Source organism: Pongo abelii, chromosome 8, assembly GCF_028885655.2.
Source record: "Pongo abelii isolate AG06213 chromosome 8, NHGRI_mPonAbe1-v2.0_pri, whole genome shotgun sequence".
NCBI classification, from domain to species: Eukaryota; Metazoa; Chordata; class Mammalia; order Primates; family Hominidae; genus Pongo; species Pongo abelii.
The window spans coordinates 123078756-123361163 of NC_071993.2; the positions used below are offsets into that span (position 1 = coordinate 123078756).

The 282408-nt window shown below is 43.2% G+C and overlaps 1 protein-coding gene and 1 pseudogene across 7 annotated transcripts; both read right to left on the reverse strand.

Annotated features, from left to right (window-relative positions):
• Positions 1 to 24120: 24120 nt before the first annotated feature.
• Positions 24121 to 233607, reverse strand: GFRA1 (GDNF family receptor alpha 1). Of its 7 annotated transcripts, none has more exons than XM_054522913.2 (12): positions 233482 to 233607; positions 232708 to 232828; positions 231542 to 231826; positions 230374 to 230667; positions 229047 to 229130; positions 171005 to 171019; positions 85089 to 85425; positions 56540 to 56649; positions 53654 to 53788; positions 49767 to 49948; positions 27338 to 27391; positions 24121 to 26318 (listed from the first exon to the last, which is right to left on the reverse strand). In XM_054522913.2, the coding sequence occupies exons 3-12, from the start codon at positions 231657 to 231659 to the stop codon at positions 26166 to 26168; spliced, it is 1482 nt and encodes a 493-aa protein (XP_054378888.2). In that variant the 5' UTR covers positions 231660 to 231826; positions 232708 to 232828; positions 233482 to 233607; the 3' UTR covers positions 24121 to 26165. The 7 variants fall into 7 exon arrangements, with proteins under 7 accessions (XP_054378888.2, XP_054378887.2, XP_054378889.2 ...); XM_054522912.2 differs by having other exon boundaries at positions 233256 to 233607; XM_054522914.2 differs by lacking the exons at positions 232708 to 232828; positions 233482 to 233607 and adding an exon at positions 232412 to 232513.
• Positions 233608 to 255362: 21755 nt separating this feature from the next.
• Positions 255363 to 264309, reverse strand: LOC134761986 (tigger transposable element-derived protein 1-like; annotated as a pseudogene).
• Between the last annotated feature and the right edge of the window lie 18099 nt (positions 264310 to 282408).

Below are 282408 nucleotides of genomic sequence, written 5' to 3' on the forward strand. Positions count from 1 at the left end.
TGCCTCCCAGTGGGTCAGGGACCCACTTGAGGAGGCAGTCTGTCCGTTCTCACATCTCCAGCTGCGTGCTAGGAGAACCACTGCTCTCTTCAAAGCTGTCAGACAAGGACATTTAAGTCTGGAGAGGATTCTGCTGCCTTTTGTTTGGCTATTCCCTGCCCCCAGAGGTGGAGTCTACAGAGGCAGGCAGGCCTCCTTGAGCTGAGGTGGGCTCCACCCACTTCGACCTTCCTGGCCAGCCACTTTGTTTACCTACTCAAGCCTCAGCAACGGTGGGTGCCCCTCCCCCAGCCTTGCTGCCACCTTGCAGTTTGATCTCAGACTGTTGTGCTTGCAATGAATGAGGCTCCATGGGCATAGGACCCTCTGAGCCAGGCGCAGGATATTATCTCCTGGTGTGCCATTTGCTAAGACCATTGGAAAAGTGCAGTATTAGAGTGGGAGTGACCCGGTTTTCCAGGTGCCATCTGTCAACCCTTTCTTTGACTAGGAAACGGAATTCCCTGGCCCCTTGCGCTTCCCAGGTGAGGCGATGCCTCACCCTGCTTCAGCTCATGCTGGGTGCACTGCACCCACTGTCCTGCACCCACTTTCCGACACTCCCCAGTGAGATGAGCCTGGTACCTCAGTTGGAAATGCAGAAATCACCCATCTTCTGTGTCGCTCACGCTGGGAGCTCTAGACTGGAGCTGTTCCTGTTCAGCCATCTTGGCTCCACCCCGCAATTCTTTATCTGTGAGGTGAAGATGGTTTTCTTCAGAGAGGATTTCATTTAGCTTCTGCTGGATGCCTGGGATCCCTAGTACTGTAGGACCACTTAAATTGTTGGTTTCAGGATTTTCATATTCCCAGGTCATAAGAATTTAGGCTGCAAACCTGAGTGAGGGCCAGCTTCTGGGTATCAATTCTCAGGGACTATTTTCCATTTTTCCTCTGTTTTGAGGTTCAAGAGTGGTAACATTTCTGGTAGTCCCATTGGTGGTAAGGAGGTAGTGGACTTACATCGAATCCATTCTATTCCAAAAATCCTGCTTGTGGGATCCTGATTTTACTGGTTAAGGTCTCTTATTTGACTTTCTTTTCCCAGGTGGACTTGTATTTTGTCTCTGGTGCCTGGTGAGGCTGTGAAACTCTAAGCTTGGTTCTGCAAATGCCTTGGTTCTGCAAATGCCCCCAGGGTGAAAGCTGGTCCATTTTCTGCCTAATTCTTGGGTTCAGACCTTCACTTCACTTTTTTCCTTAGTGTTTCTTATTTCCTTGCCAGCTCATCAATGCACTTCAGAAGGTATTTACCATTTTTGCCAGCATTTTTAGTTATTTTCAGTGAGAAAATTGGTCAAGGTACCTAGTTTGTTATTTTGCTGGCATAGATATTGGGTTACCTTTTTGTTCTCTTCCCAGTTACAAACAAATTAGTTTATTCGGTGTGCCATTTAAGACTCTATCTGTCTTATCCTCAGTACACAGCTAGCCTGAATTTCTTAGGTCAGTGTTTTACAGGAGTTGCAGATGGAGAAATAAACTAGAAGCACTATTAGATTGCTGTTTTCACAGACCTTTCCTTCACCTTTGACTCTGGCTGGAGCCAATTATAGGCCAAAGTGTGTGAACATAATGTAGTCCCCCAGTTACTGAGGCTTGCACTGGGATAACCCCGTATAAATCACTGTCTCAGCACAAATTGTTGCTGGGCTGATCAGTTAATGATTTTGAAAGTTGAGGAAACAATTGTTAACTTGTTTCTTGGTGACTGCATGCTACTTTTGAATGAACTTGGAGTATGCCCACCTGTGATGAAGAATATAAAAATATGCCACAGAGATAGTTTGCTGTTACTAGCTGAGAATGGCCAGTAACAACAATAATAATCATAATCAGGATGATGACAATGGTGTTCATGTACTCCGTACCATTCACCATGCTCAGCGCTTACTTGGATTAATGGATTCAGATGATCTCATCTAATTAATCTCATAAACAACTGCCCCTGCTATTTAATTATTGCCAGAATCAAAACTCATTAATAATTTCTTTATAGCTAATAAACCACTTCAGCAATTCACCTCATTCAGTCTTCTTGGCATCACTTTTGGCAAGTAGCTCATGTAGGTGGGACCATCAGCCTTATATTCCATGGGCCTTTCAATGGCGTGTTCCTATGGATAAGGTGGGTATATAGTTCTCTACTACAAAAATGTTCTAAGATAAAATGATCATAATTATGCTCTATGACATGAAACTCATCAATCTCTATATGTCTCTAAGAGAAGATCTTCTGGGGTGTGCTTTAAGGAATTCTTCATTCTGCAGTATGTCAACTCAGATGGTCATCTCTGAGTAGAGATGGGGTGACCTCCTCTTGTAGGTTTGGGACCTTGACATGTATCTTATCTGTTCTGCTACCTCAGTGATTTTCAAATATTTTTGTGAACCAATTTCAAGCCTACTGAAAAGTTTGGCAAATACGTTGTTTTGGTCCTGAAGAGTTGAGAATAAGTTGCTGACATGAATACCCCATCACTCCTAGATACCATTTTTGTGCACCTCCTACACATCAGGACATTCTTCCACATTATTACAATATAACCAATAAGATCAGAAAGTTGGTGTTGCTAAATTCCTACCATCTAATCTTCAGGCCTCATTCACATTTTGTGAACTGTCCCAATAATGTCTTTTATGTAAAAAGATTCAGTTCGGGAACACATGTTGCATTTCGTTGTCCTGTCTTTTTAGTGTCTTTTTCCTTAGTCTTTCTGAAACTTTTATGACCATGAAGCTTCTGAAAATTACAGGTCAGATATTCTGTGGAATGTGTCTTAATTTGGGTCTGTTTGACATTTCCTTATGATTAGATTTAGGTGATGCATCTTCAGTGGGAATGTTACAGAAGCGACAATGAGTTCTTCCTAAGCCTCCAATCAGGTGACACCCAATGTTGACTCCTCCTATTTCTAATGATATTAAATTTAATCACTAGATTAAGGTATCTGTCAAGCTTCTCTACTATAAAGTTACTCTCTTGACCCTTGCTTGTAATTAAAAAGTATTAATTTATGGAGACATTCTCTGAGACTATGTAAACACCCCACTCCTTATCAAACTTTGAATTTATTCCTGTAGTTATATCAGTATGGGCCCATAGTTTCCTATTTTATTCCTATTTATATATTTCGATATACAGATTTTCCCAGATGTGACCAGTGGTTGCCCTTTCATTTGACACATTCCCATTATTCTTTGACTATTTCCTTACTTTTGACATGACAAAATATTCCAGGCTCCTCACATTTCTAGCCCTAGAATCAGCTGTTTCTCGAGGGATCCCTGGTTTCTTTTAATGGAGGATGATATTTCAAAACCAAGGTCTGGCCAGTAGGTGTATTCACGGCTGTTGGGACATTGCTGTTCCCAGTCTTCTCATGGACAGAGCAAGGGATTATATATATGCATAATACACATGCATATTTACATTTTTATTTATTTCAACATTGTATGTTGAAAAACAAGAGTTTACAGTGATACACTTCCAATTCTGATGTAATACCACAAAATTCCTTCTAATTTTCTCCCTTTGTTTATTTGTAGCTCTATGACAATAAGAGACTTGACTCTTACTATCCTTAGTATATCAGCTTATTTGACCAGTAACCTGTATGCATCCAGTCTCCTGTCACTGGTGCCTACTGCACCCCTATCCCAAATATGGCCTCCTCTCCAACTGGCCTCATCGTCCTCTCCAACTGCCGCCTTGCCATGGTGCCCTGCTATACAAAATTGTTCTACTGGGGTGCCCCTGCTCACCCTGTGTAGGCTCTGACTCCCCATGCTGGCTGCACCATTACACAGAAGCTCTCCTCGCTCTGTTTGGGCTCTGCTTCCCCACACCAGGGTGCACCCCCATCCTGCCTGCTTGCATGGACGCCTTGCTCAACTGTCTTGAGCATTGACTTTTCATGCTGAGCCACCTCTGAACGTGGAAGCTCCCCTTGCTCCTCTCAGTTCTGACATTCTGCATTGGGTAGCCTTTCTTCCCCACTTGGTCCTGAATCCATGCACAAAGCTGCCGCCCTGTGTGGACATCCTCCTTACTCCAGTTGGCATTTGACACCCTGCCCATGTCCTGCACCACCCAGGCTTCCCCCACCACACTGGTGAGCTCACCTTCCTTACTCAATTCCCTCTAATGTCTTTTGGACTAAATTATTGGTAAAGGGGAAGGACAATTTAACAAATTTATACCACAGAATCCTTTCTTCACATGAAATCTTACATGGATCATTAATATATAAAACAGAGTCACATGGCATTGTAATATATTATGTAACCATGTTGTTAACTCAAATGTATAATATGCTTTTACAAAGTTAATAAATGAAAACAATGAGATTGTTTAAATTTTTTAAACTTTTTATTTTGCAATAATTTTAGATTTGCAAAGCTTGTATAGAGAGAAGCATATTCTTTACTCAGTTCTTTCAATGTTGACATCTTATATAACTGGTACACTTTCAAAACTGACATTAATATTATTATAATACAATTAACTAAACTACAGACTTTCTTTAGATTTTACTAGTGTTTCCATTAATATTCGTTTTTGATTCCAGGATCCAAGAACCACATAGCATTTAGTTATTATGTCTTCCTAGTCAAAGAGGTTGTTTTAATGACTCCAAAACTGAAATTGAGAGTTAAGGGGACAGCTGCGTTCTAACATCCACCTTTCCATCTAATTTGTAACTACATTAGGTTTTGTTCATGTGGGTTAAGAATGTCACAATTCACATAGATAAGAGGGTACACTTGGCAATATTTATTTCTTCCACAGCCTACCTGGCCATCTCAGAAAATTTTCAATTAAATCAGTATGGTAAGGGCTTCATAGTCAGGGCTACAAAAGAACACATCAACCCAGATGCATGATTCATCAATTTAGTAGTTTCCAAAATGTTAGAATTTACTATACAGCACATTTGGGTGGAGGTTATTTGATTACATTTATGATTTGAAAGATTTATGATCTTTAAAAGGTATGGAAGGTAAAATTTAAAATAAACAATTGCATAACTCCTGGGGCGCCATTGCTCAAGATACCCTAAAACCTGCATTAATTCAGACTATTAGTGAATAAAGGTCTTGGACCCAATTGCATGGCCCCTTAGAATTTCCTTTCCTGAACAGTGCATTGGAGCGATGCCTTTGGTCTGTTTCTGTAAGAGAATCCCCCTGAGAAGCATGGCTGACTTAGAGTAGGGATGTTGTTGAGCACATTGATCATTCTTATGTCACCAAGTGTCATTTTTACCAGGTACTCTGCAACAAATACTTTCCCATCATAGTCTCGGGAACAGTCATGCCCCTTCTAAGAAGCTTTCTCTTGATCTCAGGAGGGCTCTCCATCAGTGTAATTGTAATTAGTGTTCCTTTCTTTATTGTTGTCAGCTGCAGCCATGTTTACGGCCCAGTTGAAAGTGGCCGGGTCTTGTGTGGCCCATGTGCTGTGTCCACCTGCTGTTTCACTTTGTCTCTTGTTTCTCACTCACTTCAAGTTTTTATCTGACTAAATTGCATGGAAGCTGTCAATATCCTTTTTGGAACTGATATGGTTTGACTCTGTGTCCCACACAAATGTCGTCTCAAATTGTAATCTCCATGTGTCAAGGGAGGGACCTGGTAGAAGGTGATTGGATCATGGGGGTGGTTCCCCCATGCTGCTCTCATGATAGTGAGTGACTTCTCACGAGATCTGATGGTTTAAAAGTGTAGCACTTCCTCCCTCACTCTCTCTCCTGCTCTGACATGCGAAGACTGTGCCTGCTTCCCCTTTGCCTTCTGTCATGATTGTAAGTTTCCTGAGGCCTCCCAGCCATGTGGAACTGTGAGTCAATTAAACTTCTTTTCATCATAAATTACCAAGTCTCAGGAAGTTCTTTATAGCAGTGTGAAAACAGACTAATACAGGAACCAAGCAAGCATTAACTAAATAAATAGGACAATAGACCGATAGATGGAATAGGATAGTAGCTGAAAGAGAACTCAGCAACTCCTGAGTGATTGTTCCAGGCTGTGCTGGAAGACCTAGGGCCCTTTTCTTAGTAGTTGTTCAGTGGTTCATGTTGATAGCAAAGCCTTATTCTCCTTATTATAGCTGACAAATTAATAGAGTGGCACACTTTTAAAAAGTAGAGTTTGATATGCTTTTCATGGTGTAAACTAATTGTTCCATATTGAACATTTAAAATTTATGAAAAAGTAGAGAGAAATTGCCCATGGTCCTGCCATTTGGAAAGAATCACTGTTAATGTTGTGCCCTGGAGCCCTGGAGACTTCCAGGACTGACAAACCCAACAGAGGCTTTGACAATGAGACCTGTGCAGTCTTCTCATTCTGAGAAATGTGGATCTGCCTGGACCCTGCTGGTGCACCTTGCCTCAGGGGAGATGTACCCAGGAACACTGAGCGGAGTTCTTGGTACATAGTTAGTGCTCAACAAAAATTAGATATTCTTTCTTGTTTTCACCATTTAAAATGAAACCAGTGGCTATTCTAGGATAGTCCCTAGGGGGTGAGTTGTTACATACTTGAGCCAAGCTTTCCTGTGGCCAGAGAGGGGCAATTCCCACATCACAGGCAGTCCTACCCTGGAATCTGGGCAATGGGCCATCTCAGCTTCTCTCTCTCTCTTTGGAAACATGTTTCCCTGGAGCTATTTACAGATTACTGCATCTTATTTTTGTTTCCACATTGGCCCTACCTTGTCTTTAAGTCACTTATCAGTTTTTTGCCTCCTGCCTGGGTAAAGATGGATAAAAACTTAATAAAGTAAGGCTAAATGACACTAGTCTTGCTAAGAATAAGGGTGATGACCCTATGTGTGAAGAACACAGACCGTAGCATTTGCCACTGTGGCTTGGCTCTTACACTGATCTTGGCAAACCAGGACAAGCCTTCGGATGGGGCACTAATGGGGCAGAAGCACTGTGGTTCCGGTTGTGAGGTCTGAGACTGGTTAGTGAGGAGTTTGACAGAAAATTCTTGGAAGACTCGTGCTTCACATTGACAATTGCAATGGTTAAGGGAAAGAAACATTTCCCACGTAACCTATTCAGTGTAATAAGGTGTTTGATGGGTAATAGGAAATGCCTTACCCAGTTTCTGACATCTTTTGTATCCCTTCCCTCTTACTTTGACCACCTTGGGTGGGAGTTCTGCTTCTTGGACCCTTTTCGTCTATTTTTGTATTTAGACAAACTGCCTCTCCTTGCAGGAGGGGTGACCCCAAGCTGGGGCTGGCTTTGAAAAGTGTTTGCAAGGCTCAGCTGTGTAGTTGTGAATTAGCATAACTGGCAGGTCCCATCTGTCTGGGTTACATTGTATAACGGAAGCTGCCCTGTCTTTTGTTGTTTAATTCTTAAGATGGATGCTGGTCTTATCAATGTCATCACAGGTGGAGAGAAAAGAACACAAGCTTTGGAATCTCACTTACCCACATGAGATATGTTTATTAGTCTCATCTTTAAAACGGAGGAAATAACCGTGTCTTCCTCCTGGGCTTTCCTGAGGAGTAAATGAGATGATATTTAAAGTGCTTTGGCATGTGTGGGTGCTCAGTGAGGGTAGCTGCTGTGTGGATGGTGCAACCTTCTCTGCTGCAACTCAGTAAGCCTTCTCTGCAAGGTGGGCACAGCATCTGCCCTAGGAGTGCAGACCTCCTAGGGCTAGTGATAGATGTTTACCGTCCCTGGCACGGTACCCAGAACAGAACAGGCACTTGGGTCCTTCTCAGCCTCACTCAAAAACTGGCTGGCTGTGTTCCTTCTAGAATAAATTTCCTGGCCACAGATGACTCCAAAAGAAATATCAAATCTTCCATCCCCAAACTCCGGATTTGTCTCTTGACTTCCAGATGAACTGTCTCACCAAGCCCTGTGCCAGCAGGTTAAACAACCCGGGCCCAACTTCCAACTCAGTCTCATGGCCCCCACCTGTCCCATCCTGGAAGCATTTCTGAGCCTGCACTTCTACCTTCTGCCCCTTTCCTTGCCCCAAGCCAGGGGTTTTCAGACATTTTGTCACATGATAGCATTCTCCAACAGCAGATATAAAATGTGAACGGGGGTGTCAAGGGGACGGCAAAAGGATAAGGAACTCTACTTAAACCTCCACCTCAGCATTGACCCTTGGACATACCCCAAAGCCTCCAAGGCTCTGGGGAGCAGTTTGCAAACCACTGCCCTGGACAAACGAAACTGCTACCCAGGGGACTCACCTGCATCCACCCCAGTCCCTGCTTCACAGCACTGTCCCAGGAGACATTCCTAAGCCCTCTGGCTGTGTTTCTCCCCTATCTAAACACGTTCACTTGCTGCCTACTGCCTGCCTAATAGAGCCCACTTCTTAGTTTGGCATTGACACTTGCTGGCTGTGTGACCTTGGGCAAGTTATGTAATCTCTCTGTGACTCAGTTTTCAGATTTGAAAAATTGGGTTGTGTTGAGGTCAGATCTGATTGTGCATATAAAATACTCAGCTCTGTGTGTGGTACATTATAAGCAAATGCTCAGGAAATCTTAGATGATGATATATTTGTTATTTATATACATATCCCTTTCTTACTTGATTGTAAACAATGTAGAAAATTTGTGATCTTTTGCTTAATATGGGGCTTGGTACATTAGTGTTTGCGGTGAGGATTTTGACTCCTATATAGTTTTTGAAGAATTGTGGTTTAGGCCTTCTAGATTATTATTTCTCAAAGTGTGTGCCAGAGACCACCTGTATCAGAATTGTCCTGAGTGTATGCAGACACCTAGGCTCTACTCCAGACTCACTGAACCAACATTTCTGGCGGCAGTGCCCAGGAATCTTCACTGTGACATAATCCTTTAGGGACCGTGATGTGTTCTGCAACGAACTCTCAATGTAGGTGGTAAATCCTTGAGGACTCTGTTTCTCTCCCAGGCTCACAGGAGCTCTCTCAGTCTTGAGGTGCTGATTCTTTGGTACCATTTCCGTCAATCCATCTGCATCAACATTTAATTTTATTTCAAAATCCTCCTCCTGCCCCATACTGTCATACAATCAGCCCCATGCCAGAAAAATTGACTTCAACCCAAAAGAATTCTTGCAGATATTCCTTCTCCAGCGCTAGTCAAAATGTCATTTTTGAGGGATCAGGCCTTTTTGAGTGCCCAGGTCTCACTGTGTAACAGTTCACTAATAACAACAAAAGGCTCTTCGTTTTTCATTCATTTGCTTTCATAGTGAAGGCTTATTTCGGTGCCACGGCAGCAACTAATTAATTATTTGCGGTTCTTTTGTATTTTACCAACACTGGGCCAAATTTACATCATGGAACAAGCCATCCATACAGTATGTGTCATAATTACTGTTTTGTAATTTCACACCAGCAAAAATTTATTAAAACTTCACGACTCATTAATAGTAAGTGATCATAATCGCTTAATAGAAAAGGAAACTGTGTTAATGACAGCGGCTTTGATTAACATATTTGACCTTAAGTCATGAAGTCAAGTGAAATTAATATCGCTGAGTGTTGAACATAAGGTTATTTACAGTACACATCATTTCCATCATCATAAAAGGCAGATAAACCGGTTTTGAATTTGACTAGATTTGAAAGCCTTTTAACTCTTCATAGCAAATTAAGGGAATGTTAATGAACTCCTATACAATGACAATTAAGTGACAGGATGTGAGTAGATGCAGAAATGGCTCTTCTCTACCAAATGCTGAAACAATGTCATTTAACTGGGTAAACATGCTGAGGCGTTATGAGTTACTAAAGCCTGTCTTGCAAGAATTTAGTAGATGGTAGCAGGCACTTGGCAATCTTTTGAAGACTTCAGTCTCTCCTAACAAAATCAATGAACGAGGGTACATGAGGCACTGTAACTCAGGAGAATCTTAATGTGTATTAGAAGAACCAGCTCTTTTGGGATGTCATAGGTTCTGTCGTACGTCCCAGAGGCAGAACAGATGGAATGACCTCCCTAGAGTGAGAGGCTCCCTCCATTCCCCGAAAAGTCTGAATTCTTCAAGGTCTGAACAGAGGGAAGAGGGAAAAGTACATAAACTTCCATGAGGGCAGGAATCATATTTCTCTGTTTCCCAAAGATAGCGTCCATCACATGATAGGCCTCCAGTGAACTTGCTAATGGAGGAAGGAATGAGCCTGAGGGAAACCCAGTTCATCTATTCTTTCAAGAATAAGTCAGTGGCCAGGCACAGTAGCTCACACCTGTAATCCCAGCACTTTGGGAGGCTGAGGCGGGTGGATCGCTTGAGCCCAGGAGTTCAAGACCAGCCTGGCCAACATGGCAAAACCTTGTCTCTACAAACTATACAAAAATTAACTGTGTATGTGGCATGCACTTGTAGTCTCAGCTCAGGAGGCTGAGGCAGGAGGATCGCTTGAGCCTGGGAGGTGGGGATTGCAGCAAGCAGAGATAGTGCCACTGCACTCCAGCCTCGAAGACAGAGTGAGACCCTGTCTCAAAAAATGAAAAAGTGCACACTCAGACTCCTACTAAATGCCCTAAATGCCCTCCTGGGTCCCAGCATCAACTTCAGTTTTACTGTTAGTGTCACCATCAGTTTTTGTTGTCATCTTCTTTACAACAGCAGCTGTTACCAACACAGTAACTTCACAGCAACTCCCTGAGGCAGGTTCTATTATTTACTCCGTTTGACAAAACAGGGGAAACTGAGGCTCAGAGAAGTCAAGCCACTTCATCTCCAGAATCTGTATCTTCAGAGTCTGTGTACTGGGAACACATAGAGAAGTCTGTCCTCTCTTTCCGGGGGTGTCTCTGAGGCAGGGGAATAGGGTCTGGAGGGCAGGGAACGTAAGGCCTATTCATACTGACTTCCTAGAACTAAATTAAAAGGAAAACTCCAACTTTCCACACCCAGGTAACAAAAGGACCAGAGGCTACTCCCTTTGCAACCCCCCTCTTTTTCTGCATGGCAGATGAAAAATTGAAAGTACCCGTGCAACCAATGAGGTTGGTTGCAGGCCCAGTCTTCATTTGGGTAGGAGTGTAGCTTTGTAACTTCTCTTTAGCCTCTGATAGGTTGCTTTTCCCAACCAACCAGACTGATTGCATGCCACGACTTCACTTACATAGAGTGTACACCAAGAAACCAATAGGAAACCACCATAGAGTATTTAAACCCTGGAAAATTCTGTAACTGGGCGCTTGAGCTGCTTGCTCAGGCCTGTTCTCACCCTGTGGAGTGTGTTTTCATTTTCAATAAATCTCTGCTTTTGTTGCTTCATTCTTTCTTTGCTTTGTTTGTGTGTTTTGTCCAATTCTTTGTTCAAAGCGCCAAGAACCTGGACACCCTCCACTAGTAACATTTCCAGCCTTGCTGGGGAGAGGAGGCTCATGTTCACAGAAGCACCAGGTCACATGGGAGCACAGGAGCGAGCCCATGAGAGTTGGGCTCCCCAAAGATGGAAAACTTGTTGTCAACTGGAGTGACTTGGAGGGCTTCCCAGAGAGGAGCTGAGGGATGGGTCAATGAGCGGGGGAGGTGGATGGATGGGGCAGTGGAGAAAGTGGTGAGGAGATCTGCTTATTTGGGTGCAAGGAGAAAGTAGGAGTGAAAGTAGAGAGGTAGCTTGGAGTCAGAACCTGGGAAGCCTTGAGAGCCTGGTGACAGTGGACTTTGAGAAAATCAGTGTGGAGAGGAAAGCCCAGATGCTGTCGCAGGGTGGAGCCCATAGGTGGAGGTGCAGGGACAGAAGGGAGGGCGGAGGCTTGCTGGCCAATGGGATACAGGCAGGGAGGGAGAGGAACAAGTCAACCTGAATGATGGAACCTGAAGCTGGTGACTGGGGAGGTCATAGGCATCCTGAACTTAACAAGGCCACCACTGTGGGATCCTCTGCACCCTCCTGGGATCTGCTGCTCCCTCGGTGTAGCCCTCCCCTGCAAAGGAACCATGTGCACTTGACTGCTGGAGTCCTGCCTGGGAGTGACTGTTGTTCACTTTTTACCTTCTTGCAGTGGAGCTGGATATGAGACTTACAGGCTGAGTCTGGAGTCAGACTTTTAAAATGCTGTCCATGAAATGACCACTTAAGGAAGTCCTGTTTCACTCTCGGTAAATCCCAAATTAAGAAAAAATCCAAGCACATGCATTGGTTATTCACCATCCTAAAAGATGACCAATGTAACACGTCACGTTTCCTTAAAGATCTTTTCCTTTCATGGCGTTGAAAATGATGCGATTTGCAGGAAACCTCTTCAGGCTGTCGCGGGATGACACAGAGGTTACAAAGCGGACCCCTGAATCAGGCTGCCTGGATTCAGACCCCACGGTCCCCTCTGATTCATGAGACTTTGCCAAGTTACTTAACCTCTATTTCCTATTGGCAAAAGAGAGACTGCAGCTCCTGCCTCGTAGGCTGCCCTCAAGACCCAATGTAATCATCATGCTTAGAAGAGGAACCACCGATAAAAGGAGGGGGTCCTCTGGAAACAAGTCTTTCACTCCAGATGTGAAGAGATAGAGACCAAGCAGAGACCCAAACAGAAAAGGACTGTATGGTGGGGAGGTGTGTTGGGGGAAGGCAGGGGCCTGTGAACAGATCTGGAGGTGCCAGTGTCTGAGAAATCTGGGCTTTGCTGGCTTGGTGCTAGTTCTGGGGATGAAGTGCAACTGGATGTAGGGGTTCCCTGCTCATGCAGCACCTGGAGGTCATAGGCTCCACTGGGGCCGGTACTGGCAGCCCGCCTCATTGCCCTGGCCCCCACACCTGTGTTTGCAACCTTGAGCCATTTAAGTGTCCGGTGAGGAAGACACCACCCCGCCCCTCTGCTCCCTTTGGTGATCCACCAGGGCTGAGGCCCCTGAGCAAGTGAACACCACGCAGTGAGATCTCTGGCAACCCCAGGCTAGGCACATGAAGTTGGCTATTTTCTGAATGATAGTAGGGGTTATTCAAAGAACTCTTAATACCATGTAAAAACTGCCTTGAAACGTGAATCTGGGAGGCGGAGCTTGCAGTGAGCCGAGATCGTGCCACTGCACTCCAGCCTGGGCGACAGCGAGACTCTGTCTCAAAAACAAACAAACAAACAAACAAAAAACTGCCTTGAAAAACTCAGTAGAAGAGAAAAATACAGTAGGCTGTACAAGTGTGCTCTGCAGAAGTGATAGTAATTTAAAATATTTTGCAATTCTGGCATGAGTGGGAAGATGTCAGAAAAGAAGACAGGGAGCTGGAGGGGAGGCCATGCCACAGGGGAAGGGGGCTGGGAGAAGGACTCCTGGACTGCGGGGTCCCCTCTGCCACTGGTCAGACAGACACATCCTGGAATGGGGATGATCAACCAGCTCCCCACCCACCAGCGGGGGTGTCCAGGGAGAACATGCCTGCCTGTGAAGGAACTCTGTGGACTCTAAAATGCTCCCAAGCTTGGTGACATCATCTGAGCACCTGAAGCATCCTCCAGTGACAGAAATGTTTGGAAGAAGGAAAACAAACCAGGTTTGTATCAGAGTGTGGCTGCTCTCCTATTCTGATATTGGACCTTCCCAACTGATGGGGCTGGGGATTCACTTTCCATTATCTGGAAGGGAAGCAAACTCAGACCAGAACAGCACATCCCAGGAGCCACGTTTTGCTTATTGCCTGGTTTACAATTTCCTCTCAGTTTGGGTCCTATTTTTTGAAGCTCCTTTCCAAAAGCTGTATTTCTTGATCTGCTCACTTCAAAGGGAGATGCCCTGGTCCTGAGGTGCTAAGGCAAAGGAAGCTGCTTCTGCCATTCTGTGGTGGGCCTCAAGGAGAGGACCGTCAAGACCAGTGCTTTCTCCCCTGCAGGTTGTCTAGGTGTGGGCAGGAGTGGGAGAGGTCAAGATCTAGAACCAGACAGGGACTACGGACCAAAAGATTTTCCTGAGCCAGCCACCCTGCTAGGGGTCAGAAATTTAAGCCCTGCCCCCACCACCTCCCCTTGTCTGCTGTCCCCAGACTGAAGACAGAAGAGGCACAGAGGGTGACAGCTGGAGGGGGATTCTGAGGAGGGCGGCTGAGCACCCCCAGCAGTCAGAGCTGGGTCATGCACTTCCTAAGTTGTAGGATACCAGGTCAGCTAGGTTTCTCCAGGCACAGCCTGTGGGTAAATGAGATTCCTTTTTTTTTTTTAATTATACTTTAAGTTTTAGGGTACATGTGTACGATGTGCAGGTTTGTTACATATGTATACACGTGCCATGTTTGTGTGCTGCACCCATTAACTTGTCATTTAACATTAGGTGTATCTCCTAATGCTATCCCTCCCCCCTCCCCCCACCCCACAACAGCCCCCAGTGTGTGCTGTTCCCCTTCCTGTGTCCATGTGTTCTCATTGTTCAATTCCCACCTATGAGTGAGAACATGCGGTGTTTGGTTTTTTGTCCTTGCGATAGTTTGCTGAGAACAATGGTTTCCAGCTTCATCCATGTCCCTACAAAGGACATGAACTCATCAGTTTTTATGGCTGCATAGTATTCCATGGTGTATATGTGCCACATTTTCTTAATCCAGTCTATCATTGTTGGACATTTGGGTTGGTTCCACGTCTTTGCTATTGTGAATAGTGCCGCAATAAACATACGTGTGCATGGGTCTTTATAGCAGCATGTTTTATAATCCTTTGGGTATATACCCAGTAATGGGATGGCTGGGTCAAATGGTATTTCTAGTTCTAGATCCCTGAGGAATCACCACACTGTCTTCCACAATGGTTGAACTAGTTTACAGTCCCACCAACAGTGTAAAATTGTTCCTATTTCTCCACATCCTCTCCAGCACCTGTTTCCTGACTTTTTAATGATCGCCATTCTAACTGGTGGGAGATGGTATCTCATTGTGGTTTTGATTTGCATTTCTCTGATGGCCAGTGATGATGAGCATTTTTTCATGTGTCCTTTGGCTGCATAAATGTCTTCTTTTGAGAAGTGTCTGTTCATATCCTTCACCCACTTGTTGATGGGGTTGTTTTTTTCTTGTAAATTTGTTTGAGTTCTTTGTAGATTCTGGATATTAGCCCTGTGTCAGATGAGTAGATTGCAAAAATTTTCTCCCATTCTGTAGGTTGCCTGTTCACTCTGATGGTAGTTTCTTTTGCTGTGCAGAAGCTCTTTAGTTTATGAGATTCTTTAAGACACTTAGGCAGGCTTTTGTCACTTGGTGTTAACTGTATACGTTGCCACTACTTTAATTGGTTTCATGTCTGGAATGAGGGACTGAAATGGAAGTGAGTCTCAGGGGAGCAGTCCTGGCACTCAGATGGCTTGTCATATTTCTTTTTTAATCTGCTGTTCTTTTCCTTAAGGCAAGGGAGGTAATCTAATTATCTTTTGAAGACAAACTCATGCGGCATTATGCTGACTTGGGCAGCTCTCAGAACATAGCACCAAGTGTGGATGGAGGGCAATGTGGTGGGGCCATGGGATGTGGGTGTACCTGCGAGCTTTCCTGCTTAGAATCCAGGAGACTTTCTCCCCACAGGCCTGAGAGCAAAGGAGGATGTCTAAATGGGCCCTGACACCAGAAAACAGAATTCGAGTCCCACCCTGGCTGTGTGACTTTGCATCAGTCATTTGCTCTCTCTGAGCCTGTCTCCTCAGTTGCAAAATGAAATTAATTTTATCTGAGTTGCTGTGAGGACTAATGAGATCATGTGCACAGAGCCCATCCATCCCCAGGCTTGGTGCATGGTGAGCACCCACTAACTGACAGCTGTTACTATCATGAGCCTTCTGAGAGTACCATCTGCAGGGTGGGGTTCATTCTTGGAAAAGCTGACCCAACCTTCCCTTGGGCTGGGAAGGCCCTGCATGGAAATGACTCACCCTTATGTTGTCAACCACAGGGAGAGGAGTTATTTTAAAAGCCTCCTATACAACACAATGCACAGCAGGTGACCCTAAGGTGCCTCTTCCCTAAATTGCGGCAATTAATCTTGCAGGAGGTGCTGGTGGGGGCAGCCACTCACTGCTTCTTGGGCTGTGCAGGGCTTGGCTGGCTGCAGTAGGGAACTCTGCGGAGCCCCGGGAGCACTCTGAGCCAGGGCTGCACCAACCTCTTTCCTTCAAAGAGCAAGGCTCAGAATCTGAGCTGGGTTCCAGAAGTTGCACAGCTTGTCCTTCCTTTACTTTTTATTCTCTAAAAACAATGGGTAAAAGTAATATATGGATAGAGTAAAAACTATGTAAAAACTATATCCAGGGAATATTCATGTCTATCTAACTATTATCTTTCTAGCTATCATCTATCTATGATCAACTACCTATCTATAGAAATTTATCATCTCTCATCTATTAATATCCCTATCTCTATTTATGTCTGCATCAATTATCTATCCATCATCTATTAATCTATAGCTATTTATACCTACCTCTCTATTGTCTACCTAGCATCTATTGTCTACCTGTATCATCTATATATATCTATTGATCTGTCTACATCTAGCTGTCATCTATTTACCATCTATCAGTCATCTATCTATACCTGTCTACCTATAGCTATGCCTGTCTACCTATATGTAGAGTGTATCATCCCTCTCTCTGTTAATCATCTACCTATGATCTTTCTCTATCATCAATATGTGTCTACCATCTATCTTTCTAAACTCTATACAAGTAGGACAATATTTTTCACCATCCTGTACTTTGCCATTTCACTTAATACACTATAGACCCCTTTTGGTTTAGTGGATGTACATCTACTTTTTAAAAATAGTTGCCTAATATTCCCTCATCTAGCTGTGCTATGAATTCTTTAACCAGGTCACTATTGATGGGCATTCAGGTTATTTCAAGTACTTTGTTATTACAAATTATCCTGTGGTAAAAATACTACTGCATGCATCTTGACACCCTGTATAAGAATGAAGGGCAAATTCCTTGCAGTGGAATTGTTGGTTCAAAGGAGATATGGATTTTAAATTCTGATACATATTGTCAAACAGTTTTTGCTTTTTTCTTAAAGATTGTCCTTATTTATATAACCACCCAAAGTATTCTCAGGCCTAACGCTCACTTTATCTTTTAAACATGGTGAATTCTCTGTCTACCAGCCTGGATGGCAGACATCTCCGCGAGGCTAAACCCCATCAGGGCAGCCAGCACTGCCAGTTTATGGGACTTTTATGGACACCCCTGCTCATATCTTCGCATCACTGTGTTCTCGTTTATGTTTTATTTATGTCACCAAACACAAGCAGTCTTGTATCTTGTTTCTGTCACAGATTTTATTCACTTTCTTGGCATTTCTCTCAGGGTTTTATTAGCCATTGCTTGTTCCAGCTCCTAAATTTTCTATCACCTGCATCCCACGGATTTGGTTGCATTCCGAAGATGATTAGAATATGAACGGACGGTGGTAGGAGGACCCTGCAGGTCCCCAGGGCGCTCACTGTGGCTCTGTCTCCCACTTCCGCTTGATGATTCTGGGAGTGTTCTAGTCCTGCCCCTCCCCACGGGCCCTGCACCATCTGTGCTGACAGCTGGGGTTCATTTCTCCGGGAATGAACTTGGGGATTTCTGCAAAGGCTGTCCTGAGAAGCCCAGAGCCAGGTGAGCTGCTGGAATCTAGGCTTTTGTTATACCTTTAAAACACCAGGCCAAGGTCCAAATGTTCACACAAACTTTTCATCCAAACCCACTTGGGGATTCTGTGGAATCATTCTAAACTTGGTCATTTGAAAGCAGAGCCAGGAAGCAAGACAAGAGGAAAGCCCAGCTAAAGGAAAAATCACAAGAGAACCAAAGCGTGTCCTGCAGAATCGCAAGTGAAATACAGGCTTCTGTCTTAGAGCAAGCAAGGTCCTCTTGCTGTTTCAGGGACTGTTAGTTGCATACTGAAGCAAACAACAGTGGCAATATTAATTACTATGTTTTATGTCTTAACATTTTCCCTTAAAAGTTCCTGGCAGTGATAAGGATGCCAGAGACGGTAACTTCCTCAGGGAAATGGGGGAGTCATATTTTGAGCAGCCACCTTCACCATTCCAATTCATGGCCTCATGTGATGTTAAGTGATTCTTCTTGGCCAGGCACTGAGCTAGATGCTGGAAACAAGAACAACCACCTCATTCTAAGTCTTTATCTTTTATCAAAATACTATTTATAAGTCTATAGAAATCATTCAATACAAATATGATGGTAACTAGGAATCCACCAACCCTATCCTCTAATTATAACACTGCATTTTGAGAACATAATATAAATGTCAGGTATGGGGTGAAGCCTAGTGCTGTCTCCTCCGCAGGCTCCTACACTACACCCTGCTGCCTTTTGCTGCTCGTAAATGAGCAAAAGGTTGAGTCTGAAATAGTGACTCTCAAGCAAGGGTGATTTTGCCTAGGCTCAGAGGACCCTTGGCAATGTCTAGAGATAGCTCTGACCACAAAGTGTAGATGGGGGGCTACCAAAGGATGCTGCTAAATATCAACAATATATAAGATCTGACAAGCCCATCCACCCAAAATATAATTATCTGGCCCTGAGTGTCAACAGTACCAAGGTTCGGAAACCATTGTCTGGAAGTATTTGTGGCAGCCACACTTAGTCCTTATGATCTGCTGTCAAGAAAACCCAATGTTTTGACACTGGGGATTTCTACGTGTTTGCAGATTTCAAGAGGGTTTCCCGGTGAATGGGATAAAAGGAAAAGACACCACAATGATTTTTTTTTAAAAAAGAAAACAATGTTTATTAGGATATTCTGGGGTGAGAGGATGGCCAAAGGGACTATGTACATTCTGTAGTGCTTAAGCAATAGGCTAACAGAAAATTCGAACATCACAAAACCACTTCCAAAGTCCATATTACAAAACTTGTACTTCTACAGGAGATGTTCTTCCAAGGGTGCTGGCAATAAGGGCTGTTGCAAAACAGCTGTGTGAGGAAGCTGTGTGGGAGTGACCCCAAGAGAATGCTCCAGGGTCCTCTGGAAAGCAGATACACAGGACGATGAGACAAATGTGTCATCTTCTACCAGTGGGAAGCTCAGTAAACACACAATAGAACATGGAGACCCGCCCGAAGCCTAACTGGAGACTTCTCAACAAAGCTCAGTCGACCCCTCACCCCTGTTCTGAGGAGACTGGGTGTCTGAACCCCTCACTCAGGAAGGAATTCTAAAAATACCCTAAAAATCAGCAGCCGCCTTCTACTCTACCATACTATAAACCTGCATGAAACAGAACGAACATAAGCTGAAACATAACATACCCTCGGGTTAAGAGTGAAAAATGCAACACCATCCAAAAGAGTCCAAGAAAAAAATCCCACAACCTAAATCTCACACAGCTTCTCAGCAGGAGTTGGATTAAACTGAGAAAATAATTTCAATATCAAGGGATAATGCACGCAAGATGGGAAAACTCTTTAAAGCAAACTCTGCAGTGAAAAGTGTTTCCCCCACTCCCTTGGGCGAGGGAAGAGAGAAGAAGATAATGAGGAGAACTATAAGGCCCTGGATTCAGGTTTCTGAAACTGTTTTTTTTCAACCCTCGGAGGACAATCAGCTCTTTCTGAATCCAGAAAAGCACATCAGAAATGCCCAATGACAGACCACAGCCAAATACGGCAGGGCAAACTGATTTGGTTCTGCGATTTCCATTCTCCTTCTCCACATCCGAGAAATGCCTTCAGCTACAGCTAAAAAATAATAATAATTAAAAAAAAATTCCCGCTCAAGCATGCTTGGCACACCAGGAAGCTAATGCTGGATCATATAGACCTCCAATCATTTTTTGTGTGTGTATGTGTGTGTGTGTGTGTGTGAGAGACAGAGAGAGAGAGAACCATGCTTTATTGGCAGAGCCTTATGTGCCAGTGAACTGAGAAGGCCCAGGGTACCTTCACCTGCACTGCCAGAGTCACCCGGTCTGGCCCCAGGTAATCAACCTTTACTGATTTTCAACAGCCCTGGTTTCCTATATTCAGGACATCCACTGGATTTTCTAATTCTTCTTCCTACTTCACTCTGGTCTTAGGATCTGTGTTATGCTTGCAGGCGTCAGGGGGGTCGATGTGCACATTCGAAGTTTTTCTCCTTTGAGCACTGCTGACTGTTTGCTTTCCTCAGCTAAAGCAGCGCTGGCATCTCCTATTCCCACCTGCACCATGGTCGGTACCTGACAGTTGTGACTTCCCCGCCGCTGTGCCTACCTGGCCAAGCTCATGGCCCTCTGAGGCCCAGAGGAGTAGCTGCCCAAGTGCTCAGAGGTGGCCTTTTAGGCTCAGGATGAAGGTGGGTGTGTTTGCCTTCTCTATCATGGAAGAGCTGGATTTGCCATTGTTTGCACGTGGCCCAGGACTTACCCCCGGGAGACTGAGTCTGAGTTTCATGAATGATTTCTAAGGAGAATACAGCATCTCCGAAGGACGTGAAATGGAAGGATTCTGCCAATCTGGAAGGGATGGGTGTTTCCCTAAGCTGCTGTCAGAGGGCCCTGTGTTCTCAAGTTCAGCTCCAACTGCTGGTTCATTCCGTCAGAGTACTCACTCAGTAAACGTGCTGACTTGATAAGCATTTGATGTTGCTTCTCAGGATAGTGATGGAGAAGTTGTCACCCCTGGGATTCGTCTGGGATCGGGGGAGTGGTCTACCTTTCTTGTCAGCATCCTGTGCTTGAGGCAGATTAAAATCTCAGTGGACTAACTGGCGAATTTCCCACAAAGTCTACCCCCGTTTTGGGCTCTGTCCTTTCTGGCAGATGTGCGCTTGTTGGGAGAGATGCTAGTTTCTCGCCTCTCAGCAGGAAATGCCATGGGCAGATTTAAAGTCATTTGGATCCCAGTGCTTTCTCAGACCCTTTCTCCCAGGTCACCTTCAAAAACCTCAGGAGGACACATTCAGGGTCAATACAGCCCAATGCCAGGAATACAATGCCGATAGGCCAGTTCTTGCTACTGTATGACAGAATAAAGCCCTTAAATGTCAAGGTTTTTCATTCAACCAGTTTCTGAGTACCTACTATGGGTCATGCTTTCTGCTGAAGAAGCCTGGGTGTGAGCAGCAAGAGATGTTCAAACTAAGTAAGAGGCCAAAGATCTCTGGCCAGTTGTCTCCTGGCGCCCTACAAAACAAAATTGGGGATTGGTAAGAAAGCCTAGCCTGAGATGAAGAGAAGAAAATCAGAGAAAACCTTCTATTGATGCCAGTGCTGGGCTTGGCAGCTGCCCTGGAGCAAAAATTAACTCCCCATGGCAGTGGGACAAGATGCTGATATTGGCACCTGCCAGAGGCAGACAGCCGAAGTCGCAGCTGTGCTGGTCAAATGAGCTTGGAGACCTTAGGGGGCTGAGACCTCAATGACTATTAGCAGGCTGTGGTTCTCTGCAGGCAGTTTATTGGAATAGGGTTTGTGCGCCTTCTCCACCCCTCTGGGCTGGGTCTCAGAACAATCAGAAGTGCAGGTGGCACATTCTGCTGAAAACCACCCCTGCATTGTCTCTGGGAGGGAGGAGAAGCTCATCAGAGACACTGGGAGCAACAAAGGGATTCCTGGCAAGGATAAGACCATCCCCAATCCCCAAGCTTAGAAGAGGGAGCTCAGAGGAGAGTTAGCTGGAGGAACTTCGTTATTTGGGGATTAGCATCATCTTCAGATCATCTGGCTCCTAAGAGAGGCTTCTCTGTCTTAAAATATATCTGTTGGAACAAAAATTAATTTGGGTCAAACTAAATTTAGAGCGATTATGATGAAGAATTGGGGAGGGCAATACTTAGGCAATAAAGAACAAGGTGGTGGAGGGAGGCCTGAATAATAACAATGAAAGAGAGCTGAATCAGCCAATATCCTGATATAAATGAAATGTCCTACCGAATACATCCTAGGATGGAGGCAGTGGAAAAAACCACAGATTTAAGGCCTCTGCAGTGAGAATCTTTTTCAGAGGTCCAGCCCCCACAAAGAACTCTAGACAACAGACTTAAAACAAATGGTCACTTGAGAAGCAGAGCTGTGTCAAAGTCAAGAGGTGTCAGATATACACTTTTGAGATATCTATCTTAGGGATGAGAGAAAAATGTAGCTTCTAAGGGTATCCAACCAAATCCCCACTTGTTTTATTTTAGAATTTCTAATAAGACATTCCTTCCTCTGTCATTCGGATATTATTAATAGCTCTGGCTTCCTGTCTCTAAAGAACTTCTGCCTGATTCAAGGAACTCTGGCTGTTTTGTTATTTTGTTAGAAGGTTCCTATTCTGATCAGTAAGGAACATCAGCGGACACTCTGATCCATTCACCCTTGGAACATGGCCCACTGTTGCACCTTGATTTTGCCTTATCTCTCCAACTCTCCAAGCTCAGGTGGGCCTTCTGCTGTCACTGTGCCTAGGCCAGTGGTAATTCACTCCTGCCTGTTGTCATCGCTTTTAGGTCGTTCTTGAAAAGATGGGTGTCACATAGTCTGATGTGCTTTATCAAAGAACAGAGGCAAGAGCAACACAGATCATGGGGGTATGAATCCAGGAGATCATCAACAGCCTCGAAAGAGAATTAGAACATGCGAATTCATTTAAGCAGCCCTTTTCTGGTCCACAGTTTATTGATTCAAATACATCGTGCGTGTCTAACTGCATGAATGAAAACTTATTTTCCAAAAGACAGCTCCTCTGAGGCCACAATTTTGTAAATAATAACAACAGAAATACATTTCTGCTGAATTCTGAGAAAAGAATTCGCTAATTATATAAACTCCCACTGCTCTTACATCTCTTTTCCCAGGCACTTTACAGGGACTCCAAAATGCTTTGGCTCTCCCACTCTCCTAGTACAGCAGATGGAGTGCTTGGGAGTGTCTGATTTAGAGACAAGAAGGCAAGAGGGAGACGGGCAGCAGCTAGAAGCAGCCCATCCTCCGAGTGTATGCAAGATAGCAAGTGTCTGAATATGGATCAAATCAAAGGCTGAGGCAGCTCTGGGGCAGCCCTGTCCGGTGTTTGAGGAACTCGAAGACACAACTTCTAAGACATTCTTACTACAGCACAAAAGTGTGTTAAAAAAAAAAAAATGAAATGGAAACCACACTCCTATCACATTCTAGATCGTTTGCTATACTTCATGAAAAATAACCTATGTTAATCTGAACTTATACTTTTTTTATTACAGACTTGAAAAAAATCAGGTATGGAAAAATAAATATGTAATTGGCATTCTCAATTCCTTCTCTATATTGTGCGCTTCTTCCTTCATGTGCTCTATTAAAAAGATACTCAAGCATGTATCGGTCAAAAATATTCAACATCAAAGTGGAATGAATGTGCTTCTAATCAGTGTGGCAATACTGCCTTTATTCCCCCTCTCTTTCTCTCTGAAATAAGTAGGGCATGGCTAGATGTGGCTAGATGTAATCAGGGAGTCATGGTCTGCATGGACCCTAGTTACTGCTTGGTTTCATCAAAATCAACTGCAATGAGATACTTCCTGCAAGACACCCAAACCTCAGCAGATAACCCCTGTCTTCAGTGGCACCCCAAATGCCCGGACTGAAGGACAGGAAGTAGTGAATCATTTTTGCTTTTAAGCACGCCAAGAAGAAGTGAGACAGGTAAATGATTTAAATCATTGTGCTCCAGTTCTGGGGCAAATGATGATGTTTTAGGGTCACCATGTCAAACTAAGATCACACTGAATGGCAGAAACCTTGCTTGGCTTGCTTTGATAAGAATCTCTCCAACATGTTGGCCCTGAACAAGATGCTTCCCCCTATTTATTTAATCAGCAACTGATTTTCAAATTGAGGATCTGGTAACTTGAATATGCTTTTATCACTGAAGAAAAATGAGATATTTGTTGGTGACAGATGAGGCTTTTCAAAATTTAATTTACATATTGCCTACCCATGCATTCTTCAATGAAGGCTGCCCTTGTTAGCACTGAAACTCCCATTTCCTCTTTGGTCATCTGAAGCTCATTAGAGCTGCTGTTACTACAGAAGTAATCAATAGCTTTCTATAGCGGATCACATAGAATCAGATCCCTATGCAATTAGTCCAGTGTAGATACACAGAGATACCTTAATGAAAACAAAATACACTCTGTAAGAGATATGCGCTCATAGATAACTGGCATTCCAAATATTTTGACACATTTAATGTGTTTATTCAAAGTAAGAGTCTTTATAGAACTTTTCACTAATTAAATACAGTTGGGTGTCTGCTGAATTTCCCTTGAAAACATTTTGAAGCGAAAAAAGTCAGTATGGAGTACTGTACATTTGTGTTGATTAACATTTGGACACAAATGTACTTTGAACACCAATAGAGCTGAAAGACTATGCCTTTATCTTGGATTTCATAGATTTCCCCTTTCCCCCAGTGACTTATCTTACAAGGCAAACACCAGCAGGCAAAGGGGATCTGTAGAAATGTGCACCCTGGTTTCCTCCTCCATCTCCTCTACCAATGTGGGAAGAAAGCCAATGCTCCCCAGCACTTTCTCAAGGTGGAATCTCCTCTTTACTTAATGTTGGAGAAAAGTGGCCACCAGTACTCGATCATTGTAGATTTGGAATCTCGCCATCTAAACCAAACTTCGAAAGTGCACTTTCGGGTCTACTTAGTTAAGAAAGAGAATAATGGAAGATGATATGTGGTTAGCAAAGCCAGATGCCTTATCACCAGGGTCCTGTTCTGCTGATCTGTGCCAACCAACTCATCTCACCAAACCTAATGTCAACCCTCTTGATTCACAAACCTTCCTTCTTTCCTAACACGGTCTGCAGTCTGTCACGGAGGACATGAAACAAGATGCAAGCAGATCCTTAATGACCTTCAGACCAAACTGCTCCTAACAGTGGCCAAGACATTGCAATCGGGAGTAAACACAATCCTTAGGAAAAGAACTGTGCATCCCAGCATGGATGTGCTTCCAAAGAAAGGACAACCTGCCCATGCCTCCGTGTCCCAATCAAAGCTGCCTTTGTCAGATAACCTGAAAACCAAGGTACTGGATTGTGTCATGACAAGAATGTCATGAGATGATGCAGAACATTTACAAGCAGCCACCAGTTCCCTCCACAGGTATGCACGCTTGCACTTCGAGCAATGGCAAAAGACAATGCTTGTCTGCTCTGTTTCCTCCTGCCTGTCCGTGGTAACATGATGCAGAACTTTCTGCTACAGCACGAGGCTTCTCAGAGTCTGCTTTTGACAAGCTGTATTTGTGAAGTTCGTATCAGAGCGAACACTACTTATGAGGGGAAACAAGCTCTGTGTATTTTGTATTAAACCATCAGTAAAAAAATGAGACAATATCATTACTTTCAAAATATAGAAAGCCAATAGTTGAAATCATTTAGTAGTAAAATTTTTTTCTACATATAACCTCATATGTGTAAAGAGTATTAGAGTGACATTTCAGCTATATTGGACTCTTGTTAGGTAAAGGGCTTCTCACTCAGGTAAGGCTTAGGATTAGGAGAGTGTCGTTCAGGGATTGAGGTACTGAATCGGCACACTCATTCCCCACTCTCTATTTTGACTAAAAGACAGATACTATATTTGGATGTGACAGGTGTTTTTTCTTTTGTACAAGAGTGCAGAACTGTTTGTTTACAGTACATAAACATCAGCGTGGAAAATGCTAGTACATATATAAATGTGAATATCAGTACCAGCTGTTTCCACAAAGCCCACTCTTGGTAAGAATCTTCTTTGTGGCAAAAAAGCTTGGCATCAATGTAGGCTGAAATTTGTATCATTAGAAATCAATGTCATTAAAGGAGATATGGGAGTTACCTTAGAAATATTAACTCCTTCTCTAGCTAGGAAAGGCCAGAAGTAAAACTGTTAAAATCATCATCATTGTCATCATCATCATCATCGAAAACACAGCCCCAGTTTGCTTTACAGCCCAATTTACAAACTGTCCCTTTAAAATACAGCATATCCCAAAGACTTCTGAGTTTGGAATGGAGCACTGCATCAGGTTTTTCACAGAAGCCCCGAAGGATCACAAGAAGCTTTCTTAAAAGGAAAAAAAAAAAAAAAAATGTTCCAGTTGAATGGAACTGTTTCTCAACTGAGCTCCTAAAACTGGAATTTCAGCTATACAAGAGAACAGGAAACAGATAACTTGGTTTTTGTCTTTTTACATGTCCATATTGTATTTTTTTAATGCAGCTATGATGTTTCTGTTAAAGATAAAGATAATAGGGTGGACAGAGCGGTTACCACCAGAACCAGCAGTGGGCTCAGACCACAGCTTGGAGGAGCAGCCATTGATTTTGTGGTTATGTGGCTGGAAGCACCGAGACCTTCTTTTTCATAATTACCCTGTAAGGAAGAATGGTTTCATTATCATCCACTGCATGTCTTCATTCTACCACAGTATACTTTACACTCTCTCTCTCCCGCCGACTCCCCCACTGGCTGACCCACTCACCAAAGCTGACCAAGATTTTACCACTGAGACTTAAATTCACTGACTATGGGAAGAAACCATGAACCTGGGTTAGAACCAGATACTTTTGATAAAGTGTCTGGCCAATGCTTACTGCTTGCTCTTCCATTAGGGATTATTAAATTCATTTTGGGGGAAGATATCTGAGTTCAGGTACCCCTGTCATTCTTTACCCCTCTCTCCAGGGTTCCATGTTGCACAGGTAACTGACAGCATTGGAGACAGGCAGAGCAGCCTCTCCCTGCATGAGCGAGTTCAATCCCAGATTTTATAGATGAGGAGTTGGAGAGAGCAAGAGCTTGCCCTGCTCATTGCTGGGAGAACCAAACCAGAACTCCGGCTTCTGGATTCCCAGCTAGCACAGCTGTCCTTCCCCAGGATAGAGTCCTCCATCTCTGTCACCAGCACCTGCTTAATCCCATAATGCCACCCTCCTACACAAGGAACCAGGGCCCACACACAGCAGAATTATCGGTCTCCTTGCCTGTAAACTGTAGAGAGGAATGTGTCTGCTCTAATCTACCCATGGGGGCCTGTGGAGGTCAGAGGCACCACAGATAGAGAACATCTGGTGAGCAGTGAGATTTGCTATGTATCTTCTCTGTGCTGGATGATTTTACATGACTGTGATCACAGAGAGGCTCAGGGCCCTGGAACACTTGTATTAATCCTTGGACAAAGATTCCGGGTCCCATGCTTACTTCCAATTTTGTGAACTGGAATTCAAAGTCTTCGCCTTGCTCAAAGGGCAGACGGTCATGGAGGGTGGCTTAGATTTCTTGTGGACTGGATACCTTCTTGTCTTTGAATGCTTTATATGATACCCTGCCCCCAGGGGCCCAAAGGCTATGTTTCTATAAATGCAGGAAGCCTCCAAAAGAAACATACTTACATTGGAAATACAGAGGTGCGTATTGCCCGACACATTGGATTTCAGCTTCTGTGCCTGGAGAGGGACAAGAAAAAAAAAATGCTCAAACATAATACAGAAGAGTAATTACTGATGATCCATTAATCAGCTGTCTAGGGCAATGCTCTCTGATAAATATGTGAGACACAGCTGTGAGCTCCATATATAATTGAACATTTTCTAGTAGCCATGTAATAAAGAGATATCAGGTGAAGTTAATTTTAATAATATATTTTATTTAACCCAATATATTACCATTTCAAAATGTACTCAATATTAATAAGATACTTTACATTCTTTTTATCCACACTAAGTGTTCAAAATCTGGTGTGTTTGGCATGGCACATCTCAATTCAGACTTACCCCATTTCAAAGCCGAGTGGCTCCCGAAGGAGCAGCCCAGGACTAGGTTACTAAAGAAAACGTTTTGAAGTAATCCCTCATTTCTTAAAGTTAATTTTTGGGAATTACCTCCTTCTAGGTAAAAACATTGCAATAAACATCTGCATTTGTTAGTGATACAGACAGAGACCTTCCTGGGCTTGTTTGTTTGCTCATTTGTTTATTCATTGCTCCAGTCAACAAACCCTTACTGAGCACCTACTGTTTACCAATGCTGGGTATATGGTGATGAACAAAAAAGGACATGGTCCCTGGGTTCGTGGGGCTTCTCTCTAGTAAGGAAACCACTCACTAGTCACTGTTTAGGATCACACAGAATCTGGGGCTAAGGCACAGGACAGGGACCCTTCCAGATGGGCATCCTCAAAGAATCACACAGAGCAGTACAGATCCTCAATCCAGCCATTTGAAAATGGCTTCCCGAGCAGTTGCAAGGGGACTGGGCTGTGAAGGCACTGAGCTCCCTGTTTCTCCTCAACTGGAATAACCCTCCACTGGGCTTCTACCTGATAATTTCATTATAGGAAAGGTCCCATTGCTCAAATAATTACAGTGAAAATGCATGTGAAAACTACTGACCCGGTACAACCCTCTCATTTTACAAAGGAAAACAGAGCCCAGAGAAGTTAAGTGACTAATTCAAGGTCACACAACAATTTACTTACAGAGGCAGGAGGCAGACCCAGTCTCTTCAATTCCTAAATGAAAATGTGCTACCTCCTGCATCACAGTGGTTCTCCTGAAAATCCACACAAAGAACTCCCACGGTGCTCCTTCCTCATCCCCAGCAACAGGAGCCGTTTGGCACTGACAGTCAGAGAGCTTATTTGTCAACGGGCTGAGCCCTGGTTAAGCGTTACACTTGAATCAAGGAGGACCTGGGCAACCAGCTCTGTGTGGATGGCACTGGCAGGCTGCCTGTTGTGACTTTTGCAACTCCTGGAAGACATGCTAAGCTAAAATGATAGCATGTTCACCCAAGGAGTAATTTATTGACCATAATGCTACTTGGGAGGCATCATAATCTTTACCTATATTTGCATATGCCAGCTGTGAATATGAAATAGAAACCTTTAAACAAGCATCAAGAATAAGACACCGTGAAGCATCCCTGGGCTGTTCAAAGGTCACTAAATGTTATGTATAAGAAGATCAGAGGGGAAATTGGAAGAGGAATTGAACCTGATTCAAAAGCCTACTTTTAATCTATATTAATAGCAAATCTGGTCCATTGCATTGTCACCTACAGAGAGTAATGTGTAGTGCTTTACATGTTTTATTTCTGTTCAAGTTTGGAATTGTGCCCAGACACCAAAATGGCCCTAAAACATCACATTCTGCCTTTTCTAGGCCATAATCTATAAAAGACATAAGCCCTTGCTAAGGGCCTTTGCATAACTAACAAATTTACTGAATTGCACAGGGAAGGCGGCGTGATTTCTAGACTGGGATGCATTATGTCCTCAAGTTCTTTCTATGCTTGTGGTCACAGCTAAGTTGCACCTCAGTGTCGTAGACCACAGTGGCTTCTAAGAGTTCCAAGGGCTGGGAAGGCCTCCTTTCTACTTTGTTCAGTATGATTAGCACTAGAAGACAGTGTTTCATTCATTGTATCCTCAATCTGTGACACTCATTAGCTATACTGCGGGTATATAATCCTACTATTATTAAATGATTAGAAAGGGGCTTTCATCAATGGACTAGAAAAGCCTCTATCTTAACAGGTTTTCTTAAGTGGACTCTGCCTGCATAGGTAGATTTCTGACCCTCATTAGTCACGGAGGGTTTCACACTACATTCAGAATTTATAAGCTTTCAACCAGGGAGACACGCACAGGTGTAAACTCCAAGGATCTTGTCTTCTATCTGGAAATGGCAGGCATAACTTCAATTACACAGGAAAATGCATTTAGATCAGCTCCAAGTCTGTGCAGTCGCTAAGTTCTTGTTCCCCCAAAGAGGGTATCCCATTGGCCTCTGTATAAAGGAAAATGTCAGTTTCTGGCCTTGTCTCCGTGTAGTCCCATTGGCTAAAGCTGGAAGCAGCACCTCTCAAGCTCATCTTGCCTGGAGGACCATTCCGATTGGCATAACTGGAAGAACTGCTGAGTCCAAGTAAGAACATGCAGCCAGATCCCTACAGGGAATGCTCTGACAAAACGCCTTCTCTCCCATTAAACATCTTCCCAACCCACAGAGGTACTCAGCACTCCAGAGGCTTAGCAGTCCACACACAGGACTCTAAAGACTCTGCTTACATTGTGTGTTAACAAGCTTCCTACAGAGCAGTCTGGGTGCTCGGGAAAGCCCTACAGCAGCACACGCTGAGCAGAGAGGCTCTGGAGTTGCACCTAAACCTGGCATGGGCCACTGTCAGCTCTGTGAGTCTGATTAGCAGAATCAAAGCATTGCATATAGGTTTGAGATCTCTTTAAATCTCACTCCAAATGAGATGAGGGCCACAGTGTGTTGGCTGTCTAGACTGGATGGGGTCAACAACAGACATCATCAGGCTGGAAGTCCAGGAACTCTCACAGCGGGCATGCCGCAGAGAGAGGGTCAGAGCCTGGGATGTAGACCTATGAACTTCTGGCTAGTTGCATGCTTATGAGTCCTGTATGCAGTGTGAACTTCCTGTGACCACTGAGGGTCAGAAATCTACCTCCGCAGATCCGGAGTCTACTTAAGAAAATCTGCATTTTAAAACCCACTTTGGAAGTCTGAGAAACCTGTTATTTCCACATTTTAAAGGCTTTTATCCTGAGCATTTCTGAAAACATCATCAAGCTATCACTGTCTTCCTAGTCAGGTACGATAAATGCAAACAGATAAAACTGCAGGGCGTCTCCCGCTCTCAGCTATCACAAAAAAGTACTTACACACTTTAAATGCTGTCTCAGTTGCTGCAAATTGGGACGTCCCAGGAAAATTAGAAGGAAAAAATAAACCCCAGACTCCTGAGACTTTGTAAGGTATGAGGTAAATTAGAAACGGGAAGAGCACCTTTTATTCCTGAGTTACAAACTGGTAAAACCAAGGGTGTAATAATAGAAGGGCTGGCACAGTGTTCAGGGGCCCTTCAGTGAGCCTCACAGCCCTGATGATTATGAGAAATGCAGAGAGCTGACAAAGAGCTCAGCCAGCCGGCACCTATGCAGACACCATGCCTTACAGTTTGTGATTTTAACACGATATGTCTTTTAACAAGAGATGAAGAAGAGAAGATGCATTTCATTTTTCGAAAAATCAATTCGAACTATTCTTACAGTATGTTGAAAAATGAATTATTTAATCCTTTTTAAGAAAGGGTGTTTCTTAACTCCAATTTATAGCTATAAAGTTTAGGAGAAGCTGCCTGACTCTGAGTTGGGGGAAACACCACCACCAAAGTATAGTACCTTGAGGTTTTCATCTTGAGAACGGGAAGATGAAAATCATACTAGAGAAGCCTGTCTCCAGACCAAACGCCTTCCCTACATTCTGGAAAACCAGGGAAACCTGTTTTTTAGGCATGTGAAGCCTTGTCTCTCCAGCAGCTGTTGCTCTCATATTATAAAAGTGTCACTGGTGGTAATCCCCAAGTCCAGGCACGTCGCATAAATGAATTTTCAGGGCACTGTAATTGTGGGGGGACAGACCTCGCCAGTCCCTGGCACCAGAGGGTTAATAAATACATTAGAGGCTGTTAACCTCTGTTACTTGGAGTCAGAGCAGTGCCTCTCCTGCTTTTTACCCCAGTGATTAGCATTTGGAAAGCCTGCCGTGGTGCCAGCAGCTTCCCTGTGCAGAACGCAGAGATGCACACATCATTTATAGCTCTCAGCCCAGTCCCTATGCGGGTTCTGCCCACAGCAGGCTCTCCCCAAGCTCTGGGGACAGGTCAGGCTTGCGAGCAGCATGCTCACTCTGATTACGGAATTGGAGACTTAAAAGTGCACTCACCCGGAGCCTGGCCTTTGCTGCCCCAGGACTCCATTTCTGTAGAGAAGCCAGTATTTAAGCTCCAGATTTTAGGCAGCTGTCAGCCAGCAGGGCATGGAACATTTCTCTGTTCTCCTCCACGCATAAGAAAAGCCAGTTTCTGCTCTACCTCCAGAAAATAAAACCAGGGGAAGTTGCCCAATCCAATAGCAACAGACTGTCCAGTCTGCAGCCAAATAGTCATAATTAATGATGCTCTGGTTCTTTTCTTCCTTGCTTTACTGATTAGAGAGATTTGCTATATTAGGAACCTGTTTGCTTAATGACAGAATACAAGCAATAAACAGAGAAATACACAGACTGTAAAATGCAATCAACTTTGCTCTCCAGCACTCACTAAGTACCTAGCTGCATCTATCACACTTGTCAATACCCGTTTATTAGCATACGAGTCTCTTCTGCAGCACAAACTGGACCTTTGCTAGGGAAAACCACTGTATGAGTTCGTCCCAAAACAGTCCAGAAGCAGAAGTCCAGAACTCAAAGCCATTTCTCAGTTTAAATCTACATATTTTATGTTCCCTTGTAAGACAAGCCATGGGAAGAAGAGTATGTACCTAATTGAGGTTAACTGAGCAGAGGAACCTGCTTCCAAGTAAGCATCATTCACACTGTGTTTTAATAGATAGACTCACCTGCTTACAGACTTCAATAGGAAATACTTACTATATAACAATTCTATTGTGTACGAGATACCAATTTGCCCAAATTAATTTCTGTATATAAAAAGGAGACAGAAAAAAGAAGCTCCTTGTTAGTGAATCCAAGCTAAGTAATGGTGGCCCACCTAGAAGTCTGGAGCCTTTTTTTTTTTTTTTTTTTTTTTTGGCTTTGGATTTTGCCTATTGACATCTGGGATTGCTGGGAGAAGTTTTATTGCTGGTCTGGTCCCAAGCAGTTGGCCAGCCTTTCGAAAACATCTGCCACTCTCTATTTTGAAACTTACCTTCCTGGAGGTTTGCTTTTCCTACAAACTTGGTAACAGTCACTTGCAACCACTGGTCTGAATAATGTCCAGTAAAGTCAGCTGTGTAAAACAAGTGGACACATAAATAAAGCCTGCTCTGAGCCTGTGGGCTTGGGTGTTTTTCTTCCAGAGCCTGAGCTCAGCAACGAAGGGATCCATTTCCTCCAAGCTTAATTCTGCCAAGCCCCACGGACCCTGGCCCAGGCCAGAAAGAAAACCAGCGGCTGTGAGGGCGGCCAGGGTGAGGCTGGGCGAGCGTGCTTCTGAGAAGGGGCTGGAGTAGCCCTGGGTGACTCTTCTACCACTGAGCCTGGGACTGTCTGGTCTCCTCTACCTGCTCCCCCCAAAGATGCTTTGTCTCTGTGTTGCCTGAACCTCAGCCAGAGGCTTTCATGACATTAAGCTCTTAGAAGGCCTTGTAAAGGTATTTCACTCAGCACAGGTTTCAGGAAGGCCCAGGGGTGCCAAGTTTCTTTCATTAGTCTGGGCAGGTCGAGTCACAGGATGAGGGACCTGCAGTCATACTTTCTTACTCGGAGGAGGCATAGCTCAGACAGGTTGGGCTACATTTAGGTAAAGCCTCCCATAATGGGTGCATAGTGAGTTGAAATAAAGCCAGATTCCAGATGTGTGTGTTTGGGTGTGGGGATCCTAGCCTTGAAGCTGACAGACAGGCTCCAGCAGCGAAGATCTTAGATTCCTGGCACCAATGGGACAGTCAGTGTTGAACTGTGAAATTTAGTTTCAGCTTAGTGCCAAGCCTAGATCAGAAACCCTCTTCTTTGACCTGATTGGGGACTGGGCCCATAGGTGGTCAATTGGGAAATTAAAAAGTAAAATCACTTAGAAATGGTATGTCTGTATGAAACTTTAATGTCTAAATATTATTCCTTTACTGATTTTTGGATTATGTGACCAGGACCATCTTTATTCTTTTTTTTTTTTTTTTTTTTTCTAAAGAATCTATTGATTGGAGTTCCCTGGCTTATGTTTTGCATAAGCCACGTCTATAATTCCTGGTCTACAGTTCCTGGTTTCAGTTTCCTTAAAACAGGAGTGACGTTTGACACCCACAGAAGAATCTCAGTACACAATATTCCTATGTTTTTATAATTGCACTCGGTCGTTTGTAGTCATCTCACCCACACCTAATCCAAAGGCTTTTTTTTTTTTTTTTTTAAGGAATTTGCCTTTTCAGATATATTCAACTTAGTTTGCATTGAAGCAATTGTCCTTTTTTTGTGCTCCTATTTCAGTGATTTATGTAATATTTAGCAAATGATGTAAGCAAAAATACCAACTACAACCAGCACAAAATATATTTGATGCTTGTTAAGCCTGCATCCCAACTGGAGAGAGTGAGGAGCACTTGTGGGTAGAAGAAGCAAAGCCCACTAGTGTGGCCCATGCAGTGGGTCTTGTGCAGTAGCCAGTATGTTTGCAGGGGAAGGGACAGGCTGGCTTCTATAGCGAGCTGGCTAAATGAGTGTCAGTTAAGAGAACTTCTGCTACAATTTAGAACTTGCTGCTGGTACTGGCTTGACTGATATGGTATGGTAAAAAGAGCACAGGTTGGCTAGGTGCGGTGGCTCACAACTGTAATCCCAGGACTTTGGAAGGCTGAGGTGGGTGGATCATGAGGTCAGGAGTTCGAGACCAGCCTGGCCAGCATGGTGAAAACCCATCTCTCCTAAAAATACAAAATATTAGCAGGGCATGTTGGCGCGCACCTGTAATCCCAGCTACTCAGGAGGCTGAGGCAGGAGAATTGCTTGAACCCGGGAAGTGGAGGTTGCAGTGATTTGAGATCACACCACTGCACTCCAGCCTGGGTGACAGAGACAGACTCCATCTCAAAACAAAACAACAAAAAAAAAGAGCACAGGTTACAAGTTTCCTAGTCCTAGCTGTCCAACCATCATCCATGATTCCAGTCATTCCTGCCCTACTGTCTAAATCACAGGGTTGTGAAAATCTAATGTGATACGCTAGATGGAAGTCCTTTCAAAATTCAAGTTGCTGTGGACAATCTCTTAGCCTCTCTGTGGTTGATGGTCATTCTTTGATAGAGGCAAAAGTGGGAAATGCAAAACCTCACGCTAATTGGGCTTGCGAACATTGTATTGAAGAGAATCAGTTTGTGATCATCTGTGATTCCTCAGATTTAAAAATGAATGCAATGAAAGAGACACAGTCCAGTAAGATATATCAACAGTCCTCCATTAGCTAAGCATTCCCTCGGGCTTCCCTGTCAGTCTCCAGTGCACCATAAAAGGATGCCTGCAGCTTTGCACTTGTAATTTAATGCTAATGGCAAGATGGCAAGGAGTGCTGCGTGCAGACTCTGTCTACAGCATGGAGCTTCACAGGGTGCCCTGGCTGGGCTTACTTCTTCTTTTCATACCTTCACAGGATCACCTTACATCTTTTTTGCTTTTCCCCAGGCTGGGGCAGACACAGGTTGCAGAAATACATTAGAGAACTGTTTGTTTTCATTCATGGTTAACTTGCTTGATTAGTAAAATATTCAGACAAGAAGCAATTATGAGCTGTATTTTAGAAAATTATGCGCAATTAACAATAAGATAATGACAAAAATGTGTGAAAGACATTTTGAAGACGTTTTGGTTTGGGGTGAGGGCGGCTGTTTTGTATCACGAACATTCAGCATTAATGGTATAAAGGCAAGTAGGAGGGACGGCCCTAAAATGAAACATTTGTTTTCTCAGAATGTGCAGTTGGGAATGCAAATGTGCAAGAGCAACAGAAAAGATTCATTGTTGTCCCTGATGAGAAGTGCATGAAGCCTATCTCATCAGACACGCATCCTCATCGCCATCAGATAATATTTATTAAGCCTCTCATTCTCCTGTGCGTTTATATGCAGCTGAGTGCGGCCCCGTAATGGCTCTGTGACTTATGGTGGTAACTAAGGTTTGATAGAAAACACCACAGTTTGGAGACACAACGGACCAGGGGCTTTTGTTCATCCTCTGGTTCAGAAGATGGAACGTGGTTGGTGTTGCAAAAAACAAGGTAAAAGCAAAAAACCTTTACAATTTTTTTAGAATATGTGCTTTCAGAGAAAAAGATTCTAGAAAGTATAGGAAAACCAAGTAGATGAATAGTGATGATGACTGTGATCATTACTATCACAAATAGCCTTCACCGATGATGATCCCATCTGCCTTTTACCAAATACACCCATCGCCGAAACAACTTTCTTTCTGAGGGGCGCGCTCCCCTTTCCTATGGGTCAGGAACAGGGGTTCTGAGAGGTGATGACTTGCTCAGGTTTCCACAGCTTGAAGAGGCTGTGCTAAGATTTGAACCCAGTCACTCTGACTCTAAAAATCAATGCATATTGACTCCATGCTAGACAGCTGTCCATTGTCTCCCATATCTTACATCAACCCTCAGAAACAGCTCATTATCCTGGTGACAGCTAAGGAAGGTTCTGAGAGGTGCAGTCATAAGCCCAGGCTCACACAGCCAGCATGGACAGAGACAGCTCAGGCAGCACAGAATCAACAGAGTCTGAAAAGGAAGACAGAGCCCAAGTGTGTCCTCCCAAGCTTCACCCCAGAAACCAGGAGCAACTTCTGCAAATGCAGCTTCTGTAGGAAGTCAGAGGTCAAGCCAGGCCAGGAGGTTTCTGCTCCTCCAAGATGCCAGTGGTAAGTGCCTCTCTGAGGTCCCTGCAGCAGAGGGGCAGGCAGGGGACAGCCGCCCTGGGGAATACTCCCAAAATGTTGACTCAGTGCCCACTGTCTTGAGTTTCCTCTCTAGACAGTCTCATTTTCTTGGGTTTGAAATATAAGGGGCAGAGAGGAGGGATGCTCTTGGTTGAATTTTACCCAATAAGAGAACCAGGGCTGTTTGCTTCCACATAAGGGAGTTCCATGGTTCAAGAACATGCAGAACCTATTATTCAGGGGAGCACGGTTGGCTAGAAGTCCTAAGGATAAAAGGTCAGTAGGGGATATAAGAAATTGGATTTATTTATAGTATGTGATCTAAGTGTGCTCAGAGGTATTCTCACAGGTTACCCAGAACAAGAGAGCATATTTATAGCCAAGATGGTGCAGACGTCCTATTCCTTTTTATTAAGCATGTTTATTACCCGGCAGTTGGGTTAAGCAATTGTCCAAGGGCTGAATTACTGTCCTTCTGATGGGCTGGCCTCAGTGCCCTCTGGACCACAGGTGCAGGTGGCCTAATGGCTTTTCCCATAATGCACTGAAGAGGACCTTATCTTCCCATCCTCTCTCTAAGTCTTTCTCTTTTTTTGAGAATAGTGGTTCAAAAAAAAAAGTGCTTAGGAGAAGACATCATAAATGGGTGATCAAACAATTGGTCTATTTTTGCAAGGTAGCACACCTATATGATGCTCAGGTTCATTTCTCAGATGAATTTTGGGGTAAAGGTCACCGGATGCCACCTCAGCACAGACTCCTCCTATGTCATCATCAGCAAAGACCACCCAGGAGAATAAAATAATGGTATAAATGTTACTGTCCTGGAGGCTGAGTTACTGAGATGAAGGATTTTAATTTGTTTAATAATTATAACACTCCTAGGCAGTAGCATTTATCATTCTCATATTTTAGATGATAAATCCAAGGACCAAAGAGATTAAGCTACTCTCCATCTTAGCCTGCAGAGGGTTTGGATTTTATTGTAGCAAGAGGCCTGGCCCTTCAGCATCTTCTCCTAAGTACCATAGCCTCCTTTTCTTAAAAAATCAACACTGGAAACTAACCACCCTGTACTTGTTTGCATGATCACTTGTCAGGCATCAGTACAATTGATGCTGTGTTTTGCTTCAGCTCTATTATCTTTTTTTTTTTTTTTTTTTTTTTTTTGAGACGGAGTCTTGCTCTTTCACCCAGGCCGTACTGCAGTGGCGCTATCTCGGCTCACTGCAAGCTCCGCCTCCCGGGTTCACGCCATTCTCCTGCCTCAGCCTCCCGAGCAGCTGGGACTACTACAGGCGCCCGCCACCACGCCTGGCTAATTTTTTGTATTTTTAGTAGAGATGGGGTTTCACCGTGTGAGCCAAGATGGTCTCGATCTCCTGAACTCGTGATTCACCCACCTCGGCCTCCCAAAGTGCTGGGATTACAGGCGTGAGCCACCGTGCCTGGCCGAGCTCTGTTATCTTAAAGTGAGTGTCGGACTGGAGCAAAACAAAGGATGGTATTGCCTCCATTCTCCATGGGACCACAGAATCACTAAGTGCTGTCCACTACATAGTACTAACATAGTACTGGGGTACTATAACATAGTACTGGGGTGTTTTGGGGTGAGGAATAAGAGGAGACAACAGCTGAAGCCCAGAGCTAATGCCTGTCTGAAGGCAGCAAGAATGTCTTCCAGCTGTGGCATCTTTGCTGAGATGACTGAAACCTGCCAAAACATATCCAAATGGCAGGCACGGATAGCCTTACATTGTTCCCAAGGAACACCAAAATTCCACGGAAACACCCTGGAGCCAAGCTGACAAAGATGGGTCAGACGACTAGAGAACTGAATGAGAAACCAAAAAAAAGGAAGCCTGTGTCGTTTCAGGGTGATAGAAGAAAGGGGTTCTAAGCGCTGCAGGTGACCTCTTCCCAAAGTATTTACCAGGTGGAGAGTTCAAAATAAGCCTGCTCTTTGTTCACATAAAGGTACCACTGCTTATAGCACAGAGTGGTAATGGGCTGTGAACCCCAGGTCAACCAGACTGCACCTCAGAGGAAACAGCCCAGCCACACGTGACTTCCTTTGACCTTTTCCATTTCTGTGTAGCAGAAACAGGGCTCTGAGCCAGAGCTGGTTCGCTCAATAATCACACTGTATTCAAGGGTCCTGGGATCTAATTCCCCATGGTGTGCTCCCTAAGCTATGTGATAACTGTGTTTGTATCCCTGGGCCACCTCTTTTACTGGCTTTTGTTGCCTCAAAACATACCCATGGCAAATTCCAGAAATATAAATAACATGAACTATAATTCCAATGACAACGAGATCATGCCTTCTCCCAGATGCTATAATATATGATAACACTTGTATTACTCGTAATGATAATATATAATTAAATTATCAGGTAGGGCTCCCTTTCTGCCATTCACTTTATAGAATAGTAAACTATGAGTTATTTGGAGGCGTTCATAAGAGACTTTATAAGAGTTAGGAGCTGGGGTTCAGGCAGTGTGATCAAGAGGCCATCTGTAAAATGAAAATCTTCTCTGGAGAGAACCAATTTATCGCCTGTTTAAGTTGGAGTTCTCCTGGCCTCACTGGTGTTCACCTAGTGCTTGGAAAATACGCTTATTCTTGCTATAGGAGATTAGGGATAAAAGAGAAAAATTATAATTTAGAGATACCACACTCTGTGTGCTTAATTGAGAGGGCATCTGCCTACATTGTTGCTGAGAAAAATAGATCCCATGACCTGCCTTTGTTGAAAAGGTGACATCTGGGTTCATTAAAGGTGTGCAATAGATTTTGATAAAAGCTATTTTTCTAAGTCATTAAATTGGTTTTTAGGAACTTTACACTCTCCTTCATTTGAACAATTATTAAACTATAAAATAGAATTGCGCCATTGCGAAAACCGTAATCTGAAATTTTACAGCCAGCTATAAAATGCTGTATTATTAAACTATACTGAAGATGCTCAAGCCCATTACAACTTTTAAAATGAATTATAAAACCCTTTACTGCTAATAAAATAATCCTAAATTACAGTATTATGTATTCTAACAATATGTTGAACCAAAGTTTGCTACAATGCAAACATGCCAATCACAAAGAAATCATTTTTTGAATTAAGTTTGCAGAAGCTGGCAATATGATAACAGCTGCTTCAGCAAGGCAGCCCAGCACCTGATGTCGGCAGGCTGGGGGGGGACAGCATGTCCTCCATGGGAGCTGCCTTTTGCCAAGTTCCTGCAACCACAGAACTAAGAGTCAGCTTCCTGTGTTAAAGTCTGCACAAGGGACACTTAGTAGGGCCCCGGGGATTAAGAAAAGGCTTGCATGAACAGCGCTGTTTTCCCTTAACATCTCCCCATGAGTGAGATTTTGTAAATGCAAAATGTTTAGTTACGGAATAGCTGCCACTTACATGTACGATACCTAGGATATAGGGTGCCACACACACGTACCTATCATGAGGGCTGGCCCCCAAGATTAAATTCCTATTTTTTTGTACCAGTTATACCCTGCATGCGTCCATTTCCAATCGAGTTGAATACACAATTGAAAATGTAGTTGAGCATGCTGGCTTGTATGGCAGCCTTAACAGGGTAATACCCAATTTTGAGCTCTGAATTTCCTGCTGGAAAAAAGGCCCCATAAAGCAATGCCTCCTGAGTCCCATAACCCAACCTGATCCTTCAGGGCACTTCTCTGACACTGAAGGTGGGACAAAGGGGGACAGTGATATCCAATTGCTGGGACGAAAGCCCCTTGAAACTTACAACTAATAAAAACTTACATAGTACCATTTTTGAGCTGGGCACCATTCTGAGCGTGCTTTCCACTCACAAACACATTTAATCCGCAAACACCCCAGGAAGCTCTTCTCCTGTCATCTGCACATTAAAGATGAGGAAATTGAGGCAGAAAAGATAAGTAATTTGCCCAAAGTTTAATGGCTACTAAGTGGTGGAGTGCAAAGTTTCAACTCCAGCTTCCTTATGAGAAGTTTCACAGTGCTACAAATTGGGTTCAGTGTATACTGCCTGGGTGATGGGTGCTCCGAAAATCTCACAAATCACCATTAAAGAACTTACTCATGTAACCAAACACCACCTGTTCCCCAAAAACCTATGGAAGTAAAAAACTTAAAAAATAATAAAAGAAGTTTCACGGTGCATCTCTAGAATTAAAATTATATTTTAAAACAACCAACTCTGATGAGGCGTTGTTATGTAATTAAAAATTTGACTGGCTTTTGTCCTTGGTTCCTGATAGTTAACCTCTAAATCCTTGGAATTTCTTGAGTGCCTGTTATTCATGAGTTCTTTGGATCACACCTGAGTGTCCGAGTAATGGGATGACCCAGGATCAGGTCAGGTTACCACAAAGACCAACCATGGGTCACAGGGTTGGGACTTTGAGCCACAGTAGGTCAGCCTGACTTCCTGATCCCCATGGTGTGGGGAGGAGGGCTGAAGACTGCCAGTCATGTGGTCAATTATTCAATCAATAGTGCCTACTTAATAAAACCCTAACAAAAACTTTGGAGACTGAGCTCCTGGAGCTTCCTGGGCAGCAAATACATTAATGCGGCAAGTGGGTGACATGCCCTAATTCCACGGGGACAAGGCAGAGAAGCTCTCCATTGGAGAACCCCCCCAGACCTTGCCCTAGGCATCTCTTTGTCTAGCTGGTTCTGATCTATACCTTGATAATAAAGTGGTAATCTTAGGTCTTGTAGCACTTTCCTGATTTCTGTAAATCATTCTAGTGAAATGAACTTGAGGGGTTCATGGGAACCCCTGGATTTTAACTAGTTGGGCAGAAGTGCAGGTGGCCTGGGAATGCCAAAGTGTGGCTGGCATCTGAAGCAAGGGCCGTGTTGTTGGGGACCACGCCCATAACCTGTGGAGTCTGACACTAACCCTGAGTGGTTAGCTCGGAATTGAGTTGTAGTGCGGTCTACCAGTTGGTGTCAGAATAGGCATCATTACTTTTCTTTATGCTCATTTATGAACCAATCTGACACTTCAGTCTGCCAGATGTTCAACAAGAATTTAGGGACTGATTTAATCTATAGCGATGAAAAATGTTACCCAGAAACACAATGTTTAAAGTGCTCTGGTTTCGGTAATACAGTGTAGCCATTTATAATGGGGGCAGGGAGGAACGTTGCTTTGGCCTTGCTCCTCTCCTGATCAAGTATCTCTGTGCCTCAGGTCTCTTGTCTGAAAAATGGGAATGGTAACAGTACTGACCTTCTGAGGTTACTGTGAGGATTACTCAGGGGAGGCACTGCGTATGCATTTGTGTTATTAATACCTGGCCATAAAAAGCTGGGGTGACCTAAGTTATCAAAGCAAATTGTTCTGGGATCTGTCATAGAATTAGATGGTTTATAATGTTTTCCAAAGTGGGGCTTGGGGACTACTGGTGGTACATGACATCATTTTAGGTAGCATGCAAACTTTTTTATGGTTTTAATTTTAATATTTATATATTGATTTTAATATAGAGAAAGCACATTGAACTCATGCTTTCACATATGTTAGTAACAGCTTCAGATAAGTCTCAAAGGCAGTAGTGTGCATATAAATAAGTATAGCTCATAATTGAATTTAAAGACAAAGATGAAGCAAATAATAGGATCAGTGGAGTGCAGATATGGCAAAGACTGCAAAGTCCTGGGATATGAGGCTAAGAGGCAGGACTAGTTCTCAAATACCGTCTTTTCTGCAACCAAGAATGTTTCCTGTTAACAACTGCATCACCTCTTCCTAATGTCAGCATTGGTTAAAGAGATGTGGCAGGGACCGTGGCAGCCAGTTCCACTCTGGTCACCAGGCTGGACCAAGATCTGACCAGAGTGGCAGCTCCAAGTCACAGCTCCAAGAAGCAGATAAGTCAGATGAAGCTCCCAGGAGATGTGCGGAGAGATGGAATTTGGATCAGTTCTAATCCCTCAAGACCTAGTCCTTTTATTGCCTTTGGTTTCCCTTCCTTCTTGGCCTGGTGTCCAAAGAACATTCTCCCCCTTCCCCTCCTCCCTGGGACTTTCTACCAAGACCACATCTTAGAACTGGCAGGATATCATTCAGCTCAAACCCCACCCCCCCACCTTTTTTTTTTTAGACGGACTTTTGCTCTTCCTGCCCAGGCTAGAGTGCAGGAGTGTAATGGTGCGATCTTGGCTCACCACAACCTCCGCCTCCTGGGTTCAAGCGATTCTCCTGCCTCAGCCTCCTGAGTAGTTGGGATTACAGGCGTGTGCCACCATGCTGGCTAATTTTGTATTTTTAGTAGAGATGGGGTTTCTCCATGTTGGTCAGGCAGGTCTCAAACTCCTGACCTCAGGTGATCCGCCACCTCGGCTTCCCAAAGTGCTGGGATTACAGGTGTGAGCTACCACACCCAGCCTCAAACCCTTCTTATTAATTAAGAAGACACAATGCAATCTAAAGAGCTCCATCTTTCTTCCTCTGTGGCCCCCCTGCTCCTGAGAGCAGCTCTTCCTTTCTGGCCCCTGGTCCTGTGTCAAAATCTCTAACGCATCTCACTAACCATGCCAATAGTGGAAGCCGCTTCCCCCAGTGCCAAGGGTCAGCCCGTTGTTGTGCCTGGCTCTTTGCATACTGGCACTGTTCTTTATCCCTCACAAAAAAACAAGAGCTCAGTGGTGTTTTACAGCACAGATTCAGGGTAAAAACCAAGCAATAGTCATGGAGCCACAGGAGGCGAGCCAGGATTCTCACTCAGGTCCAACTAACTCCAAAGCTCAAGCTTTTCCCGGAAAACCAACTCTTAGACCGTCAACCATGGGTGAAAAGAAAAGTGCGGAAGAACTGCTCTCAGGGTTACTTCACCCTACTTGGAGGGGTGGGGTAAGGAGAGGGGGTGAACCCCCTTCCGGAGCCAGGAGTCTGGTGTGGAAACAAGCACCTCTCTTTCTTCGCTTCCATCCTCCTAGGCCTCCTCTCCTCCCAGTCTATCATCCCGTGCAAAATCCCAGCACCCTGGACTGGCTCTCAAGCGCCTCTTCTCTGGTGGAAGATTAACGGGCCGCCAAAGCACCCCATTGCTCTGCTAGCATAAATTGCAAGAAAAACATTTAGAATATTGATTAAGTGCTCCGTGCTAGAAGATTGAAATTTACCTCCTGTATTTCCAGGATTAGCTGACATAATGGGGTCAGTCTGCTGGCACAAATGATTTACAGAACACCCATTGGCAGCTTTCCTTTTAAAACTCGACACTTAAAATTTTCACTTGGTCACAGCCAGTGGAGTCCCGGGTATTTGGTAGGCTTGGATAATCGCCTTCCCACCACATCTAGACATTGGGGGTTTGCCCCCACAAAGAAGAGTTTTGAAATCATTTCTGGTCTGGTCTGGCCCCAGCTGGAACAAATGGACTTTGGATCTGAGGAGGTACTGGGGCCATGGGGAGAGGGTGGAAGGGACTATCTAAATATAGATTATTTTCAATATTCGAATGCAGAAGATGTAGGAGTTAAACAGATTAGGTCTGCCCTCCATCCCTCCTGCCACTCTGCAAACATTAGGCTGCATCCTACAAGTACCTGTTTTCTAAGCTTGACACGACTCTGGGGAGAGAAGGAAATGTACTGAGGCTTTGCTGGGAGGCTGGGACGGTGTGGACCTAGGCTGAAATCCAGTGAATGTGGCAGGTTCTCTGCTCCAGGCAGATACCCACCCCAAGGCCTCTGCCCCCACGCTGCACAAAGAGGGGCCCACAGTGTCTCTACTGTGAACCCCTTAGGGCTAGCATGGTCTGATGGTGAGAGAAGACCAGGCAGCTACTGGTGGAGTGGTTGGGGGCAGGACGGCTGCCCTCTGCATGTTTGATTTTAACAGGAAGCATGCTTTCAAAGATTATCCACATGGACCCTTCATCTCTTTCATGACTAGGCAAGCTGCTTTGTGGTTTCTTTCTAGAATGCTGTTTTAAAAGACCCACCAGGATGAGATCTGTCACGCTGGTCCTCCACGTCTCACCCACAGATGTGTTTTATGTGACTCACAAAAGAAATCTCTAACTTTGAATGTGGCTTGTGCTGTTTACTGGAGCCCATGCCAACTGCCCACAGCTATCCTCACCTACCCTGCTTGCCCTGGGGCTGAGCGTGTGCCCCACGGTCTGTCACGCATTTCCAGGGGAAAGGGACTGAAGGGGGGCTGAGGCAGTGAAACCCTCTCAGGGGGCCTGAGTCCGAAGACTATAGCTCCCAATCCTTGTTACTCTATTTGACCACAGAAATCAGAGGTCAACAAACACCATGTTAAGATGTCTTCACTGTAAGCCACCAGAGTTAAGCAGTGTACAGTGATGCAAAATAGAGAATTTTTCTAACGTTCCAAAGATATTTACTTTAAATAAGTAACACACACACACAGTCCATTTGGTTTAAATATCCTGAGCTTTCTCCAGCTACCAGACCACTCCAGTGCACGGAAGATGAAGTAATTGATAGGATTATTAACGTTTCTTTGTTTTCCATATGACCATTTCATACAAGTCGAAGGAATAGGCCAACAATAGCACAGCCTGTGCCATGCTTGTCACTAATATGACTGCCAATTAATCCTGACATGGGAGCTTGGCGGGTAACCCAAAACCCGGTATTTTATCACCTCAGGGGGTTAGCACTTGGACATTTCTGTAACATTTTACACTAATCAATCAACTTTCCTTTTTTAAAGCAAAGCCTTTCATAGGAACCATGGATGCGTCCTATATTCACCACATCCATAGCCCCCTAGTTCCCCAAACAGAACTGCATTTGGTTTGTTGATAATTACACTTCGGAGCAGACTTTGGAAAATGTTTATTCGTGTTTCTTCCCTTCCAAGGGGGAAATTTATCTCAAATGTTAAGACTGAAACTCAAGTCCCTAAGAGTTTTCTCATATTATTGTATACTTTAAAATATTACAAGAGGGCGCTTCTCAAGGGAAGTGAACTTTAGAGCTGCCAAAGATAGTTGACTTTCTCTGAATCTGTTACCAATGGATCCCAAGCTGGTTAAAGTCAGTTCTATTCTGAGTCATGACACATGTGGCTGGGACAAACGCCATTCTAAGATATTTCTAGGACCCCCTCCCTCCTCCCCGACAAATGATAATTTGTCTGGAGACAGCCATGCAGGCAGAGGAGGGTCAGATGGGGAGAATGAGTCTCCTGGGAGCCCTCCGCCCAGGCAAGAATCCTAAATCAGCTGGAGGGACTATGTTCTCGGGATGAAGGCCCTTCACTCATCACTTTCTCATCCCCCCGATCCTCTAGCCTCAGATGATCCTTTCAACCATTCTTCATAGAGGTCACCCTAGAAAATCAGCAAGCTGCAAAAATGTTACTGGCAAACTGTCACTCCTTCCCCTATGTTGTCTCCTGGAATTGAGGCATGAAGAAAGAAACCCAGTCTGAAGTCGGAGCTTTGCCTCTGTCCCCCATATTTGCATCAGTGAACCTCAGGAGGAACTAGGACATGCGGCTCTCTCAAAACCAGCTTCTCCTTTCTTATTCTTTCCTTCTTCCTCACTGTCTATTCTTCATCCAGAGAAAGAATCCCAGTTGTCCAAGGGTCATGGAACAAGGCAAAAGTGCCCTGGCCTCAAAGTTAGAAATCTTAGTCTGCTAGAGAATTACTGTGTGATTCTGGATATGTCACAAGCCTCTCCCTGGCTCAGTTGCTCCATTTGTAAAAGGCAAGGATGTCTGCCACACCTGACTCATGGGGCACCTGACTCATGGGGCTGCTGTGAGGAGTGCAGAGGGCAAAGCACACAGAAGGTTTTGAAAAATAAAATAAACTACACACCTGTTAATATAACCTCCCACCAATGTTCCCTAGCACACACCCAACACCCCGCCCCCAAGGAAGCATAGCACCACCTTCCATCTGTTGTAAAGGAACCAAGTGGCCACTGACTTGGGATCAGACACTAAATTGCATGTGACCTTCATAAAGCACCATTCTGGAACGTTTACTCTGCTCCATTTAATCCTCTCAACTCCAGCAGCTAAGCCATATATGTGCTTTGTAGATGAGGAAGCTGAGGCTTAGAGAAGTTAGCATGCTTGCAGAGGCCACCATACTGGTGAGGACAAGAGCAGGGTCTGAAATGGGCTTGGCTGCCTCCCCTGCCCTTATCCCTTATTCCCTGCCTCATTTGTGCAAAAAGGGGCTCATGCAGGTCGTCATCTTAGGAGTCAAAGTGAGGTTCCATGGAACCCTAAGGGCTCCCTGGAAGTGAAATGCTGTTTAGCTCCAGGATATGTGGAGACTGTGCATATCACAGGGAATAGAGGTGTGGCTAGAGCTACCTTTTGTTCCTCCACAGCCGCACGCCTTCATGTCCCCCTCTGCCAAGGAGTTAAACAGCAGCCCAGAGATAAATGTCATGCTTTACTTTTTGCTTTCTGTTTTTGTTTTGAGACAGAGTCTTGCTCTGTCACCTAGGCCAGAGTGCAGTGGCGCAATCACGGCTCACTGCAACCTCCGCCTCCAGGGTTCAAGGGATTCTCTTGCCTCAGCCTCCCAAGTAGCTGGGATTACAGGCGTGCACCACCACGCCCAGCTAATTTTTGTATTTTTAGTAAAGACAGGATTTTACCATGTTGGCCAGGCGGTCACAAACTCCTAATTTTACTTTTGTCCTTCTGTTTAGAAAGCAGAGTTCCTATCACTAACAGGAAAGGAAAGGCATGGTTTCTGGGGAATAGAACTCCTGTGTTCCCTGATGTTGCCGGGACAACCCTGAGGCAGTACAGATCCTCCTTGCAGGGAAAGGTGTTTGGACAGATCTGTGTTGGGGGCAAAGCCTTGGCTGTCTATGTGGCCAAGCCACATACTGCACTGTACCACGGGGAACCCAAGTCAGAAGCTAGGATTTGGGCGGGGGGCGGAGGACAAGGGGCGGTGTGGAAGAGAACACCTCCTGTGACTGACAGACCCCTCTCCTCTCATGGAGGAAACTCCAATTTCATGGAGTTTCCAATGATGACTATTCTGAGATGTCGCCTATTAACTTTCAAAAATGTTGACAAGTTGCATCTTGCCCAGTATTCTAAGTTTACTGACAAGGCAACTTTTGTTTTTGAATGCTCATCTCCACAAAGTTTCTAAAACAGAGAAGGGACTTAATAAACAGGCTGAACACTGAACGTTGCCTCTGCAGTCACCCTCTGTGCACTGAGACATGTGCAGAAAAGAAGCTGGTTTTGCTGTAGCCAGAACTTGCCTTTTCTTTCCAGAAACCACCACTGGCTTCCCGTGATCACCTTATGATAATAGGATCCTGCCCCTCACCTGACCACTTGTCTTTACTGACACCAGAATCTGAATGGGCCCAAGAAGCTTGGAAGACTGACCTAGGAGGAAGCAGGGTGCAGAGCACCCGCTGGAGATGGAAAAGAGACCCTGTTCCCTGCCTGGCTCTAGGACTGCTTTCAACTCGCTGGAGGACTCTGAACATATCATTTCCCTGCTCTGAAACTCAGGGCCTCGCTGCAGGATGGAGCAGTTCCATGCCATAGTATTTCCCAGAGCTCCTCCTGGCTTTCTCTGCACAGTGCTTTGGAGAGAGTAAATGCCCGGGAAATGCTTTAGAAGTATGAAGCACATCTGGTTGACCTTGGGCTGTGCCATTTCCTTATCAGCCTCTCCTTAGTGTTTTGTGTGTGTGTCTCTGAAGACTGTGTGGCTGGGGTGGAGAACCAGAAGGACAAAGGACAGAGACACAAGCTCAGATGAATGGCGTGGAGGACATCCAAGACGAAGAGGGGTCTTGAGATACCAAGCAAATCAAAACAAGTTTCTGGAACTTTCTAGGGAATGAAGTGGGTTGTGGGTCAAGCTGGTATCTGGCGAAAGAAGGCATCTTGTGAGAATTCTAGTGAGGCTGACCCTTGATGGGGGCTGGCGGCCTAGATGTGCTCCAGCGATGAGCATGAGGCGACAGCACAGTGCTTGGCACACAGGCCACCAAACATCCCCTTCTCCAGCATAGCGGGAGGCAGAAGTCACCATGTGGTCACCATTGCCCTCAAAATACAGGAAAAATCATGGAAAGAACGAGGCTCCTGGGTTCCCAGTGCTGACTCTGTGACCCATTAGCTCTGCAGACTTGAGCAAGAGTGATCCTTCTCTGAGCCCCCGTGTCCTCAAACAAAAGAAGCTACAATACTATAGTGATAGCATCTCTCCTGCAGGCATCAGGAGGGTAACACCCAAAGGGGTAAAGAATGTGAGGATACTGCTGGGCACGGTGGCGCAAGCCTGTAATCCCAGCACTTTGGGAGGCTGAGGCGGGTGGATCACAAGGTCAGGAGGTCGAGACCATCCTGGCTAACATGGTGAAACCCCGTCTCTACTAAAAAATACAAAAAATTAGTCAGGTGTGGTGGCGGGCACCTGTAGTCCCAGCTACGCGGGAGGCTGAGGCAGGAGAATGGTGTGAACCCGGGAGGCGGAGCTTGCAGTGAGCTGAGATTGCACCACTGCACTCAGGCCTGGGTGACACAGTGAGACTCTGTCTCAAAAAAAAAAAAAAAAAAAAAAAAAAGAATGTGAACGTACCCTGTGAACATACAAATAGGAGCTGTCTTGCCAAATAGCTGAGTACTCATTACTATGAAAAATCAATAAAAAAGCAGGATAAAGACTCTGCTTTTGACTGAAGACAGGAAATCACCACTTATATCCTGCTGTGGTTCTGCCCTCGTAGACCTGGATTAACCCCAAAGAATGTTCTTGACCGTTCTCACTGGACCGTATCCACACGCGGGGGTTTGCAGGGCAGCTTGTGCCTCCTCACGGCTCCTCCTACTGCCAAAGAGCACTTGCTTTTGCTTCTGAAGAACCAACCCATCAAGCAGTCTGCATGGGAATTAACCAGCAACACTGTCTCTGGTTTTTAGAGACAGTTAAATACTCCATGCCATGTGATGATGACAAACTCAAGAGCTCCTTTCCTTTTATTATGCTGCTGCTTTGCAGAGAACACAGAATCAGCATAATAAATATGTAACCAAGCCAACTTGACAACCCCACGCACAAAAAACTTCAGAGATGCATCTCCCCAGAACCCTCATTGTATAGGTAAAGAAAGTAGGGCCAGAAACAAGCCACACTCCCGGTAAATGACAGAGTCAGTTCCATAGTCTGACTTTCTCTGCACTATATGACACATCACAATCTTCACTGGTTGTGTTTAAAATGCAGTTTTGAGACTCAAACCCGAGCAGCATTCGTCATCTATCTCTGCATACATTTTGGAAAACGAGTCTGCCCGTGTTCCCTGCCCCCGCCCCAGGAAGGGAGCCCCAACAAGGAATCTGGACGCAGTTCTCACCTGTAAATTTGCACACGGTGGCAAAACATGAGTGGGAATTTCATTCTCAGATGCTGCTGGCCCCAGGGGCTTGTTCTTAACCCGGAGGGCAGTGGTGGTAGTGGCAGTGGTGGTCTGTACTGGGACGGCTGGCTGCCACACAGTCACATCGGAGCCATTGCCAAAGGCTTGAATTGCATTTTCTGCAGTAAAACAGGAGGAAATCCAATTTCAAAGTCAAGCAGCAAATGTAACAGACAGGATATACACAGCCAGAGAGGCACACTAGAAATTCTGATTACAGCACTGGACTTCTCTGAACAAAACACATCCATCCATTTGCCCTATACATGCTGAGAGCCAGTCTTTGGGGTCAGGTGCTGAAAAATCAATTCAGTCATTAAACCCTGAACTGGACACTTAGCTATGCTCAGAATGCAACAAATATTTATTGTGTTCCTGTTTATGTGCCAGGTGCTGAGCAAGATCCTTGCCCTGAAATATCCATCAGTCAAGCCCTTTGAAACCCGGCCTCAGTACTGTTACTTGGGATCATAACTGTCCCATTTTCCAAGAAAATTCTTGTGCTCTGTCAATATTCTATATTAAAAGGAAACTAATTAGTGCTTTAAAAAAAAATCCTAATCATGAGACTGAGGCAATTCAATGGCATTCACATTAATATGGCAGGCAAAATGGAACCAGTTTCTTTAAAAAAAATCTACCCCAAATCTCATCAGTATCTAGTGAAAATTTAAGTAAGATTATTTTTTCTCTTTCTGCTCCAGTCTTCCAAACAAAATCTGCATAATTAGGTAGGAGCAGCCCTGCTTAAATGAAAAGTTTAAAATGTAAAACTTCAAAAGCTTATTATAATTTCATAGGATTAGATTGTTTTTATGGCAAGAGTAAATTGGTTGTGTGTTGTTCCCCTCCCCAAAATGAATAAAAAACAGTTTCTAATCAGGTCTTCGGGGATTTGGCCTGGATTTAGGATTTTTTTTAAATTTCATATTCATTGTATAAAAAAACAAACTCCTCCATTTGGGACCTGAATGTGCAAATTGACAATATATGACTCTTAGTTGGCATTTTTCTATATACAAGACAGAATAATTTAAGCCTAATCTTCCTCTTAGAAGTGACATTTTGTTCTAAAATTGTTATCCTTTAAGTTCAGTAAATTGGAAGCTTGTTTTCTGCACCTTTACATTTTTGGGGGCTGTAAGAAACAGCTTCAAATTAATATAAATGCTTTTTATGCTCCCAGCTATGTTCCATGGCTTAACTGGTGAGTGTGAGGCAGAGAAAGAGGCACACAGGGACCAGTTCCCTTAAATGCCCAGAAGAACCACCACTGCTACCCTTGCTTTTGCTTAAAACACGTAGATTCAAGAGACTCACAGTTTCTTGCAACTACCTGTGCTTTTCCCAGTGTGTTTGCCTTGCCACATCAGCGGTTCAGTTGTTCACTTGCTCGTTCATTCATTCATTCAAATGTTAATAGAATATCTACTAAAAGTGCCAGGCACTGAACTATGCATGGGGCACACAGTAGTGAACAACAACAGCAACAAAAGATAAAAGTCCATGCCCTCATGGAGGTCACATTCTGGTTTTGCAGGCACATAAGTGAAATATATAATACATTAGGCAGTGAGAAATGTTTGGAGAAAATGAAGCAAGGGAGCGCCAGAGGCATTAAGTGGGGAGAGGGAGTTGGTACTTAGATAAACGGATCCAGGAAGGCTTCCTGGTGAAGGTGCCATCTGAATAAAGACCTGAGTGAAAGCCACTGATATCTAACCTCACCTCCATCCCATTTGTCTCTTCCCCATGCATCTGTCATGCACATGGCTTAAAAACAACTGTTTCCTCCCCCAAACTAGAAATGAACAATTGGCTAGAGTTGTGTTCATGAAAGGAGAATCTGGGAGAGGTTTGGCTTAATCTGAAAGGAGCGGAATTAAGTTTCTACATTTGGGCTGGAATCTACAAATTGCAATTCCTTCTAGTTGCAAGAGATTGAACTGATGGCTCTGTGTCTTTGGGGCTCTGTGCCCCATCTAGTCACAGTGGAAATGGAATGACTGTGAAAAATTCTGGCTGGCTTTGGCCCCTGATGCAGACAAAATGCATTTATTTTTATTGAAAAGTCATTAACAATGAGACACCAGACTATTCTCTCCTTCACCAAAAAGGTTATAAAGCAGGAACAACTTTAATTTCCCTGTGAGGGAGAAGTTTTCCAGCCAGCATGAGCAAAATCTTTTCTTGCACTGACCTCCATCGTCATTGCTTTATCTTCGTTAAAACTTGCATTCTGCCAGAAGGATGTGAAAAAGAGGAAATATACATACATACATACACATACACACACACATTTTCAGTCAAGACCAAATAAGAGATCCAAGTTGTGATTCCTTGGTATGCCCCAATGTCGTAGTGAAGGTCTCCTTACTTGACACTACTTTTGTGGGTGTGAATTTCACTTAAGAATCCAAAAGCTTGTTTTATTTTTAAGAGGCCCAAAGCAATTGACTACAGCCACATTATTTGACGTGTCTAGTAAGCAAATGACTTCGATTTTTCCTATCAACAAAGTAAATGATGAGGAAGTTTTAGAGTAACACTCAAAAGCTTTTGTGTGTGTGTGCGTGTGTGTGTGTGCATAGTAAACTATTAGCTACCAACCAAGCATCATGGAGAAATTGTCACTTGAAGACAGGGCTCTCAGAGGGGTGGGTGGCTGAGCCTTGATTCCTAGAAACTTAGTCCACCCCTCCCAACAGGAAGTCGGACTGACCTGGTTCCTGAAGTTCAGGCCTATGTTCTCATCCAACAGGCTCTTCAACATCGGGGTGAACAAAGCTCTTAGGACACAGGGGGCCGCAAAAGGATTCGCACTTTGGATTCTAACTGGCATGTGAGGCTTATGTGAATTACCAGGCTTTACTCAGCTGTATGGCAGGATAAAACCACCTATGTCTATGAGGACTCTTGTGTAGATTACAGTAAATGAGAATGTCTATTTTACACTCACTATAGCATGAGTTTGAACACACAGAAGATACCCAATAAATGGCGGCTGCCACAGAGTGGGGTGAAATTTTCAAGTATCTCAGCTGGATCGTCATCTAGGGTGTGTGCACATCTGGGTGGATATATGTGAGTCCTGGCACTGTGCTTTTGGAGTTTGATGAATGCCCATTGTTCACATCCGTCCATTTCTCTCTATCCCTGTCCCTTTGGGAAACATGTTCCCAAACTGCCTAAAGGACACTACAATAAGAACTGATTCTGCTTTCAAGCAGGAGCCCCCTCCCTCCTCCCCAGTGCTTATCTTGCCTCCAGAGATAACGGGCATCCCGAGCCTCCTGCCTGCATCGCCAGTTTATCCCACTCAAGAATTGTTGCTTCTCCTCTGAGCCAGCCCTGAGCATCCAAGGGGCTATTGATGTTAACATTCTAATTTTTCTCAGAGAGTCCTTGGAGGCCTATCCCCATCTAATTTGTCTGAGCTTCTCACATTGTATATTCTGCCCAGGTTTCAAGAACCTTTGGAACAGACTCTCCGCAGGCTGCCAAGATCAAAATTTGATCTGCGGGTAGAAGCGTTCTTTCCCACATAATGTACCCTCAGTTATTTGAATCTCTTGCTCTCTCAGGCCTTTGGATTCACAGTCTTAGCAGCACCCAGTTCATCACTTGCTGGGTTCCCTGCTGCATTACACGGGGTGGCCCACAAAAGGAGCTGGATTTACCATCAGTGACTAAGCAGAAAGGGAGAGAGACAGACAGAGAGAGGAAGCAGGCACAGGAAACAAGAGGTACAGGCACGAGGTACAGCTGGAGCTCAGAGAAGAAAATGCGTTTGCTCGTTTGTTTCTTATTTTTTACAAACTCACTAAGACACGTATTGTCCTTGAAGAAATTCAAAAATTTCAAGCACTCTTCTAGGTCGTTCCCACTGTTGCTGCAGTCACACCATGGGGCCACACTGAGGCTACTGGAGTCTATGTAGTTGGGGGTCATGACTGTGCCTAAAAGAATAAAAACAAGGCATTTTATTGTTGTACAATGATACTTTTCCATAGCCTAAAAAGAAACCAATATTCCTCTGATGGCGGATGCACCGTGGATAATTACAAACATTGTGTTTGCTGAGTGGGAAATTATGTTAAGCAGTACATTTTCTCAGCAATTTATCTTGAGCACATAAAATAATTTATACATTTACTTTAAAAATTATAACAGAACTCCTTGAGCTGCACTTAGGGTATTCCTTCCTGCACAAATGGTATGGATGTCGTGGAGTAGGAAAGAATTAACTTAGAGAACGCATGAGTTGCCAAATCCCTTGCATTTTCTTGAAAACGTCATTAATCTTCATAAATAGATAGAGCTGAGTTTATGTATCTTGAACAATTTTGTTTAGGACTTTGAATCCACTTCCCCCAGAAGCAAATGGTTTCTTTAGAGTGACATAGGGAAGCTAGAAGCTTCGTAGTGGTTAGCCTGCACCCTGAATGTATATACATATATATGGGGTCTTCTCAACTGATCTAAATAAAGTCTTCCACGTTGTGAAAGAACTGGAAACAAACAATGGAAATTCTCTAGGCCAACGGCTCCTAGAATATTGCCTGTGGACCCTCAATGGTGCTCAAAGAAATGCTGGGTGGTCCTTCCTGCCTACATCTTGTCGTGATATTTCTGATGAGTTCTAAACTGGCACAAACACACAAAGCATTTATACTTAATCCAAACCAAATGTCTTCTCCTGGGTGGCTGACACCGGGCAATGCCCGCTGATGACAAGAAGGCTTTTCTTTTTATATATTTTCTAGATGTAAGAAGTAATAGGTGGTCAGTAGTCCGTAGGGTGTATTTGGATCACAAACAGAAAAATAATTTTGTTCTAAACTTCTCTGAGTCAAGGGCATACTGTCTTTGCCCTATATTCTTTACTGACTTGAACTAAATAATATTGCATTATTCCTTGGGATGAACATTTTAACCTACTGCATAGAGGGAACTCCTAACTTTGGTTGAGAAAGGAACAGGCACCCTAAACACTAGGGGAGGAGGTTAAGGCCATTGGATATGCCTGGTGCCACGGTGGGCCCCTGGCATATATGGAAGAAGTAGGAATAAGCCTTGTCCAGAAAGAAGTTGGAGAGGAGATCCAGACCCAACAGGGAGAGACATTTTGGTCTACGCAATGCACTGCCTCTGCCATTGGGCCCTCCATTCATCATCCTTAGGTGCGTAAGGGTTTAAGGGTTTGCCAAGCCTAGGAATCACTTCACGGAAATGCTGGCAATACCTGGCCTTGGCCCCTCCTAAAGAGGTTGAGCAGGTACACCTGGGAAGGGCACTGACTGAAGTGTTAACAGGGACTACATCCATTGACTTAGAGGAGCTTGGGAAAAAACTGCTTTTCTGTTTATGAACCAAATACATTCTGTGGATTACTGACCACCTATTACATCTCACATCCATAAGATGTAGACACTGTTAGCAGATGCAGCTAGAGTTGAGTTGGAGACACTCAACATTTTCTTCTGTGGGCTTCTCTGTATTTTTAAAACACTTTTTACAATGAGAATGCCTTGACTACTTTTGTTATTTCTGCAATTCCATAGTTGATACGTAATCCCTAGTAGAGATTAACTTACTCGGGAAAAGGAGAGAGTGAATGCAAGTTTGGAGTATTGGCTTAAGGAAGGTACACTCATTGGCCCAGTCAATAAAAATAGAAAATACTTGGGGATCCAGGGAAAGCTATTACCCACAGCAGGGCAGGTATCCTTCCAAAAAGTTGGGAGTAAAGAATGTACCAGGAACCTGTCCATCCCTGCGTTAAGTACCGTTATTGATTTTCCCAAAGCCGCCTGCTGAAGATGCTCTGGTAACAAAGAGTGTAGTCTGTGCTGTCATTCTGGGGGAGGTTCTTCCTCGTGGTGACGTGTGTGACCGTGACACAGACAGCCGGCAGGAACACACACCCTGGCTGAGCCATTGTGCTTCTGACAACTGTAATTTTCCTCACCCTTCCACAGCATTCACTGCGTGTTTCTTCTCAAATGCCAGTTGAGATGAGCCCTGCCACCAAGGCTGCTGCTGTCCCTGGTACCTGGGACACCTGCCTTTCCCCCTGACAGCCCCTGGTATCCAGGGGTCCAAGTTTGCTTCCCTTCTGACTCTCACAGAAGTCATGTGTAATCACACTGCTCAGAATGCTGAGAACATGGTTCTTCTAAAGCCTTGGGTCTTGAAAGACAGAAAATACGGTTTCTGCTATGTCTGTTTTCAGGAAAAAAAATTTAGCCTAAATCACCCACTGCACACTGGGAGTTGAATTACCAAGAACATTAACAGCAAGCAGGGCCCCTGTATTTAGGGTTTTTATTTCCAAAGGGCCATTTCTGGGAAGCAGCCTTTTTGATTTCCCCAGCCTGAATGACTTCCCTTTCTCCAAAGTTCCCTAATTCAATTAACTTTGCTTGACTTGCTTTCTTCTTCCATAACCAAACATTTTTTCTCTCTGCTTTTGTCCTGCGTGGTCAGCTTCCCAACTGAGACGCCTTGCCTGTCTGCACACTTGCAGCCTCCCCACTCCTTAATAATCCCCGCTTCCTGCCTCTGCCCTCAAGGATTTAACATCCAAACCCCAGCCCAGAGGTTACTGTGAGATTTTCACTTCTGCAGACATCAGCAAGGTGCAATGGAAAGAACGCAGGTATTTGCAAACCACACTCTTCTCCCATCCTGCTTCTCCCGGATCTTACCAATAAGCCCCGAGTAGGCGAGGAGGCAGTCAGCGTAGTTTTCCTTTAGACAGCTGCTGACAGACCTTGACTCTGGCTGGCAGTTGGTAAAAAAATCCGCAAGGCGAGATCTACAATAGGAAAAAAGGGGTGGGGGGTGGAAAAAGTGCTTTAAAACATCCTAAGCCTCCGGACAGACATGTTTTCTTTATTCCTTTGTTGATATGCCTTTTTCTGCACATGCACATACACACATACACACAAAATACGTAGAAAACGTGAGCTAAGAAACTGTTGGCATCCTTTCTCATTCAACCCCCTCATGTCCCTTTCCCCAGCCCTCGCCCACCTGTGTGTCTCTGTTTATTCAGAGAGAGGACTTTAGGGCCTATAACTGGAAGAATTTAGAGGCTTTGAAGTTTCCATTCAATATTTATTTCTGACTAGACTTATTTGCATCTTTAGGAAATATGCTTCTCCACACACTCACCGGAGATCCACACTGGGAAAATATTTACTTTATACAGAAACGTGTCCCTGGCATCAAAATAGGATCCTACAGCCCATCTGCTCCTGTAATTCCTACTGGCTTTAAGAATGTGTGTTTCTGTCTTGTAAGTCACCTCTCATCCGCCAGCCCAGGGGTAGTGATTTATTCCAGCCAAGTGGCACTGAGGAGGAGCCTGCCTTTGGGGAACAGAAGGGGAAGGCAAGAGGGACAGAGAGGCTTGCTCTAGGCGGGTGGGCCTGTGGTCAAGGCTGTGCCTGGAGAGGCTGCTGCAAGATGCGACAGCTGCCTGCATGTTGGAATCTCTCCAGGGGCCGGCGCAGTCCACCCAGAAGCCCTGGGTGGCAGTGAAGATGCAGCAGCCCAGAAGGGGTCAGAAGCCACAGACACGCTGGTCTGCGGAGAAGAGGGCTCTTTGTGGCCGACTGGCTGTTTTTCCATCTGAAGAGGATATTGTTGGAGAAATCCTGAATGAGAGCTGGGCCACCTCTGAGGTCATCTCGGCAGACAACTGCTGTTTCTATGGAAGAACACAATGGACCTCACAAGAATTTAAATTATCTGGCAATTATGGGAGACAATGGGAGGCTGTCTCAGTTTTCTTCTGTCTAAATTAGCTCACCCCAGAATTGGCTGTCGACATACCCAGAGCTGTTTTACTTCTTTCCACCTAAGAGACTGTATTTTCTTGGCACACTTTATGATATAAACGAGCTTGGTTTGGTGGAACCAAGACGGGTAGGATGTGTGGAAATCACAAAGGTTTCTAAGGAAGCGCGTTATGCATCCCTTTCCTGCAATTTTAACTAGAAAGGGCATTCAAAGACCTGATGGAATTATCCAAGTCTGCGGTACACTGCAAAGGCATGTTCGTGTGGGGTTCTCTCCTTGAACCCTTGTAAACAAGGCTTGCCCAGGCTTCTCTATCTGATCCCATCTTGTGTGCTATGTTCTGGGGGCCTGACTCCATTGCAGTGAATGCCTGGTGCAGATGCTGGAGATCTGCTTTATTTCCTTTGCACAGCACCTGACACTCCTCAGAGAGCTCCTGTATAAGTCTCCCCAAACAGGGCCATGTGCCGAAGCTAAGTGCTTTGGCAAAATCCTCCGAATGTGGCGGGGGTGTGCGCATGTGTACGCACCTGAGTGGCAACCACGGTCCGTGCGTCGCTGGTGTTTCCTGACTTTTAATTGAACACACTGAAAGACATAAAACCTGCCTATTTTCTGTAGCCTGGCTAAAGGATTTATTTTTCAGAGGAAATCCCTAAAGATGGCTCGGGCTTACTCAACTGGCTCCAATGGCATCCAGCTTGGATTGAGTGTTAATTTCAAAAGAATTTTCCTGGTCATGAAAGTTAATGATCTGGTGACACTGGGTTTCTAACTTTGCAAAGGCCAATTGCAAGTTCAGGCAGCTGGGGCTCCGGTCTTGCACACAACCTGGCTGCTGAACAGCTCTCTGACCTGGCAGCCCCACGCTCCCAGCCTGTCCCCCAGAGACAGACAAAAGGTCGCTCCCTCTCCACATCTCCTGTTTCTCACAGTCTCTCCAGCAGACTATTAACTGAACAACACTGTGAGGGGGATTACTGTCCTTCAGTGAGAGACTAATGCCACCAGACTCATTTTGCTTAACAACCTCGGAATTGACTCACAATTGGACTCTGGAATGAAAGGCTAATTGAGTCAGTCTGCTGTAGAAAGCATAGCCCCAATTGGGAGGATAAAACAAAATATACTGCTCTGAGCAGAACGCTGGACAGGCTGCTTTTTGAGAGATCATCGGCACATATCCTGGCCCTATGACACACAGCCAGTGGATGGGAAGAGAGTTTCGACGTAAGGGTGAGCGCACGCGGCACTGTTAAAACACTAACATTTCCACGTTTTATCACATTTGACCACCTCCCCCTGGCAGCTGTACTTGGAGACAGGATGCTCACATTATAGGATTCACATGTTACGGATGGAAACACTGAAGTAAGAAGTTTATACAGCGCTATGCTGGGGCCAGCTCATCACTGGTAAATTGGTACAATTTCGGGAATTTTGCAGGTTGGTTAATAACATTGCAGTGGTAGTTTGAAAGTGGCCATGGTGGGGGGATTTACACCACGGTAACCAGCAAACACTATAAATCAGGGCTTTGTGTTGTTCTTGGAGCACTGGTTGTTAAATATTTACTGGCATGACTCTATTTAAGAACCAGTATGATCTTAGTAAATCCCACTGATAAAGCATGCATCATGTCTCCAGTTGAGTCCCAGCCCTTCTGGGACAGGCTTCCTCTCCCATCCCCAGTCACCCTTGTGCCAAATGAAATGGGGCAATAGCAATTAACCTCCAGTCTTCAGTACTTTCCAAAGAAAGAAAACAGCTCCACTCCCCCATCCCACTAAAACATCCTTCCTTCCCTACATCTCCTTCTCCTACCATCACCATCCTCTAACATCTCCTAAATTATGCATGCAAATGGTCACATGTATTGACACAACAGCTGGATTCCTGTCCATCCCACTGACTGATGTGTCAAGTGCCATGATATAATGATGAAAAAGACCCTGTCCTTGAACTTATATAACCCGCAATCTAGGTGCCAAGAAAAACAAGTAAAAAGGTTATTATAATACAGTGATTTGTTCTTGATAAAAGGTAAGAATGAATGGCTGCTAACAAAAACAATACCTAGCATGAATGAAGTATTCAGTACATGTTAGGTATATCTTTACAAACTTTTACTTTGTATGACAGCAAAATAATTGTTATTGTTATTTTATTATCCTAATTCTGTAGACAAGGAAACCAAGGCTTAGTGAGGTTAGACTAGGATAAAAGAGTCAGTAGCAGAATGAGGATTTAAAGTCAGACATTCTGACTCTACCACTTAAGGTTTTACTATTACACAGCTGCAGAAGCTGGTTTCCAAGAGGCTGTGATATTGGGACTGAGACTTAAAGGATGGGTAGAATTGGTTAGGTAAAGGTAGAGCAGGGTATTCCAGACAGAAGGAAGCAGCAAAGTATAAAGTAATCACACTCACAGTAAGACCTGCATAACAACTACGAAGTATTTGTACATGCCAGGTACTCATTTAATGACTTAACATGTATTCATACATTGGATCCTCACAACAACCTTATTAGGTGATACTTCCAATCAATCCCATTTTTACAGATGAGGAAACTGAGGCACGGAGCCTTTAAGCAACTCCCTATAGGTTGCAGAGCTCTGTGATGGAGCTAGAACATGGCCACGTTCAATCTGATGCCAGAGCCGGAGATCATTCTCAACCGCTGCACTTAACAGGTGCATCGTCCAGAACATCACTGGTCACGCACTCAGGATGCCCAGGCCACAAGATCCAAATGGGTAGTGATGGGAAAATATGCTGATGAGGTCTTGAAAGCCTTTGAATGATCCAAGGGTTTAGGTTTTTATCTTGAAAGCAGTGGAAGCCACTGAAGGATTTTAAACCGAGAAGTAACATGATCAGATTTGCATATTAGGAAGACTCTTCGATCTCACCATTGTTCGGCAAAGATATGCTTCAGACCTACTCTGTGCCCTCACTGTTCCAGCAGCAATGGGAAGAGCAAGAAACTTGCCAGGAGGGGAAGGGATGGTTCCCTAGGAGACCGCGGCCATGAACCAGAGCAAAGAACCGAGGGCCGGAAGAGGAGAAAGAAAGGAGGGTGCCCGGAAATGTGGATATCAATAGAATGAAAGTCAAAACTTTGGACTGGAGGGGTGAGAACAGAATTGAGACGAGGACAGCTCAGCAGACAGTGGGGCCCTTGTGGGAAAGATGGGGGAGGACAGCTTTACCAGGAAGATAATGAGGCTGGCGGTGGCTGTGTTGAGTTCATGATGCTGTGGACAGCCAAGATGCTGACATGTTAGAGCTCTGGCTGCTGCTTCTGTTCAGTCACCAACTGCTGCCTGAGCACCTACTGTATGCACAGCTCCAGTGCCCCAGGACAGCTCCTTTTGCACACACTTCCCCTTGCCCACCCTGGGTTATGAATCACACTGTAATCAATGTCAATGGCTTCCCTGCCCTGGGCTGCTGGGATACAAACAAGAAAGCTTGAATGTCCAGTATGGCATTAACAAAGAAACTCCTCAACTGGATTTCTTCTGGAGACATGAAATCTCCATGACGACAGCAATGATGAGCTCTGATTGTTTTTCTCCGAGAAAAGGAAAAGGAAATGAATAGGTACTAATGTAGAAATGTATCGCTCTCAGTAAGAGAAAATCTCCCACCCTTAAAGAAGAGGAAAAGGCAGACAAAATACCAAGATGGCCTTAGGAAATCTGCAGAAACCATGGTTTATGCAGAAAGCATCATATTAAAGGAAGTATGCTGCTAATTGGAAATAGAAAAATTATAATAATAATAATATCTAGGAGAATTGTCTCAAACACCAGATGGTCTTCTGACAGTGGGGAGAAAATTATTTACCTACTTTCTCTGCAACAGTTTTAGGAAAGTAGTATGATGGAAAACAGGTAAAAACAAACCAGTAATGCCCAATTTAACTCATCCTGGATGACCATAATCCTTTAAATATTCTTCCAGAACAAATCCCATACTTGGACATAAGCTATGTGGTTGGTGGAATTGAGCCTTGGGCTGAGAATTGTAAGATGTTGAATGGGATCCAGGCTCCGACTCATGAACCAAAGTTCCTGAGTGTGTTGCTTCATGTTTAAGCTCCTAGATTTCCCTTCCACCTCAGAAATACAGTGTATGGGATGCTCAAAGCAACGTAGAGGGGTGGAAAACCCACTCGTTTTCATAGCATTATTATTCTTACCCATATTCCATCCTACAGTTATGATTTCAGTGTCAAGGGACTTGGTTTTCTTCAAGTCTTGAGAACAAGATTTTTCTAGTGGATCCCTTGTCTCACATACAAGACAGCTGAGGGCCCAAGAGATTAAGCCTTGCTCAGAGTCACAGGGCAGGTGGCCACAGACGGCATTCGCAGGAACAGGAACTGCCAACCGCCCATAATGGCTCTGGAGGGTAGAAGTGTGGGGGCTGACTTTAATTTCTCTGGGATTTTATTCGAGTCATCAAGTGTATACCTGCTTTCCCCTGCCACCATTGACTACATTGTTCTTCCTAACGTTCCACTGGCCTTAGAGACGTGACAGGTACTTTGAATGTATTGCAAGAGCACAGCAGGCGCCAGAGGATGCAGATGGGACAAGAGGGTAGTGAGTCTATCAGTGAATTAGGCCCCACTTTATAAAGGAGTCTGTTGTACCCCACCAGGGACTGCACAGCACTGCAGGGCTTGACCACTGTATTAGTCCGTTTTTATGCTGCTGAAAAAGACATACCTGAGACTGGATAATTTATGAAGAAAAAGAGGTTTAATGCATTCACAGTTCCACATGGCTGCGGAGGTCTCACAATCATGGCAGAAGGTGAAAGCCACATCTTACATGGTGGCAGGAAAGAGAAGAACGAGAACCAAGCAAAGGGGGTTTCCCCTTATAAAACCATCAGATCTCGTGAGACTTATTCACTATCATGAGAAGAGTATGGGGGAAACTGCCCCCATGATTCAATTATTTCCCACTGGGTCCTTCCCACAACACATGGGAATTATGGAAGCTACAATTCAAGATCAGATTTGGGTGGGGACACAGCCAGACCATATCGACCACTCAGGAGAAACCCAGAACTTTGGGACAGGATCCCCTTATCAATCTACTTGTATAAGTCACTGGCATTTTTCTCTAAACCCAGCGTGGACATTAGGGCTTCAAAGTCTTGGCTTTCACTTCAAACCATTTAGTTTCTGAAAGCTTTCTCAGTGGGTCAGTTTGAGGAAAGAAAGTATGATAGATAAGAAGATGCACAGGCTTGGGAATGACACAATCTTGTGTCTAATCCCAGCTCCACTTTTCACGCAGCTTCTCACATCTTAGCAAATTATTCAACTTCTCCAAGTCTCAGTTTCCTTACCTGGAAAATGGCACCAGTGCTATGGTGCCATATCAGCTACTATGTACAGTCACTTTAAATGTCTGCTGTGAGACTTAAATGACAATTATATAAAGCTCCTCACCCAGAACCCAGAATACACCAGTTGCCCCCAAAATTTTTACTTCTATCCCTTCATATGTTCTCCCCAATTCCTGGTTCATTCTAACGTTCAGCCTTTGCTGCAAAAACACACAAAAAGCTCAATAAAGAGAAACATACACTGTGTCTTAGTCTATCTTTTGCTGGCCCTTATATTACATACTTTCAACAGGCTACATTTATGTAACTAAAGGCATCAACTTTGACCAAAACAAATTTGAGAAGTCTGAAGCGAGGAATCTGTGGTGTTACTTAAAGCCTCTCCATTACATGAACTCATAAAATAAAGGCACTTTAAGAAAAGCTACTTTTTCCCAGGGACTTAGAGCAAAAGGATATATTTTTAAAAGGACTAAATATCAGTAAGTTTGTTAAAACTGCTAATACCATTTGCAGAATAAAAACAATTAGAAAAACATGCTGCTAATATTAGACCAGGAATGAAAAGGCTAAAACATTGGAAAGGTAATTGTCTGGTATAGTGACACAAAACAGATTTTTCCTCTTTCTGTTTTTAGAAAATTACCTTAGCCCCTATTCTCCCGCAGTCTGCTGTAACACACATCTGGAAAGCATCCTTCAGGAAACCAGGGCCTGCATTAAATACATTTTGCAGGGGGTGTTATTTTGTGTTGCTATTGCTGTCTGTGCTGTGCATCTGGCTTCCCGGAGCAAAGGCCTAGTATTTGCCTAGGAGTAGGCTGCGGAGCTGGGGAGCTGAGGAGCTGAGCTGCGATTCTCTCCCCGCCTAGGACTGAGTGTGGAGACGCAAAGGGTCTGGGGAGGTCCACATGCCCCAGGTGCAGATGCGCAAAGCTCTGTGCATCTTGCGTTCATCAGCACCTTAACACAGGTTCCCACTAGTAGTGGGATTATTAAAGCCTCGCCAACTGACGTGCATATGGCAGTTTAGCAAGATAGCAGCCACATGTTGGTGAGAAACAATACCATAAGGTCCAAGCAGCCTTCAAGCCTTTCCTAATGCCTTTGTTTCCTGGGACAGAAAGGCCCCTGTGGCCAAGTACAGATCATTTCCTGCTCCCCTCAAATCTCTGCTCAGCCTCATCCTGATACATGGGGCTTCCCCGATCACTGTTGCTCCTCTGGCTCCTTGGCAGCTCTTGGCTGCGAGGGTTCTCCTTGTGGTTTGCCCAGCACATAGGCTATGGAGGCTGCTGTCACTGCACTCTGAGCCTGACTCACAGGGGCTCTGGCAAAGCTTCATGGGCTGAGAATGGCGTTCCGGCGATGCAGATGGAATCCCCCATTATTTCAGTCCCTGCATCCTGCCTTGGGTATCTCTGCAGGTTGAGGGTTCAGCAAAAGCAGGCTGCAGGGCACAGAGGTAATGCTTCCTTAGCCTTTCTGATTGCATCAAACTACAGTAGCCCCCTGAGGGAAGTCTAGGTTGGCATCTGATCAATTTTGGCATCCCTCCCAAAGCCACCTTGCATGAACATTGACAGCCATCAGTCAACATCGACAGAGCACAGTTGACAGGGCTTGACAGGTACTCTCTACTTGGCAAATTTGAAAAGCAAGTCATGGTAGTTGGCAAGAAAATCCATTCCGACTTGGAAGGGGCTTTCAGCAGCCTCAGATTAGATGTCCCTGAACTGCCCTTTGGCCAGGAACCCAATGCCCTCCACCTATTTCTCCCAATGTGCAAACTGATGGTCATGGTACAAGAAAACTCTAAGTAGTAATGGGAGCACAGAAAGATCTCAAACAACCCTGTGCTGCACCACGAAGTCAAATAAAATTGTTTTATATTACCCATACTATGTTACGTCCATTCATGCAGAAAACCTAGATTTAGCTTTGGTAGTACTTATTTTTAAGGGAAGAAATTGAAGAAGAAAAGAAATGGAAAGTTTTCTGGATGATGAAAGGATCATAAAGCTCTCAGATATTCAGTGGGATAACTGCAGGTGACAAATACGTTAAAACTCTTTGAGAGTAAACCTTATCCAATACGTCTTTTATATTTCTGCAGGCAAACTTTAGAAATCAGTTTTGTGGCTTTTGGCCACAAGAAAAAATGGAAATCTAGATGTTCAATGAATCTTTCACTAGCAGAATCACACCTTAAAACTCTAGACCAACACAGTGTGAGCTTGCTTCATGCAGAATTCGGCAGCACCTCCACCTTCGGAAGTAAATGCCTGAAGTTGCCTGGTATTTATTCTGGAACTCTAAGAGGCTCCATGTCAACTGCTCAGGAACCCTGGGCAGCAAAGGTCACCAACCATGGCTTCATTTAATTATTTACACACACCCTATCTTCAGAAGGAATTTTGAAGTGCATTCAGACGTAACTGTGATGTGGCAGAATAAATATAAAAATGAGTGAGAGAATTGGGGGCCACAGAAAGAAAAGATAGAGGCAGTGGTTCAGCTAGTACAAAATGTACACATGTCCCTGGCTGGATGAAAACTACATATTTGGTTCGGAGATTTCCAGCAACCACTGGGAAGGGGGTTAAGATATTCATAACTAGTTCCACAACTAGCTCATGATATCCCCCAAATTAAAAACAAGATAGATGCTCAGAAGAAAAACTGCTTGTGGCAGGCAGAATGCCTACCTTTGGGTAGGCTCTCAAAGGCATCTGGACCTGAATTCCTGAAACCTGAGACCACTACTGTTCATGGCAAAATGGACTTTGCAGATATAATTATGGTCATGGATCTTGAGGTAGGGAGAGTATCCTGGATTTTCCCAGGAGGACCAGTAGAATCACAAGAGTCTTTAAAAGTAGAAGAGGGAGGCAGGTGAGGGTGTCATCGTGATGTCATGTGAGACTCCACTGGCCCTTGCTGGTGCTGAAAATGGAGGAAGGGGCCACGAGCCTGCGTGGGGAAAGGCAAAGAAATGGATTCTCCCCTGCAGCCTCCAGAAAGAACTCAGCCCTGCTGACACCTTGATTTCAGCCCAGTGAGACCCGAGTCAGACTTCTGACCCTAGAGATCAGTAAGAGAATAAATGTGTGTTGTTTGAAGTTTGTGGTAATTTGTTAACAGCACCAATAGAAAACTAAAAGACTACTAAAAAGCAGTAAACAGTAGGGGGTTTTCATTCAGAACTTGAAGATGTACTAGGACTTAAATTTCAGCTCAATAGCTTACTAGCCATGACATTCTGGGCAAGTATCTTAGCTTCTCTGAAGCCTAGTGATATAGTTTGGATGTGTGTCCCCACCCAAATCTCATGCTGAAACGTGATCCCCAGTGTTGGAGGTGGGGCCTGGTGGGAGGTGATTGGATCCTGGGGGCAGACTTCTCATGAATGGTTTAGCACCATCCTCTTGGGTAGCGAGTAGGTTCTTGTGTGAGATCTGATCCTTTACAAGTGTGTGGCACCTCGCTCCACTTTCTCTTGCTTCTGCTCTGATCATGTGACATGTCCGCATGAGGAATACTTTCGGACTCTCAAAGGAATTAATCTCTTTCCTGTCTTCCATCTTTCACCACTTGATATAGTTTGGACATCCCCTCCAAATCTCATGTTGAGATGGAACTCCCAGTGTTGGAGGTGGGGCCTCGTGGGAGGTGTCTGGGACACAGGGACAGATCCCTCATGGCTTGGTGCTGTCCTTGTGATAGTGTTCTTGGGAGGTCAGTTATTTAAAAGTGTGTGGCACCTCTTCCTCCACTCTCCCTCTCTTGCTCTGGCTCTTGCCATGTGAGACGCTGGCACTCGCTTTGCCTACTGCCATGATTATAAGGTTCCTGAGGCCTCTGCAGAAGCTGAGCAAATGCCAGCACCATGCTTCCTGCACAGCCTGTAGAACCATGAGCCAATTAAACCCCTTTTCTTTATAAATTACCCAGCCTCAGGTTATCTCTTTATAGCAATGCAAGAATGGCCTAACACACCTAATATACTCAGGCTGAATGATAATAAGTCCCTCAAAATGTTCCTGGTAGGGTTAAATGTACCTGGCACCTTAGCACCTGTTGACATCTATTCCTGATTCCTAGATGAACAGTACCTCATCACAGCTGGTGTCTTCTCTTCTTCTCTGGACCAGCCCAGGGGGTCCACACTGACCCTGGGACCTTATGAAATCCTAGGGAGAGATGACAATGCTGGATGAATTCCCTTAGAATTCATCAAATAACATGGCATATGAAATGCTTTGTCCTAAGGACATTGATCCACTTTTTTAAGGTCTGCATGTGTTCAGGAAAGTCATGATGAATATCAGCTTTATTCCCACGATTAAGACCAAAGAGAGATGTCTCCTGTGAGTCTTCAAATATCCTCAAGTAGCGCAAAGTGTTACCGTTTTTTATAGACCAGTGAAATCATACTCCCTAAACAGGTCTACAGGCCACTACCTGTGGACCCTCTACTGGTCTGGCAATTGAAGCATCAAGCCTGTGTTCATTTAAGAAGGTGCTGTCTGTACCCTCAGAAAGAAGTGTTGAGGTAGGTATCACAGCATCTTGATGTTTATAGTCAGAGGAACTGAACTCTAATGAGCTTAGGAAAAAACACAGGTAAATTATAGAAATTATCCCTAATGCTACCTGGTTTTCTTCAGTCAAACTTTGCTTCTTTGGAGGTTCCCAGAATATGCAAAATTAAAATGGCATAGGTTCTCTTGACTTTAATAATTTGTGAAACCCCCCCACTTTCTCCAGTCCCCAAAAGACAAGAGCTAAATATCTCTGTGTACATAAGCCCCAAGTTCCACTCCTTGGAATATTAATTTACCTTCCACTCATTAAAGGAGCCTAGTTTCTGAGAGCCCTGGGAGGGGGTGGGGAAGCCGGGGCAAATGGATTTCTGAATGGCTAACAACCTACACTTGCACAAGTTCACTTTAAACAGAAACACATGAAAATGAGATTCCCTATTAATCTTTAATAGGCTTGCAGACTTCCTAAGGAAAATTATATTCAATAGTAAATATACACTAGGTCATTTTTCTTTCAGGCAAGTTGTTTTAAGGTCAACAGAGACTTTGAGCTTAGCAAACAACTAGTTCCTAATATCTTCCTTCCTAGATAGGGCATTGAGAATATCACTATTGCTCAGGAGACAGGGAATTGTGGCATTAGACGTCAAATGAGTAAATCACTCCATTGTCACCAGATGACAATTTCCGCTTTTGAGGAAATTCCGTAACACCTATTAGTAACCCATTCTCACACTTAGCATCCTCTTGTCAACAGCACCTCAGCCCCAACCCCATTTTCTACATTTTACCTAAAGCTCTTGGTGCTGCATTTAACATTTCTCCTTTTTTTATTTCTTTAGGGCAAAGAAGCTGATTTCCAGGGTCCACATAAGCTATTTTCTAATAAACTGACCCCTCCACATCTCCTTCCAGCCGAGTGAACCCAAGGCTTATTTTGACCCATTCACAGTGATCTCAAAGGTCTCCCAGAGCCCTCCCACCAAGTCCCCTCACTGGCTCTGTGCCCCGAGCAGGATGCCAGCTTCAGCCTTGCTGCCCACACCTCATCTCCATCACTTTCTATTCTATATCTTCACATTGCTAATGGTCTTGCCTACACCAGGCAGAGAAGGAGAGCACCTAGAATTATGCCTCGCACAGAGCAGATATTCTTTAAATAACTGTTGAATGAATGAGTTAGTGAATGAACGAATCCGACTGCCATAGAGTAAGGCTTCAATCACCTACAGATCAACACTCATCATGGACACTTGGTGCTGAAGGTTCAGCAACATTAACAGGTGCAGATGAGGAGCAACAGCAGCCCAACTCTAAATGCTCCAACTACATTGACATAGAACCTGTCACTGTGCCCAGTGCTTTAAAACCTGTGTCATTTTTGTGCAGTAACCGTACTAGCCAGGTTTGCCTTATCTTACAGTTGAGGACACAAGGTCCCAGAGAGGTCCATGACCAGCCCAAAGTCAAGGAGCAGGCAAGAGTCAGAGCCAGGTTTTGGAAAGAAGCCGCAGCTTCTTGAGCTCATACGCACCCGCACAGCACTGAAAAAGAATTAATGTTCCCTCTTTTCATTTTAGTTCTTGGACTTTGGCTGCCATTTTAATGTGAATTGTGTGCTGCAGAAACCCAAATCTGATTTAGGTGGATATGTGATCTTTACTAGGCCCAATAAAAGAATGACAGAATTAGTGGGCATTCTTTTTCGTTAATAGCACTTGCAGTTTAAAAACATTAAAAAAAAATCTGTTGCTACTGTTCAGTAGGGCTCAAATGCAGTCCTGCGACACAGCTAGGAGGGGAAATCATCTGGGCCTAGGCCTTGCCTCTCTGGGTACCCCTTCTCCGGGCTGTGTTCCCCCAGAGGGCACCCAGAAGTCAAGAAGTGAGAACACAAAAGTCTTCCCCATACACTGAGAAGTAGGGTTCCCCGGGCCCACGGGGAGAAACCCGCATCCCCAAGCAGCCTTCCTTCACCACAGGGACCACTCCTGAGGCTGGAGACAGAGTGACCCAGTAGGGGCTGGCCTGGCCGGGACGACCGTCGTGGGGACCTGCCCTGGAAGAGTAGACATATGTGCAGAACCTTCCCAGAGCTGGTGGGCACGAGCGCCAATGTCAGGCCAAATCTCAACTGCCCTGCAGGGGTGTCTGGTCTCTCTGCATCTCAGTCTCCCCCCATATAAAACACAGACACTACCAGTATCTCCTCCAAAGGCAGGGGTGAGGATGAGAGCGCGTATCCCAGTGTCTGGCACAGAGTTCAGTGCTCAGTGAAGTGCTAGCTGTGAATATTGCTGTTACCACACTCAAGGTGCTCCCTGTGCCCGCTGCCTCTCTCCAACCACAGCCCTGAGAGGCAGGGATGCAGCAGGTGTCACCTCCTTCCCAAGAGGGGTCAAGTGCAGAGGAATCAGGCAGACTTTGGAATCCTCAGCTTGGGAAGCTGACCTGGCAGGGGGATGAGACTTCAGCTAAGTTCTGGGTGCACCTGAGATCAGTACCCTCTGCTGCCCATGATGACAAGGGATTTCACTGAGCATTAAACTCTGTGCCAGGCACTGGGCTACGGGTTTTAATCCTCACCACTGCCTGTGGAGGAGGTGCTGGTAGTGTCTGTGTTTTATATTCAGGGAGACTGAGATGCAGAGAGAAGAAACATGCCTGCAGGGCAGCTGGGGTTTAGTCTGACATCAGGGTTCCTGTCCACCAGTAGGAGAGGACACTCTCCTTCATGGGTTGGTAATAAAATCCCATGCACAGGCAGTATTTGTTGGCATCTCTTATACACCAGAACACACCCCTCTGGCTTTCTCTAAGCCTGGGAATACTGGGGAGCCACCTAGAGAGAGTCCTCAGCCCAAGGCTTCCAGGATAGACTCATAAAATGCCTCAGCATGCAGGAACCCAGGACAGAGGTTGTTCATCTTCAGCTTTGTAGCCTGGCACCTAGCACATGCCTGGCCCAGGGTTCAAAAGGCAACCAAACGTTCAATTACCATGATCACTAAGCACCCACAATGTAAGATGCTGTGTAAAAGGTGGTGGCCGTGGTGGGACAGGAACAAAGAAGGAGGAGGTGCAGTCCCTTTAGGATACGGAATCTAACCTCCTACCACCTGCATCCACCACCTGCCCTTGTCTAAGACCCATCTGTGGACTGAGGGGTGGGAGGTACCCTGTACTTGTACAGGCAAGGGTTCATAGCAACCTTGGTTCATAGAACCACAGCACTTTTGCATCTTGAACACACATGTGTGTTTGCTTGAGTCATCTGCATCCTAGCTCTACTGCAGGTACTGAGGATAGACCCTGTCCATCCCACGTTCCCTCCTGACAACCAAGGGTGCTTCTACATGCAAAAGGTGATAAGAAGAGTGGAGCAAACATGGCAGCTTCTTTATTCGAATAGCCCAGGCCAAAGACTGCTCCAAAGGCCATTTTAGGAGGAGGATTTAATTACCTTAAAACCCTCTGTTTTGCTTTGCATTTTCAGGTATAACCCAGCCAAACAGATTCCAATCTGAGGCCAAGGTAAACTTAGAGACAAAAGACTGTCTACTTCTTCATGTGCAGTGAGGGCAAGGTCCCAACTGCAGCGGGGCCAGCCCAGGCAGTGACTAAATAGAGATACCATCAGCTTGTCTCAGTATCCTTTGTGTCTGAAGAACTATCAGCAGGCAATAGAGCCCTTCCAGTGGTCCCCACAGCCTTCCAAATAAAGCCCAACCTTAATGCAGCATGGATGCTTTCCATGTGTTGTCCCTGCCCACAGCTATGACTTCCTGGGCTGCGATGCACCCTCTGTGCCCCATATCCGACCTGGGTTGCCAGCCCACACCCAGCCACAGCAGGGGCTCCCTCTCCTGTGTCCTCTCCTAAGCCTACTCCCATCTGGTGCCTACTCCTCATTTTCAGCTTTGCAGACCCAGTTGAGAGCAGTGTGAAGCCATCAGCCTAGATCACCTGGCCAACATTCTCTAGGGCAGCAGGGAATGGTGAGCCCAGACCAGCAGCAGCAGCACTGGGAATGCTTTAGAAATGCAAATTCTCAGGCCTCACCCTAGACCTCATGAATAGAAAATAAATCCCAACATAGGCAAAAGCTGGAGATCCATGGCCCCAAAGCAAAGGCGCCTCTGAGAAGTCCCTGAGCCCACCCTTCCCCACGAGGCTGGGCTGGCACAGCACCGGTGACTGTCTCTGCATGTGCACTCTTGTGGACACAGGTGCCTCCCTCATCTCTGGCCCTCGGGGCCCTACAGAGCACCTGGAAGTCTGGTCCTACTGAATCAGTGAACAAACCAGTCTCCAGCAATGACAAAACACCAGCCGGTCCAATAGGAAAAAAGCAAATGTTCTCAAGCCATAATACTGTGTTTGTAGCTAAACATGTTTCAGCTTGAATTTTTGAGTGTGAAAGAGCTGTTTCTCCATTCGATTGTGCCTTATTTCCACTGAAAGGTTTCCTGGGACAGTGTCAAGCTCCTTTGTTGGAGTGAACATTCTTGGAGAGGTGGCATTCCCTCTCTAAGCTGTTAGATGAAGCCAGCTAACTCTCCAATAGGAATTCCGACTGCTGGGTGCTTCCCAGCACCTGAAACTTCCAGCTTGCCGGCTTTTCCGATTCTAAGGGTTAGCCCAGGGACACTGTCATTGTCATCATTTAGTTCTCCCTTTGGCAAATGATTACGTATCAGAAAGAGCAGAGGGGGGCTGCCCCTGAGATGGCTCACATCAAGGCACCAGCCAGCATTCTAAGCACCAGAGGTTGACCTGTGGTACTCTCCCCAAGCCCCTACTTGGTAAGAGACAGGCTCCACTGAACCCTTCTGGATACAAAGGGTTTTTACACAGCAGCCCAGAGTTCTGCCTGACCGAGCTGAATATGACAGTGAAATCCTTTGGCATGCTAGAAAAGAGAGGAACCATCTACAAAGGAGCTGTCAGGAGGGCATCTCTCAGAGCAAGAAACCAAGCTGGGCTCAGTGCTCCAGCCTGCCAGGCAGCCCCGGAGCAACTGCACAGCTGACGGTAGATGCTCCAAGGTTCTCTACTCAACCCATTTCCACCTGGAGGGGCTCCAGTGCTTGGATGGGGCAGACATCCCACAGCCTCAGCATCCTGACCCACTGTGGCTAAACGAGCGGGGCGCAAGGCAGGCGCACACCCCAGACTGTCTTGGTTCAAGGAGACCTCAGGAGCGCTGGTGCACACACAAGTTTTCCAGCCCAAGATTACTCTGGTCCATCTAGCACAGTAGTTCTCAAAGCGAGGTCTAGGGATCCTGGCAGTCTCAGGGAAACTCGTAGCGGGTCAGTGAGACCACAACTATTTTTCTAGTCATACTAAGACCTTAATGACCTTTCTCTCTCTCTCTCTCTCTCTCTCTCTCCCAGCCACCTTCCAGCCAGATGCTAAATTTGTAAAAATGTAAAAACAATGCCACACTTCTCCCTAATTTTTTTTTTGTTTTGGAAAATACAGTGATTGTTAATAAAAGTATGTTCTGTTATTTATGGTAACATGTAATGAGCTGCTTCATGTTATTTTTAAATGAAGTAATAAATATGTAAACCTCTTTTCACCTTCAATCCAGTGTGGTAAGTATCTATAGATTTAGCCCACATAAACAAAAGCCCGTTGAGATCCTCAGCAATTTTCTAAGAGTGTAAAGGAGTCCAGAAACCAAAAAGTTTGAAACCCGCGGTTTTAATGATAAATGAACTATGTTTGCCAAGGAGCACTTAAGCCCTATCTTGACAAGATCCAAAGGTCCCTTACTTTAAAATTTTTGTTTTAAAATAAATAAGAAGTAAAAAGTAAAGTCACTGCCGGTATCCAATTCCACTCTCCCTGGTTGTCTCTGGAAGTTCTGTGGGTGGTTTACAAGACAGGCACATTGTGTACAGAAATGGGCAGTGCGGCATTCGGCAACATGAGCTCCGCAGCCCCACAGACCCTCTGGGTTCCTTGACTGTGGAGTGGGACAGCAGAGGGGCTGCACGTGCTGCATAATTAATTGCCTTTGGTTCCAGCGGCACCACTTGGGTGATGTGGAAGTTGTTCAAGATCTCACCTCCTCATCCAGTGACAGGGAGTATAACGACAGCTCCCACTTCCAAGGTTGCTGCAAAGAACTCAGCCCAGGGCCTGGCACAAAGTAAATGTCAAGTACGTGTTGCTCGCCTCGTCATCACCCGCACCACCGTTACCACCATCCACTCGTTCCTACAACCATGTCCCCAGCTCTGCGCATTCTGAGCTCCTGAATCCTATATGACCAGCCACTCTGCCCCCGGTTGTGGCTTTGCTTCCTAAAGGGAAGATGGGGTGATTCACAACATGGAAACATCCAGAGGGAGGGGGCTACGGATTCAGTCTCACTGAGTCAGTGGCTGCCCTTTGCTGGATCCCTCACATCACTGACTCAGACACAAGCACCTCTGAGAGCCCCTGATTCAGTTACTCCAGGTCACAGAAGAAGCACGTGGCCACGAGGCTGCCAGAGGGCTCCCACTGCCTATTCAGCCCAGACAATAGTGAATCTCCCCACTCTGTGCCCAGCAGTCTCAGGGCCAGCTCCGCTCACATCTTACTGTGTATCTTTGTGTGCCAATAATTGTATATTCTGGACAGAAATGTTCTTGAGATGACACACGCTCCAAACACCTCTAGACTCTGTCTGCCTCCGCCTCCGCCCCTCCGTTTTCCCTAATGGTACAAAGGCTGAAAGAGGATGATTATCAAGCTTAGCCATGTGGCATTTCCACATGACGTTTAGTGCTGTGGGTGCAGAGAAGTGTAGAGTAATGGGAATCTGCCCCCTCATAAAACCTACTTTAATTTTTATTTTTTTATTTTTTTAGAGACAGGGTCTTGCTGTGTAGTCCAGGCTGGACTTGAACTCCTGGACACAAGTGATCCTCGCACCTCTCAGCCTCCTGAGCAGCTGAGACTACAAGCACATACCTCCACACCAGCTCACAAGTTCTACTTCAAAGATCTCTGTCTGTTCTCGGGGGTATCACATTTAGAATCTTAAGCTTTGTCCTCCCTGAAAAAAAACTGGTTGGAAAAGTGAAAGAGAAAGAAGGACATATTTATTGAGAATTTTCTGGGTTAGATGGCAGGCACATGCTGATGTACTTGCACAAAAATATCTCATGTGGTCCTCACTGCAGCCCTGTGAAGATGGAATCATTATCTCCATTTATGGATGGGGAAACTGAGGCCTCCAGCGGCTGGTGTCATAGAACTAACAAAACCATAATGCAAGCCCAGGTCTGCCTAACTCGCAAACGCTTATACTGACAACTACTGGGGAAGGGAAAATAATCCCAAGACTCCAGCATGATATGGTACTTTTTCACATTGATGGTTCTTTTAAATTCTTGTTTTTCTTGGATGCAAAATTTTCTGCATAATTAATTGCCTTTGGAAATGACGAGCAATTTCCCATTCACTGAGTTGGAAATGCCCTGTAGAAATGTAAATGCCAATGTGACTGCAGGATCCTCACTTGGGGTAATGCCTGGGATGGGTGTGGGGGAGTGTGGAGTCTCCCTGGGTGGAACAGGATTCTAAGCCTGGCTGTGAGACCCAGGCCCACAATGGCCTGGGAGGTGGGGAGGCCGAGGGAAGAGGTGACTGCCAGAGGACCCTCCTAGCAGCATGGAAGAGGGTCCTGGCAGGTTCCCAGAGACAGGTTCCTGGGGTGAGATAAGCCCATGCACGGGAGGAGGTGCTCTGATGTCACACTTCCCAGCCCAGCCCAGCCCAGCCCAGCCCAGCCCAGCCCTGCCCTGCCCTCCAGGGAGCCCTCCTTAAGTCACTGAATGCTAATTAAACACAGGACATGCTCCTCTCCTTAAATACAGCCAGCCTGTAACTAAGGGGACAGATTTCCCCACGCAAAGATGAGACCGCTCTGGGTCACAGGCTATTGACGTCTTCCTTCTCCCCATTCTTTTGCACCCGATTTGTTGCTCCGTGGATGAAACACCTTTGAAAACAGAGCTGTAGGAAACGGAAACACCCCCTTCCCTGGGAATTAGAAAAGAAAAAAAAGATCATGAAATTTATCCAGTTGGGTTAGTTCGGGCCTGGGCTTGAGGGGCCTGCAGCTGGTGTAGTATGCCTGTGAACTTCACGAGTGCTAGCAGGAGGTGGCAGGTGGACAGAGCAGAAGGGTCCTCTTTGAAGAGAGACAAGCTGCACAGAACAGTAGAGGCGATCAGCTGAGGTCTCCCTGAGCCACCTGCAGTTGAACAAGGTGGTCTGAAGTCCAGGGACCCATAGACCCCCTTTGAGTACCCCCGCCCACCTCCTCTTCTTCACGTCTGGTAAAGATCCAGAGGTCTTGCATCCATCACACCTTTCACCAGCACTGTATGCCCTCTTTCTCTTTTTTTTTCTTTTTTGAGATTGAGTTTCACGCTTGTTGCCCAGGCTGGAGGGCAATGGTGCGATCTCGGCTCACTGCAGCCTCTGCCTCCCAGGTTCAAGCGATTCTCCTACCTCAGCCTCTGGAGTAGTTGGGATTACAGGCATAGCAATGTACTCTCAAGATGCAATCCACAAAATGGAGTGCTTCCTGATGATTAACATAATGGCCACAAGGCAGGGAGAAGGCAGGAAGGTGAAACACCTGGATGACCCCAAACTGGTGACACTGTGGATTATTTAGAGCTGGTTGTTGCTCTGTGACAACAAAGAATTCACCTGCTCTGTGAGACACAGCCAGATCCCTGATGTCCATTGCCTTCAGGTAGGTGAGGGTTGAGGACACTGACTGCCAGTGATGGTTCAGCAGGGAGTTAAGGAATCCAAATCAGGTGAGTGTGCATGCCTGGGAGGGGGTGTACCACCCACACATGCAGGACCCTCACTGTCCAGCAGATTGTGCCCAATAAATATGCCTGGACTAAATAATTGAGCTAATAATATTAATAGTAAAGCCAGCGTGGCCTGGAAGGGTATTTTTTTCCTATTTGTAGAAATGACTCTTTTGAAATCAGTAAGCTGTCACAGAGAAACCACTCTGTAATAAGCAATGAGTGTTCAAAAGGAAATTAGATAAAGAACTTAATGAGCTCGTATTACCTGAGTAGCTTTTATTTTTTAAACGATGCTAAGAGGCTCTTATTGACATGATGTTCTACGTCTCTTTAAAAACTGTCTTTAACACTGATGCTGTCTTAGTTACTGAGCCATAAAGAGTGTCTGGATTCAGAGGCTGGCCAGAATTATCATTCTGGCTGTCTGGAACTATAGGTAGTAACAGCTGAACAGTGTAAGAACATTGTGTTCCTATCATGAAAGACAGTCATCTGGAAATAGTGACAGAAACCAGGTTTCGGAGTTAGGAAGACTGAGCTGATTCCTACGTCCTCTGTGTGGGAGCAGGGTGACCCTTGGGCTGGCCACTCCACTGATCATCCCCTTGCAGGGTGGCTGGTCTGATGAAAGATCACGTTTGTGTGGGTGTACCTCAGTGCTGATCATCATCAGCACCCCGTGAATGCATTGTTGTTGTTTTGTTTTGTTTTTTTACTTCCTATGCCTTCCTCAAACCCACAGCCCTGGGCCTTTGTCTTGTGACTCTCTTCCATGCCAGTCATTGGCCAGTCCAGCTCAGATGGCAGCTTCTCCAGGAAGCCTTGCTAACAGCCATGCTAAGCTGGCTGTTCTGACCTCCCATAGCACTTTGTCCCTTCCTGCCAGAGACTGCCACACCATGCTGTCATGACTGTGTGTGTGCTTGCCTTCCTCTCTGCACTGTAGGTGAAATATCAGGTTGTTATTCCTGGCACAGTAAGTGCAGGCCAGATGGATGGATGGATGGATGGGTGGGTGGGTGGGTGGATGGATGGATGGATGGATGGATGGGTGGGTGGATTGATAGATAAATGGATGAGTGGATGGATAAATGGATGAGTGGATGGATGAATGGATGGACAGATGGTGGGATGGGGGGATGGAAGTAGGGATAGATTGATGGAGAGAGGAACAAAGGTATGAATAGATGGATGATGGATGGACAGATGGATGAATGGAAAACTGAATGGATAAATGGAAGGAGAGAAAAGTGGGCAGAGAAACATATGGAAGGATATACTTCCTATGTACTAAATTGTGTCCCTCTGAGTTGTCCTCTAGTCTCTCAGTGATGATTGACATCAATGACCATCTCCCTTTTCTTCTTAAGACTCTGTTCCCCTTTGGCTTTTCAAGGCCCTTTGCTGGGTTCTCCAACTCTCCAACTTCTAAGTCCTCTTCAGACACCTCCACCACACACCTGGTGCTCCCAAGATTCAGCCTTTGGCTCGTTTCTCTTCTCACCCACTTTCTCTAAAGAACAAATCTTACCAAGCATCTTTAACAACAACCTCTATGTGGATGATTGTAACCCCACCCCTATGTCCCAGCCCCTTCTCTGAGACCTAGTCATGTTTTAAATGTATTCATTCAGTAAATATTTAGTCAGTACCCTCCATGGTGTCCAGCGGGTCTCCCAAATTCCTGTCCTGTTCTTGTGGACCTCTGCGCTCATCACTTCTCATGGGTTAACTGCAAGAGCTTCCTAACTTGATTCCAGCCACTATCTCTACCACTCCAACTCTCCCTCCATGTTGCTCCCACCTGGGAGCTCTCTGATGTCTCCTAAACCTTTGATGGATAAAATCCAGCACCCCTCTGACACAGGAGGCCCCAATATCTTGCCTTTCTATGGCACCGAGTTTTCTTCCTCTGACGCCATGACAGTCCCCGAGGCCCCTTCTTCCCACCTCGACCACTGTGTCCCCTCCAAACTAAGCTCCCCTTCTTCTGCTTCACTTTCCTGCTCCTTGTCCACCAAGGCCTGATCTGAACATGGCTCCTGAGACCCTCTGCTGTGACACTCCTTCCCCAGAGAAATACGGGCTCTCTGTTTGGGCCTCCTGGGTGGATTCCATTCCATTCCTTTTCCATCCGCATTCACACTCGAAGATGATAAAAGATGGTCTGGTGCCAAGAGTCCATCTGTCCACACAGATCCAATGATCAACACAATACGCAAATGCAAAGACAAGGAGTCCCTGCTTCTTTCTCTCTCTGAGCCAAGAGTGGAAAAAGTGATTGGTAGGACTTGGGCAAGTGAAGAAAGACGTGGTGAGGAAAACGAGGCAGAGACCCTGAGCTTGGGCAGATGCAGGGAGGGGACCGGCTGGAGAGAGGGACAACAGGGAGTAAAACTAGACAGGGACAGGCTCCAGCAGGGGCAGACAAATGGCTTCATACCCATTTCTGCCAACAGAGAGATAAGGAATGAGACAGAAGGCAGGTCACAGCTGGGCAGGTCATAGCTGGCTCCTGCCTGGTCCAGGGCTCAGGTTACCTCTGAGAGCCCGAGATGATAGAGCTCTGCCGCTGCTGAGTGGAGCTGAAGGGCCACACATCAGGTGGTGGCGCAGGCAGAAGGGGCACTCTGGAAGAGCCAGCAGGAAGGTGCCCCTCCCCACGGGATGGAGTCAAAGAACACCAGGGTGGGCAGCAGCAGATGTCAGAGAACCTGCTTGCTCTTCTCTCAGGGTCTTGACGAATCTGCTGTAGGCACGTAGGAGTCCAGCGGCCCCCGGAGCAGACAGGGTAGCAGGCAGCTTGTGCAGGCGGGGCATATTAAAAACGAGCCATTCAGCACTCCGAATGCATTGCTAAAGACACCCATGTAATCATTTGAAATCAAAACTGCTCAAATGAACTGGAAAATGTTTTACTTGTATTTTCTCATATTCCCAAAACTTTCTTTCCATGGTTCAAAAGTTTGCATTGTCTAATTGCTGATTTCCATTTGTGAATGAATCAGTGTAAAATAAAATTAAGTGCCAAATTAATCTACCCATCTAGTTTTAGGCATTAATTATCCTCTGAGCCATTTTCTCCTGCGCTTGCTGCATGTCAAGGCAAGCCCGGATATAGTGATGTGGGATCCAGTTTTTGACTCAGGAATTTAAGCCCAAACAGTAGAGGATGTCCTTGATCTCTAAGATCCACAGTTTATTGTGTGAAGGGGGTCTCATTCCAGGCAAATGAAACACATTTCTCACCTTTTAAAGGTTCACTAACACTGTCAGACCAAATAAATTATGGGAGCAGAAATTTGCTGCATGGTTTTATGACATGTTTCCCCAGTTGCCCTGATCGACCAACTAACAACATTACATTTCCTCTAAGTGTCATGGGGTCACCCCCAGTGTGGCAAATGCGGGGCTGACAAGGGCAGAATTTTGGTAATTGCATGTGCTGTTCTCCTGGAGCTGTGCCAAGGGAGGCCTTCTTAGTTCTGCTAAAAATCCCCCAGGCATCCAAGATACAATTATAGGGTCCTTGATCCCTAGGGAATGGTAGAACCATATATGGTGATTTCATCAAAGCCACCACTCTGGGAGACTATGGGGACAGAGAGTTGGACACCAGGAAGAACAAGTGTATCATATCTCCAGCAGGGTAAAGAGAACCTTGGGGACCGAGGACATACAGCCCCTGGCCCATTTCCTTTTGAGGTTCAGCATTATCAGAATCTTTCTAAAAGGAGTGAGACACCCTTGACCCAGCACTGTTGGCAAATAGGAATGCAAATGTAACATTCAATTTCCAGCTCTTGGGAGGCTGAGGCAGGAGGATCACTCCAGGCCAGGAGCCCAAGAGCAGCCTGGGCAACATAGCAAGACCCCGTCTCTAAAAATAAATAAATAATTAATTAATTAAAAGAAATTAGCCAGGCATTGTAGCATGCACCTGTAGTCCCAGCTACACGGGAGGCTGAGATGAGGGGATCGCTAGAGCCCAGGAGTTAGAGGCTACAGAGAGCCTCAACTGCAACACTGCACTCCAGCCTGGGCAACAGAATGAGACTCTATCTCTAAAATATAATAATTAAATAAAAGAAAAAAGAGAAGCATTCAATTCTACCTAGTAACATACTGCCAGAAAACGTAGAGCCTAGACTACTGGTGTTCAAGGTGGAGGGCTGGCTCTGATTGGAACCCCTTAGGATGTAGCTCCCCAGAGCAAAATGTCATGCTTTGGAAACAATGGCTGCATAGGTGAGTATAAACTAGGTGTTGTCACTCAGGCACCCAAGGATGCAGCAGCTCTGCTGCACGTGCTGAATGCCCCAGAAGGGCAAGGCCACTAAACCACCAAGCGCACGCTGAGTTTTTTCTCAACAGCGACCCCATGTGGCAGCAGCTAAAGCTACCGGCAAGCGGGCTGCTTCGCAGGCTTGGGGGTCCCTCTTTGCTTGGCACTGGAAGCAGAAGGGGTTTTGGAGTCTACCTCTGTGGTTCTTCGATGAAAACATGAGGGAGCATGCCCAAGGGGAAGGTGCTGGACCGCCCGGTAATGAAGAATAGCTGAGGTACCTGAGCGGTTAATTACAACAGTAAAGAGAGAGGAACATACTTGTGGCACCCGAGCCAGTGCTCAGACAGGAGGGAAAGTGTAAGTTTATATTACACAGATTTGCATCAGGAATAAAAGGTTATGCTTCCATTCAGCCCAAACCAGTCCTGACATCCTTCCAGGCACTAAGAAAAGCAACCAGAGGAAACCTGGCAGGGGAGGCACTGCTTCGGGGGAAGACTATGAGGCTTTGAAATTCCATCACACCCTTCTAATAATACCTCTGCATTTGCTTTTCTGTAGACAAGCTTGGAGGCCCAAACAGTCAGGCTCTGACTCTCCCCAACTACCTCAAGGGGAAAGGAATCTGTCAGCTTCCCTAAAAGGGAAAAGGAAAAAGGAAAACAAAGTCAAACGGAAAAGCTAATGTTGCTTCTCATGTTTGAAGGCATAAGGCGGTAGAGAGACAGGTTCTGTGCAGAGGCACTGTCGGACCCTGGGGAAGGAAACCTGTAGGCCCTGAGTTGGAAAATATTAAATTCAGGGAGCTTTTAATGAGCTTGAACAGCTCTTTGATGGTTGCTGATGTTAAGATGGAAATGGAGCATTTGAAAGTGTGAGCTTTCCAAGAATATGGTTTTTAGGAAGCAAGTTTCCCTCTTGCCATCCCTTCCCTTTGGGGCTATTCAAATGAGACCTCAAGTCATCACATCAGTGGTGAGGTTAGGGTTATAGCAACTGTAATGTGAGACCCAAAGAACCTCCAGCTCCAGCTAGTACCAGCTGCTACTCTGGGTAGAACAACAACGGCCTCACAGAGATGGATTGAGAAGGGATGGGATAAAAGGCATAAAATTAAAGACAAGAGTAATAAAATCTGATGGAAGCAAACACTGCTAGCCAACCTAGCAGCTCAAATTACATTTAGCACCTCTGAGAGGGAGGGGATAATCATGAGTAATAAATCCAGGCTCTGGACAGAAATTATGGGCTAAATCACTTGACAATGGGTAACACCAGGGAAGTCACGGATTCACCTTCCCAAGGAAGGCTCAAGACAGTATATAAAACCCATCAATCACACTGAGACAAATTTCACTGGGTAGGGCCCCAGGAAAGTCTAGATCTGGATTCCTAAACAGCCTCTGAGTTTCTCACAGAGCCAGAAATGTGGCAGCGGCACAGACACTAGTTCCACCATCCAGCCCAGGGATCCTTCACCCCACTGCACAGTGGCTGCTGTCCACTCCAGGAAGATCAGGCAAAGTCAATACATAGACAAGGGCTGTCTGCTTCCTGTTGTACATTTCTGTGCCATCAGCTGAGTCCATTCCCTGCTATCAGGGATGTCACAAACAGTTCCTGAAACTTGTTCCTTCCTCAGTCTGAGGCCCTAGACATCACCTAAACCATCCTGTTATCTGCAGGTTCCTCCCATCGCCTCCCCAAAAGCCCTCTAAGTTCTCAACTCCCAGCTATTCTCACTACAGCTTAGCAGGAAAGCAATTTGATCTAATGACTTCTCACCAACCCTCAAAGGATTCTCTCTTTCTAGAAGAACAAGCCAGAGAATGCAAATTATCTGCTCAATATGGGCTTTCTCAATATGTGTAGGGGAGGTCTCAGACCTTCTCTGGCCATCTTGTGTAAGATAAACCTGGGAGAAGAGGAAGGAAAGGCTCCATCACCACCACCTCTCCCACCTCCCAGCCATCATTCAATAGATGGAAGACTCATCCACAGCTCCATTTCCACCCCATACAGCTTCCCATCTTGAGGCAGGACCAAAAGGCCAGGTCTCCCGGCTTGGACCCATCAGTGGACAAGATCACATCTTATTATAGAGACAGGGAGGAGCTGTCTAGCATTAAGCCAAGTAAGACCCTAGAAATCCAGTCCTACTCCCAAAAGGGGGATCCCTTCGGCTTAGAGACTAAAGGGGGCCAGGAATTGGAGTTTCACATCCAGAGATCTTCAGAATCTCTGCTCCATCCCATCCCTGGACCCCGAGCAAAGCTCCCTGCAGCTTCTTGGCTGCATTCATTTTATTCATCTTCAGCAGAGGGTGCTTCGACACCCTAACTGATGGGCTTCCCCAGGTTCCTGGCTTGCTGAGGCTCTGCCTCTTTCTCAGGACCCTTCTGGCACACCCATCCCTGCTCCTAGCCCACAGCTAAGAGGTCCTCAATGAAACAGGGGCTTGGAAGTGAGGAAGGGTCCTTGTATTGCATTGCTGGAACACCTGTTTCTTCCCAAGATGCGAACTCAGTTCATAAGACGCTTGGTCATCTGAGTCCTTCCTCATACAGCAGGTCACTTGCTTCCAACTTTTTTTAGAAAGGAGGAGAAACATTACTCCCAGAAAGTCTTCAGCATGAGAGGGTTATACAGATGATAAGGACTTACAAATTTCTTTGGTCATTATTGCAGCTGGTTTAAGGAAAGAGTGGGTTCCCATTCTGCCAGAATAAAACTTAAGTTGAACAGATACTCAGAATCTTCAACATCGCAGACATTTTTTTTTCTGCTCTTGGCTTTTTAGAAATGGAGAACTAATAGGAAACAAGTACATGGTCATGCACCCATCTGCTTGTCCACTGGCTTAGCATATATTGAGGGCTTCTACCTGGGGACAAAGTACAGCTGTTTTTCAATATGATACCCCAAACCTACCTGCTTCAATCGGCAATTGAATTCAACACTAAGTTCTGGAAGGACACACATGAAATGGTTAACAGTGACTGCCTGAAGCTTGGGGGTGAATGGGAGCAGAGTGAAGGGTAACTTTCTCTTTTCACTCTACCTACATCTATATTGCTGTTTGTGGTTTATGTTTGTTGGTTTGTTTGTTTTGAGACAGGGTCTCACTCTTTCACCCAGGCTGTAGGTCAGTGGCATGATCTCTGCTCACTGCAACCTTCACTTCCCAGGTTCAAGCAATTCTCCTGCCTCAGCCTCCTGAGTAACTGGGACCAAAGGCATGCACTACCAGGCCTGGCTATTGTTTGTGTTTTTAGTAGAGGCAGGGTTTCACCATGTTGGCCAGGCTGGTCTCGAATTCCCGACCTCAAGCGATCTGCCTGCCTCAGCCTCCCAAAACATTGGGATTACAGGCGTGAGCCATCAGGCCAGGCCTGTGGTTCTTCTTCTCTTTTTTTTTTTTTTTTTTAAGACAGATTTTTACTCTTGTCACCCAGGCTGGAGTGCAGTGGTGCCATCTCGCCTCACTGCAACCTCCACCTCCCAGGTTCAAGCGATTCTCCTGTCTTAGCCTCCCAAGTAGCTGGGATTACAGGCGCCTGCCACCACGCCCAGCTAATTTTTTGTATTTTTACTAGAGATGGGGTTTTGCCATGTTGGCTAGGCTGGTCTCAAACTCCTGGCCTCAGGTGATCCACCCGCCTCAGCCTCCCAAAGTGCTGAGATTTCAGGCGTGAGCCACCACACCTGGCCTGTTTTTTGTTTTTTAAACACAGAAAATGTATTCACGGACTCCTTCAGATATCAAAGTAAATTCAGAAATGGCCAAAAAGCAAAAAGAAGTGAATGCTTTCAACAACATCGTCCAGGCTCAGTAGGTTTCTGGTGGAGGCTGAGATCTAGGAGATGAGCTAAGTGGGAGGGTGACCTCTTCATAGCCACAGAACAGTCCAGAACAGACCCAGGCATTCAAACCTCTCCCCAAGGCTGGACACTGCTCAGTCCCTCTCACTGGTCTCTTCCAGCTTTCTGCCCCTGAAGGTCAAAAGCCTCCAAAGTTCCAGCCAGCTCCTCTCGACTTAATCACTGGCAGCCCTCAGGACTTGAGCAGCAGGTGTGTGCCTTAAGGTCACCTCACCCCAGGTGACCCTCTCACCTGAGAGGTATCCAGGAAAGGCAGTGGTATTTTACCTCATTCCAGCATCCCTCAAAGCATTCTCAGGTTAAAGATGGGAACTCTCCCCAGCACGGAGGCCTGAATAGCTTCTGAAGAACTCCATGGCAGACACAGAGGTCAGATTTTTGCCAATCCATTCAAATGCACTGGGCTCCCCTCCCTCCTTTACCTTGGTAGAAGCACAGAAAAGGGAGCTTGGCAGCCGAAGCAGCTGCCAAGACTTTCCCTGTCACCTCATTAATCACCAGCTGCTAGTGCCCGCTTACCTGCAGATGTAATTCGTCTTGCAGGAGTCCTGCAAATTCAAACAGTTGGGCTTCTCCCTCTCTTCATAGGAGCACACAGGCACGATGGTCTGTCGCCTCCGCTCTGTGCAGGCGATGTCCCGGCAGGAGCAGAAGAGCATTCCGTAGCTGTGCTTGGCCGGGACCTTGTCAAAGAACTGCCGGAGGGCCTTGTGGCACTTGCGGCGGTTGCAGACATCGTTGGACACGCTGGTGGTGCACGGGGTGATGTACGCCGATCTGTACTTCTTGCAAATGTCATCCAGGTTGCAGGCCTTGGCTGCATCCAGGCAGTTGTTCCCTTTGGGAATGTGCTCCACTGCAAATGCAGAGAAAGACAAGCATGGTCACAGTGCTCGGCTCTGTGTTCTCACCTACTCTGTTTTAATTGAGATCCTGCCATTTATCTGGCATTGCCAGCGGCTCTAGAACTTAATGAGTTTTGAAGCTAATAACTTAATGACTTCATGACAAGAGAAAGTGCTAGGAGTACAAATACCAGGAGTCTACAGCAGCACAAAAGCCCCTAATATTCCCACAGATGTAGAATTAGGATGTGCTAGGTAAGGCCAAAACTCAGGCACCTGCCCCGCTACATGCAAACGAGGCAACAGGAGAATAAGCTTCCAGCCCCTGGTTAGTCAACTGAAATTAGGATAAAAGAAAAAAACAACAAATTATATACTTGTTCATGATATGCTGAATGCAAGTATAATTGCCATACAATCCTCCAAGAATGTAATTATGTAATAAATGCATATAGTACATGCTAATTACTATACGATTACACAGTAATTACATGGTTATTTGAGCCCAGAAGACAAAATATTATGCTAGATTCTCTAAACAGGAAGAAGCAACCACAACGAAGCTGTATTTAAATTTCAGCTCGCAGGGCGTTGGAAGAAAACCAGGATAAATCACATAAAAATCTGCAAACTTCTCAATTACCACTTAACTCACCACAGACAACACGTGGGCTCTATGAGTACTGAGGTTCTAGATTAGAAAAATTCAGCTTGTATTTTGAATAGAATTTCAATGGGCTCCAGGAAGCTCACAGAGCATATGCTGCTTTCTGCCCAAGCCCTGTGCACTCACACCACCAGGGAAGCCAGTGCTGTCCACACTGCCTGCTCTGTGCTGTCCACACTGCCTGCCCTCTGCTGTCTGCAGCGAGAGCATGGTGGAGGTGGAGCCCACTCGGTGCTGGGCAGGCAGGCCAAGGCCGAGCCCAACAGCAAGGTCAAAGGATGAATGGACAACAAGAATTCAGCCCCGTCCCCATTAGAGGGATGTTTCTGCAGGGAGAGGGAAGTGATGGAAAAAACCTTCCAGAAACAACATATAAGGTGGTCCATGGAGTTGTGATGATGAGGTGGAGCGGGCAGGGAGGTGTTGGACAAGCACTGCGCAGCTGTGGGATGAGATACCCCGGCAAGTTCCTCCTCAGGCCTCAGCCCCTCCATGGATTCTACGACCACCTTTCATTCTGCTTATGTGCCCCCAGTTGATAGGGGCCAGGAGGGCATTTAGGAAATGACAAAAGGCTAAAGAATTGACAAGAGAGAAGGCACAGTTGGGTTAGGTAGGACTGAAAGATAGGGCAGTACATTTGCTGCACGTCTAAAGGGCACACGGCATATTATTCAGCCTGAGAAAAAGAAGGAAATCCTGCAATGCGTGACAACATGGATAAACCTCGAGGACATTATGCTGCGTGAAATAAACCAGTCACAGGAGGACAAATACTGCCTGATTCCACGTATAGGAGGAATCTAAAATAGTCAAACTCAAAGAAGCAGAGAGTGGAATGATGGTTGCCAGCGGCTGGAGAAGAAAATGAAAAAAAAAAAAAAAATGGGGAGTTGCTCTTCAAAGGGAAAAAAGTTTCAGTCATGCAAGATGAATAAGTTCTAGAGATCTGCTCTATAACACTGTGCCGATTGTTATGAATATTGTATTGTACACTTAAAACTTTGTTAAGAGGGTAGATTGCATGCAAAATGTTCTTGCTACAATTAAAAATATTGTACATAAATAAACAAAAGGCACACAAAGCAAGTCCAACATTTTAAGAAAAGAACAACTCTGCCTGTTCTACTGAAGATGCATCTTGCTTTCAGAAAACCCATATGTAAATATCTGAAATCACACCATTATTCCCTGGGACCATGAGTCATATTTTGTTGTGCTTTAGGTTCATGTGTCTTCCTGTGACATCAGAGTCCAAGAAATTCGCTGTAGAAGGCAATGAGCAAGACAGGAGCCCTTCTTGGGTGTGGAGTACAGGAAGTTGGCAGCTGCACATCCATCCCGGCTTTAACAAGCCCACCTAGTACTGTTTCTCCATCTCGCTTTTTCTATGCCTGCTCCTCTCTGGCTCCTCTATTTCCACACTCAGGCTTCTCAGGACTCAGGGGTGAAATAGTCGCCATGTGCCCTGACAAGGCCACCAGGGCCTCTGGGCCTTGGTGACACTTCTAACCTTCGCCTCTTTTGAGACTTCTAATATTTTGCTATTGAGCCCAAGGGCAGTGATTTATATTCTTGAAAGTCAGCAGTTCTCTAGATTTCTAAATTATGCATTTTTGATGATAATCTAAAACAAATTAATATGACCATATTCTGGATCAGACTTTTAAGGCTGGGTACTGGTACACAATTTCACTACCTGCACTTACATTTGTATTGATGTTGAATGGCACTTTATAATCTCTGGCTAAAAGGGAAAGAACAGAGGCACAGAGCTAGATTAATACTTAAAAGAAGTGGCCAGTGAAATAAGAACAAACAGTTCAAATGGAGAAAAATGCCTGAAGAATCAAGTCAACACATGGCACCCAGTAATACAGGCCTGCCAAACTCAAAAGGACCCATGGAGAAGCTGAGCACTACATTCAGACTGTAAGCACCAATTTAGTTTCAACAAAATAATATTATCTCTTACACTCAATTAATGTTATTAGCCTGCATTTCATTGTTTTCAAAGTTCTGTTCGTATTTATGTGTGTTGTTTTCATAGTTAAAGCCAAGAATAAGAGCTTACACTTTTATGTTTATAAATTTCAAATAACATCATAATAAAAATAATGAAAGTCAACACATAACATCTAGGAAATTAATTTTTCTCTGTAAGGAGTCCACAAGCTTATACACAGGCTTTAAAAAAACTGGCCTAGTGTGCCAGGTGTTGTGGCTCATGCCTGTAATCCCAGCACTTTGGGAGGCCAAGGTGGAGCATCACAAGGTCAGGAAATCGAGACCATCCTGGCTAACATGGTGAAACCCTGTCTAAAATTGCTCAAAGTTTACTTCATGTAGCAGTGAGTGTGGCTTAGCCTCACTTTCTACTGATTCTATTTTCATCTATGTGTAACTCTTGCCAGAGCACCATCTCCTTACATTATTTCAGAGCCCATGACAAATTCTAGAATGCACAACCTGGCACATTCAAAGGGGAAAAAACTATTAATTCATAGCTCACAGGTGAACATGTGACTTCCTTTTTGTTTCAGATTCTCATTCACACAAAATATTTTTATAACCTTTCCGAGCTTGACATCTGAGATCAGCATTACCCAAATACCAGAACTGAACAAAGACAAAAGAAGAAAATAATAGACTGATATTGCTTACAAATACAGATGCAACAATATTCCCCAAACTTTAGTAAACTGTATTTAGCAATATGTTAAAAGGCTAATACATCATGACAAACTTGGGTTTATCTCAAGAATGCAAGGTTAGTTTAATATTTAAAAATATATGTAATTCACCACACTAACAGAATACAGTAGGAAAACCATATATTTCATTAGATAAAGAAAAAGCATTCAATAAATTTCAATACTCATCCATGATAGAAAAAAGTTCAGCAAATTAAGAATAGAAAAGAATCTCCTCAATCTGATACAGAGCAGCTATGAAAAACCTATAACTAAAGTCATATTTCATGGTCAAATACTAAGATCAAGAACAAAGGATTTCCCTTCTTACTGCTTATAGTCAATGTCATATTGGATGTCCTGTACATCTCTAAAGAATCTACAAAACAACTACTAGAAATAATAAGTAAGTTTAGCAAAGTCACAGGATACAAAGTTAATATACAAAAAGTAATTGTACTTTGAAAAATACACACTATTTTTATTGATACATAGTGTTTGTACACATTTATAAGGCATATGTGATTTTTCATTAATGCATAAAATGTGTAATGATCAAGTCAGAGTATTTAGGATTTTTTTGAGTCTACAAGCTTCATTTTTTAAAATTTTATTTGTAATTAACAAATAATAATTATGTATATTATGAAGTAAAATGTGATGCTTTGATATATGTTTAATGTTATAGAATGACTAAATCAAGCTAATTAACATATCCATCACTTTTATATGTTAGCCGCAAAAAAATTAGAAAATAGAACTTTAAAAAATAATTTTATTTACAGCAGGATCAATGAATAAAAAAATAAAAAGCACTTAAAAGGAATATAACAAAAGACATACAAGACCTCTACACTAAAAACTAAAAACACTGCTAATAAAAATTGAAGACCCGATAAATGGAAATATATACCATGTTCATGGATCAAAATACTCAATACTGTTATGATTATTAAGGCTCAATATTCTTAAAACTTAATAGCTTATATAGTTTTAACAACTTGAAAAAGGCAACTAATATTACAACAAAGAAGGTATATACTAGGCCAATTTTTTAAACTCGTATATAAGCTTATAGACAATTATCTCCAAATCATAACATGTTTTGAAATTGTCAAGCAGATTCTAAAACTTATATGGAAATGCAAAGGACACAGAATAACTAAAGCAATTGGAACAAGGAAAACAAAGTTGAAGGATTCACACTAACCTTTCTCAAGGTTTACTATAAAGCTTAAGTTATCAAGATGGTGTGGTACAGTATAGGCATAGACAAATTGAACAATGGAAAAGAAGGGAGAACTCATAAATATCCCACACATCTACAGTCATTTGATTTTTTTGAAAGCAACACTGAAGAAATCCAATGGGGGAAGAGAGTCTTTTCAACATATGGTACTAGAATAATTGGATAATAATTTTTTAAAAAGAAAAACCCAAATACAAACAAACAAAAAACCTCAATCCCTACTTCACACCATACACAAAAACTAATGTAATATGGATCACAGACTTAAACATAAAAGCTAAAATCATAAAGCTTTTGGAAGAAACGTAAGATAATCTTGGAGCTAGACAAACATTTCTGAGACAGGACCACAGGAGGCAATAACCATAAAAGATAAAAAGTTGGTAAGGTAGAGTTCATCAAAATTAAAAACTTCTGGTCACAAAAGACACTGCTAAGAAAATGAATAGACAAACCACAGACTGGAGATAATATTCACAAAACATACGTCTGACAAAGGATTGGTATCTAAAATATATTAAAAATGCCCAAATCTCAATATAAGAAAACAACCCAATTAAAAATGGGCCAAATCTTTGAACAGACCCTTCACAGAATAAGATAAATGAATGGCCAAGTAGCATCTGAAATGTGTTCAACATCATTAGTTATCAGAGAAATGCAAAATAAAACCACAATGAGATACACTCTACACTCACCACAATGGTTAAAATTTGACATCAAATGTTATTTAAAAAAATGTGATGTTCCTATAATTCTCATACATTGTTGGTGGGAATGGAAAATGGTTCAACCACTTTGGAAAAACGTTGGGTAGCTTTTTATAAAACTAAACATGTAATTACCCTATGGCCCAGAAATTCTACTTTTAGGTTTTTATCCAAGAGAACTTGAACATATGTCCACAAAAGACTTGGACAAGAATATTATACCAGCATATTGATAATAATCAAAACTGGAAACAGCCCATGTATCCATCAATAGGAAAATGGCTCAACAAACTGTGGGCTATCCACAGTTATCCACATGGACTGCTACTCAGAAATAAGAAGAGATGAACTGTTGATACACAAAATAGCATGGATGAATCTCAAAAAAATAAAATAAAAGACTACACACAGAAGTACACACAGTATGATTATATATGTAGTTCTGGAATAGGCAAAACTAATTTACGATTTTTAAAATATTAAAAGACTGGCTGCTTCCAGGGAATGGGGGTGAGGACTGGCTAGGAAGGAATAAGAGATAACTTTCTGGGGGTGATGGTAATGTTCTCTACCTTGATAATGGCTTGTGTTGCACAGTTTGGGCCAAAACTCAGAGATAGTATGCTTAAGGTTTGTGCCTATGTAAACATTATCTCAAAAGGAAAAAAAAAAAAGGCCAGGCACGGTGGCTCATGCTTGTAATCCCAGCACTTTGGGAGGCTGAGGTGGGAGGACTGCTTGACACCAGAAGATCGAGACCAGCTTGAGCAATATAAGGAGGCACTGTAGCTACAAAAATATTTAAAAATCACCCAGGCATGGTGGCATGTGTCTGCAGTCCTAGCTACTCGGGAGGCTGAGGTGGGAGGATTACTTGAGCCCAGAAGGTCAAGGCTGCAGTGAGCCATGATCCACACCACTGCACTCCAGCCTGGGTGACAAGAGAGAAACTGTGTCTCAAAAAACAAACAAACAACAACAACAAAACACAAAAATAAATAGCCTAAACAAATATTGAACACTGGTTAGTCATATGTGTGCTGAAGCATTTAGGGGCAGTATATAGATAAATGAATTTTTAAAACTTAGAGGATGGACATATGGGCGCTCATACAGCACATTCAGATGTGAATATGGAATCCAGGTGCTGAGTATATGCACTCACCATATTTTTTTTCCCACTTTTCTGTATGTTCGAAAATGTTCATAATAAAATATTGGAAAAAATAAATTCATGCCTACCTCATTATTACCCTTTTCAAAAAATTTCACACGGGCAATTGCGCACGGCACATGGGAAATCACTCTTGGCCCCTCCCCTCCTTTCGCCCGCTAACTTAGTCCCTCACAAATCCACCTTCAGCTCTCTCCGGGGCCCTGATGCTGCGTATCCTACTGCAATGAAGTTCAAAATAAACACTGCTGAAATCACAGGATATATAAATTAGGGTTGAGTTTTCACCTGGTAAGAAGATTGATCCTCTATATCTATTGAATGGATCCCCCAGTGCACGAAAATACTACCTCAATGACTTGAGGGCACAGGGAGGAGAGGGGAGAATGATTCAATTTACAGCCTTGGAGTCAAAGCCAGCCCCCCTCCCTTAGCTGACACACCGCACGGAGGATCAGGAGCCCGCCTGTGTTGTACGGTCTGGGCACAAGCGCCTTCTCGCCTGCGTGGGAAGGCTTCTGAACAGCTTTACCATAACTCTAACTGCCATCCTCTCCACAGCTCATTTTAGAGCTCAGCATTAAAATGTTGCTTTCCCCCTTCCCCTCCCCATCTAATCTCTCCCTCCATCTGCTGTTATTCATTCTTTAACTTGGTAGAATGTCTGGGATGCTGTCTGAATGGGAAGTATTCTCAGAATGAACGCTGTTTACTAGAAATCCTTTTTCCTTGGGGGAGTGCATATGCGAGTGGGTTGTGCTCAGCTAATGTGCTCCTCTCCAGCCTCGGCTCTGTATTACGGAGAATGCCATTTAACCAGATTTTCATTTCAAATTCCAAACAGCCGTGTTGTTACTTTGCAGGTTACGTATTGCTTTCTTTACCATCATTCTAAGCCTCTCTGGCTGTGATCACATCTGGTGGTGACTTGTTTCTTGTTTTCTTGGCCATGGGAGGTATAACATTCATGGCAACCTGAGGGGGAGATCCCAAAACCTAGGATAAAAAGGGTCAGGTGCTGCTGAAGGAGCCGTGGATTAGGAGTGAGGAGCATCTGGGTTTTAAATGTGGTCCAATCATCTGAGCGCTTTCATACAAGTCAGCTTTCCCCCCGTGGGCGTCAGTTTCCCTATTTGTGAGATGATATATCTAAGGTCCCTTCAAGCCTTAAGGCTCTTTGATCTGATGGTTCTAATGTAATTTGCCTTTTCTGACTATACCATCAAATATTTAGAATAAAATGTGGTGATGAGGGACAGAATGTAAAACCCCAGCCAGAGGGTCTATGCACTTGAAGGCACTGGCCTCTCAGCAGTCTGGTGCTCCAGAGGAGTGCATGGACCAATGATTTTAGCCCTGACCTGCAGGCAGAGCAAATGTAAAAGGTCCCTCCAACACAGCGAGATGTGGAAGTGTAGGGATGAATTATGTAATGGGAGAAGCTTTCATATTCTAAATTCCTCTGGAGCAAGGAACTGCCTTTATCTCAAATACAATCCTCACACTGTCCCAAGTAAGAGGCTATCACTGTGGCCGGCGGCCCTGATTATTTACACTTAGAAAATGCCACCGTTATTGGCAAACACCAGGGCCAGCTAACCAGTTGAAACGATTCAGGATGAAACACAGATGCAAGCAACTAGAAATCCATTTCTATAGATTATGAGGTGGAATAAAACAGTAAATATATTAAAATCTGCATGGCCTGCATGAGATATGATTTACGAAGCAAAAATTCACAAGACAATAAAAGAACGTTTGTTTACACATGCTTGCCAATTTCTGGGTATCTTTCTGCTTTTCTTTTTAAGGCTGCAGAATTGAATTCACAACTTGTTTCCTCTTTTTCTTTCTGAATTGATTAATTACTATGTTAATATAACTACTGTTCTTCTAATAGGCTCCCTCTAATGTGTTGTCCCAGAAAATTAAAAAATGGGTAAAAGATGCCAAATCTTCACAGGTGTAGGCAAATTTTTCTGGAAGCTCACAATGACAGTCTGGGCTTCCGATATCCACACGGATCGTATCGCATATTTGATCATACAGGTTGTGACCCTTGTAACTGATCCTTCAAGAGCTTGGCCTTTTCCAGTTAGGGTGCTAAAAATTACATTTAAAAAGCACATGTTGGCTGTTTGGAACCCATTTTGTCATTTGTACACTGTTTCAGACACATTGTATTACATGATGATGAAATTCCTCCTAGTTCTGTTTTTTCATACCTTACACAACTACATTAAGCTGCAAGCCATACTCAAGTTTTCTCTGGGGCTCACAGTGACTGAATTATTTTGAATACCTGTAAGTTTGGAAATAATTCTTTGGTCTGGTTAACCACAAGTCATGGGCTAGCCTTATCCATTAGAGCTTACATTTCCTTAATGCACATTCTGTCACTTGCCTGCACCCTCTGCTGTACAAACCTTAAAAAATTGGATGTCTCCTGTAAGTGGTGTGCAAGTCACATGCTTGCTGCTGTGCAATGATTAATAGTGCTGTCCCAGAAAATGGGATCATTACATTTTTAATTAACCTTTCCAACCTCCTCCACCTTTTCCTTTTGTTATACATTGGCTCTCTGAAGTTTTCTACTTGTTTATGTTCAACTAGGTTTGAAACAAAGGCATGAAAAATGGTTGCAGGTGACACAGGAGTTGATGCTTCAGGTGAGATGCCTGGTAAGGTGCAGTGCCTCATTGTACATCGGATGGAGGGACAGGCGTTTGGAACTTGGTGGCTGGGTTCCCACCTAATTTTTGTTTTGGCAGCTTAGCGTTATTTAATGGCCTTGGCTACCAGGAAACTGGCTTTTTAAAATCTCTTTCAACCTAATTATAATTACGGTGTATAAATCATAGAATGATCAATTATAAAAATCTCGGGTTCATAAATATTTAACTCAGCATTTAAATCCACACTGCAGGAGTGTGTGAAATTTTTGAGCCCGTCTCTTCGCAAACAACTGCTTTATTACAGTTCCATTGCCAATTACTGAAAACTGAATCAAGTTTGTCTTGCCACACACTCAGGCACATATTTGAGCATAATGCCTTTCTGTGTATTAAGATGGCACAATTTAGTTATTTCTAAAATATGCATGTCTCCCATTAAAAAGATATTTTGCAAAGACTTTTATCACCATCTTTTAATTCCTCAAGTATGGAGAGGTACAATTATAATTTTAGACATAAAAACACTCATTAAAATATATTTTATCTAATGTAAGATTGATTCCAAGATAATTGAGGTCAGATTTGTTTGGAAAATGTATTGTGACATGTACAAATGGTGATGCAAAGAGGAAATGATCTTCTAGGAGGACTCAAGCAAAACAGCTAAATATTTTTCAGCAAAATCATAAAACCATAATTGGATTTCAATTTAGTAATAGTCAGCCTAAGACAGGCCATTTTTAATAATCTAATTATGTGTTCAGGGCCTACCCAGAACTCTACAATGGCTACAGAACTATTAATTGTACTCAATCCTGTTGCATCTTCAACCATGAAATTTGCTGTTACATGTAGGACTGGCTCTCAGTTATGGATACTTTTTTTTCCCCAATCTCAGATAATCTTTATAACATCCCAAAATGCCTATTCATTTAATTTTCTAAAAGTGAAATCTTTTAATGACTTTCTCTGGACCAGAAAAAATAGCTCAGATTTGTGGTCCTTCTACAGACAAAATTCACAATGAGATCTACAAACATTTCCCCCGTTTTTATGAAGGCACAGAGAGCAGCCCTTGCTTTTGTCTGATTTTCATTAATTAAAGGTATTTAATTGCTAACATCTCATTAGCAGTAAAATTAATGAGTACTTCAACTACAGGAAAAGATCTGCATGATAATATAAACCTAATTCATTTTATGGGGTACAAACTGTAGCTCCACTAATATTTAGCCTGTGCAAGCTCCACTGATGTTTAGCTATTTCAACAGTAAAAGGCTAAACATGTCTTTAGAACCGAGGCTGATTCTCCCCAGAGAAAACAACAAATGTGAGGAATCCAACTCCCCCCTTCCCCCTCCACTTTCCACCAATGTATTGCCATGGAGAAGACTAATTGGAAGAGAAACATGGAGTGATTTGTTTTTAACAATTTTCTAAGTTGCTATTACATAAAAAGGTATCCTTAAAATAATGTGTATGCACTTGTAAACTAGCATACCCAGCTTTCAGATTATCTGTGTGTGTGCTGTGCTGAGTAAGTAGTCAACACTTGTGCCAAAGAGGCTGCCAGTGCTTGGGACATTTCACGGAACCCTTTCCTGGAAGCCTGAGGCATGTTCTTTGGAATCCCTGAGCAACATCCAGTCCCCTGCATTGAGGATGGGACTTTAAAAGCCAAATATCATTCAGCACTAAGTGTGATGAATAAAGGAAGCCATGATGTTGGACAATGCTCAGGAGTAGAAAATAAGGAATGAATATATGTAAAGATTTTCTCCTGTGGGTGACCGAGATGTCAGCTCTGAAAATAATCACTGGCTTTCCCAAAAAGCCATTGCGCCAAAGATGGTCCAGGAATAAGTGTTTCGCTTCTCAAGGTGACTACTTTGAAGGAGAATATTCATTTGAATGTATGTGTTCTTGGTAGGCTCATCATCCATAGTCACACTGTACATTTGCCCTGTTCCTCCAAACAGCTAGAGCAAAAAGATGCCACCAGAAGGCAGCTACAGGTCCGAATGTCACTTCTACTACACAATCTACAAACATTGTTCTGGCCTTGGTATGAATAGAGAGAAGGAAAAGCATGCATTCTAAAGCCAAAGAATCAGCTGAAACAATGAAAAAATAAGAGGCTGAAGATCCTATTAAGTAGCCTAGATGATGCTGAGATAATAATGGATCATTGATGATGTCGGCGGTTGTCAGGGCCCTCATAGTGCGGATTTCAGCAAAGATAAGCTAAATATCAGGTCTTTATTTTTAGTTAAAGAGCATAAAATTCAATGCCTTTCCTCCCACGAGCCTATTTACATACCTGCTGTGCTACCTATTTGTCTTCACCTGCTTCCCAATTAATACCCCATTAAGCCACTCCACCTGCGGTGGCTTTTACCTTCACCACAGCCCTGCAACCATCACTCATCTGCTACAGCTCAATTGTTTCTTCTGGAAAGATAAACAAAAGCTGCATGAATAATAATTGCAGCGCTTCACATTTACAGGGTTCTTAAAAGACAGTAGCCAAACGCTTGGCCAGTTTGTGAGAAGAGAGCCAGGGGCTGGGCAGAAAGTCTAGAGTAAATGGAGCTGCACTCAAGAGGACCAGGGAAGAAGAAATGTCCATCTTAATAGTCAGATATGTGAATTCTGGGCTCTGTGTGTGTATTTATTATTATTATTATTTTTGAGATGGAGTCTCGCTCTGTCGCCCAGACTAGAGTGCAATGGTACGATCTTGGCTCACTGAAACCTCCACTTCCAGGGTTCAAGCAATTCTCCTGCCTCAGCCTCCCCAGTAGCTGGGATTACGGATGCCCAACACTACACCTGGCTAATTTTTTGTATTTTTAGTAGAGACGGGGTTTCTCCACGTTGGTCAGGCTGGTCTCAAACTCCTGACCTCGTGATCTACCTGCCTCAGCCTCCCAAAGTGCTGACATTACAGGCCTAAGTCACCGCGCCCGGCCTGTATGTATTTTTTAATGGTGTTTTGCTTCATTCATGAAGGTGCTTCCTGTCTCATTGGGTTAATAAAACTTTGTTTGGTTAAGGGCTTTTTGGTTGTCTATTAGTACATTATTTCTCATTCATGGAAACAGGTTTTAATTGTCCCAAAACCAAAATTTGGTTCCTTCAGTGACCAAGCCTGGCCACTATCTGAAAATGTGTATTTTTACACAACTTCCAGGCATTTCCGATGATCAGACTCGGAATTCACTGACTTCCTGTAGGTTAAACCTTTCTTTTTATACCCACCTGCACTCTTCCTTATTTTCCTACTAAATCCTGGCTTTCTATTTGATTTTCAGGAATGTGGTCCTTAAGAGCTACCTGCTAGTGAACAGTATATTCCATCCTCATTCCATGAAGATCTTGTTGACAGGAAGGTTTTCTTTGCCCATGTTTCATGTGTAACTTCATAATTAAGGCTAGACTAGATTTACCAGGGGGCCCTAGAACATATACTTCCAAGGGTAGATTAAAACAAAGCAAGATGGTAGGAACCCCCCCCACCCAACACACACCTTCACAACTGCCCCACCAACCCCCCATGGTCTCTCATGAGCTTCAGACAAAGGAAGAACAAAAGAACTGGCGGCCCAGCTGCATGCCTCAGTGAGCCTTCGTGTTTTATTTTAATGGAGTGTTGGCGAGTCTTCCTGTTCATTTTGTTTTGAGCTTTAAATTGGTTCCAAATGCATTCACACACTTGCTCTTCAAGCCCTGGTATAACTCTTGTTAGATCCCCATTGGAAGGACGACACCAGTTAGCTGAAGAATGAAGTTTAAGCCCCAGAATTTTTACATTAAAATTCATTAGTCAGGACCTCCATTGCATCTCTGCAGCTTAATCTGCCACTCTGTCTCCCACAGGAATTGCAGAGTAAATTCAGCAATACTCTCGTGGTGTTGGGCACCAAGCCACCTCTCCACAGGAGGTGCTCTTCCACCTGGCTCCTGTCCATCGAATGTGGCTGACAGTTTGCTGAGGCAGATAGAAGCAGGTGAGTAATCCAGCACTCTCAGGTTGCTTCTATAGGAGGGTGCAAAAGCACTTGTGGTTTTTGCCATTACTTTTGCACCAACCTAATAGAACGTGGCATTCCCGAGCTTTTCACACAAGCATTTTGGTTTTGGGGTTGTTGTGTCCCTGATTACAAGAGCACCACATCAAATGAACATGGCATTCCTGAGCTTTTCACACAAGCATGTTGGTTTTGGGGTTGTTGTGTCCCTGATTACAAGAGCACCACATCAAATAAGATCCCAGGGCTAAATGAGAACAAGCCTAGCATCCAGAACTGACATTTCCACCTAGCTATTTGCTCAATAAAAAGTAGGTTTAGGTAAAATGCATGCGTTCTACCAAGGACTCCTTCAGGCTTCAAAGTGTGCCTTTTCTAATAGAGATTCGGACTTGTACACTAGCCAGTTTTTGTGAGAAACGCTTGCTTGAATGGTTCCATTTAAGCGTGTGTGGGGCTGAAGCTGAATGTGAGTGTTGGGGTCAAGATGATTCCCTCCGCTTTATGCCTGGAGAGATCAGAATCACATTCAGCACAAGTGCCTGGGCTCAGTTCAGCTGCTAAGGCTTCCTGCAGCACCCTGGGACGTGCCAGAGGGAAAGGGTGCCCCTTTGCTAGGGCATTCAGGGATGAGAGGAATGAGGACTACAGGCCTCAGAATGGCCAGCCATGCTGCCCTTCAGTGGGGAAGGGATAGAGGGCTGAGAGCAGCAGTGGATTCCTGCTCCATCGGAGCACAGCCTGGGTCCCTGCTCTTGCACTAAATGGATGAGGCTCTGTATTGCAGAAGGTCCCATTTTAAGACACAGGAAGACTCATACGAAGCCAGATTTCTGTGATTTAGCATTCTCACCGTGATATTGCCAACACAGATACTAATTAGCCTTTTACCCTTTGGCCTTCAAAAAATGAATGATAAATGGCTCCTGAGAATTTCTCCTGGTGGGTCTAGAGCTGCCTCCAGTGCCAGGAAAGATTGGGCAATCTTCTTCCCATGGCATTAGCTAATGAACTGACCCAAGAGAACCTAGAGTCCTAAGGTAGGAAATATGGTAGAATAGTTCCTAAGGTAGGAGTGTGAAGGTGGAAGTGGGGACTGGCTTGACTCAGGAAGGAAACCGGCATTTTCCAAGGACTATAGTGAGCCTTCCAGGAAGTTCTTGAATAAAAACAAAATGGAAGTCCAGTGGCTTTTTGGTGGAGGGCAAGGCTTTCTCAGAGTTCCTGTTTGATCTATTATGTGAAACAGATGATCTCCAATGGCAGATTTACGAGCTACTAGTTTAACTGAAAGGAAATCCATCCCTTAGAATCTTCTGCAAGCCTTCAAGTACTGCACATGAGAAGTTCTATTTGATAGTGTAAGTGGGACCATATTTAGTGATGTTTAGGGATTGAAATGGTAGTGGTTGAAGTGTATGCAGTTCAAAGATTTGGCTTAGAAATACACTTGTAAAAAAATTGAAAATTAAATGTGGCATTAGGAAAGACAGGTGAAATAGCACAATTTCACAGAAAGCCAAAGTTCTGGAAATCTAACATATACTCTGAAATTGGTAATTCATTTCTGGTATGGAGTCTGCATGTTAGAAAGAAAAAAAAAAGGAAATGTCTAAATCTATTTCTTGACACCAGCAAGTGGTCCTCTTTGTGTGCTAAAGACTTCTTTAAACTGTCAATAACTCAGGAGTGCTTCCACATTTGAGAGAGAATAGAAAGGAAATTATAAATGTGATTACAAGCCCTACATGGTCTTCTAAGGAAAGGAATCACAATCACCTGCTGAAGCTGAACACTTCAGAGGGGGAAAAGGTATCTACAGGAGATTAGTGTGTCAGTAAATACATAAAGTACAGAAGTCCCACATATTTGACATTTGAAGAACAAAGCTTTCCATCAATGTCCTGGCACAGATCGATCAAACAGAATGCTACTGCTGAAAACCTAATAGTATGATGGCAATAATGTAGCCATAAAACCTCTAGTCTGTAATTGACTGCTTCCACTTGAAACTAAGATGTCTAAAACAGTGACTAATGTTCACGTAAAGATTTCACTTGCATTGAATGACAGTTACACCTTACACGATTCAGTAAATGGCTTGCGCTGGATAATGGCCCAGGAACAGACACCAAGGTGGAGAGGGAGAGTATATCCCAAAATGAACAATGCAGGTACATGATGTTTAAATGTAGGTCTCGGGTATGTTTCTTCTTGGCGTCCTCCTTTAGATGTGATGAGGCTGCCACTTTCTGACAAAGTAACTCAATTACAAATGTAAGTGGCTGCAGAGTCCAGTACCATTATAGCAAACTCCTCAGGGCATCCAGGTCTTAGTTGCGAGCTTTGTTTAGTGAGCCTAGTACTATTAATCACATTCCTGTACCTTGAGAGTATATGCTCTGTCTCCTGGCAATGAGTAACTAGAGGCAGGGAAACCAACGGGGTTGGGGGAGAGATGGGGAAACAGCATTCACAGATTTTGGACCTCTGTCCTCTTCTTCTTCTTTTTTTTTTGCCGGGGGGGGGGGGGGGCGGGGTGCAGAGTCTTGCTCTGTTACCCAGGCTGGAGTGCAGTGGTGCAATCTCGGCTCACTGCAACCTCCGCCTCCCGGGTTCAAGCGAGTCTCCTGCCTCAGCCTCCTGAGTAGCTGGGATTACAGGCACCCGCCACCATGCCTGGCTAGTTTTTGTATTTTTGGTAGAGATGGGGTTTTGCCAAGTTGTCCAGGCTGGTCTCAAACTCCTGACCTCAGGGGATCCACCCGTCTCAGCCTCCCAAATTGCTGGGATTACAGGCATGAGCCACTGTGCCCGACCTCTTCTTTTTTTTTTTTTTTTTTTTAAGCTCTAAGAACATCTGTGAATGCTGGCTGCCAGGCTGGTAAATAAGTTGGTTAGGCAGATCTTCTTAGACAAGAGATGTGTAGCTGGGCTGTTAGCAATGAGAATTGAAGTTTGAAAGGAAAGCTTATTGCTGTTGCTAGATGACCAGACAAAAGATTACTTACCTCTTGGCACAAATTCAGAGCTTTCCATTAGTATGAATGGTTGCTGAATGGACGCGGACCAAGCAGTGCGGGATTATTCATTGTGGGCATTTGTCACAACTACATTGATCAACAACGCCCCGCCATGCAGCAGGAGGGAAAAATGTTTGTGTTTGTTACACACATCGCGGTATTTTGGTGTGTTGTGTTTTAATCTCAAAGGAGGTTTTGCCTGCACTGCTTGAAAGCCACTTCCACTCTGGTCATGTTTAATTTCAAAATATGAGAATTCCCGTTTCCCCTTCAACAAATAGAGAAAAGCCCTATGCATCTTTCAGTTCACAGTCCTGAGTTAGGGCCCTTTTATAAGTTGGATTCAAGTAAAATAAAGTCATCTGTGGATTTCATTTTCACAAAAATCCCCAAGACCTTTCCATGCTCCAAAATGTTATTTGCAAATTTCAGCGTTTCAGTTAGCCAGTAATTGTTTACTACCAAAAGTAGAAATGTGTCCCCACACTGTAAGGTTCATTGTAACTAAAATTTTTAATTAATATGTCTGGTAGCTTCTAATGGACTTTGCGTGTACGTCAGATTGCTTTGTGCCCTTTGATATATACTTAAAGGTAATTGGGTAGTCTAACTGATGTATTTTTAAAGAGCAAACTATTGATTAATAATGTTTCAGTATTAATATAACCACTTTGTGTGGATCAAGAAACATCAACAGTAGAAAACCCATATTTATCTACAAATTAACAACTCTATATAGATCTGTTACTTTAAGCTAAATGGGGTGCATCCACTCATTACATTCCAACAGGGACTAGACTCCTCATAATAAAGATTAAAGCTGAAATTGGCCTTATTTTTCCACCGCATGAAATGAATGCTATTCACCACTTCATGCCCTATTGCAGCTGAAGAATAGTTGCAGTAAAGCACAGGTCCACTTCCCGCTCTGACAGGCTGGTATTTTTAATGCTTTACTTGATGAAAACACTCCATATTTTGGGAGCTTTAATTGCTGCCAGTGCTGAACGGAATGGAATAAAAAATGATTGTGCCATACAGGATGGAGGTAGGGACGATCCCAGCTTTGTCCCTATTTAAAACCAGCTGTATGGTTCATATACTCCAAGTGTATGTTCATTCAAATTGAATTACTACAAAGAGGGAAAGCTGGAGTATTTCAGAGACTTGTGATGAACCAGTTCCTGAGGCTGGGTTTTAGGATACTGGGCAGAGCACTTCTCAAACAAACTGGAACTGTCAGTTCAATTTTTTTTAATTAAAAAAAAAAAAGTACCTAGGAGGCTTGAAGACTCTACTACAGAGGTTGGTTTAAATAAAATTCCTTAGTTGTCTTTAGCATAGGATGACGGATACCCTAACCTCCAGGCAGTCTGTGTAAACAACTGTCTGAGTGCCCAAGACAACCTACAAACAGCAGCAATGGCAGTTGCCCAAGCCAAATTTCTGAAAGGGTCACTTTGCTCTAAGCCGATGACAAAATATCCATACATTGCAACTGCTACCTGAATGTTATTTAGATTTATGGAGAGAGAAAATATACCAGCTGGCAGGGTTCCTTGTCCTAGTTTAATTCAGTCTCTCTCTCTCTCTCTCTCCCCCCCATGCAATGAACATGGCAAATTTAACTCTAACTCTCTAACAAGCTGGAAGAGCTACAGATGGGAAATTAACATACAGAGAACTAAGAAATTTGCAGGAGGTCACACCATGAAGTTATCAGTGACCTTAGAAGGGGGCTGTAATATAAGGCTCAAGGATCCTGGTCCTAGGCCAATGTTCTCTCCACTCTAATGTGTTATGACATGCAAGTGTTGACGGCTTTGCTAAAAGAGGTGTGCTGGCCTAAATGTTCTTTGTCACTGCTCGGTTTGGTAGAACATCTGAATAGAGGTTCTGAATGACATCCCATTAAACTAGTGATGCTTACATTTTTTTGAGCATAACAGTCCCCTGGGGAGCTTGCATCTGACTCCCACATAGACTGATTTAGTGAGTTGGTCTGAGGTGAGGCCTTGAAATCTGCATTTTAACACACTTTGCACGTGATTCTGCTTTTAAGACCGCGTTTTAAGAAATATTGTACTGCTAAAAGAAAATGACTTCCTAGAAAGCTAAGTTCATTAATGAGATAGAGATATATTTTCTGTATATAAAAGCACATGATAAGCCAATAATAATCTAAGTTATAACAAGTATGTTTCAATAATTCTATCACATTAACTCATTCATTCATTCATAATGTTTATGACCATGCCAGGCCATATAAATTTTGACCCTAGTATTCCAAACTACACATTCAAATTCAATTCAAGCTAGTGAATATTAGCTAAACAAATGATACGGTATATAAATGCTATGCTAGTTACCTACAAGGAATACAAGATAACGTCAGCTAAGCAAAACGTAGTCCTTTCTTGTTTAAAACTAAAGAAGCAAATACACCCAAGGAATGATATAGATATCATAATATTCATAATCTATATATATGAATTGACAAATACCATCAGCTGGCAAAGAATGAACTACTTAAAAACAGCCTTGTGACAACTGAGTATTCCCTTGAAAAAAGATAAAATTAGATTCATAAGGTATCCGTACATGAAAATAAATTCTAAATAAATTAACTAATTAAAATGTGAAAAACAAAATGTTAAAACCTTCAGAAGAAAACATAGGAGATTATGATTTTGAGATAGTAAAGCAGTTTTTAAACAAGACATATAATACCTCCACATCATAAAGAGAAGACTGATAAATTAACCACATTAAGGTTAAAATTTTGGCCAGGGGTGGTGGCACACACTTGTAACCCCAGCACTTTGGGAGGCTGAGGAGGGCGGATCACCTGAGGTCAGGAGTTCGAGACCAGCCTGGTCAACATGGCAAAACCCCATCTCTACTAAAAATACAAAACTTAGCCGGGCGTGGTGGTGCACACCTGTAGTCCCGGCTACTCGGGAGGCTGAGACAGGAGAATCGCTTGAACCCGGGAGGTGGAGGTTGCAGTGAGTTGAGATCGCGCCACTGCACTCCAGCCTGGGCGACAGAGCAAGACTCTGTCTCAAGAAAAAAAAAAAAAAAAAAAAAAAAAAAGATTAAAAACATACAACAAAAAAAATATTCTAAAGACAAAGTAAAAAGATAAGCCACAGACTAGGAAAAGACAGATGGATTCACAAAGTGACAAAATAATGATTTCCAGAAATCACATAGAACTCTTATGAATTAATATGAGGAGGTAATCAATAAAAAAGACTGTCAAGCATAAAAATATGTTGCACTAAGAGAAAATTCTGAGGACAGGAAAGAATAGAATTTCAATTTCAAAAAACAAAGGGAACTTAATTATTAAGGAAAAGCTTAATAGTGTGTTATTTAAATGGATGCTAGTGAGAGTCGAATCATTACACTATTTTCACTGGTTGCATTGAGAAGGATGATCTTTAGTTTTATCTTTAAATATCTGTATTAGAATATCATGCAAATTACATCCTTTCCAACTACATAAACTTATGTTAAAATATTTTATAAGTTAATGTAAAAATGTATGAGGAGGCAGCTTTCCAAAATTCTCTTACAGAATACCTGAGCGAAAGAATTTAAAGACAATAGCTATAGAGAACTTCTCACACATATTAGTATGTACAAGATTTTTATTGTACATTGTTTACTTCAAATTAGTCACTATTATAACCCAAATGCCCAGTGACGCAAGACAGGATAAATAAATTATGGTATATTCACATAATGAAGTACTACAAATGGCAATGAAAATGAATGAACAAGAGCTATAGTATATCAAGATGGATAAATCTCAAAACAATGTTTGGAAAGGAGGCAAGTTGTAGAAGTATTTGTACTGAATGGTAACATTTACATAAAGAATAAAAACCTAGAAACAAAGTGTACACACACACACACACACCACTCACATTTGTGTATAAATAATAAATATATAGTTACTATATATTTATATATTTATTCACATATTTATATATTTATATACATGTGAGTATATACGATAATTTTATCTTTTTCATACATACGAAGGTATTAAAACATGCAAGAGAATGATAACCACCAACAAATCAGGAGGGAAACAGAATTCACTATCTGAGTGGATCCCAGGTTTTGTGGGGATAGAAGCATTTACAATTTAGGGGACTCTCTTTAAGAAAAAGAATAGAGAAATTTAAACAGAAAAAATATGATGTGTTTATAATTGTATATGCTACATCATCAAGTACATTCCTGATAGAAGAACCATATTAGTTTGAGTAATTGTCAATGAGACTAGAATCATTTGCTTATAATTTGACATGTTTAATGATTTGATTTATTTTCTGTAGACAAGCTAATGGCTCTATACATTTCAAACTCTGCTTCTCAAGCATCAAGTGTGGGCACCACAGGACACATTCACATCCCTGTATGACCTCTAATCCTGTTCCTCCATGTCATGTTGCTGATGAGTCAGAACCGTAGACAGTGGGAGTATCCCTGGAAGCCATCCACCGCTCCAAAGGGACATCCAGCAATAACTTAACAATACATGGAAGTAACTGGGAACCCTATAACTCTATCCTGCTAAACCAAAACCAAATGTATCCCCAACATCAACTGCCCCTTAGCTAGATGCTCACATATCTGAGACCTGTCCAATCCTGCTGGACAGGAGGGAACGTAGAGGTAAGAAAGCTCAGAGTGAAACGTGACAGTGATCTTCACCAACTGCAGTTAAATCTCTTACTTTTGCAAATTTTACAAATTTTTACAAAAACATATATTCATGTAAATGCACTACAAGAGCCTCTCCTAGGGCTTGTGGAAGGGAGGTGCCACAATCTTAAACTTCATTACCTTCACAGTAAATACACCCCTGGGGATCATGGGATGAAAAAGGATCTGTAGTGATTTATTTATTTATTTATTTGTGTGTGTGTGTGTGTGTGTGTGAGAGAGAGAGAGAAAGAGAGGTCAGATGCAAATATGTCAAAATGCTAACATTTGATAAAGGTGGGCTTGTATATACATTTCTATTATTGTTGTTTACATTTGCTTGCATATTTGACATGTTCCATTAAGAGGTAGAGATAGAAAAAGAGAAACAGAGACAGAAACAGAGAACACGCTGAGTGCACTTGTGTCCCGAAATCTCCTGGGGAACAGCTAATGGGAGTTCTGCAGAAATAGCTTTGAGAGAGCCCTTGGCCCTAGGGGGAGGGGAGTAGTAGGAGGGGCAGCCTGACAGATCCTGTGGCAGCTGTCAGTCACCAAAGGTCAAGCACATCTGCACAATTGGTTGGAGCTGGTGGTTCACACTGCACCATCGCATCTAAAAACACGCATGGTGATGAGTCCTTTTTTTGTTCTGGAAGACACCAGCTTATACCCCAGCTCTTGACTCCCCACAGAAAGGGCTACCTGTTTTATCAAGAAAAAAGAAAGCGCTAGCTCCTAGTGTGACTCTGTCACCACAAGTCACTTCACGTTAGCTGGCACATGTCAAAGAATGACACAGAAAACTGCCACCTGCCATCCTCACACAGAGCACATCAAACTTCTTTTTGTAAAACACTTCAACAGCAACCAAGAGAAAATTTCCTTTATGAACCACAGAGCCATCTCTGAATGAGAACGGAGGTGAAAGCTCCTTTCCTAGAACTGGAGACAACAGAAGAGGCAGCGACTCTGCAAAAGGTCTCAGGTTAAAAATAGACCCTCCACTATTCTCACTCAAACCTCACGCATGCTCCTCCCCCAGATATCCGCTTCCTGGGGACCCCAGTGGAGGTGTCAGAAAGCCGCAGGTGGCTTTTTCTTGGAATACAAGTTGTAATATTTTCTGCCTAAAATGAAGTACAGTAGGATGTGATAGTTGAGATTCTGTTTACTGTGGTTTTATCTAGTGTGAAAGCAAAGAATGCGTGTGTGTGCATGCGTGTGTGTGCATGTGTGTGCATGTGTGTGCACGTGTGTGCGCACATGTGCGCGTGTGCGCATTTGTGCGTGTGTGTGCATTTGTGCGTGTGTGTGCATGTGTGTGCACGTGTGTGCGCACATGTGCGCGTGTGTGCATTTGTGTGTGTGTGTGCATGTGTATGTGTGCGCGTGTGTGCGCCCGTGTGCATGTGCACATGTGTGTGCGTGTGTGCACGTGTGTGCATGTGTGTGTGCACGTGTGTGCATGTGTGTGCCCGTGTGTGTGCATGCATGTGTGCATGTGTGTGCGCATGTGTGTGTGCATGTGTGTGGGGTGGGAGGTAGGGACTGTTTAGAGAATTTTGCCTTTTGTCTTCCGGTTTCAACTTACAACACTTTAAAACAGTTATTAAGAATTAAAAACTTTAGGGCCAAATGTGACGTCAGAGAGAATCTAGTCCAGTATTCTAATTTAAAGGTGAGGGACAGCAGTTAAGCTAGCTAATAGCAGAGTCAGGAGAAGAACCCAGAACTTCTTCCCATAGCTGGAAGCATGTGTGGTGTGCAGTGATTAAAGGTGAAGACTCTCAACAGGACTCCCAGGGCTGTACCCCACTTCTGACCCCTGTGATCATGCAAATGTGGGCAAGTCATTCACCTCTGTGCCTCCATTTCCTCATCTGTGAAGTGGGGATATGATAATAACAGTACAAACCTCAGGGGGTTGTTTTAAGGATTAAATGAGATAATATATGCCTAGCACATAGCAGACGCCAATAGTCTTAGCTGTCATTAGTTTTATCATTCACCAGTCCCTTGCTTCTTCCACCTTGCCAGGACTCCCACGCTCAAAAGATTGTTCCAGAACGAGCTTTACTAGGGGGTACATATGGACAGCCTCATAAATATAAATGATCATTTCCATGTGACGGCTTTTTTGAAGTAATTGGCTTTGATCTTAAGAAGAATAATCATTAAATACAAGAAGCTTATTCCAGGGCATGAAGAAAAGAGAAGAAGGATGAGAGAATAAAGAGCTGGCTGAACTAGAAATGGGACAAGTGAGAAAAATGCAGCTGTATTCTAATGGGATCAATTTTTAACTTGATTCAAATTAAATTTCAAGCACCTTATTTTTTAAAGGAAAGAAATTGTTTTAATAACAAGAGCACACTGGGTCTAAGGACTGTTGCACACATTCAGAAAAGGGACTGGCTGGACACTGCCACCTCCCATATGCCCCACAAGCCTGTGGCAATGAGCAGCAAGTTCTCTGGATCAACTACCTCCAACATTAGACACATCTTTAAAATATGCTTCCAGGACGCTCCTGGAAAACAGGAGACGTTATAGCCAATTATTAAGGATCTCAACATGCTCGAGAATACTTAGGGTATAACAATGAAGTCATTACTCTTTATCTCCTTGAATTCCAAGAAAGCAAGAAATAGCAGCACAATAAAAAATCCTTCATAACAGTTGATTAGAAAATATGGCCTGCGGAAAATCAAGCTCTTTGCACATTAAAAATCCAAACATGTTAGAGAAGCAGGGATTTTTAGCCCCCCACAGCTTTAACATAAAAGCTCACATTAATAAGATACAATTTGGATTTGCATTTTTTAATAAGCTAGGGATCAAAGGGAACACATAGCTGAAGGGGTGTTAAGCTGTGTTCACGCAAACTGCTCACTACACACTGGAGGAAGAAGACACATTCCCCACTGCAGGAAGACACCTATAATTTTAGAAATATAAAATGTATTCTTTCGTTGATACATCATTACTGATGAACAATTTCCAAGCATTTTGAGTAAGTTCAGGTAGATTTCACCTGCCCGTCTACCTAATGGACTCCGTCTATCTTAATGATACAGATTCCAACGATTTAATTGAGGACATCCATGAAGAAATTGATGTAGGACTTTCCCTCCTATGTACATTTTAGTTATGTAAAAACAAGTACCAGTCCCTTAATTCCTCAGGCTGGGTAGGATATGAGTGTGGCTTCCTGTTATCAAACCATTATGATTAAAAACAAGACCACTATTATTTTAAAGCTTGAAATCAGGGTCCCAGGGGCTGGGAGAGACTCATGCAGAAACGCTCCTTCTTAGTATGTTCCAAGCACTCCACAAAGGATCCCTGGAAGGCAGATGCAGTTATATCCTTCTAGAGCTTAATTATTAATATTTGCTGATGGCTTACTATATGTCCAACATAGTACCAACTCACCACTTTTCATGGATTCTTCTTTCAACACTGTTCCTCTATTTCCAAAGCAAGGAAGTGGAGGCCCAGAAAGGCTAAGTGGTAGGGCTGGGATTTGAATTCAGGCAGATGAACACCAGAACTAACCTCTGGGTCTGCTGCATTCCTGAAGGCCTAGTTACTCCTCATCTCCCACTACCCCCATCCTCCAAGCCATCCCAATAGTGGTCCTTGGAGTCCAGATGGCACCTCCTTCTTCCACCCTGATAACTGAGCTTCCTCTAACTAATGTCCTTGCTGTCACATTGCTCTTCCTTAAAGAAAAACTCTGGCCCTACTTCATTTCCATCAGGAAACTTCCCAGCTCAGGCTGGTCAGCCTTTCCTGCTGTAGTTCCTGGCCAACATGTGATCTCTTAGGTGGGAGTCATGGAAATGCTTGAGGGGTCTCATAGGACATGCCTCTCTGGGTGTCTGAACAGCCCATGCCTTTCTAAGAACGGTTTCCCATGTAACTGTTTTCCTGTCTGCCCCAAGAATATTCACCAGCGGCACTTGTGGCTGCAGCAGTTACCCTGAGATAACTTTGCCGTGAAATATCTTGCTTTTATTATTATTTTTGCATCACTCTAGTACATTGACTTTGGAAACAAAACACATCGTTTTATTTATAGCATTCTGTTTTTAGTAGTGGCATTTCCACTTACAAAATATAGTAATTCTCGATTGCTGAAAAATGTCAAATCCTAGAAAATGTAGCATCCCTACATGTGATGTGAATTAACATTGTTCCCAAACAGTTGTTGGCCAAAAATTCATTTGATGAATCTGATTTTTTTTCTGAAATAGACGATTCAGATGATTCAGATGTTAGTTCTGTTTAGAAATAACTCTAAGAACAGTTTTTATATTTTATTTTCACATCGAAAATCAGTCAGATTTGCTTCAGCCTCAAAGAGCATGTTTATGTAGAATTAAATGAGCGCTGGCATTGAGCTGCACTTTTTCTTTTCCTAAATGGGAAAAAGGGTTAAAGAGCATCCCCTGGGAGTCCTTCCCATGAGCCACATCTGACTAAACTGGGCTCACCACCTGCATCAATGGAATACAGTTCTCCCAGAAACCTGGTACTGCTACTCTCTGCGGACTGCTTACTGTTGGAACAGATATCAAGGCAAGCATCTGTACAAGCTCCAGGTATGCTTTCTGCTCCTAGGTTTCCAGAGACATGCCTAGGTTGTTACTCCTCCCTGTGAATGAAGCAAGTTGGGCTGGTCTCTGTTAGCCACAATCAAGAAACCAGTGACTGAGAAACATTCCAAGGGGACACTCTGGCAGTTTATGTTACTGAATTGGTGACATGAGGAAACCCCTGGCAGAGATGTCAGGAACCTCCACACCTGTTAGAGGGCCAAATGAGGAAGAGGCACCCCACTACATCACAACCACTGACTCTTCTCTTGGGGGGATGTAGCCAATGATCATTAACTAGAGACTACAGCAGTAACTTTCGTCATTGGATAAAATGGAATTTAAGGAGACTTGAATGAAAACAGATCTGCTGGGGAGTGGAGGGGCTGTAAGCTCCCATCCGAAAATAGAAGGAAGAGGGAGAGCTCATGTGAAGTTTGCAAATGACATAGAACGGGGCACCAAGAACTGGTGGTTACCAAGGGGAAGAAGCAGGAGGATACGCACCACAGAGTGAAGACCTGGCAGACCGTTGGCCTTAAGGATAGCCAATGGCCATTCGTTTGTTTATTGAGGATCTACTGTGTTCCTGAAATGAGGCATACAGTTTAGATACTAGTGGAAGAGAGAAGCCAGGCAAACAAGCAAATAAATGAACAAGATTCATTTTATGGAGGGAATAATATAATAAATGAGGAGTTGACTCTTCCACTCCACTTTAGGGAGAGTAATCAGGGAAGAGCTCCCTGAGAGGTGAGTTGAGAGGTGGAGTGAGTTGAGGCAAGCCCTAGAGCAGGGAAAAGCTCTAGGAGAAATGAGGAAGGAGACTGCTGTGTCTGGAGCACAGCGTGTGAGTGGACAGTGGTAGGAAACCAGGTGGGAAAGGCTGATGGAGCAAGATTAGACACTGATTCATCTGTGTGGAAAGGAGTTTGGATATGATTCTAAGTGCAATGGGAAATCAAGATTCGATTCATGTTTTAAACAGATAATTTTAATGGATGGGCATGATGATGTAAGATGGACCAGAGAGGAAGCAGGAGCACCAGTTTGGAGGGTATTGCAATAAGCCAGTACCCCACACTGTGGAATCACACATCACCGTCTTCACGACCTTTTAGAAACATTCACCAGAAAGCACATGCGCACTGTATCCGTCTGTTCTTGTGTTACTATAAAGAAGTACCTGAGGCTGGGCTCAGGAAGCTTACAGTCATAGTGGAAGGCAAAGGGGAGCAGGTGGTGTCACATGGTGGGTGTAGGGGCAAGAGGCCTGGCAGGGAGCAGAATCTTAAGCAACCAGATTTCATGTGTACTGAGTGACAACTCACTCATCACCAAGGGGATGGTGCTAAAACCATTCATGAGGGATCTGCCCGCCTGACCCAATCACCTCCCACCAAGCCCCACCTCCAATATTGGAAATCACATTTCAACATGCGATTCAGACGGAACAAACATCCAAACCATATCACATGCCCTCAGCAGCAGTTGGGTATGCTCCGATTTAAATATCCAAGGAAGTGTCTTTTGTTTTGATGATGTTTCAAACTCACACACATTTGTGACCATGATCACGAGGCAAAGATGTGCCGTGGACTTCTTAAAAGAATTTGGGTTTATTTTAGTATCTGCTACATTAGATTTGCTAAGCTGATGACATTTTAGTATTCAGCAAGTAATTACTGTTTATTAGGAAGACAGTAGATGACAAGTGCTTTTATTGAGCACTGAACTGTGTGTCAGAGCTGGACTAAGTGTGTTATAAACCTGATCTTATTTAATGGTTAGTGCAACCAACCATCCATCCATCTATGCATCCATCTATCCATCCATCCATTCATCCATCCAACAAATAAAAACTCCGAGGGGGCCTCCTCATTGTCCCAATTTTACAGATCAAGAAATAGGCTGAGGTAGTTAAGGGATTTGTTTAACACTACAAAGCCAGTCATCTATGAAGTTCTAGAGCCAGGAGACTGGGTTTAGAGGTTGGACACGAAGGCTCTCAAATGTTGCAGAGACAGAATGAGCTACACTCTGACTGCTAAACAAAGAATGAAGCATTTCCCAGAGCACCCAGGGTTACCATTTCACCATCCTTCCTCCCTTTATACATCTTTCTGGAATTTCTAGAGCAGGAGTAGGTTTGTGCACATGAGGACTAGGATACATGTGAAAAGTGATCAATCTCCCATGGTTACCTGGTCAGGGTCAAGCCTTTGCAGAGCAACAGGCTTTGTCAACTACATCCCACTTAAATGACCCCAGAGTTCCTGACAGGTTGAGTGCTGTTTGCTGGTTTAGAAATTAAACCACCACTGCCTTAAGACATTATTTTTTGAGAACCATTTATTTGAGAACCCTTTAAAAAGTAGTGGCTTGACCAAGTGTGGAAATAAACAATATAGCTTCTAAGAAATGAGAAACTATAAGAAATGAGAAACTATATTAATGACTTGGAGTAGGCAAAGATTTCTTCAATAAAACGCAAAGAATGCCTAGCATAAGGGAAAACTGATAAATTGGACTGCATTAAGTAAACAAACTTCTGTTCATCAAATGATACCATTTGAAAAGTGAAAGGCAAGCTACCACATAGGAGGAGATATTTGTAATACATTTATCTGACAATGGACTTATATCCAGATTTTATAAGCACTCCATAAATCAATCAGAAAAAGACAAGCAACCCAGTAAAAAAAATAATAATAAGGAAAGCACTCAAACATGCATTTCAAAAAGAGAACACTTAAATGGACAAAGAAACACGCAGAAATGTGCTTAACATCATTAGTCATCAGGGAAATGTAAAATAAAACCATAGTGAGATACCACTACACACCCACCCAGATGGCTAAAATGAAGAGACAAAAACAAACATGAGTGTGTCCGTCCATCACTCTTACAATCTGCTGGTGGGAGTGCCAATTGGTAGGACCACTTCGGAAGTCTAAACTGTCTGGCAGTACTAAAGCTGAATATAAGCATTCTCTTATGACCTAGCAATTTTACTCAACAGGAATGTGTCTATATGTTCACCAAAAGACACAAATGAGAATTTTCATTGCTGCTCGATTTATAGCTCCAAACTGGATACGACCAAATATCCAACTGTAGAAAGGATAAACTGCAATGTAGTCATACGATAGAAAAACATACAGCAATTAAAATGAACAAACTATCACTATATGCAACAACATGGCTGAGTCCTATGAACTCATGTTGGGCAAAAGAAGCCAGTCTCAAAAAGTATGTATTTTATTATTCCATTTATATAAAGTTCAAACAGGCAAACTTAGTCCATGCTGACAGAAGGCAGAATGGTGGCTACCTTTGCGAGGGAAGTGACTAGAAGGAGTTAGGAGGGTGCTTCTGGATCCTGGTCACGCTTTATTTCTCCATTGGCTGGGCTTCAACAGCTGTGTTCACTTTGTAAAACTGCATCTAGCTGTATAGTTACAATTTGTTCACTATTCTGTGAATGGCAATTAAAGTTAACTTTAAAAATAGTGACTCCTAATGCCTTCATCACAAGCCCTTATTGAGCACCTACAGTATACCAGGTCCTAGGCTGGCACAAAGAAGAATGGGGATCTGCTTGTATATTAGACCATGTCCTGGCCAGAGTGGGCCTTCCAGCTTTGAGGTCTCCTCTGTGCCTCTGTGCTCTTGGCCACTGCTGACTCATCAGTGGAGATGATTCCATGCACAGGGAGCCCCTACTCAAAGGAACCCTGCTAGGACTTTTTCAGAAAATACAATTGACTGCTTGAGACCTTACCTACTTTCTTGGAGGAGGGTATTTATATGCCACATATATTAATAGTAAAGCAAAAATTCTTGCCATTTTTAGCCCCATTTAAAAATAATGACACTGTGAATAGCTTCCCAGAACTCTAATGTGTTAAGAACTTTATCTCATTTAATACTCACGGCAATGCTATGGTTATGTATTATAATTCCCATATTAAAAATAGGGAAATAGATTTAAAACAGGCAAAATAACTTGCCAAGCTCACAAAGCTGATGACTGGCAGAACAAAATTACTTCGTCCAGTCTCTTGGGCTCTCATAACCTGTTAGCAATTAACAGAGCCATTCCAAACACAGCCACATACCCTCCTTCTAAATCTTTCCCCCTCTAGCAGAGGGAAGGAAGAGGCAAGCAGTTGACGCCACCTGTCACCTGTTTTTCCTCATGGGGTGCTGACAGAAGGTCCCAAGATAAAAATGATTTGCTGCAAGTCACCTGCAAGCAGCTAGAGAAGGCCTCAAGGAAAACAAAGGCTTGTCTACCACAACCCAGAACTGATACATATTAATGGAATTTTTTTAAATTATAAAAGATGACTGTACATATCACCACAAAATTCACCAATTTTTCCGAGCACATTTTATCCTTAAAGCATGGTCAGGTTCAGCAAAACATGGTAACAAAGGCAAAGCTTGGAGACCAATGCTGAGGAAAATGGGAAGGAGCACAATTATTTTCCTAGTGCCTCATGAAAAATGGAAGGTTTGGCTGTTGGGGTGTAAACAGCCCCTCTCTGTGCCACCAAATCATCACGCTGGACACATGCCGGAGCCACAGGCAATGCCAGAGACATAGATGTTTATGGGCTTGGTGACAAATAGATGGTTGTAAAATCAACTCTGCTTTATGAATCTGGCTAGTAAGGGAGGGAGAAGCCCTCTTCCGGAACAGGCTCTCCAGCACACCCACCAAAAGCAAATGCTAGAAAACAAAGAAGCCCACGATCCTTCTGGTGCAGGCCTGAGCGGCCCATGTGAATCAGCCTCACTTGGAGCAGGTACTGAAGGAGACGATATTTCCATTCACAAATGGGCCTCTTTGGCCACTGAAAGGAGGCAACGCAAAGCTCCAATCAAATCAAGCAAAACTGTGTGTTCCTAAAGGCAGGGAACACAGCCATCACTTTCTGAACTCTTCTTGGTTAGAGATTCTAGATGGTAGATTGCGAAGGACAACACAAGAATATTCCTTTGAATGAGAATAATCTATCACCACTACATCAATCTGATTAATGTCATAGGATCATTTCAAAAGGAGGAAATGACAGGTTATTAGGAGGAATTTCAAACGAAGTTACGGGTTTAAACAATTTTCTTCAGTTTTGTGAAGAATTTAAACAGAATTTTATTTTGCATGTTTCATTCAGGGAACAAATGATATTTACATGCTTTTACAAACCTTTCACATACCCCAAACAGTGTGGAGGCCTGAATTCTGGAGTACAGCTAGAACTGCTTCAAAAATCTGTTTTGCCCCAACATGGCCCATGCAATGTGTTTCTGGGTTCAGCCAAACATGTTATCCATCCCCACTCATTCTTTGTTTATCATATTCAGTGATAAAACAAACACCTCAATTCCAGGTTGTTTACAAAATAGTCTGATAATCTGATTCCAATTAAATGGTGAAGATCTACAATAAGAACAAAAATATAAATCATGTTAACCATCTGTTTTTGGCTGACAAAAGCAGCAAATGGAAAGGTTAAGTTGATACTCTGCATTTAATCTGTGCTATTGTGGAAGGAAAACCCAATTAGAGATGATATTTCATTGCAGGCTTTACACTGTTTCTCTTTTGTTCTTTAATTTGAGCTGTACCCATTGTGTTTCCAAACTAGGAGGAGGGTTCATTATCTCCTCCCCCAACGCATTGCAAGGGGGTGCCCTCATTTATAAATTTAACACTGCCAATGCCAGCTAATTATAACTAGCTACTCTCAACTGCCGAAATAACTCCTTTGCAGAGTCTAGCAACAGAGCTGTCTTCAAATGATCAGACAACAATGGACTCAGCTGCAACCCACATTGCTCTCCCAGATACAAGGAATAAGGTGAGAACTCAGTGAAAAGGTGCTTTTAAGCATTAAGAATTTAAAGGAAAGGTTAATCCAAACATTTCCTCTGGCATTAGCTCTCTGGGCGCCATTTGTGAGTGGACAGTGAAGTCTGGAAGTAGAACATTTGGAAGTCATTTATTGAGGAAATGCTGCTGGCTGACTTGAAATCAAATTGTCTTCAATGTCTATGCCAAAGTAGAATTTTAATGACTTCTTTTAAGGGCCTAAGACTCAAAAGCTGCTAGATCTGGGTATCAAATGTCCAGAAGGGGCAGAAACACTGCTGATCGCACCTTGTGGAACCAGCTGCTTGGCAATGTTTGGGCATACCCAGCACACCAGCAGTCCGGTGACTGGCAGCTAAAAGCACCATCCTACCCACCACAATGCCCATGAATCTGTGCCTTCCAGCCCCTCAGAAGGTATAGAGCTCTCTCTGTTCATTCAAGCCTTCATGTTTCCGCATATGCTGTCCCCATGCCTTGAACATCTCCAGGTAATTTCCTATTCATCCTTGAAGAAAGCATCTCCCGCCTATCCTCACCAATCCACCCTCTCCTCCCATGAGATTCCTCCTCCTCCCCATCCTCCTGTGCACAACACCATCACATGGTCAGTGGTACTTGTCACAGTATCTGTTCACATGAATTGAATGTGAAACTGGGAGTTCCTTGCTATAGAACTACCTAAGTAAGCTTTCTATTTCCAGCACTGTATACAATGAATGACAGCCTGACAGAGGAATAAAGGAATGAATGAATGGACTGCCACTGTCCAATTTTTTGTACTGAACCTCAGAGCTGGTGATGGGGTGAGAAGAGCATCTCTTAGATGCTCTGATGGTCCCCTGGCTTTGCACAAACACTGCAACGTGAACACACAAAAGTCCTCCATTCCTTACTCTGTAAGCCTGATGGGTCAGAAGCCTTCCTTGCAGGAAGGTTCCTCGTCTCTGGGTTAATCTCACTATCTAGTCCTAGTGGTACATGGCTTGTCATTCCTACTTCCTCAGGAATAGTCCCTGAACTGTATTGATGCAGAACTCCCATCAGATCACCTCCCCTCACCAGCAAAGGAAGTAAGATGTTCTCTGCAAAGACTAAATGGCCATGCGGCTGGAAAGCAGAATCATTATTCCTGGTTGGTAAGCTGCCCAGAAGGCAATTTAGTGAGAGAGTCGCCCCAGGATTAAAGGTTTCCCTGCTGCCAGGATCACCAAGTACATAGAGAAAATATACAACTATAAATAGATTGTAAGCTCCATGAGGGCTGGCAGTGTGGATGGGCATAGTGCCTATCTCAAAGGATACTTATTGAGTGAATGAATGAATGATTCAGGAAAAAATCTTAGGAAAGGGTAGAAAAGGTGGCTTCCCCATTTTATTCATGAGAAAACTCTGCAGGCCCAAAGAGATTGCTCTATGCAACCTAGAATTACACTTCAAGCCTCCGGTGTAGTGTAATTCCCTACGGGGGAAGGCCATGGAGTGTGGAGTAAGGCCAGTCCACAGGAAGGGGCACCATTATTCCAGAGAAAAAGCCAGCAGTGCTGGGAGGACAGGATCAGCCTGGGGACAGTGATGTCTAGCCACTGCTCAGCAAGATGCTGGAGGCCACAACAAACAAGGAAGTCCGGGAGATTCTCCCCGCTGCAAGAGGTACTCACAGTGAGCAAAACAATGAGGTGCTCTGCAGAAAGCTGGAGCCCAGTGCCAGAGGGGGTCACCCTGGCTGCAAAGGCAGTGGGTGCCAAGGCAAGCTTACAGGGGCACAGGGACAGCTCTGCCAGCAGAACTGAGGCCTCAACACAGTCTCAGCCCCTGTGACCCATGCACATGGTCCTTCCAATCACAGCACACAGACTCGACCCCTGGTTCTCACCAAATGCAGGGGCATCCCATCCTCCGCAGCAAAGGCTTTGCATTTGAAAGAAATGACGCATTGCCATCCTCTAAGTCATCAGGCGTGATACAGCCACATTTTTTTTTAAAAAGTGCCAACATGCATCCTGGCTATATTCACCTATGGACAATCCAACCAAGAACCAAAATCAATGAGTAGGGACCAAAACACAAACCAGTTTCTCACCTGACTTCAGAGTTACTAAAGTCAGGATCCCTAGTAGACCACTTTAGTTACCTTCTGACCCTACCTCTCTGAGGAGGGCAGTGTCACCAGGACCCCACACTGGCCCAGCTCATTCTAGTCTAATCTGTCCCCTAACTCAGCAATTCCCAAGTGTGTCCCCTGGAACTGAATAAAGAGGTCACTGGGTCATTCTGGTTTAAAGAAAGCTGAGCACTTTTCATCACTGCAGAATTTGTCAGAGCCTTTATATGCTACCATGTAGTGGATGCTCATGCAGGCCACACTATGCAGTCTGCTGTGTTCCCCACTCTTATGTCACAGAACCTGTCACAGAACAGGGGAAGTACTGATCTGATGCCACACACAGAGCTTGGTGTCAGGGTGTCCCCACAGCAAGGCCCTCATTTCAAAGTGTAAAATTCAGTGTTTCCTGGGCCCTGGGTCTGGCTGTGAATGTGGAGGGCTGGCTGGAAACGAGCACTCTAACCTTGCACTACACCCTGCACTGCTTTTGTTAGGTTCACAGCCTTCCATGGACAAGTGAAGTGGGAGACTGTGGCTGCACGGAAGGCTGAGGTCAGAAGCCCTGTGGCGTGCGGGCCACAGGTGACCACGCACAGAGGTCTGAAGGGATAGCATATCCCCCCTGTCTTTCCACCCACCAGAGCTGCTCTTAGGTCAATTCAGAAAACAAAACATGAAGACCACCTATCATTCCACAGCTTATCAATCATATAAAATGGTCATTAATCCCACCTCCCACTGATAACCAAACCATAAGGATTCCAATATACAGAGGTTCTTTTCTTTACCAAAACAAAATCACGTGAAATTTACTTTTTCTTCACTAACCAGTATATCAGGGACATTTTTCCTGGCCAACATATAAAACTGCCTAATCCATGCTATCAGCTTCATTCAAATCCATTGTGAGAACTGTCATTTATTCCCCAGTCTCCTATTGCAGGATATAAAAGCCTTTTGGGTTTTGTCTTTTGGTTTTTATTATTAGTTGTTACAAATAATGTGGCAGGAAACATTCTGGAATTTATGTCTTTATGTACCACATTTCTGTACACTAAATTTCTAGAAACAGCACTACAGAGTCAAAGGAAAGATATTTTGAATTTCAAAAGATATTGTCAAATTATACTCCAAAACTCTTATAACTATTTTACATGCCCACCAATATGACAAAAGAAGGGTGTTTAGCACTTTCCCATAATAGTTATTTCGGTATATGTCTTGTTTCTGCAATCAGTCAGAAAATGCCCTGAAGGCAGCAAACATCACTTATCCATCTCTGTGTATTCATGTCCTTGGTATTTCATCTCACTCACAGTAGATGCTCAAGGAATATTTGCTGAATGAATGTCAGTAAGAAATCATTAGACATCATTCAAGTGCCTGGGATGAAACCATAACCCACAAGCAATAAACTAAGATCCAGTGTTATACAACATGAGAAAGGCGTACAATTATCTGCAAGAATAACTGTCCTAAATGGGTTGGAGATCAATGACCAATTAATGGGCAATATAAGTTTCACAAAAGGATGTATTGCCTTTAACAAATCATGCATTTAGACAACCCCCAAGTGGCGGGGACCACCAGGCACACAGCCATGAATACATCTGAATATCCACTCACATGACATATCCAATTCTACACAAGCCAGTGTGGGTTCCTCAACTACTTAGAAAGGAGGGCACCTGTCAATAACAACAATAAATTCTTAATTCTTGGGTTACCTGATCTTAATTTACTGCTCAACTTCTTAAAGGAAATCCATGCAAAAGTAGAAACCAGGACACACTCCTTTCTCAGGAGAATTCTGGGCAAGATGGTCTCCTGCAGCCAGAGAGACCAGATGGCTTCCAACCTGGAGGAGCAGCCTGGGAGGCAGAACTCAGGAGTAGAAAACAGAGTTGGGATGCCAACCGGGAGGTGAGAGGTGAGCCCTGGTGCTGGGCTTCATCTTTGAGGGTGACTGGATAGACAGGAGGGGTAGGACAGGCGTCTTGAAGCACAGTCTGGGAAACAGATGCTCCACAATTTTCTGAAACTCTAGACTTTCTCCGTGTGGTCACTGGAAGGTCAGTTCTCCAGCCCAGTGCTTCTGCCCCAACATGCAGTATTTGATGTGCTATGTTTTTCCAAGATCCTCACTTTCTAACTCCCAAATACAGAGATTCTCATTTATGATGAGGTCCGCCATGTTCTGCAAGAACCAATTTGGAAGCAGCAGTGTTTCCATAATAAAAAGAGCATGGGAAGCTTCTCACATCAGAAAGGAAGTTGACGACAACTTTGGCATGAAAATATATACCCTACTGATATGGCTTGGCTGCGTTCCCACCCAAATTTCACCTTGAATTGTAATAATACCCACATGTCATGGGTGGGGCCAGGTGGAGATAATTGAATCATGGGAGCGGTTTCCCCCATACTGTTCTCTTGGTAGTGAGTAAGTCTCATGAGATATGATGGTTTTATATATGGGAGTTCCCCCACACAAGTTCTCTTGCTTGCCACCATGTAAGACGTCCCTTTGTTCTTCCTTCATCTGCCATGATTGTGAGGCTCCCCCGGCCATGTGGAACTGTGAGTTCATTAAACTTCTTTCCTTTATAAATTACTCAGTCTTGGCTATGTTTTATTAGCAGTGTGAAAACAGACGAATACACCTATATACAATTTTACTGCCATTTGTGCAAAAGAAAAAATTATAGGCCAATGTTCAAATGGGCCACTTGGCCCTGTACAAACAAGAAGCACCATTTACAGCCATTTATAACATTGAGAATTATTTCAGGCTTCAATCTCAGATAATAACCCCCTTGCTGAGAAGAGGATAGTCTTCCACAGTGTTTTCTATCTGCCAGCTCTTTTTCAGGCTCAAGCTTTCTGAACAACATTCTCTTTCCTGACTTTGTTTACTGGAATTTTCCCAAGTGCAGCCCATATCATGTTTCATCAGCTCTCCCAGAATCTAAAAGGCACCAAGACTGGGTTCACCAGCAGTAGTTGGACCTGGAGACAGCCGAGCCGGGCCTGATTTGACCCATATCATGGATCTAAGCATGCAGTGTCAAGCTGGAGAAGAGTCAGGGACTAGAGTCTAGGGAGAAAAAGACGAGAGATCCGAAAGGACCCACGAGAGCATTAACTAGTCTCAGAGTCCAGGGGATGTATCTCTCCACAGGCCAAAGCCATGTTAATGGTGGTCACGGGGTGGCTGGAAGACTGGGGCCTCCCCGACCAACTCTCCAAGTGGTACTCGCATCCTTGGCAGGACTTCCCACCCTCAACTAGCTCTAGGGTCCCTTCTTGCCAGGCTCTTGTGATCAGGCCTCACAGTCCATTCCAAAGAGGTTCGTCTGCAGAGGCTCTGGAGCATGTGAGTGCACAGGGACGCGTGTGCACATACACAAGCACTCGGACACTGTACTTAATGGAGGAGCTCACAGCCAAAAATCCATGTTGAAAACTTTCCACTAATAGGATAGATTTTTTAAAAGACAATTATACATTGTTCCAAAGAACTTTGTGTTGTGATAGTTGGACAACCTTATGAATATACTTAAAAACCACTTTAAAGGGTGGATTCTATGGTATGTAGATGATATCGCAGTATAAAAGAAAGAAAAAAAAAGGACTATGACTTAGAAAAAAGTCCTTGCAAGAGTTGTACCTGCCTTTGGTAGATGAGCAATATGACTTGAGTCACAAGGACAGATTTGGGCTTCCAGTCGCCTGTCTGAACATATACCTGCAAGCAGAACAGGATGTAACATGTAACAGTCACATGTGCTCCTGACCATTTTAATGTCACGTGCTGCTGCTGGCAGGCGACCCCTGGTCCATAGTGTGGGAAAGGCCACCTGCCTCGCTCTTAATCACCCCAGGCCTGGATGAGGAAAATCGATGTAATGACCCATAAGAGGAACCTGTTCATAAAGAAGGTCACTAAACACCTCTAGTTATTCTCTGGCTCTAAGGAAAGAAAATATCATAAAAATCTATGGGTAGGGCATAACCCCATGCTCCATTAACACATATGATTTTGGGAGGAAAAAGACTCATGGGAGCTCATGCCAACATTTTGTTCCTCATTCCTGTACACATCAAGTGCCCACATGCCAGGCACTTACTCGAGAAACACAAGAAGCCAAAGCATAGCTCGACATTGCAGACGAGCCTTTTTGTTCTCAACCCATTGAAGATGTTAATTGAACAATGAGAACACATGGACACAGGAAGGGGAACATCACACTCTGGGGACTGTTGTGGGGTGGGGGGAGGGGGAGGGATAGCATTAGGAGATATACCTAATGCTAAATGATGAGTTAATGGGTGCAGCACACCAGCATGGCACACGTATACATATGTAACTAACCTGCACATTGTGCACATGTACCCTAAAACTTAAAGTATAATAATAATTAAAAAAAAGAAAAAAAAAAAAAAGATGTTGTTGGGAAACAGTTTATCCATAGACTCAGATTTCCAGCATCACCTTGGTGCCTTCAAGGCCCATTTCTTCTTGGGCTGTCAGTTGCTAAGTGCAAACTCCAAGCAGCATCTTGAAATTCATGCAAATTCATGAATAAATACAATTTGCTCACTGGAAGCATGCCTTCGCCTTTCCCACAAGGCCGCCATCCCCGCGGGCTGTGCTGCGGTCACTCCTCCAGCATGGGGTGGCCTGCAGCAGGGCCGCAGACCCAGAGAACACAGTCCCCACTCGCACGGCCTGGTCTTCAGCTTCCCTCTTCAGAGTGGAACGCACACGGTAAGTTTGTAAGCCACGGAGGGAGGGGATCTGGATGAGCCATAAGGTCACACTCTCTGCCACTGCTGGCCACGTATTTCCTCCCCATTGCTCCACTCATTGAGAGGTTCTAACTTGAGTGAACCTCCAAGGGTCTGTGTCCCCAAGTTTGATCTGTCTGTCCCAGCACCATGGAGATGTTAGACATGGAATGCCACCAGACCTTGTGCAATGTCAGGAAGCCCTTGCTGGACATGCTTCATAAATGCTCCCATCGAACCCCTTGGTGCTTCCTTTGCACTGACACCATTCCCACTCCTGAAGAGGCCTGTGGCAGCAGGAGGTCAGGAGCTCCCTAAGGGAACCAGCAAAGGACGGCCACTCTTCTCAGCCCTTCTCCAATGTCGCACAGGCCCTGCTTGCCACAGATGGAATGCTGGCTAACTCGAGCTGACAAGCCCACAGACTAGACTTTACTGGATGGCCTTCATACCCCAACTCCTCATTGCTGGATGTTTGAATGTTCTGTACGAATTAACAGCAAGACATAACCTGCGGTATCCTACCGTTCACCGCGCTTAAAAATTAGCAGTACTTGCCAAGTTCTGCATTTTCCTCAAAAAAAAAAAAAAAAAAAAACCCCAATCCAACACTAACTCCCAAAATCTCATATTGTTTTGTTTTTCAGTAGTTTCTGTGTAACCAATTAGTCTCTTTTGTGCTCTTGGTCTTGCTTTGGTTTGGGTAAGAGTGAACAGCATTTGAAATGAAGGCATTGTTTATTCACAAATCAAATAAGCTCCGGGCAGCTGCCCCAGTGGCTTCCTCATTCAGTTAAATTAATGCCCAAGGCCTCAGGGTGAACGGTCTTCTGGAGAGAACGTGGGCATTTATTTTCGGATTCTCATTCAGTGTTGGGTCTTTTAATGCCAGATCCTATTTAATATACTTGTGTTATGTTAAACTGTGTGCAAATTTATTCTATGGACTACTTGACAGAATTCATACTATTAAAGTCACACATGATTTGCACTTGAAAAATAAGGTCTTTACTTCACTTTAGCAGCAACCCAGTGTTGCCTTTAGCGGAGTTTGAGCCCTACCAGACCCTGCCATCCCCCTGAAGCCGGCCCTCGTTTTCTTATTTTCTTTCCAGTTGCAGAGGTCACTGCAAAGTATCACAGGCATTTTGTCCTCCACCTGTGAAACCATTTATACGATTTTTAAAACAAGTTTTTCATAATAACTGTTGTTCTTTTTAAGTATGTAACCAGCACTCGTTTCCAATATTGTGCCTTCTCATTCCACCTTGCAAGGGACAGACAGTTCTTAATAACGTGTTATTGAATTTTAGAACTATCCTTCAGACTTTGTATTCTCTGGAAACACGGAGCTTCTAAGGGCTTTGGGTCCTGAAATCTCTGAGTCTGAGGTGAATTTTGAATGAAGCAGAGGCTCAGTGTCCTCAGCAATTCTATCTTAAGTCTCATTCTGCCTTTAACACATCCTAGTCCCCAAACACAGCTCAGGAATGCTCAAAATAACAGACACATGGAGACTGTGTGGTGACATTTTATCTCCATCTCTCAACTATCCTCCCGCTATTGTGGATAATAATAAGTCACTTCCATATGTTTGAAATGTTGGGTCCATTTCTGTCCTTGTAAAACTGAGGCTGTCCCAAGGGAAAAACTCTTATTCAAGCACAGGGCCAGGATATAACTCACATGAAACTTGCTTCCTGCTCTCTCACATAATAATGTAGATCAGCTACCCAATCATGGCCATAAACAGCATTTTCCTTGGTCCCTGAAATCACTTCCAATCAGGAATCAACCTGGTGAATTGCTGTTACTCTCCAAGTTCAAGAAATCTTGGCCCTCACTGTGTATTTATGAGGTTTCTAGTTGTTCTGCCTTTTCTCTCTCTCTCTCACACACACACACACACACACACTCACAAGAGAGAAACTCACATGCTCTATCATGAGGGAAAGACAGAGACAGAGAGAGGGGGTTGAGGGGAGAGGAAAATAGGACCTTGTGGCGATTTATTTTTATTTTATTCTATTTTTTACTTTTAAGTTCAAGGGTACAAGTGCATGTTTGTTACACAGATAAACTTGTGTCATGGGAGTTTGTTGTACAGATTATTTCATCACCCAGGTATTAAGTCTAGTATCCATTGGTTATTTTTTCTGATCTTCTCCCTCTTCTCACCTTCCACCCTCTAAAAGGTCCCACTGTGTGTTGTTCCCCTCTATGTGTCTATGTGTTCTTTTCATTTAGCTCCCACTTACAAGTGAGAACATGCGGTATTTGGTTTTCTGTTCCTGCGTTAGTTTGCTAAGGATAATGGCCTCCAGCTCCATCCATGCCTCTTCAAAGGACGTGATCTCGGTCTTGTTTAAGGGTGCATAATATTCCATGGTGTATGTGTACAACATTTTCTTTATCCAGACTATCATTGATGGGCATTTGGGTTGATTACATGGTCTTTGCCTCTTCAAAGGACGTGATCTCGGTCTTGTTTAAGGGTGCATAATATTCCATGGTGTATGTGTACAACATTTTCTTTATCCAGACTATCATTGATGGGCATTTGGGTTGATTACATGGTCTTTGCCTCTTCAAAGGACGTGATCTCGGTCTTGTTTAAGGGTGCATAATATTCCATGGTGTATGTGTACAACATTTTCTTTATCCAGTCTATCATTGATGGGCATTTGGGTTGATTCCATGTCTTTGCTATTGTGAATAGTGTTGCAAGGAACATACACATGCATGTGTCTTTATGGGAGAATGATTTATATTCCTTTGGGTACACACCCAGCAGTGGGAATGTTGAGTCAAATGGTGTTTTTGTCTTTAGTTCTTTGCAAAGTCACTGCACTGTCTTCCACAATGGCTGAACTAATTTACCTTGTGGCTATTTAAATCCACCACACCACTGCTCCTGGGTCTACAACCGTTCCGTAGGACCACTTCACTTCTCTCTTGCATCTTCAACACATCTCTCTCCACAATGTTTTCTTCTGGGCATAAACACATTCAGATTCCCTTTTCCCAAAAATACCTTCCCCCAGCCCTGCAGCCTCTACTATGTGACCCTGAGCCTCAGTCTTACTGTGAATGCCATCCCACTGCCAAGTGTCTTCTACCACACCCTAGAGACTCTGATTCCAGCCAAAACATGGAATTTCCTCCCTTGAAGGATCGCAACAATCTTTTTTTTCTTTTGAGACGTTGTCTCACTCTTCCGTCCAGGCTGGAGTACAGTGGCGCAATCTCGGCTTACTGCAAGCTCCACCTCCTGGGTTCACGCAATTCTCCTGCCTCAGCCTCCCGAGTAGCTGGGACAACAGGCGCCCGCCACCATGCCTGGCTAATTTTTTGTATTTTTAGTAGAGATGGGGTTTCATCGTGTTAGCCACGATGGTCTCAATCTCCTGACCTCGTGATCTGCCCGTCTCGGCCTCCCAAAGTGCTGGGATTACAGGTGTGAGCCACCGTGTCCAGCCTGCAACAATCTTCTTAATCTCAAATCCAACTGTGTCTTCTCAAGCCATATTTTCTTTAACCTTTTAATAGCAGAAGAACTTCCTCCCCAACATCAGACTTTCAAGGTTTTCCTAATTTGCCAAAGGCTCCAAAAGCCTTTCCCAAATGAATACTTCCCAGGACTCAAACTTATCCTCCCATCACCAATGATTTAAATCCTACCCAGCATTGCAGGCGGGGCTCCATTAGGCCTTCCTTTTGCCCCTCCATATTTTCTCCTTGGAACAACTCTAACACATGGTCTGGCAAAAGCCTCTTACTTTCTCCTTGATGGCGATCCCTAGTTTCATCTCTCTCTGGCCAGATCCTAAGCTTATGGAGGGTGAAGACTGTCTCAATCCTATTAGAATCCTTGTGGATTGGACCCAATGCCTGTCATGTAATGTCTGCAGAATGCTGAATGAGTTCATTTTCAAAATTAATTGTAACCAAAGTCCTTTTTTTTTTCCTTCCCAGTTTCTGCATTAGGCTCATTTGGCACAAGCCTAAGACCAAAGCTCTCAGTTTTAACGTGCAGAACAGTCCAGAGAGCCTGACTTTTAAAATACAGGTCCCCGGGCTCCAACCTTAGATACTCTCAAGTTGCAGGTCTAGGGAGGATCCCAGGAGAGAGCATTTTAATCAAGCATTCTAAGTGACCAGGACACAACCTGAGGAATGCTGCTTTACATCCATGATCCTCAAAGAAGCACTGCTATGAAATACTCATGAGAGTCAGCCTTCATGTCAAGTGCAAAATCCAGTCCTGATTCACGAAATTCTTAAAATGTTAAGAGTCCATATAATGGACTTTGGGGACTTGGTGGGGAAGACTGGGAGGAGGGTGAGGAATATAGACAACATATTGGGTACAGTGTACACTGCTTCAGTGATGAGTGCACTAAAATCTCAGAATTCACTGCCATAAAATTCATCAATGCAACCAAAAACCACTTGCATCCTATTAAAATAATAAATAATACATAAATAAGAGTCAGTGGTTCAAACCTTCAAAAACTAGTGAATTTTTTTTTTTAGGTCAGACAGGCAAGTGTGATTGTCATTCAACAATTATTTACTGAGGACCTACTAAGTACAAGGCACTGTTCTACGTTCTTGGAATAGGGCAGTGAATTACACAGACAAAGCTGAAATGTCTGCCTTCCTGGGGTTTGCCTTCTGAAAGAGCTGCCCCCTCCCGCTACCATGTTACCATTAAGATAGGGTTCAAAAGAGGATTGAGCAAGGCAGGGAAAAATCAGCTCCTGAAGTTTCCCATGTGATCAAAACAGAGTTTCCATAGCATGTGTAAACCAGTTCCCACGCTGGGTGGCCCTGGCCCAGAGTCCTTCTGGGTCAGCTATTTCCTTCTGCAACTGTCTACCTGCTGTTGTGTCACTCTGCAGGCCTGGGCTCACTCCACTTGCTCATCAGGCCACAGGAGAAAGGTATTGTGCTGGTCTGTTGAATTAAATGCTCAAGTTCCCTTCAAGTGGATCATGGCCAGTGGGGAGGAAGGGCCAACCTCAGGGGGTTAACAAGAAATTCTTTTAGGGCCCCCACAGAGCTTCCCCTTCCCACCGTCTGTCCAGCAGAGGCCATGGGCTCTGCTGAATATTTCATGTGTATTGTCTGCTGCTATGGTTGTTTTATTCATCATTAGTTTTATTTGATCCACCTGTTTCTTGAAGCCATCCGCATCTAACATGCAGATTATACTCGTACCAGATTTTCTTTCAAATATAAAACCCACAATGAACTCTGCTATGTAAACAATTTCTCAGTACTTCAGATAAGTTTAATAGCGTCTCTTTGAAAACAAAACCCTTAGTGATATTTAGACATGGGTTCCAGACAGGACAGTTAAGTATACCTTGCCCCTAGGAAGTTTCTCTGCAGCAAGGGCAGTGGGCTGGGCCCCATCCCTTCTGTCACCTCCCACTGATTTCCCTCATCACCCTTGAATGCTGCCTCCAACTCCAGGACACAGGACTAACTCCAGGGCCACTTACCAAGAGGGACCACTGTCTTTATGGGACAAGAATCTGACAAACTCATCCAGTGCCCTTGAGAACATCAAGATCCCCTGACTTGATGAATAGAGTTCACTTTTTGCTTTCCAAAGGCTATGCTAGATCTTAAATGTTAAAACATAAACTAAAAAGTACCTTCTCCCAAAGCCGATCCTAATCATTTTAATATGGACAGGAGGCAGGGAAATACTAGGTAGAGGATGGTGGGGTCCCTGGTGAGGACTCCACCCTCAAGCTGGACCCACGGCCCTAAACGAGAACTTCACATCCCTGTTTTCCCACCCGAATGTTGCCTTTTGGCCCATGGCCCATATCCTGTGCCCATAAAAACCCAAAGCTCCACTGGCAGAGGAGCAGAGTGCTGTAGCAGAAAAGGAGAGAAGAGAAAAAGTGTCCAAACCTCAAGAGGAGAAGAGGCAGCTGGATGTCAGAGACTACGGTCACAGAGTTTGGCCACGGTCAGTTTGAGAAGAGTTTGGTCCCCAGTCGAAATCCAGGGAAAATTATCTTCCCACTCCATCCCCTTTCTAGCTCCCCTCCCCACTGAAAGCCACTTCCACCACTCAATAAAACCTCCACATTCACCATCCTTCAAGTCCATGTGACCTCATTCCTCTTGGGCACTGGACAAGGACCCAGGTGTGGGTGCAAGAAGCTGTCACAGTGACCCTCAACTGAGCTGTGTAACACTTAGCCATCCACAGACAGCACATACTAAAAGAGCACTGATTGTAACACACACCCTCTGGGGCTTCAGAGGTTGCTGGCAACCCCTAGACATTGCCATGGGCTGGTATGGGGGTTTGTTCCTGCCAGTGCCCAAAGGCACTCGTCCCAGCTCCTGCACCCACTCACATGCATGCACCACCCACTATAAGGGGTTTGAGCACACGGAAGCAGCTGAGCAAAGGAGCCACCCCTGCTGCAAGTCCCACCAGAGGGTCAAGGGAACTCTCCTGTCTCAATTGCTAATCAAAGGCATCCATGAGCAACACAGAAGTTTAGGACAGGAAAAGACTCACCACCACGGTTATCTGCTATGTGATGCTGAGCATGTCTTGATAGGAATTCCACTAAAAGGACAAATCCAAGGAGAATTCTTAACGCGTTTTAAGCATCTACTAGGTGTGTATCATCGAAAAGGAAGTGGGGCAGTCAACTCCATTCTCTCTCTGGGTTACACTGCTCACAAATGTCTTCTCTTTACTTTCAAGTTCTCTATTGAGATAATTCATGTAAAATGCCTGTAATATGACCGGGTATCATACCTACTCAACAGATGGTGTTTCAATTTGCTCTTCTAAATTTCTGTGTTTTGGACCAAACCAAAGGAAACCTATACCCTATTTGTTACTGAGTAATGGAGCAGAAGTCTCTTTGGACTCCATTTTCCCCTTTAAGCATTTAAAATACAGGCTCCCTACCCCATGACTTTTCATGGAAATTTATTCACATTCATTAAGGCTTTGGGAATTTTGAATTAAAAACTCAGGGAAGCTCAGATTCAATTCTCCAATAAGCCTCTGCTTTTTTCAACCTGATCTTAATAAATCAAATAAAATAACCCACACTGTTTATGTAAATGTAAACCTATTGGGTCATAAAAGTGAGCTCAGATAAGCAAGAAAACCCCAAGAGTTTAGACCAGACAAAGAACTTCCCCTAAAAGCTTATCTGTTCTCCAGGGGCCTTGATTTCAACAGCTGCTGTAACCTCATGTCTAAAAATCCTGGTAGAATGCATTTGGAATTTTCAATATTCACATCCGTTTGCTAACACATCCCAGCCAGGTCTCCAAAGTCACCCTCACAGTATTTGCAGGCTAATCTTTCTACGTTTACTTATAAAAGCTGTCAATTAGGAAAACCTCTCTCCCTGACAGTCAGGAACTGCATCCTATTTTCATGTACATAGACACACAATGAATCACAGGCTTTACTAATCCTTTAAGAGTGTTAGAGTTCCCAGGGGACTGTTAGAATGAAAGCAAACCCTGCCCTGGATTATGCTATTTCCGACTAATCCTAGGAAAATGAATGTTAATTTATCATGAAAAAGGGTTAATTATGCATTTATTTCCGACGTAGGTACATGAGATCAGGCTCAGAAATAATACAGAGTATAATTCTCTTTTAAATGAGGATTCCATTTTAAGCATTTTTATCAAACAGACGCTAAACTCGGAGCAACTGTACCAAAGAAAAAGAGTAGCTTGGTAATGACAAGACCCAACTATAATTTTAATTAACCTTCTGATCCTGCTTAAATATATTTTGCCTTGTAAAAATCTGTAATAACATCTATTTCAATCTCCTCTGCTATTAGTTATTAAATTGAAAATGGGTGCCTAGACTGATTTGGCAAAGATATTCAAGAAATTTTTCTTTATTCTCTCTGGTTTATTAAAGTAATAATTTGTAGCATAAAATTTCTCTGATTAAGTAATTTAGTGTAATTAAATCACCAGATTTATTAGGCTTCCTGAAACAGCACATACACAGCTGGAATGATGGTGACTGTTAGCAGCTGCTGAGACACAAGCACATCTTGGCAGTGGCTTTCCTTGAATTTTCCTTCTGCTCAGATCAAGGAGTCATCGGTTTCACCTGCCATCTCCCATGGTCTCTGAGGTTCTGAAGGCTACTACCTACTGAGTCACTCCTGCTCACAATTAAAGAGGAGTCCTCATGAGAGGTCACTCTGCTGGTATCAGTGTGGTATCAGCAGAAGGAGGCACAGCAAAGGAACTCTGTTTAGCCCCGATACAATCATTGCATGCCCAGCTTGGTGGTTTTTCTTCTTCCCTGTCCTGTAATCACTTGGATCCCCAAAGCTCCATTCTGAATGCTTCCCTTGTCCCTAGGATACACGTCAAGTCCTTCCACTGTGTTTACCCTCAGCCCTGAGAACTCTTCAGAAGATGAGACCCGGTTAAATGTTCCCAATTCTATCATCTTTACAAAGCCTTTGGAGCTTTGCTGGTAGACGAGCAGGAGCCAGGATTACTTATGAATATTAATAAAATATACAATTCCTAATCCCTCTGCTGTGCCGTTCACTCACGACAACTGACACACTAGACATTAGAGGTAAGACAAAGGAGCTTACGTATACCCACCCATTCATCTGCCCACCTACTCGGGAAATATTTACCAAGAGCCTATGATCTGTTCCCCATTGAAGTGGTATGGGGGAGCAATGAAGGCCCAGGAACCCTACTCTCAATAGGTTCAGAGTCCATTAAGGAAGCCAGATATAGAGACTAAAAATTACTCTACAAATAGCAAGGTTGTCAATGAGAGATGAGGAGGAACTCCAGATTCAGTCGGAAGAGGGGATGCAAAGGCTTCCAAGAGGAAACGGCACTTGAGTCCCTTCTTGAACGAAGAATGGGTTGGGGGGCAGAGGGTTCAGAGAAGGAGGGCTAGGCTGAAGGGGATGAATGCAGGAGGCGGCCAGGCAGGGCACGTGTGGGGAATTCTAGTAGCTCCGGCTGGCTGGGGGATGGGCATGTGTAAGGGGAAAGTGGAGGGTCAGCAAGACTCAGCAGATATAGGGCTGTGTGTCCAGGCCGAGGTGTGGGGGCCTTATCCTCACCGAGTGAGGCAATCACCACCTGAGGGTGCCCACGCCCTAGCACCTCACAGTGGGAACAGATCCGCTGGCTCAGTTTGCACTTTGGAACATCTCTGGCAGTCAGAAGGAGGTAGGTCTAAGAAAATGCATAGTCAGAAGCCAAGAGCCCCTTGCAAGACTGCTGCAGACACCCAGAGGTATAAGAATATAAAACTGACATGAAATCATCCTGAATGGGCTTCCAGCAGAGGTCTGCTTTAAAGGAGACAACAGTAATCTGGATACAGACATTCTTCTCTCATAACACACACATTTGTGGAATGTATTCTATGTGCCTGGTATTGAATGCAAGTATTTCTTCTTTAAATTGGAAATTGCTTTATGTTATGTTTCCTACATCAATACACATTGAAAAGCATTTCCACATAGATGATTCCATCTCGTCCTCACCTGAGCAGCTGTGGATAGCTGGGCACACCTCAGAACCTGGGGACCAGTGCTGTGGGACCACTGCTTTTCCTGGTGGCTGAGCTCATGCTGTCTGCCGCCCCAGTATGGGAGAGGCTGAATGACAATCCTAAGGCTGTGTTGATTGGAGGCTTGATGGGGGTAAGATGTGGCCTCCATTTGACAGATAAGGACAATGAGGCACAAAGTGTCCAGTGTCACACCTGCTAAGGGGGCTGAGGCAACATGCCCCTTTCTAATTTTCCTAGTTCCACCATTTCTCCTACACAACATTGCCTCTGGCATATGGTACACTTTATATTTTAACCTATATATGATGAAGAGTATACCTACTGCTTTCACCATATGCCTTTCCAATAACTATTTATTGTTTTTAAGGGCACAAGATAGGACTATAACTTCCAAGGGATTCAGAAAGGCTCCTCTATTCTAAATGGAGGCCTAGAAACTGATTCAAAACAAAACAGAACGGAAAACCACTGCCTTAAATACCAATTCAAACTAGAGAAAGTTTTCTGATATATATGTGTTTAGTTGGGCCGAACAGTTTTTTTCTCCCCAGGTAAAAAAAAAGTCAGTTGGCCCGGTGCGGTGGCTCACGCCTGTAATCCCAGCACTTTGAGAGGCCAAGGCGGGCAGATCACCTAAGGTCGGGAGTTCGAGACCAGCCTGACCAACATGGAGAAACCCTGTCTCTACTAAAAATACAAAACTAGCTGGGCATGGTGGTGCATGCCTGTAATCCCAGCTACTTGGCAGGCTGAGGCAGGAGAATCTCTTGAACCTGGGAGGCGGAGGTTGTGATGAGCCAAGATCGCACAATTGCACTCCAGCCTGGGCAACAAGAGAGAAACTCCATTTCAAAAAAAAGTCAGTCAGTGGCTAGGTCTGCCAACCCTGATCTTTTCAACAAATTAGGCCTTCTCAAAAAAAAAAAAAAAAAATTGCTTTGCCCTTTCTCTGCAAACCTACAAAAAGTGATTGTGTCCTTGTGAGCTAAAATATGATTCCGGTATATTTTTGGTCTATATAAATTTGCCATGTAACCAAGTAACACTTTTCACCTTCAGATATGTCTATATTTCAGAAAAGAGTGCTAAGTGGAATCTAACGGACAAAATGAGCTAATTTTGTGACTCTTCCAACTAGTCTTTTCCCTGCATTCTTCTCCTTAATAACCTATAAATTTTAGTCACAAGAATCATTCTTCAGCCTCTGGGGCAGTAAAACTCTTGCTAAAAATCAATAGTCTGCCTACTTTTAAGACTTCAGTGTGTTGTTAGGCAGCAGAGGCCTTTCTTTATAAAACTCCATAATGACCTAAAACAGATTTGATTCTAGAAATCAGAATTCTCACACTAATAGGCTTTCATTTAAGAAGGCTCTCATAGCTGAGAACAGACTACCAAATGGGTTAGATTTTTCAATTTTATACCTTAGTCCATAAGTGCTAATTTCTCAGTGGAACAGTCAGATAATATACTACTAGAGATTACTGAAACCTCTAGTCACAGCTCTGAATTATTAATTTAAAAGGTTATGCACCAGTGCTAATATAAATTATCTTTTAAAACTATCTATATAGGTAACATTTTAATAAGCTTTAAAACATGATTTTTCTCTCTCGACGCTGAAAGCAAAATATAATATAGAATTGGCTCTGAGTGAGCTATGGATTTATTGTATTTTTTCCAAAAGATTTACACTACCATTCCTTATAACTGATGAGAAAGGCCCCACCACGGATCCTGCCTGCAAATGCGCTGTCCTAATCAGTTTAAAGGGGCAGGTGCACAGTCCTTGCTCCCTCTATCGTAGGACTAAAAATGAAATCTCACTCAGGCATACCCCGTGTGTTGGGGCTTCTTTCTTCTGCAACCTGTTAGAAACCCTGTACATGGCATTTAAGCTTCACCTGGGCACATCACCAGGAAGAGGAAGGATGCAGTCAGGCCCCAAGGGAAACAAATAAAATGCCAACACTGTGGCAGCCGGCAGAAATGTCACCTTTCCTCCAGGTTAATAGTGTTTGTTCTGTGCCTAGTGTAGAATGCTTTACACCCTCAACATGGTACCATATCCTTGGGAAAGAGGATAACTTGGAGGAAATATGTGACTTCTTAGCTGTCTAACTACGTCCCAGCTCCAAGAGATGGCTTGACATTTATCAGGAAGCCTGAGCAAGCAGGAGCTCAGCAGGCTGCCTTCCGCCAAGGACAGAAGGAGGAGGAAAAAATGCAACGTTAGATTACCATGCATAGATCATTAAAGGACGAGATTAATGTTAGTTGATTTTACGCTCGTTACAATCCTCGCCTGGGAACAGCATCCAGAATTTCCTTGCTAGCTTTGCTTCGTAAGCTACATTCAAAGCTTCAGAAAAATCGGTAAGGTAGCCAGCCCAGACCTCTACCATCGTCAGGGGGTCCCTTTGTCTGGCATTGTCCTATCATGGGGAAAGGGTGACCTCCCACTCCTCACCAAGGGACTGCTCCGTGACCATAGTTACAAAATGTAAACGTCAATATGGTAATAAAAGGAAACAAAGCATTCAGCTGCACTGCTTTTCAAATTCAGGAGGAAATGAAAGTCTTGGTTATTTTCCTTTTATGTGTATTGCCTTATTTTCCAAAGGAACCTACCCATTTCAACTTTGCAGGGCATAAGCATGAAGCTGAAAAGCAGGCCCGCATGTGAGATGGAGTTCCCAGCTGGTTACCAAATGATCTGTCTTCAGCTTTTTCCTAAGTGGATTAAAAAAAAATGGGGGCTACTAATGTCTGATGCAGGCTGATTGTTTCTGCCACAAACAATGCAGCAAATGCAGTATTATTTGGAAAAGATGACAAACAGAATTGTTAATTTATCAGCAGAAAGAGTATCAACCTATGCTTTTATAGCCCAAGGATTTTAAAGTTATGAATGTCACATGTTTGTGAAAAATGTCGATCTGCCAATATTTACTAAGAGCCTACTATGTGTCGGTGCTCTGAAAAAAAGTATGTGACATGTTTAGACCTTGGGAAGATGGAACAGAAGTGCCTGCATGAACACTTAAGGATTCTCAAAGGCATCCCCTCGTTCCTCTCTTCCATCTTTCACTTCTTGACATAGTTTGGACGTCCCCTCCAAATCCCATTTTGAGATGTAAACCCCATGCTGGAGGTGCAGCCTGGTGAGAGGTGTTTGGGTCAAGGGGACAGATCCTTCATGGCTCAGTGCTGTCCTTGCAATGGTGTTCTCAGGAGATCTGGTTGTTTAAGAGTGTGTGGCACCTCCCCCCACCAGTCTATCTCTTGCTCTGGCTCTTGCCACATCAAATGCTGCTCCCCCTTTACCTTCTGCCATGATTGAAAGCTTCCTGAGGCCTCACAGAAGCCGAGCCGATGCCCAGCACCATGCTTCCTGTACAGCCCCCAGAACCATGTAAATATCTTTTCTTTATAAATTACCCAGCCTCACATATTTCTTTATAGCAACACAAGAATGGCCTAACACACTTCTTCCTCCCTCCCTCCCTCCCTTCCCCCTCCCTCTCTCCCTCCTTCCCTCCCTCCCTCCCTTCCCCCTCCCTCCCTCCCTCCCTTCCTTCCTTCCTCACAACCAGCAATGTTGGGCCTACCATGGACAAGGCATTGGAGTTAAAAAGATAAGACTCTGTGACAAACCTCAGGAAGTTAACTTCCGTGAACAAACAGACAAGCAAGATATCACCATGCAGTGTGGCGGTGGCAGACACTGCAGTGGAGCGGTGGTCCAGGCACATGACTTCGCAAAGAAGGAACTTTTAAGCTGGTCTTGAAGAATGAACTGGCCTTCATTAGGCAAACAAGGGAGACAGAGACCAATGGACAATGGGAACAAAAACAGAGAGGCTGTAATTTACCTGGCTTGTTTAGGGCCGGGTAAAAAGTCAAGTGTGTCTAGAACACAGAGGATGGGGCAGAAAGTGAGGCTGAAAAGAAAGGTGGAGGCCTGACTATGATGAATATTACAGGCTCTAATAAGAAATGCAGGCTACATATTCAGACAATGAGGAGTCATCCAGGGTCCTCTGACTAGACAATGACAGGAGCACATCTACGAATTAGAAAGGCGACCTGAGTGACGGCGTAGAAGACAGGATGCAGAAGACAGAGAGAAAATGGCCCATTAGGAGGCTTATGCAATGGTCTAGGCAAAATAATGAGGCCCTGGGCTAAGAGAACAGACACAGGAATGGCAGAACAGGCTCAGGCCAAGGTGGCATCACCATCTGCAATAGGAAACACAGCAACAGGGCAGACCTTGGGGTTAGGGGTGCTCATGAGCCTGGGAGGCTCAGAGACAAGCATTAGAAATAAGGACCTGGAGCTTGGGAGGAGGGTCTTGGCTAGTGTTGGCTGTTGTCATAACACAGGTGGGTAACTGAAACCCTAGGAGCAGATGAGAGTATGAAGAATGGGGAAAGGAGGCACAAAGGAGGCCACTCCCATCCTCCAAAGGACCGGGAGGTGCCATCAAGGAGATGGCAATTAGCTGGGAAAATGAAACACATGCAGAAGAAACATAAAAGTACTTCCTGAATATCCGCGAAATATCCCTATAACTTAATAATGAACAACTGGCCCACTCCCTGCTATTTCTCCCTACTGACAAAGAAGTGTATACACTTGCGCACTTTGGCCCACTGAGGACAAAGCCAAGTGTCCCAGCACCTGCGCTGGAAAGGGAATGTGCCATGAAAGTGCCCACCAGAGAGCCAAGGTCATGGTACAAACTCAAAGCCAGAAGCAAACCCTCTAGAGACCCCAGGCCCCTGAGCTAATTCTGCCATATCCACTAACGGCAGAGTCCAACAGTTACTGCTACAGTTGCATTTTCAAAACCTAGACTTTGGTATCTTTCTCTGAGTATGCGCAGTTGACATATAAAATTAGATGTATAAAAAACACACTTTGAAAAGCAGGTGACAGTTCTGCCTGTCGTGTTCCTAAGGTTGAACTACATGCAGATCTTGTTTGGGCTTGGCTTTTTCCCAACTGGGAAACTGGAAGGTTTTCCAATAAAGCTGAATTAGGAACTATTTGTTTTGCATCCCCTAAACACAAGGATCCTGGCTGTGCCTTCCTGGAGCATGTCAGCCCACAAGGGGCCAGGGGGGACTTTTAGTCCCCTCAAACTCCTATGGTACGTCCTGTCTGTACTGTCTTGTACTGTTCATTAACTATGTCTTGACTTTATTGTTATTTGATTGTCTCTTGGCCAGATGCCAAGCTCCTTGAGAACAGGCTGAGTTACACTTTTCTGTATGGTACAAAGTAGGTACTCGGCGAGTGTACCACTTCAAAAATCGAATGCAGCAGTTTAGGGATGCAATCTATGCTTTCAAAATTGGGTGCAGAAAACACATTCATATCCAATGAACAACTTCACTAAGAGTTCTAGAAGAGGTGAACACCGTGCAGTGGATGCCCAGAAGAGGGCAGAGATGAATCCCCAATCTGATCTGACTGAGGTCACCCACGGTGTGTGTCTTCGCCAGCATTGGCAAATACACTCAAACCAAGGAAGCCCTGAGCGAGGCTGGAGAAACATACTCCAGAAGGAAGAGCAGTACTCTAACAGAAAAATACCATCTGGTCTCTTCTGCAGACCGAGGGCCTTCTCTCTCATTCTCTTCTAGGGTCCTTCTCTGATGGGATCATCTTCTCCAGGGTACTAAGAGAAGAATCTCAGTCAGTCCTCTGAAGGCATGGTGTGCATCGAAGCACTCTGTCCTGTGGTGGACAGCACCTGCTTCAGGAGCCTGGAGCTCTCCCCAAGCCAGGTACCCGCTACCTGGTTGGATCCCATCTGCTGCCCCAGTTACCGACTGCTGGTGCACACGGTGTAGTGTTCATGCAGAGGAAGTCACACAGCAGAAGCAGACGCTGGCCAGCCCCTCAGCAATGTACAGTCCAGACGAGAAGACTAAATACAACCCAAAACCCAGCCAATCACAGCCTCAGCACCAAATGGCTACATTCTCTGGATTTTATTTCATACATTAAACCTGCTGTCTGGAAGGCACTGATCTAAGCACCTTCAAAATTGTAACTAATTAACTCTTCATACAAACCCTACAAGGTAAGTACTTTCATCACTATTTTCATCACCATTGTCAGGGAGCATAGATTCACAAAAGAAAATTTTACATTTGTAAGGACAGTATAAGTATTTGGCTTTTATTTATGTCCTCACCCACTACACAGATAAGTTTTCTGACCAGTGTGCCAGAATTTATGCTGCAGTTTTACTACAATAAGAAAACTGAAGTATGGAGATGAAGTGACTAGCCCAAGGTCTCATAGCTGGTAAGTGGTAGTGCCAGGATTTAAACCTGGGTGTTCTCGTTCCAGAATCCGTGCTCTTCACCATCTCAATATACTGCCTTTTGTTTACACAGACACCTGAGCTGGACACTGGGGACAGAAGATATGGTGGGCCTTTTGGGTTGAGTGGTTTGGGACACAGAGATGTGCTTTGGACATAGAATGATAAATGAGTTTTTGATAGGAAGAGAGGGCTTGGAAAGGACACTCTACACAAAGACAGCACTAGGAAAACCTCTAAATAGTGGCTAGAGGTGAACTGTCCCATTCCTGAAGGTTCTGAAGAATCAGCAGGACTTTGGAAGCGAGCAGATGCTATATATAGAAATGCACGTTTTGTGCCCACAGAAAGGTAAGGTGCAAATTCTAGAGTTTCCAGGGTCATTAGCCCAGAGAGGTTGGCCCTGCACACCATCCTCTGGAAATGAAACAGGGATGCTTGGTGTCACCCACCGAGCAAGACCTAGCAAAGGAGATATTTTGTTTCCCACACTGAGAATTTTGTATCTCCGGCAATCCGCAATTTGTCAAATGAATTAGATTCCTTAATAATCATTATTCCAAACCATGCCAGTCAGCAAATATTTCTTTCTGAACAAATATATAATTAATTCAGACACCACCTTTTTGACTCAAAGGTTTTAAAGTGCCTGGCTGAGGTGAACATTCAGAAAAAATAATGGTATTTCCAAAGGAAAATTCATACATAGCTCAATTTACAATATTGTAATAAGACTCTGCAGCATAAATTCTGGCACACTGGACAGAAAACCTATTTGTGTAGTGTGTGAGGACATAAATAAAAGCCAAATACTTATACTGTCCTCACAAATATAAAATTTTCTTTTGTGAATCTATGCTCCCTGACACATATTCCAAGAAAGTTGGGTCCCATGATAAATATTGTGCCTTGAAGGTCTTCATTAATATCAACTCTCTTGCTCATGATTCAGTTACTAAATAAAAAGGATGGTAACAGAGTAACAAATAACAGAATGATATGATTAAAGTTACGTATCAACCTTCACTCAATATTCAGTCACTAACCCATTCTGTCACCAACTTCGTAGCTTTTCTCTCTACAACTAATTATCCTATCCTCACTTCCTAGATTCTATACCCACCCACGGCCAATCATTGGCCTCTCTGCCTGTTTCTAGGTTCCTTCTATCCCTTTCTTTTATGGATTCTTTTTAAGTGCTCTGTTTGGGTTTTGAATCTGGGGTTGGAGCTCTTCATTCCATTTGGACGTTCCAACCCCTCTGGGTTTCCACCACCCCTCCACCACCCCTCCAAATAACGTTCTTTCTAGACCCTTCTATAAGCTGTGTCTGCAGTCTCTTTTTCTAGAAAGCATCCTTTTCCTGAGATCTTTGTTCTATTTCTGAATACTTTCTATAAGCCTTTTATGGATCCATAATTTTAGCAAGAAAAGGGACTGGGTTCAGAAGCCCAATCTTCTCCATCCTTCTAAATCACCCCACGAAGTTACAGTCCATAAATAATGTTGTTCCTGGTAGAGAGTCTATTTTGATGAAGCTCTTGAGGTGGATGACAATAATGAGCTGAAATAAGCCTACTGGACTCCATTTCTGGGAACCCAGGTACAAAGATGTTATTATTCTTATGCCTATAGGTATAATAAGGTGCTTGTGATATTACTTTCTGCTCTGGTATGTGGGAGGTACTGCTATCTCTTGTTGAAAAGCAGACATCAGGAAATGGGGGTAGAAATGCTTGTAGGCAGTCATATATGCAGAATGAGAGAATGGGGCAAGGAGAGGCCAAAGGCCCAGGCGCTCAGCCTCTGGCCCAAGGAGTTGAAAAAGATGCACCCACAGGACCACGAAGGCCAGACTCTTACAGACACAAGTCACCACTGCTGGCCTCACAATGGAAAGGGCCCTGGGCCAGGAGTCAGGAGGAAGGCCCAGCTCTGCCATCCATCTCAACACGTGTCCTCATGCTGGAGGACTGAGGTTCTTAGTTATCTATAAAATGGCCACAATAGTATCTCAATGAGCTCTTCATTTTTTCTTTTAAGAATTTATCAAAAACCTCCTGAAGCAGAGGCAGTGAGCTAGCTATGTAAACAAAAATATGAGTTTGTTTGTTTGTTTGTTTGTTTTTTGAGACGGAGTCTCACTCTGTCACCCAGGCTGGAGTACAGTGGCATGATCTCGGCTCACTGCAAGCTTCGCCTCCCAGGTTCATGCCATTCTCTTGCCTCTGCCTCCTGAGTAACTGGGACTACAGGCGCCTGCTACTATGCCTAGCTTGTATTTTTAGTAGAGACAGGGTTTCACCGTGTTAGCCAGGATGGTCTCGATCTCCTGACCTCGTGGATCCACCCGCCTCCGCCTCCCAAAGTGCTGGGATTACAGGCATAAGCCACTGGACCCGGCCAAGTTGATCTTTTTGTTTTGAGTAAAAATGGAAAGAAACTAAGCAAGCTCTGTAGTGAAATATCATTTGCATTTTTTCAAAGATGGGCACATGAGTGTCTTGCTCGAGGATGCATATATATTAAAGAACACAGATTTAACACATGTAACTGGGGGCTGGGGGTGGTGGGGAGGGCAGAGATGGGGAGGGCAAAGGTGGGGAGGGCAGAAATGGGGAGTGCAGGGAGAAAAATCCAGATAAACCAATGAAAAGGACTGTCCCTTGTACAGTGCAATGACAATAGTATTCCATAAACCAAGGGGAATGACTGACCTAGTGATAACAATAATAGTAATTAACACAACAACTAACTTGCTGGAACTATATTTTGTCCAGAAACCATACAAAGAAAACACGTATTGCATATTTAGTTAAGAGCAAATGTTTTAAGTGGCAGAGCTTGTGAACATCACTCTTTTTGTAATCACTCTCTTCCATACCCCCAGCCTCCAGAAGTCAGAAGCCTAAACAAACACTTGTGAAAGTTACAGAATGAGCAGATCTGGAGAGACCTTGATACTGTGGCCAGTAACATTCACCAAACTACATTCAGGAACTCCCTAGATGCTAAGACTGGTTCCAACCAGATCAAGCTGTTCCCATCTTCTAAATCAGAAATGACCCAAAAGCAGCTCAGTGACACAGGTGTCAACAAACTGCCATCTGCTTCATGTCAGATTTCTAGGAGCGCTAGAAATTCAGCTCATCCCATTCCCAAATATCAGCAAAGGAGATAAACGCAATGAACCTGACTCTCTTTGCCAGTTCCGAGAGATGCCCAGGTCCATTCTTAGATGGGCAGCAGGAAGTGAGCAAAGCCCAGGTCTGAAAGTTGCTGTCACGAAGGTATCAAACAATGACATCCCCTTCGAGTATCAGCCAGAGCTAAGCACTCCAGGAAGACATCTCCAGATGCTGGTTTCCCCATGCATCCATCCAGCCAAAGGCAGTCCAGGTGTCTGTGATGACCAGGCACAGTGTAACTGACCTTTTGGAATCAAGGCTACCCAAGGGCCTTCCCAAATGTCTGGATGGACAGACACATTTTGCCCTCTTCATTTCTCTTTGCCTTCTTGATGTTTCCCAAGTCTTGAGTATTGAAAGGAAACATGCATTCGAATTTTCCTCAGAGGGAACAAGTACAGCATGTGCTGACCAATTTCCTTTCCTTTCATCATTCCTCAGTGCACTCCAGAAACATGAGGAAAGTTGTTTTATCCACTGGGCCTGGGGTTCAAGGTTGATTCTCCTCAATCAGACAAGACTTTGTGAGTAAAGACAGTACCCCACACTGGAAATCAACTCCCATTCAGGGAGCTTACCACAATGGGTCCAACCCAATTCTAACAGCCTATCCTCACTGAGACTTTAAATGTGTTTGTCAGGGAATCATCTCCACAGCCCCATGAGCTTCCCTCTGTTATATCCATTCCATGGGGAATCTCAGGCTCACAGATGTTCACTTCCTCAAAATCAAGAGCAAGTTATGTGAATATGAAACCTGGTTGGTCTGAAATCATGGCCCGACTCCCACCCCTGAGTATTTTTAGGCACCAAGAGGGCAGAGCCTGATGGATGAAGACCAAGGCATGGCACAGGGAGGGTAGAGAACAGCACTGCTGGTTCTCCCTTTCCCCAGCCCTCTCTTCTCCAGAAAGGCCCTGGGCTCTGGCAGGTTGGGACACTTGGTCTTCTCTCTTCTTTTGCTTCCTCCTCCTTCTCTGCCTCTTGCTCACTCACCTACTCTTAACACTCAGCATCTTGCTCCCAGGCTCCTCTGTAACAGGGCAGGACAGCATCTCTGCCCACTTACCGATCCCAACTTCCATCTAAGCTCCCGAAGCCTGAAAGAGTGTTTGGTCCCTCTCATTATCCCCAGGGACATGCTTCAGTCTCACTATCAGGACCTGGGACAGGTCTCCAGTTCCCTAGATGAATCACTCCACTGCCTCCCTTGGAATTTACTAGGTGAAGGTCACTGACTCGGCCAGCTACCCTGCACAGCACTGCTTGGGAGCACTCCAGGGCACTGGCTGCTGGAAATGCTTCCCGAGGCTGCATGGAACATTTTCACAAAACGTGGTACCCACTCCCTCTGGAAGTCTTCTAAGAAAGTCATTTGTTTTTGCGTCAGCCCAATTGTTCATGAAATGCATAGTAACAGACCCTGTGATTCTCTCTACACTGTAAAGACTGACTCAGACAGGCAGCTTTCCTGACCCTCTAGCAACTGGCTTATGAAATCTCCAGGCATCAAAAGAAGCTGCCCACCAAAGCCTCCAGATGGCATAGGGGAGGCCTCAAATGTCATGGGCTGCCCAGGCCAGTTACCTCCTGGCCAGCTGCCAATGGAGAGGTCCACGCAGCTTGGAGGAGGGCAGATGACAGCCTTATCCCTGGGCCCACATGCCAGCATCCATCAGTGTCCCGTTCCCAGAGATTCCCTCACTCTCCATGCTAATGACAAATGACTGTGCTTCTCCAGTGACGCAACGCATCTTCCTTCATGAGGCCTGGCAGGGACCTGCGGCCCTGGATACAGCCCCAAACCAACTCCCAACAGGCCAGGGGTGACATCTGGCCACCAGAAAAAGCTGCTTTGCTCACCAGGCTCTGACCTCAAGAGGAGGTGGCACTACAGGTGGGCCTCCGGCCAGCTGCTCAGGCTCTATTTAACATGTCTCATCAGAGGGTCACAGCAGAGATCTGGGGCCTGTCTCAGGGCAATTTCTCTGCCTGGACATGAGGCTAGTTCCAGTTCTCAAAGCAGGAGGTCCCGGGAAAATAGGTCACATTGGTCACCGGTGTTCCTGGCTGTTTAACCAGAGCCCTGGGTAGAGTCTCCCTGGTGGGACAGCTCTCACCAAGGGCCCACATGTCCCCAGCAGACACGGTCCATCTGTAGGGCGGTGCAGGACACAGGCCTTTTCTAGGCCCTCATGTAGCTCCAGAGGTGGGATCATCAATCCAGCACCTCCGTGCCTCAAAATACAAGCTTTTTTGTGTGTGTTTTTCCATCGAAAAATATATTTGTTTCCTCGAGGCTTTTGAAGTCTGCAGAGCTTAGCTGTTCTGAATGTAAGGAAAGAACCTTGTTCTAGTGAAGGGCTGTAATTACTGCAATGTAACATACAACATGGTTGTATGAGAATGCATCGGCAAGGGAGGCAGACAGAGAGAGACGGAGAGGAGACAGGACCTGGGCTTAAATCCCAGCTCTGCTACTTCCTAACTTTGTGATCTTGGATGCCTTACCTAACCTCTCATAGCCTCAGTTTCCTCACCTGGTTTATGAAATCTCCAGGCTTTGGAGGAGCTGTGTATTTGATGCACAGAGGGGCTAGGCTGATGATCTGTAAGACAGGCTATTAACAGTGCCACTCACATTAATTGTGATGATACATAAGACAGCACCCCATCCTGGGCAGGCCTCCTTTGAACCCACTCACCAGCTTCCATGCGTGTTGCTGCTCAGAGCCTGCACCTGTGGCCCTCAAAGGAGCACCCCTGAAACCAAGCTGCCTAGCCTGTTTACACCTCCACTCCCCACTGAGGTCAGGTGCCCCATAACCAATGACTGACTAGTGTTGGATTCTGAAGCCCAGCTCTTTGCCTCTGGGCAGGACAAATCTCAGGGATTATTTATGCTCTGGAGCCCCTCCTGGGATCAGACAGGGCCTCATTTGAATCTGCTCCCATGCATGGCTTCTCCCACTCCCTGTCCTGCTCCCCACCCCAACTCCGTTATTAGTTTCTTCAGAGAGCGCTTCCTTAATAAATCATTTGCACAGGAATTCTAATCTCAGAGTCTGCGGAACACTAGCAGGGCAATAAAGCCTAGGTGCCATTATTATTGTCGCTGTTTTAATTATAATTGTTCTGCTCACAATGTCCCACAGGACTGGATTGATATCTAGGCATGGACTCTGCTGCACCCCAAGTTGATATCCAGACATGGAGTCTGGTATACCTCCAGGAAAGCTGCCCTTTTTATCTTTTAAATTTTATTTTACTTTATTATTTTTGGGAGGTTGGGGGGTAGTAGGTGGGAGAGCAAGAACCAAGGGGAATTTCTTCCCAGAGCTGTGGAACACAGGACCAGCCTGCAGCAGCTATTCTATAGCTTGCCCAGACCCTCAGTGCAGGGCCCAGAGTAGCAGCACAGGGAGGAGAGCCCCCAGCGCTCACCGGAGATGGCACCAGGCTTCACTGTACCAGTGACAGTCCTCGGGAAGGAGAGGTGCTTCTGAGGGTTAATGTGGTTAACACAGTCCCAGACAACCTTGCCTTTTCCAAACAGGTTTGTGTTTCACCAATGATGAAATGTAACTCCCCGATGCAACCTCCTCAAGGAACTAAGTGGCAAGAGAGAAAAGCCACGTTACTTCACACAGAGGTGGTGGCAGCTCCTAACGACTGATGTGCCACCAAGCAAAGTTTTGCCAACAGTCAATTGAGCAGGCACACTTACAAAATGAGGGCATGCAGCATGCACAACTGATTGGTTTCCACATATGTCTGGGACATTACACAATCCTGAAAGGCCAGTCTCTCTTTATCTGTGTAAGGCAGAGGAAAGGCTCTTAAAAAAAAAAAAAAAAAGGCAATGTTTAAATGCCATACTGTTTCCCATCCAATTACCTCTGGTTTCTGTCTACACATTGGGGGCGGGGGGGTGGGGGGGCGGGGGGGCGGGGGGGCAGGGGCGGGGCGGCGGGAGGTGCTGAATGTTCATTTTAAGTGCCATTTATCATCTGCTTAATTAATCACAAGCAAACTCCTACTGTATTTCAGGTGAACATAACATAAAAGAAATAAGATTCTCTTGACAAATGAGAGTACTATATTTATAAGGACTAGGACTTTCTCCCCAAAGAAATGGAACAATTTTCACTGCAATTCATACCCCGGCCCTTGTGAGCTTTAAAGCAAACTTCAAGTGCTTCTTGCACCTCAGCTCAAGCTAGTGCCCCTCCACCACGCTGTTATGGTGAAAACTGGAAGGCGACCTGCTCACACAGGGTCACGTCTCAGTCCCTTTTCAAGAACCACTAATGTTCCTGGGAATTTTAATGTTAAAACTCAATGAAGGAGTAACTTGAGGTTTTTCACAGTTGTGTTCAGATAACTGTGCTATTTAAATGATCAAAGCATTACATTTGAATGGAAGACAGGGTTTTAAAGGCAACAAAGTAGAAAAAAATGATGACTGCAATACTTGCATTAGTTAATAAAAGCACCAAGTAGTCTAGAAAAAGGCTTAACTCCTCCTGAATGCAAATATTCTGTGAATACTTCGTATCTGTCTATTATTTTTTCATTCAAAAATGTCCATTTGAGGTCATAAGGCTGGAGCCCTAAGCTCCAGTATCTGCTCGGCCAGCATCTCTGCAGGACCCTGTGTGGCCCCTGATGTCACCTGCCTGCAATTTTCTCCTTCATACAGTAAGTTGGACGAAGTGCTCAGTGACATCCCTTCTAAAACTAACAGTCTAAGACATCAGCCTTATTCAAGGAGTTATGTTCTAATTCTCTAGGCTTGAGAACTATCTTATTTTTAATATTAATAAAGCCAAATTAACATAATAATCTAGGAGTTAGTGGCACCGATAATCCAATGAAGGAACTCACCCAAAAGCCATTTTATCTGGCCCAAGAACGCAAGGGTTGACTTTTCTATGCAAGTTTTAGCTTTTAACTCTGTTTTCTTTAGGTTAGTATTAAAATTCATTTACCCTCCCTGAGCACCCATCCACAGAAAGGCACAAAGAAAGCATCCAGACCCTTGTCAGGCTATGAAAGGGGAGCAGTTGAAATGTAACTGTTGAAACCTCAACATTGGCCATGGAAAATCTAGATGAAGGTAGTGAGGATTCTAGTAAAAAAGGCAGCAGTAAGTTTGCATTGACTTCTGAGGCCCCCAGAGCAGAGCCCTGACCAGAGACAGGCTGGAGACAGAGATGCATTCTTCACCCCTCCCCACGCCCTGCAAGTACTTACTGAGCACTGACTGGGTGGTAAGCACTGAGTGTAACTGGCAGATATGAATCTAGACAGTAGACATCCCAGGCCTCTCAGATCTTATAATCTGGTTGCCCAGTCAGCCAATCAGGAGGAAACCATAACCCTATATATAATACGTACCGGGACAGAGGAAATGAAAGGGAGCAAGCAGGATGTAGGGGCCAGTAGAAGAGGGAAGCGGACTTGTTCAGGTGGAATGGTTGGGGGAGGGACCTCTCTGCAGCAGGAGTATTTAAGCTGAGACCTGTGGGATGGGGGGTCAACCCCATGCAGAGGTGCCCATGGGATCTGAGGGTTCGGAGGAATGAGGACCTGTGTCCCTGCTCTCTGGCATGCAGTCTCTTTATCTGTGATAAATCTGTCTTCAAAAAGGTGGGCAATAGTGGAACAGGCTGGACACAAAAGGACAAAGAGTTTATTATTACACTTAGAAGAGGTATTTAGAATAGTCCAATTTACAGAGCTAGAAAGTAGAACAGTGGTTGCCAGCATTTGGGTGGAGGGGAGAATGAGGGCTCTCTGTTCAATGGGTATAGAGTTTCAGTTTGGGATGATGAAGAAGTCCTGGAGATGGATGGTGGTGATGGCTGCACAACAATGTGAATATACTTAATGCCACTGAATTGTCCACTCATGAATGTGTTAAAATGGTCAATGCTGAGCCGGGCACGGTGGCTCACACCTGTAATCTCAACACTTTGGGAGGCCAAGGCGGGCAGATCATTTGAGGTAAGGAGTTTGAGACCAGCTTGGCCAACATGGTGAAGCCCTGCTAAAAATACAAAAAAGTTAGCCGGGCGTGGTGGTGCATGCCTGTAATCCCAGCTACATGGAGGCTGAGGCACGAGAATCACTTGAACCTGGGAGGCAGAGGTTGCAGTGAGCTGAGATAGCACCACTGCACTCCAGTCTGAGTGATAGAGTGAGACTCTGTCTTTAAAAAAAAAAAAAAAGTAAATGTTGTGTTATCTACAGTATTTATTATCACAATTTAAAAAAAATAAGGGTGGGGGGTGGGGGGCAGGCATGGTGGCTCACACAATCCCAGCACTTTGGGAGGCTGAGGCAGGAGGATTGCTTGAGGCCAGGAATTCCAGGCCATCCTGGCCAACACAGGGAGACCTTGCCTCTTAAAAAAAAAAAAAAAAAAAAAGTAGGCAAGTGATCACAGCATGTTCCCTGGGCCAGATAATGAATTACCTGCAAGCAGAAAAATGGTTATGCCTCTTCATAGACTTAAAGGTGGGATACATCTTCTTCCCCCACGAAGGGCAACTGTTTTGGGGGGCAGATCTTATCAGGTGGCACCTAATGCCACAGTGCCTTTGTTCATCCAAATCATAACTCAAGAAACACTATTTCCAAGGAAATTCCTTGACCAACACATCCTGTTTACCCAAGGAATAATGTCCCCTGAGCCCCAGCATGCTCTTTGGTGTATTCATGTATGTTTCTCTTCCCAAATGTCTTAGAGAAGTGACATTCATCCCTTCTTCCCTCCTTTTCTGATTCCCCCACCTCCTTCACTCCAGCTACGCTCCAAACATGTTTCACACTTTGGTGCAACATTTACATTTGTCACTAGATAAATGAACTATTTTAAGTTTAATTCTCTTTAAGTGTCCATCATAGCAGAATTATTACATAAACAGGTTCTGAAATTCATTCATTCATTATTATTGAATGAAATATCTTTTAAGCAATGGAAATAAGAGGAGGTTGAGAACCACTGACTTCCACTATTTTATTCAATGCTTTGAGTTTGATTTTCTATTACAGTTTATATTTCCAGTGTTATCCAGTAAAATGCTTTTTTTCTTAGCCAAAGACAGAATTTCCTTTGAACCATCGATATATACTAGTTATCTATTTCTCCATTTATAACACTTATCATTATAGAAGGTCAAGGCAAATGCATTAGGCCAGGGTTTTTTTTTTTAAGGTCTCTTTTCCTGATGAAGGTGAAGATGGTCAAAGCTCTCTATGAGAAGACAAATGCTCCCTAGGGAGGTATTTCCGGCCTGATGAGAGCCCCAGGCGAGGCAGAGAGTGGGACCAGAACTCAGGAGAAAACCAAAGCATAGCAACTGGGATGCAGCTGGGGAATGCTTCATGAGCCAAGCCTGCAGCCAACATGGCACTGGACACAACAGCATTCTCCCACCGAATGAGAAGCCATCATTCATTCAACACATTGACAGTACTTCTCTTCGATAAGCCCTGTGCCAACTGCTGGCAATTCCCCTGCACTCATAAAGCCAAACCTTTCAAGTGCTTGGTGCTCAACATGGCACAGAGCAGGTGTACTCAACACTTAGAGGGTGTTTGAAATCAAACTTCTAGAGGTCGGTAGTCACCAGATGCCCCCTCTCACTACCTGGACATGAGAGTGGATCAACGCACTCCACTTGCTGAAATTCACAAAGAGCAATATGCTCTCAAGAAGTCGGCCTCCATCCCAAGCCAGTGCTCTACAGACAGGAGAAGGAAGGGGAGCCTGGGTACATGGCCTTCCCCAGAGCTCCCCTAAAGGTACAGGCCCAGAAACTAAAGGTCCTGCAGAAGCCTGAAGAATGCTGCCAGGATCCCACCCTCCACTCCATCTCCTCTTTGGGACAACCCCAGCATATTTGCTTCCTTCAAGTTCTTTCCCAGAAGTCTCAACAAATCCTTCCCAAAACCCCAGACTCATGATCTACCAATCCCCCAAAGCCATTTCAAGAGGTTCTGAAAGTGAAAGAAAGGAAAAGAAGAGAAGGAGAAAGAGAGAAGAAAGCTAGATCCGTCTCTGTCTAAGAGGGGTGGGAAACAAAGCCCTTCCTTTTCTCTTTGTGCACCAATGTGCACCGCTTATTTGGTGACAAAGCTCCAAATGTTAACTGAATGCATTAAACGCATAATAACACAATCCAGAGAATTATTTTGCTGTATTTTTAAACTTCCAATATGCTTGGCTACCTACAGCTGAACAAGAACAGGTAAAAGATCTCCCTGAAATAAAAAACAAGAGAGCCCGAGGGGAGGGGAGCAGGCACCTACTTGAGAGTTCACCGGGTTCCCATGGAGAAAAGGGCAATTGCCTGGTGCAAGGCAGTTTGGTATCAATGCAATAATTTCTGGATAGCTGCCAATGCTAAGGTTAAAAAGCAATATTACAAGCCTTCTATGATGACAGCCTACTGGGAGACATTTGTTGAAAATTGCTTTGCCTATCAGTCAGCAAAAAAACCCCACAGTACTAGTTATGCTAGAACTCTGTTGAGTGTGCATCTATAAATGATTCAAATTGTAAGTACATAAAGCCCCCATACAGGTAGATGTAATCACCATAAAAGGCTAGAGTCTCAGCTCTGTTCTTTCACACTGATAGGCCGTATACATTTTCACCATATGTTGCCAAATAAGAAGCATAATTATAAAGAAACTAGATTCTGAGTTTTAAATTCAACTTTTGAAAATGAAATCAGAGTGACTTTTTTGTCACCAGGCAATAAACTTTTCAGCACGTTGTGAAAAACTGACGCTCTACACAGTACAGCATCACACAGACTGACTTAATTGTAACTCTACCTTTTCTGTCTATAAGAAAGGGCAACTTACAAATTGCCAGGGGAAAAAGAAGCACAAGCTTTTAACTAGACTGTCTCCTCAAGTCTCCAAATATCCTCAAAACATTTTAAAGGGAGCTAACGCATGTAAAAGAAAAATAAAGGCCTGATTATTCAGGGATCAGGGCAGTGTAAGCAAGTCTGAGTTAGTTTTCAGTCAAAGGTAGATTAGGTGGCTGGGCGCAGTGGCTCACACCTGTAATCCCAGCACTTTGGGAGGCCGAGGCGGGCAGGTCACCTGAGGTCAGGAGTTTGAGACCAGCCTGGCCAACATGGTGAAACCTCGTCTCTACTAAAAATACAAAAATTAGCCGGGCATGGTGGCAGCCACCTGTAATCCCAGCTACTGTGGAGGCTGAGGCACAAGAATCACTTGAACCCGGGAGGCAGAGGTTGCAGTGAGCCGAGATGGTGCCATTGCACTCCAGCCTCGGGGACAAGAGCGAGACGCGAGACTTCATCTAAAAAATAAAATAAAATAAAAAGGTTAGGAGTTTCCTGGCTAACACTACATAGTCCAAACGAATCATTTCTTTTGTCCTTGTCTGTGACTTAAGAAGTAATTTAATTTCTTAGTGATTTGGGGCTTTTTGCCTGCTCTGATATCAATGCCCCAGCTTTGAATGGGCACCCCCATCCCCATTCCTTGTCCCTGTGGGCCAGGAGTATCTACCTGAATGCACACAAATAAATCTTCATTCCTATCAAAGACTAAGAGTTTAGGTTTGCCCGTTGGGTGTGCACAGGTGTGCATAGAGGCCTTTCGCCTGCCGAAAGGGGGTAGTGTAGGCTGCTGGGGAACCCCAGGTGTTAGGGGCATTCCACAGACCTGCCCTCAGCATCACCACCTGCTCCAGAAAACCCATCGGAATGGTTCTCCCCAAGAGGCCCCACTTTCAGGGTCATTCCAAATCACATCAACACGATTCGTGGCCTGGTAAAGGGTGAATGAATCGTCCAAGACAAACACAGAGCTCGCTTTGTTTGGAGGCTGAATCCACAGAGTCAAACTGTAGACTCTGAGAATTGAGAGAGGCTGCCTAGAGCACCTTCGCCCCTGTAGCAATGCCCTATCTCAAAGCTGACCAGCTCCTGCCCATCTGGTGTGACCCTGAGCACATCCTCTTAAAAGCATGGTTTCAGAAAAGCAAAGACAATTCCATGGGAGTGTGGGGCCGGACCCTCCACAGTACTGGAAACCCTACCCGGCCAGCCCTGCAAGCAGTTATGGGCACCAAGGACAGAACAGGAATCAGAGATGATTCCCTTTCATTTTCAGCCAAGGCTGGGGAAACAGAGGCAGTCCTGGAGGAGTGTTGGAAAGTGCATTTTCTATACTTTATGCTTCCTTTGAAGTGGTCAAGAGAAGGCAGAAACAGCTGCCATTTAGGAATCAAATCCCCACCGGCTTTGTACAACTCCTACTCCCTCCATCTCTCCCAGGCCCCTCCACACACACAGCCAACCCCTCCAACAAACAACTGTTCCTTGGTCAAGCTGGGAAACTGTATTTGTCAGGCTAATTTTCAGAAGTTACTAAAGTGGCCTGGAAAAATGGAAGCCAAGGAGCCTCAAGATTACAAAATAAAAATAGATTTTTTTTATTATTGAGGCATTTTAAGAGCAATTATGTTGCTGCAGTCATAACAGCCATTTCTGCAAACAGCAGGTTTGGAAAATACAAAAGACCCCCGCCACCTCCACACCCACTCCAGGGGCTATTAAAGTTTGGGGAGGGAAAAGAAACAGAAAGCGTTTTTAAGACTTTGGGGTTTTTTGAGTTGATTCTTAAAAATCTATTAATATATCCTTTATCATTCAAAGGGAAATAAAACCAAACACACTTTGGGGAGATGAGGTGAACAAAACCACACTTTGGGAATAAAAAATAAAGGGTTTCATCAAGTCCCAAGTTCACAGAAATGTCACTAATCCCTCACCATCAATCACATCTGTGTTGTATTTTCTGATGTAGCCAGCAGAGAAGAACCGGTCTCCTAAGAGACACAAATCCTGCTTTTGTTGGGAAAATTCTGTGTCCTGTTACCTGAGAAGACAGAGAGAGGGATGCAGACCCTCTCTAATCCAACCTTGAAGGGGGTACTCTTGCATTTAGACCTGCTTCCAGACCAACCTGCCTCCCCAAATTACCTGTGCCAGCCCTGGACCTGAGCCAAGGATAGTCAGTCAACCTTCTATAAAAAAGGTGGCTCATGGGCCGGGCGCGGTGGCTCACGCCTGTAATACCAGCACTGTGGGAGGCCTAGGTGGGTGGATCACGAGGTCAGGAGATGGAGACCATCCTGGATCTCTAAAAATACAAAAAGAAATTAGCCAGGCGTGGTGGCGGGCGCCTGTAGTCCCAGCTACTCCTGAGGCTGAGGCAAGAGAATGGCATGAACCCGGGAGGCAGAGCTTGTAGTGAGCCGAGATCGCGCCACTGCACTCCAGCCTGGGCCACAGACGGAGACTCCGTCTCAAAAAAAAAAAAAAAAAAAAAAGGTAGCTCATGATAAAACCTTAAATGAGGAGCCTCAGGATAGCTGGTGAGTTACTAATACTTTGCAGTCTCTTGACCTGCTGAATATGCAGAAAGTAGTTTCTAAATATCCCATGAGTTTGTTTTACTATTTACAAATTGAGTCATCTGTCTGCAGATGAACCCAGTGGACACTCTGTATTTTCTAATTTATCCTGAAGAAATCGAAAGGGAGTTTGAAAGGTTAATTAAAATTTCTGGTATAGATTTTGTCGATATGTAACTAAGTACACAATAGTTAGCTAGATCAAGAGTTGGGTTTCTGAATGATTAAGTATTCTGGTTGATACAGAATTACCCTGCATCTATGGATTACCAATGTTCAATAATTAGAAAAGAAACAAACCCACTGAGCAACTTTAATTTTTTTTTGATGATTCAACCCTTGGCCTACTGATTCACACATAGCAGGACATCAATAATTGTTTGCTACATGCCTGAATTAAGAAGATAGATCAGCATTTAGGAGCATCTTTGCGCCATTGGTCAGCTCATTTCATCAATATCTTCATCTTAATCCCCCACACAGACTGAGAACCATTTCTGAAATTTCCACTCATTATGACTTCTGATTAAAAACTGCTATCAAGACACAGGAAAGAAGACAGACAAGGAACAAGAGATATTTCCCTGGCATTTTCTGTAAAGAGCCAGGTAATAAATGCTTTCAGCATTTATCGTGCAGGCCATACAGTCTTTGTGGAAACCATTCAACTCTGCCACACTAGTGCAAAAGTAGCCAGAAACAATATGTAAATGAATGGGTGTGGCTGTGTTTCAATAAAACTTTATTTACAAAAATAGGTGGTCAGCATTTGGGCGATAGTTTGCCAACCCCTGCACTAAAGTAATGTTTTCTTTTCCTTCATGGCCAAGTATAGAAAAACCTCCCCCATTGAGCTTTCTTTAATACCTTCACAAAGAACTCCCTTTGTTTTAAATTGCCCTGTTAACGTAGTACTATCTTTTTTGTTATGCTTTCACAGCCAGACTGAGACACACAGCATGCCAGACTAATTCTGTGTCCTTCAAACTCACAGCCCTTTAATATCTGCTTAACGTTCTTGTAGAGCAGTGGTCACCAACCTTTTTGGCACCAGAGACAGGTTTCATGGAAGACAACTTTTCCATGCAAGGGGCGGGGGTACTGCTTAAGGATGAAACTATTCCACCTCAGATAATCAGACAATTCTCATAAGGAGCGTGCAACCTAGATCCCTCACATGTGCAGTTCACAATAGGGTTCATGCTCCTATAAGAATCTGATACCACTGCTGATCTGACAGGAGGTGAAGCTCTGGTGGTAATGCTCTTTTGCCGGTCACTCACATCCTGCTGTGCAGCCTGGTTTCTAACAGGCCATGGACCAGTACCAGTCCATGGCCCAGGGATCTCCAACTTCTGTTGTAGAGGGCAAACTGATTGCTATATCAGGGAAAGGTAAGAGAAATCAGCATTTGGGCACTCAGATTTTCCTGCCTGGTTCCCAGCAATTCAGCTCAGGCCCAAACTTGCAAACCCTATTCAGTGAAACCTAAGAACAGAAAGTCTGAGTTTGAATCTTGACTCTGTCCCCGTTTGATTTGGGGTGGGTTACTAAACTTCTCTGAATGTATATTTCATCAGCCAGAGATGAAGACAACAAATCCTATCTCACAAGGTTAATTATTTTGACAAATATTTATTGAACACTCATAAGGTTCAGTACACCTGATTCAATAACACCTGGCCCTGTTCTAGACACTGGGATGTGGGGATGAATATCACAGCCAGGGCCCTGCACTTCTGTAGCTTGTATTCTAGCAAGGAACAAGTAAACCAAAAAATGAAAAGTAATTTCAGACAGTGTTGAGTACTGTATTTGCTTAACAGGACTATTGCAACAAATTACTACAAATTTGATGTCTTAAAAAAAAAAAAAACAGCCGGGCGTGGTGGCTCACACCTGTAATCCCAGCACTTTGGGAGGCTGAGGTGAGTGGATCACAAGGTCAGGAGCTCGAGACCAATCTGGCCAACATAGTGAAACCTCATCTCTACTAAAAATACAAAAAATTAGCCAGACGTGGTGGCAGGTGCCTGTAATCCCAGCTACTAGGGAGGCTGAGGCAGGAGAATAGCTTGAACCTGGGAGGTGGAGGTTGCAGTGAGCTGAGACTGTGCCACTGTACTCCAGCCAGGGTGATGGTGCGAGACTCTGTCTCAAAAAATATATATATATATTTATAAATTTATATATAAATTTATATTTATATATAATATATATTATATGTATAATATATAATACATATAAATATAAATATATTTATAAATATAAAATATATATATATATATATTTTTTTTTCCCACAGTTCTGGAGTCCAGAAGATCAAAATTAAGGTGTCAGGAGGGCCATGCTGAAGGTTTCTCTGAAGGTTCTAGGAAGTCACTCTTCTTTGCTTCTTCCTGCTTCTGGTGGCAGCACATCTCTAGTCTCTGCCTATGTCTTCATGTGGCCTTCTCTCCATGTCCTCTCCTCTTAGAAGAACAACCAGTCATTGGATTTGTGGCCTATCCTAAATCCTGGATGATTTCCTCTCAAGATCCTTCATTGCTAGGGTCTGAATGTTGGTGTCTCCCCGAAGTTCACAGGTTGAAACCTAATCACAAAGGCAATAGTATTAGGAGGTGGGGTCTTTGGGAGGTGATTAAGTCATGGAAGCAGAGCCTTCAGGAATGAGATTAGGGCCCTTAGGGCTACAAAAAGGCACCAGAGACCTGCTGTACCCCTTCCACAACATAAGGACACAGCTAGAAGGTGCCACCTATGAACCACATATTAAACCCTTACCAAACACGGAATCTGCCAGCACCTTGATCTTGGACCTCCCAGCCTCTAGAACTGTCAGAAATAAAGCTCAGTTGTTTATAAGCTACCCAATTTATGGTATTTTATCGTAGTTTGGAATGTATGTGTGTATATTGTTTATGTATATATATATGTGTATATCATTTATACATGTGTGTGCACATGTGTATCTGCATATGTATGTGTGTATATCTGTGTGTACTATATATATAACACACGTGCACACACACAGACACACACACAGTTCCAGATGAACTAAGACATTGACTAACCCTATTTCCAAATGAGGTCACATTCTGAGGTTCCAGGTGGACATGAATTTTGTGGGGGACACAACTAAACCCACTAGAAGTGCTACAAAGAAATTAAACAGTGACATGGGGTAGAGTTTTGGGGCGGTGTGTTAAGGTTATACTTTAGTCACGATGGCCACAGCAAGCATCTCTGAGGAGGTGACTGCCTAATGAAGAGTGGCCAGCTACAGGAGGATTATTCCAGAGTGCTGAGGCATGCGTGGGCTTGGACAACAGGTCCCAGGGACCAGATGGAGGCCTGTGGAAGTGAGTGAGCAGGTGAGGGAGTCACACTGCAGGAAGGCCAGTGTGGTGACAGCAGCAGCAGGTCACAGGGCCAGATCCTATAAGCTGATGTGAGAACTAAATGTGGTAAAAGATCCCAAGAACTAGGATGCATTAACTCCTCCTCTGCAAGGGCTAAAAGGGCTGAACTTGTAATCCATCCACCAAAGAGAGTGGGTGGTCCAAGCCTAGGAAGCCCCAAACCACAGCAGGCTTCTGATCGGAGTCTGCATTAATTTATAGACCTCTCTCCCCAACGCCCCCACATGATACAGGTGGTTTCCTGATGCAGGATATTAACTTTCAGCTGCTGGAGGTCCCAAACCTCCACACTGGCCTAAAAGGTTTCATCAGGTTTGGATAAGCCTCAGATAAGGAGCTGAACTTTTGCGGGCTTATGAGAACTGCACCTGCAATCCTTCAGAGATTCACTCATCACGAACCTTAATCCATCTCAAATAAAACCTGTGCATACAGACGTGCTTTCCCACCCATGGCTGTTTAATAAGGAAAAAGAACAGCTTTGTCTGTTCTGTAAAAGCCTCCTCTATTTACACTGTACCCATGGATTTAATTTCCGAGATTTACATTTTAATTCTTTAAGATATGCAGGAGATAAATGGATAGAGAGGCCCAGGTTGAGACACAGCCCTTTCCTGCAAAGCTACTCGCCTTGTTTTCCTCTCTCCCAAGCCCTGGTTTCTTTCTGTTGCCAAACGTAACCTGGTTTCCTTTTCTATCTTCCTCAGGGTGTCCTCCCTGTCCACCAGCCCTGGACTCTCTTTCTTGCCCCAGTCCTCCCTTGATGCTTCTCTTTTATTCTGGGCCACCCAGGTTGGCTGGTCATCCATCTGTAGTGGTTGAATAATTCTTTCCAAAAATTCTTCTCCCCTCAAACCTCAGAATGTGACCTTATTTGGAAATAGGGTCTTTGCAGAGGTAATCAAGTTAAAATGTGGTCATGATGGATTAGGGTAAACCCTAAATCCCAAATGACTGGTGTCCTCATAAGAAAAGAAGACATCCAGAGACATCCAGAGACAAAGACCATGTGATGTTGGAGGCAGAGATGGAAGTGATGCAGCTACAGGCCAGGGAATACTATGGACTGCTGAGAATCCCCAGGAGCTGGAAGTGGCTGGGACAGATCCTCTTCTAGAGCCTTCAGAGAGAGCATGGCCTGCTGACACCTTGATTTCAGACTTTCAATCTCCAGGGCAGTGAGGGAGTAGATTTCTGTTTCTTTACACTGCCTCGTTTGTAATCCTTTATTATAGCATCCTAAGTAACTGCAGCATCCAAGTTCAGAGCCTACTCTGCAGCCATCCCTCAGGCATTTTGGCCCTATGCCTTCTTCTCACCTGACGCTCTGCAGCCGGACCCCAAACCTGCCTCCTCCTCTGGGATGGTCCACCTCTGACAGATCTCTGCATTTATGCCTATGGAGGCCACATAATCTCTCTTTATCTAAAGGACTCCAACTGGGTGGGATCTCTTTTTCCTCAACATTTTATTATAAAGTTTTCAAATATGTAGCAAAGTTGAATGAATTTTACAATGAACACTCATACTCCTACCCCCAGACTCTACCACTAATGTTGTTCTATACTTGCTTTACCACAAATGTATCCATCTATCCACCTCTCTATCCATCCAGCAGTAAATATAAATACATCCTATTTCATATGCATTTCAAAATAAATGGCAGATACCAGTACACTTGTCCCTAAATATTTCAGTGAACTCATCATTGACCAGGGTTGGTATTTGTTTCTTTTTTTTTCCTTTTAAAGTGAAATTTACATAAAGTGAAATGCACAGATCTTAAGTGTATATTCACTGAGTTTTGACAAATGTATACACCTGTATAGCCAAAACCCTACTAAGACAGAGAATACTACCATCAACCCAGAAGATTCCCTCTTGCCTTTCAAGTCAATCTCTACTTTCATTTCCCCAGAAGGAAACAATGTTGAATTTTTTTCATCATAGTTTAGTTTTAAGAATTTCCCATAAATGGAACCATACAGAATGTTGCCCTCTTTTGCAAAGGACTGCCTTCACTCAGTGTAATGTTTCTGAAATTCATCATGTTGTTGTGTGCAACCTTTGTTGCTTTTTATAGTTCAGTAGTGTTCCATTTGATGAGTATCACAGTTTGTCCTTTCTCCTACTGATGGACACCTGGACTATTTCCAGTTTGAGGCTATTATGAATAAAGCTGCTATGAAGATTTGTGTACAAGTCTCCTTCTTAGACACATGCTTTCATTTATCTGGGGTCTGGGTGAGATCTCTGGCCCGATTATGACACTGTCTATCTTGATCCAGTGGCAAGCCCTACTCAGTTTACTGGTCCCTTCAAGATGACTGTGTAAGGTAGTCATAAAGAATTCAGACCAATTTCCTGGGTCTGAACTCAGATTCAGTCCTTCACTAGCTGTAAGACCTTCTGCAAAGTTTGACTTCTTAACTTCTACTCAAGTTTTAGGAATCTATTTCAGCATCTGAGACCTGGGGATAGAAATGGAGATTAGTGAGTATGTAACTCTTATGGGGTTTCTCTTAGTCAGCCTGATCTGCCATAGCAAAATACCTGAAACCACAAAGATTTATTTAGCAACAAATATTTATTTCTCACAGTACTGGAGATTGGAAGCCCAAGATCCTGGTGCCAACAGGGTGGAAATCTTGGTGAGGACTCTCTTCCTGGCTTGCAAATGGCGGCTTTCTTCCTGTGTCCTCACATGGCAAAGAACAGAAAGCTGAAGCTCTCTAGTCTTTTTTTATAACGGTGCTAATCCCATTCATGAGAGCTCTACCCTATGACCTAATTATCCCCAAAGGCCCCACTTTCTAATGCACACACTGGGGTTAGGATTTTAACATATGACTTTGGGGGAAACAAAAACATTTAGTTTATATCAGGATCATTCTGGGGAGAAAGCAAGTTAATGTATGTGGAGCACTCATTGACATGCCTGGCACACACTAAGTCAGTTAGTTAGCAGAAACAACCATTATCTTCTGCCACCCCACATACAATGTGGACAGTTTTATGGTGTGCTCACAGTGCATGCTATTTCTCTGCTTAAAGAGCTGCAATGACTTCCTTGGGCTTTCTAGAACAAGTCTAAACTCTGCTGCCTAGGTTTTTAAATAACCAAGAAAATCATTGTTCAAGCTATCTAAAATAACATTTTTTTTTCCTCTTAAGGAGGTGGAATTTCATCCACTCAGGGGTATAATATTCATGCTGATTGGGAGTGTTGAATCACTGACTGGTAGTCCTTGAGTAATCAAAGGAATAATAAAAATGAGTAATATAAATGGGAAAACTCAATAGCCAATACTATTCACTTGGTAGACAAAAATCTCTTCAATCATACGAGAGTGTTAGGGGGCAGAAGAAAACAGAGGGTTTTTTTGCAGTAAGCACATTGCAAAGGCTCCCTAATTGGCTCCATCCAATCCCAACCCAGAGTCTGCCAGGTTTGCTGCCCTCTCAACATCCCATAAACACAACACCGTACTTGTTTTGGTCTCCACCTCCATTCAGACTGTCCTCCTCCCACCCCTCACTCCCCGGGGTTGCCCTTATTCTGCCCAACTAGACATTCAGTTTCCTTCAAAACCACCTCCCAAACCATTCTTGTAGTAGCCTCTCCTTCAGGGGCACCTATCTGTAAAGCTTCCTCCTGCACTGGAAGAGGACAGCACCCACAGACCAAACAGCCTTGGGTCTCCAGTGAAACTGTTGGTGCTTAGAAAACAGAGGCAGTATCTGCTAAATCCCCTGGGGTCCCTGCACATGCCTTGTACAAACCTGGGCAAGTAAATACTTGCTGATTCATTCTAAGTCCAAACACTGTCCCCGCCCTCCTCACCTCTGCCACCTACTCCAAAGAATGGTAGTGAGGGAACAAAACGGAGAAAGATTTTTGAATTCAAGAATAAGATAAGATTTGGATTCACTGTCAACATGATCATCGACTACACTACCAGAGTTCTGCCTCACCCTCATAAAAGGACCTAGGCTATCAAATACGAACATACAAGAAGCATGTGCATACACTCAGCCCACACAAAACACCGATTCCTCCAAGCTTTGTCCTCTTTTCCACTTTCATTAATCAAACATCTATTGAGCCTCTACTATGTGCTCAACACTGCGCTGGGTGCCAAGGATTCAAAATAAAAGACAAGCTCCATCCTCTCTAGGAGCTCAATCTGGTGTGGGAAGCCAGATGTGTAGACAGATCATTCTGAGAATGGGAGAAAAGTGCTAAGAGAGGGGTGGGCAGAACTCCCACTTGGGGGGTGGGGTGAGTCAGAGGCAACCTGACTTCCAGCAGAAATGATTTGGGCTGAGTTTTGAAGAATAAGCAAAAGCAGCAGTATATCTATAAGGGGCATTGGGTGGCTCCTACTTAAAGATTTCAAAGGAAAATGTCACAGTGGCTGTGAATATGGTCATAATAAGACAGTAGAAGACCGTGTGGAAATGAGAGTCTGCCTCTCCCCACACACACCAGAGACAAGCACCTTGTATTGGTCCATTCTCACACTGCTATGAAGAACTAACCAAGACTGAGTAATTCATGAAGAAAAGACTTTCATTGACTCACAGGCTTAACAGGAAGCATGGCTGGGAGGCTTTAGGAAACTTACAATCATGGTGGAAGGGGAAGCAAGCATGTCTTACCATGGCGGAGCAGGAGAGAGAGAGAGCTAAGGGGGATACGCCACACTCTTTTAAACCATTAGATCTCGTGAGAACTTAGTCACTAACATGAGAACAGCAATGGGGAAATCCACCCTCATGATCTAATCACCTCCCACCAAGCCCCTCCTCCAATTTGATATGAGATTTGGGATTAAGGGGAGGACACAAATCCAAATCATGTTACATCCCCAGCTGGGCCAGCCCCCTTGATGGCAGACCCTGGCTACTTTTCTGAGGATGGGGAGCTGAAAAAAGGTAAAAGACCTCCAGGTAGAGGAATCAATCCATCCAAAGGCATAGGGGCAGGCGTGGATGAGCATTTTGAAGAACAGGGATCAATCTGGCCAAGCCTTATGGAGATGAATGGGGTGAGATGGGGGAGGGGTGCTAGAAATGAAGGCAGGTATCAGGGCTCAAGGAGGTCTGGCCCAGTATCCCCTAGAAGAAAGCCACTTGTCAATGAGTGGCCACACCCAGCCATCAGCAGAACATATTACCAAACCTACTGTCAAGTGTAAAGAACACAATTCTATGAACTCACAAATTGCATTCCAAAAGATAACTTCAGCTGCTAACAAAAAATTCGTATGAATCAACTACAATTGTTTGTAATTCTCTGTGACTTCCAGCAAGCCAGGCTCCAAAAACAATGCGAGTTGGGCTCCCAGACATCAGGGGTTCAAGCAGCCCCAACTCTCTGACTGCTGGGCTGAAGGGAACCAGGTGCACCAGAGGCAGCAGAAAGAATCAGAAAATAGGCTCTGCATATCTCCACAGGCACCCGTCAGCTGGCTGATAGATGCAGCCTTCACAGCAGGTCTCCAAATAATAATAGCTCTGGCTGGAGGGGACTGTGCATCATCACAGGCATCCAGGAAGGGGCATCAGAGAGAGGCAGCTGGGGGAAGTTGGCACATGGGCACCAGCCCAAACAGACAAACATGCTCAACCATTCATGAACATGACCACCCTCCTGCCCAAGCAGGAGATTCCCAGAAGCCTCATAATCTAGCCCCAGGACAAACTCAGAGACTTAAAAGATGGCTCTATCCTGGTCCCTAGTGAGCAACAATCTCAATTGGGAAAAAGGTACAGAGGGTTTAAGCACTCAATCAATTAGGGAAGGTACAGAGGGTTTAAGCATTCAACAGCTGGAGTATTATAAACAGTTCTGTTGTTTTGTCCCTGGCTTGCCTAGGCTATGGGAAAAGCACAAATGCCTTTGCACAGAAACAAGACACTATGTAATTGGCCTCTGCTCTAGATAAGGCAAACCCACTGAGAAACTAGCAAAGCTAGAACTGGCTGAGAAGTCCTGAGAACAAGCCTGGGTCTGGCGTAGAAGCAGAAGGGCATGCAATAAACTTGTACTTCTACATCTGAGCAGTCATGTCTGGCCTTGGAAAGGGTCAAGGATCTGTGACTCTGTCCCACTATGGGTAGATGAAAGCCCTTCTCTAGGTGTCAAGAAAGCAGACTGAACCCAGGTAGACTGATCTGAAGTCAAAATCCTGGTCCAGGTGTCTTACCATGGGAGTGGGAATTTACAAATAACCAATGACAGGAGGCTAGAATGATCCACGTGGTGATGGGTTAGAGTTGAACACATCAAGAGGAACTCATGCTTAATTTAATATTTATACACCTGGTTATATATATAAATATTTACAGATGTGTATATGCACAGGTCAGTGTACATGCATATACTTATTTGCTCTGTCAGCTAGGAGGGCCTAAAAGAAAGGACACCCTGGTAGCAATAAGCACACCTAATACCCAAATCTTGGTTTCTTGTATCATTCTTCAATGATCAGAACCAGGACTCCTTGGAGAAATGATTGTACAATTCTACTGATTGTGGGATTGCGGTGGGAAATATAAATGATGAGCCTGGAGCATCTTCTAGCGCCATAAGTATTACAGAAGTGCTCAAAAAGTTACTTTTGTTAAGGAATATGTCAAAGGGGCATAGAAGCCAGCTGAAAGAGCTCCAAGTGGCCAAAACAGGAACAATTTGAGCAACAAAATAAATAAAATAGTAATAGATTGGAACTCAAAGCATAACATAGATACCTATGAGTTCATATTGATGTAAGTTACTGAATAAATAATACATGAGGGATAAGTGGCAAGTCTCCAGTGCAGAAGAATAATTTATGTAGACAGGCAACCCTCAATGAGGTGGAGCATAACTCCCCACTCCTTAAAGGTAGGCTGTGCATAGATTTCCTTCCAAAGAGTATAGTATGGAAAGGAGAAGGAAAGTAACCACACCAGTGGAGAAACTTGACACACACTATTTCAGCCAAGTGATCAAGATCAACATCAGCTGTCATAAATTACACTGATAGAATGTGCCCTTGATATGATGTGACACAATGGTAAGAATCTAAGTATATATAAACATCGAAAAGGCATAGAAAAAATCCAATATTATAATCTTATGGGACCACCATCATTTAATGCTGTCATTGACTGAACCATTGTTATGCAGCACATGACCGTACCTTATAAAGTTTGGGGGCAGATTCAGTGAGGAAATGTGTGCAAAATACTTAGCTCAATGTCTGGAATACAGGGGCACAGAAATACTGGCATTATTATTATCCCAATAAAAATTTTAAAAGGGGCCGGGCACGGTGACTCACACCTGTAATCCCAACACTTTAGGAGGCCGAGGTGGGCGGATCATGAGGTCAGGAGATCAAGACCATCTCGCCAACAAGGTGAAACCCCATCTCCAGTAAAAACAAAAAAATTAGCTGGGCATAGCAGCACGTGCCTGTAATCCCAGATACTCAGGAGGCTGAGGCAGGAGAATCGCTTGAACCTGGGAGGCAGAGGTTGCAGTGAGCTGAGAATGCACCACTGCACTCCAGCCTGGCGACAGAGGTAGACTTCATCTCAAAAAATATATATATATATATATATTTTTTTTGTCCTTTTAAATAATATATATATATATATTATTTAAAAGGACAAACTGCTCTTCTTTTATAGCCACGACCTCAACAAAAAACCTAAAAGTTTCCTTCTTTCCTGATCAGGAATTTTGGAAGACAAGTTGTGGTAGGAGACCCTCTAAAACCTCACCCCAAACTCATGCCCTCAGATGGGAGTGGGCACACAATGAATGTGTGACAAGGAAAGCTCCACCCCAAGGTCACTTGGCAGGGAAGGGGCAGCCTCGCACAGCCCCCGTAGAATGTGATACAACATCTCAGAGAAAGTGATTATTTAAATCTGGTTATCATTTTCCTCATACATCACACACACACACACACAAAATGAATCTATGCAAAATTAAATGGTAATGTTGTTCCGTTTGTGCCGGAAAGATGGATGCATTTCCTACATGACTTCGAATATTCTACTGATTCTACTGAAACATTTGCACAGAGGAGTGTGACTGGGGAGCCAACCACTTTCCACCATAAAAGTGTTCATGCATTTTTCTCATTTCCTAGTTTGCCATCACATAACAACTTGGAATGTTTACCTGGAAGTGGTAACAATAGATTTCATGTATTCACTCAAATCCCACACTCATAAAGAAAACAATCTTTCATAATGTAAGACATTATCAGGGGGAGCATAATTCATGGCTAAGGGGTCGCAGCTTTATAATAGATGGGTTTTCAGAAGTGGCTGAGTAAACCTAAGACGAAGGCCCAGCAGTTTGACCCATAAGTTTGAAATACGCAAAAGAGCTCAAGTTAAGCTCCTGATAAATGGCAGCGGGCCCGTCACCACAAACCCACCCCAACAATTAACAGGCTTGGCTTGGCTGCCAGAAACCAAACTATGATTTATTGTTCTCTTCAAATTAATAAAAGCAATGCCATCCATTGTGGATTCCAGTATTTATCCATATGGGACAGAGCTGATGTTTCAAAATGGCCATGTGAACAGGTTACACTTCTGAAACCACATTTTTTTAACCTTAATTCACCACCATGAGGGAAGCCTCTGCTTTCACCCAGGTTATCTAATGCATAGCCAAAACCTGCCCAAGGGATATTTCTGTACTCTATTAACTCAAGTCCACTTAAAACTTCTCAAGATAGAGCATCTACAGAAAGACAAACAGGGTCAGGGATCTCTCCAATTCTCTCATTTTACAGATGAGAAAACTGAGGCCAGAGGCCAAAACACCTGGCCCAAACTCCCCCTGCAAAGGTAGCAACGCTGTTGGAGAAAACTGAGGTTTCCTAATCACCTGTCACCAATCTGAGATCAGAGGCCATTCTGGCCATAGATGAGTTCAGTTTGTTTGTTTAACCTTTAATTAAAAGCTTAAACATTATAAGGTTTGGCACACCATTCCAGATTCCTGGCTTCTCTTGAAAATCCTGGCTATGTGGCAATTGTGGGTCCAAATTCCTGCCTGGCCTCACTCTGCAGAGTTGGGGAGTAGCCGCCCATGGCAAATGGGCATGTGGTGTCGAGGGGGCCACAGTCCCACAAAAACCCCCTTTCTTTGTTGCCAGTGGTCCTGGAGACCTTGGAATTTGGTGTCTTTCCTCTGCATCGTACTCAGCTGAGGCTAAAAAGTATATGAGATATATATATATTTATATCATATGCATGTAATACATATGATACACACATGTATGTATGTATTACAGAAAAGTGGCTTTTTAAAATCTGAAGACACATATAGGAATATTTTAATGATGTCTTGATGAGCATAATTTGCCAGCCTTAAGGACAGCAGATGTAAGTCATGGGCACAAGAGCCTCTTCAGGCAAAGCAAGCAGAAAGTGGGCACTCAGCAGAGGTGAGCTGGCTGGGAATGGGGCTACTCGTTCCCACTGCCCGAGACAGCAGACACTCACGAAGTGCGGCAGTTAGAGCCTCCCACTCAGCCCTCAGCGCTGGTCCTGATTTGCACTTCTCATGTACTGTTCTGTGTGTTTTCGCAGCACCCAGAGTGGTCACTTTTAAATGTGAATAAGACCATGCCATTCTCCTGCTTAAAATTCACCTCCGACTCCCTTTCTCTCAGCTCCCTAGATGCCCTTTTCTCCTTGTTCATTTCACACAACTTTCTCCTTCACTCACGAGCTCCAGACACACCTCAGGCTTTCTTCTGAGCCTGGAACATCGGGGTGTTCCTACCTTGTAAATCCTTCTGTCCTCCCCTGGATACTTCAATAACTGGCCCTACTTGTCATTCTCTGGCCACTCCTGCAGTGGTCCTAGTAGCCACTAGCACCTCACCCTAAGATATTTTCTTCAATCATCCCTGTTTGAATTCACCTTATTTGTAAACTTGACTACAGAATGCCCCTCAAGCTAGACTATAAGTTCCACGAAAACAGGACCCTTTGCTGTCTTTTTCACTTATTCTCAAGGTCTAGAAAGTGCCCTGTGCATATGTACTGGCTGCAGAATAAACATGTCATGCCCTGTGTTTGAGGGGTATGGCAAATTACTGGAGCCGGAAGAAAAATCTCTCTGTTAACAAGATCCTGGCTCCAGATGAGAACAAGGGAGGAGGAAAGGCTATACCTCTCTGGGCTCAGAGTCTTCAAGGCACTTCAGTTGACAGCGCAGGGAGAATTAACTAAATGTTGAAATCTTTATACTGTGCCCACTTACGCTTTAAAATGCTCTGCTGAGTGGTATTGTGATTTCCAAGCGGCTTGCTCAGTTTCTGTTCGATTTCAGAATCAAGGTTGAGGCAACGGATGAGCATTCAAAACGTGCTTCAGTAACTTCAAATGAGGCGTGCATGTGTGTTTGTGTAGTCCTGACTTCATCATTAGTAAGCGATTGGTATTAAAGTGCCCTAAAACTCAAGACCCTAGACACGCATGCACATACAGAATTTTCAATTGCATCTGAAATTGTGAAGAGCAATTCTATGGCACTTTGGAATTCCTGAGAGCCACCCAATGTCTCTGTGGACAACAGGGAATGTAGGTCAATTAAGGCTCCTTGAAAACATGGCCCCGTGGCCCTGGAACTCGTATGTAGAAAGGCCCAGCTGCAAGCCCGCTGGTCCTTGACCGTCCTCAGACTGTTGTCTAAGCGTCACAGCAAGTGGCATTTACAGATGAAAGAACAGAAAGAAGCTACAAAATGACATGAGAGCAGGGTAGACGCACTCTCTCACGTGCACATGCCACAGACACAGCAGAGAAAAACCCAGCAATAACTGCTGTGCTGTCACCTACTATAACAAGATTGATCTGTAGTGAAATATAAGATAATGCAATCCAGAGGAAATAACTTCTGTTTCCTCTGAGAACGTCTGATGTTGTCAACTGCAAGCCTGCTTCCCTCTTCTGCCTGCCACAGTGCACAGCAGCCCAAATAGGCAGGGACTCCACTGGGCAGAGTCCTCCCTCCCTCACTGCCAGAAGCACACATTTATCAAGCGGTGTTTCCCCCAACTGCCCATGACTTCTTGGCCAAGTCAAAGCAAGCAGGGCCTGGATGCCCATGGCGTGTCCAGGAAGGCAGGGCCACTCAATGTTGCCATTGTGTGCATGGGCCTCAGACAACGCAGTAGCGTCTGTTCACTTGAAGCTAAGTCGTTTTCTGCTTGTTGATTTCTAGCACAATTCATCATCCCCATATTTCAACTTAATGGTACAATTCTGGCCCTGAGTTTCGACCACAGAAGACCTTGTGGAGATTATGGTTTTAGATTCAGTCTGTAAGACACAGAGCTGATGTAACTGTCACCGGCTGAACATTTTACAGAGCAATATTTTCATAAGCAGGATGGCCAGAAACAAAGGTAAGGAGGGGGTACCAGTGAGCAAGTTCTTTGCTATTATTTTAGAGAATGTGTCTCCATACGAAATGGTCCAATATGGCCAGAGCCATGTAAATAATTCACAAAAGCAAGTTCAGTTCCTTCCATTTGAAATCCGAGTAATACCTTTTAAGGGAGCTGCCGCCCACTGACACACAGAGCAATGGGTAGCTAGCGGCTTCCATCTCTGGCAGATGTTATTAAGTCTCGATAGCCAGTGATTTATAGATGATTATAACTTTTGCTCTGCATATCATTGTTACTGACAGGCAAATCCCATCAATCGAATGGCATGACTGATTAAAAAAGAAGGCAAACTTGACAGAGGCAGTCTGGTAAGCCATTTTTTTCTGCCAATTACAACCACCATGAACGCTCACCATTGTGTGTAGAAAAGCCAGATCTGACACCAGCCTCCCCTCTCCCCATTCTCCAGGAGCCTCAACACACATGTTCCAGAAAGACATTCCAAACTCAAATGTTTTGTGTTTCAAGAGGAAAAATGCAATTCAGTGTGGGGTTGCTTATATTCTAGTTCACAGAAAAAAAAATGATCTGCCTAGAGTGCCCCACTGACCCCCCAATTTGTCAAGGAAGAAAACTCACTGCAGCAACAGGCCCTGACAGCAGCACTTTCATTACACGAACAGTCACGACACCTTTTCAATTTTGCTCATCTCTTAGTCTCTAGCCAAATGGAACTTATTACTTATAGCTTGTTGGGATTTATGAATTATTTATAAAAGTCAGTCTATGACTCCAGACTCTTAAAAGACAATACAACAGTACCCTCATTGTTATCCACAACTGCACTTCTATCAGAGAAAGCAGATATTCTCCATAACACACGCTGCATGTTTGGGGTGAAATAACAGTTGTGAAAATACCAAGCCTGTAAGATTATTTGGAAGCTATTTATGGAATGCCTGGGTGTATTTTTAAACCAGTCTCTTTCATTCTAAATCCAGCCTTAGATTCCAGAAAGACACAGCAGATGTGTGCTACCAACATATTTCCCAGCTTGACTACAAACAGTGATGCCCTGCTACTTTTACCCAGTAGTGTCAAGCTGTGATAAAAAGGCAATTTCCCCTTGACGTATATCCAGAAGGTTCAAGGAGGCCATGACCCATGAGTCTCCTGCTGCACCCCAGAGCACAATTGCTCTGCATCCTAAGTGGGGACTAAAACATGGGCCAATGTGGGGTTAGGATTTCACCTCCAGCTCCTCAGAGCACATGACCTTGCCTGGTAAAACAGATGACACTGCACACCCTCACCTGGGTGACACTATCTCAGTCACAGACCCAGCTGGCAAGGTTGAAAGGCATGAAGTGACCAGCCAGCCATGGCCTTGCACACCTCTACAACAGTGGCATGTTTGCTTGGCAAAGAAATCTCCACTGGCACTGGTATAAGGAGCAGCAGCTGAGCCAGATGCAGGAGCCCCAATGGACAGGGGCCTTCCCCCAGACTCCCCTCCAGAGTCTCAGTCCTCACCAGGCCCATAGCATCCCTCTCTCCTTCCAGGGCCCAGCCACAGACGCCTCTCCAACTGTCCCTGCCCAGTTGTCCAGTCTACATCCTACCCCCAAGCATGGTTCAGAGGAAGAAGCAGAGGTTGGACAGCAGAGGCCCAGGGAGGCTGATGGCACTTTAAGCCACTGTCCTCATGGTGTCCCTGATATGACATGTCCATAGAGAATGGGAAACCCCATAACCCTCTGCACAGAGACCATACCCATATTCCCCAAAGAGCACAGCCAGTGAAAAAGCAGGCAGGAAACAGTGAACTTACCTTGCTGAAAAACATCTGCCAAGAAAGAAGAAAAATAGGGGAGGGGAGAGGGGAGAAAGAGAGGAGAAAAAATATTAATAATAATGTTGAAAAGGACAGTATGATGATGACATATGCTGACTTTGCTAAGCACTCTATGCATATTTCCTTTAACTCAGGAGGCAGTGCTTAAGAGCTCAAGCTCTGGAATGAGGCTGCTTGCATTTCAATCCTGGCCTCATACTTACTAACTCTGTGACTTACAGTTCCCTAAACCACAAAATAGATCTAAGTACGGGAAAAATTAAACAAATGATGTCATACATTTTAAGAGCTTAGACCAGTGCCCAGTACATAGTAAACATAGAAAAATCAGCAGCTATTATTTATATTAATATTACTTTCACAACAATCTTATAAAGTAAGTATTATTATAGTTCTCATTTTATAGATGGGGAAACTGAGGCTCCAGAAAGTTAAGTAACTCATTCAAGGCCACAGAGGAACAAGCATGGTCAAAGTGTGTTAGAAAGGTTAAAAAAATTAATGTATTTTTTTCAACAGATATTGAGAAGCTACTAAATACCCTAAATGCCAATTACACTGACACCAGTAAACACACATCTAGGGCCAGGCATGGTGGCTCATGCCTGTAATCCTAGCACTTTGAGAGGCTGAGGCAGGAGGATCACCTGAGGTCAGGAGTTCAAGACCAGCCTGGCTAACATGGTGAAACCCCATCTCTACTAAAAATACAAAAATTAGCCAGACGCAGTGGTGGGTGCCTGTAATCCCACCTACTCGGAAGGCTGAGGCAGGAGAATCACTTGAACCCAGGAGGCGGAGGTTGCAGTGAGCAGAGATCGCTCCATTGCACTCCAGCCTGGGCAACAAGAGTGAAATTCCTTCTAAAAACACACACACACATGCATACACATACACACACACACACATCTAGTTAAAAAAATTAACAAACAAGCAGTCACTACCACCCCCACCAGAAATTCAATGGCCTGGTTTTGAATTTTATGTAAATGGACTGATACAACATGAATTCTTTTCTTGGCTTCCTTTGGAGTCATCCATACTGTAGCACATGGTAGTTCATTCATTCTCACTGCCATGTAGTATTTCACTGTGGGGTTATACTACAGTTTATTTCTCCACTCGAATGTTGCTAGATATTGGGTTGTTCTCCATGTTTGGCAATTAGGAATTGTGATGAACATTTTCATACATATCTTTTCATAAACTTATGTACAAATGCCAAGTTCTTTTTGACATCTCCCACATGGATTCAGGTTCACCCTGCTTATACCACCTCCCACTCACTCCAAAAGTACGCTCATTTGCTCATGCTTTCTCACTCAGTAACTTAAAGACAAAAGAACACCAGCAGAGATACAGACAGTACCACTCAGATGTGAGCCAGTTCCTGCTCTGATGGTAGGATTGTAAAAAGGAATGAAACTTCTAGAAGATAGTTTGACGGTATATAAAAAAAGATTAAATATGCATTCATTGGCCCAACAATACCACTTCTAGGACTCTAATCTAATGAAATAATGAAATGTATAAAAGAAATCTACACGAATGTTCATCATGGCATTGTTTATACTGGCAAAACACTGGATGTTGCCTGATTGTTTGGCAATAAGGAATCAAGCCAAATATAATATATCTCACACAATGGATTATTGTGCAGCTGTTTTAAATGGCTACATAAAGATCTTGATTATTTTGAATGAAAATATCAGATAGCAAAATGGCACATATAATCCTGAGCCTATTTGTGCACCTGTATGAAGACAGCACTGTGACAGTGGTCACAGAAATATCGTTTATTTTCAGGAGATGGAATTCAGGGTCACCTTTTTACATTTTATGCAAGCATTTCTGTATTAATTTTTAGCAATGAACACGCCTTACATTTACAACCCAAATTTTAAAACTAAAGTTATTTTCATCTTAAAAACTAAGTAGGAACTATATCATCAACATCTAATTTTGCTCTCTGTCATCACCAGAAACATCAGCTCCTACAAAACCACAAAGAACCAAGGGTCCATCAGTGGTGCGGCTGAGACACGCACCTCATAGGTTAACAGACTGCAAGAAAAGAAGATCTATGGTGGCAGTTTTCACTCCACTTGGTCACACATGACCCCACAGGGAGTCGTTCATACTCCCAAGGGCACACTGAGGCCAGTGGTTGTGGTGCAGGTAAAACAGATTGCAGGCTCATAATTCCCAGGGAATTGGCAAAAAACATCACTATTTCTTTTACACTCAACAAAGCTAACTGGGATGTAAATGGGTCCTATCAGTGCCACTACAGGAAATCTTGACTCTGCTCTAATTGATACACACTATACAGTAGTCTCTAACTTCAGTAATTCATCATTAGTACAAATTCTGATCCAGCAGTGTATGGGATGCCACTGCCCAGAGACTGTGAGAACCGTGTGCAGTTCCCTAAATATACCACTTTCACATGCACTTGCTTCCTGGAACCCATAGTCTGCACCACCCACCCTCTGACCAGCCGGCACATCTGGAGGAGCCCTCCTACTCAGCCTTCAAATGTCACAGCCACTGTGAAGTTTATTCCCATAGAGAGGGAATTCACTGTTTCCGCTTCTGTGCTCCTGGAGTAATTTGTGCATGTTGCAATTATAGCTCATATTATAATGAGTTATTTATATAGATCATGAGCTCCTGAGGACAAGAGCAATGTCTCTTAATCACCTTTGTGGGTCCTACCTGCCTGGCCATGGCAAGCTCCTACCTACGAGGGAGGGAGTGAGGGCTGGTCTGTCCTAGCACTCATCTGATCCAATCCCCTCATTTTACAGATGAGGAAACTGAGTCCCAGACAGTTCAGAGATTTTTCTCAAGATCACACATGGAGTTAAAGGCTGAGCCAGGACTACATGAGATTCGTTTAACCTTAATGAAGCACAAAAGCTCATCACTATTATTAGCAAAGTACAAATTAGAGATTTATCATTCCCCTCTAATGAATACAGACAAAAATTTCCAACCCTGAAAACATTAGCGAAATAAGATTAGTCTTTGAAATACGGATTCAGTCTCGACATCCGTCCAGAATCCTCAACCTCCTCTGCATGGTTTTGACAAGGAGCACTTCCTTCAAAATTCAGTACTGATTTGAATCACTGAAAAGTATCAGTGGACAGGGAGGATGGAAATTCGGGCAGGGATTTAGTGACCTTATTCTGTCCAATTCCATTGTATATTTCACGCTTTAGCAGACAAATACACATGGAGTAACTATTTATATCTTCGATTCCAAAAACTCATAGTAGCTATTTTAGATTTTTCCAAAAACTCTTTTTCAGCTTCGTTTACATTTTGCACCGTTTTATTCAAATGTAAATTTTAATAAATACTAGTATAAATATTGCGACAATTTCGCACATGAATTACCTTGGAACACTCGAAGTTTATGTCTTTTGTGGTCTGAGGTATAAATCATTCCATTCTTATTATTATTTATCTTTTTGGTCTAATAATGGTTTGGGTACCTTCTTTAAAATTTCACTTTTCTAGAATGAAATGGCGATCCTGGCTCAGGCACAAATGATTCATGGACAGACAAACGGGAAATAAAGGAGAAGAAGGTGGTTTCTGTGCTGTTGGCTACATTTTAACTTCCTCTCCCAAACTGTGGATGTCAAAGGATATTAGCCATCGAAATATTCTTACCATTCGCTACCCTGGTGTTCCTGTCCACCACCTCCATCTCCTAAACTATAGAGAGTAGTCACAAAAATCAAAAGGCCTTGAATTTGAGTGTGATATTCTCCCTTCAATCTAACCAACCACTAAGTCAGGAGTCAATCTATTACACCTGCTGAGCTTGAGTTTCCTTGTTGAAAACCCAGGCATATTCTAATACCCCTGTCACGGTGCTGAGAAGGTAAAGTTAAATGATTTATACAAATGTTTTCCCATTCCATTGGTTGCTGTGGGGAATTACTCTGAGAATAAGACTCGGGGTCATCTTTTCTGCTCTTGCAGGAATTGGAAATCATGCCGGTATGGAGTGGGGAATTGCCACAGTGGTCGCTCTAGCCACAATCAGGTTGAGCCCAAAGGGCACCAGAGACACTTGTAAAGAGGAAATGAACTCCTTCAGACAAAGCTCTGCTCATACTCACTTCGCAAGGGAGAAAAACCCAACTCCAATCATTCACGTGGACAAAGGAAAGCCTGTTCTCCTGCCCACCCCCCCTCCCTCTCCCCACCAGCCGGTGGAGCCATTCTGGTCCTATAGATAGATGAAAGGGCGTGTATAAGTTGGTGATTCAGATGTGGGAGGAAGAAAATAAGAAAGAAGGAACTCAGATTGTCTTTCTTAGCCCTGCTGTCCAATTTCTTCAGTTAGGAAGGAGCATCGAGGATACTTGCCCCTTCCCCCACAGCTACTAAGAGATTCACACCCTAGAGATCTTTAATGCACTGAGTCCTCCAGAGACAGGGGCCATAAAAAGACTCGATTATTTATTATTATTAATAAGTTATGGCAATTAGGCTGGGTGATTCCTAAATGTTGCTGATTAAACTTTCTTGAGTGCTACTCATCCACATGACTAGTGTTTACCTCGATTAAAAATGACTTAACTACACTCTGGGTGAACCCCTCTCTTGCGCCTGGGTTAGTAATTAGCAGTGCACAGAGCCACGCAGGTTAAGTGAGTTGGCTCTGCTTTATTTATCTATTGCTTTGTTTTATGAGGAGAACTGGATGGCAGTCTTATTGCCCATTCAGTCTGCTAGGAATAATTTACTATTTCAATCCATAGTCCATAACTATGGTTAGAGAATCCCTCACTATTATTACAATATCACACTTAGCCCACACCCCACAGTATTAAAGGTATGGCAAACAGTGAAACTGTGCATAACTTCCATAAAACTGGGGGAGGTAAAGTTACTAGTTCTCAAACAATGTAATCATACTACTCTCTCAATTTTGCTTTCTTTTCTAGGTTAAATTATATATGAGGGGAGTTTAGTTTCTTGAAATGCATGCACTTAACTCCCATTTAAGAAGTCTCACCTGAGGAGACAGCTGTCTTGCGAGTCCTCCTGTGGTTTGAGCTACAGAAAGAAAATTCTCTTTCAAGTACAAGTGCTTTTTACAGTAAAGCACTGCGAATTTTACTGGGACCCAACTAACCAGGGCCGAGGAAGGGAACAGCTGGAATGAATGCGGTTTTCTTGAATGGAGTCAGTTCAGCATTAACCAAAGTCAATTTCACAATCAGCTGAGCTGCCCCCTTCACCAAGTTTAAAAAACCAGCAAGCTCTGTACATAGACGCGAAGAGTAACGAGAATTCAGTCGGTACATTTCTTCTGCAAATCTCTGTGAATGGACTGAATTTTTTCTTTTATGTTGAAAAGTGGGGCCCATCAATGCCTCCCTACTTGTTGACTACCTGTGGCACTAGAGGGCAGTTCTGTTTTCAGTTGACAAAGCCCAGGTCCAAACCTGCAGGTGGGCTCTCCAAAGGTGACAGGATGTGTCCTTATATGATCCAGTGCTGTGTCACCACAGGATTATGGCCACTGGCTCTCAATGACCTGGGATCAAGTCCCAACCCCTTACGAAGTGGACACCCGGAGTAATCACTCAACATATTGTAGCTTACATTCCTATCTATAAAATGGCAACAGTAGGGATAAGTTTTTTCCCTACCATAGGAATATCATGAGGATCAAGTGGGATAATTTAATCAGCACAGAGCACAAGTACTTTGTAGTCAAATAATATTTGTTCAATCCTGGCAAAGGCCAGCATCCTAGCCATACTGGACTAGCTATTTAAACTCTATGAGTCTTCATTTCCTCACTTGTAAAATGAGGATAATAAAATTTATCTTGCAGAATGCCTAGGAGGACAGTCAAAAGCATATATGTAAAGCACTTAGCACATGGTGGCTGGTTTATGCTGCATGTTCAATAGGTGAAAGTCAATGGTATAATAATAAGCAATAGAAACAGGGTCATAAAAACTCAGGTTCTGAAGTCAGAGCTGGTCCTGACAAACTGAGCCTGTTTGATCTTGGGCAAATTATTTTATTCCCCCAAGCCTTGATTTTCTCATCAGCAACATGCCAGTAACAATAGGTAATTTTTGCAGAGACAAAATTTGCTATGGAGACTGAATGAGAGATTGCCTATAAGAGAACACAATAACTGATACCCAGAAAGTCTTCTATAAATTATAGTATTATTATTCAAAAAACATTTATTGATGGTCTACTATTTGAAAAACCTCTGCGACTTGCATAGGACTGTAAAGGAATCATGAGAGGAAAATTCATGAAAATAAAATGATCCTTCTAATTCCTTCTTTTCATCCTGTAGCTATATGCCATTCAGAAGCCCCAAATCAATTTTCAGATATTACCTATGAATGAATTATTTTTAAGCCTTGACATCAGTGATCCAATGACATCCTACCTTCAAACACCAGTGATCTAAGGCTGTGGTTAGAACCCAGAGGTGCCAGAAACCCAAGGCCTGACCTTTGTTTCGGGTACCACTCATTCCTTTAACACTGCCCGTCTCCTCTAGACCTGCCTTTGTTTCTCAAGACCACCATTTAGGGGGCTCAGCTAGCCCTGTCCTGGGCTTTGATCAGCATCTCAAGCCACACTCCCTGGTGGATAAGGGTCAAAAGAGGTAGGAACTGTATGGGGGCAGCTGAATTGGCGCACTGCAAAGAGAGCTGTTCTGTTCCCTAAAGCGGGGTTCTATGGAGAATTTGCCTGAGAAAAGGGTTCCATTGCTTTATTAAATAAAGTTTGAGCACAACAAACCACTGAAGCAGAGCCCCTTCCTGCCCAGGTGCAGGTCTGTCTCTCCCAGAGCATGGCCAGAGTCCAGAGCTCCTCCAGAGTCCCCGCTCAGCCTCAGTGGCACCACATAGGGACTGTGATTAGTTTTCTGTGTCTCCAAAGCCAGACAGCTCAGGCAACCGTGTAGCCACACGGCCAATATTCATGACCCTCCTGCTTCCTCCAGGCACAATAAGGTTGCTCAAACTGAACAGAGCCCCGGTGAGCCTTGGTAATAGATTTAAGGACTAACCGGAAGGCCTCACTCCGCATCTCCAGCCTTCTAAGCCAAAAATGACAACCACTCTTTAATGCTGCAAGATCTTTTATCTCACTCTGCCTTTTCTTCTCTACCTGGTTTTGGATGTAGGCCAGAGAAAGTTCTCTCATTTTCCTTGCTGCTGGCCTCCCTTCACCTTTTATCATATCAGAAATGAAGACCAATACTCTGCCTGTCACTGTTGTACCTCTGAAGGCACACAGTACTCGGTAAATGTCTTTTATTTGTGGATTAGAGGGATAAGAAAAAAATTTTTAAAAAGCCTCGAAGAATCTTCCTGCTACATTTACTAGGGAATGTGCTACCAACATCAATCTTGGGCTGTGTGCTTATAACCCATCGGCCTGCACTGACTTGGAAAGGCAGTGCAAGAGACATGAGCTGCTGAGCCCCTACCATTTTTACGACATCCTATCCCTAGTATATCTCATTCCTAGCACAGAGGGATAAAGCTCTTAACTACTGAAAGAACATAAAAAAATAGATTTAGGAATAATACTTTTTATGATTGCATTCTGTATACTACGAAAGTTATGTTCGAGTCTGCTAGTACTTTATAGAGCTGATAAAGTAGAACAGTATGGCTTCCCAGCTCACAGTGTATTTTATATCCATTTAAAATGTTTTCTCTTAAATTGAATTACTTTTTGAGTAATTATAATAAGACTAATCTGGGCTTAATGAATTCATGTACAAATATTTTAGACTGCATTATTAAAATCTCTATGATATGAAACTATATTAAAATCGATCCCTCTAGCAACCAGTGTTTTCCTTTGAAAAGAGCCGCATACCTGACCTTCTCTGAATTCTTTTGAATCAGCTGAGAAATCAGAAGAAGCCACATTAAGAGCCTAAACAAAAGAAGTTGACAAGTAACATTGCTTTAATTTTCCTAAACTTCTATCATTGGATATTAATTGGAGTATTAATTAGGAGTCACAAAAAGTATTTGTATTAAGCATCCATATATGCAAAGGGCTGGAGAGATGGTCCATCTTCCAGAAGAAATTACGTTATAGCTGTGATTAGCAATGACATAACACTACTACTGGTAAAATACTAAAAGTGAGCCCCTGGATATCAAGCTTTACATTGTAAAAAGCCTCCAAACACAGTCGTCTAAACATCTGGATTCTAGTTTGCAGTGCAGGCAAAGCCATTCACCTTCCCTGGGATTCCGTTCTTCCATTTGCAAAATGATTCCTACTAGATGATCTCTAAGGTCCCTTCCAGTTCTAAAGCACGATGGTTTTAAGTTTAAAATTACTCACATTGTATCAAATGGACTCTTACTGCATATAGCTTATTTGTCATCTTACGCATGCTAAATTACATTCACAAAAAAATTTCATTCTTTGCAATTCACATACATCCACAAACACATCCATAATACAGCCTGTGATTTCAAATTTATTCCAAGATATCATCTTAGTGGTAAAGTATTTTTCCCATTACAGATAAATTATAAGCCATCTGAAACCTTTAAGGTTCTATTACCTTCTTGAATCAAGTTTTAATCCCCTGACCCACCCACCCAACATACACTTCCTGAAAGATGCTTTTTCATCTCCATTTCCAAGTCAAATGATACATTTTATCGCACATGTATTCCTCAGCCAGCTCTGTGTGATCCAGGTTTTAATCAGGCTGGATACCCAATTTCCAAAATTCAAACTGGATGTTTACAAATGTCCAGCAGAATAAATCTCTCTCTTTACCAGGTGATCATTATCAGGATGGACGACTTTAAAGTAAACAGAAGACAATGATTATCATCGTTACTTGATGCTTGGCACAAATAACCATCAGGACAGCTCCCAGGAGCCAGAGACAATTCAAGTTTGAATTCTGAGAAGCTGCTCTAAAATCAAGCATTGTTTATCATCATGAAATGGGCCCAAGGCTTCTAGGAGGAGCTTCGATGATGTAATACACTCTAGCTTGACCTCAGTTTCAGGAGGTACAGGTTCTGGCCTGGCTCTGCTATAAATCACCTGAATGAACTTAAACAAATCATTTAAGCACTCTGGGTTTCAAAGGAGCGGTTGACAAGAAAACAGCTGCAATCTTTTCCAGTTCTAAAGTTCTATAATGCAACACTACCAGGACCTTTCATTAGAACTCCCTGCTATATGTTCCCAAATCAACTGTACATCTCCTTGGTGCCCTAACATACACCTGTTATTTTATTTCTCTCTCTTTCTCTCTAACTAAGCTGAAAGGACCATGATGTCAGGGACATTCTGTCTACTGTAGTCCCAAAGCCCAGGGCAGAATATTAGAACATAAAAGGCACATATTAATAATAACTAATATGTTTTCAGAGTTTTCTGTACATCAGGCACTATTTTAAATACTTTACACAGACTGCCTGAATCCTCTCAATCACCCTAAAAGGTAGCTATTCTCATTATCCTCATTTTACAGATAAAGAAACACAGGCCCGCAAAGGTTAACTGGAGTTGCCGAAGGTCAAAGGGAAGCAAGTGAGCTGGAATTCGACCCAAGCAGTCTGGCTTCAGAATCCAAACTCTTAACCACTTTGCTACATTGTCTCTCAATGAATACACCATTGATAGATGTGTGGAAGGAAGAAGGAACAAATAAATATGCCTCGTCCCTTCTAAGACACCCCAGAGAGAGAAGAGAATTCATGTTCATAATACCTTTTTTTTAAAGACAGAGTCTCACTCTGTTGCCTAGGCTGGAGTGCAGGGGTGCGATCTCTGCTCACTGCAACCTCTGTCTCCCAAGTTCAAGTAATTCTCATGCCTCAGCCTCCCAAGTAGCTGGCATTACAGGCATGTGCCACCACGCTCAGCTAATTTTTGTGATTTTAGCAGAGATGTGGTTTCACTATGTTGGCCAGGCTGTTCTCAAACTCCTGACCTCAGGTGATCTGCCCACCCTGGCCTCTCAAAGTGGTGGGATTACAGGCATGAATCACCGCACCTGGCCTGTGTTCATAATACTTTTAATATAATAATCCCTATGTTTCTAGATCCCCAGCCACATTTTTTTCTATAAATTTACTATCTGTGGATTTTGGGTCCAATTGCAGAAACTGCCTAGATACACATTCACTTTTTTAAAACTTTACAAATTCTCTTCCTAAAATATTTCAACTGTTTCAGTAGGTTTATGGCAATTGCTAAGGTAAGGTAAGGTAAGGACATGGAGAAAGGATGTCCCGCTGGATTAAAAAATGAGAATTCCAAGAAGAGAGTAAGGAAGGGGAGAACAATACAATACAATACAAGGAAATATGACCGAGCTACAAAGATCTATGCAGCTGCCCTGATCCAGGGCCATCCTACTTGGGTTTATGAAAAGGAGGTTATGAGAGGCGGTAGAAGGGGAAAGAGCCAGGTGGCAGGTAATGCAGTGCAGGCAATGCGCATATGGATGCAGCAGCCAGAGGGCTTTCTTTTCTTCTTCTTTTATTTATTTATTTATTTATTTATTTTATTTTTTGGAGATAAAGTTTTGCCCTGTCGCCCAGGCTGGAGTGCAGTGGCGTGATCTTGGCTCACTGCAACCTCTGTCTTCCAAGTTCAAGCTATTCTCCTGCCTCAGCCTCTAAAGTAGCTGACAGTACAGGTGCCCGCCACCATATCTGGCTAATTTTTGTATTTTTAGTAGAGAGGAGGTTTTGCCATGTTGTCCAGGCTGGTCACGAACTCCTGACCTCAGGTGATCCGCTCCCCTCAGGCTCCCAAAGTGCTGGGATTACAGGCGTGAACCACTGTTCCCAGCCATGGATTGCATTTTGATCCTGGCTCTGCCACTGGGAAAGCAATCTTTCTTCTCTAAGCCTCAACATCTCCATTTGATTAAGTGGGGCAACAGTGATATGGGGCTGTCATGAAGATTACAGGAAATCAAGCTAATAAAGACTTCACACAGCACCTGACACATAGAAAGCACTTCACAGAAGCAGGCAATTGGACAGAGATTTATAAGAAATCAAGTTGCAGGATATCATCAAGATCAACCAAATTCTTTGGCATGCTGGCAACTGTGCTTGTCGTGATGAATAAAATATACAGTCAGACCTCCATATCCACAGGTTTTGCATCCACAGATCCAACCAACCACGGATTGAAAATATTTGAAAAAATAAAAAGTAAAATTAATAATACTATAATAAAAAATAATACAAACTAAAAACAAAGTATAACAACATTTACATAGCATTTACACTGTATCATGTATTATAGGTAACCTATAGATTATTTAAATTAACTGTATACAGAAGGATGTGCATATGCAAGTAATTAAATGCAAATCCCACACCATTTTACATAAGGGGTCCTGGAATCAATATCCCGTGGATACCGAGGAATGACTATACTTGCCTGGATTCTAAAACTCAAAAATAAAAAATCAGAGGTGTACAGCAAAATATCACAGCCTACTCCCTCTACCCACCAGCGCCCCCAGCATGGAATGATATCATCCAGGAAAAAAATGCGAGAGAACATCTCTAGCAATAGAACATTCATATTGTCCTAGTTGTATTTGTTTCTCTGGAAGCAGGATCAATGTTTACCATGTGAACAAATACTAAAACTAGACATATTACCCTACACTCTATATCACATAAATGCTAGTATTTTTCAGAGGTAGTTGGAGCAAGTAATTAAATGTGAACTACAGGTATTTCATCAATCTTTCAGAGCACAGGCCTTTCTGCCAGAAGGTAGTACATTTTCTAGAGTCACCCACTTACAGGCTTAGATAGCCTATGTGGCTCCTCTCTCTCCATCGTCCTGTGTCATGGCTGTGCATGGCAGGACCCCATACTGGGCTGGGCTCCTCTACATTGAAGCCAAGCATTTCAGAAACGGAGAGTAACCAGAGAGCTGAGAACACCTTGCAAAAACCTCGGCAGCTGTACACAGGGAGGACCACCAGCAAAAATGTTTCCCTCCTTGTGAAGAACAGTCAGCAAGCAGTAAATGTGATTACCACAGTTCATACCCCACTGAGTGCCTTTGCAAAATAGAAGGGAAAGTTCATTTGGCAGTTTAAGATTCTTTTAAATCTATATGATATCATTCACTGACTCAACACAATCATGAAATGTAAATGTCATTTTCATGAAGAATTTAGGTGGCAGGCTTGCCAGAAGTTCCCTGAAAAAAAAAGGGATTCCAGCATCTTACAGAGCTTAAAAAATGTTAATTGTCCCTTATACATATATTTCTTCAAGCTTCACAGTTGACACAGCGTTCCTTCCCTCAGGAGAATATGGCAATAAGGGGTGCCATCTTGGAAACAGAGCATCCCTCACTAGGCAATCGAACCTGCTGGCGCCTCAATCTTGAACTTCTCAGCCTCCAGAACTGTGAGAAAATAAATCTCAGTTCTTTGTAAATTACCCAGCCTTGGGTACTTTGTTATAGCAGCACAAACGAAGAGAGATGGCTACACTCAAAAAGATAATGACAAGTGCTGGTGATTATGTAGAGAAACTGGAAGCACATACACTGCTGATGGGAATGTCAAATGGTATAGCCACTTTGAAAAACAGTCTGGCAGGTCCTCAAACAGTTACGTATAGAGTTTATCATATGATCCAGCAATTCCACTCCTGAGTATATACCCGAGAGAAATGAAAACATGTCCATGCAAAAATCTGTACACAAGAGTTCACAGAAGCATTAGTCATAATAACCAAAAAGTGGAAATAATACAAATGTCCATCAACTGACGAATGGATAAACACAGCACATCCACACAATGAAATAATATTTGGCAATAAGAAGACATGAAGTATTGATACATGCTACAACATGGATGAACCTTGAAAGCATGATCCTAAGTGAAAGAAGCCAGACACAAAGACCATGTATTGTGTGGTTCTATTTATATGAAATATCCAGAATTGGTAAATCAAGAGACAGAAAATAGAGTAATGGTTGAATAGAGGTGAAGGGGATGAGGGGGTGACAGCTAAGGATGTGCCAGATTTTTAAGGAGGTAATGAAAACACTCCAAAATTGACTGTATGATGAATAGAAAACTCCGAATATACTAAAATCCATTTAACTGTACACTTTAAATGGGTGAATTGTACAGTGTGTGCAGTCCTGGGTTGTGAATACATTTCAAATGACTAGGAATGACAACCCCTGCCTCTCTGAGCCACAGCTAGGCAAGCCAATCTCACAAATGCATCCAGCTGTTTATCCTATGAACACATCTGAAGAACCACACTCAGATGCTAGACACTATAGCTAGAGAAAACTATGCTCAGATGAAAGACAGCATCTCCTCTCCTCAGGGGGTCACAGCCTGGTGCCTCTATGGACATCTGTGCTGTTCAATACAGTAGCCCCCAGCCACATGTACCCACTCAGCCCTTGAAAAGTGGTGACTGGGAATTGTAATATGATCTAAGTAAAACTCAGACACCAGATTACAAAAACTTGGGTCACCAAAAAAGGTAAAATTGCTTGTTCATAATTTTTTATATTAAATTACATGCTAAAATGATATTTTTGGGGCCAGGCGTGGTAGCTCACGCCTGTAATCCCAGCACTTTGGGAGGCTGAGGCAGGCGGATCACGAAGTCATTAGATCGAGACCATCCTGGCCAACATGGTGAAACACTGTCTCTACTAAAAACACAAAAAATTAGCTGGGTGTGGTGGCACGCACTTATAGTCCCTGCTACTCGGGAGGCTGAGGCAGGAGAACTGCTTGAACCTGGGAGGGGGAGGTTGCAGTGAGCCAAGATCATGCCACTGCACTCCAGCCTGGCGACAGAGCAAGAGTCTGTCTCAAAAAAAAAAAAAAAGTAAAATGATATTTTGAATGAGCTGGGTGAATTTTTTTTTTTTTTGAGATGGAGTCTTGCTCTGTTGTCCAGGCTGGAAATGTAGTGGTGTGATCTCGGCTCACTGCAGCCTCTGCCTCCCAAGTTCAAACGATTCTCCTGCCTCAGCCTCCTGAGTAGCTGGGATTACAGGCTCCCACCACCACACCCGGCTAATTTTATATTTTTGGTAGATATGGGGTTTCACCATGTTGGCCAGCCTGGTCTCAAACTCCTGGCTTCAAGTGATCCACCTGCCTCAGCCTCCCAAAGTGCTGGGATTACAGATGTGAGTCACTGCACCCGACCGAAATTAAATATTATCATTAAAATTAATTTCACCTGTGCTGTTGCTATTTTTTGACTGTGGTACTGGAAAATGTTCAATTACAGATGTGGCTCACATGTTTCTATTGGACAGTGCTGGTCTACTACTGATCTTTAAAGTACTTTCAGATCTAGTACTGATCATTAAAAATAAATAAATAAATGAAATGTTCTTGATCCCCAAGGTTTTGGAGGGGTACTTTATTCAGACTTCTCAATGGTAATTAACTTTGAAGTCCACTCAGCAGCTATAAAATGCCCTCTGCTCTGTGATTACGGAGACACAAACGGTCCCTTGTTTCCTGCCCTCTGCCAACTGGATCCTTGAACTAGGGTGGAAGATGGTCGGCATGGCCTTTTAAATACTGGCATGCCCCAAGTCTTCACAAAGCACAAATGTTTCCCAAATGAGCCAGACCCAGAAAACGATGACTGTACCCTCGAAGAGTCGTGATCAAAGGGTTGCCTTTTGAAAATGATGAAAGATGAGGCTGAGATGAGACCACTATTCACAGAAAGGAAAGTTCTTCTAAAAGGGATTTCATCGAGAAGGGGCTTTGTGTGTCATCTGTGAGGGCTTCCCCCTTTAGCTCCACATTTGTGAGCTCTGTATGGTTCAGAGGGGCTTTTGCTTCTCCTTCTCTAGATCAGCAGTCCCCAACCTTTTTGGCACCAGGGACTGGTTTCATGGAAGATAATTTTTCCACAGGCAGGGGGTGTATGTGAGTGGGGGGATGGTTCTGGGTGATAAAGTACATTACATTTATTGTGCACTTTATTTCTATTATTACTACATTGTAATACATAATGAAATAATTATACAACTCACCATAATGTATTATAGAACCAGTGGGAGCCCTGACCTTGTTTTCCTGCAACTAGAGGGTCCTACCTGGGAGTGATGGGAGACAGTGACAGATCATTAGGTATTAGATTCTCATAAGGAGCACGCAACATAGATCCCTCTCATGTGCAGTTCACAAAAGGCTTTGCGCTCCTATGAGAATCTAATGCTGCCCCTAATCTGACAGGTGGCGGAGCTCAGGCGGTAATGTGAGCAATGGGGAGCGGCTGTAAATACAGATGAAGCTTCACTCACTTGCCTGCTACTCACCTCCCGCTGTGCAGCCCAGTTCCTACTGTCCAGGGTTGGGAACCCCTGCTCTAAATTACTCTTTGAGCCACATGTGCAGGGCTAGGCAAACAGGGCCTATAGGACAGCAGCAAGCTCTAAACCTCTGGCCCAGCTGGAACTTTATAAAGAATCCACAGGTATGTCTGTACCCAAAGAGAGGAAACAGAAATGGACCTTAGATGTGGCAGGCTCTAGGGATCAAACTGTTATCATTAAGTAGCTAGGTCAAGAACCCCTACCAAACTGTCTGGTTGCTTCTGTAGCCAGCCAATGCCCAGGGAATTATGTTTACTGCCTTTTTCAAACTTACTCTTTGGAGTTAAGAAAGAAGTGGAGGTGAAGTAATGTGGCCAGAGTCATAGTGCTGGCAAGTGGCACAGCCATGATTCAAATTTGGATTTGCCTGATCCCAAAGCTAGTGCCTTTAATAAGCACAGAGCTATATTGTCATTATTTCCTTCCACAAACATTATTCCCTGCTGGGTGCTGTGGGAATAGATTAGAGCGATTTAAATAAACTAGCATCCTGCCTTCTCAAACAAGACAATCTTAAATTCCTGTATCTACTTTTGTTCAGCATCTCCAGTAAACTGAAGTAGAAGGCAGTCTCATTGTCTCATCTCTGTTCCGTGCATTATGGAAACAGAGACAAGATATCTAAGAGTTCTTAATCTCTTCTGGACACACAGTGGGTCCAGGTGGGAAATAGAGCTTAATTCCATCTCCTGTCATATCAGATCCATTTCCTCCACGTGCTCATAAATGAGAGAGTGTACCCAAGTATCACGCTTGTTCTGGCACTTAGAATGGGCCATGCAACCTGCTTAGTACTGGGCATATCCAAAGATGAATATACCACAATCTCTGCCCTCTGGAATGTTCCTCAGTTAGAGGCTATCAAGTTATTTTAAAGTGCCTATGTTTTGGGCAAAGTGTGCTGTAAAGAACAAAGCTCATTTCTGGAGCCAGTTTGTGGCTTGAGGCATCTTCAAATTATAGCAGTTGTTACAAAATGTACCTGACTTCGCGTTTCAAAAGAACTGGCTGGAACATGGCTATTTCTAGATGGACTTGTTCAGGGCCTGGGTAATCAAAGCCCTCATTTTCCACTCTCCTCCCACCACCCCATTATCTCCTGGGCCTGGTAGTCAGTAAGCAATTGGCTGGCTTTGCAAGCCCGCATGGTGTGACTTGGAAAGTTAAGGGAATTATGATGAAAATGTCACTGCAAACCACCAAAAGTCTGGAGGCTTCTGATAAAGAAGTTTAAAGGTGTCTTCATCATCTTCCAGCTGGAGATGCCTAGGAAGACAGCCAGGATTGCTCCAAAAGACGGCCAGGAAGTCCAACCCACTCTCTATTTCTGGCTATGGTGGGCAGACCAATGCCCCCTGCCCAAGATGCCCATGTTCTAATCCCTGGAATCTGTGAAGAGGTTACTTTACGTGGCAAATGAGACTTTGCAGATACGATTAAATTAAGGATCTGGAGATAAGGATGTTTTCCTGTATTACTTAGGTGTGACCAGCCTAATCACATGAATCCCTAAAGTTGGAGAATCTTCCCCCAGAGAGTTATAATGGTGAAAAAAGGGTCAGAGAGATGCTGTGTTGCTGACTTTGAAGATGGGGAGGGAAGCCACAAGTCAAGAAAGGCAGGTGCCGGGCGCAGTGGCTCACGCCTGTAATCCTAGCACTTTGGGAGGCCAAGGCGGGCAGATCATGAGGTCAGGAGTTCAAGACCAGCCTGGCCAAGATGGTGAAACCCCATCTCTACTAAAAATACAAAAAATTAGCCAGGCATGGTGGTGGGCACCTGTAATCCCAGCTACTCAAGAGGCTGAGGCAGAGAATTGCTTGAACCCGGGAGACGCAGGTTGCAGTGAGCCAAGATCGCGCCACTGCACTCCAGCCTTGACAACAGAACAAGACTCCATCTCAAAAAAAAAAAAAAAAAAAGAAAAGAAACGCAGATGGCCTCTAGAAAACAGAAAAGGCATGGAGACAGATTACCCACCAGGGCCTCCAGAAGGAACACAGTCCTGCCGACTCCTCGAGTTTAGTCTAGTGAGACTCTGTTGGACCTCTGGCCTGCAGAACTATACACTAATAAATTTGTATTGGTTAAGCCACTACATTTAGGGTAATTTGTTGCAGAAACAGTAGGAAATTCATACACTGGTTATACACAACCAAACAGTGTGGTGGTCAGGCAATGAGGGCAAGTAACAAGGTAAGTGATTACACAGAAGAACAGCCTGCTTAACTAACTAGTCAATTTTGTCCAAAAGACAACTCAAGTATTTCTATAGAATGACCCAGTCTAAGATGAGATTGCAAGTACAAATTGCATCAAAGCACTGGGCCATTGAAATTCTGTTTGTTCTTGTAGGCCCTACAGAATCCTCAGTCCTCCTTCATCTGGGGCTCACCCAATACCAACAATAGCATCAGCGAGAACTCTTCTCAGGTGGAAGGAGATAAGGAAAAGGAAGGGTGATGTTCCCAGAATCTTATTCCTAAGAGTGCAACCCTTCCCGCCCCTCCTTAGGAGCTGCATGATGTTCTGTGAAGAATAGGTATTTGGAGCACATGAAGATGAGGAGGTGATCCCCTGCTAGGTTAAAACAGACCTATGATGCTTCCATGTGGACAGTCAGCTATAGGGCTGCCCTTCCCCTGATACATCCACATTTTAAGCAAATATGTTACACTGTTGGGACTCAATGATGGAAGGCTGGGTGGTGGGAGGGAAGGCTGGGTGGTGGGAGGGAGGGCTGGGCCTCCTCCTTCCTTTTACTGGCAGATGAGAAAATGGTTTATTTTAACCAGCTCTCACTTGGTACAGGCAGTCGTGTTGGAAAGGAGACTGCCCTGCAGTATCATGTATTCCTACCAAGCACCCCTTGGGAAGCTGCCTTCTCCATGGGTTTCCCTGGGTTGTTACCTGAGCAAATCCCTGCTGTGTCTTTGATTCAAGCTTCCCAAGGAGCTTCTTGTTACCCTTTTCTATTTTACCATAGCATCCATCCAAGAGCGTAGTCACCCACCCATTTGACCACTTTCTGAAGGTCTCAGCAGTGTTTAATCTCATCAACCCAAAGGGCATCATCAAAAAGGAAACAGGGTATCTGAGGACTTGGAAATCTGTCTAAAGTATGGTTCCTAACCAAAAGGATACCTGATACATCGTGATGGTCTTAGTGGCTCCTCTATTCCAAGCACCTCCTGTGTATTTTTCTGATGTAATTCTTATGCTATCCCTGAAAGATGAGTACCATTATCTCATTTTAGAGCTGAGGAAACTGATGCTGACAACTTGTTCAAGATCACAGTGATAGCAAATGAAGGAGCTGGATTCCAAATTAGTCTCTCTCATGCCAAAGGCCAAGCTCTTCTCACTACGTTGAGTGGCTTTCCAAGATGGAAATTATCTGCTCCTTGTAAGTTCCTGGAAACGTGCTACAGTGAAGACACACACACATATATATATAAAGGCTGTTACAAGTTGATTCTCAGTAGAAATCTAGCTTTTCCAGCTAGTGCAGGGAAGAGTTCTCGATGATATAAACAAGACTGGTTTCAACTCAAAGTATTTATTGAGCAACTATTAGAGGCCATACATACATACAGGCCAGTGCCCCCTTCTATTAAAGAAACTAGGCACATGTGGACAGACAGACAGACACACACACACACACACACAATTTAACACAAGAAAAAGAATAAGTGCTTTATCAAAGCTATCAGTGAGTAAACTGTTATGGAAATAAGTAGCAACCATGGCAATTATTTCAATAAGTTCCAGAGAAGAGGAACACTCAAAGTAGAAGCAGAAGGAAAATATGGGGCTGTGGAAAGACAGAACATCTCTGGATGGGTGGAGCATCCCAGTGTTCTTAGGAGAGAAGAGAATGAGGAGGAATCTGGAAAGGTGGGTAGGACAGGGCTAGCTTACTGATGGGGAAAAGGGCTTTGAATATCATGTTAAGGAAAGCTGAGACTTTGTGTTCTATTTAAAAAACATTACTACATATTTTGAATTCATGTCATGAGGGGTCATGAACACTTCTTAGCAGAGAAGTGAAATGTTCACAGCTGGGCTTTAAGCCAATGCCTGAAAAAGATTCAGGGATTGGCAGGGGCAGATGGGTCCATGAGAAGACGACCAACCAGGCACAAGACCTGTCCTAATGGCTTTGTCCCAGGAGTCAGCCAGGTCTGACAGACGACCTAGGTTTCTAAGCTGGCTCCGTGTCATGAATTCAGTTATATGAATTTCCTGAGCCTCAGTTTCTTCATGTCTTACATGATAAGGTTAAACTAAATAGTGGCTCAAATCATATCTTCCTCCAAAATGTTATAATTAAAAGTCATAAGTTTATACACAAGACAGAAAAATGACCTCATATCATATAAGGCATGGGGATAAGTATTCCTAAAATTACTTGAATCTCATTTTGAATTCAAATTATATAATCGACACAAAGCATTTTTAAAGTGTGCCTATGTTAGGTAAATCCAAGATGAAGCTTTTTTTCTGAATTCTACATTAGATTTAGATTAAACAATGCTTTCCATTCTTAAAAAGCATTCTCCTTTTCCTTTTCCCAAATTCTAGACCTTTGTCTTTTAACTAAAAAGAGCTGCCAGCCTTTTCTGGATTCACCTGCTTAGTGAAGAAAAATAATCTGTTGTAATACACCATAAATTTAAATTCTAACTACAATATAAAAGCTAATGCTCTGTGACAGGCATTACTTCACATTTCCACAACACCTAAATCAAGACCTGGGCACACAAGCTTATTTAAAACGAATTCAACCAAGTTGTGAATCAACTGCACTTCCTTCGGCAAGTAGGACTATTGCAGAAGAATCTCCTTAAAATATGGCCCTGTCTAGAGTTGAACAAGTAGATGTTATTCCTGGGATCAAATTAAGAGCCCAGTATGGAGAGGGCAAAGAGGAGAGAAAGAAAGGAGAAGGCAAACTGATCATCTTCTTCTTCCTCAATGGTTTACATTCTCTTCTCTCCAACAAATAATCTGATAATTCAGACGGTGAGAGTTTCAGGTAAGAGTGCCGCCCTTTTATGTCAAACCATCCATACTTGGATAGTTGGACTCTGCAACCTACTAAAACAAACACGTTAAAATTAAACATATTCCATACTATTCAGAATTAATGTGAGCAAAAACACCAGTGATTTCATCCTCCCAAGGAATATGCCTTACAGGGTGTAATTTGGCATCCCTCCAGAATCTTGTCTCAGAGATAGCTGTTGGGTGATCTTAAAAGATGAGTATTTTAGTGCCCCAACTTTTCTTTAAATATATACCATTTGAATGAATCCATTTATTGTAAATATCAAGGCATTCTGTTTACATTTTTATACCTAAAAAAAAGTTCTCGGCCATTTTTCTTTGAACCTTTTAAGATACTTGAATGTTTCCTCATACAAAAAAAAAACACTAATCCTGGTGTTTAATGATGATAAAGGACTTGTCTAATTTTGTAACAAATCACCAGAACAAAAAGCTATTATGGAGTAATTAAACACCACATTCGGCACAGATAGAGAGAAAAGGAGAATTGCAAATTACTTTTTACAGCTTGTTCTGAAGTTTTCTGAAGTAGAATATATTTTAATCATTAAACTCCTCAGAGGTGTTAAAAAGCAATCAGAATGGTTATGTGATAACCTCCAATTCCAGGGCTCCAAAACCTCAGATCTTGCCAGGGTCTCCAGCTAAGCACTGTCACCAGGCTGAGGCCCTGTCTTTGATAAGCCCATTCAGAGATAACTGCAGGGAAGCCCACTTCTCATGTGTTTTTCTGCTTTGGGAACACTTAATGGGGGGCACAGAGGTCTCTGACCTTTAATTAAATATAGATTGCTAGTTCAGGCCAAAGAACAAGTTATTTTAAGTTCAGGCCTAAATCAGGATTCTAACAAGCCACCTTTACTTCTTTCTTGTTATCTAAAAGGTATGTTTGGGCCAGGAGCAATGGCTCACCTCTGTAATCCCAGCACTTTAGGAGGCCGAGGCAGGCAGATCACTTGCGGTCAGGAGTTCGAGACCAGCCTGGTCCACATGGCAAAACCCTGTCTCTACTTAAAATACAAAAAATTAGCTGGGCATGGTGGCGCACACCTGTAATCCCAGATACTCAGGAGGCTGAGGCAGGAGCATCCCTTGAACCTGGGAGGCAGATGTTGCAGTGAGCCAAGATCACTCCATGGCACCCCAGCCTGGGCGACAGAGTGAGAATCCATCTCAAAAAACAAAAAAAAAAAAACATTTTTAATTGAGTTAATCAGCTTTCTGAGTACACTTGGAAATGTGTAAGCATATTAAAATATAAGGATTCCCTGCCTTAGGGAGTTCTCAGGATTAATTCCCAGCATCTCAGAGCAATTGAGTTTATGATTTCCTGCACAGACACCCTAAGCAGATACTACTGCAGCCTGGCCTGGTCCAGCCTGGATGCAAGGCCCCTTCTTTTGAGCACCCACAGCCCATGGCCCTCTCCCCAACACTCTCCCTGTGGCCTGGTAGACTAGAAGCTCCCCGGAGGCAGAGCCTGCCTACTTCCCTCAGTTAGCTGTCCCAGTTCCCCGCAGTGCTATGACTCATCAGGTGCTCCCCATCTATCAGGATCTTCCTCTTTCAAGGTCATCTGTTCTGCTCAACTGGCTTACTCTTTCAAAACTGGGCCATCTAAATACTTTGCCTGATTCCTTTTAACAAACACACTTGATGTTTCCCCCCAATACAAATTACATCTAAAGGCCCATCTTACATTAAAGGGACAAAAACAAATGATTTTCCTTAGACTCCACTGAACATGGCTTTGGGAAAGACTCTGTCATTTACTATAATTGATGCTTCTTGCCAGGGATATCGGGAACAGGCAGCTGCAAATCGATTCACTTTTGGATATGGTTCCTTTTTTCTCTTTCCTCAGCCCCTGGGTCGAATGAGCATTTCAAATTCTCTCTACTCTTTGGGAGAAGGCTGAACTTTACTTATGTTTACAGCCCTGATAAATGCAGGCTTTTTGTGCTAAACCAGAACAAAGCTCAGCTATTCAACTGTCTTTGTTGTTGTTGTTACCTTTTTAAGGAAAATACCTATAATAGTTTGCCTTTTTTCCCCTTCAGTGAAACTTTTAAAGTCCCTGGAAAAACTAGATATGGAAACCTATTCAATTCTCATCTGGCTTGGGTCAAACCTACTCTTAACTGGACAGCATCCTGGGGATCCAGTGAAATGAAGGAACAAGTGTAAAGAAGAAACCAGCTCTAGCTGGTGAGGGGAAACAGGGCCTAGAATCCTAAAATGCAGCCAGTGTTTTTCACCTGGAACAGGTGTTTCTGAATCCATAGAATACAGCTTCAACTTAGGATACACAGCAAAAGAGACCTCACTCAAAGAAGGTCCATTCATTTGGATCCAGTTTAGCCAACTCATCATAGACGTGGGGCTATAAACCTAGTCATGGCCCTCTGGTGGACCACTATGTGGCCTTGGGCAGCACATTTGGCCTCTTAATGTTCCTCTAGTATATACGAACATTCTATAATGTAAATTACATTACATATATACAAAAAATGTACTACTCAGGGCTATGGGACAGAGCTCTGGGGTGGAACATAGACCTGTGCCACTAATCTGGAGTAGAACTGGGACACTCTCAATATGTGAGTACCTGATATGGTTTGGCTGTGTCCCTACCCAAATCTCATCTTGAATTGTAGTTCCCATAATCCCCATGTTTCATGGGAGAGAACCGATGGGAGGTAATTTAATCATGGGTGTGGGGGGTTCCCTCATGCTATTCTCATGATAGTGAGTGAGTTCTCATGAGATTTGATGGTTTTATAAGAGGCTTTTTCCCGTTTTGTTCGGCACTTCTCCTTGCTGTCGCCATGTGAAGAAGAACATATTTGCTTCCCCTTCTGTCATGATTGTAAGTTTCCTGAGGCCTCCCCAGCCATGCCGAACTGTGAGTCAATTACATCTCTCCTTTAGAAATTACCCAGTTGCAGGTATGATTTTATTAGCACTGTGAGAACGGACTAATGCGGCTCCAGATCGACTGAGTCAGGAACATCTGTGCCTCTCTCAGCGAGCAACCAAACCCAGTGATATCCCTGAAACTGGTTTGCCAAGGCCAGGCAGAGGGAAGACACATGTGGCTGAAATGACCACCGTGGCTTGCCCGAAACTTATGGTTAGCTAGAGTATTTTTAGGCTGTTAAAGTTTGGTTTTCTGACCTATGAGTTTCCTTTCACAGGAAACGAATCTTGAGGTGCCTATTCCCTCTTTGCCTAACAATGAATAAAACAGTGTTGACAATATTTGATTGGATATCCAAATGCCTTGCTAAAGTCCTGCACCAAAGCTGCTGCCTCTCTAAGCACCAAGAAATCACCCACCATCACCACCCACCACCATCACCCACCCCCAACCCCTGGAAGATTCTGCCTGTGACTGCCCCACATTGGGTTGAGACTGTGGGGGGTGGTCCACTATAATTCAGCTCCAGCAAATGCCCCTCCCTAAAGCTGACAAATCCCCATCCCTCCTGTTACAGACTGGAGGTCTGTGTTCCCCCTTTTAAGTCATATGTTGAAGCCCTAACCCCAATGTGATGGTATTTGGAAGTGGAGCCTTTCGGCAGTAATTAGAGTTAGATGGGGTCATAAGGGTGTGGCCGTCAAGATTGGATACCAGAGAGCTTGACTTATCTCTCAATTTCTGAGTCCACATGAAGAAGAGGTCATGTGAGCACACAGCAAGATGGTGGCCGCCATCTTGTAGGAAAGGCCTCAGAATGAAATTCACCTTGCTGGCACACTGATCTTGGACTTCCAGCCTCCAAAACTATGAGAAATAATTTTCCATTGTTTTAGCCATCCAGTTTACGGTACTTTGTTATGGCAGCCTGCACAGACTAAGACACAGCCTATCTCTGTGAGCCTTGTCACTACCCTCAGCACAATGACAGAAGAATTCAAGGATGAGAACAACAAAGGTGCCACCTCTGTTCTGACTAAAATTCACCCTTGCTTTGGCGATTGCTACAAGCACATAACCACTGGCCCTGAACATGGAAAACCCCTAGTGCCCTCTGAGGATAACAACTCCAGCCCGTGGTGCCCAAGGGGGACCTGCACTCCCTTCCATGCCTCACCAACTTTGCTCTGCCCAATTCACTTCCTATAGGCCCTGAAGACACTGCCTCTGCCAGGAACCACAGAACTGGAAACAACAACCCCCTTTCAGCAGAGAAAGGTGCCTGAGGTGGGAAATTTCCCCTCCATGCTCAAAAAGGTTACCAGGACTTTCTCAGATGCAAAAGGAGAAAAGTTCCATATTTATAAAAATCACCCAGGAGGAACAAAACACTGTGAATAAGAACTAAATTAATACGGTCCCTGCCTCCCAGGAAGCAGGCGATCTGAGAAAAAACAGACCCAGAAAAAAGAGAAAAAGATTAGAAGCAGGCAACTGATACAAAAATATTGAATAAACCCCTAATGTATATATATACAATTTAAACATACACCATGTGTCTCTCATATGAGGGAAGGGGTAACTGTTAGGATTGAAGAACATATTTATGTAACCAAGAATGGAGTTGAAGAAGGAGAATGGAAGTTCACCACCTCACCAAAAGATTTCCTGTCTTCCCCCCAAAAGCTGGGGTACAACCTCATCTGGGCTCCCCCAGCATTTTGTACCTTCCTCTGCAACCGCCTTGGTGAGATCCTGTGATTATCTGTCTTCTCCACTAAACAGGAAAAGATTACTTCTTATATGCAACTTTGTTTCAATACTACCAGGACAACAATAATAGCAAAAATGTAACCCGCATGCTTATTTTGAGCCAGGCCTTCAAATAAGAACTTAAAGTGCATTATCTCATTGAATAGTCACAACAAACTTGCAAAACTATACTATTATTATTTTATAACAAGTAATATATGTATATGCACTACATGTAATATATGTACTATACATATGCCAGGTTCCCACACTGCCTTCACATACAATTACTATTATTATTAGTGTCTTATGAATCCATCCATAGTTTCTTTGTGTATACATAAGCATCTTTTTTATTTACAAAAGGTAGCAAGCTATACGAACTGCTCTGCACTTTGAAATGTTCACTTATCTTGAAGGTCTTTACATAGACAGCTATCTCATACCTTTATACAGGTGTGTAGTATTCCGCTCTGTGGTTGAACCATAACACATTTAACCACACCTCTTGATGATGAACACATGAGTTCTGCTGTTATTGTAGTTTACAGATGAGAAAAATGAGGCTCAGAGAGGTTAAGTGTCTTATGCAAAGTCACACAGCTGCTATGTGGCAGAGGAAGGATTGAGGCTGAAGTTGGTTAGATTCCAGCCAAAGCTCTTAAGCAATTTGCTATATTTACTGCCTGGCATGATGCCTGTTACGCAGCAGACACTGAGTACATACTTGAATAGATTAATGAACCAATAAACTAAAGGCAAAAAAAAAAAAAAAGAAAAGAAAAGAAAAGCAAGAAGAACGACTCTGCTCTCTTTCTTCTACACTTCCTGTTCTTCCTCTCTAGATAGCTACATCCACAGGCACCCACCACCTGTGTATTATCAAAGCAGTAGAACAAAGAAGTTTTCAGCCATTTGGCATCCTGCAAAGACCTGGGTCCTACTGATTCTCCATACTTATTTAATCCCAACTAAGCCCTGGATAAAGGACATCCTAGAATGTACGCAAGCTTTGCCTTTGCTGGCCAAAAGCACCAAAGCTCTGCGCAAAAAGGTCACAAGGAAGTGGGGGAAAGGGTTCCTGGGGCAAACAACACCTGTGCTTCCACCTCCAGGCATCACAGGGACACATCCAAGCTGAGCATCAGCACTGATAAGACAGCCAACTTTCACTCCTTTCTTGGGGGCTTGCAGCACAGCTCTTCCTCGACCAAGCAGGCATTCTGAAAACCCTCAACTGCTTCCAAATGCGCCGTAAAGCTGACACACGAAGCCTCGTTTTTACTCTGTGTTTTACATTAGGTTCAGTCTTCCAATAAATTTAACACCGGAATTATATACAACTTTAAGTGCACGCAACCCCAGGTGATTTCTCCACAGGCTCTTTTGTGCGCAGCTGCCGGGAAGGTGCAGCGTTTGACAACAGGAAAGCCGTGTCTTTCAATGTGGCAGGCCCTGGGGAGCGCCGCCTGCCAGGTAACCTCCCAGTGACCTCGCAAGGTATCAGAAAGGTTTACTTCATCTGACTTCTAAGTGTTAGAAGAACATTGCAAACTTTACCATCTGCATTCAGCCTGCAAGACCCTCAAAAGACATGGAAGGCCTGCCTTCCGAAGGGCCAGACTTAAAACAACTCAGAATGTGCACATCACATATATTTACACATGCAATATACACCATTCCCTGTCCACATTGTCTGTGACTGTTCCATATATATGGAATTTCTGGAGAACAAGGGACTGATCGGAAAATGCACACCCATCTTTCCTCTGATGTTTTGCTGTATGATGGATAATAAGCAATATTTATTTAACAAGGGCTCAGAATTACGACTTAATTGGTTGTAATCCGCTCAATGAAGGAATAATGTCCTCTGCAATTATTCCAATCTAATCCATTTAATCTAAAATCTATGGGATATTACAGATTTCCCCAAGAGAGAATATTTAAATCTCTTCCTCCATGTTTAACTTTCAACTATTGACATGCAAAACAAATGGTCATTTTTTTAAAATGCTACAATGCCAAAAAAAAATCTGTAATTTTTGCCCATGTTGAAGGCTGGCTTATTAGCTATAGGATTAGCATAGCATTTGCGATTCCCCTAAAGTGAGAAAATTTTAAAGCTTGTATGTTTGTTTTTCAGTTCCCTCTACTGGGTTCACACTAAAATATGTGAAATCGAAATCTCAAAGCAAGAGTATCATCAGCCATGTCCAGCTATATTGGAAGCAAATAGGAACATGCATTTTTACCAAGGTGACCAGAGACAAAGACATCAGCTAGCCAATTAACGCACAAAAATCTCATCTTCATTTGTGAGTTTTCATTTAAAATGTTTATATTTTTGGTTCTTCCTAACACATTGATAAATTCTGTTCAAAGCCGGTGTCTAAACACTGTTAGGCATTGCATGACTTGTATTTCTCATATATAGTCAAAATGCAGATCATGATGGAACAATTCCGTGACATTTTTGTCTTATAATTATTATTATAACAGTGAAATTCCAGCGGGGCTTTGCAGGATATATATCAGAAGTAAAAATCTTTTAAAAGTAAATCATTATAAAATCCCTTTCCTTTATACCATGCTGGAAGTGCAGTGTCTAAAGGTCTTTTGGGAAAATAAATAATGGAAATTTTGTTATTGATCTCACGCAGAGGCAGTGAATCTAATGAGTTATTGTTATTCTACCCACAGCAAATATTATGAGGTCCAAAATAATAACATTCAATTAAATAAAGAAAGCCAGATAAAATGGAAGATAAGAACCTAACTTAACAATGAATTCCTTTCAGTACTTCCTAAACACTAATTTTGTCTGTCATACATTTCGAATGAAATTCTTTTTAAAAAGTAGTTTCCCATGCCACAGTAATAATTAAAATTATTATTTATCTTGTGATAGACACGTATCATCTTCAACAAAAGGAGGTTGCTGATCTTCATTAAAAGATAATTTATACTTGGGTTTTTAAAAAATTTAACAACAAAAGCCTTAAGCTGATAGCTGAGTCTCCTAGGATTTACCAAAATTTTTGAGAGTTAAATTTGAGCAAAACTATCAAAGCAATTTTGAACATGTTCACAATAGTGCCTGGTTAACACAGCTCCTTGTTACACCAGTGGAGGTTCATCAGACTGAAAGGTTACAACGTGTCCCTCAGAACTTAACTGGATCCAGGAAATCACAGCAATTCACAGAGGGAGAAAGGATATCTACAAGCAGGTATTCGTCAATTTCTCCATGATGTATTATTAAAAAAACGGAAATCATTGCATTCTCAAATTCCATATCTGGTTCATCAAGCCACCAAGAAAATTCAAGTGACTGTTGAGCTTTAGGAAGCAGCTGGTATAATCTTAAATCCTCATGACAAAGCCCCCACTGTTGTTCCACAGGCTGACCCAAGGCACCAGCCTCCTAATCCCATTATGGTGACCAACTACTTCACGGCTTGAGTTCTTGCTGGAAGAGAAGACCTCTCAACGCCGTGCTCCACGGCGGAACTTCATCCTAGCATCACCCTTCCTGTAGCTCAGCTGGCGCTCCACCCATCTCCCTATGTAGTGAAAATTAAGACCGAATCCTTGGCACCCACTGACTAGTTTCTTTCTTATAAGCTGTAACAAAATCACATTCGCAAAGAAGCATTTTCTAGAGATAGATTTCTTTTGGAGGGTGTGAGTCCTACCATTTCTCAAAAACCAAAGCATCTAAAGAGAAAATGAATCATTTTGAACTTTTTACTTGGGCGGAGTGAAACGAAGGCCCTTAAATATGTGGGAAATAACTAGAAAGGGTTATGTCTTAAGAACTCCGGCATGATCTGCCCTCCAACATGGCATCACAGTTAACTCTCTAACCCATTCACCCGCCCCTCAACTGCTTGATGAAGGAGGGAAACTAAACCGTACGCATCTTAGCCACCTGGCATTCCACACAGTGCTTGGCATAGAGTGGGCTGTCTCGACAAACATCTGCAGACTGAAAGGAATAAACGAATGAATAGCAGCTAACACACAGGGTGCGCACTCTTTGTGAGGGATGATACTAAGAATTTTAATTTTCACAACAATCCTAACAGGTAGCTGTAGTTATGATCATCCCATTTTACAGAGAATGAAACTGAGGCTTGTGCGGTTACCCAGCTAAGACTTGCAGAGTTGACATCTGAAACCAAATCATCTGCTGCAGACCTTAAGCTCTCAACCACTGTACTAAAGTGCATAATAGACGAATATCAGTCCTCAAAAACAAGCCCTTAGTTAAGATTCATGTATTTTCACATAGTGGATAATTTAGAATTTCGTAATACATTAGATTTCTAAAACATGTGTGTTTTTGCAAGCCAGTAATAGTGATAGTGTGTTTTGCCAGAACTTAAAGAACTTTTAAAACCAACAACATGGGGAGAAAGCCAATTCACACATGTCCAAGAACCTGTCACCAAGAGGTTCATGGTCCCCATACTTTCGTCCAACTATCTTGCAAGCATTTCAAATTTCCTGGAAGCAGCCGAGAAAACAGAGAGGCTTTGGAGAACCGAATCTGTCAAAACAAATCTCAACCATACAACTTCACAGTTCGTGTGCTGCTTCGTTCATCCTGACATAAAAATGCGTGGTCTCAGAAGCCTCTCAGCTGACTGTCTCTGCAATGTCTTCCTTCCCGACGTGAGCATCCTCACCTGATCCAAGTGGTAGCTTGATGGGCATTAATATGTATTGCCACATGATGCAGATGAGTTTGGGAATGGAAATAAAATGTATTGGCTGAAGTTCCACTTTGGCAGGAAACAGAGGTTCATCTGGAACTGATAGGATGGTCAAATTGGATATTTTTCTAAACATGGAAGCATTTGCCATGCTACTTGTGATTTTCAGACACAGGTGGAGACTGACGCTTTTGTTGTTATGTACAGGATTGGGCTGCACTGGCTGGACTACTGATGTTCTGCAGGCTAGCTAGAAATATCACTAGATCCAGAAGGAAATTTCAACACTAAGAATAGGAGAATCAACTTGCTACCCAGCCATTCTCACTGGAAGGCAGCACATAGTAGCCAAGGATCCTGAAAGTAAGCTGACAAACCCTAAGCAAGAGTTGTGGTCTTGAAAAAATGGTCATTTCCAAAAGGCAGCTATTAAAAAAAAAAGTTGTCAATCATAAAACAGCTGTGTTTACACATACAAAGTGAAGTAGAAAACTCAGGCAGTTACTCATATGATTTTAATCAAAACATCCCCTCAACTGAAATACCCAGAAAATTGAAGATATAATATGGGGGCATTCTTATTTTTCAGCTTGAATTATTCAGATAACTGCTTCATCTCTCCACTATTCTTGTTTAGACACAGGCTGAAACCCTGTGCGTTGGCAATTGAAAGCACAATTATTTGCAGATGCGCATACTTAGGGAGACAAGTGTCTATGGTTACAATTATGTGCAGATGTAACTCAGCAGACTGGCTTCAAGTTTAAAGTTTTGGAAGCCTTTTTTGAAAATGTGACCATAAGCAGAGATACTTCTTTTTAAATGCAACATTCTATAAAAAGTCACATAAGCAGGTAACCATAATTTGTTCCCAAAAAGCTAAACAATATACACTAAATCATTTCCTTAAAACTGTCCTATTTTGATTTTGAGAAGAGAAGGTATCCATAAAAACATTTTTTTTTTTTTGAGACAGAGTCTTGGTGTGTCGCCCAGGCTGGAGTGCAGTGGTGCGGTCTTGGCTCACTGCAACCTCTGACTCCTGGGTTCAAGCAACTCTCCTGCCTCAGCCTCCCAAGTAGCTGAGACTACAGGTGCCCGCCTCCACATCTGTCTAATTTTTGTACTTTTAGTAGAGATGGGGTTTCACTATGCTGGCCAGGCTGGTCTTGAACTCCTGACCTCAGGTGATCCGCCTGCCTCAGCCTCCCAAAGTGCTGGGGTTACAGGCATAAGCCACTGCACCTGGCCAAAAACAGAATTTTTAATAACAGAGTCCTTACCCAAATTGGCCCCTTTTGGCTTCAGAAACCACATTTCCATCAAACATGTTTTCTTTCTTTTTTATATTTAAGGTGTACGACATGATGTTTTGATATGCATAAACATAGTGAAATTCCTACTACAGTCAAGCAAATTAATATATCCATCTGTTTTCTTAAATCAGCTAGAAAAACTACCTCCCTTCCAAATATCACTTCTTTTCAGCTTCACTTTTGAATGATCTACTTTATCCCCACCAAGGAGAATATTTACATCATTTCTTATATTGCATTTAAAATCTTACTACATTTATGCGTCTCAAATTTACCTTATTTTTGAATATATTCTCCAGCTATAGAATATATTCAAATATTTGTATCACAAAGGAGAAGCAGAGAATGCCACTAACTCAAATGCAGCCCCAAACTATAAATTCATTTTAATTAAAGATATTTGATAAGCACCCATGCTGAAAGAAATGAAGTGGGGAGGGAGGATGCCAAAAAACAGAGTTATCTTTTACAGAGAAATTAAAAATCACAGGAAGAATTCAATAACCCAAGAAGGCATCTAGAAACCTTCTGTATGAATCCTTTTATCTAAGCACGCTGGTTAGAATTTGGTACTTCTCATTTCTTCTGGTCAGTATGGTAAGCTGAAATGATACAGGTATATAGACAATCTTCCCCCAGCCCTGCCCCCCAAAAAAGAGAAAAAGAAAAGAAAAAATAGAGAATAGTAAATGTGATATAACAAAAAGGGTTTTGTGTTTTTTTTTTTTTAAGAAAAAAAAAACTGGGAAACTGGGCACGTGTCTATAAGGCAATAATTTTCAACCTAGGCTGCACATTAAGAATCATCTAGGAGCTTTTAAAAATATATATATCTGGGAGTGGGGTCCAGGTATCAGGGCACTGGAGCTTCCCGTTGATTCCAATGTACAGCCTGTCCTGAGAACCACTGTGACAAGGCCTTGAGAGAGGAGCTACTATGCCACAGGCCCCGGTCAAAGAAACTCTCACAGAGCTCCCTGCATAAGACCAGCAGCCCAGAAGACACATATCTTGAAAACAGGCTCAGAGTATCTCTGCTCACTGGCCTGGGGACAAGAAACAAAAAGAAACATGAATCTTGTAAGAGTGGAGTCCCAAAGATATTCCTCCATGGAGTGAGGAATTAACTTAAAAATGGCCCAGAATCCATGAAACCTGTAAGGCCCAGCAAAGAAAATATAGACGACTGCATAAGGTTGCCTTAAAGACCCTATGTAGGAATACTAGAGAAAATCACTGTTACTAAAGATGAACCTGTAGTTGAAATAATAAAACACACAAGAAAAAAACAGTCATACGTATGTAACTAACCTGCACATTGTGCACATGTACCCTAAAACTTAAAGTATAATAATAAAAAAAAAAAGAGCGAGCCTACATGAACAAGATATGGGAGAATCTTTCAGATTGATCTGTCACGGATCTATTGATCTATTACAGACTTATTACAGATCAATCTGAAAAACTGCCTTATAGTAAATAATTTCAGTGAGATAGAGAAGGAATAGAAACTATAGAAACTTACCTCATCAAAAAGAAGAAAAATTGTAATATATATAATTTTAATAATTAAAATTTAATTTTATTTCATTTAATTTTAATAATTAAAATTTAATTTTATTTCATTTAATTTTAATAATTAAAATTTAATTTTATTTCATTTAATTTTAATAATTAAAATTTAATTTTATTTCATTTAATTTTAATAATTTTAGTTTAATTTATTTTAAAATATAATAAATTTTAATAACAATTTAATATATAATCCTATATATAAGAATATATAAAATTCCTATAAAAATATATAGGAATTCTAAAACTAAAATATATAGGCGTTAAAATTTTAAAAACTCAATATATGGGTTCAACAAAACATAGAAGGAGAGAGGATTAGTGACTAGGAGGACAGACTTGAACACCTGACCCCAACTGTATGTCAGAGAAATAAGGAAATTGAAAATAGGATTCCAAAGTTGAGGGAAATAGAGGAAAGAGGAAGAAGCTTTGTCTGATAGAAGTTCAAAAGGAAGAGAAGTGAAAGAATAGAGAATTATTAGAAGAGGGTAATTGCAAAATTTTCCAGAAGTAAACAAAAATACACGTATTCACATAGGAAAAATAAAATCATACCTAATGCCAAAACTGAGGAATGTTTTTAAAAATCACACCTAAATACCAGTGAAATCAGTAAACAAAAGCCAACAGGGAAACCTTAAAGTATGAGAAAGAAAGCTAAAAAGAGAGCTTAAAGAAACAATAGTTAGACATTCTAGACTCTATCAGCAACTACAGATGCCAGCTGGCAGTGGAATAATATTGTAAAAATGCTAAAAGAAAATAATTGCCAAACTAGAATATTATACCCAAGTAAATAATTATTCAAGAATGAAGACCAAATGAACATATTTTCAAGCTGAAAAGACCCACTGAAATACATATCTGAAAATGAGTTTGTCTCCAAAATATACAAAGAACTCTTAAAATGTGACAATAAGAAAATGACTCAATTTTTAAAATCAGTAAGAGATCTGAACAGACATCTCACCAAAGAAGATACACAGATGGCAAATAAGCATATGAAAAGATGTTCTACACCATATGCCATGAGGGACTTACAAAGTAAAATAAAAACAACCATGAGATACCCCTACACACCTATTAGAATGGCTAAAATCCAAAAGCCTGACAATACCAAATGCTGATGAGGGCACAGAGCACCAGGGACTTTCCCTCAAGGCTAGTGGGAATGCAAAATGGTACAGCCGCTTTGCAAGACAGTTTGGACAGTTTTTACAAAGCTAAACATAGACTTTAAATATGATCCAGCAATCACACTCCTAGGTACTTACCCAACTGAGTTGAAAAGTTAGGTCCACACAAAAAACAGAATGCAAATGTTTATAGCTTTATTCATAATAAAACGGACAACAGCCAAAACTGGAAAGAAGACATCCTTCAGTAAGTGAATGGATAAACAAAGTGTGGTCCATCCATACAATGGAACACAATTATTCAGCAGTTGAAAAAAGTGAACTATCAAGCCACAAAAAGACAGAGAAACCTTAAGTGCATATTATTAGATGAAAGGAACCAGTCCGTAGGGTTCTGTGATTCCAACCATAGCACATTCCGGAAAAACAAAACTATGAAGACAGTAAAAAGATCAGTGGCTGCCAGAGGCTTAGGAGAAGAGGAGGGATAAACAGGGGAAGCCCAGGAGGTTTTAGGGCAGTGACACTCTCCTGTGTGATACTGTAATGGTGGATACATGGCACTGTACATTTGTCAAAACTCATAGAACTGTTTAACATAAAGAGGGAACACTACTGTAAACTATGAACTTTGGTTAATGATAATGTATCAATGACTCATTAATTGTAACTAATGTACCACACTAAAGAGACATGTTAATAATAGGAGGAACTGGGCATGTTGGTTCACGTCTGTAATCCCAGCACTTTGGGAGGCCGATCACCTGAGGTCAGGAGTTCGAGACCAGCCTGGCCAACACAGTGAAATCCTGTCTCTACTAAAAATACAAAAAACTAGCCAGGCATGGTGGTGGGCACCTGTAATCCCAGCTACTCAGGAGGCTGAGGCAGGAGAATCGCTTGAACCCGGGAGGCAGAGGTTGCAGTGAGATGAGGTTGCACCATTGCACTCCAGCCTGGGCAACAAGAGCAAGACTCCATCTCTAAATAAAAATAAATAAATGGAGAAACTGTTGGGTCAGAGGGTATATGAGAACACTGAGTACTATCTGCTCAATTTTTCTGTAGATTTAAAACTGTTCTAAAGAACACAGGCTAGTAATTAGAAAAAAATGAGAAAGAAAAGAAAAAAGACAGTGATTACTCTCCCTGTACACTGAATGGACTATTAAAAGATACGCATCAGCAAAAAGGACACTCAACACAGAGGCATAAGCAAAGAAACAGGTTAATAAAATAGTAAATTAAAAGCAAAATAGCAATTAGTAAATTAAAAGATGACTGCTTAAAAGCAAAAGTGAATTTTGAAGGATTTCAAAAAAAGATGAAAATGCATATCCCCTTATATGGTATGTGAATTATATCTCAATAAAGCTGTTAGCAAAAAAAAAAAATAAAAAGTGCATGCCTCATAACCCAGTAGCCCTATTTCTAATTATCAATTTCCTCGATATGCACAGAGAAACCAGAATAAAAACAGCAGTATTATTTGTAATTTCAAAAACAAGGAATCCCCATCAAGAGTGGAATATTGTTCGTGGAAGTGTATATGGTAAAAGATAAAATGAGGATAGCACGAACAACAGCTCTGCAGAGGCAAAGATGTTCAGATTTACAAAAAGTATTTCAATGTGTCCAAAATGGAACTCTAAGTCTACACCCCTGTATGCAAAAATAGTTCTTGTCCCCGACCCCTGCCCCATCTCAGAAAATGGCACTGTCATTCACCCAGGTAAATGACAACATCAAAATTCCTAGAAGCCATCCCTGGTTTCTCTCCTTCTCTCTCTCCCTGTCCTCAATTCATCAGTATGACCTGTGGGTCCCTTGAATCTAACTGCTTCTCATCACCAACCCAAGTGTAAGCCCCTATCAGTTCTGGAGCTGATGCTGCAACAGATTTCTTTTGCTGTTTCTCCTCTTGCCTATTTTACAGTTAAGAGATTCTTCTAAAACACAAGTGAGATCATGACATCGTCTTCTTCAAAACCCCCAGTCCTTCAAAGAGCTTCTCATTAGTTTTAGAACAAACCCCAGAGTCCTTATCCCGTGGTCTCTAAGGCCCTGCGGCCATGTTCTGGGGCCCCTGGCTGGCTCTCCCAGCCCTCACTCACTGGGGTGCATTTCCACTGCTCAGCTTGCTCCTTGGACTCACCAGCCTCTTCCCACCTCTGAGGCTGGGCACTGACTGGTCCCTCCATGTCAAAGCCTCTTTCTGAGACTTCACAAGCTTGGGACCTTCATTTCACTGTATCAAATGTCTCAGCAGAGAAGACCTCCTCTATCTAAAATAGTACCCACTCCTATCACTCTCTACCCCCTACCCTCCTCCTATTTACCTTCATTATATATTCATGTATCGTCTGCCCTGCTCTAGACAGAATGCAGCCTCCCTGAGGGTGAAGGCTTTTAATGGCTGGTTCCCCATCGTATCTCCAATATACTCAGCCCACAGAAGGCACTCTGAAAATACTTGTGGAATGAATCACTTATGCCATGATACTTTAAGTAGACTTCAACTTTCTGTGTAATAGTTTCTTTTTTAAAATGATATGGTTTTAAAAGGCAAATGGTTACATTGGTTCATTCTGGGTGGTGGGTACACAGGAGTTTGCTGTCCTCTTCACTTTTTGGGTATTTGACATGAGACCACAATTCCCTGCCAACTGGGGAGCCGACTGTGTGTTCCACAGGCTGAATCCAACCAGATCTGTGGCCCTGAACTTCTTCCAGAATGTGGCCTGGGTGTGGCAAGGGCAAAAGGTGAGAGCAAGGGAGCAGCCTCAGAGCTGGAGATCACAGGCTCATGGGGCTTTGCCTGCCACTTGCTATGAGGTTGAGCCAAGTCTCATAGAGGCCTGCACCCACTAGACCTGGGCTGCACCTCCACCATGCCAGGCTCAGTGCAATCAGGTGGGAAATGGAGCGCTGTTCCTTTCCCTGAAGCCCTACAGGGCATGAAGGGGATGCTCAGGGAGGAGAAGCAGCTGATCTCCAGACAACTTCAAATCTCCAACAGGCCCCACAACGAGTCACAACTCACCTTCTGCACTTTCACTAGAAGGTCCCTCAAGCTTCTTCCAGTTCCAAAGTGCTAGGGCTCATTGTTTCTAATTATCTTGAATTCATTCTCTTCCCACAGTTGAAGGAAAATCAAAACAACCGAAAGTGACTTGCTTTAGAACTGTGGGGTTTGCAAAGCACTTTGTTATGTGTCAACTCCTGTAGGCCTGCAACAAGTCCATAACCCCAGTTCACAGTTGAGAAAACTGAGGCTGTTGGGGCGGTTAAAGGGCTGGCCTAAGAGCATGGGGTCTGTTTGAAAAGCAGTGAATTAAATCTCTAGCATACCAGCACTAACGCTCCAGGGGCCTCTTTTCCCCAGATGGGTGTAGTTGGTCCTTCTCAAATGTGACAATGACGACAGTGGGCTGAGAAAACCATGCACACCCTGCAATTCCTGCCACGGTGAATTCCAAGATTTAGGCATCCAGGCTGAGTCTGCAGGCCAGCTCCAGGGCTGCCACATGGCCTCATCCTTCCCCCAGTTCCTAACCAGCTAAAGATGACATGTCCAGTCTCATCTCACACTGGCCACTCCGGCCCGCCCCTTCACCCCACACAACCTTGGCCTTTCCTTTGCTGGAACATTCTTCCCACCCTAAGCCTCATCACCGGTGCTCAGAGCATCACCTGTTTCTCTTTGGGATCACTTTTTACACTTGGATTTTCTATGTATTTGTGTCTCTCGCCTCTGCTAGACCATAAGCTCCATGGGGGAGGGGCCAATCTGACTTTGGTCACCATTCTACAGCCAACTACTGAGTCCAGGATGGTGTATATGAGGCTGTGAGGCCTGCAATTGCTTGGGTCCATTACTGAACACAAGAGACGAGTGTGGCGCTGTTGGGAGGTCCCACCCTGTTGGCACTGCAGATGTCGCCCCCAACACAAACAGTGCATCCAAGAACTGGAGGTCCAGGAGGCATGGTCCTGGTAACAGCAATTTGCCAGGATCCTGTCCTACTTCTGGCCTTCTGATACGTCCTAAGTGCTGACAAATTTTATCATCCAAGTCTGCTTGAGATGAGTTTTCTGTCCTTCATGAAAGAAAGGCTCCTGACAGATGCACCTCCCTGGCAAGACTGTAGGCTCCCTCATGTCATGACCCGTACACCTCTGCCCTGCTTCAGCTAAGTGCTGGGCACCAAACAGCTATTTAGTAAGCATCTTCTACCTACCTAGCTCTCACTTACTATGCATTTCTTCATTCATTCATTTACTCAACAAATGTCTACTCAGCACCTACTACATAGTTTTCTTGGGAAAACTACCCAAGTGCAGAGAATTGAACAAGCCAGATGGGGTCCTTGCTTGTACACAACCTAACATTAGAGAAACAGACACACAACACAAGTAAATCTACAAAATAGCTGAGGACAGTGGTAGGGTCTGTGCAGATAATGAAACAGGAAATGTAATAAAGAATGAACGAGGAGGGAGTGATATTTAGCGAAGTGGTCTTCTTTTTATGGAAGACCTCTGGTTGAAAATGACAAAGAGGAGCCAGCTAAGTGAAGATCATAGAGAACATTCCAGATGATGGGGGAAGGCGAGAGCAAAGGCTTCGAGGCAGAACAAGAGAGATGTGTGTGCTAGGGAGGAGAAAGGCAGAGTGTCTTCAGATCTATGACCCATCATGGGAAATGGGGCTCGATGAGGCCAGAAAAGTGGACAAGGACCTGATTCTTTAAGAATTTCTCTTGACGACAGTACAGATGTGTGCAGGGGTTGAACCTTCGTCTCCTGGGGTGTCGCCATTCTTCAGGCCTGTCCTACGTGGACACTACATATGTCAACTAAGGAGAGAGGACCCAGGGTGCTAAGTCCCCACTCTAGCCCCATTTTGTCTCCTAGCACAGCCCTCAACCATTCTGGTCTTTAATTCTGTTACCATCCATCAAGTAAGGACTTGACGACGAACTTGGTGATCACAAAAGACTCTTTCAACAACAGGATTCTATAATTATCTTCCTTGTGTTATCTTTTTAAAAGAATGAGATAAATTGATACAAAGCGTGAGCCCAGCACTAGAGGAGTGCTATCATTTAAGGATTACATTTTCAAAGCGTACATCTTAAGTGCAACAGGGCAAAGCTGGCCCCTCCAACTCACACTTGAGCACAAAGTCTCTGGTTCAGACGGCTGTTTTGCTCATGTCTCAGAATTCTAGGATAGTGAAACGCAGCCACAGATACTTTTCTGGGTACAGTTCATGAGTCTCACCACCCAAAAAGCAGGTGCCATGGATTTGAAGCTTCCTGGTGTCCTCAGGACCCCTGGCCATAGCTCCCTCCTGAGCCCTGGTGGTGGCCAGGTCCCATTGCTGGCCCCCTGCACAGAGCAGCAGAAGGAGATAATCACTGGTAAAAAGCGACCAGGCTCCCACCTTACTAGCTCCACTGTTTCTGGGGAATGCACCAGGCTTGGCCCACCTGGGGTCCTTGGAGCTCTGCCACAATGCTCTTCAGCAGGTGCTCAGAATGGCCAGTTCCCCCTTGTCATTTAGGTCCCAGCTCAAAGTCACCTCCTCAGAGAGGCGCATTCTGACTTCCACGTGTAAAAGGGTCCCCCTCTCCCCTCTGTTCCCTTCTCTATCATATTGGTCAGTTTTCTTCTTCAGAGTACTGACTGCTATCAAAACACGTGCATTTTAATTCATATGACTCCTCTACTAGACTATAAGTTTCATGAGTTCATCCTGTCCGTGCCAATGTCTCTAGGACCCTAAGCACAATGTCCAGCCCACAAAAGTTGGCTCAGTAGACATTTGTCGATGGACTAAAGAAGTCATCCAAAGAATCTTGACAAAGCTCCGAAGAGCACATGGCAGGTCAGAGCCAGAAAGTTCCTGGGGAAATCATCCACCATAGCACAGCAGTTTTCACCCAAGACAGCACATCTGGGTTTAAGGGTGGGGGTGGATGTCTCAGAATATCATACACCTCCCCCACGAGACACTGATGCACAAAATGTGTGAGGTTGCCAGGTTAGAACCACTGGTATGGTCCAAACACTCTGCTTTGCCAGAGAGGAACAGAAGGGTCTAGCAAAAAACGTATAATGGGCCATTCAGAGACTCTAACTCAGGTGTCTCACGCATACAAAGAATATCTCAAGTCCAATGCCAGCCTTCCAGGAGTTTAAACACTTCAGCCAGTAGAGTTCCTTTACTCCTGGGAGCTGGTGGGGAGGCAAATCTGTCAATTCCACCATCCCAGGCTCAGTTTCAAGAGGAGAAGCAGGTGAAATGGTGCCAGGCCCACAATCAGGGCTTACCAAGCAAAACACGCCACAGTCACCTGGATGGGCGGAGGACGTACACGTCTGAAAAGGGGCTGGGAATGCAGTCATGAGGCTGAGCAAGGGCAGAGGAGCAGAAATGGGCAGGAGGGCGGGCAAAGGAGGCTTTGTCGTCATTCCATGTTGTAAAACCCAGTTTAGAGGACACAGACGACAATAGGCCTTTTTTTTTTTTTACAATTACCAAATATAAAACCTTGAGTATAAATTTTCTATTTTAGGGTTTTCTAAACAACATTTGACTTTGTGAGTGTTTTACATCTAGGGTAAATATTTGCCGGGCGTTTCCGGCCCACGTCAGAGTTCTTATCTAAAAACCTGTTTTGCTCTGCTCTTAATAGGAAAATTCTACATTCAACGCAGGGTACTCACTCTGCCTAGGAACTCACAAGTATTCACCTTGTTGCAGTCTCCAAGGCTCGCCCACAATACGAGCAGCAAGCCGGATCTTCATGAGAGCCATTTCTGAGAGGCTGTTTCTATCTACCTCGACTGCACTTTCTCTTAATGAAGTTACCCTTCACGTGGTAGGAACAGGTAGGAACTTAACGAAGTTACCCTTCACGTGGTAGGAACAGGGCACGTGGAGGAACAGGTCAATTGCTGCCCTCACGCTCAGGTGCATCTGCCTCAGCTCCGCCAGGCTGCGAGACAGTGTGGGAAAATGTAGTAACCCTAAGGCAAGGCTGCAGGTGATACCAAGTGAGGTATACAGCTGGCACCTACTGCATGGTGGGGCTGCTTTGTCTTACAGGCAAGCCAGGCTATCAGTGGTCATGCATCTCAGGGTGGCAATTGCAAATGTACTGAGCAGTCTCCAGAGAGCAGCCACGAAGTCAGAAACGCACCCTCACCACTTCCGCCCTGGAAAGCTGGAAGGACCAGCACACGGACTACCTGCCCTTCCCAGGTGCAGTGCAATGTCTCGAGGCCAGTAAACAGATTCTTGTCTTCAACTAAGAACTTCTATCACTGTGACTGGGTGATAGGCTTCAACACGCTGTCTCATAACACAGATCCAGTCCTTACAATGACACGGCACAGCAGATACTGTCTACATTTTACAAATCAGGAAACTGAGGCTTAAAGGTATTAAACAACCTGCCTAAGTTATGAAAGGATGAAGTCAGGATGCAAACTTAGTCTGACTCCAAATCTACATCCTTTCTACTAGAGCACTGCTCCCCCACCGCCAATATAAAAATATCTCCCTAAGGTTCTAATGCGCCTCTTCCTCAGTCCAAAAGATTAAAAGAGAAGGCAAGTTCAATACAGACCATGTTTGAGTTATGGCCAGGATAGCTAGATGGGACTACCCAGCACGCAGCTGGATGGACCTACTCTAAAGGAGGGCTTCACAAAAATCAGAGTTCATCCACCAATTCCCCGGGGGCCTTTGCCACATAGGAAATACCAGAGCAAGAGATGCCACAGGAACTTCAGAACTGGAGGTCATGGGTACCTAAGTGGAAGCACAGAGCGCCAGGATCCCTGGAGGGCTCTGCAGTGAGTCCAGCCAGCCACGGCAGGCACCAGACAGAAACCAGGGTCAAGACCAGTTACGATGGCTCATGCCTGTAAACCCAGCACTTTAGGAAGCCAAGATGGGTGGATCATTTGCAGTCAGGAGTTCAAAACTAGCCTGACCAACATGGTGAAACCCTATCTCTACTAAAAATACAAAAATTAGCCAGGTGTCGGGGTGCATGCCTGTAGTCCCAGCTACTCGGGAGGCTGAGACAGAAGAATCGCGTGAATCTGGGAGGCTGAAGTTGCAGTGAGCCAAGATTGCACCACTGCACTGCAGCCTGGGTGAGAGAGTGAGACTCTCTCTCACAAGGGGGAAAAAAAAGAAAGAAAGAAACTAGGGTCAAGGACAGGGAGGCATCCAGGAAAACTTCTGGCCAAGTCCAGGGCCTTCTTCCTAAGCCTCTCTAAAATAAAAAACATGTAATTTTTTTTTCTGTTCAAATACGAACAGTGCTTAAAACAGAGGTAGCTGAGGATCCATCTTGCATCTAGCTACTTTTGTTCTTGACAATCAAAAAGGCAACAAGGCGGGTAGCATGCAAAGGACTAGGCCTTTGCCGCTGGACAAACTTGGCTCGAATTCAGGATTTGCCACCAACTAGCTATGTGGCCTTAGGCAGGTCACTGGACTTCTCTGAGTTTTGGTTTCCTCTTATGCAAAATGTGAATAATGCCCCTCATGCACACTCAAGGCTACACTCAGGCTTTTATGAAGAGTAAATGAAATACCCTGTGAGAGTGGGTGCAATGGCTCATGCCTGTAATCCCAGTACTTTGTGAGGCCGAGGCAGGCAGATCACCTGAGGTCAAGAGTTTGAGACCAGCCTGGCCAAAATGGTGAAACCCCGTCTCTACTAAAAATAAAAAAAAATTAGCTAGGTGTGGTGGCAGGTGCCTGTAATTCCAGCTACTCAGGAGGCTGAGGTAGGATAATTTCGTGAACCTGGGAGGCAGAGGCTGCAGTGAGCCAAGATCGTGCCACTGCATTCCAGCCTGAGCAACAAAGAGAGCCTCTGTCAAAAAAAAAAAAAAAGAAAGAAAGAAAGAAAGAAAAGAAAAGAAAGAAATAGCCTATGAAAGCATCTCCTGGTTAGGCATGGTGGCTTATGCCTATAATCCCAACACTTTGAGAGCCAAGGCAGGAGGACTGCTTGAAACAGAAGTTCGAGACCATCCTAAGCAACATAGTGAGACCCTGACTTTATTTAAAAAAAAAAAAGAAAAAGAAAAAAAGAAAGAAAGAAAGCATCTCCTACCCTACTGATGGGAGGCCAGCAGACATTTCACAATTAATGTTCTTTGACAACTGCCTTTTGGCAACCAGAGCCAGCTTTCACTCTGACCTCAGGGCTGGGACTTGAGTCAGAGGCATCCCAAAAAATGCTCCTGGGAACCAGTACAGCTAAATATCTTCAAGCCTAAAGTGGACGTCCACGGACATCTTGATCCTTGCTGGCAATGCCTATTTTCCTAAAGAGGAACCTTGTCACAGGAAGAATATCTGAGGGCCAGATCCTCAGAAAACCGCCACATGACCAACCAGCCAGTATTCAAAAAAACAGCTGCCACCAAACCCCAAAGGAAGTCATTTCCAGGCAATGCCCTTCCACAAGCGGATTCTAGACAGATCTCAAAGCCAGACAAAGAAGACTGAGATAAATGTGTGGTGCTCAAGAATTCTGACCCTCACCTGACCCCATGCACAAGATAGTTGCAGTAAGTTCACTTTCTCTACATACTGACAAAGCCACCAACAGCTGTGGAATGTCAAAAACAAGGCTGCCTGGGTCTAAAGTTACCCCCCCTCCACCATGAGAGGAAAGAAAACACATTTCTGGGCTTCGACTTCTTTATATTTTGCTTATGAGGAACAAATGTCGACAAGATACAGGATACGCTGCTCTGTTTGCCACCAAAATGCATGGAACATAATTTTATGTGAAGCTGCACCCGCTTAATTGTGATGCATTAAGTATTATGTTCATTGTTTCTGAAACTGAGTAGAAATGAATAATTTATTTCAGACAAAGGAAACTCTTGAATATGAAATGCCTCATCTTTTAAAATTATAATTTGGAAAGCAAGAAGGAAAAAATACCCATAGCCAGTGAACCTTATACTGCTAATAGAAAACAATGCTTCAACTGTTTCTACTTTGTTTGCAAACATTGCATTTTTTTAAACATTCTTGAGAATCATCAGAAAGAAAAAAAACACTAGGTTTCCACCATGTTCACATCCACTCAACACAGGACTGGCATATTCAGTATTAATTTTCTGTGCTGGCTGAGTACACGCCCTTTCCTTTTCCACTGATGTGTTAGCTCACCTGGAATCCACTCCCCACATCCCCGCATTCCAGTCTCTGCCATCCCCTTCCAGAACTTTCCTTTCTGCATCCTAGTTCTCTTCCTCTCTCCTTCTCCCCTTCTTTACATGGCATTGCACTCTGCACTTTCTGGCTCACCACCATCTCCCCAGCAGCTAGCACATTCCCTGGCACACAGTAAGTTTGCAAAAAACCTGAGTTACTGCTTAAGTGTAGAGTAGAAAATCAATGTTTTGGACGGACTGGTAATTGTAATTTCGGGTATGGCTATTGGTGTTTCTTTTCTTTTCAGAGCAGAAGAGATCTGCATGCACTCAAATCATCTACTATTCCTGTTTCATGCTAATGTATTGAGGGAGGAGGAGAAAGGGAGTGAGAATGCATAGGAAAAGAAGGCGCTGGCAGTCATCCACCCACCCACCCCTGTTTCCTGCACAGCTCAGGAGGGCCAAAAACAAATGAAACATTCCCTAAGTGTTACTTCTAGCAACCCTATGAACTGGATACTATTATTAGCCCCATTTACACATCCAGGACCTAGAACATTGTAACTAACTATTTACCTGTGGTCCCACAGCTACTAAGTGCTGGAACATGGAATTCAAACCCGAGTGTGCTTAACTCCAAGGCTTTTGCTCCTTGCCACCGTGCTATTCTGCAGCACACATATTTTTGGGGATCACCATGACCTCATCCCCTGCCCCTCCCCGTTGCCAGCCCTATCTCTGGGATGAATGCAGAGGGTTCACCCGGTAGGTCCTGCCCTAGGAACATGTTGCCCTTCCTCCCAGGGATCACCAGCAGCTAAAAAGGGCAGCACCACCTCTTCCCACCCCAGCCCCATTGATGTCATAAAAACAATGTCATAACACAGCATGGGCGCAGGGTAGGACACACAGAGAGGGTTCAGTAGCTTCTTAGGAGCCAGCTCTGTGAGCTGCATAGGCACTCCCAGCCCTCCTTCCCTTCCTCCCCATCCTCTCCCCTCAAGCAGGTGCTCCCTGGGGTGAGTGGGCACTGCTTTCAATGAACACAACTCCCTTCATTCAGAACACTTGAGTTTTCGTTGAGACATTCTCTTGAGAAATGTTCTGAATCGAGTTGAGAATTTGGCACAGAAAACAGCTAGGCGAGGCAGAAGACTGGGGAGTCAGAGGAAGAAAACAGTAAATACAAAATAAATGAATAAACAGGCCCATACCTCAAGTCCTCCAAACGGGTGCTACCCAGCACGGTTCCAGAGGTCCAAGAAAGGCTGGACAGCACTATCCCTCCCAGGCAGAAGGACAACACTGCCTAGGGAGCCAGGCACCCACACCTGAGCCACTGCTCCCAAGTGAGAGAGCAGAAGTCCACCCTGAGCCCAGGACAAAGCGCAGTGCTGGGGTTGGGGCTGGGACCCTGCAGAAAGGCAGATGGGAGCCATCCTATCAGGGACCCATACTGTGCACATCCCCACTGTCCACCAGGGGAGGCCTCCTAACACCAGCCATGCCACTCAGCATCCACAGGGTCCCAATGAACCGTTGTCAGAGACCACCTTTCTCCTACCACAAGCCAAAATGCCTCCTAGCAGCCAAGCCCTTTCAGGATGACCCAGCTTCCTGGGTTGATTCCTGCTGGTCCCTGTCTGCTCTGCTGTCTTTCTGCTTACCTGTACCCCCCTACCCTGCCCCCACCACACCTTCCCAGGACCACCCAGGGAGACACAGCCAGCCTGCCTCAGAGACTCCTGCTCCTCTGTCCTCCCTGCCCTCGGCACCTAAATGGTGGGCTCCGTGCACTGGCCTTTGCCTTCCGAGCTTGTGCATGCTTTCTCCTCAAGAAGGTGCAACTGGAAGGGAGGAGTTTGAACTTGACCCGCACTTGCTCTTGCTCCATTTCCACCTGGAGCTGAGGCTAATAGCACAGGGCTCCTGGCCTCATTTTTTGTTTTCCCAGAAGGTACCTTCTACGATGAGGGGTTACTCACCCACAGCAGGTCTTATGTCCTTCTCTGGTCGAGAAGCATCCAGAGCCCCTGTGTGTGCTTTTATGACACAAAACTATATTAAGTTGAACTGTCTGAAATTGTTGCTATTCTACCATGTTGACCTACTAAAATGGCAATTTCATGCGATTCAATCTAAAAATTTCAGCAATGCTGAGACAAATTAGCCATCTTCCTTTCCCATTTTTGATGACAAAGGCCAAGCCCCTGAGTGTGACAAACCTGCCTCTCTGCTCAGTTCTTCTCACACCACTCCTCATACCTGCTGCTCTAGCCGTGGCAAACCCTGGACACACTGTGCCTTTGCCCAGGCTGTTGCCTCTGCCTGGAATGCTCTCCCCAGTCAGCTCTACTCACCAAACTCCTATCTATTCCACAAAAGCCAGCTTAAAAGTCCCCTTCTGCAAGCCTTCTCTGACCCGCAACACCATCCAGTCCGTTATTCCCACCATAGGGCCGTATGTGAGCTTTCTACAGGGTTCTACTCATTCATCATAATTTATCTTGTTTATGTCTATCTCTAAAGCAAAAAGGGAAATGCTTAGAGGACAATTCCTATTTACCTCTGAATCATCTGAGCCTCCTACTGTGCTCATAGTAAGTTCTTAATAAATATCTGATGAATGAATTTGGCAGAAATGACATTCTATCATACTAAAAAACTGAAAACTGATAGAGACTATAAAAACTTACCTCTTCTTCTCTTCATTCTAAAATAAGTATAAATATATGTAACATATATAATATTAATAAAATAATATATTATATATTGTATTAATAAAATAAATATAAAATTAATAAAATAATATATAATGTATATATGTAATATATGTAACATATATAATGTAATGTTATATATATATTATATGCATCATATACCCACATATATATCACTCAGTAAAAAATATCTAATAATCCTTTATGCAGTTCGTGCACTTCACTTTCGTGGGATATTTTCTTGGGCTATTTCTCCTATGCATGTTATATACGTGCAAATGGGTGCTACTGCGTGAGTTCTGAAGCCAGGCTTCCTGGATGAGAATGCTGGCTATACCACTTCTTAAGTGTGTGCCCTCAAGACAAGTTTCTCACTTGAGCCCCAGTTCCCTTATCCACCAACCAAGTGGGGCTAAGAGTACCTCTACTGAACAAGGCTTAAGCAAGTTATGACACATAAAACACCTAGCTTGCTGCAATTCACAGCTGCTGTAATTATCATTTTTACTTCTCTTTAAGTATCATGTGGAATGCAACCATTTCGAATTGGGAGTATGTTCAGCCTGATCACTTCTTTTCCCATTCAAATGCCACTTGCCATTCCCAAGCTTAGAAGAATATATATAAGTGGTTCCATTGAGAACTCTCTGGAATTCAGGGATCTCCTGGTATCTTATTCATCAAGTGTTTTATTCAAAACGCGTAGTAACAGGAATCAATGAAACATTTCATAAACATGGGCTTTAAGAAACCTGCTGGCCTTTTCCTACAAAGAATGCAATCAATACTTATTTTCATACATTATTAACTGTACACAAACGATCATGTGCAAAGGACAACAGAAATCACAACTGGCATGGTGTTTCTTACACAGTTCACAGGGACCTAGAGGAAAGTGGTACCAGCATGGTGGAAGACAAATGAATAGCACATTAGGTCATCTTAAAGTGGGACTAAACTATGTATTCCTTTTTTTTTTTTTTTTTTTACCACTGTGTAATGCTATTTATACGACAACATGACAAAAAATGGCCCTAGGCATTCTGCTCCACTTTAGAAGCCTTCCACCTCACACTGAAGTGAAAAAATATACAATCCAGAAATTGCTTCTTTGGTTAATATTTCTGCAGTTCCGCAGGAATGGTTTTAATAGCACGCGTGTTCTGGATTTTGGTTGACAATTAAGAACCCATCAGACTGCAGGCCCAAATATTAAAATAATAGGTACTGGTGTATATTGCAACTTTAAAGGCCTTTTGTCAAACAGTGTTTTAGGGTGGAAGAACAAAGAGAAAGCTGGGAATTAAAGAGGGAGAAAAGGGAGTAGATAGCTCCTTCTAAATAAAGGATCCTCGTCTGTGCTTAAAATTTCATCACCTAACAGTAGAAACAGCACAGGTTTTGGAGTCACAGGAACAAGAAGTGAATCTGAACTCTTCCAGGTATCAGCTGTGTGGCCTTAAGAAAGTTACTCAACCTCTCCGATCCCAGCTTTTCTCCTCAGAAATGAGAGGGCACAATACGTACCTTTTAGCATGGTGGGGGACCAGAAGAACGTAAGTCTGTGAAAAGGCAGCTTAGTGCAGGACACACGGCAGGGGAAGGGGACACAGGGTAGGGGCTTCCCCAGCAGGACTCCTCTTTGCTCACTCACCTCCCCTTTAAAGAGACTGAGGATTCAATGAGGAGAATACACAGTTCTGGGATAGGCAGAGTTCCAAAGGGAACTGCAGTTTGACCAAAAATAGGCCACTTGACCAAATGATTAAAAGTCTGTCATATGCTAATGCGTGGATGGGGCGGACCCTTGGCTAATTTAGTACGAGTAAATTGCAATTGATTTTCGAAGAAATTGCTTGTTCTCTTGCCTTTCCTCAGCTGTGTCACACTCGCACACACAGCTGCCTTTGTCACAGCCAGGACCAACTGAAACACGTGTCAAGGAAGATCTTTTTGGGGCAAAATATTTTATCATATCCACACTTAACATACTCTATAAAAATATGCACATGTGAGCAGGCAGATATACAAATGTATGTATGCCTATGTGTCTGTATACGTGTTTATAAAGATGTTTTTGAGAGCTTGTATTTAGAAACAATTCTGCCACCATAGCTGCATACTTCTATACGTTTTGCAAATCCTCCTGTGGCTGGAGAGCCATCCTGAGTCATTTTTATTTTTACAACAGCCTACTATTTGAAGAAAGATCGTAAAAGAGTACACCCCTAAAATCTCTCCATATACCCCACAGCCCTGTCTACGTAAATCCTGGATATGAAAAGAAAATGGTTAAAAGATTACAGAAGATAAAAAATCATAATAATAAAGGTTAACAATAGCTGCTTTCACCCCTAGTTTCTGATATGGCGATAGACCCTCTTAGAACATTAATTAGAATGGAAAGAGAGATGAAAGAAATGCCCAGGAGACATAATAAATTAGCCTCTTATGCAAATTACCCATTCATTTTCATCACTGACCCAGCTAGTTGAGTCTTTAAATTACAGGAAGTGGTTAGCTCCTTTAACAAAAAACTCTGAATGAAAGATTATCTTTAAAAAAAATCTGAGGGCTGAGAGGGCTTAACGCAACAAATAATTTCTCACTTTTCCTTACAGACAACCCTGAAGGGTGCCAAGAAATATGAAAATTAACATTCCAGCCACTAGTTCTTGTTGCCAGAGACCTATTAATTAACCCTTGTTCCAAAACAATGAACAACTACCTCCTTAACTAAAGTCAATGGCTGTGGCTCTCATGCTAAAAGAAACAAAGAAAATAAAGTGTAGTATCCTAAGGGGGGAGCACAGATTTGAACAGGTGAAAGACAACTGAACTGAGGTGGGGAAATGCCAAGATATGGAGAGTTTCAAATACCCACTTACAGGCAAACACATACCTAATTTTACTTGTCATCACTGTCCTAGACAATTTATGTTGCATTGTCCTATCAATTTATGGAATTCTGCTTTCTTATCAGTCAAATAAGGGGACGGGACTAGAATGACCTCCAAAGATCCTACTGCATCTACAGATCCAGTGGTTTTATTTATCCGTTTGTGAAACAACGCCGCACTTCCGATCATTTAATTTCTTGAAATATAATCTTGTAGCATGTATTTGTCTACTGAGCTCACTCCTGGCTTCATTTTCTCTTTCCTACTCTCATTTTCTCTTTTCCCCTGTTTTCTGCATTTACTTATTTTCTTTTGTACTTTATCTTCTTCCATGTATTCAAATAAGATGCCTTAAATACATTCTAGTTCAAAGTAAGGTATACATTGAATAAATCATACTTTATAAAAGTTATGAACATGAAAGACATATGCCAAGATCACAAGTTTCGCTGGCATGAATAAAATGCTAGAAAGAAAAATAGTTCCAGAATAACTAACTGAATAACTACACAAGATTCAATATACGGGCCCTTCAAAAAGGAAGGAAAATATTAAAAGTCACGGTAAAAACAGCAATTACTTTTGCACCAACCTAGTATGTTAAAGATCACTCTAGGCCACTGACCTCAAATTACAAAAGGAGCAGATGACTCTCAGGATCTGCAGACACTGGCCCAAGGTCGCCCAGCTAGTTAGGGGTAAATGATGCTAGAAGCAGAACACAGATCTCCTGACTCCTGGATCCATACTCTTTTACCAAACAAGCCCCAATTTGATACCTCCTCTTGAGAATTTGCTACTGCGTCCCAGAGAACAAAAAACAAAAAGGACATCCCTTGGAAAGAACAAGCTTCGACAGCAGAAAAATCAAGAGATGGCAAAAAGAAATACTTCAGAGGACTAAGAAGGAATGAGGACAGACATATTGGCTATAAATAATTTGCACCTTGTAACAATCTTCAGTTCGTGCAATTACCTGTCACTCACTGATGTTTTATCTCCCTTCTTCTGGTAACCTACAGTAACTCTATGCAAAATATTTAACTGTCTGTACCTTCACAGCCTTCACTGGAACATTTGGGTCTTTGCCACAAGTGTACAGATACTAGCATGTCCTGTGTTCATGGACCTTCTTGAGGTTGACATTTAATCTAAATAATAAAATCTTACCTTTAGGAAGTCGTTAGTGAGACAGAAAGACATAGGTTTTTCAGATCATCAAGCAGGTAATCAGAGAGTAGATGTAGATTATGACACCATTTTTGTAAAAAACATGTATGTATACATGTATGTACATACACATCTATGCATATTTACATATATAGGAAAAATTGGAAAAGGCTCCTATTAGCATGTTTACAGCAGTTATTTTGGGGTGGTAGGACGCTGGGTGATTGAAATTTCTTTTCCTTTTTTACCTGTTTGCAATTTCCTATTGTTCTACAATAAAAATGGATTGCTGAGGGGCAGGAGAGGGAGAGAATAAAAACCAAAAGTAGTGGTCTGTGAAAGTGAAATGTAAGTGTACTTAGCAGAGCCTTTGCAGATGGAAGCATCTCCTAGGTTTAAGGCATGCCCTTCTCAGGGAGCAGTAATTCTTGCCGCTATGAGGGGTACTGGAAAGATTTATGGGGAGAGGTTAGAGGAATAGGAATCAGCCAAGCTTGGAAGGGAAGGCTGATCACAAGAATCCTTAAGCACAGGAAAAGCTCCCACCCCAGGTGATCACCAGCTGCAACCAACTCACTTCTGACCACAGACCATAAGGACAGGGATCCAAGGGAAAAGGACAGACTCAGTGCAGGAATAAGGAAGACCTTCCCCACAGGGTAGCTAAGCCTCAGGCCGGGTGATTAAGAGACAGGACTTTGCTCTAGGGCCTTTTGGATAGAGGATAGATTTTTCATTGCTTGTCCAAGGTAGTTTATAAGCAGTCTTCCTGAAGGCTCAGGTTTGCTACCCTTTGCAAGACATAGAATCATCATTCTCTGATGGGGCAATGTGGTCTGCTGAAAAGAGTCCCAGTCTTGAGTCAGGACCAAGCCAACATCGCCTTAGTGTAGCTTTAAAAAGGACTGAGATTTATTGAGGACCAAGTATGTTTCAGGCACTATACTGGATATTTTACATATAACATCTTTAATCCAAAAGAACCTATACAGTAGGCATTAACATCATCCCATTTTACACCCATGGAACCTGAGGCACAGTGAGCTCAAGATAAGGTGAGTGGCAGAGCTGGGATTCATTCACCCAGGTTGGTGGAACTCCAGAGCATGTGTTCTTTCTCCCAGCACCAGCAGGTGCAAAGGTATGGAGGGATGAAGCTGCCTAGAGTGCTGGTAGAACGGCAGCTGCTCAACCTGTCTTGTCTATGATACATGGTGGCTGGGGCGAGATCAAAAGCCAGTTAGTAAGAGAGTGAAGGAAGACTGAAGCCAGAGTGTTCCTGGAAGTCACCAGGGTGCACAAGACCTGGGAATGAGGAGGTCAGGTTGGACTGGGAGAAGCTAGGGAAGTCAGTTGGAAAGCCCATGCAGAGTTCAAGTGAGAGATAAGACAGTTATATCCATGATGTGGAAAGAGGGGAGCAATTCAAAAGACAGCAGGTAATTTCAGCAGGACTTGGTGATGGGTCAGCCTGAAGGGGTGAAGACAGTGGAAGGGACGGAGATGACTCCACAGCTTATAGTGCAGATCACTAGGAAGACAATAATGCTATTAAATAAAACTGGAGATACAGGAAGAGAGCGTGTAAGAAGCAAAGGAGAGATGATGAGATCCATTCTGGACATGCTAAGTTTGAGTTAACTGAGACACCGCCAGATGGAGTCGTCCAGGACTCAGCTGGAAATGCTGGTTTAGCGCTCAAGAGAGGCTGCAGTAGGAAGGAAGGCTCTGAGTCATCAATGTAAGTGGTGGCTGAGGTCTCCAGAATGAATGAGGCTGGTCCAGAGAGTATGCAGACAGAAAGGAGCCAACCCTGGCTCCCCCTACACCAGTGCCATGACCTGGCAATGGTCCCCAAGCCCACCCTCAAGCACTGTGACTCTGTCCAATCCCCTCCCCTCTCTGAGCTTCAAGTCTATAAAAACAGAGTGCTGGACTAGATCTCTAGGGACCCTTCTTCTCTAACATTCAACCACTCGTGATTGACAGAATGCCGGCTCAGGATCAAGAAGGATGCTTGGTGCTGAGTTGACACCCGGCATAAGAAGCAAGTCTCCGACTTTCCAGTGGGAAAAACAGACACATAAATAAGTCCTCTCGATATGCTATGATTAATGGCTACCATAACGGCAAGAGCACGATGGAGCATGAGGGAGCCCTAAGTAGAATTGCCTGTTTGGGGGGATTCCAGCAAAGGCCTTCAGAGGCGAAATTTGATCTTGGTCTTAAAGAACTGATAGAAGTTTTCTAAGTAAAGGCAAGGCCATGTGCAAAGGCACAAGAAAGTGAATGCACTTGAAATACTTGGGGAATTGTTTGGCTCAGTGAGCTTGAGTGGAGAGGGGGTGTGGGGCTTCAAGATGGAGAGCAGGGCCTTCACTGGCCCACTAAGGAGTTTACCATATGCCAGAGTAAATAACAGGAAACGAATGGGGGTTCTCAAATATAGGAACACCAGGATTAGAGAGCTGAGTGCAAGAAAAGGACCACCACGATCCCTAATAGCTGGTATTTACAACGCTTTCTCTCACCATGACCTGACAAGAAAGCAGGTGATGTTACACGGCTCTTCTCCAACATGTAGACTTTGTGATAACTTTTTAAAAAATAATGACTTAAATATGATGGTGCATTTGAACAGAAATGCTAAACATGGCTAATTATTCACAGAATCACTCAGAAAAAAAGAGGCAAGACTCAAAAGAGAGTTTAGGTGCATCTCATCCTGGAGCAAACCACTTCTAATTACTTGGGAACGAATCTGAAGATCCTAAGGCTTCCTGGAAAGGTCAAAGCCACTTCTAGCACTTGGTAGGAGGATGATGGGCGCCAGAAGCTGAGACTTTTTCTTCCAGCAAATCAGGATGTTCAAAACCTAACATTACTCTTTCCCTACCATCTATCCACTTGATTCTTGCATGCAATATCATCAACTGTGATTGTATTTTAAGGAAGGCGTGGCATCTCCTGACTTCTCTACAAAAATCTAGTCTCCCAATCAATAGTTTTAAACCTTGCTGCCAAAAAGGTGCTTCTGTCCTCCCTCTGTTCCCCATCCTCGGGCTTTTCTTAGCACTCACTGTATTTTCAAAATTTCTCACTGCTTTGCTCTCCCACTCCAGAGAGCCCAAAAAAAAATTGCCAACAGGTTCATCATCCTTTCAAATCGCTATTTACTTCTGTGTCTCGAACTTTTCTGAGGAGGAAAAGCAGGGGCAGAACAGAGGTATAAGAGCAGAGAGCTTGGCTGGGAGAGATGCAGATGCTAAACAGTGCATTGTGCATGGTGGCTTCTGCCTCTGAGCCTCTGAGCGCCCACACAGCTCTGCCCTCTGGGATCCTAGGACACTTCTGTGTTCCTGCCTCTCCTCCAACATCCTCTTGTGCCGGCTCACTTTTTCCTGTGTGTCCTCCCGCTCACTTCATGTTCCAGGCCCCTAAAACCCACACTAGCCTCACCCCACAGGAAACATACCCCCTCAAGCCCTTAATCGTGCCCCAGGGGCCAAAGGCTTCCGCTGTCAGGTTTCTGGAAAGCAGCCCTCCACCCTCCCTCTGCAATTCTCTCCTGACTTGGCTACTTGGTTTCCCTTCTGCATTTCAAGCTTGAAAACAGGACGGTTTTTAGATTCCACCTCATTTTTGTTCTCCTTCTTGTTCCCAACGGGCCACTGATAATACCTCAGCAAGGCCTTTTATGTGGTTAGCAAGCAAACAATGGCTAAAATGACTGTGGGTTTTAGGAATCCAAGGAAAATGGAAACACAAGAATGTCAAACATGTCTTGTTCCTTGGGAGGATTCAGCTCACCCTTAGTATATGTGGATAAACATGCTCTTCATGTTGGGCAGAGAAATCCAAATATGGAAACTCTGATTGCTACCATATCTGTGAAAAGCAGAGACACTGTTGTCCTGGCTTCCTCAGATAAATTTTCAAGACAGAAGAGATGTTCTAGAAAGCTCAGATTCAAACTGTGAAAAGCAACATTTATCATCCTGTTCCTCCACCCTTTTCCATCCTATAAAGGCCAAACTGGATAATATGCATTATTCAATGACTTAAAGCCTCTCAAGGTTCCATTTGGCTTTACTATCCCACTTAAGGAACACAGTCACTGTCAGAGGTCAAAGCTCATTAGTGCTGGAACCTAAAGCCAATGCCCTTGAGATAGAAAATGGAGCTCTAGACAAGGCCTTTCTGGCTCTGGCTAATTCATTATGATTTCTGGGTTCTAGGCAGGACAGGGCTCACAAATTCCAGATCATACTTGCTATGAAAAGAAACCTGGCCTGCGAATGGGATCCAAGGAATGCATAAGTGAAACTTGGCCCATGCAGAAGAATGTCCAATACTCATAAATTCAGACAAACCAGTGGTATCTGAGAATGACCATGCCTCCTTAACAGTTGAAATGATTGCAAGGGTAGAGAAGGTGATGTAAGAGAACTGTGGAAGAATTCTAGAGATGAGCCCAACCTTTTTTCAGATCCATGGACTGTAACGATTAGAGATTATTTACTCCAATTGCCTCATTATACAAATGAAAGAGCAACTCTGAGAGGGAAAATGAGTGTAAAAAAACTCCATTGCTAGCCGGTGTAGTGGCACACCTGTAGTCCCAGCTACTCGGGAGACTAAGATAGGAGGATCGCTTGAGCCCAGGAGTCTGGGGCAACAGTAACCTGTGATCAGGCCACTGCACTCTAGCCTGGGCAACAGATCAAGACCCTGTCTCTAAAAAGAAAAGTTTTTAAAAAAATAATAAAAACCCCATTGCAGCCAGGCATGGTGGCTTACACCTGTAATCCCAGCACTTTGGGAAGCTGAGGTGGGCGGATCTCTTGAGGTCAGGTGTTCAAGACCAGCCTGGCCAACATGGTGACATGTATTTCTCTACCAAACATACAAAAGTTATCTAGGCGTGGTGGCAGGTGCATGTAATCCCAGCTACTCGGGAGGCTGAGGCAGGAGAATCACTGAACACAGGAGGCAAAGGCAGCACTGCGCCGAGATCATGCCACTGCACTCCAGCCTGGGCCCTGGGTGGCACAGCAAGACTTCGTCTCAAACAAACAAACAAACAAACAAAAACCATTGCTCATAGAAATTCTGAAATTAAAACCCAACGGCCCTTCTTCCTTGCCTGCTTTCTCACTATCAATGACCATGGAGAGGTTCATACCCTTCCAGGCAATAGTACAAAGACTGAGGAGTCCACAGGGCAGACAGTAGGTAACAGGCATTGTCCCTCAAAAGCAGGATGAAGGTCAGGTTTGCCTCTGGCACTCCACTGGCAACACCCCATCCCAGTTTCTACAGATCCGCTCCCAGGAGAGCTTAGGTGGTCACATACGTTTGTCTGTACATCTCTCCACTGCTTAAACCACTGTCCTGGCTGGATCAAAGGGACAGAAAGCACTACTAGTGACATGGAGTGGAAATTATTGGCATTACTCAGAGAAACATTTGAATTCCTCTTATACTAAACTCGTATCCTTATATCTTATGCCAAAACAGTCTGACAGACAGACACACACACACACACAAACATACACACACACACACACACACTTTTCCTCTGAAGGAAAAGACAGAATAATGTAGAGAAATGCTTCTCAAGCTTCATGTGCATATGAAGCAGGCAGCCCAGGGATCTTGTTAAAATGTGTATTCTGATTCAGTAGTTAAAATGAGATCCTGTATTTCTAACGAATTCCCTGGCAATGTCAATGATGCCGGTATAAGAACCACACTCTGAGTAGCAAAGGGTAGACGTTACAAAAGCTTAGAATCAAACAAATTTGAGTTTCAATTCTGGTTCTACCATTTAAGACTTTCGTGATTTGGGGCTGTTTCCCTAACTTCACTGTGCCTCAATTTAATCATCTATAAAATGGAAATAATAATACCTAAGAAGCACTTGATTATTACATAAGTTAATGATGTAACACTGCTAACACATTGCTTGGCAAATAACATGACTTAATAAATGTCAGTTCCTGGCTATCTCTAAGATTCATGAAGGCAAGGTGATGACTGGCTCACTGCCCAAACCACAATAGCTAGAACATAGTAGGTGCTCAATGGATGTTTGGTGAATGGATGAATGCATGTATAATACACCCAAATAAAATATCAGTATTTATACACTCCCTTGATTCTGTGGCTTTTCAACAAAAAAACGCAAAACATTTAGAACACCAAGACACTCTCACCAGTTACAAACCATAATCTCATAGAATCAAATTCAACATTACCCATCACGTTTAACCACTGAGAGACATATAATTTGTGGTGGCTATATATACTTGAGAAAATGTCTAAACTGTAAATAAATAAAGACAACATTAGTCTGGAATCTGTATGTCATAAAGATAAATTACTGCCTTGCTTATTTATGGGCTGTCTGAATGCAGATGCTACAAAAAACTTAATTCTAAAACTAAGTTCATTTCCAAACCACACATAGAACTGCAAAGAGAGACAAAACAAACCATGGGAAGTGAGACTACATTTAAAAGGGCCGTTGGGGCAGGAGTACATTCTCTCATAAATGCACACACTTGCTCAGGAAAAAATAGAAGCAAAAGAATTGTTAACAAATGGCAGAGCTTAATCTTTTAAATCAAAGGCAGACAAGTGAATTCATCCCAAATTTTTCAACAATCTCAGATTATCTTCTGGCCTCTTGTAAAGTAAGTGGCATAATCTGAAAAGATCCCATTTCCAGGGAGGCACTATGTAAGGTATGCAGCAAGAAGAGAATACGATTGCCACCTACAGACAGAAATGGCACTCCCTTTGCAAGAGATGGCCAATCATATTTTAATGTGGAAAAAAAAAAAAAAAAAACCAAGTCACCTCCCTCGAACCTCTTCCAAACCACCATACCACATTACTTCATTTAGAATTACTTTCAAGTCATACAATCATCTCTAGGCATTATGCCTCTTCATTATCATCATCCTATTTCTAATTTCCCAGAAACACTGTGCCATTCAACTATCTACTTATACGCTCTTTGAGAGCCAAAGAGAACGCAAGCCAACAAATTCAAGCGCACAAATGCATCAGCGTGGAAGTAGAAATCTGCTTACCTGATATGAAGGGGACCACCCGGAATATATCTGACAATCTGCTGTTAACTGGTTCATATGGGGAATCCTCCAGCAGATCGTTTCCTAAAAACAACAGAAAGATTGGGCTCAGATCAGAAAAACAGATATATTTCAAGCAGGTTTTTGCTGCTGAATCTGAATTCTAATTATGTTATGATTGTGTAACAAAAAGACGCTGAAACTTTGAAAGATTTCAAATGCATCTCTTTCGCTATGGTTATTTCTTTTCATTCCCCTGCTTTTGTTGTCCTTGTTCTCCCCAGAGTGCCATGAAAATATTGGAGAACAACCCAGCCCGATCTTGCCAGAAAACTCTCCCACTCTTTGCAAAGGAACAGAAATCAGAGAGGAAAGAGCCGGTGACGTCACGAGCCCTGCTTGCCTCCAGGAGCCAATGGAAGAAAGGTGACCCAGGAAAGACCCTTATTTCTGCTTGCTCCCAAAACCTGGCATACGGTTGGAAAGCAGGTACCATGACTATTAAACAGCCCACCTCTGAAACAGGTTTTCATTAATAGACTCTGGAGGAAGTGACCGCTGACAGGTCAAATCTGTATAATACAAATTACAGTGTGAGTCTCAGTCGAGAATGAACACACAAGATGTTTGTGTTAGGTTTACAAACATGAGCCCCCTCTGGCTTACGAGGACCAAAACACTCCCAATGGACTGGATGGTTGTGACAAGTGGATCTTTCTCTCCCTGAGCTACTTCTGTGATAACCAAGGTTGAACCACACCAGCTGGTTCAAGACTCAGCTAATCTAAGATGACAAATGGTTTTTCACACATCTGCCTTTGATCACGTTTGGTGGGGAGGGCGAAGATAGACTGGATTCTCCTGGACCTTTTACAATACTTCATCTTACATCAGAGCAGGTTAAAGGGAACAAGACAGGAAGAAAGTCCAGACCAGATGCAGGGCAAGCCTTCCTATTATTATTGCGAGGCCAGCGAAAGCCCCAGGCTGGCTCTCCTTGGAAAGAAGTTGTGGGTTCCTTGGGGCCCGGCCCTTTAGTGGGATCCTCCTCCCATACTCCGACCAGGTTTCAGAGAGGTCAGCGGGGTCCCGGGGGTGGCCCTCCCCCCAGCCCCCGACCTCCTCATGGGTTTTCCAACAACCAGGCCCAACAATGCTGGTCAGCCCAGCAAACACCAGCTGCCGTTGTCCCTGGGGGCCAATGAAAGGTCCTCACTCTGCAGCTGGGGAGAAGTGAGTGGAGGATGAGATCAGCTGGCCTGGGGACGAAGGGCCCGCCTGCCTTCGGGGAGGGACACGGGGTGAGGTGGGGAGGTTCCACGCGTACCCTGCAGGCTCTGGTACATGCTCCAGTAAATGCGCAGGCAGTTCTTCTCCTTCTTCATACCCCGCTTGCAGCGGCAGTTGTAGAGCGACTTCTGCTTCAGGGCCTCCATGGCGCTGCGGCACTCATCCTTGGCCTCCAGGCCGGATGCCAGGCTGAAGTTGGTCTCCTTGCCCGCCACGCACTGCCTTAGCGTGCGGTACTTGGTGCTGCAGCTCTGCTCCTTCAGACACTGATCACTGGCTTTCACGCAATCCAGGCGGTCTCCGCCGCTCACTTCGGCCGACAGGAGCAAGTCTGCGGGGCAGAGGGGAGGGAGCCTGAGTGCGGCGGGCGGGAACCCCGGCCGCCCCTGCTCCGGGCGAGGGCGCGCGCCCGGGTCAGGGATGCTTGATCAGCCTTCGGGGGCGCCCTGCTCTGGGAGCGGGTCCACCTCTCGACCATCCGGGAGTCCATTTTCCCGCCCCCTGGAACTCCAGCTCCTCTCCCCTCCTCCCGGGCCCGCAAGGAAGGGTGGCGCAGGCTCAGCCCGCCGGCTTCAAGGGTTTGCCCCCAGAGCCTGCGCTGCCCACCGCGCACGTCGGCCCTCCGCCCCGGGACATCCTGGCCTGAGCAACGACCCGGGCTCCCGGGCCACCCCCGGCTCCAGCCACCCGCTCCGCCCGGCTGAAACCCAGGCGTTTTCCGAGGAGAAGTGCGGCGCGGACTGGGCACCGGGCGCGCGCTGGGCGCGGGGCAGGCTAGCCGTGGTCAGCGGTCCGCCGGGCGGAGAGCGCCCAGAAGCTACTCGGGAAAAACTTTTCTCTTCCAAGTTTGCTCTCCCGGCCCCAATGCTCCCCAACTCCACCTGCCCGCCGCGGCTCCGCGAGCTCCCAGAGACTCTCTGTGGGTGCAGGGCCCTGGGCTGGAGGGCTCCTTAGTCCCCCGCCAAGCTGGGTCATTAAAAACCACAGGAAATCAAAACCAAGCCCGAAAAGCTTCGGGCAGCACCGCGCCGCCACCGCCTCCCTAACCCGGGGATTCGCGATCCCATTCCCCAAAACGAAACTTCTTCCTTCCACATCCACCACACCCGCGCCCAAATTTTGGCGCGGAGGGCGGGGTGGGCTGCTGCAAGCGACCCTAGGAAAGACTCAGCGGGTAAGAAAGCCCGCGGCGGGCCTCGACTTACCCAAGAGCGGCAGCGCGAAGTACAGGGTCGCCAGGAACATGGTGCCGGCGCGGGGCTGGTCCCCGCCCCCCAAAAAAATCCCGAGCCGCCGCTGGGTCTTGCCGAGGGAGCTCAGCATGCAGCGATCCCCGGACAGCTGTGCTGCTCTGGCCGCCCAAAGTTCAGCTCCATCCAGTGAAAGAGGAAACTCCGGGTCTGGCAGCCGCCACCGCCGCCGGCGACTCAGCTCCGGGATGGCGAGGGCGGGAGGCGGTTCCGCTTTTAGGGGTTCAGGTCCGACCCAACCTGGAAGGGAGGGCGCGCTTTGAGATGAGAGCGGAGAGCGCCGGAGACTCCCCCCACAGAACCCTCTCCCCTCCCCCGTTCCCGCCTTTGGGGAATTTCCAACGCCGGGGTGAGGACCCACCCCCACCCAGGTCGGGGTGCATGTGAGTGTATTCCAGGGGCCGCTGACACGGGGATGGGGATGAGGGCTGGAGAGGTCTGAAGAGGGTTCCTAAAGTCCAAGGGGGTGTCTGTCGGGTTCAACCCGAGACGCTGAACGCAAGCAAATAAATAAATAAACGGTACTTTCCGAGCGCCGCGAGCGGAGCCTGCAGCTGCCTGGAGTCCGAGCCCTCGGTGGCGGCGGCGGTAGCTCCCTAGCCAGCCCTGGCGCCGAAAGAGCCCCTTCTCCCGGGAAGTTGGCCTCCCCCTCCTCGCGTCAGCCAGCGAGCTCGCTCAGCCGCCGGCCCTCCCCACTCCGATCGCCAATCCCTAGCCCCTGTCGCCGCCCTCCCTCTCCCCGGGACTCGTCTCCCTCCAGAGGCCGCCAAGCCAGGGGGAACTGAGGTCCCGGCTGGGGCTGAAACCCGGTTCCTGCGCCCCTACCCTCCGCGCGTCCTCGGCTCCCTCCTGGGTGTCCGCTCCTCTCACACCCTCGCCCGGTGCCCGGGACTCGGGCGCTTCCGCACCCCAGCCCAGGGCGAGCGCGCCGGCCCGCAGTCCCCGCGCGCCCCGGCAGGTGCAGCCCGGCGCCACGAGCGCCCCCCGGGCCCTAAAGTTGGGAGACGCCTGCAAAAAGGAAAGGGGTGGCCGGAGGAGGGGGGAAGAAGGAATGGGGAAGAGGGACGGGAAGCGGCAATGGGTTCCCAAACAGAACGAAAAAAACTCCAAATGCCACCAACCTGGACTCAACCGACCGCGTCCAGCTGCGGCGAGGAGCCAGTTTGTTTATTTACTTATTTATTCTTTGGGGGAATGGTGTCCCCGCCCCCTCCTTCCCTTTCCGGGCTCACTTTATCTGCGCTAGGAAAAAAAAGAAAGAAAAAAAAAATAGATGCGGTAATCTTCGAGAGCTCGAAGGGCCGAGTTGGGCCAGGACGATTTCCGAGCAGAGCCCTCGGCTCGGATGCTCGTTAGGGATGTTAGTGGTTATTGGAAGCGGCGCGGAGAATGGCGTGTTCCGAGGCCAGATTTCTTCTGGCCGGAGGACCCTCGGCCTGCTGCTGCTCCCGCCGCCCCGCAGCTCCAGCCCCCTCCTAAGCTCGCCCGCCAGGCAGCTGCAGCTGCACACGCCCGCTTGCGGTGGGACCCGCGGCCGGACCAGCACGCGCGCACAGGACACGCAGCGTTCTGCAGCCGGCCGCGGGTGATGCCAGACACTTTCTCTCTCTCTCTCTCTCTCTCTCTCTCTCACACACACACACACACATACACACACACACACACATACACGGGCACAAGCGCTCTTTCTTCTTAGGGCAATCGAGCCAGACCCTTCTTCGGAACACAAAGTTTTCCCCCACGTCACTAGTGGCTGTGATTCAAGACTTGGTGCGTTCAAGACACACTCAGACCCAGGACGCCGGAGCGGCGATCCTGGGATGCGCCCACCCGTTCGTCCACGCCAGCGCGTGCACACTCACATTCACACGCACACATGCACACGCAGTCTCTACCTCTCTCCTCGAGCTCCGACAAGGAGACAAAAGCGGAGCCCCCAGCCCACTGCATTTAAACCCGGCCAGACCTGGCTTTAGGAAATTTATAAGCTGACCTCCATCTTGGCTGTTTCGAGAGTACATTAAAAAAAAAAAAAAGCCTAACATGTACACAGCCCTTCGCCCCAACCCCTGCGACTGCTGGTTCCCAGTCGCGCTGCTCACCCCCCGCCCCCCACCCCTGACACACGCTCCCCTTCTCGCACGCCGGGGGACGCCCGGGGCACCGAAGTCTACACTGGGTCCGAAGACCGGTCTAGGAGCCAGCCCGCAGTGCTCGGGATCTTTGCTGATGTCCAAGTTCATCTCTCGGGGAGACCGAGTTTGAATCAAATCTGTGTGCGCCCAGCTGTCAAATCTGCAAACCTATCACGCCAGACAATGGGCCGCCGCGGAGGACAGAAAAGAATGGCTCATTTTGATCGAGGGGGGTTAATTGAAAAGGGCACGGGCTTTGGTTGAAGTTTGAGGCCCGGGTGTCAGGGCGGGGAGAAGAAGAGGAGGAAGGAGGAGGGTTGGGCCGCTCTCCATTCAACCACACATCAGCCAGGCGCGCCCCTCGGCTGCAGCGGCTGCTTGCAGGCGGGCTGCACATTGTGTGGAGTCGCCAAAGAGGGTCTGCGCCTCGGGGCGCGCCCCAAAACCGGGGGACATCCTACGGATCCGCACTCCTCTTGTGCTGTACCTGTGTTCCTCCAGGGTAGGTATGAGGAGACAGACGCCCTCATCAGACACCTCTCCTCCAACACACACACACACCCATAGCCACACCATTCGGGGATCCTCTAGTTCAGTGTATCAGTTTACACTTGGTTGTTGAGTAAACAAAGCAAACATATGTCACATTTTCGCGACAGATGGTTCAAACCAAGGGCTACTTAAGTTCTCTCTAACAGTCTGAGTTACAGGCTGAACTAAGCAGAAATGTAATTAAGTCATCTGATCAGTTTCTTCGACTTAAAATGTTTTCCCGTATTTTCACAAACAAACCAGATAAATCCTGGGGATGTGGTTTCAGGGAAAGGAGGGCTGAATATGAACTAAGACTTTGTGTGAAGACTCCTTTTCTCCCCGGTCACCCCAAACAGAAAACCCTCTTTCATTGTTCCATTTCGTAAGTGGAGGAGAATGTCTTCTTTTGAAAAATCAGTAATTGGAATTTCAATTTTCAATAGAGGGACTAGTGCTTACCGGTGCTGACTACTTGGGATAGTTGGATTACAATGAGGTTTAAGACATCATCCACATCTTTTGTAAATGTTCTTTGTTTAGAAATGACTTCATGTTACCCTATATATTCCACAGAATTCTTTTGAATCAAATTTTAACAGGGTGGGGGAAGGGTGAACTAAAAGCTCTCCAAATGTAGAATATGGGACTTCTTTTTAAAATACAGATGATCTCCAACTTATGATGCTTCTACTTATCTTTTTAGACTTTACCATGGTGCAAAAGCCATATACATTCAGTAGAAACCGTATTTTGACTATGGACCAAACAATCATTCTGTTTTTCACTGTCATTTCAGTATTGAATAAGTTTCATGAGATAGTCAACACTTTACTGTAAAATAGCTTTGTGTTAGATAATTTTCCCCAACTGCCGGCTAATGTAAGTGTTTTGAGCATGTTTAAGGTAGGCTAGGCTAAGCTGTGAAGCTTGGTAGTTTAAGTGTATTAAATGCATTTTCAACCTATGATATTTTCAACTTATGATGAGTTTATCAGGGCATAACCCTCATTGGAAGTCAAGGAGCATCTGTATTTTTAGCTTCAATAATGTATTTCTGAACCATTCACTCACACTTGTCCTTATTAAGTTTGTGCTGCTGATGAAAACAGAGCTTTGTTTTTAAAAAGGTAACAATAAACCCCCAGAGGCTGTAACTGTGTTGTCCAATACAATAGTCACTAGCCATGTGGCTATGTCAATGAAATTAATTAAAATTAAATAAAAGAAAAATGTGGTTCCTCAGTAGCATTAACCATATTTCAAGTGCTCAATAGCTACATGTGGCTGGTGGCTACCACATTGGACAACACAGATATAGAACATTTCCGTCGTTGCAGCAAGCTCTAGTGGACAGCACTACCCTATAATGTTGGTGTGGAATTAATGTGGTATATATATATATATATATATATAAAGTTTTTAGAATAGTAGAATAGTGCATAGAGTGCTTACTTCATAAGCAGCAGCAGTAGTGGGGGTTGTAGTGGGAAGGATAATGATAAAGATGACGATGATGATGATGATGTTGATAAAGATGATGATGCCTTGTTAGTCTCTCGTGGAAGTCAAAGAATCCATGAAGACACAGCCCACTTCTGGTATGTCAGGATGAGATCAGCAGGCAAAGAATTCAAGGAGTAGGAGAACCAGTATGTCAAAAGCTGATCTTCCAAGGAGAGCTGTGAACAGAAAGATGTGGCCCATACTGTAGCCTAAGACTTCTTGTAGTAGGAGCTAATAAAAATAATAATTAAAAAAATCACTGCTTTACAACTACATCCATTAACTTTTCTTCGTTCTTTCTTTCTTTTTTTTTTTTTTTTTTGAGACACAGTCTCGAACTGTCCCCTGGGCTGGTGTGCAGTGGTGTGATCTCAGCTCACTGCAACCTCCGCCTCCTGGGTTCAAGCAATTCTCCTGTCTCATCCTCCTAAGTAGCTGGGATTACAGGCACCCACCACCACGCCCAACTAATTTTTTTGTATTTTTAGTAGAGACGGGGTTTCAGTATGTTGGCCAGGCTGGTCTCAAACTCCTGACCTTGTGATCCACCCACCTCAGCCTCCCAAAGTGCTGGGATTACAGGCGTGAGCGACCGCGCCCGGCCTACATCCACTAACTTCTAAAGGTGAGAGAAACACATGGCCAGAAAGCCCTTGGAATATCAAAGACAGAAAAGCATTGTGACTTAATGTATTAATATCATCTCTGTTTCCTTGGAGCTTATCTGTTCCTGTGTGTATGGGACTGATCTCAGGATGAAAGGTGACATCAAAGTATCAAATATTGTTAATAATTATAAAGGTTCATGTAATCCTCTGTGACATGTTTGCTCAGCAGAAAATTGGTTTTAATGCCACAAAATTAGGTTCAATCTACCCATAAGCACGTGAAGTGAGCAATTTTCTGGCATTTCTTGATGTAAATGTATTTTCATAAGTTAACAGATGAGTCAGGATGAGAATGACAGTTTTACTCCATGCAGCATTTTGTCTGTTTCTCTCATTGCCTTCCTTGGCCCTTCATTTTGTAAAATTCTACTGCTTAAAAAGCATTCAGTTTTTTTTTTAACTCATTCTAGTCCATGAAAGTTCAACATTTGACATCAGACAGCTTGACAGATTTACTGCTATAGTTACAAAAAAAAAAAAAAAACACTCACTAGTCCCTAAGTGTGCCATGATGTTTTTGACTGCTATACGTTTGCCCATTCGTTTCCATCTGCCTAATGCGTGCTTCATCCTGATATTTCAAGGTTCAGCTCAGCTCAAACAGGACACTAGGATAATATGGACCTCTTTGGTCGGAATTCATAGTTCCCTGTAGTATACTCCACGGCCTCATTGAAGTCTCTGCCATGTCTATTGTAACATTGCATTGTAGTTAGTTGCTGTATCTGTCTCCTCATCTGGAATGTGTGCTCCTTGAAGGCAGGAAGCTGTCCTAGTCTTTTTTTTCATCCCCAGCATTTAGACTGATAACCAACACACAGTCACCCCCAATAAATGTATATTGATTGCATGAATAATGAGTGATGCTGTTCCTCATTTTCCTCTGACACAATAATTTTACTGAAAGGTTTACATAAAATCCCTTTACTGGATGAACAATGCAAAATATAAGTACCTCATACAATTACTGGTATTGCTGTTCTAATAATAGTATCAAATATGTATTATTCCTTTGGGGATTTGACATTTGAATTTTTTTAAACAAAACCCATTATTGTAATAGAGTGCTCTTTTTCTGGTTCACTTTAATAGTAACATATGACATATTTCATTTCTGGGAAATGATAGCTTGCCTTAGGTCATATTTTAAGGCATAAAGCCAGAAGCAGGGTAACGTTCCCACCTGAAGTTCTCTAATCATCTAGAAATGTGCCTCTTTCTGGCTGGGAGGCAGGGATTTAGAAGGGCTAGATTATGACTACCCTGGAGCATTCATTCACAAAGGCAAATTTTTAAAAGGCAAATTGGTCCCAAAGTGTTAAAAATTCTTTTATAAACACACAAGTCCTCTTGCAATCTTTTAGGAGAAATGAGAAAATAGGAATCGTCTACACCCAGAAAGCTGGTGTAAGGGTCTGTATGCTGACACAGACCTCACCTTCTAATGCCGTACTTTGACATTTGCCCTTTGGCAATACAAGAAGAACCAGTTGCTCTCAGATTTCAGAGCCCTTTTTCAGGCTGACTATATTAAGAAGTGTCTTTTGAACATTATTTGCAAATGGAAGATTCTTATCGGCAATCTGGGCGCCTGACCCCCAGGAACCTATCTTAGGAAATCTTTCTTCCTCCTTAGTTTTCAAGTAATTTTTATTTCTTATACTAATAAGCCAGTGCAATGATTTTAATGCCTTTGTGGAAGGATATTGCGTTTTGTGACAGTTGAAGTCATTTGTACTTTGGCCTTATGCCACAAAATGCATTCAAGGTGTGTAGCCCTGATGAAATAAAGTGCCTGTCATGTCTTATTGCCTGAATATATGGCAAAAGATACCCTATCTTCGGGGGACTTGCAAGGGTTTTCTCGTGATTGCCAAAGGTGTTGGATTAAAAGCCCTGTACATTTCAGTCTTCTTTATCCAGGAAGGATGGGGAACGCCTGCACGGAGAAAACATCTTTTCTCTCCACCACTCTCCTAATAAGCCCTAAACCCTGTTCCAATGGGATTGTTCCTTCATAAGGGCAAGAGGGAAGCTTAATCCCCAGCTTTGTCCAGTAATTAGCCTCTCTCTCTCTGGAGGCAGCAAACACAGATGCCAATCCGGATGAGCTTTGGGACGTGGAATGAAAACAAGACTGAAAACACTGACTCACTTCTTCAGAAGCCTTTTAGCAGCCTCCAAGACAGCAACAACCTCTGATTTCCACTGATGCACGTTTGGTCTAAGTGGTGGGATGGGGCCTCTCCCACCGCTGATGAAGCAAGAGAAGAAGCAGAGATCACCAAAGACGTGGGGATAAGTGACCCCTAGGCCCCTCTGCAACAATGAAGGCTCTGTAACGCAGCACTGTTCTTGTCATGCCACTTACCCCGGCATCTTTCAAGAAATGCCATGGAAATGCACTGTTTACTGAAACCAAAACCTCTGGAAGCGCTATAGTATGAGCCCGCTAACACAATTAACTTGCAGTTAATGATGATGCCCCCACCAGAACTAATTAAGCCAGTGGTGCTTGTAGCACAAAAGATTGGGGTCTGTTTTAAAGCATCAATTGTGACATCATTTAGAAGTCATTTCAAACTCCTCCAAACTCCAAAACTATTCCTCTGAAAACAAATGCAGTATAATGTTCTTAAGAGTTGTTGGTTTTATTTTCTGCTGTCAAAAATCTGACAAAAGTCAGTTGAAACTGTCAAGGAAAAACATCACACAATATGAGATTTTCCTCAAATTTGAAGTCTATAGAAGGAATGACAAATCTGTTTTATAGATTGTTCTAGCACAAAAGCGAATTAGGAAAATCTAGGAGATACACTACCACAATACATACATGAGGTTGCCCTTGACACAGTTCATAAATTTGAGGCCATGACAAAGAATTAAAATTAGATCAATTTGGTTTTGATCTGAATTATCTGTTAAGCTTAAAGTACAGAAGGATCAATGGGATGGATGTTTTTGTGCGTATTTTTTCTACACACAGCTCATATTAAGAGACAAGGAGAATTTCTTCTGCTCATATCCCTAGAGGATCTCTTTGTAAAGTCCCCTCTGGCCTTCATTTCTTTTTCTTTTTTTTTTTTTTTTGTCTCAACTATCAGTAAAGACTCCACCTCTGCTGGGTAATATTTCATTGATTGTTTGATTTATGGACTGATTGCTTTGGTTGACTGTTTTCTTGTATCTATCCGGTGTCTAATACTGTGACGTGCACTGCAAGGAATTTAGGTAAATTATCTTGCCTATGCTCAAGTACTTCCTTCTCCGTGGTGGAGACCCCTAGTTAGTCTTTCAATTTCTTCTTTCATCCTTCTGTAGTAGCGCCTTTCAAATTGCAGGCATCCCCCATTTGTTGGTCACAAACAACATTTATTTTATAAACTATAAAAATATTAAATGTTGGCCAAGCATGGTGGCCCATGCCTGTAATCCCAGCATTTTGGGAGGTCAAGGTGGGCAGATCACTTGAGGCCAGGAGTTTGAGACCAGCCTGTCCGACATGGTGAAACCCCATCTCTACTAAAAATACAAAAATTAACAGGGCATGGTGGCAGGCACCTGTAATCCCAGCTACCCAAAAGGCTGAGGCACGAGAATCACTTGAACCCAGGAAGTAGAGGTTGCAATGAGCCAAGATGGTGCCGCTGCACTCCACCCCGTGATAAAGAGAGACCCTGTCTCAAATAAATAAATTAATTAATAATAAAAATATTAAATGCATCCCTCAAAGTAGTGGTAAGTATTGTTTTATAAAAGTTTTCTATATGTTCATGGTGCCTGTATTGAGACATTAAGTAAAATACATTTATTATTATGAATCATGGTTTTAAAATTTGGAAAGCTACTGCATTTTATTAATGGTACTCTGATTTTTTATTTAAACATTTGCCACTCAATATTAAGGCTACATTTCCCATCCTCCACTGCAGCCAGTTATGGTCATGTGGCCAGATCTGATGAATCACATGTGGCAGAAAGGATGCAAAGAAGCTCTGAGGAGGTGCCCTCCCTCTACATGTTCCCACCATCCTGCATCCTTGTGCTGCGCTGGACCAGGCATGCAAGAACAACACACCAAGGATGGCGGAGCAACAAGATAGAAGAGGCCTGAGTCCCAGGATGACTGCCTGGAGCACAGCTGTCTGCCTGCTCAGGGCCTTGTGTCACATACTATAATGTGACATACAAATAAACTTGTCATATTTAAGCCAGTATTATATTGGGTCTTCAATACATGCAAACAGTCTTTGTAGAACTCATGCACCCAAACTATAATGAAAGAGAAGTAAAGGAAAATAAATTCAAAAAACAATTGTTTATTGAATATCTATCATGGACCAGCCCTCTGTTAGGCTGCTATGGGAAATACAGAAGAATATTGACTCTGAAGGAAAGTGTAATTTCACTGGGGAGATGAGCTGCATATCTGAAATAATCAAACCATATTGTAAAGAAGTGTAGGAATAATTGTCAACATGAGTGGAAATAAAAATAACAGTCAGAGGAGATAGGAAGAAAGGTAGAAAATGAAATGGAGTCATGCCATTGAGAGAAGGGGAAAAGAGAGAGTAATAGAGTAGAAGGAACATTCCTGAGAGAATGTTCGAAATTGAAGGCCTCCAAAATAGAAGGGATACATCGCTTTATCCCAGGTCCCCCCTTTCCAGCCCTAAACAGTACTCAACCGAAGTGATCAGCAGGAGTCCTTGCTATGGCAAAGCTGCAATCTACAGGCGTGCTCTTCACCTAGACATGGACTCATGCTCACTTGTCAAAAACCCTGTTACCACCACGACAGACCAAAGTCCCAAGCCTCCTTCGTCAGAATCTTATGCAGAAGAGGATTCTCTCTCTGTGGGAAGTCACTCTGGATTTGGTGAGAATGGCTTCCTCATAAGGTCATACCCGTCTACCCAGACACACCTCTGCTTGAGGATGCATTGGTCTTTGCCCTTTTCTACAAGACTTTGGTGAGGCTTCTAATATTTCTCTAAATAATTTGAGCTGCTAATGATGTGGATATTCTGGAATTCAGTTTTCTGCATACCAGCTAAAAGCCATTTGACACACGGGCCTCCCTCCTTGGAAGATGCATGACTCGGAGATGGCTTGCTGGCAAGGCTGGGGTATGTTAAAAGGAAAAGTGTTATTTCAGCAGACTTGCCACAGAGGTATGTGTTAATTAAGTTAATTGTGCCATCAGTGATCCAGACGATGACAGTAACTGCTCCCCATAATTGGGCTGGGTTATTGCCATCATTTATTAAATGTGCTGGTTTTCTTAAATGCAGTTGTCCCTTATTCTTTAAGCATACACACACCCCCACACCCACCCATACACACACACAGACGACTTATAGTTTATCAACCACTTTCATGTGAATCCAGTTACATTATTGATCCTTATACCTACTCTGTGATGAAGGAGAGGTTACTTTCTTCATTGAGCAGATGAAGAAACTGAAGCCCAGAGTTGTCTACTTACTTGCCCAAGGCCACCCAGCTTCTTAGTCAAGGAGCCAAATTCCAAGTCCAGGGTCCCTTTCTGTGTGCCACACTGTATGTCCAGGAGTCTCAATATCCTGAAAAGCAAAACCCAAGTTTGTGTATTCCATATCCCCTAGCTAGCACATTGGATTGATAAATGTTAAATAAATAATAATTTATCTTTGGAAAAATTATTGGTGAATTGTCTAATTGCTGTCTTCATGAAAGTCTAAGGTAGGAACCTTTTACATATGGGTTGATCAAAACCAAACATGATCTATATAAATAGAAATCTGGATAATTTAGAGAGTTATCACAGACCCTTTCCCTCCTTGCTTCTCCAAAATATTGGTAGATATTTGACTTAACCTGAGTTATTCTTACTGGAATTACAGTGAAGACTAAGACATAATTTAGAATGTCAAATCAATTACAGCCTTTCAATGGACTTAACTAAGACTTCTGTTGAGTGGTTCCAGTTCCACAATGAATGTCCGTTGAGGGGCTGACCCAATGATTGTCCTACCAAAATGACTCCCTACCTTGCAGACTGAGGGTCTATCTTTAAAGCTTTGGTATAATTAGTGTCACCTGCCAAAACATAATCATCCTTGGGATGATTAATGCAGAAGCATTTTTGGTTAATGGCCCTTTAGCATGAACGAGTTTCTAGCCTCTTTGTTGGAAGGAGAAAGGGCTACAGCACCATCATACGTGATGCTCTAGAGTGGATGAGCTCTGAGCTCCCTGAAAGAGACTCATTTCTGGAAACTGGTGGTCAGGCTTGGGTTGGTGTGCAAGAGCCAAGTCTCACAGCACCCGAATGCTTCAAGTAGCACTTCTAATGAAGGTACATTGAACACTCACTTCCACTTCATGCCAAAGTATATTCTAGAAGCAGAGATAGAAAAGTCTCTTTGCCAAATGATTGAAATGCCATTGTGTATCATCTTTTACAAGCCTTCTAGAAGAATCACCTTAAATTGTTGAACAGAAGAAATCTGAATTGATTGAGTGTATCCACTGAGCCTGAGCAGGAGAAAGTGTCAGAGAAGCTGTTTTGTGCCTGAACTGGCTATTTGCTGTTAGTGTAAACACTGAGGAGCACAATTAGAATTTGGGCACATGCCAGGCGCAGGGTGACTCTATGACCAGCCACCAGTAGAAAGCCTGGACACTGAATCCCTAATGAGTGTCCTTGGTAGGTAACATTTTACATGTTGTCAAAACTCCTTGCTGGGGGAATTAAGCATGCTCTGTGCGACTCATCTTGGAAGCATGCGTCTGGTTTACCCTGGACCTTGCTCCATGAACCTTTTCCTCTGCGGAGCTTGCTTTGTTCCTTTCCCTATAATAAATCATAGCCATCAATACAACTATACACCAATTCCTCTGAGTCCTCCCAGAGAATCATCAAATCTCGGGGTGGTCTTGGGACACACAATGCAGAAATAGTCTTAATATAGTTCATAAAATAAACAGACAGCGGTGTACAATTGTAAAGGATTATGTTGGACTGACTAGGGTGTAGCTAGCTTTATACATGTGAGACCTGTGCAGTCACACAGCAGTCCCACGCTTACAAGTTCCCTGAGCTTGGTTTCATGCTCTGCTGTCACCATTTTGAAATCCTTAATAAGCTATGAACAAGGGGTCCTGCATTTTCACTTTGCACTGGGTCCTGCAAATTATAAAACTGATGCCCAGTCATGGTGATACTTAGAGATAAAAGAGTGGAACATCTTACTGCCTCAGATGCTAACACTGTCTTTGCTGGGAATTCTTCACTCACCTTTCCACAGGGCCTAAAATCTACCCATTATAGATTCGCTTTGTGGACAAGAATGTCCCAGGAAGGTTAAATGGCTGTCAGTTATTCACAACTTAGGGTTAACCTGTTTACTCATTCCCTCCTTGCATATTCTAGTCCTTAACCCTTAGCTGAGTTCAGAATCCTGGGTCATACTTCCCAAAGTCTGTTCTTTAGAATAATAATCCTTGTGAGATGCAAGCAGGGAGGGGATGTTGTTGTCAAATAGGCTTGGGATGCTCTGTCCCCTCTCTTGGAGATTTAGGGCACATGAGCTTAGTACACACTCTGAAAAGCCTTGCACTGAAATAAGGTGTTTAACTTTGTATTCGTTTCCCAGGACTGCCATAGCAAAGTGCCATAAACTGGGTGGTTTAAACAACAGAAATTTACTGTTCCAGTTCTGCAGGCCAGTGTTGGCAGGGTTGGTTCTTGCTGAGGGCTGTGAGGGAGAATCTGTTCCATGCCTCTCTCCTGGTGGATTGCTGGCAATCTTTGGTGTTCTTGGTTTGTAGATGATTGCTCTGATCTCTGCCTTCATGTTTACCTGGGCTTTTCCGTGTGTGTGTGTGTGTGTGTGTGTGTGTATGTGTGTGTGTGTGTGTGTGTGTCGGTGTCCCATTTTTCCTTTTTATAAGAACACCAGTGGTATTGGACCTGGGCCCACCCTAATGACCTCATTTTAATTTGATGACCTCTGTAAAGACCCATTTCTGAATAAGGTCACATTCTGAGCTACTGGGGGTTAAGATTTCAACATATACATTAGGGGTGACACAATTCAATTGTATTATATTTTCCCAACACATTTGACTATGGGGGTTGGCCTAACTACCATTAACTTCTCATGCAACCAATGTTTCACAGCATAGAACCAGAGATCCTCCATCAGATGAAGCGAGGAAAGTCCATGTGGCTGGGGGGGCTGCAGTACAGGGTTGGGGAGGTGGGGAAAGGTGGAGAGAAGAGGAGTGGGAGGTAGGCCACTGAGGTTGGTTTGGGCCAGAAACTACTCCAGATTCTGTACTCTGGGCAAAGCAGATTCATCAGAGGCCATTTCAACATCTGGCGGAGGGAAGAAAAGGAAGCCTGAGCCAAAGTAATGGCCGTGGCAAGGGAGGAGGGCTCAGCCTGAAAGGTAGAAAATGCAAAAGATGCGCACACACATTCATAGCCGTGTATTAGCTTGGCTTGGTGCACAATTAACTGCGGTTTAATTACTTTTGCAGCAACCTAAGATATGCATCTATGCATAGATATGTACATATAATAAAGATCTATCTCTATATCCCCATATAATTAAAAGAATCTCAGAGGAGGAGACTTTGCTTTGCCTTGCTGGTGATTTGGGGATGTACATTAACATAGTACAGACTCTGTGTTTGGGTGAAATGCTCATGGAGGGCTAGTCTGGAGATGTGTCAGGCTGGGAGGATCCTGTTTTGTCCCCGTTAGTGGCCTTGAGTGTGCTATGAATTCTAAGAGGCAGATGGGCAAACAGGGTCTTGCATGGTCTTCCCCAGCCTCATCCTGCACCCCTCCCTGCTCACTTTCTTAAGCTCCAGCCCTATAGACCTTCTCTGTGTTCCACCCCAGAGCTTTGCACCTGCTGTTCCCTTGGTCTCGCTTTTGACATGGTCCCTGTTTTGCTTGGCTGAGGATTGCTGCATGCGAGATGCTTCCTTTGGAAAGCCTTCTCTATTATGCTGGCATTCTCTCATCAGATGTGCAAACCCTTGTGCAATCTCTTTCTTCTCTGCTGGACTCTATGTTCCATGAAGGCAGGGAGCATGTCTACCACGTTCTTGTTGTATCCCCAGAACCTAGCACAGCCTGGGACAGATAGGCATCTGTATCTGTTGAATGAATGAATGATTTACTATATAAAAAGGACTTGAAAGAATGTAATAAAGGAAATGATAAAAATAGATGGGGGCTAGATAACATGATACATTTAGAAATGAGTTTAGAACCCACCCTTACTGAAATGAGTTTTTTAAAATTTTATTTATTTATATATTTATTTATTTATTTTTGAGACAGAGTCTTTCTCTGTCTTCAGGCTGGAGTGCAGTGGCGCGATCTTGGCTCACTGCAACCTCCACCTCCTAGGTTCAAATGATCCTCCTACCTCAGCTTCCCAAGTAGCTGGGACTACAGGCATGCACCACCAAGCCCAGCTAATTTTTTATAGTTTTAGTAGAGATGGGGTTTCACCATATTGGCCAGGATGATCTCAATCTCTTGACCTCGTGATCTTTCCATCTGGGCCTCCCAAAGTGCTGGGATTATAGGCGTGAGCCACTGCACCCGGCCATGATTTTTTAGTTTAAAGACAAAGTCAGGTTTTAAGGGATTCATATTAACTTAATCTTATCCAAAGAAACTTCTTTGTTAGAGAAAAATGGGGGGATAACCAGGATTTATTTTAAAAGCTTTGTAGACATCAAATCACTTTCATTAAAAAAAAGAAACTTTAGATATTTGAGTAGAAATGGTCAGAAACATGTGGATTGCATTTCCCTTGAACTCTCTTGGGTTTGCAAATTGGAAAAAAGAGTTTGGAAAAAAATCCATTTTCTATTTTCCTGAAGTCAGTATACTTGGGAAACGGTGATGTTTGAGATATTCAAGAAACTGAAAATACGGGCGGGTACTTGTTTAAGTAACGTTATTTCCAATCCTACACCAAAGTGGCTGATAAGAAACCGGAAGTAGGCATTTAGCAGCTGAAAAGAACCAATTCAAAAACAACACAATTTTTTTTTTTTTGGCGTAGCTTTGACACAAGAGAAATCTCCCTCCCTCTGCCTCTCCCCTTGATGACAATCAATACTTTTAAGAGATGAAGGTGCGAGGAGGAAAGAGTTTATTCAGTCTTTTGTATGCGACTGAGCTGTGGAAACAGGATGAAGATTTTGCTAAATCTGTCCATTAAGTTCCTCTAAGTGCTTTCAAAACATGTCCTAGAGCAGAATGCAGGGCACAAGAAAGAGAAACTGGGAATTAAAGCGAAATTATTACTTTTAAATGTCTTGACAGTGGAAATGTCAGAAAAAATAGCAGGAGTGGCAAGCAGATACAACTTCAGATGCTCCACTTAAATCTTCTGTTGAGCATCCCAAAAAGCTGAAACGTTGTTCTGGTTTTCAAGTGGTCAAATTATATAATTTTTATGGAGCGAGAATTTATTTTGCTTGTTATCATATTAGTATCAATGAACAGTTTTTCCCTAGATGTGCTAGATAAATATTGGGTTAAAATATATCAACCTAGCTGGGCGTGGTGGCTTATGCCTGTAATTCTAGCACTTTGGGAGGCCAAGGCATATTTGAGGTCAGGAGTTCAAGACCAGCCTGGCTAACATGGTGAAACCCCGTCTCTACTAAAAATACAAAAATAGGCCAGTTGTGGTGGCAGGTGCCTGTAATCCCAGAAGGCTGAGGCAGGAGAATCCCTTGAGCCTGGGAGGTGGAGTATATATACCAACCTAAATGCTTAGTATGATTACCAGGCATGCCAATAATTTCCCCCATGAGTAGAAATTTACTTTCTAATTTAGATTTTTAGAACACTTTGAACATAAAATCAAGAAGCTTAATTTTATATAGAAAAGAACTTTTAATGAAAAGGAGACAAAAGGTGAAATAAAGAGAATAATTTTTGACCAAGAATATCGGTAATTTTGCATATGAATTTTAAAAAATGTTTAGATTATATTAATCTAGTAATATTTAGCAATAACAATGAAAACAGTCATTCATATTTAGACTTGCAAATTCTAGCAAATTTGTGTCTGAAAGACGGACTGCTAGAGCCCCCTAGCTGCTGGAAAGAATTCTGTCCTCCTAGGTATAGATAAATAACCTAATTGCAAAGGCAGTAAGTAAGTAGCACACCAAGAAATCTAGTGGAACACAATTAAACAAGAGCATACAACATGATCCTCCACTACTGTCCCACCTTTCAGGCTGATGGCAATGTCAGCGCAGCTGTGAGCATCCACAGACATCTGTCCTGGGACCCCGCCCCCACCACCCTAAACTTCTTGACAGATCAATTGTAAGGACACCGTTATCACCCTATTGTTTTGATTGGTTTGAACTAGATGGTCTCTCAAACTCAGAAGTGCAATGAGTTCAATCAAAGTAGACATTTCAATTCCATTTTTGGTAGAAGGAGAGTCTATCCCAGGAACCTGGAAAGCTCTGGGCCTTGGGATGAATGAGAGGCTACAAACTCTCAGCCCGTGGACAAATGTGTTTTGTTTGGTTTGCACAAAGCTTTTAAAACCTTTAAATAGCTTACATAGTTCTCTTTAAAGGCAATTTACATACACTGGAAATTTTTTGATGAAAATTCATATTTCCAGCTTCTCTTGAAAAATCAAAAGATCTGGTAACTCGGGACCCGAGTACTCATATAGTACCGATAGGCTAAGTAGTGGTAATCTACTTTATATGATGAATAAAAGTTTAGTCCACCACAGTTCCCACCACTTCATATTGGATAATATAAAACCAGCATGCTGAATGCAATTACATAAACTGCTTGGAGCCTGTAGGCAACTATGTCTGTAACTCCTGGTCTAAACTGTGAATAATTTTATTCCTCCTCCTACTACTAATAATAGTCAAGCTTCTAGTGATTAAACACTTACTATGAGTCAGGCAGAGTGGAAGGTCTTTTATGTGCAGTGTCTCAAGTCTTCATATCAAGCATTCAAGACAATTATTACATTTATTTTGTAAATAAAAATATGAGATTTATGTTCAAATTAAATAATTCAAAAAATATATAAAAAGCACCACCCTCAGCCAGGTATTGTACTAAATATTGGGTATGAAATGCTGAACAATGCAGCCAGAGCCCCTGCCCTCATGGAACTTACAGTTGAATTACAAGCATGATTACAAAGTAAACGTGTAGATTGCTGTGAAGGTATAAAGCAGGGGGGATCTAATGTGGTATGTATCAATGTCCTCACATTTTTATATTAGAGTCATTCGGAGAGCTTGCAGGTTCCAGCTGCATCCCTACCTGCTCCATTTCTCTCTCTCTCTCTCTCTCTCTCTCTCTCTTTCTCTCTCCCTTCCTCCTTCCTTCTCTCTCTCCCTCTCTCTCCCTTCCTCCTTCCTTCTCTCTCTCCCTCTCCCTTCCTCCTCCCCACTCTCTCTCCCTCCCTCTCTCTCTCCCTCCCTCCCTTCCTTCCTTTTCTCTCTCCCGACTTCTCTCCCTCTCCCTTCCTGCTTCCCTGTCTCCTTCTCTCTCTTTCTCTCTCTCTCTCTGTTTTTTGATTACCTAGGCTTGGGTGGCCACAAATCTGTACTTTTCAAAATTGTGGTAAAGTATAGATAACAAAAAATTTACCCCGTAGACATTTTTAAGTGTACAATTCAACCGCATTAAGTACACTCACACTGTTGTACAGCCATCAGCACCAACCATCTCTAGAACCTTTTTCTAGATCTTCTGAAACTTCTTCTGAATCGAAACACCATAAAACTCCCCATTTCCACACCTGCCAGCAGCATAATGTCTCAACGTTCATCCAGCTCTGGAACATTTTTCTGGATCTTCTGAAACTTCTTCTAAATCGGAAACACTGTAAAACTCCCCATTTCCATGCCTGCCAGCAGCATAATGTCTCAATGTTCATCCAGCTCTAGAACCTTTTTCTAGATCTTCTGAAATTTCTTCTGAATCTGAAACACCATAAAACTCCCCATTTCATGCCTGCTAACAGCATAATGTCTCAAGGTTCATCCAGGTTGTAGCATGTATCAGAATTTCCTTCCTTTTTAAGGCTGGATAATATTCAATTGTATGTATATGCCAAGTTTTAACCATTCATCTCCTGATGTGCACTGCTGTGAATAATGTTGCTATGAATATGGGTGTAGAAATACCAGTTTAAGTAGGAATCTATACTTTGTTTTTCTTTTTTAGGAATTTCTTTAATTTTATTTTAAGTTCTGGGTTACATGTGCAGGATGTGCATGTTTGTTGCATAGATAAACGTGTGCCATGGTGGTTTGCGGCACCTATCAACCCATCACTTAGGTATTAAGCCTACTGTGCATTAGCTATTTATCTTGATGCTTTCCCTACCCCTGCAACCCCACCCCTCAGGCCCCAGTGTGTGTTGTTCCCCCCTTTGTGTCCTTATGTTCTCATCATTTAGCTCCCACTTATAAGTGAGAACATGCGGCATTTGGTTTTCTGTTCCTGTGTTAATTTGCTAAGGATAATGGCCTCCAGCTCCATCCATGTCCTTGTAAAGGGCATGATCTCATTCTTTTTTATGGATGCATAGTATTTCATGGTGTATATGTACCACATTTTCTTTATCCAGTCTATCGTTGATGGGCATTTGGGTTCATTCTATGTCTTTGCTATTGTGAATAGTGTTGCAATGAACATATGCATGCATGTGTCTTTATGGTAGGATGATTTATATTCTTTTGGGTATATACCCAGTAATGAAATTGCTGGGTCAAATGGTGTTTCTGGTTCTAGGTCTTTGAGGAATGAACCACACTGTCTTCTACAATGGTTGAACTAATTTACATTCCCACCAACAGTGTAAAAGTGTTCCTATTTCTCCACAGCCTCGCCAGCATCTGTTGTTGCTTGACTTTTTATAATTGCCATTCTGACAGGTGTGAGATGGTATCTCATCGTGGTTTTTATTTACATTTCGCTAATGATCAGTGATGTTGAGTTTTTGTTCATAAGTTTGTTGGGTGTATAAATGTCTTCTTTTGAGAAGTGCCTGTTCATGTCCTTTCCTCACTTTTTAATGGGGTTGTTTGTTTCTTTTTCTTGTAAATTTGTTTAAGTTCCTTGTAGACTCTGGATATCAGACTTTTTTTTTTTTTTTTGAGACAGAATCTGGCTCTGTCACCCAGGCTGGAGTGCAGTGGTGCGATCTTGGCTCACTGCAAACTCCGCCTCCCGGGTTCACGCCATTCTCCTGCCTCAGCCCCCCGAGTAGTTGGGACTACCGGCATCTGCCACCATGCCCAGCTAATGTTTTGTATTTTTAGATAGACGAGGTTTCACCGTGTTAGCCAGGATAGTCTCAATCTCCTGACCTTGTGATCCACCTGCCTCGGCCTCCCAAAGTGCTGGGATTACAGGCATGAGCCACCACGCCCGGCCATCAGACCTTTGTCAGACTGATGTATTGCAAATATTTTCTCCCATTCTGTAGGTTGTCTGTTCACGCTGATGTCAGTTACTTTTGCTGAGGAATCTGCACTTTTACTAATAACCCAGGTGAATCTTATACAGGTGGGTCATGAGCCAGACTTTGATAAATGATGATCTAAGGGTCAGAGAAAGTCTCTCTGAGAAATTGACATTGAAACTGAGTCTCAAAGCATGTGTAGGAGTTGCCCAAGTTAGGGGAGGTAACAGCACTGATCCTGGAAACCGAAAATGTAGATTTTGAACTTTACCTGAAATACTGAGATATTGGAATTGCCACAGGAACATTCATCAGCACTGAGGTTTGCAAATCGGTGTCATAAGTTAGTTGAATAACTAAAACAAGTGTCACTGATCAATTACTCTTAACAATTACGTGCTAAGTGTCTCCTATATGTCAGGCACCTTGTTAGGTATAAGAAATAACTTGTGTCCATTTATCCATTTACTTACAGTGAGCCAGGTGGTGTGCTAGGTGTTGAAAACTTACAGGAATTGTTGTACTATATAATTTTGTTAATTGTTTTGCAAAATCCACATGTATCACTTGTCAATAATTTTTCTCTGTGCTGATCCCTGAGAACATCAAAGAACTAATACTTACACACTTATCTGTAGGCTCCTGAACTGATGACATAAGAATTTTTTTTTCCTCCACTCTAAGTGATGGAACTAATCACTGGTGATCATTGCTGAGTTTTTAAGGCATTCTTTATTTCAACTGTGAAAATCTTTTTGCTACCATTGATTTCTGGGTTTCCACGTTTAAGGATGACTTGCATATTTACCAAAGTTCATCAAAACTGTAAGAGTTATCTTGACACATTGATAGAAAGCTGTGGTTCTTTGAGAGGGAAGAAAGAAGAAGTCATTTATGACTAAATTACTTTTTAAAAGCCTGATATTATGAAAAGAACATCTAATGATACATAATTTTAAAGTGCAAGTCAAAGATAAAAGGTTTAGACTGCAGAGGTCTCAAAGAAATTCAGGAGAACACTTTTCTGAATATTTACAACACTTAACGTAGCTGATATCATAGTCTACTTTGTATTAAAATTATTATTTTACCTTATCAGAGTACAAGTTTCTTGAAGGTAGGAACCATTTCTTAATCTTTATCTTTGAATACCTCTCAGCATTAGCACTGAGTAACCTCCAGCATTGAATAACTCACAGTATATCAGGTACCGAACACTCCATAATAAAACAGATACCCAATCAACATTCAATGATTGGACAAATAAATGAACATGATTCATAGAAGAGCAATTTGGAAAGAAGCAAACATGAGTTACTATTTGCTTAAAATAAACACACTTCTGTGTCAGAGCAAGTAGGTGGCAAAATTATGATTTAATATGAAAACAAAATACTGCAAATAAAACATTTACTTTATTTTCAAAGGAAAGGAGTTTCAAAAAGCTTTGAGAAGCTTGTCATTCATTCTTCAGAAAAAGCCCTTCTCAGAAGTGTGAATACTTCAATCTAGAAGGGCAAACCAGATTAAATTTTAGACAGAGAGAAGTTGAGTACCCTGTGCTGCTCTGAATAAAGAGACTGCTTGGTGTGGGCTATGGAATCCAAGAAGACTAGTAGACATTTTTTGTAGTTTGTGCGTTGACGAGCCCAGTGACTCAGACTGACACCTAATCAGTGCTTTCTTCAGGGGTAGGTAAGGAGAGAGGAAGAGGGTAGAAGACAAGGGATGCAGAGGAAAAGGAAGGAGGAAGTTTTAACTTAAATTTGAAAGGCTCTTTCTTTCCTTTCTCTTCCAGAGAAAGAGCGTGACTTAAACAAAGCAGTCAGTAAAACAAAAGATGAGCCTTAAACTATTATTTTCAATGACTTTGAAACATCTTCTTTAATTACCTTTTTGAAAATAATTTCATATTTGCTCATTTTGGGGAGAAAATTCTTGCAACCAAAGTTGTTTATGTTGAAGCTCACATATACCTGTTTATCTCCCATCCACCATTTCTGAGAACTAAATCATGTCCCAGTTACTTGCTTTGCTGGCTTTCATGTGAAAGAATTCAAGAAAAATTTTGAATCTGTTTATTTCTATAGATTCTTGGGAACTGACTTCCTGGGCGTGCGATGATATTATGCAGATTATTGTATGACACGTAATGGCCCAGTGATTCCCAGTTTTTTGGCCTACGTTTAATTGGAACACTTACTTTTAGAGAAACTTCAGTTGAAGCCAAATTCTTTGTAAACTAGGGGAAGCAGAAATAGCAAAGTGAAGGGAGAGGCTAAGAAGTCAAGAGAGAAGACTTGGAAAGACAGGGAAAAGAGTTTGCAAAGTCCTCTGATTCTCCCCAATTGCAAAAATGAAGTTTGGCTGATGTACTGTAACTTAAACCATATTGTTTCTGGTGAGTATAATGCTATATAAATTTTTAAATCCTGTCATCTTATGGGGCTGACTCGAGAAGTCTGGACAGAATGGGTTTACAGTGTGTGTCGGAAAATCAAAATCAAGTGCAAAGGCTTCATTTCAGCTTGTTCTGGGCTGCATCTTATGGAACCAGGACTAAAGCCAGCAATGCAACAACTTCCTTCCACTGTCTGATGCTACCTCATATATCACTCCTGGTATGTCACTGGCTCTGCTAAAAAAATGAATTTTTTAAAAAACCTGGGAATTATCAACATAAGAAAATGATCATGTGCAGCAATCTACTTCCAGTGATTTCTTGTTTCTAAAAGGACACAAGCTGAGGTGCGGATTCAGTCACCAGAGCACTCTGCTCTGAAGCAAGTCCATGCTGTGGCAGGCATCTGGTCTCTGATTCATCTCTCCATACCTGGCACAATAGGGAAGCTTCATAACTTTTGTGGAATGGAGTGCGATGATATTATGCAGATTATTGTATGACACATAATTAGGGAGGGCCTTCTAATTTGTGAAGCAAGCAATTGCCCATGTGAAGTGATTACCCAATATAACAATTGTTAATTACTCAGCCCTTTGGATTAATTCAATGTTGCCAAGAACATATTGTTTTGATTAATTTGAACCACATGAAATTGCCAACACTTGACCATTTTTGATCTCCCAAATGGCAGTTTCATATGGTTCAATCTAATATTCTAATTATCATATTAGTTGTAAGTTGAACCTTATGCGGTTGTTATTTCTATAGGACAAACACTGTTAACTACCAAAAACATAAGACAGTTCAACTATCTACCCATTTAGGTATTATATAATTATTCATCATTATATGGTAAAAACAGCTAACTATCTATTGAGTGTGTACTGTGTCCACATACTTTGCTAAGTAGTTTGTATACTTTATTTTATTCAATCTTATGAGGTAGGTTCTAATATTATCCCTCAACTTATGCTGAAAGAGACCTCAGCTATCAACAGATCCAATCTTTATTTATTTATTTATTCATTTTTTTTCTGAGACAGAGTCTTGCTCTGTCACCCAGGCTGGAGTGCAGTGGTGTGATCTCGGCTCACTGCAACCCCTGCCTCAGGGGTTCAAGTGATTCTCCTGCCTCAGCCTCCCGAGTAGCTGGGACTACAGGGGCGCATGACCACGCCCAGCTAATTTTTGTATTTTTATTTTTATTTTTTATTTATTTATTTTTTTGAGACGGAGTCTTGCTCTTTTGCCCAGGCCTGAGTGCAGTGGCTCTATCTTGGCTCACTGCAAGCTCCGCCTCCCGGGTTCACGCCATTCTCCTGCCTCAGCCTCCCGAGTAGCTGGGACTACAGGCGCCCGCCACCACGCCCGGCTAATTTTTTGTATTTTTAGTAGAGACGGGGTTTCACCGTGTTAGCCAGGATGGTCTCCATCTCCTGACCTCCTGATCTGCCCGCCTCAGCCTCCCAAAGTGCTGGGATTACAGGCGTGAGCCACTGCGCCCGGCCTAATTTTTGTATTTTTAGTAGAGATGGGGTTTAGCCATATTGGCCATGCTGGTCTCAAACTCCTGACGTCAGGTGATCTGCCCACCTTGGCCTCCTAAAGTGCTGGGATTACAGGCATGAGCCACCGCACCCAGCCAGTGACAGGTCCAATCTTTACATTTGACAGGAGGCGGAGACTCAAAAAAGGTTACATTACAGCTGGCCAACAGCTGGGTTCTGGGCTGCCCTTAGTTCAAACTGAGAAGTAGGTAAAGCTATTCCCTGTCCTCCCACCTCCCTTTCCCAGGCCTGTCCTCTTTTTCTGTATTATTTATACGAACATTAATAGCAGTGACATTTATGGAGCTTTTTCTTAGAGGCATGGCATAGTGTAATGTTTAAAGACTTTGGAGCCAGAGAGCCTGGACTCAAATCTTGGCCCCTCTACCTCCTGGTGTTTTATTCTCCGAGTCCTGATCATTACATAGCATTTCTCTGGCACTCTCTAGACTTTCAAAGTACTTCTTTTTTATTTTCTTGTTTCTGTCCTGGTTCAGCTTCCTGTGTGCTCAACCTCTGTCCTCCCTCCATATGGTTTTTCCTTGATGATCTCATCCATTTTGACGGCTTCAACTCTCACCTCCTCGTCGTTGACTCCCAGATCTTTATCTTCTCTCCATCTTCTCTTCCAAGGTCCAGGTCTAAATTTCCAGCTGTCTGCCAGACTCTTGTAAATATCACACCAGAAACTTTAAGTCATCGTGTCCAGAATCGAATTCATTGCCTCCGGCCATCCTCTTATTACCCAGGCTCAGCCCTCTTGTGTCTCCTGCATCCCCCACTCAGGCAGCTGCTGAGCCTGACAGTTTCACTTCTGCCACCCCTCTTTTATTGCTCCCTTTCTTTTCGTTCCACCTGCCCACTCCAATCCTGCCCTCACTCCCTTCCTCCTGGCCTTTTCCCTCCAGTCGGCCCCTATCCTCATAGCGGGGATGACCTTCCTAGACTTGAACTAGGATTCTGGCTCTCCTACCAGAGAACATTCGGTGGCTTCTGGTTGTTTGTAGAGGAAAGTTCAAATTCTGTTTGGCTCCGACGTGCTTTTCTAGTCCTACCTTCAACTTCTCTACTCCATGTATCTGATATGCCACATGTACTGGACTACTCACTCCAATGCTTTCTGTATATCTATCTGTGTTTTTACCTTTTGTCTATGTTATTCCCTTTGCTTCACGTTCTTTTCTCCATCTGTCTTTACCCATCTTTCAAGATCCAACTCAAATGCCCCTTTCACATGTCTATCACACCATCATACACTAGGTCCTCAATAAAAATGTGAACACTAAATTGCTCAATGTGATTTTTAAAAATGATGTCTGCAAAGTAAAGTAATTGAACTGTACTTTTGAGTCAGTGAAAGAACAGACTCCAGACTACCTTTCTCCCGAAGTGTAGTCATCTTTTCAGAAGGGTGTTCCTCACTTTTAGGCAGCAATTATTAGAGAGAAGCTGGCCTGCCCAGCCTAAATCCTGTATCCTCTTGAAAAGCCTGAGAACATCTCATCCCTTATGAAGAGTCTAAGGTCTTCCTTCCTTTCTTTGCAGAAGCTCCCAGGATTCTTGGATGGCAACACTTTGACCTTCTTTTTCCCTTGGGCATGCTAAACTCAGCTGTCCTTTGTAAGGGTTCATTACTCAGAGTACTCAGTTATTTCAAACCCCAAACCTGTAGGGAAGAAGGTTTTTTTTAAAAAAAAAAAATACTATCCCTGTGTGTTTGTGGAGAGGACGGTATATTTGATGAGGGCAGAGAAAGGTTTTGAAAGTAATCATAGGCTGCTCTTACGATTACCAACTGAAAACACTGGTGATACTTAGAAATGGCTAAAGATAACTTTCCACACTATATTTATATTTGGGCTAAGATCAAACACGAGAAATGAGTTAGAGAGACAAGTAAATATGAGCTGATCATGAAAGGTCATTCATTCTTCATCTAACAGCTAAGAGGCAACATTGAAAAAAAATGCACTTCCTACTGAAGTTTGTCCTTGAACTAACAACCGATTACGGAGTTTTAATTTAATATTACAGCATATGTTGTCTTTCTGAATTTAAAAAGCCGTGAAGATGCCAAATCTTTTCAAGTTCTGCAGAAGAATAGTGTCACCAAAATAAGGTCATCGGTGGTAGTATTTATAATAAATTTACAATTTCTGAAAAAATGAAATCAATATATACAATTAATATTGCAAATAAACGTCAAAATGATATACTTCCTGCCATATAAATGAACTCTGTTTCACACATAAATGTGCTTTGTGGCAATAGTTCAAAATTCTTTTTCTTCAACAGTAAGCAGATTGAATGAAATAAAAAATGATGTGCCAGGACTTAAAGGTAGAAATGGTACAAGTTTCAAATTATTGATTGCTGACTGTGCTTACAGACATCAAACAATAGTTTTTCAGGCAGCTATAATAGTCCACTTCAACAGAGACATGATCTATTACAGGAAAATTGAAAATATGGGGACTATTTGACTGGTCAATGGTCACTTTAAATTATTAAGGTTTGGGGGTGGGGTTTTTTTAGGTTATAGAAAATACAATGCAAACTAAATGAAATCTCATTAACTTCAAACCTTTTTTAACCAAGCACCTTTGTTGTAGTTTGAAAAGTACCAAGATGTTCAGCCAGAATATAAACTCACTTTGCATTAGAAGAAGTGCACATTTGGGCAAAATCAATAGTCAATGACATCCCTTAATGGAAATCCTAGCAGGCCAGAGCAATCACTCTTGAGGGACCAAGACTATATTTCTGCAGGCAAGAATTTTTCTCGGGGACTAACTTCTGATGTATAGGTGAGACTTGTTCTCTAACAGAGTGTGAATCTGAGCTCTCTCAACCTGCCCACTCCTTCAAAATCGTTCTTAGGTAACATCTTCCCACAAGTGAGAGTTGAGTACAGCATCAAAATTAAGTCAGCAATCCTGCATCGTTGCACTTGAAGTGCTCCTTCCAACACCAGGAAATAAAAAGCAGATTTGTGTATTAGAAAAGATCCATTGGTCAGAACTTTTCTAGTTGCCAGCGACAGAAACCAAACTCAAACCAGCTCAGGCTAAAAAGAAAATTTATTGTAGCAGCTTATCAGAAAGAGCAAATTAGGCTGGATCTAGGGGTTCAGATGATGTCCTCAGGAATGTGTCTGTTTCTTCCCAACTCTCAGCTGTGCTTCCTCTGTAATGGATTCGTTCCCAAACTGGCTGTAGCCAGTGGAGAACACTTAACAGGTAGGGCTGCTGAGAGCTAGTGCAGATCTGGAGGAAAGTTTTGTCTTCAGGCATTTCCAGCAAGGGTTAACTGGTTTAAAACAATCTTTACAACTGACTTTATGTTGATCTATACACTGGAGTCCAGAACACTCCTTTGGACTCTGTCTCCCAGTAACAGGTACTATCTTCCTATCCCCTTCTTCCTCCCAACACACTTGCTCCCAACTCCATCCCCTCCTTGGCCTGGCTCATAGGCTTGCGTGGTCCCGCACTTATGATTTCACTAGGCAACTGTCTCTGTCTGTCTGTCTGTCTCTTTCCCATGCCCCTCCCAATTTATATCAAATTTCAAGGCATTACACCCATTGACCCTGATCGGGTACCCCTAACTCTGGCCGATCACTATGCCTGGCAAGGTGGAATATTCTAGTAGGCCTAGGACATGCTCATCTCCATGGGAAGTAGAGTCTACTTTGATAGCCTCACCAATTACACACACAATTAGGGTAAGGGGAGCAATGCTCAAAAGGAAGTGTTCTACCTTACACAAACAAGAAACAAACTCCACCTCAACTACTGAAAACATTGGGAAGAATCAGGACTTGCTGTTTTATGTGATTTTCCCTGAGTCTAGTTTTCTGGCCTAGCTGAGAGCCATAAAATCAGTTGAAATGAGTCGAATCTGGAAACCCTCGCTAGGAGCTAAATGAGGAAAAGAAGGCTTGTTTCTTCCTCATGCTGTGGCATTAGATCCAACCTCACTGGTAATATGTTGCTCAAACTTGCGTGTGTACCTAGGCTTCAACATGTGGACAGGGCACCCAGCTTTGGGGTAGTGAAGTCAGTGGTTATGGCAGGGCAAGAGAGGAGGCTTCAGCATGGGGAAAATTCTCTTACCTTGGAATCCGGCTAAGGTAGTGAATATGGCAATTCTGGTACAAACCTCATCAAATAAAGATGCACTGAACATCTCTATGTACCAGGCAATATGGGGACATAGTCATGAATTTTTTAATAAAAATTCCCGACCAGGCGCGGTGGCTCATGCCTGTAATCCTAACACTTTGGGAGGCTGAGGCGGGTGGATCACGAGATCGGGAGTTCGAGACCATCCTGGCCAACATGGTGAAACCCCGTCTCTAATAAAAATACAAAAATTAGCCGGGCATGGTGGTGTGTGCCTGTAATCCCAGGTATTCAGGAGGCTGAGGCAGGAGAATCGCTTGAACCTGGGAGGTGGAGGTTGCAGTGACCCAAGATCACGCCACTGTAGTCCAGCCTGGGTGACAGAGCGAGACTCCATCTCAAAAAAAAAAAAAAAAAAAAAAAAACTTCCTTGCCTTCAAGAAATTCACAGATGTAGGGGATCACAGAAAAGCAAATTGCTAACTACAACACAATGTGATTAGTGCTGTAAGAATGGTCTAACAAAGTGTTAAAGGAGCAGAGAGAGGAGTGATTCATTTTTCCAGGGGTGGAGGGAATGAACACTATCAGGACAGTGGGATTGCGGGGCATCGGTGGAAGTTCCCAGAGGAGGTGGCATATGACCTGAAGAATGAGAGGGAGTGTGAAAACTTAGAAGCAGGAGAACAGCATTTCAGGCAGAGGAAACAGTAACAAAAAGGGGGGTGAAAATCAATCCCACATCTTTTTAGTAGTTGCTGGCCAAGTTTCCAAGACCAGGGGGAGGATTGAAGCAATTATTGAGAAAACTGTCTCAATCTTTCCTTTTCTCCTGGCTGTGGAAATTTGGCCACTGCTGCACTTTTGTAAGAGAAAGAGTCTTGATTCCAGAGACCACACAGTATTAAGTGACAGAAAAATTATTTTTTAGACAGAATGGAGAAAAACCACAGCACCTGAATTCAACTGGGAAAACTAGATTTTGTGAGAAAGGAAAACAAAAAGCTTTCTCATCTTTCCTGTCTTTGTCTCTCTCTCAACTCATTCTTCCGTTTTCCTTTTTTTATGTTGGGGGGAGTTTGACTTGAGACAGCAAGTTCATTGAGCAAGGATCATATGTATATATGCATTTTCTGCCTTGCAAAAGCTTAGTAAATACTTGTAGTAGGATGATGTATTTATTCAAATATTTTTTCAAGAATATACTAGCATGGGCCAGGTGTGGTGGCTCATGCCTGTAATCCCAGCACTTTGGAGGCCAAGGCAGGTGGGTCACCTGATGTCAGGGGTTCGAGACCAGACTGGCAAACATGGTGAAACCCCATCTCTATTAAAAATGCAAAAATTAGCCAGGTGTGTTGGTATGCACCTGTAGTCCCAGCCACTCAGGAGGCTGAGGCAGGCAAATCGCTTGAATACGGGAGGTGGAGGTTGCAGTGACCTGAGATCAGCGCCACTGCATTCCAGCCTGGGCGACAAAGTGAGGCTGCGTCTCAAAAAAAAAAAAAATGTACACACACACACACACACACACACATCAAAATCAAAATCAAAATGAAGAGCGACTCCAGGAATTGTTCCCCATACTCTCTTCTCCATTATCCTATCTCCCCAAATGTCTGGGAAGCTTGTTAGCATGCAATAAGATTTGAACATTAAATAACATTAAATTTTTGTCTTGCAAGAAAGAGACTATAAATTTATATGAAACAAGACATTGGTAGTAAGGCATGTAGAAACATGACGGAGGGAGAAATTCCAGCTTAAAGTCCACAAAATACATTGCAAATGCGGAGATACCAAATGGAACTCAGTTTGAGTTGCAGCCCTATGATTTATGAACTGTTTAACTTTGGACAGTTGCTTCACCTCTTTAAATCTCAGTTTTAAAATGGGGATAATGACAGTGCCTACAGCATAGGGTTGTTTTGAGGATTGAAAGGAATAATCATGCAAAAATGATTCACACAGTTCCCGGCCCACAATTTTATCTTAAAATCAGCAGAGCAATGGCATGCACGCATACGTCTGAGATATTGCAGATTCTGTTCCAGACCACCACAATAAAGCAAGTCACATCAATATTTTTTTGGTTTCCCAATGCATATAAAAGTTATGTTTAGCGGGTGGATCACCTGAGGTCAGGAGTTGAAGACCAGCCTGGCCAACATGGTGAAACCCCATCTCTACTAAAAATACAAAAATTAGCCAGGCATGGTGGCGCTTGCCTATAGTCCCAGCTACTTGGGAGGCTGAGGCAGGATAATAGCTTGAACCCGGGAGGCAGAGGTTGCCGTGAGCCGAGATTGCGCCACTGTACTCCAGCCTGGGTGAGAGAGTGAGACTCCGTCTCAAGAAAAAAAAAAAAAAAGTTATGTTTATACTATTCTGTAGTCTATTAAGCATGCAATAGTGTTATGTCTAAAACATGTAAGTACCTTAATTTAAAAATACTTTATTGCTAAAAAATGCTAACAATTATCTGAGCCTTCAGTGAGTCAAAATCTTTTTCCTGATTGGTCTTTCTCCAACGTTGATGGCTGCTGAATGATCAGGGTGGTAGCTGCTGAAGGTTGGGGTGGCTGTGACAATTTCTTAAAATATGACAGCAATGAACTTTGCTGCATCAATTGACTCTTCCTTTCAGGAAAGATTTCTCTGTAGTGTGTTGTACTGTTTGGTAGCATTTTACCTACAGTAGAACTTTTTTCAAAATTGGAATCAATCCTCTCAAACTCTGCCTCTGCTTGATCAACTAAGTTTATGGAATATTCTGCTACATCTTTTGCTGCCATTTCAACAATGTTCATGGCATTTTTTCCAGGAGTAGACTTCATTTCAAGAAACCAGTTTCTTTACTCATGCATACGAAGCAACCCTCATCTGTTCAAGTTTTCTCATAAGATTGCAGCAATTCAGTCCCATCTTCAGGCTTCACTTCTAATTCTACTTCTTTTGCTTTTCCCACAATATCCATAGTAACTCCCTCCACTAAAGTCTTGAACCCCTCCAAGTCATCCACGAATGTTGGAATCAACTTCTTCTAAACTCCTGTTACTGTTGATATTTTGACTTCTCCCATGAATCACAAATGTCCTCAGTGGCATCTAGAATGGTGAATCCTTCCCAGAAGGTTTTCTTTTTCTTTTTATTATTATTATTATATTTTAAGTTCCAGGGTACATGTGCACAATGTGCAGGTTTGTTACATATGCATACATGTGCCATGTTGGTGTGCTGCACCCATTAACTCGTCATTTACATTAGGTATTTCTCTTAATGCTATCCCTGCCCCTCCCCCAACCCCATAACAGGCCCCGGTGTGTGATATTCCCCACCCTGTGTCCAAGTGTTCTCATTGTTCCATTCCCACCTATGAGTGAGAACATGCGGTGTTTGGTTTTCTGTTCTTGCGATAGTTTGCTCAGAATGATGGTTTCCAGCTTCATCCATGTCCCTACAAAGGACATGAACTCATCCTTTTTTAAGGCTGCATAGTATTCCGTGGTGTATATGTGCCACATTTTCTTAATCCAGTCTATCATGGACACCAAAAGCAATGGCAACAAAAGCCAAAATAGACAAATGGGATCTAATTAAACTAAAGAGCCTCGGCACAGCAAAAGAAACTACCATCAGAGTGAACAGGCAACCTACAGAATGGGAGAAAATTTTTGCAATCTACTTATCTGACAAAGGGCTAATATCTAGAATCTACAAAGAACTTAAACAAATTTACAAGAAAAAAAAATCTAACAACCCCATCAAAAAGTGGGCAAAGGATATAAACAGACACTTCTCAAAAGAAGACATTTATGCAGCCAACAGACACATAAAAAATGCTCATCATCACTGGCCATCAGAGAAATGCAAATCAAAACCACAATGAGATACAATCTCACACCAGTTAGAATGGCAATCATTAAAAAGTCAGGAAACAACAGGTGCTGGAGAGGATGTGGAGAAATAGGAACACTTTTACACTGTTGGTGGGACTGTAAACTAGTTCAACCATTGTGGAAGTCAGTGTGGCGATTCCTCAGGCATCTAGAACTAGAAATACCATTTGACCCAGTGATCCCGTTACTGGATATATACCCAAAGGATTATAAATCATGCTGCTATAAAGACACATGCACATGTATGTTTATTGTGGCACTATTCATAATAGCAAAGACTTGGAACCAATCCAGAAGGTTTTCAATTTACTTTGCCCAGATCCATCAGAGGAATCACTCTCTATGGCAGCTATAACTTTATAAAATGTATCTCTTGAGCAGTTAAGACTTGAGAGTCAAAATTACTCCTTGATCTGTGGACTACAGAATAGATGTTTTGTTATCAGGCATGAAAACAACATTCATCTCCTTGTACATCTCCATCAAGGCTCTTGGGTAATAAGGTGCATTGAAAATGAGAAGTAATACTTGGAAAAGAATTTTTTTTTTCTGAGGAGTAGATTTCAACATTGGGCTTAAAATATTCAGTAAACCATATTATAAACAGATATGCCATCATCTAGGCTTTGTTTTTCCACTTTAAGAGCACAAGCAGAGTAACTTTAACATAATTCTTAAGGGGCCTAGAATTTTTGGAATGGTAAGTAAGCATTGGCTTGAACTTAAAGTGGCCAGCTGCATTAACAAGAATCAGCCTGTCCTTTGAAGTCTTGAAGTCAGGTATTGACTTTTCCTCCATAGCTATGTAAGTTCTAGATGGCATCTGCTTCCCATATAAGGCTGTTTTGTCTACATTGAAAATCAGTTGATTAATGCAGCCACTTTCATCAATTATCTTAGCTAGATCTTCTGGATAACTTGCTGCAGCCTCTCCATCAGCACTTCACCTTGCACTTTTATGTTACAGAGATGACTTCTTCCTAAAACTTCATGAACCAAACTCTGCTACCTTCAAACTATTCTCCTGTAGCTTTCTCACCTGTCTTAGCCTTCACAGAATTGGAGAGAGTTAGGGCCTCGCCCTGGATTAGACTTTGGCTTAAGAGAATGTTGTGGCTGGTTTGATCTTCTATCGAGACCACTAAAGCTTTCTCTACATCAGCAAAAAAGCCTTTTTTCGGTTTGTTTTTTTTTCTTCATTCTTATCATTCAAGTGTTCGCTGGAGTAGCATTTTTAACTTCCTTCAAGAACTTTTCCTTTGCATTCACAACTTAGCTAACTGTTTGATGCAAGAGATCTGGCGTTTGGCTTAACTTTTGGTATGCCTTTCTCAAAAATCTTAATCATTTCTAGCTGTGTATTTAAAGTGGGAGATGTGAGATTCTTCCTTTCACTTGAACATTTATAAGCCATTGTAAGGTTATTAATTGGCCTAATGTTAATATTATATTGTCTCAAGGAATAGGGAGGCCTGAGGAGAGGAAGAGAGACAGGGGACTAGTTGGTGGTTGGAGCAGTCGGAACATACACAATATTGATAGCTTAAGTTCACTGTTTTATATAGGCATTAGTCATGGTGCCCACAAACAATTACAATAATAACACCAAAAATTGCTGGTCACAGATCACCATAACAGATATAATAATTTAAAAGTTTGATATATTGCAAGAATTACCAAAATATGACACAGAGGCATGAAGTGAGCCTGTCGTGTTGGAAAAATGACACCAGTAGAATTCCTTAATGCAAGGTTGCCACAAACCTTCATTTTGTAAAAAGCACAATATCCGGGAAACCCAGTAAAGTAAAGTGCAGTAAAACAACATATGCCTGTACAAAAAATTGTTCCAGCATTAGTACTAACCACAGAGCAGACATTATCTCAAGATTGTAATTGGATACCATTGATCCCATCTTCACCATTTTTTGTTCCTTCACCAAAGTGTTCATATTAACATGATTTGGGGACTGTTATTATGACATTGATCAATGTTGGATACCATCCAAGGTCCAAGGAATCACTGCCAGTGCTTTTGACCCTCCTGTTATTTACAGAGAATAAAAGCGGGGGAGGCATTGGTCTCCCTTCCCTGAAAACCTTGGCCATTTGGCACCACAAGAGTTTGATTGTTAAGAGAAAAGGAAGGAGTCCTAATATGATGTTAACACTTGGTCCAAAAGGCCATGATACAGACCTTTTCCCTATCCCATGGCAGAACTTCTGGTATCTGAAAATATACCTCAGATATAACACATCATCTTATGGGCATTACGTTTGAGAATTAGCTAATGTTTGACATTGGCCTTGAGTTTTGTATTCTCTTTATAAGTAGAAGGAAGTCTAAGCTTCCCGCTGAACTGTAGTGTGGTTAACAGTGGTGGTGTCTATATTTCAAAAATAAGTATGAACATTCCCTTTATGTTGCACTTAAGAAGTACATAATTCAGTGCTGCATGTCCTTAAATTATATTTGCCCATTGGGCTTTTGACTTGGAATTTATTTATTACAAATGAGCTAACATATGAATTTAGGTAGAAACAGGAGTCATGACAATTTTCAGTAAGCTGCCTAGTAAATAAACCTTCTTGTACCTTATTTTTATAGCAAATTCTTCCAAAATATTCATAATTTATCTCACTTACTGTACAAGGAATAAGGTATGCATGATTACAGATATAAAATTAAAATAAATACTTGGAAGGAAGCACTTAGGACTGTACACACTGCGGGCAGAATTCCCTGTGACTTTGTTCACATACCTGCCATTTAAATTCACTCTTTACTGGATATGTATACTAAAGGGATGTGTTGACTATGAGTTACTGAAACATCTGAATGGTTGCAAAATATGGATCCTTCTATTTATCTACCATTCCAAGTGAACATTAAGCATAAAGGAATTTACAGTTTAGAAAAAGAGCAGCATGAAGTTGGAATAATAGAATGGGTCATGTTATGATTTGTATTCACAATGAAATTTGAGGAAAAATATTTGACTGGAAAATCATAAAAGATATGTTCAATTTTACAAAATCAAGTAAGGATGACTATTCACAATGGGTAAAACCCGTGATTTCTATTCATAGTTAAATACTGGTTTCTTAGGTCAGTTTTCCATATGACATTACAATAGTCTTTGGCTATGATTACACTGAGTTCTCATCTTCCTTAAAATCGTGAAATTGAGGTAATTTTTCTAAATGGACAAAGATGCTGTATACTTTTAGGCCTCTCAGTTCAGAAAAGGCCCATTAAAAAGTGGGGGCTTTTGAGTCTAGAGCCAGTTCTGTCACATCTGCATTTGAGCAAATGAGAACCTCAGTTTCCTGATCTGTAAAACAGTGACATGCACTCATGGTCTGTCCCTATGATGGCCAACAGTTTAGCAGAATGCTAGCCTAGACCAGAATCCCACATTTTGGAACTTTTGGCCAGAGGGAAGCTAAATGGCCTGTGACCAAGGCCTCAGTAGCAGCCTAAACAGAAATCCAGACCAGGGTTTGAACAACAAATCGTATTTTGCAGAACATCATTGATCCAAACATGGTTAAGGATGCTTCATGAAATAAAGGGCTTTGTGGCCAAAAAAATCTGGGAAGATGGTATTAAATGAAATGAACCAAGTTTCTTTATTGCAGAATGTCTCAGAACCTTTAATAAACCAATGTGCATTGTGAGTCCCCAGGGGGACTAAAGAATGCAGTTTCCCAACTTGTTTTCACATGGAATCACTGTTTTTGTTTTTAAAGAAAATATGAAAATCTTGAGGAATATTAGGCGTTCTTTAAGCCACATCTAGGAAAATCTTTCTTTATGTAATTTTTCTCAAGTTCAGATATTTTAGCCTGGTACATTTTTCATAACAGGATGGTAAAGAACCACAGTTATTCAATAAAATACTCTTTGGGAAGGGGATTTCTTAGAATTTTACATCCTTCACTGGAAGATCGTGGGGTTGTCTTCATTGACAACGAGTTAATTATGGCTTGTCAGTGATTTAACATTTTCCAAGATGTAGAGATTGCTGTAGACATAGAACAACGTGGAATGTGGAAATTGGACTTAAGTGTGATCTTTTGGGAACCCAGTTGCACAATTTAGAGGTGATAAGAATTTCTTTTTTATGAATTAAAACAAAATTGTTAATTGCAGAGCAGAAGTCAGGTCAGACAGATCTACTGCTCTGGAGAATGTGCTGATTGTGGTTTGTATGTTATGGTAGCCGAAGAGTTTGAGTTGCTTGCTAATGACATCAAGCACCATTACATATATTACTAGTATCCTCAGAGGCTGCAGTTCTATTTTGAAACATCTTTATGCTACATTTGTTCAAAGCACTGTCTTTCTGTGAAAAGGCTTCACCTGTGCATTAATTTTTCTTTATAAATAAACTATTGATAGTCTTAAAAAGTATTTCTACATATCTCTTTGTTGAAATTTGGAAGATACGCATTTTCTTTGAGTTCTATTTCTTCTGAAAACTAGTTGTTGACAAATACAACTGTCACAGTGATTGTAGGACTGAATGATCCTGTTGATTTCCCAATTTGTTGTTTGAATTGTAATGCCTCAAAATAAGAGCAGCCTCTTTATAATATTTTGTTATCTTATACTGTTTGGAAGATAAATTGTCTTAAGTGGAGTAGTTGCTGAAATTCTTTGTAGAACTGAAGTTTTAAATTCAAGGTCTATATTTGAGAAAATGTAGGTGGCAGGAATTTCTCTTTTTGAGGGAGGTGTTTCTAATCCAGGTAGCATAAAATTCTGGAGTTAAGTCTGATGTAAAAAGGATAAGATAAAGGAGATGAATTTCCAAGTCAAAAAGAGAGCTGGAATGCATATTAAAAAGAGTACAAGGAGTGCAAGTATCTCTGGAAGATACTGATCTCATTTCCTTTGGATATATACCCAGAAGTGGGATTGCTGGATCATATGGTAGTCCTATTTTTAATTTTTTGAGGATCCATCCATGCTGTTTTCCATAATGTCTGTACCAATTTACAATATGTTCTTTGCAGTATTATTCACAATATTCAAGACATGAAAACAACCTAAGTGTCCATCAATGGATGAATGGGTAAAGAATATACACAAATGGAATATTATTCAGTCTTAAAAAGGAGGAAATCTTACCATTTGTGTCAATATGCACGAATCTGATGGACATTATGTTAAGTGAAATAAGCCAAAGGTAGAAAAACAAATACCACATGATCTTACTTATATATGGAATCTAAAAAAGTCAAAATCATAAAAACAGAGTAGAATGGTAGTTGCCAGTTGGCTGGGCATTTCAGAAATGGAAGATGATAGTCAAAGGGTACAAAATTTCAGTTGTGCAGGATGAATAAATTTGGGAGATCTAATGTGCGGCACAGTGACTATAGTTAATAACACTGTATTACATACTTAACATTTGCTTTGAGGGTAGATCTTAAGTGTTCAGACCACACATATACAAAAGGTGCCTATGGAAAGTGATGGATATGTCAATAAGCTTGATTGTGGTAATCACATCACATTATCAAATGTGAACACAATTATCAGGTTGTTCACCTTAAATATATACAATTTTATTTGTCTAATATATGCCAATAAAGCTGGGGAAAAAGAGTGAAGGATTTAGGTTCAGATTCACGATGAAGCCTTGGGGAAATCAGGCAGGCGGCTGTCCAGGTGTCAATTTCTTCATTTATAAAATGAAGAAAATAGACATCAGTAAATTGTGAGATAAAACATTTTTCATCAGAAATTTGGTATAGAAGGAAACAACAAGAAGAAAAAATATGGAATCTAGCAACTATAGAATTCTTTCCACATGCTAAATGTGAAAAATCAGTAATACTGCTAGGACTCATATTTTCTTTATTCTTTGGTTACTGTTTCACATGTAGATTAGCAATGGCTATTGCTTTGGGGGCAGAAAGCACCTGCAAATTTGACTCAATTTTCCACCTAGAATTTTGTATGTTGTTGTATGCCTAGAATATGGGTATTTTTTTTCTTTGCCATTTCTCATTTGAAAGGCTTTCACTTACTATGCCTATAAGCTATGATATTAAAGCTCAATGCCAGTAAAGTTTCAGGGAAAAGAGTGAGAAAATTATTTAAAAGGACTACTTTTCGAAAATGGCAGTGTTTTGACAGTTTTTGACAGGCAATTTGGAATAATGCAACCTCTTGGATTACAGCCAACCTCTAAAATGGGCTGCAATTTGGAATGATGGCAGCTTCTATTACCTCTGTATTAGAGAGTCACTGGAATTAAAACAGAAAAAAATTCTCCGAACAGTTGAGGTCTATATTTGAAAACCTGGTTTAAATGTTCTGATATGTAGCCATTTTATTTAATGAAAGAATTTTCTTGTCCTATGTACAACTCCACGTGCTTTTCCTAAAGCTGGGGAAGCTTTTCTGCCTTTTTGTGTGTGGCAAAACTCTTCTCTAATGAGCTGGTTATGGGCATGTTTGCCCCTTCTTCTCACTCGATGAAATTAGACACTTAGACGTAGTTAACTGTATCTTGTCAGCCCACAGAGGATGGAAGTCCCAGGCTGCTGCAGCTCCAACTTTCTTTTTCACACTAATGTGCTGTCTCAGGTCTGAGTTTGGTCCTTAAGCCTTCTTTGAAAAATAAGATTTTATTACTCCCCCATTTCTGAGAGTTAAATGCTTTTTAAAGAGTTGTGTAATTTAAATATGAGCTGGGTGTGTAGCGTAGGATTTTTAACCGAACCGCAATTCTCCAAACATACCAATATTCCAAAATTGCCAGTTGCAGGCCATAAAATATTTACATTATGGAGTAAATAATGTATGTTTAGTAAGAAATGATAAAATATTTACAGTTTTTCTAAAGATACTGTATGGGTTTTTTCCTCTGCCACGGCCATTTTTCTTGAAGTAGCAAAATAGGCAACTTCAAGGGCTCTGAGGGCGATGGGGAACAATCTACGAAGGAGAAGAATGGTCCAAGGCAGTACATGGAAAAGTCTCCATAAGGAAAAGAAATGCCAGCTGATCCCAGCTATCAAGATGCATATTTCATATGGTTGAAGGTCTAGGGAGGCATTAGCAAACAATTTTGGTATCCTTACCATTAAATTGAAGGGGGGTTGCTAGGCTCAGTTCACCTGACACAGTCATTTGGCAAAGCTATTCTGTGGGAGTGCTGTAAACCTCAGAGGATGACGGTATGACCTTCCAAGCTTCTAAATAAATGCCTTTTCAAAACCTCCCCTACACATTCACTGACCCTGAACATGATACACAGAACAAAATCACAGTGTCACTAAATCATCACTGCACCTGTTTGGGAAGGAGCCTGAAAAAGCTCTTAACAAAGGTTTTCAACAGAATCTGCTGGGAGAGTCTTAAACAGAGATTCCCAGGTCCCCCATCCTCCTAAGAAATTCTGATAGGACGCATCTAGTGCGGGGCTGGGTAATCTATTTTTGAAAAGCTTTCCAAGTGGTGTTCATCCAAGTTTGGGAACTGTTGTAGGTTGAACAATGGTCTCCAAAGATACCTGTGTTCTAATTCCTGGAACCTGTGAATGGCAAAATACCTTACATGGCAAAAAGGAGGTTGCAGATGTGATTACATGAAGAATCTTGGGATGGAGAGGTTATCCTGGATTATCTGGGTGGGCCCTAAATGTAATCAAAGTGTACAAGAGGGAGGCAGAGAAAGATCTGACTGTGGAAGAAGAAGGCAAAGTAATGATAGATGCAGGATGCTATGAAGTTGACTTTGAAGATGGAGGAAAAGCTCATAAGCCAATGGATACAGGTGGACTTTAAAGTGGGAAAATGCAAGGAAAAAGATTCTCTTCCAGAGCCTCCAGAAGGAAGCAGCCCTGCTAATACCTTGACGTCAGCCCAGTGAAACTGATTTTGAACTTCTGACCTTTAGAACTGTAAGAGAATACATGTGTCTTGTTTTAAGCCCCTAAGTGTGTAGCAGTTTGTGACAGCAACAACAGGAAACTAAGACAAGAACCATTGCCAAAAACCATGTCAATTTTAATATCCCTTTATTGCTAAACACAATTCTTCAAGCCAGAACATTAAGGCCCTAGAATTTAACCTGTTCCCAACTGTGGAGGGACACAAAAGCAGCCTTGCCTGCTGGAAATTTTGCTGCCCCTCTTGCCATTTGTGTTGAGCACTTCTCCCAGGGTTACACTCCCTTGGGAATGCCACAGCTACCAGAAGAGGCAAGGAAGCAGTGTGGGACCATGGCCAATAACTGCATCCCTCAAGTTTGAACATCAAGCCACAGAATTCATCATACCCCTCCTGTGTGATCAGCATTCTGCTAGCCACTGTGGGGAATTCGGAGAATCAGAAGAGGCCATTCCCCTCTCTCCTGCTGAGTACTGACGTTGCACAGTGATTGCAAACACTTAGATTGCATTTCCAGCAATGCCAAAGCTGAGGCTTCCCTGGCTACAAAGAATATTGTCTCATCTTGGCACAGGACAAATACATCATTGCAGTTTAAGGGAAGAAGATGCTGTCAAAGCATGGGCTTACCCGTTACACTCTGACTAAAAGACCTGGAAATCAAATCATTTTACTATAGTTTTAGGCTCTCAATAAGCTGAGGGATGTACTAATGGTGCCTGTATTTCAAGGCGGTGGGATGTATGAGTGGCGGTGGGTTGGGGGTTGGGAATCTCTATATTTTATCAGCATTTGCTCCTATCAGAACTCCTCATGGTGAAAAAAAGAAAAAAAAAGATGGCAGCTGCGTAGAGTTGGGATAGCATCTCGTTTCTATGACAACAGTGTCTGCTCTGTTTCCAAGCTCCATCTGGTATTTTCAGGCCTAACAACCAGGTAGCATGTAAATGCCTAATAGAAGAAAAAGGCAACAATACTGGTTCTTTGGATCAGGCACAAATGAACACAGCAACACCATCCCTTTCCTAGGAAAAATAGTGAATTACTTTGACAGCAACAGGGTATTATGAAGAGAGACCACAAAGTACATAGAACATGCTCAACTCATTTTACGGACTGAGCTAGCACAACATGCACATACAATTAAAGTAGCTGTTGGGGCTGACAAGGTTTTTTTTTGTTTTTTTCCTACAGGCAATCTAACACTACTCTCATGGGATGATTCTTGCCTTCCACCATTGCTCGCTTTTCCAGTCCTGTTTCGTGGAGTTGTGTGTTTTAGGTAATACGGATGCAGCAGCTCTTACCTGCCTCACTGACCTTCCCTTCAGATTTTATCCTTGCTGATTACTGTTCCCTGGTAGCTCTGCAGAATTTATGAGAAGCTAAATTTCAGTTCCTACTCCATGGGCCCTGGCTCACAGAAAAGCATGCTTTTAAAACAGCACAATACAACACAGCAGGTCTCCACCTTCTCATACCCCCACCTTGAACACAAGCTAGTGAAAGCACCTTTTTTATCATCCTTAAGAATGCCATCATTACAAAGCTAGTATCTTTACAAAATTATAATTTATCTAAAATACAATACAATATGACATTATAGATAGGTTGCCATGCAGTATTTGAGACAAACTTACACTAAAAAATTATTCATTGTATACCTGACATTCAAATTCAACTGGAAATTATACATTTTTATTTGCTGAATCTTGGAAATCCTATTTACAGACAGGAATATAGGCTTTTAAATTCTTTGGATCACTTAGGATTTGATACAGTATATCAAAATGCCAATACACTGAATTCAGTATTGGTTTCTAGCATTTTCTAGTTATTAAAATGAACACTTAAATGTTCAAAACTATTGTTCATGCCAACCCTTGCATACATTCATTTTCCTTTATTCATTCATTCGACACAGAGTCATTGGGAAATTGCTATTTCCCTGATACTGTTCTAGGGGCTGGGAATCAGTGGTGTGCCCAAGACCGCCTCATGGAGCTATCATTTGATTGTGGCTCCTGGATTTTATTTCAGGATATTTACTCCCATTACATACACACCACTGTTTGATATACAAAGACCCATCAAATATGATGAGTCTCAGCGGAGAACTCACTGCCCTCCAAGAGCTGATAAACTATGTTAGATTAGCTATCTCCAAACTTCATCAAATCAATCCCATGGGCATTTAATTGCAGAGGACATTCCAATTGTCATTAATTCCTTTGATCATTTTTTTTCACATTATTTTCCTTTAATATTCTAGATTAGGAGACAATTGACTCTGGAAGGTTTAGTGATTACCTAATACAAACTCACTATCAGTTTCTGGAGTGTTTTCTTGTCCTCCCTGGGATCATTTGGATAGATTCTGGAATCTCTTCTTGTCCTTGCCAGGATCTATATCCTCTATCCTCTTCTCTGGAGTACTGACAGAAGATTGGGACTTACAAGTGATACTTCCATTTTCTTCCTCTTTTCTGTCTTGCCCCAACTCTTTTCTCTTTTGAACTATTTCATCCATTTGGTACTGGTAACTACTAAAGTAGAGGAGGGAATTAAAGGTCTATAGTGTTCCAGAAAGTTCATGAGACATGGACCTATTTTTAATGTTTTTTTCTATATGACTCAGATTCTTTCCTTTCATATTTCACCTTTTGACTGTGACACACTTTTATGAGAATTCTATGTGGTTTATTGTATATACTCAGATACAATATTTAAAGTATGTAACCACTGTGGTAGACAGAATAATGGTCCCCAAAGACATCTGCATCTTAATCCCTGGAACCTGTGAATATGTCACCTTACTTGGCAAGAGGGACTTTGAAGATGTAATTAAATTGAGGATTTTGAGATGGCGAGATTATCCTGGATTATCTGGGTGGGCCCAATGGGATCATTAGGGTCTTTCTAAGGGGGAAGTGTGAGTGTCAGAGCAGCAGAGAGATTTGAGGATGCTACATTGCTGGCTTAAAGAAGAAGGAAGAGGCCAGGAGCTAGGGGATGTGGGCAGCTTTTACAATCTGGAAAAGGTAAGGAAAGGAATTGCCTCTCAGAGCCTCCAGAAAGACTAGCAGCAGCTTGATTTTAGCTTATGAAGCCCTATTTCAGACTTGTGACCTGCATAACTGTGAGATCACACATTTGTATTATTTTAAGTTGGTGATTTGTTACAGCAGCCTTAAGACACTAATACATCTATAGACCTAAGCACTGAGCAGTCAAAACTGACACTGAGCAGAGGCCTTTGGTTAAGCCAGGCATTAGCCAGTTAGATGCCAGACTGTGGGTAGTTCTGCCTGGTGGTGGAGGTAGAACAGCCAGAGTGATAAGGGTTGGTCTTGGAGGACTGGGAAGCAATTATTTGCCAATCTGTGTGGGAGTATTTCAATATATTTACAGGTAGAATGGGTGTACAGTGAATTTCTACTGTGTACACACTTACATATGATGAAATCTGAAAGATATAGAGAGAATTCTGGCAGAAATCTTGAATTTTTCTTCCCTAAGACTCTGATATTGATTCTTAACCGAAGGCAATGATCCTCATACATTTCTAGATTCTTTTCTATGTGTCCTGTCTGTGGCTTTTCCAGAGACTGAAGTGAGACGACTCCTTGCTTAAAGGATTTTATTACTAAATTTTTAGTTTTGGGTTTTTTTTTCTAATTTACTATCTGAAATTTCCATCTGTAAGTATTGTTTTTATTTTTTTCTTTCCTCTCTCCTATTTACTCCCTTTCTTTTACTCTACCTCTCCTATCCCCATTTGAAAACAAGTAAAATAAGGGAGAAAGAGTCAATGACTTGTTCTAGGTCACATAGCTAGTTATCAGCCAAATGAGCCCTGGACCCAGGTGGACACACTCCAGCCAGTCCACTGTGATGTGCAGCCCACTCTTCCACCAAGGATGAGCCCTGAACCCAGGTGGACACACTCCAGCCAGTCCACTGAGATGTGCAGCCATTCTTCCACCAAGGGAGCAGTGCACAGTTGTCATCTTCTTATTCTTAAGAAGAAGCAACCCTTTTAGGGCCCTCCACCACATTTGGATAAAATCCAAACTCCTTCTTTTGGCTTCAAGGCCCTGCATGATCTGACCCCTTTGACAACCCCATCTGTGCCCCAATTCCACTGGCTTCCTCTCTGCTCTGCAGATGCCAAGTTCTTCCAGCCTGAGAGACTGTGAAGCATAAGTGTGTTGTTAACATCATTCACAGCAGGTCTCCGTTCTATGCTGTTATATTTATACCTACACTTACTCCATTTGTATTGAATTAATGAGTGTGAATTAATGAATGTGAGGACATGAGATTTGGGAGGTGCCAGGGGCAGAATGATGTGGTTTGGCTGTGTCCCCACCCAAATATCATCTTGAATTATAGTTCCCACAATCCCCATGTGTCATGGGAAGAACCAGGTAGAGATAATTGAATCATGGGGGTGGTTACTCTCATGTTATTCTCGTGATAGTGAGTTCTCAGCAGATCTGATGGTTTTATAAGGGGCTTCTCCCTAGGCTAGTCACTCATTCTTCTTCTCCCTGCCACTATATGAAGAAGGATGTGTTTGCTTCCCCTTCCACCACGATTGTAAGTTTCCTGAGGCCTTTCTAGTCATGCTGAACTGTGAGTTACTTAAACCTCGTTCCTTTATAAATTACCCAGTCTCAGTTATATTTTTATTAGCAGCATGAGAATGAACTAATAAGTCTTGTTTCCTGTTGCCCCTGCAGGCTCTTTGCGTCCTGAGAGCTCATTTATCTTGTTCATTGTTGTGGCACAGGAGCTGGCACAAGGAGATCTTCAATGAACACTAAATGATGTTTGTGGTCACTCCTCACAGACTCACCCTCAAGCCCTAACACAACTGTCAAAGCATGGAATTCCTAATCCATCTTATAAACCACTGAGACAGGCTGCCAATCAGATGCTGAGACTGAAAAAAAGAAAGAAAGAGTGTCTGGTTGGTTACATTAAACATCACAGCTGGCACTTAAAGGAAGTAGAAACTAGCTTTCTGACTTCTGTGGTAATCAGCTTACATGGTGAAGCAGGAGATTTGAATCCCCTTATCTACTCCTAGATGAGAATATTATGTCTCATTTACAGTTACAGCCTTCTGGACCAAAATATCATATTTTATGAGTAATAATAACTGTAAGTAAGATGAAAGACATCACAAAAGAAAATCAAATCATTTAAAATACAACAATTACTGAAATAAAATCATCTTTAGGACATTTTTCTGACGAGTTCTCTTAGGTTTTATTAATTTCTTCTAAGAATAACACCATTAATCTTTTTTATGAGTGTTTGGATCCTTCATGCACAATCCTTGCATTTATTCACTTGAGGCTATGGTACAAAACAGTGTGGGATCTCAGCCCGTTTCCTGCTTTTTTTTTTCTATGTTAACATCTTGAAAAAGGAAATGGTAAAGGGTAGATTGTCTAATGGTATAAGAAACCTGTGCATGTACACATTTTGTAAGCAAAATAATGAAACATAACAAGCACAAAATTATAAGACAGTCAAATTTCAAATGATGACATACATTTATTCAGTAATTCTAGAATTTTGCAATATTTCCTTATACATCTTCAGATAATTTCAATTCCTTCCACTTTATATTCATTCCATTTAATTCTTTTCCAGAACTGCTTACTATTACCTATGAAATAATCAGCTTATTTTGTTTAAAATGTTTCTTAGTGAACTCTTTTATCTAAATGCTAATTAATTATTTCCTTTAAGCTTCTTAAGGGGTTTTCTACATTCTATTAACAGCACACCTGCAATGTCAAATAAAAGATAAGGTTTATGAGCCATGTAAACTATGATAAAACATTTTGAACTGTCTATGACATCCCGGCGGGAAAATAATGGCAGTGTCTGGTTTTTATAACGCAATACTATTGTATTAAGGCCACTAAAGTCATTTCAAATATTGACAGCATAAAGCAGTTTTATCCTGATAAATGAGCAATTTAGCAAAGTGGTTTTTTTTTTGAGACGCAAAGTGTTTTAAGAAACAGAATTATGGTTCACTTTATCTATGCACATATGTGTATATGTACATTAAATTTTTTTCAAACTTTTCAGTCACTGTAAATAATTCATAGAAAGTAGTAGAAATATCACAATTTATCCCAAATTTCCAAATAGTTGGTATGACTAATTCACTTAAATTAATAGAAATCTTCATTCATAGAAATTGTGATACACGATTAGACAGAGTAGAATATGTTAACTGTTGGTTTAAGTTTAGACCTACTCAACAACTATGAGTCAATAATTTAGTGGGTAAGTAATCATGTATTAATTAGGTAGACAAATAATGATTAAATGTCGTTACTTATTTAATGACTAGAATAAGTAACGGTAAGAAAACAAACTGTCTTAAAATTATCTTTTAATTATTCTTATATAATAATCTCAAACCACTTCATTGTCATGTAAACTACAACTTGATAACAACTAGATTTTAAGCCCCTTGTCTTATTCATCTTTGTAATGCCAAATTCTTACTTGCTGTACATATAGTATACACCCAATAAATATTTATTGAATAAATAAATGAATTATACACGGTAGAGAATTTTGTTTTCCAAGTTTTGTTTTATTTTTGTTTTCTGGGGCTGACAATCTACTCTCTTGGCTAGAGTACCTGAGATAGCTTTCCTGGCCCCCGTGCTGGGCTCTGGGCTCTGACAATGTAAAAATCCAAGTTCACCAGGTACACTGCAGATTTTTCTTCCAAATATTTTGATGTTTAATGATTCCTAAAGTGAATGGAATTTCTTCATGCAATGTACTTCATGACCAAAAAAAAAATTGCGTTTCTTAATCAGTGATTAAGAATTGACCATTTACCTTCATTTGTGTGTAGAAGCATAATATTGAAGATAAAATGGATGCTTTTAAGCATTTATATCTATATATATCATTTTATCATACATGTTTGTATGTATCTATGTATGTATACGTATATGTGTATGCATGCATGTGTGCTTCTCAATATCTCTATCTGTCTGTCTGTCTAGTAATATTATCATCTCTCTAATCTCCTTAATGGGGAAGGGTCCCTGCAGAGGATGAATTGCTCCAGGCCAGCCCTTTACCCTGGTTATTATACCATTTCTTCAAACTCTTATAGGAAAATTCACTATAGAAAACAGACTAAAGAGTAGTTACTTTAATTGAAGTGGTTCAAAGCCACTGGTGAACAAAAAATATCTTTCACTGGAACAGAAAAAATATAGGTGGGGGTTCTAGACCCAGCTCTGATATAAACTGCATGTACAGCACTGGGGAAATTTATCAACCTCCCTGGCCTTATGTTAACACCTATAAAAGAGAAGAATTGTGCAAGATGTTTTCTACAGTCCCTTAAATCACTAAAAATGCTTTGACCATAACAGAAATAAATCAGTCTTGCTTAAAATTTTGTTTTAAATCATAGCTATTTCCTGCAACTTATCTTTTCAAGTTGGTTATTGATTGACTTATGTCTCCCTAAGAGAAATGTTGAAGTCCTAACTTGAACAGTCCCAGTACATCCAAACATGACTGTATTTGGAAATAGGGTCATTTTCAGATATAATTAGTTAACATGAGGTCATGCTGGATTAGTGTAGGCCCTTTATCCAATATGACTGGGGTCCTTATAAAGAGAGGAGAAGAGGCCAGGCGTGGTGGCTCACGCCTGTAATCCCAGCACTTTGGAAGGCCGAGGCGGGCAGATCACGAGGTCAGGAGATTGAGACCATCCTGTCTAACACGGTGAAACCCCGTCTCTACTAAAAATGCAAAAAATTAGCCGGGCGTGGTGGTGGGCGCCTGTAGTCCCAGCTACTCAGGAGGCTGAGGCAAGAGAATGGTGTGAACCTGGGAGGCGGAGTTTGCAGTGAGCTGAGATCATGCCACTGCACTCCAGCCTGGGCAATAGAGCAAGACTCTGTCTCAAAAAAAACAAAAAAACACAAAAAAAAAGAGAGGAGAAGAGAGAGACAGAGACACACAGGGAGAATTCCAAATGACAACAGACGCTGAGATAGGAGTGACTGTCTATAAGCCAAAGAATGCTAGGGTTGACCAGCAAGCACCGGAAGCTGGGGAGAGGCAAGGAATAGATTTTCCTCAAGAGCACCCACAGGGAACCAACTGAGCTGACACCTTGATTTTAGACTTTTAGTCTCCAGAGCTGTGAGAGAATAAATTTCTGTTCTAAAACACTCAGTTGTGGTACTTTGTTATAGCAGCCTCAGGAAACAAATATAAATATTAGGAAAAAAAATAATATTTTGCATATGAATTACATTTTTAGCTTTATGTATTAAATATATGGTTGGTGGAATAAGCATTTATAACAAGACATAACCCAGTTTCAATTACTTTTCCTTAAATCACATCTTATTTTAATTCATTACAAATATACTGCATTACTAATCCAAATTCTAGCAGTCTGAAATTTCTTTAGAAAAAATATTAATTTGTTGGTAATAAGCATTTTTTTTGAAAATAAAACACAGCTACTTAAATAGTCTTATTTTCTCCTGCCTCTAGTTTTTAGAGGCAGTAAAGGGAAGTGGTTAAGGCCTTTGCCTTAAGAGACCATCAGGATTCAAGTTCTGATTCTGCTGCTTCCTAGCTACTATATGTGACCTTAGACAAGTTACTTGGCTATGTCGCCTCAGTCTCTGAAATAATAAAAGCATTAATCTCTTATGGTTGTTGGGTCAATTAAAAGAATTAATACATGTCAAAGTCTCAGATGGTTATTGTCTCATAGCAAGGGCTATAGCCTGAATGTTTGTGTCACCCCCACATCAAATTCATATGCTGAAATCCTAACTCTTAAGGTGATGGTATTCGGGGGTGAGGCTTTTGGAAAGTGATTAGGTTGTGAGGGCAGGGACCTCATGATTAGGATTGGTGTCCTTATAAAAGAGACAGCAAATTGCTAGCTAGCTCCTCCCACCATGTGAAGACACAGTAAGACCCTTTCCATGGACAAGGAAATGGGCCCTCACCAGACACTGAATTCGCTGGCACCTTGATCTTGGACTTCGTAGACCCCCAGAACTATGAGTAATACATTTCCATTGTTTTTAAGCTATCTACTTTATGGCATTTTGTTATAGAACCCTGAATGGACTTTGCCAGTGAGCTATTCAACACATGCTACATATTAGTCTCTCTTTTCTTTTTTAAATTTTTTAAATTATACTTTAAGTTCTGGGATACATGTGCAGAATGTACAGATTTGTTACACAGGTATATACGTGCCATGGTGGTTTGCTGCACCCATCGACCCGTTAGTCTCTTTCTTTTTAGTGCTTCTAACTTCCCGCCATGAATAGACTGCATAAAACAACTCTGACCCATCACTTACCCGATCACAAACATTATGTAGTCCTCCAACACATATATAAACATGTTAAACATCATCCAACTGTTGACCCCATCCAACATTCTGCTATTTTTCTCCATTATTTATATTTCTTGAAGTACCACCCTCCTTTAAAACCCAGCTCATATTTTATATCCTACTGATAGTCTTCCTAGATCACCCACATCAGACTTCTTCTCACTCCCTCTCCTATATTCCCATAGCACAAAGGTGAAGCTCTTAAACACAGCATGCCTTGGAGTTATTTGTGCATACTATGTCCCATTTGGTAGACTATCACCTCCAGGAGAGTAGGGTCTGTATCTTTTCAACTTTGTATCCCCCATAGTACCCAGCAGAGAATTTTACACTTAGTAGATCCTCAATAAATGGTTGTTAAACTTGGTTGAACCCACATAATTTTTTTTCTTTGTGGCAGGTGCCCTAAGATGAAACATAAAATAAATGAATTACTTTTCTTATTTCCATTGCAATATATATGCCCTGGGCTAGTGGGTATTTGCAAGCCTGGTTTAGGACTTAGGGAAGTCATCAATCTAGGAAAGGAGAGGAAATACATTTTAAATCACAAAAGCAATATAGCCTTATATAAGGCCTTCTAGCAAAGCAATTATCAATGGCTCAATAACCCAGGTGCTAGTGTTATTATGAACAAAAGTCTGAGGGTGAGAGAAAATGAGTGATCTTAACTTTTATATTCCATAGGTATGCAATTCAATGAAACATGTACAGATGGAAGGTTTAGATCTGAGAATCATATCTGTGTATTATAATGCAAATAATTGGCCTTCCTTCTAAAGAACATCTGTTGAAACATCTGAAAGCAGTTGTTTATACGGCTGCCAAAATGCTAAAATATATAATAATTCTCCAGTAAGGTTAGAAATATCCAGGGGAAGAAAAATACTTTTTTATGTAGCTCTGCTTTATTAAATCTTGTTGTTTTTTCTCTAATATGGCACATAGGAGATGCTCAATAATATCTGTTGAATGAATAGCAGAAACTCATTAAACAGTTGTTGAATGAATCATCTCTGTTTTTTTAGACTTATAAGGTACATTTTCAGAAAACTGTATGCCCAAGTTTTACCACATTGTATACCATTTTTATTTGGCATAAATTTAAGTAATGCTGCTCTTGCCCTGAACATTATAAGATGTAATGAGCATGGATATCTATAAGAAAAACTATCTTAACACTACAGAAAATGTATAAATAAACCTAGATATACAATAGCAGTATTTTTAATTATCTTAATATGTCACTTTTATTATTATGGGACACTTAAACTTTGAGTTGTGAGCTCATATAAATCATATTTGCTTCAAAAAAACAAAATAAAATTTAAAATTCCTGCTAACGTGTATAGTTATGATAACTCTGAGAAGATTGTAACTTTGGATTTAAAAGCACCAAAATATTCTGGTATGTGAAGAAGATGACCGCAGAAGATGAAGAAGCCATTTCTCCCCATACCCCCTTTCTTGAATTTCCAGCAGCTCTTTCTGCCATACTCCTGTGTAAGTGAGGCAACTGCACTCCCCAAAGACTGCCCAAATTTTACTCTGCCAAGTTTCAGCACAGAAAGAGCATGTTAAATAATACATGTGAATTTGAGTGTAACTAATAAAATGGGAACGTTAAATAGCAGCATGCTTTTGAAAACCAGTCTCCTTGTGAGGACATTCCTTGTGCAAGTCCATGGGAAATAATTCTGAAGGGAGTGATATTAATTAGTAATATAATTTATCTTCTGGAAGCCCTTTCCTTTGATGGCTGCTATGGTACAGTTTATAAGCCTCCAAACAAGTGCTCAAAGAAAATGGTTCAAACCACAATTTCAGCTTTGTTTTCACCCTTGAACAGATAAGAGTAAAACTTATTTTGGTATATCTAAATTTTACACATGCCTCTCTATGGTGGAGGATTATGAGGTTATAAAAATATATTTATGAAGAGTTTTTAATGAAATGGTAAAATGTCTGGGATGTAATAAGAGGATAAAATAGCAGAATCCAAAATTAAATTCATGGCTTCTGATTCCAGATTTCTTGGTTTCAGTTCTCACCACCCTATACGAGGTACGCAACTATGGCAATATACTTAATTGTTCCGTGCCTCAGTTTCCTCAACTACGCTATGAAGGTGATCGCAAAAATCATCTCAAAAGGATATAG

Coding starts and splice junctions, on each gene's coding strand:
- GFRA1 (XM_054522913.2), bottom strand. CDS start 231,659: ATGCTGAGCTCCCTCGGCAAGACCCAGCGGCGGCTCGGGATTTTTTTG. Junction 27,392..49,766: donor CACCGTGTGCAAATTTACAG/GTGAGAACTGCG, acceptor GTCCCTCTCCAG/GCACAGAAGCTGAAATCCAA. Junction 26,319..27,337: donor CGCACCTCTGTATTTCCAAT/GTAAGTATGTTT, acceptor TCTTCCTTACAG/GGTAATTATGAAAAAGAAGG.